This window comes from Colius striatus, chromosome 3 (genome assembly GCF_028858725.1).
Source record: "Colius striatus isolate bColStr4 chromosome 3, bColStr4.1.hap1, whole genome shotgun sequence".
Lineage (NCBI taxonomy): Eukaryota > Metazoa > Chordata > Aves > Coliiformes > Coliidae > Colius > Colius striatus.
Window position 1 is genome coordinate 1,863,366 of NC_084761.1, and position 282,373 is coordinate 2,145,738.

Sequence of the window (282,373 nt, forward strand, 5' to 3'; positions counted from 1 at the left end):
CTCTGCTGCCCAGCCCGAGCCCCTGCATGCAGCAAAGGGGAGCAGATGGCTGCTGAAGGGGCATTAAGTGACAGCAGCCTCCCCCTGCATGGGACCTCCAGCCTGGCACCTTGCTTGACAGGGCCTGTGGCAGCTGCTGTGAGCTCGTGCTGCCTTCCACTCTCTGCTCAGGGGCTGCTGCCTTCAGTGGAGGCTGCAGCACCAGATTAGAGTCACAGGATCACAGAATCAATCATGGAACCGATCACAGAATCATAGAATCAATCACAGAATCAATCACAGAACTGGTTGGAAAAGACCTTGATGCTCATGGAGTCCAACCCCTCACCTCACCCTGCCAAGCCCATCACTGAACTAAACCGTATCCCTCAGTACTTCATCTATGCACTTGCTGAGTATCTCCAGGGATGGGCACTCCCTCACCTCCCTGGGCAGCCCCTTCCAATGCTTAATAACCCTCTTGGTGATAAAGTTCTGCCTCTGCTCCAATCTCATCCTCCCCTGGGGCAACTTAAACCCATTTCCTCCTGTTCTGCCGTTCATTACTGGGGAGGAGAGACCAACCCCCACCTCACTCCAACTCCCCTTCAGGTAGATGTAGAGAGTGCTCATGTCTCCCCTCAGCCTCCTCTTCTCCAAATCAATGCATTTCACTGCAGATGCTCAGGCCTTACAACCACCAACCTCCCAACCCCAGCTGGAGGTGACAGCCTTTGCCTGCCAAAGCTCATCTCACTGCCTCACAGAGCAACAAAGCCCCAAGAAAACATGGGGTGTGGTTTTTTTCAACCTGGCCCTTGGCTCCCACACACCATTTGTGAGTTCACCTCAACCTCTGCAGGGTGGGAAGCATCCCATTACCTGGGGAGACAGGAGCTCAGCCCTTGCAACTGGGCTCAAAGGAGCCTGTGGTTGATGCTCACAGTGCTCTCCTGGCAATAGGCACAGCTGAGGTGCTGGGGGCCAGGGGTTAGTGCTGGGCTGGGCAGGGTGAGGAGAGGGCTGGGACTGCAGCAGCTTCAGGGGCTTTAACAACCCAAAGGATTCAGTGATTCTCTGAATGTGGGGGGCTGAAGGGACTCAACACACCACGAAGGAAGAGAGTGACCCAGGGCAGCAGCAGTCATCTTTACTATGGACCACAGGAGATCAGAAAAATAACCTTGTTAACAAGAGATCTAGTGGCTAACAAAAAAGGTTCATGCTATAGGACGTGTAAGAGAGGCCAAGCACAATCACCAGAACAAAAGGGCAGCTGGGGGGGGAGGAGAGGGGGATGTGCCAGGGTGGTGTGTGGGGTACCCACGCAGCGTGGGGTCCTGCTGCCTTCAGGCTCTTCATCTCTGACACGACTCCAGTGTCTCCAGCACAAACACGACCATTCTCTCTCGTCAGGAAGATAAAAACCCCCACAACCCATCCTTTTGTTCCCAGAGGGAAGTGCAAGAATTGCTTCTGCAGGTAGTGATGGGAGGGCAGAGAGGAAAACACCCTGCTCAGTGCTGTCCTTGTGACACCACAACCCCTCCCCAGCAAACCCTCTTCAGGGAATCCCAGGTGAGGCTTCTCAGAGAAACAACAAAACCCTGGTATTGCTGCTGCTTCTTGTAAGACTTTTTCCCTTTCTCTCTCCCTTGACTTTCCTCTTGATGTTTACTCTCCCAGATTCCATTGCAGAGATTCCTCCAAGCTCTGAGGTGTCTCTGCTCCACCCTCCTCTCTCTTCATTCACAAAAAGCCGAGTCTCCACGTCTCTTTGGTTCAAAAACACCCCCCCAACCAACTAAAAAGAACCCAAAAAGAACCCAAACAAATGACACACGGCCCAGTACGATCCCACCCCACCCCGTGGCTGCCTGATGAGAGGGTGCCTGTGGAAGAAGGAAGCATCAGAGACGAGCTGTCCGCTCGCTGGAAGCCGAGGTCCCCGCGCTCACCCGCCTTCCCCTCCCCTCGCCCTTCATACGGTGGTGGCCGGCCCGAAGTGCAGCACCAACGGCGACGTCTCCTTGATCCGCACGTAGAACCTGCCCTGGGGCTGGGAGGTTTGGAGGGCCAGAGGGAGGAAATCATCTGGAAGCCACTGCTCGCTGTCCTCGCAGGCAAACACCAGCCCAAAGTGCTGCAGGTGCTCGTGGCCGTAGCGGACGGCGGCCGAGGCGCCCAGCGCGCACCGCGACACCTCGTTCATCTCCAGCACCACCAGCTTCACCACCTCCCCCGCCGAGGTCTGGCTGCTGATGTGCAGCTGTGGAGAGACAAAGGTGGGAGAGAAGGATGGTGAGGGCGGGGTGGGAGGAAGGAGGGGCAATCCTGAGGTGCCCGGCAGCAGGGACTGAAGGGGGAGGAAGGACTGGCATGGCAGTGCCTGGGGAGGGAGCAGCGGCAGCGCCGTGCCTGGGGACACGCCGTGTGCCAGGACCTGAGCCCACACACTGCTTTCTTGCCTCTGCTGCAAGAGTCCTACAGCTCAGCTCTTGCACATATAGCCCGTTCCTTGCCTCTGCTGCAAGTCCCACAGCTGAGCTCTTGCACATACACCCCGTTCCTTGCCTCTGCTGCAAGAGTCTACAGCTCAGCTCTTGCACATACACCCCGTTCCTTGCCTCTGCTGCAAGAGTCCCACAGCTCAGCTCTTGCACACATACCCTGTTCCATGACTCTGCTACAAGAGTCCCACAGCTCAGCTCTTGCACATACACCCTATTCCTTGCCTCTGCTGCAAGAGTCTACAGCTCAGCTCTTGCACATACACCCTGTTCCTTGCCTCTACTGCAAGTCCTACAGCTCAGCTCTTGCACATACACCCCGTTCCTTGCCTCTGCTGCAAGAGTCCTACAGCTCAGCTCTTGCTTACATACACCCCGTTCCTTGCCTCTGCTGCAAGTCCTACAGCTCAGCTCTTGCATACATACCCTGTTCCATGCCTCTGCTGCAAGAGTCCTACAGCTCAGCTCTTGCATACATACCCTGTTCCATGCCTCTGATACAAGAGTCCTACAGCTCAGCTCTTGCACATACAGCCCGTTCCTTGCCTCTGCTGCAAGTCCTACAGCTCAGCTCTTGCATACATACCCTGTTCCATGCCTCTGCTACAAGAGTCCTACAGCTCAGCTCTTGCACATATACCCCATTCCTTGCCTCTACTGCAAGTCCCACAGCTGAGCTCTTGCACGTACACCTCGTTCCTTGCCTCTGCTGCAAGAGTCCTACAGCTCAGCTCTTGCACACATACCCTGTTTCTTGCCCCTGCTGCAAGTCCTACAGCTCAGCTCTTGCACATACACCCCGTTCCTTGCCTCTGCTGCAAGAGTCCTACAGCTGAGCTCTTGCACATACACCCCGTTCCTTGCCTCTGCTGCAAGAGTCCCACAGCTCAGCTCTTGCACGTATAGCCCGTTCCTTGCCCCTGCTGCAAGTCCTACAGCTCAGCTCTTGCATACATACCCCGTTCCATGCCTCTGCTACGAGTCCTACAGCTCAGCTCTTGCACATACACCTGACTCCTTGCCTCTGCTGCAAGAGTCTACAGCTCAGCTCTTGCACATATACCCCGTTCCTTGCCTGCCCCACTCTCCCATCACTCACAGCCACAGAGGGACGGTGCCAGCTCTGCCCCTGGCACCACAGAGGGACCCACACCAAGTCCCTCCCGTGAGCACCACTCAGAGCAGCTGGAGCACGGCAGCTCTGCCAAACTGGTGCTGCTGTGCTGGAGCCTCCTTGGGAAGCAACACTGTTTTGTGCCATTCACAAGCTCCCCCCATCCCAGCTCTCCCTCTCCACTCCCGTTGGCACTGCAAAATGAGCTCCTCTGGGCTCGGACTGCTAGCGACCAGCAGGAGCCTGCTACTTGATTCCACAGGCCCTGAAGCAGGACATCACCTCCAGGCAAGGTGACAGCTTCCCTGGGCATGTGGGGAAGGGCCTGGGGAGTGCCACAAGCCCTCAGCCCAGGGGAAGCCGCCAGCTGGGACCCAGCACCGCGGGGCTTGCTGGGTCTGTGCCAACCCCGGAGCCTTTCCTTGACTTCTCTTCAAGCAGAACGTCATGAAATGCTTCCAGGCAGTCACATCCAGAGCTTGGCAACTTCCAAAGCCACGTGGGCAGCCCATCAGGAACCCCAGGTTCTGCACAAACCTACGGCCATGGCTCAAATGGGACATAAACCCGCGCCAGGCACATCCCCTGCTGCAGCAAACAGCTGAGTGAAGCTGCAAAGCCACCAGCCCCTCGGCTCTGCCCTCCCTCTGCTGTTCTTCAGGCTCCATCAGCCTCAGCTCTGGGCACTGGGAATGGAGAAGGGGGAATGAGCTTCATGGCTGGGAGCAAAGGAGTGGGCAGAAGGGGAAGGGGGCATGTGCCCAGGGGGGTGTCACAGGGAGCAGGTCAGGGGGCTGGTGCTGGGGGGCAGCTCTCAGGGGGAAAGTCCTCACAGAGAGGAACCAGGTGACATGGTGACTCTGGCTGATGCCAACACCTGCCACAGGCTGGGGACCAGTGGCTCCTGCTCTCCTTTCCCCAAAGGGTTTGGGGCAGGGGGAGCACAGAGCCCAAGGAGGGGAGGCTGTGGGAGGGCTGGATTTCATCCAGAGGGCTGATGCCTTTGAGCACCAGGATGTGGGGAGGGAAACCCATCGATGTGACCTTCTGCCCGTGCTGGGTGGCACTAACAGCTTGAGCACTACCCCCAGCAACACCCCTGTGTGTGGCCACGGATCTCCCCTCCTGCAGAGCCAGCAGCCCTGGCACTGCTGCCACGTGGCTGAGGTGCTGAGGGCTGCGGGTCAGTGCTGGGCTGGGCAGGGTGAGGGGAGGGCTGGGACTGCAGCAGCTTCAGGGGCTTTGCCAACCCCACAGCTCCTGTGATTCTCTGTGCCGCTGCAGGGCTGAAGGGAAGCAGGGCAGGAAGGCTGCAGCTCCCAGGCTGGATGCTGGAGGACAGAGCGAGCGGTGCCAGGCCAGGGGCTGCCGCCACACCTCCCCACGCTGCCAGCCCGGGCACCGCACAGCCTCTCCGCCGCCCTTTCTCGCTCTTGCAGGTACCTTGACGCTGGTTTCTTTGGAGAGTCCGGTTTCATACTGAGGACAGACCCTCAGGGTGACAGAGCCCAGCTTCTTCCTCCCCGAGCCTCCCGGCTGCTCCTCCTGCTCCTCCGAGTCCCGAGTCCGCTCCGCCCGGCCGCTCTCGGGGCTGTGCTGCGAGCCAGTCCCCGGCCTGAGCTGCCCACAGCGGCCCGAGGTCCTGCTCTCCGGCGGGGAGCTGTGGACGGAGCCCGGGCAGGATTTCCTGGCGGGCTGGCAGGGGGGCTTGGGGAAGTCCAGGCTGCTGGTGCGCACGCAGTACGCCTGGCGCTTCTCCGTCACGCGCAGCAGCTCCAGCTGCCGGCTGGGCAGCACGAAGTCGCTGTCGTACAGCTCGGGAAGGGGAGCCCGGGGCTCGTCAGCTTGGGGCAGAGGAGGAGGTTTGAGCTCGTGGCTCTGCAGCACGTCCGGGGCGCTGTCCCGCAGGCGCCGGGGAACCCCGCGGCCGCAGCGCTCGGGAGCCGACGAGGACGGCAGCAGGTCGAGCTCCTTCGGGCTCTGAGCGCGGCTCGAGTCGTAGTCGCTGTCGGTGGCCAGGAACACCTCTGAGGAGCCTTCCTCGTCCGACAGCCCGTGGGAGTCTGGGGGAGCAAAGGGGAAAAGAAAGAAAGGGAAGCAAAGAGGGGCTCAGATTTGCTGGCAGCAAGCCCAGCTGAGGGTTTCACCCTGTGCTGAGCCCTGGGGAGGCTGCAGCTCCAGGGCTGTGCTCAGTGCTGGGCCCCTCACTCACTGTCACACTGAGGAGCTGGGGAAGGGGCTGGAGCACAAGGGGCTGGGGAGGGGCTGAGGGAATGGGGGTGCTGAGGCTGGAGAAGAGGAGGCTGAGGGCAGCCAGCAGCACTCTCTGACACTCCCTGCCAGGAGGCTGCAGGGAGCTGGGGGTCGGGCTCTGCTCCCCAGGCACCAGTGACAGGACAAGAGGCAATGGGCTGCAGCTGCCCCAGGGGAGGCTGAGGCTGGAGCTGAGGCACAACTGTTTCCCTGAGAGGGGTGTCAGCCCCTGTGCCAGGCTGCCCAGGGAGCTGGGGCAGTGCCCAGCCCTGGAGGGATCCCAAAGGCGTGGGGCTGAGGTGCTGAGGGCTGTGGGTCAGTGCTGGGCTGGGCAGGGTGAGGGGAGGGCTGGGACTGCAGCAGCTCCAAGGGCTTTCCCAACCCTAGTGATTCTCTGGTTCCATGAAGCCCCTGGGTGCTGCCTCATTGCTGGACACCCACACTGCACTCACCAAGGCACAGGCAGAGCAGGTCCTGCCCCCAGCTCTGCCAGCAGGGCCGTGCTGCAGACACCCAGAGCAGCCCTCCGCACCGAGCCCCTCTGGCAGCAGCTTTGCAGAGCTGAGCCCTTACCAGAGTTGAGCTTGCGGCTGGTCTCTGGCGAGGGTGCTGGTGAGGGCAGGTACTCCAGGTGGGATGAGGTGGGTCTGGATTTGTCCTTCATCACCCCAGCAGCCTCGCTGAGGAAGCCACTGAGGGACACCCCACAGGAGGGCTGCTTGTAGCGGGCGTGCTGCAGGGCATCCATAATCCAGCGCATCTCACGCCAGATCTCCTCCATTTGCTGCCAGGAGAGGAGACAGAAGAGTTCCCCAATTATTTGGGTTGCAAAAGACCTTTCAGGCTCTGCCCTCACACCTTTCCCAGGGGGTGAGAAGCTCAGGGGAATGAATCCCCAGGGAAGTGCTCTGGGGTGGGAAGATGCAGCAGATGCTGGTTCAGCCTGGCTGCAGGGAAGGGGGATGGTGTGGGGTGCTCTTGGGCACATCAACCCCAAAATGCACTTCCAGGCATGGTGGGGACTCACAGAGCAGGAGCCCCTGGCTATCTAAGCAGAGTTTTTAATGTGATCATTGCAGGAGGAAGATGCCAGACAAAGCTTTGGCTGCTGCCCTTGGCCATGGCAGAGGAACCTCACAGTGCCACAGCCACCACGAGCACTCAGCAGCCCCAGTCATGCTCCTGCAGCTCATGCAGGGCATGACTTGTCCTGGCCATGTCCTGTGGGCACCCTGGAGGCCACGTTCCCTCTTGCTCACTGTACCTGGATGTAGTCCTGGACCTGCTGGTGCCTCTGCTTGGCAGTGGAGAGCTCGGTGTCAGAGAAAGCCTCCCTGAGGCTCTGCTGAGAGAGAAGCGACTCCAGCTCCAGGAGGGCAGACACCTGGCAGTACTGGGTGATGAACTCCCGGTCATATGTGAAGAAGTGGACTGGGGAGAGGCAGAAAAAGAGGGGAGGGGATGAAAAACATCAGGCCCCTTGCTATGGATGCCCTCTCTGCTCACATAACACAGGGAGGAGGTGATGCTGCCCTTCATCCTTCCTGGAGACCCCTCAGCATCCCCCTCTACTTCTCTTGTCCTGGGGAGAGCCCACCACCATCATGTCCAGTCCACCCCACTGCCTGTCCCAGCTCTCAGGAGCTTCTCAGGGGACAAAGAGACCAACCAGGTTGGGGTTTGGCATTCCCTCTCCTCACCAAGCTCGAAGATCTGCAGCGGCAGCGTGAGGAAGCCGGAGCGAGGGGTGTAGGGGTTGTTCTGGCCTGGAGCAGTGCAGACATCATCTGATGGAGGCAGCAGCAGCAGGAAGGAGACCTGGTCCCCAAAATCCAACACCTCTTGGCTGTACAGACGGAAATCTTTGGCCTGCAAGAAGACACTGCAGGTAGCAGATGCAAATGTGGTGGGCTCTCCATCAAAGCCTCACAGGGGACGCTGCTGTTTCAGCTCACAGAGGCTTCTTGCTCCTGGCATCACCTGTACGCCTCCCTTTCTCTCTTAGTTGTCCTAAAAGTCTCTAAACTATTGGCCAAAGTCACTGTGATGGGGTCTCAGGGAAGCAGTGCAAGCAGCAATGGTCTCAGCCCTGCTGAGAGGTGCCCTCACACTTGTCCAGACAGATGCTGGTGGCACTGCTGGGCACCTTCCCAGTGAACACCCAGCCCAGTGGAGAAGGGATTTCACCCCCTGCAGCCTGGCTGCAGCTCCATCTCACCCAGGATGGTGGGATGGGTCCTTGTGAGGGACCATCCTGCTTTGGAGGGGCAGAGTTGGGCTGGTCTCATGTAGCAAGGGCTGAGCCTGGGACCAAACCACACCACAGGCAGTAATGCAAGCCCAGCTTCACCATCCTTGCTTTGGAGGTACAGCTGAGTGTAAGACAAACAGCTCCTGTTGGCACTGTCCCTGGGCAGATGGATGCTGCAGATGCTGGTTGTCCACCACTTGTCCTCTTGTTGTACAGGCTTAAAATCTCATCAATGCTTCACATCCCCAAAGAGAGCACAGGGGCTGGTGCAGGGACTAGCAGGGTGCTGCATGGCCCCTTCCCCTCCCTCCCTCCCTCTGTACCTCTTGCAGTGGGATGTTGACCAGGGCCATCAGCTCCTTGATGGCGACTTGGAGCTCCTGAAACAAGTGGTTCTGGGAGGCTTCAGCCTCTGGCTCTGCAGGAACAGGCTCCTCCTTGCTGACCATCTTCTGCAGCCATTCCCACTCCTCCCTGGAGAAGGACAGAGACACATGAAGGAGGGAGCAGCTCTGGGTGGCCCTGAGCACACAATCACTACAAGAACTGTGTTTGCTCAGCTGTTCTTCCTCCAGGAGGAAGCCCAAGGGATGCTGGAGCTGCTGAGGCAGGGGGTTTGCTCTAGCTCAGGGTGGCCCTGCATGGCAAGGCAGCAGAGGGGATAAGGCACTGCTGCCAGGAGTGGTGGAGAGTGGTTGGAGCTGAGGCACAACTGTTTCCCTGAGAGGGGTGTGAGCCCCTGTGCCAGGCTGCCCAGGGAGCTGGGGGAGTGCCCAGTCCTGGAGGGATCCCAAAGGCGTGGGGCTGAGGTGCTGAGGGCTGTGGGTCAGTGCTGGGCTGGGCAGGGTGAGGGCAGGGCTGGGACTGCAGCAGCTCCAAGGGCTTTGCCAACCCAAATGAATCTGTGATTCTATGAGTGGATGATGGGTGCTCTTGGGCTGGGTGGGACAGAGGAGCCCCTGGGGAGCTGCCCTGTGAGCCCCACCTGGAGATGTTGGGGTTGGAGCGGATCTTGACGTGACACAGGATGTTGGGCAGCTGCTCCGGCACCAGCACTCGGATCTGATCCACGGCGCTGCACAGCTTCAAGTAGCCCAGGTAGAGGCCTGGGGCGAGGGCATGGCTGCTCCTCTGGTGGTAAGCCAGCTTGTCCTGAGGAGAAAGGCACAGCTGGACTCACAGGGCTCTCTCCTGCCCTCGTGCCAGAAGCCAAGCGACAACAGCAAGTCCCATCCGCTACCAGCCCGACGCCTCCCCTCAGAGCAACAGGGTTTGTGCTGCCTGGCTGAGCTCTGCTCCCCCTCTACCTGCAAACTGGGGCTGAACCCTCAGTGCCCCTGCTCTGCCACGGCCATAGCAGCCCCCCTGGGACCCCTGGCCACGGCACCTGGATGGAGACGAGCAGCGTGTCCAGCGCCGTGGGCTCGTCGGGCGAGGACACGGACTTGCGGCCGCTCTGCAGCTTGCAGACGGGAACCCAGCGCACGCTCTCAAAGGTCTGGTTGGTCTTCACCTCCTTCAGGGTGACGATGAGGATGTTGCCCTGCTTGTCTTTGACAGGCTCAAAGAAGACTTGGCCCAGGTCCTGGATGCCCAGCAGCCCCTGTGTGATGGGATGGGATCGGGAGGGAGCAGTTGGGGCAGGGGACACCCGAGGCTCTGTGGGTCTGGGATGTGGCTGGGGAGGGAGGGTTCTCCCCTCTGGCAGCTGGAAACCAGTTTGCCCAGCGAAGCACCTCCTGAGAGCCCCCAGTTCCTCTGCACAAGATCACCACGAAGCCTGACAGCTCATCACCCCACAATCAGGGTAAAAGCAAGGCAGGGCCACCCAGTCACTGGCTGAGCCATGGGCAGGACTGGCAGAGCTTGAGGTCTTCCTGAGGGCAGGATACCCTCAAGGATGCTGCTCCCAGGGGAGCCCAGCACACAGTGCTCTCCCAAAACACTCACACCTCCCCAGGCCCAGCTCACCTGCATCTGTGAGATGGCCAGCAGCATCTTGAAGCGTGTCTGCAGGATGCAGGAGCAGGAGGACTGGGAGACGGTGACACACTGCCGCAGCCACAGGATCTCATCCCACATGCAGGACACCTGCAGCACACCCAAGGGCTGTCACCACACAAAGGTGTTTTGGGGAGGGCCCTTTCTGGTGGTTTGAACCAGGTTAGGGACACTTCCCTCAGCAGGAGTGGGGCTGCCTGTGCCACAGCCACCCAGGATGGCACCACGCTGTGCCCACCCACAGACCTGTCTTAGGACTGAGAGCTTGAGTGGAAGGTAGCCAAGAGAAGGAGAGAGAGAGAAGATAACCTTCTCCCTCAGCAGGTAAGGACCATTCAGCACAAGACTTTGGCCCTAAACTGCCCACTTGCCCTTTCACTAGGCTGACTCACTTCTGTTGGAGAACAATAGGCTGAGGGCAGCCAGCAGCACTCTCTGACACTCCCTGACAGGAGGCTGCAGGGAGCTGGGGGTCGGGCTCTGCTCCCCAATAATGAATGATAGGACAAAGAGGTTGCCCCAGGGGAGGCTGAGCCTGGAGCTGAGGCAGAACTGTTTCCCTGAGAGGGGTGTCAGCCCCTGTGCCAGGCTGCCCAGGGAGCTGGGGGAGTGCCCAGCCCTGGAGGGATCCCAAAGGCGTGGGGCTGAGGTGCTGAGGGCTGTGGGTCAGTGCTGGGCTGGGCAGGGTGAGGGGAGGGCTGGGACTGCAGCAGCATCAAGGGCTTTAACAACCCAAATGCTTCTGTGATTCTATGACTGTCAGCAGAGGACCAGGCAGCAGCACCCTGCATGTCCTGCTCTGTACAGGATGCTGTGGTGCAGCAGTCAAAGAGCTGAGACGTTGCTGGCACCCCTGTGGAGAGGCTGCACCCACCTACACAGCAGCACCAGCCCATCTGGCACCCATTGTGGCACCAGCCCATCACACCCCAGAGTGACACACAGCCTGCCTGCTGTGCCATCAGTCCACCACCACCCCTTCTGCCCACCCCTTGCCACTCAAGGCCACCCACCTTGGTGAACCAGAGAAAATCCTGCATGAGCAGGCAGGAGTAGGTGTCATCAATCTCCACCACGGGGATCTGGTCTTCGTGGGTCACCAGGATGTTGTCATCCTTGTAGAAGATGGCTGTCAGGTAGAGGCCCCTGCATGGGAGGAAAGGCAGAGTTCAGTGTCCCCCCCAGCCACCAGCTTCATTTCCCAAAGGAGAAATGCCCTGCCCCAGGTCTCAGAGGCAACAATGGTGCCACAGCTGATGCCATGGCTGGTGCCTCAGCCAGCACAAGCTGCAGGAGACACACTGAGGTGCCTGGAGGCCAAGGGTGAGGGTGAGCAGTGGGGTCTGGAGCAGGGTGAGCTGTTGGGTGATGCGTGGGGATGCAGCTTGGTCAGTCCAAAGGGAAACATCAAGGAGAAGCGTTTGATGGGACCCACCTCCACCAACACCAGCAGCTCCCTCCAAGCAAAGGCCCACCTCTGAGCACTCCCCAGCCCCTGCTCGTGCAGGCTGTGCCCAGGATGGGCCACCCCACACCCCCACTGGGAGAGGGAACCCTCCCCACACCCCACACATCCACCTCTCACCGCTTCAGCGTCTTGAGAAACTTGCTGCCGGGGTGGAAGAGGTGCTTGAGGCTCTTGGAGACAGAGTGCTTCCTGCTCTGGGGCTGGTTCTTGCAGGGCTCTGGGGAGCAGAGAGCAAAAGGTGCTGCAGCAGGAGATGAAGAGCTGCACTGGCAGCTGTGTGGGGATAAAGCTCAGCCAAGGTCTCCACCGCCTCAGCCATCTCTCTGCTACATCCATCCATGGGACAGACCTACTCCTATTACCAGCCAGTCCCCTGGACCACACCACAGCCTCCCTGCAGCCCTGTGCCCAGCTCTCACCGTGGCAAACACAGTGCTGGTGAACAGTCTTCACCTGCCCCAGCAGATGGTCCAGAGCTTCAGCTTGTCCCCTGCGCCGCGGGGCCCGGCCGTCGTACTCGCGCCAGTCTGGGGGACACAGACACCGTCACCCTCAGCACCCTCTGGCCTGGGGTGTGGGGGAAAAGGGGCTCCTGTCCCCTCCTCACCCAGGTGGCACAGCAGCAGTTGTGCATGGGCTGGGCTTTGGGAGATGCCCAGCTTTGTGCCACGCTGCCCAGCTCAGCACAGGGAAAGAACAAGGTGCCGCCTGTTGCTTCCACACTTCATCAGCCTTCTCATCACTGTCTTCCTCCAGACCTTCCCCAGTGCTGCAGCTTCCTCTGGGCAGGTTTTGTGAGCTGGGCTCACCCCAGCAAACCCAGCAATAAGCTCCTGTGTGAGCCCTCTCCAGGACCTGCCAGTGCCTCTGCGTTGGCCTCACATCAGTTGCTGCAAACACCCCCCTGCCCTGCCTGCTGCTGCTTTCCATGGAAAGTGCAGCTCTGTTCACTTTGGCTGGGGCTCACCACTATTTTTAGGAGCTTTAAAAACACCCAGGGAGGTGCCTGACTGTGTTCTGATGGGCCAGGGAGGGATCTCTACTGAAGGGAGAAATATTAATGGAGATCACAGAATCATTTGGGTTGGCAAAGCCCTTGGAGCTGCTGCAGTCCCAGCCCTGCCCTCACCCTGCCCAGCCCAGCACTGACCCACAGCCCTCAGCACCTCAGCCCCACGCCTTTGGGATCCCTCCAGGGCTGGGCACTGCCCCAGCTCCCTGGGCAGCCTGGCACAGGGGCTGACACCCCTCTCAGGGAAACAGTTGTGCCTCAGCTCCAGCCTCAGCCTCCCCTGGGGCAGCTGCAGCCCATTGCCTCTTGTCCTGTCGTTGCTGCCTGGGGAGCAGAGCCCGACCCCCAGCTCCCTGTAGCCTCCTGGCAGGGAGTGTCAGAGAGTGCTGCTGGCTGCCCTCAGCCTCCTCTTCTCCAGCCTCAACACCTCCTTTCCCTCAGCCCCTCCCCAGCACCCTTGTGCTCCAGCCCCTTCCCCAGCTCTGGCCACACTCCAGCCCCTCAGTATCCCTCTGTCCCCCCACACTGAACACAGCCCTGGAGCTGCAGCCTCCCCAGAGCCCAGCATGGGGACACAACCACAGATGAAATAAATAAGCCCCTCTCATGCCTGATTCACTGCAGCTGTGCACACCATGGGGTGCCTTTGTGTGGTGGTGAGTGGCCTTCCCCCTGCCTTGCCTTGGTGCCAGCGTGAGGAGGTGAGTGCTGGCAGCCCAGAGCTGGCCTCTGCTAAGGCTTGTGAACTCATCCCAGCTCGCTGCCAGCTCCTTGGGGCTGGGCTGGATGTGGGCAAGAGCCTGCAGTGGCACATGGAGGGCTGCAGGCCCACTGCCACCCAGGACCAGGATGGCTCTGTGCCCTGGAGGGGCAGCTGCAGGGGCTGAGCCAGAGCATCCCACCGTGTTTCCCCCTCAGCATGTGGTTTTGCACAGAGCTGGGCTGCTCTGGGGCAGGTGTCTTTGAGGTGGTAAGGACCAACCCCTCCCAAAAGCTGCCCTGTGCTAAACTACAAGCCACCTCTGCTAAAAACCCCAGGGGTGCTTTTTCTTTCTAGAGAGGAGATGGCTGCATCATTTTCTTGCTCACTGAGGAAGCAGAGCATCCTTTGTCCTAGCTCCCTCCTTAGGATGACCTGATCTAAGTGGCCTAAAACAGCTCAGGCTTTACTGGGCACCAGGAGAACTTCAGGTTGAATTAAACCAGCATTTGGCAAAGCTCCTGTGAGCTGGAATCAGCACCCCAGACCCCCAGAGACAGCCTCCCAGCCTGGCCCAAGACCCCAGACGCTGCCTTTGCTCCCAGGTCCACCCAGGACCCTATCCCAGCAGTGAAGAGAGGCCTTTGGATGGCACATATCCCCCCCATCCATCCCCCCCAGCTGCTGCCAGCTCTTTCCCAGTGGTACTTACTGGAAGGGATGGCAAAAGGAGGCACAGCAGCTTGTGGGGGGCCCCAGCCCTTCATGTTGTAGGCAGAGACCTGGACGTAGTACGCTGTGCCCTGGGAGGAGAGAAGCCACACTCAGCACACAGGCACCTCTCCCAGCTCTGTGTGCAAGGAGAGGAGGATCCCTCCAGCCCAGCACACCAGCACAGCACAAGGAGGGCTCAGTGGGGAGCTCACACCACAGCCAGTTAGTTGCCTCTGACCTCTCCCAGTGCTACAAAGCTCTTGTTATCAGACGCTGGAGAATCCCCATGGCCCTGTGTGGGTGGTTTTGAGGAGAAGCAGAGGAAGGATGGCACATGGGACATGGCCCTTGCCAAGAGATGCTCTGGCCCCGCAGCATGGCGGGTCAGGTGCTGCCTTCCCCCTGGGATGCATAAGGATCCCTCCCCTGGGGACAGGGAGCTGGCCCAATGCTGGCAACGGTGATGAAAGGCCTTTGATTAAAGCTCAGCCAAGCTGCCAGATGTTGCAAGGCCTCCAGGCACTCATGAAGGCACACAGGAGCCTGTAAAGCAGCTCTGAGATGATGATGGATGGGCTCCTCTCGAGCCCTGTGCTGCTGCACCCCAGGCAGCTCTCACACCCCAACAGCAGCTTCTGCACTCTGCTGCCCCAGCTGAGCCCCTCCAACCACACTGAGGCCTTTCCCTGCTCCTTGACACACTGCTTCCCTCCTACCTGCCCTGGAGCTTTGGTGCTGCACCTCCCTAGTAAGGGCAACCCCATCCAAACCAGCTTCTCCCATGTTCTGTCCCAGGCTCCATCCAGCCCTGGTCTCCATCCTGCCCCATTGTGGTCCTACAGGCTGGTGTGTGCAGGTGCATCAGCCCCAGGGAGGGCACAGCTGACAGACAGAGTTCTCCCTGCACTCCTCAGGGAGATAAACCAGTAGGGAGCCCCAGCTCAGGCAACCCGAGACCCTGCAGAGCTCCTGGGGAGGGAGACAGGGCTGGTCCCCCCTCTGCAGTGAGCTGCCAGGGGCCAAGCTGTGCAGGTGGCAGAGGAAGGAGCTGCTGGCTTACTGCCTGGGAGGAGAAGGGATGGAGACAGGACCAGGGTGAGGGACAGAGGATAAATGAGGTGCTTGGTGAATGGGCCCATTCTGCCCTTCACATACACCCTGTGCAGGGGATGTCCCCACTGCCACAGCAGCTGTGGCCATGCAGGGACAGACACACTTCTCCTGGCCCCACGCTCTCAGCTCTGCCCACAGACTGTGCTGAACATCCCCACAGCACAGTCCTGTTCCTCCAGCTTGAAATGATCATAGAATAGAACCACAGAATCCTTTGGGTCGTTAAAGCCCTTGAAGCTGCTGCAGTCCCAGCCCTGCCCTCACCCTGCCCAGCCCAGCACTGACCCACAGCCCTCAGCACCTCAGCCCCACGCCTTTGGAATCCCTCCAGGGCTGGGCACTCCCCCAGCTCCCTGGGCAGCCTGGCACAGGGGCTGACACCCCTCTCAGGGAAACAGTTGTGCCTCAGCTCCAGCCTCAGCCTCCCCTGGGGCAGCTCCAGCCCATTACCTCTTGTCCTGTCATTGCTGCCTGGGGAGCAGAGCCTGACCCCCAGCTCCCTGCAGCCTCCTGGCAGGGAGTGTCAGAGAGTGCTGCTGGCTGCCCTCAGCCTCCTCTTCTCCAGGCTCAGCACCCTCATGGCTCTGAGCCTCCAGCCCTCCCCACATCAGCTGCAGGGAACAACCCCATGGGCTGCACTGTGGCCAGTGGCTTTTCCTGGCTATGGGCTGTCCCCCTGCAGCCAGACCCCACGGGGCACCCCCAGAACTCACCGACACCAGCCCTTGAATGGTGAAGTGCAGGTTCTTCAGCTTGTCCACCACAGCCTCCCCCAGCAGTGGTGAGAAGGTGGGGGAGCAGCTCCACTCCACTGAAAGCAGAGAGAGGCCTCAAGGTGCTGCATGGCCCTGAGAAGGGACAGGCAGCCAGGGCTGGCTGCAGCGTGTGGGGACCAGTGGCCACAGGACTACAGGCATCACAGGAGCTGGAGGGAGGTGAGCAAAGGCAGGGGAGGTGGCACAAGAGCTGTGGTTCACCTCACCAAGCCTCATCAGATGGGGTCAGCATCCTCAAATGATGAGTCAGGAGGTGAGGATGGAGGAGATTCTCCCAGAAGCCAAGAATGCATGGTTTGAGTGGGTGAGGGGTGCAGCAGTGGCAGGGGGGCAAAGCCCAGCAGTGTGTGGGATGAGGCAGGGGGCAAAGAAGCAACACTCTGGGTTTTGCCACGTTGGGTTTGCTCTGGCTTGGCCCATTTGGGTGACAGCCAGGTGGCATCACTCTGTGTGGCTGTGGCTCTTCCACTCTTGAGCACAAAGGCAGCTCAACGGGGGCCTGGCAGCACTGCCCATGCCCGTGGCACAGGGTGAGTGCCCCACTGCTCCTGAGGTGTTTGCCATGGCTGTGTGTCTCCTGCACTGCTGTGGGGACCCTGCCCCTTACCTTTGTACTTGGTGACAACGGCTGAGTTGATGCTGAGGGGCTCCCAGAAGGTCACCAGCACCGAGGAGCTGCTGGCCACGGAGAGGTGCACGTTGGTGGGGGCATCAGGCACTCCTGGGGACAGAGAGCACAGGGACCACTACAGTGAGGATGGTCACCCTGAACCCCTCCAGTCCCTCCTCTCGTGCCCAGGGACACACATTCCTGCAGCACTCACCCCCCATGCACACACACAGCCTTGGCTACAGGTGTGGGGATCCTCAGATGAATCAGAATCATGTGGGTTGGCAAAGCTGCTGCAGTCCCAGCCCTGCCCTCCCCCTGCCCAGCCCAGCACTGACCCACAGCCCTCAGCACCTCAGCCCCACGCCTTTGGGATCCCTCCAGGGCTGGGCACTCCCCCAGCTCCCTGGGCAGCCTGGCACAGGGGCTCACACCCCTCTCAGGGAAACAGTTGTGCCTCAGCTCCAGCCTCAGCCTCCCCTGGGGCAGCTGCAGCCCATTGCCTCTTGTCCTGTCATTGCTGCCTGGGGAGCAGAGCCCGACCCCCAGCTCCCTGCAGCCTCCTGGCAGGGAGTGTCAGAGAGTGCTGCTGGCTGCCCTCAGCCTCCTCTTCTCCAGGCTCAGCACCCCCATTCCCTCAGCCCCTGCCCAGCCCCCCTTGTGCTCCAGCCCCTTCCCCATGCCCAGTCCCGCTGCACCTCCCAGCCCAGCCCTGCAGCAGCACTCACGGGCGTGCTCAAACCCTGCCTTCATGCGCTTGTACAGCCGGTAGCGCCACTCCCAGGCCTTGAGCTGCTTCTCTTTCTCAGAGCAGTCGGTGTTGGGAGCCTCATTCACCACCTGAGCCGTCAGCTCGTTGACCCGTTGCTCCGCTTCCCGCACCAGCGTGGAGACGTGCAGCGAGCGGCTCTCCAGGCTCACGACTGTGGGGCCCAGGGAGAGGCAGGAGGAGGGGAGAGAATCAGAGGATCAGCAAATGATGGGGATGGGAAGGGTCTTGCAGAGCTGCTGCAGCCCCAGCCCCTGCTCCAGCAGCTTCCCCTGGCTCAGGGGCACAGGAACGTGTCCAGCTGGGCTTGGAAACCTCCTGAGCAGGAGCCTCCACACCCTCCCTGGGCAGCCTGGGCCAGGGCTCCCTCACCTCAGCACCAAAGGAGCTTCTCCTCCTGTGCCAGGGGAACTGTTTGTGTCCCAGCTGATGTCCATCACCCCTTGTCCTATCATTGGACACCACAGAACAAAGTGTCCCCCTGACATCTAAGTACCTTGACTTACAGAAGGTGGTTAGGGCAAGCCCAGGCTCTACTGGCATCATCCCCACCCCATCATCCTCCCCTCTGTGTCCTGCTCCTGGTCTCCACTCTTGCTCCTCCTACAGCCTGTAGCAGTCTCCCCGAGCCCAGGCACTGCCTCCTCACCCCAACCCTGCTGCCTGGGATGCCCTCCTCCACCAGCCTGGAGGCCCAGGTGATGGCCCCCCTTCAACTCACAGTGTGGGCTCTCCTTTGCTCCTGCTTGGAGCAGGGCCCTGGCGATGGGAGCGTTGTTGGTCATGATGGCAATGTCCAGGGGCAGCAGCCCTTCACTGTTGGGGGTGTTGAGGTCCAGCTCCTCGGGGCTGTACTGCTTCAGCAGCTCCTGGACCCTGTCTAAGTCCTGCAGCTCCACGGCCTCGAAGAGAGCAGCATTGCTCTGGAACTGGGCAGAAGGAGAAACACAAGCTGTCTGAGCACGAGGCACCCTCCTCCATCCCCCCCAAACACCCAACCCCTCCCTGCCCACCCCTGGAGGGATCCCAGAGGTGCTGAGGGCTGTGGGTCAGTGCTGGGCTGGGCAGGGTGAGGGCTGGCACTGCAGCAGCTTCAAGGGCTTTCAACCAACATGATGCTGATTCATCTGAGGATCCCCACACAGGGATGCAGGGAGGGGTGTGAGTGCTTCAGGAACGTGTGTCCCTGTGCACAGGGACAGTACCCCACAAACCCAAACAGGGGAAGCCCGCCCTGGCCCAGGCTGCTCACGAGCATCACCTCATGGCAGACACAAGCGGGTGACGCCGAGAGCCACGCTCCACCCGCCTGGCTCCGCTTCAGCCTCTCCCGTGGGCTTCCACTCGGGTACCACCCCCCTCAGAGCTCCCTCCACCCTCCCTGCATGCTGCAGCTGCAGCAGCGTGGGCACTGACCGGGCAGGACTTGCGGAGCTTGTCGCGGTCGGCTCTGGCTGCCAGGCTGCCCTCGTCCAGGGACGTGTAGTTGACGCGGAACTTGCCCGAAAGGTTCCGGTACAGTCTCTTGGCAGCGTTGGGGGACGAAGGGCCTGGTGGCTTCCTGGCCTGTGCCAGCTGCAGGTCCCTCATCTGCTGCGTCATTTTAGGGGAGGATGACCTGGGAAAGGGTAAAGGAGGGGTTAGAGTGTGTGCCACAAAGGGAGAGAGGGCAGAGCAGTGCTGGGGTGTCACTGATGTGCTGCTGCCAGCTCAGGCCAGCTCATTCACACAATGCCAGCATGGTGGGGGCTGGCAGGGCCCTGCAGAGCTGCTGCAGCCCCAGCCCCTGCTCCAGCAGCTTCCCCTGGCTCAGGGGCACAGGAACGTGTCCAGCTGGGGTTGGAAACCTCCTGAGCAGGAGCCTCCACACCCTCCCTGGGCAGCCTGGGCCAGGGCTCCCTCACCTCAGCACCAAAGGAGCTTCTCCTCCTGTGCCAGGGGAACTGTTTGTGTCCCAGCTGATGTCCATCACCCCTTGTCCTGTCCCTGGGCACCACAGAACAAAGTGTCCCCCATGCTGCTGACACCCAGCCTTTAGGTACTTGTCAGTGCTGCTGAGGTGCCCCTGAGCTCAGGCTTCTCTTCTCCAGTTGAACAGGCCCAGGGCTGCAGCCTTTCCTCCTCACACACATGTTCCATCCCCTCAGCATCTTCCCCATCACTGCTTCTCCCCATGGCTGCTGCTGGCCCCACAGGGCTGACACATTTCCCTCCAGACCCACAGGCTGATCCAGCCTCACGCTGCCTTAGAGTTGAGATGCCCTGAGCAACCTCAGGCTGCTCAGCTCTGCAACCAGTCCCTGTCTTATCACACCAGGGAAACCTCTCCCTACTCTCAGTCTCCACCATGCTTACCCATCAGGGCTGCCCAGACCCCTCAGCAGTGACCAGCAGCCCCCCAGTCCCATGCCTGCTGAGTGCTGCCCACCACACTTCTGGCTTGGGCCAGCATCATGCACCACATCCATCCTTCCAGCAGGAACCTGTCTCCTGCACTGATGGCCAGCCCTCTGCCCTCTTTGCTATGTGACTTTCCTGGGGGGCTTTTTTCCAGCAAAGGGGAGTGAAGCAAGAGCAGGGAACAGACAAAAGGGAACAGCCACTGAGACAACGCCAGCTCCTGACCAGTGCCCCCCAGTCTCCTGCTCATCAGCACACCTGGGCTCCACAGCTGCTTCTCACCTTCTCCACCCACACTGATTAAGCTGCAAGATCTCTCCTCCACTCTGCATCTGATTTCTACTTTAAACAGCCTCGATAAACATGTGCTAGGAAAGCTGGCACCTCTCCTTGGCTTCACAGAGGAGCAGCTGCCCCTCTCCCTGCAGCATGACCCACCCAGACCTCACTCACTCCCGGCAAAGTCCCCAGAGTGGGTTCCTTGCTTCTGCCTGGGGCTTTCTGCCCATGAGCCAGCCCTTCCAGCAGCCAGGACTGGCATCAAACATCTGATCCCCCTCTCACCAGTAGCCCGTGGCACAGGTCCCAGACGAGGAGCATCAGGTCTAAAGAGCAACAGCTCCTGAGCACAACCACTCTCAGGGTCTCAGGATCACTTTGTTGGTTAGATACCAAGCAGGATGGGGAGGGAGGCACGAGAAGAAGCGTGACAGTTGGTTGGGAGGTCATGCCAAAATGCTACTGCCAAGCTGGGCCTGTGGTGACTGTGTTTATAAAGCCATCATCAGGAGGCAGGATATTAATAACTACGTGGCCCCACTTCTGAGGAGGCACAGTGGGCTGCAGAAGGCCCTTCACCTTCTACTGCTCTTGATATTTGGGAGTGGGGAAAGGTGGGGAGGTTGGCTCCTGCCCATTATGCATCTCCCTGGCTTCAGTCTATGGATTTAGAGCTCTTGAGCGTCAAGAGCAGCCACATCAGCTTCAGAGGCACACAGCAGGGTGCTGGTGCTGATGGGGAGGAAGGAGGGCATCACCACAGAGAGAGAAACCCACCCAGCATGGCAAAGGGCTGCAGAACCATCCCTGGGCTCACTGGCACCCACCCAGCTGGGCACAGCCTTCAGCTTGCCTAAGGCAGAGGGAGCACAAAGCGTTTCACCACGGACATGGAGCAGCCCCTGGCATGGATACTGCTGAGGGCTCCTCTACAGGTGGCAAACACAAGACCCCAGACAATGAAAGAGGGGGAAAAGCATCATGAGAGTAGCTTTGCTGTCACTGGTGGCTGGAAATGCAGAGGGAAAAGCCACCCGTGGGCCTGTGCAGGGAGAGGCAACCAGGAAGGTGAAGTCCTGGCCCCCTGACCAAGCCTGAGAAGCAAAGTGCTACCTGACACACTCAAGAGAAAGAAATAGGTGACTTGAGAGCCACTCCAGCAAACCCTTGCCATTGTGTTCAGAGCTCCCTGATGCCCAGGTCCTTCTCTCTCCACCTCCAGCTGCTGCCTGGAGGTGTCAACTGCTCTTTCATCAGCCTGGCTGACAAGATGCTCCATCCCCTTCATCCAAGGTGCTCCCCCACATCAGGAAAGGAAGATCTCAAAAGCACCTCTCTGGAAGCTGGAGTAGACCTTGTTGTAAGAGATTCCTGCTCCATCCATGCCTGCAGAATGGAAGAGGTGTGGTGCTTTGGAGCAAAAGCACTTTCTGCTGCCAATTCAAACAGGACCCAGACTGCAGGACTTGGAGGAAGAGGTGGTAGAAACAGAGACATTTCTCACTATTTTCCCTCCTCTGATTTGCTTTTAATGAGAAACAAAGAGACAGAAATCATGCAGAGCCCAGGGAGTGAGCATCTATCTACATCAAACCCTCTGCCCCCAGGGTAAAAGGGTTTCCTGCCCTGTGGTTGAGTCACAGGGGGCTCAGGGAAGCTGCCTTGATTTATCTCCAGCTGAACTTTGTGCTGGAGCAAGTGACAAGTGCTACCACCACCCACAGACATCAGCAGCTCACCCTGAGGGCACGCAGGAGGTCCCACCACCTCTGCCTTTAGTCTCAGGGCAGCCATATTGACTTTCTCTCCAACCACAATCAGTTCTTGTGGCTAATTATTCACCCACCTACTGCAAACACAGCACTGGGGGCTGGGGCTGCCCCAGCTCTTTGCTTTTAGGGCTGGGGGGGTGTGTTTGTGAGGCCATAAAGCCACACACACACACACACACCAGGCAACTCCAGCCTCCTCTGCATGGACCAGGCTGAGCTGCTGCAGAAGGATGGGTTAGGGCTAGCCAGAGCAAGCTCATGAAGCCAGGGCATGGAGGATGTGCTTTTATGAGCACCAAAGGATGGATGTGCACAACCTGACTGCATTTCTCCCTTCCTTTCTCCTTCCTGCAACTGAACCCAGCAGGCAGTGGCAGACCAAGCTGTGGCTTCTGCTCCTTCTGGGGGTTGATGTTTCCAATGCCACAGGCCTTGGCCTAGGGAACAGTGCTACAATGGGTGTCATTACATGGTTTAAAGTGCATTTTGTTCCAGGGCCTCTCCAAGCCTCCAGCTGGGAGCCAGTCCATGTCAGACAGGGCTGCTCTCCCTGCTGGGGTGGCCCAGGCTCCAGGCTGGCAGGAGCACAGCTCATCCCGAGCATCAGCCTCAGGCACCCACTGCACCGAATGTGTGAGCCCCAGAGGGACTGTGGGCTTTGTCCTCCTGGCTGCCAGGTGCCTGGACAGAGGTTGGTGGCACCTGGGCAGGTAGGAGAAGGCCATGCTGCCTGAGGGACCCCAGCCACGGCTGGTGGGGACCACACTGGCCATCCCACACACCTCCCAGTGGGAGCCTGGGCTGTGAAAGGCTCACGTGCAAGTGATGCTGTTGCTGATGCTAGTGGCTTTGCAGCCAAAAGCTGAGGCTGCCTGATGAGCTCAGGGGTCCTGCTCCCTACCACCCACTGCCTGATGCAGCAAAGAGAAGCCAAGGGGCTCAGTGTGCAAGGAAAGCCAGCGTGAAGGACAGAGCATGGAAGGTGTTGATGCTTTGCAAGGAGGAGAAGGCTTAGGGCATGGGGGAGGAGGAGGCCTGGGCTCTGGCAGAGCTCACAGTGCTGTGCATGTCAGTGGTACATTAGCACAAGCTGCCAGGGATGCTTCCCTGAACCCATTTGGGGTGTAGGGTTATCCACAAACATCAACTGGCAGAGGAAGGGACAAGTCTAAATACCAGTGATCAGCAAGAGCCAAACCAACACAGCCAACTGCTAACTGGGAGCTTGCAGCAAGACATCAACAGCAAGAGATGAGCAGTGAGATCACCAGACAGGCTGGTCCCAAAGACATGTGAGCACAAGGGCTTTTTGCTCAGCCACACTCACCCCTGGGGCACAGGGGAAATCACACTTATCGTCACAACCACCCATGCACCAGACACTCTGGGACACCAGACCCCACTCTGAGCTCCTAACACACAGAAGAGATCCTCTGGGATCATGGGGACCCAAACCCAAAGAGCAGTGTCCAAAGGAGATCACAGTATGGTAGGGGTTGGAAGGGACCTCCAGAGATCACCTAGTCCAACCTCCCTGCTACAGCAGGTCCCACCTAGATCAGGTCCCAGATGCTGATGCACTCCTTCTGCATGAGCATGAGGTCTGGGGAAATACAGGCTAGATCCAAAATGGAGCAGGAGCTGAGGAGCCCTTCCAAAAGAGGATTTCACAACCCCTCAAAAGGCACAGCCCCAGCTCAGACCAAGCCCTGTGCTGAGCATCCCTGTGAGGCCGGACTCGGGGACCGACCTGCACAGACCTCCCGAGCGCTGGACACGTTGTGCTGTGCAGAGATGGAGCAAACCCCTCCTTGCTCTGCACAATCATCTGCATGTCTGGAAAATGCACTTGCCTATTGAAACCTGGGTCCAGGGAAAGGCACCAAACCAAACCCCAGGGCTTTGTTTGTTTGTTTCCTACGGATTTTCCCTTCCTGGCCAGCCCTGCTGGGTTTTGTTTTGCATGAGGCTCAAAGGAACATGCCTCTTTTGTTTAGCAATAACAACTAACTTATATAGCCCCTGCTCCAGCCAGTACATTTTTGTTTGAGCTCCAGAAGCCCAATGCTATTAGCCCAATGCTCAGAGGAGCTCAGAATGGTGCAAGGCCAGGAGCTGCTGCACAGCCCTCAGGGTGGCACAAAGCCTGTCAGGCACTGGGCACTGCAGTGGTAGTGCTGGGGTGGGAATGGTGGGGTGGCTACACTCTGTCTCTTGCCATGTCCACACCAAGCTTGCTGTGGTGCATGTAGGTGCTTCTTGAGGAGCTCATGAACCACAGCAGCAGAGGGTGGATCCCCTTGGCCACTCAGCCCATCACATCATGGAACAGGAACACTGAAAGGCAGCTCCCAGCAGCTCAGAACCCAAAGAAGCTGGAGGAGAAGAGCACATCATAGAATCACAGATGCATTTGAGTTGGCAAAGCCCTTGAAGCTGCTGGAGTCCCAGCCCTGCCCTCACCCTGCCCAGCCCACCACTGAACACAGCACTGTGTGATGCAGCCTCATCCTGGGCAAGACCTGCAGCGTCCCACCAGCCTCCAGCACTGCTGCAGGGGAAGGAGCAGAGGAATCCTCTGTGGGAGCAAGATGGGGGTCAGTGTCATCATGCCTTTCCATCCAGGATGTTCCCAAGGTGGCTTCTGCATCCCATGGGGACTGTTTGGGCTGGGAGTGGTGTGGTCAGGTCCCCTGGGCTCAGCTCTCAGGGCTGCTGGAGGGGCTGTGGCAGTGGGAGGTATGTGGGGCCACACACACCATGTCCCACACAGCTCATCCCCACCACATCTCCATCCTAAATCCCAGGCTCTGAATATGGGAGAGACAGAGACTTCAGGACTCCAAGAGGCATTTGGAGCCAACCAAGTAGATCACTTGCTGACAGGCAGTGGAGGCTGCCCATGAAACACCCATTCCTGCAGTCCCAGCAGCCTGTGTGAGGGAGGAAGGGAGCTGAGCTGCTCCAGAAGACTCTGCTGCAACACAATAATGCTGCTGCTGACTTCTTTTTTTTCTCCCCTTTTTAATTAAGCATCCTGATCACTGCTTTTAAGTGAGCTCAGAAGGAGCCTGTAGCTCAACTCCCATTAAAATACGACCCCAGATAGACTTTCAGTTCCTCAGTACCCCATGGCAGATGGTCATTGTGGCTGGGACCTGCAGGCACCAGTGTCCCTCTGGGGCAGCTCCTGCCCTGCCTGCACCCAGCAGCATCACCAGGGCACTGGGGCACTTCTCCCTGGGGACCATGCTAAAGGATGCTGAGCAATGCTTGACTCTCTCACCAAAGCAGAGGATGCTGATGGTGCCACCAGCTCAGGTGCTCTGATGGGGGCATGGGCTGGCACAGCCTGGCCCTGGGCACTCCTCACCCTTGAGGGAGAGGAAACATAGAACCTCAGAGGCTTGGATCTGTGGAGATGGGTCAGGGAGGAGATGCTGGGTGGGAAAAGCAACGTCAGACCCTCAGCTCTGCATCCAGCCCAGCTCCACTTCAGTGTTTTCACAAGGCTTTGCCCCAGCAGAGCTCCTGGAGGCTCACACCTAGAAAACCCGCTTTTCTGCCGCTGTGCTCCCAGCTTTCCGTGGGGACAGAGCCGAGAGGGTACGTGAGCTCCAGGTGAACACTGTCCCTTCCTGGAGGGGCTGGGCAGCATCTCCCAACACCCACCCCAAAAACAACCCCCCTGGTTCCTCCTCAGCAGCCCAGGCCCTGGGGATGGCAGCTCTGCCCTCAGCTCAGCTCTCCCATCAGCCAGCCGGGGTGAACCCTCCCGGGCTGCTCTCCCCACAAAGCCAACCCTTAATTGCTGCCTGACACGAAGCACCCGAGCGAGCAAGCCCCGGGTAGGGACGTTCTTGCAGTGGGAACACGCAGTGCTGAGGCTCTTTAATGACATTGTTTTTGTTTGGCTTTTTCTTTACGAGGAGAGCTGCTGTGGCTTCCCCTCCCCGACGGGGCCGGCTCAGCACACGCTAAATATGGGCGCGTTTCAAGCCCCGACGTGAAACCCGACCCGCGGCACCAGACTGGCTGGATGGGGCACAAGCCAGCCTTACGTGGGACACACATTCCAGCTGCCTCAAGCCTCCTGTTGCCAACCCCCTCGACCTCCCCATCCTGCTCCAGCACCAGCTCCCCAGGTGCCCCCTGTAGCAGTCCCTCCTCTTCCTCACCCCGCAAAAGCCCGGCTGGGAAAGCAGCTCAACCCTTTCCTGAGTCACTCCCCCACGCTGCCCCATCTCCATCCCTTCCACCCTGCTGCTCCAGCTCCATCACACCCATCCCTTCCACCCTGCATCCCATCCCCAAGGCCACACACCTGCCCAGCCCACCTCTGGCCCACACAAGCCCCCTTTGCCACCGGCCACGCCGCTTTCATCTCCCTCTGCTTTCCCCCCCCCTCAACCCCTTGTTATTTTAAAGGCATTCCAGAGGATGCTGTCAGCCTTGGATGTGGTTTGCTTGGGTTGTTTGTTTTCGTACTGGAGGTTTTATGATCGCACTGGGAACGAGCCCTAATTGAGCTGCAATTGGAATTGCAGTCCGGGGGTATTTGTTTCACTTCTTTGGAAGGGCTCAAACGGCAGCACAGCTCGGGCTGGAGCAGGCATTTGGTTTTAACTGGAACCTGATGGAGACAGGACTCAGCAGGATGGGCTGCCCTGAGCTGGGGCAGAAGCTTACAAACCCCCTGTGCCCTGCAACACCCTGTGCCCTGCAACACCCTGTGCCCTGCAAACCCCTGCACCCTACAACCCCCTGTGCCCTACAAACCCCAGTGCCCTACAAACCCCAGTGCCCTGCAACCTCTTGTGTCCTGCAACCCCCTGTGCCCTGCAAACCCCTGTGCCCTGCAACCCCTGTGCCTTGCAGCTCCCTGTGCCCTGCAACCCCTGTGCCCTACAAACCCGTGCCCTGCAACCCCCTGTACCCTACAAACCCCTGTGCCCTACAAACCCCAGTGCCCTGCAACCCCTTGTGCCCTACAAACCCCTGTGCCCTACAAACCCTGCACCCTACAACCCCCCGAGCCCTACAAACCCCAGTGCCCTGCAACCCCATGTCCTGCAACCCCGTGCCCTGCAACACTCTGTGCCCTGCAAATCCCTGCACCATACAACCCCCCATACCCTGCAACTCCTTGTGCCCTGTAAACCTCTGCATCATACAATCCCCTGTGCCTTGCAACTCCCTGTGCCCTACAAACCCCTGTGCCCTGCAACACGCTGTGCACTACAAACCCCTGTGCCCTGCATCCTCCTGTGCACTACAAACCCCTGAGCCCTGCAAACCCCTGTGCCCTGCATCCCCCTGTGCACTACAACCCCCTGTGCCCTACAAACCCTTGTGCTCTGCAAACCCGTGTCCTGCATCCCCCTGTGCACTACAACCCCCTGTGCCCTGCAAACCCCTGTGCCCTGCATCCCCCTGTGCACTACAACCCCCTGTGCCCTACAAACCCCTGTGCCCTGCATCCCCCTGTGCATTACAACCCCCTGTGTACTACAACCCCCTGTGCCCTACAAACCCCTGTGCCCTGCATCCCCCTGTGCATTACAACCCCCTGTGCACTACAACCCCCTGTGCCCTACAAACCCCTGTGCCCTGCATCCCCCTGTGCATTACAACCCCCTGTGTACTACAACCCCCTGTGCCCTACAAACCCCTGTGCCCTGCATCCCCCTGTGCATTACAACCCCCTGTGTACTACAACCCCCTGTGCCCTACAAACCCCTGTGTCCTGCATCCCCCTGTGCACTACAACCCCCTGTGCCCTACACACCCCTGTGCCCTGCAAACCCCTGCATCCTGCCAAACCCTTGCCCCCTCTAAGCTGCCCCCTGCAAACCTCTGCACTGCAGGGTCTGTGAGCTTGTGCCTGCCCAGCAGCTCAGGGAGGGAGCCCAGCACCCAGGGGCTGGCCGGGCGCTCCTTGCTCGAGTCAGGAGCTGCCTGCAGAGCTGAGCTGCTCGCAGCAGAAAGGGCCAGGACCTAAAGGTCAGCACCCAAACTGCCCTTCACAGGACTGACATCGGTGTCAACTTCTGCTGACCATGCCCCTTGCTCACTGCCAGCACGAGCAGCTCAGCCCCAGCACCCAAACTGTGCCCGACGCCCCTGGCACCCGCAGCCAGCCGGCCCTTGGCAGGTAGGGACGGGAGGGAGGACAGGCACATGCCCCAAGCACACAGGGACCGGCCCAGCCCTTGCTGTGCTTTGCAGCGCCACTTCCTCCTGCCTTTGCAGGAGCCTGGATGCTGGGGGCAGGTCAGCAAGTGCTCTGGATGGCACCTCCGACCCGCTGGCACCAGCCTGGCTAAATCAGACTTCCGCACGTTAGAAGCGGATGAGATGAGCCGTGGGGACTCGCTGCCCCTCTGGCAGGAAGAAACCTTATCCCAGCCCAGCCTGCCAGCAAGCAGCCCTGCTCTGTGCCAAGGCTGCATGTGTGCAAACTCTTCTCGGGGGGTATCAAATGCGGGAGCTGAGTCATCCGACTCCTGGGCTCAAAGATCACGGAAGGCTGAAGGAGGGAGAGGAAAGAAAATATCTCTGGAGGGTCACAAAGGACTCAGGTTGGAACCCAACTGGAGCACAAAGGGGGATGCACAGAGTGGGGATGCTTGACTCTGTGGCCAGGGCCTGGCTGCTGTGCTGGGAGAAGGGATGGAAGACCATGCCCAGCCAAGCTTGGTCCCATCACCCTCACCTCGGGGCAGGCGGCTGGCAGAGCTGCTGTGGCAACACCAGCCTGCACGGGGCCAGTGGCTGCACCCAAAGGCCATCCCGATGGGAGAAGGGGCTACAGGGGCCAGGAGGGCATTGCCCCAGCTCCTCTGAAGGCTGTCACATACCTGCACCCCAGTGCATGAGACCCCCTGAGAGCCAGGAAGAAGCACTCACTGGTCTTCAGGATGACTCAAGCGGGTGTGGGAGGGATGATCTGTGCATCAGCATGGCCTTGCACCAGGGTAACATCCTGCACTGCCTCCTCCTTGCCCCTGCTGAGGCCCACCAGTGCTCTCCCCTCTCAGACAGGCTCCTCTGCACTGCTCCTGGGTGGCTGGACTCTGCAGCACTCACACCCCCAGGCTCCTTGCTATGGTTCCAACATTGGCTGAGCTCCCCACTCTGTTGGAAACTGGGGCAGCTGCATCCCCACTGCCTGGCCCTGGGGCTGCAGCTCGCTCTGCTACGTGGCCACAGCCACAGGCCATGAGGGCTGAGACCTGCAGCCTCATCACAGCAGTGAGAGGAGATGCCCTTGAACCCAGACCCGTGGGGAGGACGAGCAAATCCTTTGCCCTCCTGCGCCATCTGCTGCCCCCGGCAAGAACACGCTGGTGAGCCCCAGCCCTCGGTGGAAGCCACCTCTTCTCCAGACCCATGCAACTGTGGGGAAATTGGCCCAAGAAGGACTTCTGGAGGTCACCTGAGCCCATACCTGTGGCTAGTCCCCATCCTCAGCCACCTGCACCCCACCAGTGCCTGCACAGCCCCGCAGGGCGCCTCCCCAGCTCGGCTCTGGAAGCCCACCTCCCATCCATCATCCCACCCAAGCCAGCCAGATAGACAAGGCCTGAGCTGCTCGAGAGCAATGAAGCTGCAAGGATGCAAAGCAGTGCTGCTGGCTGAGGACTTCCAGAGCTGCACCCAAAGGGGTTATAAAAGGCAGACCACAGACATTGATCTCGGCGGGGAGGAGGAGACAACAAGACACAATGGAGGAGCAGACAAACGCACACACCCGGCTCCAGCGCTGCTCCCCAGCTGGGAAATGTTCCTGCAGCCAGAAAACCCCCTTTTCCCTCTGGAAGGCAAGGGGCAGGAGGCAGTGGCAGCACTGGGCACAGTGGCCATGCCCACGGGGTATCCCTGGCACCGCTGCCCAGAACAGCCGCTCCCTGGCTCGGGCTGCCGGGGCCACGGCTCAGCTGGCTGCTTGCTCGGTATAGCTGCACTCCAGGAGCTGCTCCCAGCACCCTCCACCACCAGCTCCCTGCCAGCACCCGCTGTGGGCTGCTCTGACCCTGCCCACCACTGTGCCAGGCTGGTGCCAACACCTCCCAGCTCCAACGCTGGTTTGTGCCACCCAACTACAACGGCGCTCGGGAGCCAACCTTCCCTCTGGGTGTCTGCACTGGAGTCAGGGGCTGTGCTCTGCAATCCAGGAGGAGAAAACAACCTTTCCTTGCCATTTCCCCAGCTGCAGAGAGACAGGGAACTGCTGCAGAGAAGCCAGTGCAGGGACACCAAGGTGCTGAGGGGATGGAACATGTGTGTGAGGAGGAAAGGCTGCAGCCCTGGGGCTGTTCAGCCTGGAGAAGAGAAGCCTGAGCTCAGGGGCACCTCAGCAGCACTGACAAGTGCCTAAAGGCTGGGTGTCAGCAGGATGGGGGACACTTTGTTCTGTGGTGCCCAATGAACACAAAGTTCCCCTGGCACAGGAGGAGAAGCTCCTTTGGTGCTGAGGTGAGGGAGCCCTGGCCCAGGCTGCCCAGAGAGGGTGTGGAGGCTCCTGCTCAGGAGGTTTCCAACCCCAGCTGGACACGTTCCTGTGCCCCTGAGCCAGGGGAAGCTGCTGGAGCAGGGGCTGGGGCTGCAGCAGCTCTGCAGGGCCCTTCCAGCCCCCACCATGCTGTCATTCTCTGATTTTGCTAGAAATCACCCCCCAGCTGCTCCAGCAGTCTGGTAAGGGCAGCAGCCCAGCACAGCTCACCCCCAGGCAGGCTCCCTTCCTAACCAGGTTTGCCTCCTGCCTCCATCAGAGGGGAGTTTTCCCACCTCATGTGTCACTTTCTTCTCCCTCTAGCTGCAGAAAGCTTTGAGGTACCATCAGGTGGACAAGCTCCAGCTGAGGACAACAGAGCCTGGGGAGGAATTGTCAGAGCCCCTAGAGCAGCAAGCACAAAAGATTTCCACCTTAATAGAAAAGAACAGTGTTGAAAGCCACAGCAATCACCTGGTCAAACCTCTGACCATCAGGACACATCCATGGATAACACCAGGGCTGCAAATGCCCTTTCCCAAGGTCTCACAGGACATGGAGGCACTGGCAAACACTCTTTCACTGAGGAGTCTAGAGACAAGATGCTGCCCAAGCTGACCTCAGCTCTATTCCTTCTGTACCATGGGTGAGATGCCCACAGGCAGTTTCCACACGTAGATGGAGATGAAGATCCTGTCATCCTTTGTAAAAGGCTTTGAGATTTGCAGATGAGCAGCCCCAGACAGCTCAAGCTCCCTGCAGGGACCAATCCTGACCTGAACTCAGGGCTGAGGGGTTGCCCAGTGGAAAGCAGAGCAGCAGAGCAGTGACCAGAGGCTTTTTGCAGCTGGGGACTTTAGCAGCTCCCCTCTGAAGAGCTCTTCCAAGCATCCACAGCCACATGCCTTCCAAAGGCTAACAGTTTGACCAAATCTGTGTTGATTTCCACCAGGAATGTGCCGTGCCTGCCAAATTTCAAGTCTCTTTTCCAAAGCGTGGAGGCACCACAAGTCCTCAAACAACGAGACAGGAGGGGATAAAAAGGAAAAGCCACCCAAGCAAAGGTTTGGCAAAGCTGCCATTTCCACCCCCCACCCCCAACCTTCTGCTACAACTTGGAAAGAAAAAGTTCAGCCTGAGGCAGAGAGAGCACGGAAACAAATCAGCCCAAACAGTTAAAGGCTGGCAAAGGTGGAAGCAAACAAACTGCTGGAAAGTGTTACCCAGCCCTAAGGACAAGAGTCTGCTGGGTCCAGCTACAACCAAGGAGTCAGGCAAGAGGTTCTCCCTCCATGGGAGCACAGGAGGGTGACCTCCCTGCAGCACACAAAGAGCCAGGGTGGCAAGTGGCCGTGGCTGCAGGTGGCCTTGGAAGATGGGAGGTGGCAGCATGGGGTGAGGGGAGATTGCTCTGAGCACAGCACCTCTGAGATGCCTCCAAGCTCGTGGGACATCCCTGCTCACATGCTTCCACCAAGCAGGAGCTTCAGGCCAGTTTGGGTCTCTCCATCACCAAGAGGCTGGGAAACATCCCACAGAGATGGTGGCCTCAACATATGGTGGGTGCTGCTGTCTCCTTCCTCCCTCTCACCATCTCCTGAACAGGGTTTGGGGACAGCCTCATGCTCTGGAGATACCCTGCTCATCCCACCCTGCTCATTCTCCCGCTTGCTTCTCCTGGCTGTGGACTGCAAGGCAGTTTCCTCAGGACTTGGATGCCCATGGACCTGGGAAGCCTCCCTGGGTGCCAACTGCAACCTGGCACGTGCTGGCCTGGGGTGCTGCACCCTGCCAGGCTGCAATCACACCTCCTGATGTACTGTGCCAACAAGCCCTCAGCTCAGAGGCTTTCTCCTCCTTCTTTGGTGACAGACCAAGCAACATGGTATGAACAGAGAGGTGGGAGCCAGGGAGTGTGACCTCTGGGTGAGAGCAGGACGAGGTAGGGGGATTTAACTCCAACCTCTGTCACAGGCCACCTTGAGCAGGTCACTAAAGCCCTGGTGCTGCAATGGGGTTCCAGCCATCCCCCACTAAGACCAGGGAAAGCAGCAGTTACAGCAGCACAGTCCCAGTGCAGCCCAGGGACAGCTCTACCTGTCTGCTGGAGTTTGGGGTGAAGAGAGCCTGGTGCCCCCTCCATGGCACAGCAGGAGGGTGAGGTGAGCACATCAGTGCAAGGGGAAGGCAGCCTTGGGTCCCTGTGCACTACAACAGCCTGCATCTGACCTGCCTGCAGCAGCAGGAGAGAAAATGGCCAAAGAAACTTCAGGAGTTCATGTGAAGTTCACCCAGGAGGAGCTCGGCTCCATAAGCAAAGCAGGAGCCTTCCAGAGCTCATCACCAGGGCAGAGCAGGGTCAGGAGAGTGTTGGGAGGATGAGACCTCCTGGCAGCACCAGCCTGCTGCTTGCACAGAGAGCAAGCAAGTGCTCCCCTGGGTTATCCACCTTCCCAAAGAGCTCACTTGGGTCCCTCAGACACCCCCCTGGACAGTCGTCCAGGCACTGGGTATAAATGGGGAAAGCCAGAGCCTGAGAGAAACGTCAGTCAGCTTATGTCCAGAGCAGCCTCCTTGCTCCCCAGGGTCTGGCCTCTGTTGGATTTCACAGAATCAAACCCACCTGGACACATTCCTGTGTCCCCTGAGTGATGGGAACCTGCTTTAGCAGGGGCTGGGGCTGGAGCAGCTCTGCAGGACCCTTCCAGCCCCATCCCCATTCTGGGACTCTGTAAAGTTGCAGCCACACAGGACACCACATGCCCCACACAAACCTTGACCTTGGTGCTCTTTGCCAAAGCCAACAGCTCCAGATTGTGATCCCAGCTTTACAAAGCCCAACAGCAAAGCTCAACCTGCCGGCTTGGAGGTTGGAGCCAGCCCACACCTTGTCCCTGGGGCTGGGGAAGCAGGAGAGCAGCAGAGACCTCAGTTACCAAACATCCCAATGCAGCAGCCAGCTCCTTCATCTCAGAGTGCCTGAGAAAGGAGGTCAGCAGCACTTTGCTCCTTTTAAGGAGCAAGAAAACGAGGCACAACAAGGGGCAGATCTTGCCCTCAAGTCACTCAGTGGGCCAGGAGAAGCCAAGTCCCCCATGCCCTGGGCCACTGCTTCTCCCCTGGCCCCCAGCCCAGCCCACTCTGTGAGGGGTGAAGCTCAGACACTTTGATGAGTCAGTTTGGGCCCTGACCAGTCATCATTTAAACATGGAGCCTGGGGGTGCAGAGGAGAAACAAGACTGTGGGAAGAGCTGAGTAGCCACGATCCAGCAGCACCAGCTTTTCACAGCACACCACCAGAAAGGAGCCTGCCCTGGCTTCAGGCAGGACACATTTGCCTCCCAGCTACTAACTGGTGAGCCTTTATGGACCCTGTTGAGACATCTTGGATGGAAACCAGACTCTGAACAGAGCTGGAGAGAGCTCAGGTGAACCTCCACACCAAAGACCATGTGCAGCCTCTCATGATAACACTGGCAGCTGCTGCCAAGTGTCTAATTGCACTTTGGACAAAGCAGACCATGGCTCTTGCCTTTCCAGGTCCTGAAATTAGAACTTTTCTCAGATCTGCCCCATTTTTCACTGCCCACATGCAAAAACCTCCTCCATGTTGTCCAACAGCTCCTTGGCTCAGATCTTCATCCCTATCTGACCCTCCTTGTTAAACAGTGCAAAGACAATGAGGGCAAAGTGGGATGAGGAGAAACATCCCTGGGGTGAGAGCAAGTGCAGGATGAGCTCAGGTAGATGGGTGAATATTTCCATGTTGGGGAGGATGGGAGGGAGTTTGGAAACAAGGAGCAGAGAGGAACACAACTGCTTCTCCTTAGCCTCATCCAAAAAGCAAGCAAGCTGGCAGGGGAAAGGTGGGTGAGAAAGATGGGTGAGAAGCAAAGCATTGGGGAAGAGAGAGTGTGCTGGCAGCAGGAAAGAAGCAAAGGTGGAGAGTGAGCCCAACACACACCCCAGGACCTGGTCCTGCGTGTCTCAAGTGTCTTGAGCTGACTCCTGCCTCCAGTTTGGCCTCCCCACACTGAGTGCTGCCCATGCTGCCAGAATCCAAGCCAGTAGGTCCAATATTGACCTGGCACTGAGAGACACTCTCCAGGAAGATAAACAGGAGGTTCCTGAAGCTCTGGCAGACAGAAGTGTCTCAGCCAGTAGGAAACTATCTAAGAGCAGAGAAAACCTGTGCAACAGGGACTACCATAGTGTGAGGGACAAGGGGTGGCTGGAAGCACTCACATACCTTGAAGGTACCAGATGTCAGCACCATCTGAAAATGATGCTTCTGTCTCCATACCCCAGTGTCCGCAGAGGCATCAGCAGCAAGGCCCAGTGATCACAGAAACACAGAATTACAGAGTGATGGGGGCTGGCAGGGCCCTGCAGAGCTGCTGCAGCCCCAGCCCCTGCTCCAGCAGCTTCCCCTGGCTCAGGGGGCACAGGAACGTGTCCAGCTGGGGTTGGAAACCTCCTGAGAAGGAGCCTCCACACCCTCCCTGGGCAGCCTGGGCCAGGGCTCCCTCACCTCAGCACCAAAGGAGCTTCTCCTCCTGTGTCCCAGCTGATGTCCATCACCCCTTGTCCTGTCCCTGGGCACCACAGAACAAAGTCCTGTGCCCCATCCTGCTGACACCCACCCTTCAGGCACTTGTCAGTGTTGCTGAGGTGCCCCTGAGCTCAGGCTTCTCTTCTCCAGGCTGAACAGCCCCAGGTCCCACAGTCTTTCCTCATCAGAAAGATTCCCTGATCATCTTGGTAGCCCATCAAGACTCAGACATCCATGAGGTTTCCCTTTCACACCAAGGACTGTGGCAGGCAGCTGGCACCTCCTGGGCACGGACACATCCATGGAGCAGAACCAGTGGAGATCCAAGAGTGGGAGGCGTCTCCCAGAGTTCTCAGCAGGGACCAAGGCATCCACTCTACTTTGCAAGTAGAGAAATGGTGGAAAGATGAAAACAGATCAGGCAAACAGGCTGCTTGAGAGAAATCCAAGTGTGCTGAGGACAATGGATGTGCTGCAGTGAGAGCTGATCCCTCGGACGGAGCCGCCGCCGGCAGAGGGAAGCAGCCAGAGCAGCACAACACTTCCCATCTGTCTGTTCAATAAATGACCTTTGCCTCCTGTGCTCTCAGAGAGGAAGGGATCTGGCTGAAGGCTCCTGTCCCAGACAGGGAGAACCTGGAAATCAGTCTTCTCTGGAGGTTTTCCCGCTGTCACTTTCCCTGAGGGCTCAGTTTTTCCCACTGAAGCCACGTGAGAAACAAACACGGTTGGGATGTGCTGGAGCCAGCGCCTGTGGCAGCAGAAGATCCAGCCCTTGGGCCTCTCCCAACCTCTCCAGCCTCACCATAATTCTAGTGGTTGATGGGGATGGGACAAAGGCTGGACTTGATGATCTTAAAGGTCTCTTCCAGCTGAAATGAGCCTATGATTCCATAATCCCAAACCCACGCTACCTCTCCACAGATGAGGAGGAAATCTGGGCTGATGGAGGCTTGTGGCAGCAGGAGGGGAGGCACGAGGCTGGCACAGACCCTACAGATTTGGATGGTCCCAAGTGCTCCCTGGCAGAAATGGAGCTGCATGGGCTGTGACTCCCTTCCCCTGACAAGGCCCTCTCTGGGGTAAGGGCCGCTGCAGCGGGCACATCGCCATCCCCGTGAGCAGCAGCTGCCCCTCAGCCTCTCTCTGTTTGCAGATGACTCACAGGCAGCCAGGATAGAAGAGGATTTTCCACAAATAAATCATTCAAGCCCTTTCCTAAAGGCAAACCCAACTTTTGGGGAGGCATTTGGAGGGCTTGCTCCTCCCCAACCCCATCAGTAGTCCCACACGGTCCCAGTCCCACCAGCTCTCACCAGCTTCCCCCGCACACCTCCAGGCACTGACTGTGGCCATCCCCAGGGTGCTGGGGACCAACCTCTTGAACCAGGCACCTCCCAAACACCCAAAGCTCTGTGTCACTCTGACTGGTGCCCACCTCACCCACGGGGAGCTGTGCTGGTGGGTGTTGGGTGGCAGCACCAGGAGCAGGAGCCAAACCCCCATCCTTGCCCCCATCCTCCTCCACTGGGGCTGCGGCTCCTCTTGGCCACATTTATCACCTATAAACCAACTTTCTAGCTGCCTGCTGATGGCAAAGTCCAGCTGGCAGGCTGGAGGGAAGCTCAGGTTGCCCAGGGCACCCTGGCAGGCCGTGGTTTGGTGTGCAAGCCCAGCTCCCAAAAGCTTAATTCAATAAGTCACAGATACCATGACTTCACAAGGCAGAGAGGCTCCACAGCTATTAGGGGAATTGGGAGCAGGGGGAGGAGGAGCTGAAATGGAGAAGGGATGGAGATGGGGAGGGTGGAGAGGGGGAAGCTAAGACAAGCAGCAGAACAAAACATCCCATAAATCATGAGGAGCTGCTGAAATACCAGAACAAATGACCCCATAGCTTGGCCATTGTTCCCCAGCGAGGGCTTAAAGAGCTCCCAGTCGAGACAAAGCGCCTGGCGTTTCATTTCAGCACCGGCCGGGCCCCGTGCTCAGCACAGCACAGCTCAGGGGGGCTGCCTGGCACCCCACATCCACGCCAGGACAATGCCATGGGGGAGCTAAAGCTCTTGGCTGCCCCACGCCACAGCCAGTGGAAATGTGGTGCCCACAGCTCAGCCTGCACAGAGCATCTCTTTGCTCTCACATCCCCACTCGTCTCCCAGGCTCTGGCACTCTTTCCCTGGAAGATTCAGGGCCTGGGTTTGCCTCTTGTTTTCCCTTTCTCAGGCTAAGAGCTTCCTTGGCTGGGAAGGGAATCATAGAAGCATAGAATTATAGAATGGTGGGGGCTGGAGGAGATTTGCAGAGCTGCTGCAGCCCCAGCCCCTGCTCCAGCAGCTTCCCCTGGCTCAGGGGCACAGGAACGTGTCCAGCTGGGGTTGGAAACCTCCTGAGCAGGAGCCTCCACACCCTCCCTGGGCAGCCTGGGCCAGGGCTCCCTCCCCTCAGCACCAAACCAGCTTCTCCTCCTGTGCCAGGGGAACTGTTTGTGCCCCAGCTGATGTCCATCACCCCTTGTCCTGTCCCTGGGCACCACAGAACAAATTGTCCCCCATCCTGCTGACACCCACCGTGTAAGTGTTGCTGAGGTCCCCCCTTAGGGACATGCAGTTTAAGTTAGGATCATAGAACGGTTTTGCTTAGGAGCACAACAGCTTGAGTAGGGCTGTGGAACCTGGACAATGTCTGTCTTTAAGGTGCTGCTCCTCTTCACCTCCCCAAAGAACCGCTGAGGGCTCTGTGCTGGCTGCCCTGGCAAAGGGACGACTGTCAGGGACAGAGTCCTGGGGAGAGTCCTGCACGACCATAGGCTACTGGGACGGGAACAGCCTGAGGCTCCTGTCCAGCTTTGCAGTAGCAGCCCTGCAGAGCCCTGGCTCAGGAACAGTCAGAAGGATCAGTCAGCAGCTCAGCACCTCCCACAGGCTCTGCAGCCCACGGGACTCGGGTGCCAGGAGGCCAGGAGCCTGGGGTCAGGCTGAGCAGAGCCAGGCACCTCTGTGGCACCGACTCCCTGCTCCAGCACAGAGGTTTAGGGTGGGTTTCCACACCACAGGAGGCTACTGAAACCCAAAGGGGAGACATTACTGCACCACACAACTGTAAAGGACTTTCATGAAGATGCTTGCATGAAAAACCTTTACAACCAACCCTGAAACACAGGGCAAGGGCACAGCAGCAGCCTCAGACAGGCCCAAGGTGCCAGTGTGGCTGCCCTGCCCTCCCCACCCCACAGACCCACGGCAGAGGGATGCCCAGCAGCCACGACACCCATGGCACATCACCCAAAAATGCCTTCCCATCTGGGTGGGCACGTCCTGCACTGGGAGCTGCTGGTCTCTGCATCCCCTTCTTTGGCAGAGGGGAAACGAGGAGCTGAGAGGCTCAGCAACTTGCCAGGCAGCACAACATGGACCAGGAAGGATTGAACCAGAACCAGAGCTGGCTGGCTGCCTCTAACCACCAGACAACACACTGCTGCCAGGCTCTGCTTCAACAGCTCATGGTGGGCAGCCAAGGAGCAGAACCGAGATAACGGGCCGGGGGAAGGGAGGAATGTGCTGCATTTTTCCTCAGCCGCCATGGGAATAGGCTCTTCTGACCATGGGAGGCTGCCTGACACGAAACACTCGAGGAGCCCACCCAGAAAAAGGCAGCAGGGAAAAGGAAAGAGAGGAAAATCAGGGTGAGCAAGAGGTGAGAACGGGAAAAGGAGCGTGGGGTGGGGAAGGCAAGCAAGGGAATGAATGGAAGAAGGAAAACCAGACTGAGAGGCAAGGAAGGGAAAGGAAGAGACAAACAGATGCCAGGAGGGCAAACCTGCAGGACTGAGGCTCCCAACGAGCAGCAGAGCTGGAAGGATGTGAGAGGGGGGCTGAAGCACTCAGGCTCCACACACACGGAGCAAAGCAGCAGATCACAGCCCTTTATTGCATGGAGACTCACTTGGGGCAAAGACAAACTGGGATCATTTCTCAGGGGACAAGTGCAAGAGGAGAGAAGGCTCTCTTTGCCTCCATTCACCCTACAGGGTGAGGAAAGGGATTGCTGGTGTTTGGGGGGTGCTGTAGGGACAGTGGGAGATGTCCATGGGAGCCTCCAGCCTTAGACTTCCTCACTCTACAGCAGAAGCTGCTGAGCTTCAGATGAAGAGGGCTTTTGTCTGACACACCTTGGTGCTGCTTCAGCTTTGCACTGAGATTGCTATCCCAGAGCAGCAGAAAGCAGGGCTTTGACAGCTTTGATAACTCAGACCCCAAACCCTCCCCTGCCTCAGCCACTAGGTTTTGCCTCATCTGGAGCTCGAGCCGCCTCGGTGCCTCACGAGCCACAGCACACAGTGTCCAGCAAGGAGCAGGAGAAAGGAAGCAGCAAACCTATATAACAGCAGACATGAGCAGCCCCCAGGTCTGTCCCCAAAGCTCAGGAAAGCCTCACACCACCCTGCTGCCTTCAACCTCAGCAGCAACGGGCTGAGGTGATACGGCACATTCCCGGGGCCTAACACTGGCGACTTTGTGGCACTGCCTCTGAGAAAAACATACCCTAAAAAAAAGCCTAATAATGAAGTATTTATTTCAGTAAACAACATATGAATGAAAGAAGTGTTTTCTCCATACTTCACTTTTTCCCTGCCTTCTCTCCCTTCCCCTCCCTCCCCCAAGCAAGTGGAACTCAGGAGGCTTCGCTCGCCGAGGGCTGAGCTCGGGAGCAGGGCTGTGCTCTGCTCACCCAGGGCACCACACAAACACGTGCTGTGTGAATAAAGGTTGCCTTGTGCCTGAGGAGAAACATGACCTGTGAGTAGGGAGATGTGCTCTGACAGACACACAGGGCTGTGGAGGGAGCCCCGTGCTGTGGGGTGGGCAGCAAAGGGACACTCGGCATCTTGTCCACTGTAGCAGCTCCTGGCACAGAGGGCTGCCATTGCCCAAGAAACCTGTCCTGCAGGGCTTTGAGGTGTCCCCAGGCACAAGGAGAGATCAAGGAGAGATCATTGAATCACAGGATCATCTGGGTTGTTAAAGCCCCTGGAGCTGCTGCAGTCCCAGCCCTGCCCTCACCCTGCCCAGCCCAGCACTGACCCACAGCCCTCAGCACCTCAGCCCCACGCCTTTGGGATCCCTCCAGGGCTGGGCACTGCCCCAGCTCCCTGGGCAGCCTGGCACAGGGGCTCACACCCCTCTCAGGGAAACAGTTGTGCCTCAGCTCCAGCCTCAGCCTCCCCTGGGGCAGCTGCAGCCCATTGCCTCTTGTCCTGTCATTGCTGCCTGGGGAGCAGAGCCTGACCCCCAGCTCCCTGCAGCCTCCTGGCAGGGAGTGTCAGAGAGTGCTGCTGGCTGCCCTCAGCCTCCTCTTCTCCAGCCTCAACACCCCCATTCCCTCAGCCCCTCCCCAGCACCCTTGTGCTCCAGCCCCTTCCCCAGCTCCAGCCCCTCAGTGTCCCTGTGGCAGTGAGTGAGGGGCCCAGCACTGAGCACAGCCCTGGAGCTGCAGCCACCCCAGAGCCCAGCACAGGGGCACAATTCCTCCCTTGATTCCCTGCTCCCTTCATTGTTTGAGCAGGATCAGCATCCTCAGGTAGCTGCATCATCTCCCAGCATCATCTCCCAGTGCCACAGAGCCTGTGCTGCACCAGGTGCTTTGCAGAACACCACCAGACAGATGGCTTCCCCCAGGGAAACGCTACAGAGCGAGGGAACACATCCCACAGAGACACCGTGCCAGGCAGGGCTAAGATGGGATCTGGGGGCTTCAAAGAGACATTTAAAGGCTGAAGAGATTTACCAACCTCTCTGTTACGAATAAAGGGAAACTCTGTTTGTTCTTTGCTTGTTTTCCTACTTGGTATGCTACAAATTGCCATATTTGTCTCTTTGGAAGATTGATAGCCAGTGCAGAACAGCTTTCCTGACATGCTTTCAGCAAAGGGAAGAAAGTTGTGCAGCTGGAGAAGAAAGCAATCTGTCACCAACCAGCTTCAAGCCTTTGTCTGGCCTCATTAATACCTAGTTAGCTTTGATGCCTAACTAACCTCACAGACAGAGGAAGCCTTTGAGGAAGGCTCCACAACCTCACACTGAAGTGTTAGAACATGCAAGAAATGCCAGAAGGAGCAAGGGAAATGAAACCCAAACTCAAAACCAAAGCAATTGATTTCTCCCTTTCTTTCTCTCTCCCTTTCTCTCCCTCTTTTCCTCTCTTTCTTTCTCTCTCTTCTCCCCTGTGCTTGGCATGAGGGGCCTTGCAGCATCAGTGCTGGGGAAGGAGGGAGAATTGCATCCATACAGGGTTGCCTTGGAGGAGAGGAGAGGAGAGGAGAGGAGAGGAGAGGAGAGGAGAGGAGAGGAGAGGAGAGGAGAGGAGAGGAGAGGGGCTGTTGGAGGTCATGCACTCAAGTGTCCTGGCCCAACAGACACTCATGTCCATGTCCCACATCAGCCCCAAAAGTCCCCCATGGCTCTCCCCAAGGAAGGAGCTGCCTGGGGCTCCCATGCTCCCTGCACTGAGGCGAGGGGAGATGTTTTGGCTTTGAGCCTCTGCAGCAGACGGATGGGTTTGAAGGGCCGTGGTGCCACGGGATGTTGCTTGGACAAGGACAGAGAGTGGTAGCAGTGGGGACAGGGGGAGGACTGGAGAGGCAGGAGCTCCATTCCTCCAGCCCTGTCCTGCAGCTCTTACCATTCAATGCTCAGAGACCTGGGCCGGAAGGCTGACAGCTCGGCTGAGGCATACTCAGCTTTCCTTCTCTTCTCCTGCTTCTGCTTAACCGACAAGCGGTGGGCAAACCTAGAGAGGCTGCTCTCCGACCTGGGGAAGGGGAGAGGAAAGGTGTTAAAATGTCCCTGAAGCACCCTGGCTCCCAGCAGCAGCTCCACAGCACACAGGCAGCTGTGTGGAAAGGAGAGGGCTCCCGGAGGGTCAGAGGCACCAGGACATCGTGGCACCAGGCTGGGGATGAGCAGCAGAGCTGTAGCAGGCTTAGCATCACCTGGCAGAGCCAGGACCAGCACTGGCAGCCAGGGAAGCATTACACAGAACCACTCAGTGGGAGGGGTTGGAAGGGACCTCTAGAGATCACCTAGTCCAACCCCCCAGGCAAAGCAGGTCCCACCTAGATCAGGTCAGAACTGGCACTGGCAGAGAGAATCAAAGCAACCCCCTGCCACGGCCACACATCACCTCAAGGAAAGCCCAGAGCCCCTGTGGCCTCCCAGCTGGGGCTCTCAAGCACTATGATGCCTTTGCTGACAAGGGCTGACATGGAACTCAGCCCATGTCTGAGATGTTTGGAGGAGGAAACTGAACTGGATTCAGCTGCAAGACCTGTCTGTGCCAACAAAGCCCCTCGGCAGGATGATCCAGCATCACTCCCAGTGCCTCCAGCATTGCTCCCAGTGCCACCTCGCCTGGGGTGGGGAGGGGAAGCAGAAAGGACAATCAAGGCTCATGGGTTAAGATAAGAACAAGTATAATAACTATATGAAATAAAATATAATAGCAGGAATGAAGAGAAACAAGCCCCAAGAGAAGCCAAGTGCTGCCCAGTGCAGCTGCTCCCCACCCCCTGACCCAGCAGCCACCCCCCTCCCAGCCAACCCCCCCAGTGCCTACACTGGGCAGGACAGCCCATGGCATGGCCCAGCCCTGGGGCTGGCTGGGCTCAGCTGTGCTGGTCATGGCCTTGTGCACACTCAGCCTCCTCCCAGCCCTGTGCACACTCAGCCTCCCCCCAGCCCTGTGCACACTCAGCCTCTCCCCAGCCCCAGCCCTGTGCACACTCAGCCTCCCCCCAGCCCTGTGCACACTCAGCCTCTCCCCAGCCCTGTGCACACTCAGCCTCTCCCCAGCATCAGCCCTGTACACACTCAGCCTCCCCCCAGCCCTGTGCACACTCAGCCTCTCCCCAGCCCCAGCCCTGTGCACACTCAGCCTCCCCCCAGCCCCAGCCCTGTGCACACTCAGCCTCCCCCCAGCCCCAGCCCTGTGCACACTCAGCCTCCCCCCAACCCCAGCCCTGTGCACACTCAGCCTCGCCCCAGCCCTGTGCACACTCAGCCTCTCCCCAGCCCCAGCCCTGTGCACACTCAGCCTCCCCCCAGCCCTGTGCACACTCAGCCTCCCCCCAGCCCCAGCCCACTCCCTGTGGGGACAGGCTGAGAGGCAGAAAGGGCCTCAGTGCTGTGCAGCCCTGCTCAGCAGCACCCAAATGTCCTGCTGGGACCAACGTTCTGCTCAGCCTCAACCCAACACAGAGCCCTGGCAGATGCCATTCACTCTGCCTCAGCCCAAAGCAGGACAGCACACGACCAGGCTGGTGGCATTGGTGCTGTGTGCCAGCCTGGCCATGCACATCAGCACAGCCACTGCCTCTTCCCCTCCTTCTGTCCTGCACCAGCCTGACCTGCTCCCACCGCTCTGCCTGAGCAAATTGCACGGGAGCAATTTGTCAGAGGTCCCAGGGCAGGAGGGTCAGGCTTGGGGGCAGCCTTTGAATGCACACACACTGCTAAAGCTGATCCTTGTCTCCTCTCAGGTCCTGACTGCCTTCAACCAAAGCATCTCCAAACCCAAGAAGGTATTTCTCAGAAACCAGAGCTCCCCTCCTTCCCTCACAACAACAATTAAAGCCAACCACGACCAGCTAACAGTTTCTTTTCCCCCCCTGATACATTTTAAACACAGACATCTTCAATTCATTAGGGCTGGTTACTGATGTGTTTTTCAGCTGATGAGCTGCTGTTGCTGGGGCTGGGGTGGAGACAGCTTTCTGGAGAAGGCTCTCGTCTGCCCCAGCGCCGCCGGCAAAGAGCCGCTCAGACCTTCCAGGGCCATTCTTTACATTCTTGAGAAGAAATGTGACTTTGATGGGAAGGATGAGGTTTTGCCTTAAAAGAAACCCAACGAGGAACCCCAAGGCCAGCTCTCCCCAGCTTGAGGCCGGGGGAAGAGGCGGCTGGCAGAGGAGGGATGCGGGCGCCTTGGGAGAGCCCACTGAGCAGAGCCCTGAGCTAACACCATCCCCACCACCTCACCTCTCCTCTTGGCTGCTGCCACAGCTTGGCTGCAACGAGGAAAAGCCCAGCTTAAGGTGCTGTGGGCACTGCCAGCTCATGCTCTGTGCCAGTTGCCAGAGTGGTGTGGATCCCAGTGGGAAAGGATGGGGCTGGCTGCTGGGAAGGGGTGCTGCTGCCTTCCTCTGAAGTGGCATCTGACTGTCCCACTGCTCCAATCTTCCCCACTGCCCACCTTCCCACAGCCCTGGGAGAGACTCCTGCCACCCCACAGGGCTCTGTCCCCAGCTGCCAGGGCTCTGTGGATGCTCATCTCCAAAGACCAGCCCAGACAACGCTGTCCTGTTTGCTATGCTCACCCCATCCCCACCACGTTCCCTGCACCATTACAGCCACCCCTACCAAACTGGTCCCCAGTAAGGATGGGAAATCCCAAAGCACACACAGGAAAGCAGCTGCCCTCACTCAGAGCAAATGCCTCTGCTGTGCTGGGACGTGCCTCTTGCCTTCAACCCCACTGGGACAGTTACACTTGGATGCACACACTTGCCCCAGGCAGGGAAGGAGCAGGCACTGGGGAGAGCTGGCAGGGGGAAAACCAGGTGAGGTGCTGACAAGTGCTTGGAAGGAAGGAGCTTCAGTCTCTGGGACAGGGTGGGCTGGTGGAGCTGCACGTGGGGCTTTGCCATGGCTGCCCCGTAGCACAGCCTGGCGGGGGAAGGCGCGGGGAGAGGCGACACTCTCTGCCCAGATCTGCCCTACTCAGCATGCACAAGCAAGGCTATGGACAAGCCAGAAGGTGAGCAAGAACCTTGGGATGCTGGGTGCTGCTTTCATCCCCCCCAGAGCAACCTTCCAGCCAGCCCAGCTGCTTCCCCCACCGCCTCCAACTGCGCACAGCCAGGTTAAAGCACATCTGCCAGGCCAGTCCCTCCCCCTTGAGAGCTGTGAGCAACTCACCCAGCTCTCAGCAATGAACCAGCCTCCTCTCCCCTCCACCAGACCCAAAAGCTCCAGCAGAAGCATCACTAATTAGAAAGGCAGGAGCACATTATGGTATCATCTGGCTATTTATACAGTGCTGCTTTACATAAACTGTGCTGCAGGAGAGGGAATGAATCATACCTGCTCTGCCATGGCCACACACAGGCAAACGCAGCCTGAGCTGCCCCACGCCCCTCACCCTGCTGAGCCCTGCTCTGGGGCAGCTTCCCTGAGCTCCTGGTGCTGGGGCTGAGCCTGGGGGTCCTCCAAGGTTGGGGAGCTCCCAGGGTTGGAGGGCTCCCAGGGCTGGGATGTTCCCCGGGTGGGATGCTCCCAGAGTGGGATGCTCTCAGGGTTGGGGTGCTCCGAGAATTGGGAAGTTCCCAGGGTGGGATGCTCCCAGGGTTGGGGGGCTCCTAGGATTGATATGCTCCCAGGGTTGGGGGGCTCCCAGGGTTGGGTGCTCCCACGGTTGGGGTCTCCCAGGGTTGGGATGTTCCCAGGGTGGGATGCTCCCAGGGCTGGGGGGCTCCCAGGATTGGTATGCTCCCAGGTTTGGGGGGCTCCCAGGGTTGGGGGGCTCCCAGGGTTGGGATGTTCCCAGGGTGGGATGCTCCCAGGGTTGGGATGCTCCTAAGATTGGATGCTCTCAGGGTTGGGGGCCTCCCAGGATTGGGATGCCCCCAGGATTGGATGCTCCCAGGGTTGGGGGGCTCCCAGGGTTGGGATATTCCCAGGATTGGGTGCTCCCAGGGTTGGGGGACTACCAGGATTGGGATGCTCCCAGGATTGGGATGCTCCCAAGATTGGATGCTCCCAGGGTTGGGGGGCTCTCAGGGTGGGATGCTCCCAGGATTGGAATGCTCCCAGGATTGGGATGTTCCCAGGATTTGATGATGCCAGGGTTGGGGGGCTCCCAGAGTTGGATGCTCCCAAGGTTAGGGGGTTCCCAGGGTTTGGGGGCTCCCATAGCCCCATGGGCATTGAGCCTCCAGCACAGCCACACTTTTACTCCCCAAGTGCTTTGCAATCACTAATAGACAACCCTGTGCCTTGAGAAAGAGCAACGTTAGGGCCCTGACAGTAGAGGCAGGTAAACTGAGGCACGGAGAGACCATGCAAGTGAGGCAGGTTCCCCACAGCCATTGGCACCCACCCATTGATGCACTTCACCGATGGGCAAGATCTTCATGCCTTTTCCCATCAGTACCAACACAGCACCACAAGTGCCAGCCTGGGGAAGAAGCAGCCCCAGAGAGTCACAGGCTGCCTTGAGCCAGCAGGGCCAAGGGCCAACTGCTCCCCCAGCCCTGCCCGCTGCACACGCTCCAGCCTGGGCAGCATTTGGGGTGACCTGCCCAGCTCAGCATCCGTGCAGCAGCTCGGTTTGGGTGCTGCCAGGGCTTGGCAGCTGCCAGGGCTCACTGGCAGTCCCCACACACTGCTGAAGAGCCGAGGGGACGCGCGGGAAAGCCGTCAATTGAAACATCAACCGCAGCGCCGGGAGGAATTGTCTCCTGACAACCAGAGAAGGTTGTTCAGCTACTGTGCTGTATCATAAATCACACCTCCATGGCTTGCCATCTGTCAGCCAGATTACACATGTTCAGAGTCCCGTGTCAGTGTTTCAGTCAGAACGCAGCATCTTCTCCCCAGAAATGATTTCTCAGCCCTGGAGACTCTCGCAGCAACACCCATCTCAGCCCTTCCCCTCCAGCCTCCTGGGGAGGCAGGAATGCTGCTGCTGGAGGGGTTCAGGGATGCAAAGCCTGTGTGTGGCATGTCCCCCCACCAGAAAACACCACTGCTTGGCGTGGGGGTGGCAGGATCTGGTGTGGCAGCATCTCCCCTGGCATCAGCCCCAGCACCCAGCCCCATGGAGCAGGTAGAGGCTGCCTGAGGCACACAGGGCTGCTCAGGGGAGCTGGGACTGTGCTGTGCCTGATGATGTTCAACCAGGATGAGAGGAGGGTGCCCACAACAGCATTTGGACTCTTCCTCAGCCCAGCTTTGGGGAAGACTCCATCTCAGTGTGGGGCACCAGTTGCATTGTTTGACACCAGCCCAATGCCCATCCCCTCATCAAGTGTATTTGCAGGGGGTCTGACCCCAGCACGGGTGGCTGCTGAAGGCCAGGGCTCGCTGAGCCCGTGGGGACCATGCAGAGCAGAGACACATTCAGCTGGCAGCCCAGCCCCAGCACAAAAACCTGCCCAGCTGCCCTTTCAGATGAGGACAAGGGTCTCAGGTGCTGCCCTCCACCCCTTGCTGGCCTGGCAGGTGGATGAGCAACGACATCTCCCAAAGGTGACTTGGTACAGAAACACCCAGGGACTGGATTCATCCCTTTAGCTTCACCCACCAAAGATGCTGAGGCACAAACCTCTTGCCCCGTGCCATAACCTCAAAGCCATGACAAGCAAAATCTGTGGCCCTCAGTGGGACACTGTGGGCTGTCTCTGCAGTGTCTGTGCCCACAGAACCCCGGCTGCTCCAGCGCTGCTCCTGTGGCCACCGGCACGGTGAGACCTGGCTGTGCCATGGCTGGAGCTGCAGGACAGACCCAGCTCTGTGCAGGCACAGATGAATCAGAGAGTCACAGAATCATTTCAGTTGGAAAAGACCTTTAAGATCATCAAATCCAACCGCTCACCTCACGCTGCCACCACTGACCCACAGCCCTCAGCACCTCAGCCCCACGCCTTTGGGATCCCTCCAGGGCTGGGCACTCCCCCAGCTCCCTGGGCAGCCTGGCACAGGGGCTCACACCCCTCTCAGGGAAACAGTTGTGCCTCAGCTCCAGCCTCAGCCTCCCCTGGGGCAGCTGCAGCCCATTGCCTCTTGTCCTGTCATTGCTGCCTGGGGAGCAGAGCCCGACCCCCAGCTCCCTGCAGCCTCCTGGCAGGGAGTGTCAGAGAGTGCTGCTGGCTGCCCTCAGCCTCCTCTTCTCCAGCCTCAGCACCCCCATTCCCTCAGCCCCTCCCCAGCACCCCTGTGCTCCAGCCCCTTCCTCAGATGATGGGAACAAGATCTCCTAAATACCCTGTGCCCTGTGTGCAGGATGACTGAGGTCCCCAGGCACTGCCAGCGTGGGCACGGGACCGGCGGCACCACCAACGCTTCCACTCCACCGACACCCCCAGCCAAAGCCCTCAGCACCATGTGGGCACGAGCCATCCATCCTGCACAGATGGAGATATCTTAGCCCAGACAGCAATAACTCTCACTTGTTGCACTCCCTGGCCTGAGACTCAGGAGCCAGCACGTGCTTCTGAACTAACTCAGCTCCTGGCAGGCAGCTGCAGCCTCCTCAATTACAGCCGGCAAGCAAAAGTCCCGGGACAAGCCCTGCGGTGGCTGTGGGCAGCCCAAGCACTTGGCAGCAGGCAAAGCAGCAGCGTTTGCAGCTGGTCCTGCCTTTGAGAACAGTCACTGTACAACCAGCTTTGGAGTTGGGCTCATCCCCGTGGGCATCCCGGCTGCAGCATCCCGGGGGGCTGAGCGGGGCTGGGAGCGCGCAGCTCTCTGTGCTCCCTGCAGCTGCCCTGTGTGGCTCCTGGCAGCCTTCTGTTCACACAGGTGCAGTCACAATAACATCCAGGGGAAGGAATCGAGGCTGGGAAGGTGCCTCCTGAGCAGGCAGCAGCCTCTGGGGAGACAGAGAGGCTTTGGGAAGGGAAGGCGCCTGGCTGCACGGCCGCACACAGGCAGCCAGCCTCCGGGCAAGCTGTACCGTACCCACTGCTCGGCAAGCCCAGCTCCCCCAGCCAGCTTCATGCCACCCACATGCCACCAGCCAGCAGCACACCCCCAAAGCAGCATCCCAAGGCTGGAGCCCGCTGAGCCCAGCACATCTGTGCCGTGCAGCGCAGTGCCGTGCTGCGCGGATGCCCGGGAGCCGCACGCCAGCCACGCTCACTCACCTGCCCAGCCTCTGCCGCCTTCCCTCCCGGCTCTGCTGCCCGTCCTCCGTGCCAGGAGCACCTCATCTGACGGTGGCTCCTTGGGAGAGGCCCTGGCCCCTCAGCCACAGGCTCACTCCCATCCCAACCAGGATGCCCAGCTCCCTCCCGCGCTGCACGACCTCCTCAGCCACCACCTCCGCTTCCCTCACCCATCACCTCAGCTTTCTCCCTCTCTCTGTGCTTGGCTCCTTTTTTTTCCCCCCCTTTTCTTTTCTTTCTTTCTTTTTTTTTCTTTCCCCTCACAATCTTGTTTCTATAGAAACGAGATTAGTAGAGGGGAAAATAAAACAGCCCCATGTGACTCAGATTCCGACACTGAAGAATCTCCTGGTCGTGCTCGCCGGGGTTTTACATAACCACGAGTCTGCACGGGCTGGGATGGGGCACTGGGCTCTCAGGAGTGGGACCAGCCTCAGGGGAGTGGGACCAGGCTCAGAGGAGTGGGACCAGGCTCAGGGGAGTGGGACCAGGCTCAGAAGAGTGGGTCCAGCCTCAGAGGAGTGGGATCAGCCTCAGAGGTGGGGGTCCAGCCTCAGAGGAGTGGGACCAGACTCAGAGGAGGGGGTGCAGCCTCAGAGGAGTGGGACCAGCCTCACAGGAGTGAGACCAGTCTCACAGGAGTGGGTCCAGCCTCAGAGGAGTGGGATCAGTCTCACGGGAGTGAGTCCAGCTTCACAGGAGTGGGATCACTCTCACAGGAGTGAGTCCAGCCTCAGAGGGGTGAGACCTGGCTCAGAGGAGTGGGACCAGTCTCACAGGAGTGGGTCCAGCCTCAGAGGGGTGAGACCTGGCTCAGAGGAGCGGGTCCAGCCTCAGAGGAGTGGGACCAGCCTCACAGGAGTAGGACCTGGCTCACAGGAGTGGGACCAGGCTCACAGTAGTGAGACCAGGCTCAGAGGAGTGGGTCCAGCCTCACAGGAGTGGGTCCAGCCTCAGAGGGGTGGGACCTGGCTCAGAGGAGTGGGACCAGCCTCAGAAGAGTGGGACCAGGCTCAGAGGCACCACCAAGCAGAAGGCAGCAATGCCTCAGGCTCCTCACCACTGGCTTTGGGCTTTCTATAGCACTCCTGATAAAACAACAGGCCACCAAACCCCACTGGCATCCCCAGGGCATGCTGTGAGCCCCTGCCAGCCTGCCCAGTCCTGCTTTGCTATCTGTTCCTGTTGAGAAGCAGAGAAAGCCGAGGTAGTGATGCCAAAACTTGCCCTGATTGCCACCCAAACTTCTGAGGAGGAAGCCCCACGAGCCTCCCCACGCTGCCAGGCTGTCCTGCCCACTGGAAACTGCTTTTGGCCACTGGTCTCTGATCTCTGTGTGCTCATGGGTGACAATGCAGGGAACCTGGTGAGCTGCAAACAGCCACATTCTCCACTCTCCTCACATCCCTTCTCATCAGTCTCCTAAACTTGTGAGCAATGTCCAGAGTTGGGCTGCATGAGCCACAGACTGAGCTCTCCCACCACTGTGTTAGGTCATCAGGTAGAGGACACTGCCCACAGACAACTCCCACATACAAATGGATGCTGCACATCTAAGCTCCAGGTGGGTGGGAAGTGCTGGGGACCCCCTGCCTGGAGTCTCCCTTGGCTCAAAGGCCACATGCTGCCTGCCACAATTACCCACCCAGAGCTTCTGCTGATGAACTCCCACACCTGTATGGGTCCCTGCCCTTCTGCCACAGTTCTGGGGGGGTCACCCCCCTGCTCCCCAGATAGTGCCCAGGGCTGGGAAGGGGAAGCTTGGGGCATCTTCTGGCAGAACACAACAGTTCGAGTGCTGCAGCATTTCGCCAAGGCAGAGGCACAGGGACTCAGGGTTGGGTCTGCACCTGAAGGATGGGGCATTGGCTGTGCCAGGGAGAGGAACTCATCCAACAGCTTCTCCAAAGGTTTCCTCTGGGACTTGAGCATCCCACTTCTCAGGCTGACTCACCTGGTGTTAGTTTGTGAGGCGTGATGCTGCTCCAGCCCCAGGCCATAGCCCGAGGAAACCCTCCCCCTGAGCATGGCAAACAGCTCATGGCTGGGACAGCCACTCATCTCCCTCCCTGAGGAGCCAGGACAGATCAAGCTGCATGACAGAGCAGCTGTGGGCAGCTGTGGTTTGAACAAGTGATGAATTTGGGTGCAGCCACCCAACGGAATCTTCCCTGTGTTACCTCACTGGCCTCGTGAGCTGTGACATGCCCCAGGTTGGGTGATGCTGCAGAGGAAAAGCCAAAGGCTTTGGCACTGCTGAGGGCATGGATGAGCTCTGCAAGTGAGCTGACTCACCTCCCTGCCAAGGATGAGTCTTCACAAGCTTTGTAGGGCTACCAAAATGCTGAGGGGACTGGAACATCTTTCTGATGAGGAAAGGCTGTAGCCCTGGGGCTGTTCAGCCTGGAGAAGAGAAGCCTGAGCTCAGGGGCACCTCAGCAGCACTGACAAGTACCTAAAGGCTGGGTGTCAGCAGGATGGGGGACACTTTGTTCTGTGGTGCCCAGGGACAGGACAAGGGGTGATGGACATCAGCTGGGACACAAACAGTTCCCCTGGCACAGGAGGAGAAGCTCCTTTGGTGCTGAGGTGAGGGAGCCCTGGCCCAGGCTGCCCAGGGAGGGTGTGGAGGCTCCTGCTCAGGAGGTTTCCAACCCCAGCTGGACACGTCCCTGTGCCCCTGAGCCAGGGGAAGCTGCTGGAGCAGGGGCTGGGGCTGCAGCAGCTCTGCAGGGCCCTTCCAACCACCACCATTCCATGATTCTATGATTCTAAACCAGCCAGTTTGGTGGGTCCAGGTAAAGATGGTGAAGTATGTTTTGACCCAGAGGGGTTGCTACAGGGGGAGGCCAGCTGGCCAGCACACTGAGGCTTCCTGAGGCCAGAGAGAGGGGCAAGGAGATGCTGCAGATGGGAAAAGAGTGGCAGGAGTTGCATGAGATGGTAAAGAAAGAAGCTAGAGGTCTCTACAAGAGGAAACAAGGATGGATGTCTGACAACCCTGGGTCACAATGCTGCAGCTCTAGCCAAGTTGATCCCGAGACCCTGAATGGGTCAGAGACATGAGCTCCCTCTTGGCTGATGAGTGGTCTAAAGCCATAAAGCAGACATGGGTCAGAATTGCATGAGAACCACAAGCATGGGCAGCCCCAGGACACTGGCACAGCATGCCCAGGCAGGTATGGGGACAGAGTGCTCAGGGAAAGGCCTTGGTGGCAGCAAAGCTCTTGACCAACATTTGCCACGAGCAGTGCTTAGAGATTGTCCACGAGTGCTTGGCTCTTCACAAACCTACCAGACACAGGCACCTAAGACTGGAGAAGGACCAAGCTGGCCTCTGCAGGACCTGGCCCTGCAGGAAGGATCCAGGCAGAGCAGATGGGATCCTCTATTTATAAAGTATGATAACGGGGTCACAACAAACTTCCGCCAGCAAAAGCGCTTCAAGACGTGCAGCTAATTATAGCTGGCATTATCAGGCTGCATCACAATTAGCAACTTGGTGCCTGGTCTCTATTTCTGCTCTGCAACACAAGGAGGGTAGGTATCCTCCAGGATGAAAGGAGAGGGGAAGCAGGGGCAGGAGGACGGAGATACCTCAGCAGTGCCGTTAAAGCAGCAGCGCAGCTGCTTCCGAGGGCTGTGGCGAAGCAGCTTTTATTTGGAGGGTGTTTCTAAAGGAGGCTCAAAGGAAGAAACACAACACATGGATCAGCACAGCTTCTTTGGGCAGCCTCCTGACCCCATGGGCAGCCTCCTGACCCTGCTGCCCACTCAGTCCCATGCTGATGGTGAGGTCTGCCAGCACCCTTCAGGTGTGTGCTGAGGTCCCACCAGCTCCCAGCTCCTGTGTCTCTGAGCAGTACCCCAGGGCTGGCCTTTCTGAGCTGACCTGGCAGTTCTGCCTGAGAACTAACTGACCATGAGCCAGCAGTGAGCTCCCATGGGCAAGAAGCCAATGGCATCTGGGGGGCATCAAGAAGGTTCTGCTGCCCCTCTGCTCTGCCCTGCTGAGGCCTCAGCTGGAGTCCTGTGGCCAGTTCTGGGCTCCCCAGCTCCAGAGAGACAGGGAACTGCTGCAGAGAGGCCAGTGCAGGGACACCAAGGTGCTGAGGGGATGGAACATGTGTGTGAGGAGGAAAGGCTGCAGCCCTGGGGCTGTTCAGCCTGGAGAAGAGAAGCCTGAGCTCAGGGGCACCTCAGCAGCACTGACAAGTACCTAAAGGCTGGGTGTCAGCAGCATGGGGGACACTTTGTTCTGTGGTGCCCAGGGACAGGACAAGGGGTGATGGACATCAGCTGGGACACAAACAATTCCCCTGGCACAGGAGGAGAAGCTGGTTTGGTGCTGAGGTGAGGGAGCCCTGGCCCAGGCTGCCCAGGGAGGGTGTGGAGGCTCCTTCTCAGGAGGTTTCCAACCCCAGCTGGACACGTTCCTGTGCCCCTGAGCCAGAGGAAGCTGCTGGAGCAGGGGCTGGGGCTGCAGCAGCTCTGCAGGGCCCTTCCCATCCCCATCATTCTGGGATTCTGTGATTTAGAGGCCAGATTAAAACAGCATCCAGGAAGAAACCCAACCTCATGTCCTACCTGGACTTCCCCAAGCCCATCCCTGTTGGCCTGGCTGATGTTCAGCACCAAGGCAGTGGCTCTAGGACAGCGGAGGCAGATGAAAGCAGCAACAGCCCCTGGGCAGAGATGGCATCTGCACAACTTTTTCTCTTGTTTTCTTTGAACACCAGAGTTTTGTCAAACTTAGAGCATTTGCTGCAAAGGATTTGGTGCCAATCCAAGCAGAAGGAACCATCTGATGAGCCCCAAATTAAAATGTTCCTTTGTTTTGGCTCTGGAGTGTTGTGTTTAATGCTGATGCGCACTGCAACGGAAGGTGGATTTGCATGTCCTTCCCCTAAAAACCCTCTGTCAAAACAATGATTGGGCTCATTTGCATTTGGACAATAACAACTGTCCCCTCTCTGACCAACAGCTGTCTGTGCAGGAACAGAGATGCTGGGCACGTGTGCACACAGCCTGGTGAGTCACGCTGAGCCCTGCAGCCCCCCAGCATGGATCCTCTCCCTCCCTGGGCACTGTCATTGCCCATGGGCATGCACAACCCTACAGAGAGCACATCCTCACGTGGGTACAAGCCAAGCAGCAGCCCATGGGCAAACACAGCAAGGAGGCAGCGAGACATGCTGCCAGGAGAGCCCACAAGCCATTGATTTGAACATGGGCTGCTAACGGGGCTGTGGGGCTTTGGAAGAGGTGGAGCCCTGAGGACAACCTAAGGTGATCTGGAAGTCTCATAGATTCATAGGATCCCAGCATGGTGAGGGTTGGAAGGGCCCTGCAGAGATGCTCCAGCCCCAGCCCCTGCTCCAGCAGCTTCCCCTGGCTCAGGGGGCACAGGAACGTGTCCAGCTGGGGTTGGAAACCTCCTGAGAAGGAGCCTCCACACACTTCCTTGTGTCAGGTTTTGGGGGTGTTCAGCCTGGGGAAGAGAAGGCTCCAAGGAGACCTTGTTGTGACATTTCAGTAGGGCTTAAAGGAGGCTTAAAAGAAAGATGGGGACAGACCTTTGAGCAGGGCCAGGGGAAATGGTTTTAAAATAGAAGAGGGGAGATTCAAACTAGACATTTTTGCCATGAGAGTAGTGAAAGACTGGACCAGATGGCCCAGAGAGAATCACAGGATTGTTTAGGTTGGGAAAGACCTTTAAGATCATTGAGTCCAAACATAAACCTCACACTGCCACATCTACATGGCTTTGGGATCCCTCCAGGGATGCAGGTTCCAGCACCTCCCTGGGCAGCCTGGCACAGGGGCTGACAACCTTTTTGGTGAAGAAGTTCTTCCCTACTGTCTCCAGCATCTCCCTGTCCTTCTGCAACTGAGAGGCCCAGAGCTGGACACAAGATCCCAGATGTGGTCTCAGCAGGACAGAGTAGAGGGGGAGCAGAACCTCTCTGACCTACCAACCTCAGTCCTTCCAACCCACCCCAGGATGCCACTGGCCTTCTTGGCCATGAGGGCACATTGCTGGCTCATCCTGCTGCCCACCAGCACCCCCAGCTCCCTTTCCCCTGTAACTACTCTCTAACAGTTCATTCCCCAGCCTGTATTGACACACGGGGTTGTTCTTTCAGCAAGGATGGGTGAGGAGCTGAGTCCCTCCACGGACCTTCATCTTCCTCTATGTGCTTTGGCTGCTGCTGAGGCTGAGCCCATGCACAGGGAGGCACTGCCATGGCATTCCAGCATCCATGCCATGCTGTGCCATCCCCTCCTACCCCAGCAGCCCTGCCCTGACTGCAGCCTGCTCCCCCTGCACAGGGGGGACACGCTGCCTCAGGGGATGAGCCGTTGTTTAGTCTGAGCTCTGCGCTGGAGACGGCTCTTGTTTGCAATGGCCCCACGTCTGATGCTGCACACAGCAATGGAAAAGCTTGTTATTCTGGGCTGCCAGGCTGCCAGGCTTTTCCAAGTGCAGAGAGGAGTGATGTGGTTAGCACGAGCTGGCCGCAGAGCCTCCATGGTTTTCCTTTCTGGGCTGGCACCCGCCTTCTCCAGCAGACCACACCGACACCGCTGGCTGCTGGGATGGGCAGGCAGGTGCCAGGCACCCTGTGTGCACATGGGGCTGCAGGGGAGGGCAGGACAGGGGCAGCATGCAATGAGCTCAGACCCCAGAGGCATCAGGTTACCCCTCCAGAAAGGGAGCCCCAGCAGCATCTCACTAGTGCCGTGGTTCAAGGAAGGGGCATGTCCCATGGGGATACACACAGCCTAACCCATGCCTCTGCTGCCTCCTGCATGAGCCAGGTTGATGGCAGCGGGGTGGCCCCAAAAGGGCAATCAGCACCCCAGTGCTTCACTCACAAAGCTTCCCAAACTGGTAAACAGTAAAACTCAACCCATGGAGCATCCTCAGCACATTTTGAAGCAACCAAAGGGCAAAAGGAGGAAGGGAAAGTTCTATGAGCATCACTATAAGTTCTAACACTGGTGTTCATAGAATCACACAACCCCAGTATGGTAAATAGGGGTGGGAAGGGTTCTGCAGAGCTGCTCCAGCCCCAGCCCCTGCTCCAGCAGCTTCCCCTGGCTCAGGGGCACAGGAACGTGTCCAGCTGGGGCTGGAAACCTCCTGAGAAGGAGCCTCCACACCCTCCCTGGGCAGCCTGGGCCAGGGCTCCCTCACCTCAGCACCAAAGGAGCTTCTCCTCCTGTGCCAGGGGAACTGTTTGTGCTCCAGCTGATGTTCATCACCCCTTGTCCTGTGTCTTGAGACAACAGCAACAAGTGCTGCCCCAGCATCTCAGGGGAAAAACTCACTGAAGCACTTCTATGGTCAGGACCACGGAGATACAGCCCTGTTGTGCCCTCTGCATCCCCCTGCACAGAAGGTAAGCAGTTCATCAGGGGCAGCTGGGTCCATGCCACAAACACCTCTCTGCTCCCAGCACCCTCCTCCCAGTCTCAGAATGAGCAGCACTAAGATGAGGAGCTGTGGTGGCAACTGCAGCTGCATCACCCCCGATGTTCCCTCTCTGGTTTTCCCTTAGGTCTTGTGGGTGCATCAGCATTTAAAACCCAGCCTGTTGGGCTCCCTTGCACTGATGCATGAATCTGCATCCTTTTCTCTTCCCTGCATCCCTGGTTCTTCCCAGCTCAGTGAAAACCCCTCGCTGCCATCGCCCAGCAACACTCAGAGATGCTGCTTAACAGCCCTCGAAGCGCCGCGGAGGATGGGAAACACGGGCAAACCAGAGCTCATCCCAACTCCCACCCAGTCCAAAAGCCTCCTTGAAAAGGCACGATGGGGACTTACAAAGGTCCCTCTTGCAAGAAGAGGAGGAAGGCAGGAGGGAAAAGCCCTTGGCGTGTCTCCCTCCCTCCCTCCCTCCCGGCCGCCTCCAGCCCCACGGCGGGGAAGCGCCTCGGAGCTTTCGGGGACTTGAAGGGCTTTGCAATGCAATAAAAAACATTCCTGCCTGCAAAGCATGAAACCCCAAAAGTTTATGGGAAACCACTGTCTTCAGCATGTCTGCATATCTTCAGGCATCCTGGGAGCTGTAGTTCAAAGAAACCGAGAGGGGGGAAAGAAAGAAGCAAGCGGCCGATAATGATGGTTTCTGGATGGAGGTTGTGTGACTGTTGGCTCCCACATGAAAGGCTGAGTTTCTGGGATGCTGAGCCTGTTTCTGCAGCCAAGTGAGAGGAGAGCTCCTCGGCGCCTGGGGCACCAAGGACTCCAGCAAGGAGGAGAGGGAGAGAGCGAGAGGCTGCCCTCGGCGGGGGGGGGAAAGCAAACGGGCCTGGGCTCCCGTGTGTGCAACCCCAAAGCCAAGCGTTGCTGGTGGAGGGGTGGGATGTGCTGCAGCAGGAGCCAAGTGGGACAGGTCAAAGGTATTTCCAGGGTCAGCAATCTCAGAGTCATCTGTGAGAGATGTGGTGCCTGTGAGGGTCGTGTCTCCAGACAGTGTTGGGTCAAGTCAGGGATGGCAGGGAGGGACTGGGCATGGGGATGGGCTCCTCTTGCAGGGCAGCTGTGAGAGGACCCAGAATGATGGCTTTCCCCTGCCACTAAGAACATCAAACAATGTCATCTATGAGCTGAAGTCTCTGTGCCTCAGTTTCCTCATGAACTCTTATTATCCACCTGTCCCTAAAGGCTGCCTTTGCTATTTGAACACCCCCAGGGAGCTGAGCTCCTCGGCTGTCTGCACCACACCATGCCCAGCATCATTAAGACCTCACAATGGATGGCTGTGCCAGCCAGGCCACTGAAAGATGTTTTATTCCAACACAGCAAGAGATTCCCCTCCCAGCAGGAGAAGCAGCAGCACTAGACATCCTCCAGACGAGGCACTGCCTATCAGCAGAGCTCCTGCACTGAGATGCCCACACTGAGGGCAGTGGTGGGGGACAGAGAGGAGAGAGCGTTGCATCCCATCCTGGACTGAGCCTGCAGTGATCCACAAGACACAATCCTTTCCAAAAAAGGGATGTTGCAACAAAGATCACAACCAATGGCAAAGCCAAAGCTTGAGACATGAGCTATGGCAGGCGACCTCACTGTCTGCTTTTCATCGTGGGCTTGGGCTTCACACACCAGACCACAAGATTGTTCTGTGGCTGTGCAAGGCCTTGTCCACCTTGGGCAACATCTGCCCACCAACACAAGCACGATGCAGAGACACAATGACAAGCTCAAGACTGAACCAGCTGACTTAAAAGCTCTGCCCCGTGCCAGAGGCCCCAAGTCTTCAGAAGTGGTTTCAGACACTTAGAAAGCAAACAGGCAGCAATGACAGGTAACCACAGGAAAGTCTGTCCTGGGAGAAAACCTGTAGCCCTGAAGAATCAAGAAGAGGTGGATTATTCCTGCTGGCAGTAGCAGCATGGATGCTTTCCAGGTGTCTCATCTCCTGTGGGGTGGGGACACCGTGGAAAGCAGGTCCCTCAGGACACAGCACCCTTCACGCCTCACTGCAACTCCATCCAGGCTGTCACAGACTGAGTGCTTTCCATCTTCTCAGAGCAAACCTCTGTCTGATGCAACCAGCCAGCAGGTCCACAAGGCCCTGCAGCTGAGAGTTGAGTTTCTGGAAGCTACACCTTCCCCAAAGCAGAACACTCTTGCAATGGTTGTCCCTGTTCACTTCAAACCTCAGCCTGGTGTCAGCCTGTCCCTCAGCGCTGATAAAACCCAGCTGAGGAAGATGCTGGAGGCTTCAGGAGCAGAAGAAGATGCTCAGAAACCATACCCACCTTCCATTCAACCCCAGCCAAAGCAAAGCTCACCAGCACACGCCTCCAGCACCCGTGCAACAGCTCAGCCTTTGCTGTACAATGTCTCACACCTTAGGTCTTCTCCTGCACCACCCAACCCTGCTCTAAGGGTTTTCACTGCACCATGAGCCTCAGCAATGGGTGTCTCCAAAGTGAAGGCTGGGGGAGGGAAGAGAGGAGCAGGAGGCTGCTGTTACAGCCTGTTTGTGAAAGGAAAAGCAGCCATCGTGGTCCAGAGCAGCTCTCAGCAGCTGGGAGGAGCACACACACGCTGCCACCTTCTCATCCAGGCTGGCTCAACGCTCCCCAGGCATGTAACCACAGCCCTTCTGCAGTCACTTCCCCGAGGCCTCTCTTTGAATTAACGCTGCTTTTGAGATCAGACTGGAAATGCTGACGTCTGCCCATTGTACCAGGAGCTGTTCCCAAAGCTACTGGCTCTTCTGGCTTTTCCAAACGAGCCAAAGCAACAAAGGGTTATGAACAGGAGAGAGAAAGAGGACAGGGAGAGAACATGCTGTTCCTTGATAGGAGCTGTGCTAATGAACGTTATCAAAATAAAGATCAAAAGAGCCTGATGACAACTTCAAGCCTGGAAAAGCTCCAGCCAAGACCCCAAAGCCAAACAGCCAAGGAGAGAGAGGAGCAAGCCCACTGTGGCCCCAGCACCTTGCAGCACCTGGGGCTGTGTCCAAAACCTCTCACCCCCAGCATCAGGTCGCTTGATTAAAGTGAAGTCTGACATTAGGCTCATTGCAGAGGTGCCCCAAGCCCCTCTGCTAACCCTGGGCATGACTTCAGCCAGCCATAACTCAGGGGTGGTAGAAGGCACCGTTTGGTGATGGCTTTGTGAAACACCAGCCATCAAGAGCACCACTGCAGGCACTGGTCCCCATCTTCTCCTTCAGCACACCCTACAACTCACTCCTTGGAGACCTGTGGCCACTCTGCCTTCTCCTCACTCCTTCTTGCAGACAGTCAATCCAAGGAGAGGAAGAGGAGCTGCCACACTGGGATGCTCAGGCCTTGATGCTGCAAAGGGGATCAAACACTCGTGGCCTTGCCAGTGGCTTTCAGGTTTGCTTGAATCGTTGGCTTTGGTTCCCTCAGCTGCTAAAGGGACTCTGCTTTTACAGGGCTGAGTCCAGCAAAACACTTCAGCATGTGCTCATCTCCCAGGGTAAGAGTGACCTGTGGAGATCAGGGCTTCAGAAAAAAAGACACACTTTTCCTGGATGAGGGCCACAGGGATGGAGCTGCCACCAGCAAAGCCACACCTGAACAGGACCTCCCAGAGCTGTCTCTCCCCAGGAAAAACACCAAACCTATACTGGGCATCAATCTATATTTTAGGTGTTTAAAAACAAGCAAAATTCCCCTCCCCTGCAAAGTAACAGGAACCCTGGGGATAAAAAAACCCAACAGAGCACAAACTGTACCCTCACACATCCCCCACTGAGCACCAGCCCGGGGAGAGGAGGAGGAGGAGGCGAAGTCCACAGAGAGCCACGTTTTGTAAGGAACACGTTAGCACAGCCCTGGAGCTGGTGGTGACAGGTAAAGCTGCTGCAGGGAGCCCCTGGGCTCGGTGGGAGCCTGGGGGGCTGGACCCTGGGTGGGATGGATGCTCTATATTAGGAATGAAAACATTCCCCCCTCCTGCTCTGCAGAAGGGGAGGCTCAAAGTGAGCCCTTTGTCTGGGGCCAAGCGAGGCGACGACGGCGACAGCTCCGACCCAGTCCAAAATATACTCACAACTTGTTTGGAGTTACTTATGTAGGGCTTCAAGGGAAAAAAGAAAAAGCCAAAACAGAAAGAAAAAGCTTAAAAATTTCCATCCAACCTGGCTGCAGAGCTGCAGGAGGACCCTGGGGTTTGTTTCCAAGCAGCTGCCAGGATGGTGATGCTGATCCAAATGGGTAGTGAAAAGAGTGAAATCTCAGTGAGGGCAGAGCAGAGGGGGAGAAGAGGGACAGCAGCCACCCAGCACGATCTGACAGGCCTTTGGAGTGATGGCCACAAGGCACAGAATCACACAATCCCAGCATGGTGGGGGGTTGGGAAGGGTCCTGCAGAGCTGCTCCAGCCCCAGCCCCTGCTCCAGCAGCTTCCCCTGGCTCAGGGGCACAGGAACGTGTCCAGCTGGGGTTGGAAACCTCCTGAGCAGGAGCCTCCACACCCTCCCTGGGCACCCTGGGCCAGGGCTCCCTCACCTCAGCACCAAAGGAGCTTCTCCTCCTGTGCCAGGGGAACTGTTTGTGTCCCAGCTGATGTCCATCAGCCCTTGTCCTGTCCCTGGGCACCACAGAACAAAGTGTCCCCCATCCTGCTGACACCCACCCTTTAGGTACTTGCCAGTGCTGCTGAGAGCCCCCTTCAGTCTTCACTCCCTCCCAGCACCCCAGTCACTGCAGGGGTGGCTGCCCCAGAGCACCCAGACCTCCTCCCAACCTTAGATAAACCCACAAAGGCCATTTGCTCCACAAGCCCCACAGCACAGCCCCTGCCAGGGCTGAAAGCCTCTGCTTGTGGCTCAAATCAACTCAGCTCCACGCCAAACCAACCTGTGGGAGGGAGAGGGAAAGAAAGACACAATCCCTCGAGGAATCTGCAAGGCATTGGAGGAGCTAAAAATAAACACTGACAACAAGTCAATCTAGAAACAGAAAGCTACAGAATCCCTAATAACAGAGGGTTGGCAGCAGGAGGAGGGAGATGGCAGCACCCCACACCCCGCCGAGGCTCCCGTGGGCAGTGGGGGCACGGGGCTGCCTCTGACACAGCCCAGCTCTGGGGCAGAGAAACTTGGGGCTGAAGTTCCTTGCTGCTTCTTATTGTAGTGTTTTCCAATCCCCACCCCCAGATGGGCCAGCAGACTCTGAGGAACCAAGATGCTTAGCACCAAAGTCCCCAGTCGCTCCTCTGCTCCCTTCCAAGCTGGAGAAACAAAGCCAAATGTGTCCGCTCCAGTGCTGGTCACCATCTTCCTCACATCCCTCAGACCTGACCTGGCTAAGGATTCATCCCTGTGGTTATCTGTGCTCAGCTCTGCTCTTCCAACCCCCTTCCAGGCCCCTCCAGGGATGTGTGCCCAGATCCAGGCTTTCCATCCCTCTGAACACGGGCCATCACGGACACAAACCTCAGAGCGTGGGCCACGGTGATCTCACGGCTATAAGGCAACAGAAACATTCTTGGAAAGTGTATAAAAGGTTCTGGATGGCAACTCACTCACAGCCTGAGATTCAAATGTGATTTTCCGGGCTTCACAGGACCAGAAAAAGTCTGGCCTGGATGTCACTGGGGCAGATGAGAAGGGTGGATGAGCCCTGGGTGTACCTACCAGGCTCATAAGAGAAACCCAAGCTGTTGGAAGGTCCCAGTGCAAGGGCAGAAACCTCTTCTTGTCCTCCACATCCCCAAGGCTGGGAGAGGAGAATGTGTCCCCAGGGGAGACCAGGACAGACCCTGAATCACAGAATCCTTTGGGTTGGCAAAGCCCTGGGAGCTGCTGCAGCCCCAGCCCTCCCCTCACCCTGCCCAGCCCAGCACTGACCCACAGCCCTCAGCACCTCAGCTCCACGCCTTTGGGATCCCTCCAGGACTGGACACTCCCCCAGCTCCCTGGGCAGCCTGGCACAGGGGCTGACACCCCTCTCAGGGAAACAGTTGTGCCTCAGCTCCAGCCTCAGCCTCCCCTGGGGCAGCTGCAGCCCATTGCCTCTTGTCCTGTCATTGCCGCCTGGGGAGCAGAGCCCGAGCCCCAGCTCCCTGCAGCCTCCTGGCAGGGAGTGTCAGACAGTGCTGCTGGCTGCCCTCAGCCTCCTCTTCTCCAGCCTCAACACCCCCATTCCCTCAGCCCCTCCCCAGCACCCCTGTGCTCCAGCCCCTTCCCCAGCTCTGACCACACTTGTGCCTCTCCAACCCATCACACTGCCAGCTACAACATGTGGGACCATCTCTGTGGCCAAGAGGAGATGTGCCACCCCTGGGGCCAACACCCTCCATCTGCCCCCACACCAGCCACAGCCCCCCTGGCACTGCCCACCTCTGGTGCCGAAGGGCAGAGCTGGAGGGACACGCAGCAAGGACAGGCCATGGGGGACCAGGCAGAGGGAGCAGGCAGGAGGAGGTAATTTGATGAGCTGCAATTGCCTCCCCCCTGCCCTGGTGTCAGGCTCGGGTGACTAATGCTGCAGGAAGGGGATGCTGCTCTCCTGACACCGTACCCGCTGCTAATCCCCAGCCTTTATCTGTCACTTCCTCGGGAGCCACCCTGACGGCTCCCTGAGCTCTGCTGCCCCACGGCCTCCAGCTCCCACCAGCTCTGCTCCCCCCAGCACAGCTCCTCCTTTCTCCCTCTTCTTCAATAAAAGCTCCAGGAGGAAAAAAGGGTGTTGATGGGGTGTTTGTTTGAATTAGATCAGCTGGAAAGGCTGCTGAGGTGAGGGAGCCCTGGCCCAGGCTGCCCAGGGAGGGTGTGGAGGCTCCTGCTCAGGAGGTTTCCAGCCCCAGCTGGACACGTTCCTGTGCCCCCTGAGCCAGGGGAAGCTGCTGGAGCAGGGGCTGGGGCTGGAGCAGCTCTGCAGGGCCCTTCCAGCCCCCATCATGCTGGGATTCTTACACCTCTCCTACCTCCAAGTTTACTGCCTGGAATGGGAGAGGAGAATCAGGCTGCAGTGGGGATGGGGACATGTGCCTGGGGTCATTGCATGGCACCCACCCCATGGAACCATGGAAGCTTGGGAGTCCCTGGCTCAGGCAAAACTCCCAGTGACCACCAGCCCTCCTGAGCACCTCCCTATCCTTCTGCTCCATCCAGGCACCCCCACATCCCCCATCTCCATTGGTGAGTAGGGACTAGCAGCTCACCCTGACCTGCCCAGGGCTGGCACATCCAGCACCTCACCCCATCTCTGAGCTAAGAGCCCGAAGGGATATGCCCAGGGACACAGACACCAGCCCCAGGGGTCCCACAGGCAGCATCCACCCAGGCCAGCACCAGCTCTTTGCCCAGCAGCCCCGTGGGCTGATAACCTGCTGCTGGTGACAGGCAATGCTGTGCAAGTGCTGGGGCCTGTGGCTCGGCAGTAACCCAGCTCTCCAGCTCAGGAATGTCCAAATAAATACAGAAATACATAAAAAAGGCCATAAATAAGGTTTCCTGAGATGGCTGTTTGTCTCCCTCCTGGCCAGGACCCCCTCTCCCCCGTTGCTGTTTGCCTTGGCAGATGACAGCTGGGTAATTTGTTTCCATTGCAATGAAGTCCTAATTAACTGGAATAAACTTTTTACACTAAGTGTGTTTGTTTAACAAACTGGCTCTTTCAGAGTCTCACCGAGACCTGATTGATGCATTGGAGGGGAGTGGAAACATGCTGGGTGCTTGGACATTAAAGCTGCAGTGTCTGAGCAGGCCAGGGCTGAAAGGGCTCTCTCTGTGTTTGGGAAATCAAAAATGACATCTCTGATGTCTGGACTGGGAAGGGAATTTCAGCGTGGCCTTTGTGTACAGCTGTGGCTGACACCCCCTCCAGAGTCCCTGGGGCTCAGGCAAGAAGGGCCTCGTGGTTAGGAGATCCCCCAGGACCCCTGGATCTGCACTGGTGGGAGGAGGTGGGATCATGGAATCACACAATCCCAGCATGGTGGGGTGGGAAGGGCCCTGCAGAGCTGCCCCAGCCCCAGCCCCTGCTCCAGCAGCTTCCCCTGGCTCAGGGGCACAGGAACGTGTCCAGCTGGGGTTGGAAACCTCCTGAGCAGGAGCCTCCATACCCTCCATGGGCAGCCTGGGCCAGGGTTCCCTCACCTCAGCACCAAACCAGTTTCTCTTTGCCAGCTGATGTCCATCACCCCTTGTCCTGTCCCTGGGCACCACAGAACAAAGTGTCCCCCATCCTGCCGACACCCACCCTTTAGGTACTTGTCAGTGTTGCTGAAGTGCCCCTGAGCTCAGGCTTCTCCTCTCCAGGCTGCACAGCCCCAGTTCCTACAGCCTTTCCTCATCACAAGACGTTCTCCTGGGGCCAGCATTAGTGTCTCCAGCCAACCAACAAGATCCCCAAGGTGGGACTGCCCAGGACACTGTCAGTGGGACTGATGCCCCCAGCAGCAGCCACGCTGCCTCCTCTCACCTCCAGAGACTGGCTTCATCGCTTGTGAGGCCAAGAATTTGCAACAGCAACAGCAAAATGTTTGGAAGTCAGTGTGAGGTGGTTGGAACCTGGTTAGAAGCCTGAGACTGGTTTCTGGTTCAAAGCAGAGGTGCCAGCATCACCTGGCAGCTGAGGGGAGGCGAGGCGGCACAGAAGCAGAGTCCTCCTCATCCTCAGAGCCATCCAGTGTGCTTGGGAATGGCAAAGCTGAGTGGCCAGGTTGCAGGGGAGGGATTCAGCACAGCCAGGTTTGGCATAAGGCAGGAGCTGAGGATGCTGTGGGGAGGGAAGCAGGGAGAGAGCAGCAGATCGCTGCTGAGAGCCGAGGGACCTTCAGGACAAAGCAATGCCAACCTGTCAGACAGCTGGCTAGGACTGTGGGACAAACCCTTGGGTAAAAAGAGGGAGCAAAGATGAAGACAGTGGGTGAAGGATGTGCAAAGCAGCAGCAGCAGTGAGTGGTGCCCGAGGGCAGCATCCCACGGGCTGCAAAGGCCCCACACGGCACAGCTCTGCGGTAGGGCCCTGCCGTGGCGAGCTGGAGCTGGAGCTGTGTTTCAGCTGTCTAATGAGATAGCTGTATGAATAATAAGCACTTCTGGAAAACAAAAGCATCTCTGACATCCGAGGGGGAGAATGAATGCAGCTGAACTTTCCCTCCCTGGGTGCTTTTTCCTTCCCACCTCACAGCGCAAAGAAAAACCCTCTCACGGGCCCTGCTTGAGCACTGTCAGCTCCAGGGGCTTCCCTGAGGCATTCAAGCTTTTTGGAAGGCTTGGCTTTGCTATTTTTAAGTGTTAAGGATTTTTGCAGGCCTTGGGGTTTCTTTTGTCTCCTTCCCCAGGCTTTTTCCTCAAAGCACTGCCTGGATTTGCATTCACTGTAGGGGCAAGAAGGTGTTTCCTTGGGACTGGGGGTTTACCAGATCCCCCCCAAACTCTCAGTAAAGCACCCCAGGGTCAGCCTGTCCATGGCTTTAATTAGGTATAGATACCAGCATTTCTTCAGTAATTATTCTAGGCCCACCCTGCCTTCAGCTGCATCTTCTGGCTGTGTTCAAAGGCATCAGTGGCAAGGCTGAGGATACAGATCGGAGCCGGCTGCCCAGGCTCCCCCTGTGCAGCCCAGGGGCAGATGAGGCACTTTGGGAGGAAGAATCCACTTCAGTGCTCTTTTACATGATGCCCCAGGTCTGAAGGGACAACTGAGCACCTACAGCCTCGTCCCTTCCCACTGCACATCTCCTGGAGGTCCCTGTGCCACTCTGAGTCCCAGCTCCAGCGACACCAGAAACCTGCAGGAAAGCTCAGAGCTTCAGCACTTTGTCAGGATGCAGTAAAGATGAAGCATTTTCCTCCCTTAATGTCCTCAGACACACTGTTCCCTGAGAAAATTAATGCCATCTACGTGTCTCCCCACAGTCTTGCTCAGTACTGCCCAAGTAAATCACAGAATACAATCACAGTCATTTGTGTTGGCAAAGTCCTTGAAGCTGCTGCAGTCCCAGCCCTGCCCTCACCCTGCCCAGCCCAGCACTGACCCACAGCCCTCAGCCCCACGCCTTTGGGATCCCTCCAGGGCTGGGCACTGCCCCAGCTCCCTGGGCAGCCTGGCACAGGGGCTGACACCCCTCTCAGGGAAACAGTTGTGCCTCAGCTCCAGCCTCAGCCTCCCCTGGGGCAGCTGCAGCCCATTGCCTCTTGTCCTGTCATTGCTGCCTGGGGAGCAGAGCCCGACCCCCAGCTCCCTGCAGCCTCCTGGCAGGGAGTGTCAGAGAGTGCTGCTGGCTGCCCTCAGCCTCCTCTTCTCCAGGCTCAACACCCCCATTCCCTCAGCTACTCCTCGTAAGATCTGCTCTCCAGACACTTCACCTGTTGAACACAATTGGTGTGTTCAGCCTGATTACCCCTCCCAAAGCAAAGAGCCAGAGTAGCAGCACCAGCACCTCGGCCCACAGAGACCCAGTTGGCTGTAACACTGTCATCTCCAGCACCAGCAGCGAGTTTTGCTTCTCAGGAGATAAGGACCATTTTTAAGCAGATGCTGTAGGGCTGCTCCCCATGCTGCAGGAAAGCAAGCATAGTCAATAGATGCTCACTCTGTGCTTGGGGAGAACAGGAGAGTTAAATGCTTCCTAGGAGAGATGAAGCTTTCCTCAAACAGCATCCTCACCTACACCTAATTGCCCTGGCAATTTGTACCCAACACTGGGGAGAGTTTTCTGGGTTCTGCTGCTTCTTTGATAGTTAAAAGATGTTGCAAAGCTGTGGAGCTGAGGTGCTGAGGGCTGTGGGTCAGTGCTGGGCTGGGCAGGGTGAGGGAAGGGCTGGGACTGCAGCAGCTCCAAGGCTTTTGCCAAGCCAGATGGTTCTGTGACTTGGAGCAAACTTTGTGCTGCCACATGGCGATGGCAAACGGCTCCTCCACTGCAGTATCCCCAGCCAGCACTGAAGGCAACCTGAGTGAACTACTACACAGTCAGCCTGATTTAAGAGCCAGAAGCCAGGGCTCATCTGGGATGAAATTAAGAAATTAAGGATGTAAGTTGTAATTAAAGTCAGCGGACGTGTCCGTGTGGAAAAGGGATCCTGTCAGATGAGCCCCACGGCGCTCCTGGGCACGCAGGGGCTGAGCTGAAGCAGGCAAGGCACAGGCAGAGGCCTTCCTGGCATCCTGAGTTTGGAAGATGGTGCTAGACAGTATCAATAAAGCACATGAAAGAGATGAAGAGCTGCCTGACAGGTCTCAAACAGAAGCTGTCGCTGGGGGATCGTTAGCGAGGCTCCACGGGGAACACGCCAGTCGATACTTTCCATCGATGATCCAGAAGGAAATACAAGATCCTCGCTCCAAAAAAATTAGCAAGCTGACAGGAAGATTGATGTAAGGGTAAATATTGATGAGGAGAGAGTGAAATGTGGGTTGCTTGGTAATGCTAAGCCCATTCAAACCCCGTCTGCGCTCGTGCAGCCCAGTGCAGAGCGACACGCCGGCAGGGAGAGGGTTTCAGGCCCTATTTATGAACAGGGACTGTATCCCAGACAAGAGAGAGCCTCCAGAAAGGCTGGAGGGTCACCACGGGTGACCAGCCCAACACAAGGCTCTAATGTGATGCTGTGATGAAAGGAGCTGATGCAGTTCTTGGGGGAAGAGGAGAGTTCCATGGATTGCACTGCCGAGACCGACACAGTCAGTCCTGCAATTAAGGTGCTCACGTTTAAAAGGGAACACACACACACAAAAAAGGGCTGAGGGGCTGGAGGGATGAGTCACAGAATTGATCCCAGGGCTGGGGAAAATATCCTGCTGCAAAAGGTTGGAGCTATATTGAGTTTATGGACAGGAATTATGCCATTCCCCCCACACACAGAGAGCCAGGGACTGGGAGGTGAAGCCCAACGAGTTCAAAGGAGTTTCAGGTCAAGATTAGATCTCTCTCAGAGATGCTCAGAGGATTAGAGACTCCTCAGAGGGCAACCACGACCTCTTCAGCTCACCCAGGAGTGTGTGGGCAGCATTTACAGCCAAACATCGTGATCCAGGCTGACCTGCTTCTGCAGAGGGGTTGGACTGGATGAGCTCTAAAGGTCCCTTCCAACCCCTACCATTCTATGATTCTGTGATCTAACAGACCCTAAAAGTCCCACCCAAGTGAAGCCCAGTTTAACTGCAGCTCCCTGGCAGGCACCAAGGTGCAGATGGGCAGCTCAGGAGACAGCAGCAGCCTTGGAGTGGTGAGGAGCTGGGGGAGGCAGCAGAGGTGGGTGACAGCTCCTGGAAGGTGAGGTTCAGAGCTACAAGACCCAGCCAAGTGTAAGGAGTCCCTGTCAAATGTCATGTCAGGGAAAGAATCTCTCACAGCTCTTGGAGTAACAGCAGCAGAGAGTGTTGGCTTGAGCAGCTTGGGAAACACCTCGACCCTCTTCTCCCTCTTGGTACCTGGCTGTGGGACTGATGGCTGCTGGGGGTGGGAGTGTTCCCTCCCAAAAGTGCTCCCTGTTGACTCACTGCAGCACATGCTTTGCTCTCTTGCTTAGGGGAGAAGGCAGCCTTGGTTATTTTGTTACTAAATGCCCATCTTCCCACGCTCCATTCCCTTGCCATGATTAATGCAGAGCACACTCCGTGTGGAAGGGCTGCAGCTGGTGCATAGGTGGCTTCTGTGCCGGGCTCGGCTCTGAGCTGGCAGCTTTGTCCTCCCATCCTACAAGAGAGGAAGCCAGCTCCAGGCTCAGAGCAGTGGGACAGGCAGATGCCATCTCAACATATCCCCCAAAGCACCAGGGACCTCCAGCCATGCCCACTCTGCTTCCCAGACCCAGAAGAAGCAGCAGAGGTACCCCTTTCAGAGAGGGGATCTGCTCCTACCCAGAGGTACCACAGAGGGACACGGGCTGAGGACCAGTCCCAAACCCAGTGAGGGCTCAGAGGAGACAGCAGCCCACCCAGCACTGCCAGGAAAGTGCCCAGCTGGCAGGAACATGCACCTTTCAGTCAGGACTAGAGGAAGCCCAACATAAAGACACCGAGTCCTCGTGTGGCAGTGCTGGAAGTGGGGCAATCAGGTTTTTAATTGGACTGGAACTGAAATTACAAGGGGTGAAAAACCCACCCCAACTCTGGTTTAAAGAAAGGCTTGGAGGGGGGGATAGGAGAAAAAAAGCCCTTCAAGTTTCTATGACAACTGGCACAGGAAGAATCTCCATCACAACCTCACTTAACACATTAAAAGCTGCACAGAAACAATGCAGAGCAGAAGCTTGTTCTCCCAGCAGGTCCAGGAGGGGCATTCCCAGGCAGACACTGAGCATGCTGCAAGGGGGTGGCCCCTGGTAGCCAGAGCAGGGCACTGTGGCTTCAACCAGCCCCCACAACCGCTGCTCCTGTCCCTGGGCTCGAGAGACCACTGAAATCAAGTGCTTCCTTGTCCTGACCCGCCTTGGGACATGAAGTGAAGATCCTGGTGCCATCCAGGGCATCTCTGTCTCTATAAATCTGGGTGCAGAGCATCCCACCACAGTGCTCCAGCCCCAGCAGGTGTAGGGGGGCCCAGGGTGAGCACTCCCACACAACAAGCAACACAAAAGAAGATGACTAAGAGCTGTGTTCATTCATGCTTTCCGTTCTGCCAGCACTGCTCCCTGTTCACAGCCACAGGGCTCAGAGGAGCTGGAGCTGGTTGCTCCCAGCAGCACACCAAATGCTCTTGGGAGGGGACAAAACCATTCCCAAGAGATGGGAGATGTAGATTGTCCTCCTGCCCCATCACATGGCCCCGAAGGTGGCAGCTCTGGGGCTGCACAGCCCAGCTGGCACAGCACAGTACTCCTCACCCTCTGAGCAGCACCAACCCCTCCAGGCCAGAACCCCCCTCCCCACAGCAGCCAGGCCTCCAGAAGCCTTTCTGGTGTTACTGGGAGAGACTGGGCCACCTTAGATTAAAAGACCAGCATGCCACAGGGCAGGGGACAACTTCTGAGGGCCAGGAGGGAAGCTGCGGAACTGTTCAGAGGCTGCAGTACCAGCCAGTCTCTTGCACCCCAGGCAATTCTCTGCTGGTTCTGAGCCACCTCCCACCACTCACACCCCTCTCTGCCAACCCTCTGCTCCCCATCTGCTCTGGGCCAGCTCTGCTCCCCATTCCCAGACTGGCATTTGTTGACCCACAACATTTCTCCAAGTACCTTTCCAGGATTCCTTTCCCAGCACTCAGGGAGACTTCAAGCTCCTGCCTGGAACTCTCTGATTCCACTGGCCAGACCCCAGCTTGCTGTAAAGTCTCAGTGGCTCAGACCTCACTGCCAGGACACCCTGCCCAGCACTGTGACCTTCTTTACTGTTGTGTGCAGAGGAGTAAACTCCTTGACTCTTCAGAAAACTGGCTGAGACAGGATTTGGGGGCCAGGCTCATGGTCCCTTCTGGAGGGCTCTGCTCCCCTTCAGCTACCAACATGCACCCAAGCCGAGGGGCACCCACCTCACAGAGCCCAACACCTCTCTTCCAGCCACCCTGCTCAGCCTCCTCACTGCCACCAGAGATGCTGCTGATGGTGCTTCATCCTCCAACCACTCCCCACCCCTACAAAAGGTGTTTTTTGGGGCAGTTGCTTGGAGTGCTCAGTATCCCACGCCTTCAGCACAGAAAAGTGGCCTCAGCGTTGCTTCTGCTGCCCTGCCACTCGCTCTGCATCACCTCTGGAGGTGAACCTGAGCTGCCTGCACAGCATCCCAGCTGAATGACTCCCAAAAGGAAGGCAAAAGCAGCATAGATGGTGTGTTACCATCACCAACACTAGAGCAACAACCTCTGAGTTAGGGAGGCAACGAAATGAACACCGAGCTTAGGAACACATCTCATTACGATGGCCCTTCCTGCTCCAGAGATGTAAATACCAGCTCCTTATAAACACCATGGTTTTACAAGATAATGATTCAGCAAAGAAACACTCACTTTCATCTCAGTGCTGGCACAGAAGGGTTTCAGTCAAAGAGATGTTCTGCTTTAAGAGCTGGGTGACAAGGAATTAGCTGCAGAGACGTCTTGGCGTAATGAAGACTGCAAGGCAAAACAAACACGAGCTGCTGCTTTCTCTAAGGTGCTTTCAAAGGTTCCTGGTGTGTTTGCTTCAGAAGCCTTTAATCCAGGATGGAGATGGAGCCACGAGGTGCCTGTATCAAAGGGCTGTGGCATTCTGCTGGAGCAAGATTGGGCTTGGAGACAGCAGGTCCCTACCAGCATGGCCACACGGTCTCTCAAGGGAGCAAGCGAGCAGATCAATGGAGAGCACTTTGTGTCACTACAGCAGAGTCTCTCTTGACACCTCAAAGTGTCTGGCACATATTAACTGCTCCCAAGTGATGAGTCTCTTGACAGATGAGCATTGCTCTTGGCAGAGGAGCCAGCACAAGCAGCTCCTGCAGCAAATCAGTGACACTTTAATTAAACACAGGTATTCCAGTCTCCTTTTGCTTGGGGCTTTAGGATTGTCACTACCAACATTTCTTTCTGTGCCAGGGGGAATCAGAAAACACATCAGCTTTGCTTGATTCCTGTCAAAACAATTCCAACCAGCCCTGCCAGGAGAGTTCTCAAGCAAAAGCACCTGTCCTGGGAGAGCCTTTTCCTGTCTCTGGACCTGGTGTCCCTGACTCTTCAGCCAGAGCATAGGGAACACCTCTGTGGAGCTGTTGCACAAGTGCTGAGCTCTCCCAAGCCCTCAGCAGCTCTACCAGATCTCTGGCAGCTGCTGGGAATCCTTCTCTGCTGAGGAAGACCAGCTCCAGTCCTGCCAGAGAGCAGAATGGTCATGCCAGTGAGAGCAGGCCTGCCTGCATCAGAAAGCAAATGGGATGGGGCAGTGGTACCAGGCAACATCACAGCCACAAACTATCAGTCACAGCCCCAGAACAGCCACTGAGGAACCTAAATAGGATGAGCAATACCAAAGCCATTATGATCAGCCAAGTCACACCTGATAGCACAACCTGCTTGGCCAAACCCTGGAGGTCCCATAGCCTGTGGCACAGAGGAGCAAGACAGGAGCAGTAAAACACACCCTATCTAGGAGATTGCACCAGCCCCACTCTGACCCAACAGCTCTGCAGCCTCAGTGAGATGGGCAGCCCATGCTCTCCCACCTGAAGCACAGAAACATCCCTGGTTCCTCTGATGAGATGAGCTGTGAAAGTAGCACTATAATTGTGCTGCAAAGAGTTAAAGGGCTACCAAGATGATCAGGGGAGTGAAACACCTCTGAGGAGGAAAGGCTGTGGGACCTGGGGCTGTTCAGCCTGGAGAAGAGAAGCCTGAGCTCAGGGGCACCTCAGCAGCACTGACAAGTACCTAAAGGCTGGGTGTCAGCAGCATGGGGGGACACTTTGTTCTGTGGTGCTCAGGGACAGGACAAGGGGTGATGGACATCAGCTGGGACACAAACAGTTCCCCTGGCACAGGAGGAGAAACTGGTTTAGTGCTGAGGTGAGGGAGCCCTGGCCCAGGCTGCCCAGGGAGGGTGTGGAGGCTCCTTCTCAGGAGGTTTCCAACCCCAGCTGGACACGTCCCTGTGCCCCTGAGCCAGGGGAAGCTGCTGGAGCAGGGGCTGGGGCTGGGGCAGCTCTGCAGGACCCTTCCAGTCCCCACCATACTGGGATCCTGTGAATTATTGCTACCTACTGCCAAAACCACTCCACAGGAAAACCAGAGAGTAAGAGCCCTTTGCATATTTCCTCCGAATCACCTCACACCAGCTTCAGCTGGAACAAGGACACGAGAGATGCTTCAATCCTTTTTAAGCCTGCTTGTCAAAACACACACTACACAAGCACACAGCAGAGAGGCAATAAGAAGCACCAGACAATTTTGCCAAAGGGGTGTTCGTTTGTTGTTGGTCTCATGCTGACTCCAAAACCTCCTGGGCTGCCCCTCTCACCTCCCTGCAAGCCACAAGAGATTAAACAAGCCAGGAAAAGGCTCTGGCTGTATCTGCAGATGTCTTTAGCTGCTGAGTGTCTTGCAAAGCCAGTGATCAGCACTGCCTTGGGGTGAGTGGACAGAGGAGCTCCCTGAAATCCCACTTTCCTGTGTGGACCTAGGAGACTAGCAATGAGTCTTCAAAGCTTTTGGTGGCACACTGGAAGAGGAATGAGCAGGTAACTGCAAAACACACACACACACACACACACACGACAGCTTGGGCAGCTCTGTGTCACAAACCCCCACCCCCAGGGCACCCTGGATGAGCCTCCCCTGATGCCAAGAGTAGCTGGCACAGAGGACATGGGCAACATGCTGAGCAGCACAACAGACTGGGGCCAGAGCTGAACCTCTCAGCCTGGCTTTGACAGAGCTTGTCATTATCCAAATAATGATGGTTTCAGCCCCATCCCTCTGGCCTCTGAGGTGCCATGCTGGAGTGAGGCTCTGGAAATGTAGGGTGCTACACCATAGCTGTCCTGAGAGTGCAAGTTCTGCCTGTGAGGGATCTTTCATAGGATCATAGAACTGTTTCACTTGGAAAAGCCCTTGGAGCTGCTGCAGTCCCAGCCCTGCCCTCACCCTGCCCAGCCCAGCACTGACCCACAGCCCTCAGCACCTCAGCCCCACGCCTTTGGGATCCCTCCAGGGCTGGGCACTCCCCCAGCTCCCTGGGCAGCCTGGCACAGGGGCTCACACCCCTCTCAGGGAAACAGTTGTGCCTCAGCTCCAGCCTCAGCCTCCCCTGGGGCAGCTGCAGCCCATTGCCTCTGGTCCTGTCATTGCTGCCTGGGGAGCAGAGGTCTGTAGCAGTGCTGGGGCTGGGGTTGGTGTGGGCCAGGTGCATGGGGGTCTCATTGCCTGACAGCCATGAGTTCTCTGCTCCCTCTCACTCACTACGGACTGTGGCAGCCTCAGAGCCATGGCCAAGGGCATACACCAAGTAACCAACTGCTGATGCCAGTGGGGTGGTTTGCAGATCCTATGTTCCTGTTCATGACCAGAGTGGCTCCAGAGAGCCTCTTCCTTTCCTCTCATCCCCTCTCACCGTGCTGTACAAACCACGTGGATGGGAGGCAACAGGCATCAATGTCAAAGCACAGGCTGCAGACAACTGAGCTTCCAGATCAGCCCGTTGTGACACGGAGCTAAACCCTCCCTTTTCTCCCCCAGCAGCTGAGCTGTGTAAGCCCAGAGCACAGGGAGCAGAGGTGGGAAAGGTCACCCTTGAATCCCCCGCTCCAGGCCACCAAGTCCCAGCTCTGTCCCTCAGGCTCAGGCGAGCTGTCAGGATTCCTTCTGACCCCATTGAATGATTTGCATATGCCCTGAAGCCAAAATGACTGACAGCCCTTCCACTGCCATCCTCACTTGTGTAATTGCAGCAGCTATTCTTGTACATTGAGATGTCTAATCTTAGCAAGCCACAGAGCTGCTCAGTAATATGGACCAACTGGGAATTTCCAGGCAATTACTCACCACAGCTACTGGCACTTACTTTGGCTGGTAAAAGTCCTTCTTGTCCGCTGACCCCAGGCTCTGCAAGACACAAAAGACAGATGGGTTTCTTTAACCCTTTGCCAAGCCAAGTATTGCTGATGAAGATGAGTGGTGAGAGGGAAGAGGTGTGTGCCCCTGCTTCTTGCTGCCCAGTGGGTAAGTGTGGGCTGGCTGGACAGGGCAGGCACAAGGACCTACAGAATCAAAGACCTCCAAGAATCAAAGCAGAGGTGTGGGGGTGCATGAGGTCTGAGGCTGATGTACTCAGGCACGTCTGCCTCACTGGTGGGACTTGTGGTCCTCTTGAGCCTGCCTGGCTGGAAAGAGGATGAAGCAAAGGGTGAGCAAAAGGACTGAGCCCCCATTGCCTGTAGAGACCCTCAGCAGGGCAGGGCATGGAGCCTGAGGCCCACAGCCCCTCCCTGAGGGTAGGACAACAAACTGCTGCCACGAAGCATAGCATCAGAACCCAAGCATGTGCAGGACTGAGAAGCAGAGACAGCCTGGTGCACACTCAGGTCCCCATGAGCCGCCCGGTGAAGGCCCACGAGCACCCCGAGCCAGGCTGCCATAGCTCCAAGGCCCTGGGACAGCCTGGCCAGGGGACAGTGGGTGCAAGGCGGCACAGCCCAGCCCTGACCAGGCCACACACCCCCCAGGACCACCCAGGGCCTCTCCTGGAGGCAGCCCCGGCAGGGCCTGGCCTCCCACCCTGCTCCGAGGCCCAGCTCCCGCCACGCAGCGACAGGCCCCGCCGCCATGGGGCTGAGCCCCACTCGGCCGGCGCCGGGGCACACAGACAGACAGACCCACCAGACCTGGGTGTCAGCAAAGCTGCTGCACTGCCACAGCCCCTTCCTCCTCCTCCTCCTCCTCCTCCTTGTCCTCGCGAGGATGGTGCCGGCCCTTGCCCCTGGCTGGGCTGGGGCGCCGGCCTGCCCCGCTGCAGGCGTGTGCCGGCCTGTGTGCACGCTCCCGGGGCGCCAGGGCTGCTGTTGGAGTTTTGCTCGGTGGTTGCCAGGCAATGGAGAGAGCAAACTCCTCAAAGCAGCGGGAGCAGCCAGCCGAATGCTAATCACAGGGGCACAGGAGCAGGCCCAGTGCCCCCCACCCGCACCCGCCACAGAATGCTAATCACAGGGGCACAGGAGCAGGCCCAGTGCCCCCCACCCGCACCCGCCACAGCCCACCGGCCCCAGCCTGGCACTGCAGAGCAAAGGGGGAGAGGGAGGAGATGGATTGTCAGCAGGTAGAGACCCCCTGTCACATAAACATCCCACAAAAGGGAGCTCTGGCCATGGCAGTGAGATGGAGCCGTGGCTGGATGCTGGCACAGGGAGGCTGCAATCAAACCTGCGGTGTCAGTACAGGAGTGGACGTGCACAACACTCTCATACATCTCACACATGGAGGGGGCTGGAAGGGCCCTGCAGAGCTGCCCCAGCCCCAGCCCCTGCTCCAGCAGCTTCCCCTGGCTCAGGGGGAACAGGAACGTGTCCAGCTGGGGTTGGAAACCTCCTGAGAAGGAGCCTCCACACCCTCCCTGGGCAGCCTGGGCCAGGGCTCCCTCACCTCAGCATTAAACCAGTTTCTCCTCCTGTGCCAGGGGAACTGTTTGTGTCCCAGCTGATGTCCATCACCCCTTGTCCCTGGGCACCACAGAACAGTGTCCCCCATCCTGCTGACACCCACCCTTTAGGCCCTTGTCAGTGCTGCTGAGGTGCCCCTGAGCTCAGGCTTCTCTTCCCCAGGCTGAAGAGCCCCAGGGCTGCAGCCTTTCCTCCTCACACACATGTTCCAGCCCCTCAGCATCTTTGGAGCCCTGCACTGGCCTCTCTGCAGCAGTTCCTCCTGAGATGATACATGGTCTGGAAGCTTTTACCTCTGCAGGAAAAAGACACCCAATGCCAGCCTGCATACATGCACTGCTCCTGGCTGATCTCCAGGTTCCAGGACAGTTGTGTGCTGCTGGCTCCTGTGCATCAAGGCATAGCAGGGGACTCCAGAGAGGCACGCCTGCAGCGTGATGGCTCAGCTCTCAAGCCCCACACGCTCCCAGAGACCTCCTGCTGCTGCTCAGAATGCTGGGGAGACCCTGGCTATCCTTGGAGGTTGGGAGGGAGTGAAGCATCCTCCAGTTCAGAGAGTCCCCTGCAAGCCCTGGGCCCCCCCGCAGCGTTGAGTCACCCTCCAGCGAGACCCGCTGCGCTGCTTCTCGCTTGCTCATTTCATTGATGACTCAGGGTTTAGGAAGCACATTTTAAATCCCTTAATGAAATAATGGAGAGAGTCATTTGTATAGCTGGGTATTTTTAAAACAAATGCTTCAAGTGAGGCTTGTGCCCATCTCCACCCTTTCCTCCTGAGACATGGAGGCGAGCGCCCACGGGGATGGACAGCACAGGGGCATCTGGAGGGGCAGGAGCTGCCCTGGCACGTAGCACTGGGCAAAGTGGCTTCCAAAATGCTGCCAGGCTACATCCTCCATCCCTCTGGTGTTCATGCTCCTGCTGCCAGCAGGGCCAGGAGAAGATGAGCAATGAAGCTGAGGAAGGGGCTGGAGCACAAGGGTGCTGGGGAGGGGGTGAGGGAATGGGGGTGCTGAGCCTGGAGGAGGCTGAGACATCTGATGACATGCCATCTGATCCTCTGCCCTCTTGGATGTGACCAGGCACTGTCTTTAATCTCTTTGCTTTGTAGAAGAAACAACCACTGAGTAGAGGCACCAGCAGAAGGGGACAGAGATGCCAAGCCTGGGTGCCAGGATGCAGCCAGGATGGATGAGTGGGAAGACTTCTCACCTTCCCAGTGGTGTGCCCAGTGCTGCTCTCCTCACCTGCCTTCACCGAGGCAGGGACACACACGCAGTGACCCATCTCCTTTGGCACCACACAACACACACCTCATACACCAGAGTCTGTACAAAACACCAAAGGCATTTGTGGGCTTGTCTCTTCATTTAAAGCACGACCTATCACAGAATCATTGAATCCCAGAGTGCTGGGGGTTGGAAGGGCCCTGCAGAGCTGCTCCAGCCCCAGCCCCTGCTCCAGCAGCTTCCCCTGGCTCAGGGGGCACAGGAACGTGTCCAGCTGGGGTTGGAAACCTCCTGAGCAGGAGCCTCCACACCCTCCCTGGGCAGCCTGGGCCAGGGCTCCCTCACCTCAGCACCAAACAAGAGCCTCTGTGATTTTCACAAAGCCTTTGCAAATCTGGGCCAACATCAGCACCTGAAATTATTCCCTTAATTCCCCATTTCAGGCCCCAAGTCTTTTGCAAGTTACTTAAACCCTCCATTTACCCACCCCAAGGTACACAACAATACAGAAGTCGCTCAGCAGGCTCCCCTAAGCCAGCTCATCTCCAGAGCCAGCCTTGCTTCTCCCTCATCCAAACCAGCACAACATGCTGCAGACAGAAAAGATGAGACCAGCTGAAAGGCTTGCTCAGAGCTCCCTGAGCTGGGCAGACAACAGCCACAGGGCTGCAAACGAGGCTGCTCACGGAGGGGCCGAGGCAGAGGTGTTGTCTTGTTTATTTATTCCCACCAGTAGACATCAATCCTGTTGTACTTTTTCCTCTCTTAAACGTTGCCAAGCATCATCTCAGCTCATTGGTTGGGCAGTGTCCCTGGGAGAACCAAGTTATGAGCAAAGCTGAAGGAGCCTCATGCAGTCATTTAAAAGGAACTACACCAAAATAATCCCCCGAGCCCAGTGGCTGCTTGCAGGTGGCAGCTTTCGAGGGCGTTCCAATGCAATCTGGCTCAGTAACTGCCAGCATAACCAGTGCCCACACAAACAAAATAGACAGAAAAGCCCAGGGATGAGTTATTTTTCCACGTTGGAAGAGGATTGTGCAAAGCAAAGCGCTGGGGCACTGCTGGTCACAGTCTGCACTGCAAAGCTGCCGTCGCCACCCGCTCACACGCTGGGATGGGGTGTCTGCAGCCCCCAGTTGCCTTCCCAGGCCTGGCTGGGCAGGTGCTGGGGGATACTGGGCATGGGAAGCAGGGTGTTGGCTGCCAGGGCAGCTTGGGGTGTGGGACTGAGGCTGCACAACCCGTCCTCCCCGTGCTGGCTTCTGAGCCCCGGCAGCTCGTGCTGTCAGCTGCAGCCGTTCGTCAGGCTCTGCGGATCTGCAACGTGCTGCATTTATGAGTAATCAGGAGGTGATGCCTGACTGTCAGAGGGGGAATAAAATTCAGAGCCTTGGGATGCAAGAGGGTTGTTTGGAAGGAGGAGGAAGGAGATGTTACCCCCTTCCCCCCATCCTCGATTCTCCAGCTAGCAGCATCCCTCCAAGCTGACGCAGAGCATCCCGGGGCTTGGCACACCAGGCATCCCCACCTACCCCAGCCCCCTGCCACAGGCATGGACCTGGCCAAGACCTCAGAGGGCTGTGGGAAGGGCTGAATCCTCCCCTGCAGACACCAGACACCAGCTCTCCTCTGCCTGCCATCACAGAATTACAGAATCACAAGGGCTGGAAGGGAGTTGCAAAGCTCAGCCAGTGCAGCCCCCCCTGCCAGAGCAGCAGCACCTAGAGCAGGGCACACAGGGACTCATCCAGGTGGGTTGGGATGTCTGCAGAGAAGGAGCCTCCACGGCCCATCTGGGCAGCCCCTGCCAGTGCTCCCTCACCTCAACAGGGAACAACTTTGTCCTTGTGTTGCTTTGGAACCTCTTCTGTTCCAACTTGTGCCCGTTGCCCCTTGTCTTATCATACACTGTACCCCTCAAGACAGCCCTGTCCTGGCACTGCCAAGGCCACAGGCTAATACAACCCCCAAGCCTCCCAAAAACATCAATTTGAGGTCAGATGAACCCTTAAATCCTAACATCTAAATTCAGGCTGATGAACCAAATTGCTCAGACAAAAATCATGGTGATACCACCTGACTTTGACATGGCAACACTGCAAAGCAGCTCAAGCCTGGGACGGAGCTCCAGGCCACCTCCAAAGGGCAGCCTGGCTGGAGAGCTGGTCCCCACCTGCCTGCTGGGGTACAGGGCTGATGGAGGAAGGGCAGGTCCAAGGGCAGAGCCAAATGTGGTGGCAGGGGAAGGGTCAGGCTGAGGCTGCAGCACTGCCTGCCCAGATGGAGCGATGGAATGGGCTGGCTCAAGGGAGGAGCAGAGGAAAACACACACTATTGGGAATCAGAAAAGGGCCCTGGTGTCTGGAGGATGGCATTTTGACAAAGCTGAAGCGCTGGTGGGCCGTGGCAGGGTGCTGAGCTGCCAGGGTTTCTGTCCGTGCCAGCCCCGGCTTCTCACTGTCCTGAGCCTGACTCCTCCTGCCTCAGCCACAAAGACACTGAGGGGCTGGAGCGTGGCCAGAGATGGGCAACGAAGCTGGGAAGGGTCTGAAGTGTGATGAGAAGCGTCTGAGAGAGCTGGGGTTAGGCCTGGGGAAGAGGAGGCTGAGGGCAGACAGGAGCACTCTGCAACTCCCTGACAAGAGGCTGCGGGGAGCTGAGGCACAACTGTTTCCCTGAGCGGGGTGTGAGCCCCTGTGCCAGGCTGCCCAGGGAGCTGGGGGAGTGCCCAGCCTTGGAGGGATCCCAAAGGTGTGGAGCTGAGGTGCTGAGGGCTGTGGGTCAGTGCTGGGCTGGGCAGGGTGAGGGCAGGGCTGGGACTGCAGCAGCTCCAAGGGCTTTAACAACCAGAATGATTCTGTGATTCTATTCTATGAAAGGCTCTGAGGAGGGGGTGGGTGATTCCCTGCAGACCCAACCCAGCCAGAGGAGGATGCCAATGGCTCCAACATGCTCATTCTTTAGCAGCTAGCTCATCCCAGCCCAGCTCTGGAGCCAGAGCCTGACCTGGCTGTCACCCTCACTGCAAACAGCCCTGACCCTGCGCACGCACAGGGGCCGCTGACACGCATCCAAGCTGGGCTCTCAGGCTGATGGAAGGTGAAAAACATGCTGCAAGCTAGACAAAAGTGCTTTTGGACCATTTCAGTGGGGAGGAGAAGGGAAACACGGCTATGCACGAGAGGTGCACTGGGGAAATCAGAGAACAGAAAGGAAGCCCTGCAGCTACCCCCCAGCAGAGCAGCCAAACCCACACCCAGGAGCTGGAGGAGCTCGTGCTGTCCTTCCCCATGGAGGCATCACACATCTACCCAAGCAGAGGTCCTGTGTTTCACTAGCTCACTGGCCAAGCACCCTAGCCTTGCTCAGACCCCAGCCTGACCCCACCAGCTCCCCAGGCCTCCTGTGAGGGTGGGCATCCATGCTGCCCACCTCACCTCACCACAGGCTGAAGGCTCTGCTCTGGTTGCTCATCCACTCTCATGCCTGGTACCCAAGATGGGAGATGTTGGTGTTTTCCTAGGGGCTGGAATGCAAATATAAGCCTGATCCTTTGGATCATCATCATACTTAAATCTTTTATCCAACTTACACCTGACCTGCAGGAAAGTGATGAGATGGGTTCTCCTGGAGAGCAGCCCTGTGACTGGCCCCTGGCTCCAGAGCATGTCCCTGCAGCTCACCCTGGCATTGCTGACAGGCCAAGCCAGTGCAGTGTCAAACTCCTCAACATCATTAAACCCTGCTTCCTTCTCCTCCTCCTGGGAGCACACCCTTGCACGTGCATTGCACAAGAGAAGCAGAGATCTGCATGTGGAGGGATGGAGCCAAGGCCATGTGCCACAGGTTGTGCCAACACACAGAATCACAGAATCCCAGCACAGTGGGGGCTGGAAGGGCCCTGCAGAGCTGCTGCACCTCCAGCCCCTGCTCCAGCAGCTTCCCCTGGCTCAGGGGCACAGGAACGTGTCCAGCTGGGGTTGGAAACCTCCTGAGAAGGAGCCTCCACACCCTCCCTGGGCAGCCTGGGCCAGGGCTCCCTCACCTCAGCACCAAACCAGCTTCTCCTCCTGTGCCAGGGGAACTGTTTGTGTCCCAGCTGATGTCCATCACCCCTTGTCCTGTCCCTGGGCACCACAGAACAAAGAGCTCAGACTTCTCTTCTCCAGGCTGAACAGCCCCAGGTCCCACAGCCTTTCCTCCTCACACACACGTTCCATCCCCAGCAGGCACCAGCCCCAGTGCCCAGCAGCTCCTGGTGACTCCCCTTCTCCCTCACTCTCCTTCCACTCAGCAATTAAACACACACAAGTGCCTTGGCTGCAGCACAAGCCCCTGGAACACACTTTGGGTTCCTCACCAGCACGAGTAACGAGGGCTGGCTCTGTCCCTGCCTTCCTACTACGAGGAAAGGCAAGTCTGCTATGAGCATCTGCCAACACCCCCAACAAACCAGTCCATTTGTACTCCTTTTTCCTTCCCCTGCCACTGTGCCTTCCCTCACCTCTCCCCATCCCTCTGAGCATCTCCCCCAGCCCTCTCCCTCCCCTGCTTTCCCCAGCCCAGCCCGTGCTCACCCTCCAAGGCCTCTCAGCTCCTGTCACGCTACGGCAGACCCGACCTTCAAAGCATTTCTCTACTGAGAGCTCATCCAGGAAACTTTTTTTTGCTTGACTTCTATTGTACTGCTACGTGCCTGTAAAAATGATTGTATGCACATCCACACACACATGCACAAAACTCCTGATTGAGGAGCTTCTCTGCCTGGAAGGACCTCCCCGAGCCGTGCTGAGGGGCTGGCACAGACCCAGCCGTGCCACTCGCTGCTCACTGGAGCTTCTCTGGGTGAAGGAACTTGTCAAACTGATAGCAAAACCATCAGAGCTTGGAAAGCCCACCAGCCCAACACCACCATGACATGCAGGCACCGGCATTGGCACCTTCCCTGTGTGTTCCTTCCCTTCATCAGGCAGGGAAGCAGCAGCAGGCTGCACACCCATCCATAGCCTGTACCAACAGCTGCACAGGGGCTGTTTCCTACCTGATTTCCCTCCCATCTTTCTTGATTACAGCCTGCAAACTATTACTGCAGCCTTAAGGCTGTGAGGAGAGTGCTGTGCTTGGGCTGAAGTGTTTGCAGGGTCAGGGCTGATCCTGCAGGATCAGTAGCTGAAGATGCTGCTGTTGAAGGCATGAAGCCCTGAGTGTGGCCATGCTCCTGTTGCTGCCAAAACCTGGGGTCTTGTTAATTATCCCTCCCTAGGGCACCGTGAAGATGAGCTGCCTGATCTTAACCCTGCACTCAGGCATCTCCTGGTATTTCCAAACTGGTTTGGTTTTGGGCTTTTAACCTTTGGGCCTGCTGGCTCATATGTGTGCACACGGGTCTGCAGGTGAAGTTCCAGATCTCATCACTGAGAGAAAGAAAGAAAGGCTGGAAGCCAAGCAGTCAGCTCACAGCTCCAAGGGCCTGCAGTTAATTACACCCTGTCCTGCAGTTGCCAGTCCTGCAGCCTGGCTGGGTGGCTGCAGCAACTCTGCTAATTAGCAGCTCTGCTAATTACAGCTCAAGGAACGAGGCGGCCACTCGCCCCGTCACACGCTCTGTCAGCCACAGCCCCTTGAGCTGTGGAGCACCCGGGGGCCTGATGGGCACCACAAGCATGGAGGTCTCAAGGAGAGAACTGTGGGTGGTGCCCAGCAGCCCTGGCACCCCAGAGCACCTGGCAGGGAGCAGCCTCACACTCACCACCCAACCGGATCAGCCTGACCATGGCTGATCCATCCAAAGCCCAGCTGCTGTCCATCAGCAGACCCAGCTCTCCTCAGGCTTCTGCATCTCAGAGAATCACGGAATCATTTGGGTTGTTGGGTTTTTCCAGCTGAATTTCAGCCCCTCCTGAGAAGGGAAACATGCTCTGGCCCCTGCACAACCTGAGTGATCCTGGGGCTGCAGGAGCTGCAAAGCTTTGCTTCCCTCACCCTCTTCTTGCCCTTTCCCTGGGCAGCACAGTGCCACTGCCTCTCTCACACCAGGGCCAAGAGCATCAGGAGCTCTGTGTTGTGAGATGAGAGGGAGGAACTGCTGCTCACACCTTGGAGCTGCTGCAGTCCCAGCCCTGCCCTCACCCTGCCCAGCCCAGCACTGACCCACAGCCCTCAGCACCTCAGCCCCACGCCTTTGAGATCCCTCCAGGGCTGGGCACTGCCCCAGCTCCCTGGGCAGCCTGGCACAGGGACTCACACCCTGCTCAGGGAAACAGTTGTGCCTCAGCTCCAAGCTCAGCCTCCCCTGGGGCAGCTGCAGCCCATTGCCTCTTGTCCTGTCATTGCTGCCTGGGGAGCAGAGCCCGACCCCCAGCTCCCTGCAGCCTCCTGGCAGGGAGTGTCAGAGAGTGCTGCTGGCTGCCCTCAGCCTCCTCTTCTCCAGTGGCCTGGAAAGCAGCTCCCTGAGGTTATACAACATCTGAGTCAAACTGTGTCAGTACAAATCCTCCCTCCTGGGAACCTGGCTGGGCCCTGGCTGGGAACCTGGCTGCCAGCAGCCAGCTCGGTGCCCATCAACCACAGCACAACACAAACGTGAGCACGAGACACTCTTAGCTGAGACCTCAGAGGAAGAGTTGAGCCTCCTGCAGAACAACACACCCACTGCAAAATAATGAAGCTCCTCGTGGGTGGCTGCTTCATCCTCTTCCTCCTCCTCCTCAGCAGCCAGCAGTGAGCCTGTCACACCGGCAAACCTCCTGCTGATGGCTCTCGGTTAGCTGAGGAGCACAGGACTTGATGATGTTGGACTTGATGACCTTAAAGGTCTTTTCCAACTGAAATGATTCTGTGACTCTGTGCTCATCAGTGTGGAGCAGATGTGACTCGGGGGGAGCGAGGAGGTGACGTTTACACAGAGCAAACCCGTTGCTGAAGGAGAGAGCAGGCACGACTTCAGCCTAACACTTAAGGGTAACACTTCAGGCTCTGTGCTGAGCAGCTTTCCCACCATCACTAACTCAAGATAACTCCTCTAGGCCTAAAGATTCATGTTTAGTCTCAAACAAAAAGCTCAAAGGCACACCATCCAACCATTTGGGAGCTGTAACACTCTCCACAAGCTACACACTGTGTTGCAGACACTAACATCCACACCCCCCAGCTCTTGGCAACACACAGCCCTTGTCCCTCTACAGGTCTCAGTGATTCAGGCTCCACTCTTCAGCCTCATCTTCCTCACCTGCACCCCTAGGGTGGCTGGCAGCTCTGCCAGCCAGCCCCTCTCACCTGGCACTGCCCCAGGCCATAAGAACAAGATCAGGAGTGCTGGGGGAAGGAAAGGGGAGCAGAAAGTGGCCTGAGAAAGCCCAAGAGGCCACAAGAGGAACCAAAGCCCATGCTGGAGCTGCTCAGCACCATCAGGGGTTTCAGGCTGAATCTGCATCCTGTGGGACCAGGGATGGAGAAGGAGCATCTTCAGCAGGAATGCCAATGGCCATGGAGGGCAGAAGGGGCAGGAAGCCTGGGGCTGCTTACTTGGTATATACCCAACAAACTGATTAAACAGAGAAAACCCCATACAAACCCATTGTCTGTGTAAGGGAAAGCTCAGGCTTTAAGTAGGAAAAGCCCCTTGAGCTCTGTGGGCTTCTCCAGTAAATATTCCTTCCTCACCACCCCCAGGCTGCAGGAAGGGAGGCACCAGCTCACCCCAGGCCACTGCTACCTCATCCAGACGGGACAGTAAGAAGGACGAGGATACCCCTCCATCCCCCCTGTAAATCCAACCCCAGCCAGCAGCAAGGTGCAGGTCAGCACACAGCAGGGACTTTGCCATGTCCTACATCCCATCTGCCTGGGAGGAAAGAGATCAGAACCCACCCTCACTGCCCCAGAGACTGCAGCAGCACGCTCGGGATTGACACGGGCTCCAGCCAGCCAACCACCACTAAACAGTCATCAGGCTCCATGAAGGAGGTGCAAGGCTCACTACAGAATAAAGTGAGTACATTAAAAAAAAAAAAACAGCCCAGAGGGGAAAAACAGATTCTTTTTGGAATGTGTTCTCAATCTCATTAATTGGGAAGACAGCCTTGGAGGGGGAAAGAAACGATTGTGTTCCTCCCCAAACCATTATCCACTCTTCAGAGTGGATCATCTGAAAACAGTTATGTAAAAGAATAAATTATATTTGGAATGGCAAGAACCCCAGAATAAAAGCTACAAACTCTGATGTTCCCATATAAAGATAGGAGACAGTTATCTGTTCCAAATTTTCCAGTTTTCTGCTGGGCCAATTCAAATTCACGACATACCAGCGTGGCCATAGCAAGGGGACTCCACCCCCGCCAGCCTGGAACCAGCAATCATCCCCCTCAGCTACCCACTGCATGTATGAGGGGAGATACAAAACGAGACAAGAATGCACTGACAGAAGGAGCAAAGCCTTACCAACATGGCAAAAGGCAGAGGGATATGGATTTGAAGGGATGTTTGCACTGGAGGAGCTGGTTGGAAAGGAAGGGTTCTGCACATAGACGTTGTGGGTTCTGCAGGTTAAAAGGTGCTTCCTGAGACCCACTGGCAATTGGATTTGTTGTTTTATTTCCATGCTATGTGTTCAGTGTCACGTTTCTTGGCTGACACAAGCTCTTTGTTTGGGGGGGTTACATGAACTTTGCTCCTGCCTGGCTTTGCAGCCCGTCTCGCTCGGGATCTCCCGGGCTCTACTGGAGCAGGGGGAGCTTGGGGCAGTGCTGCAGGGGTGAGAGGGCTGGAGCCAGGCAGGGTCCTCACTGCCTAAAGTATGTGGAGATGCCACAGCTGCAGCCCAGGGAGGATGCAGGTGCTGCTTTCCCCTGTGCTGGTGACTGAGCACCCCTTCAGGGTGTATTATATCACACATGGTGGGGGCTGGAAGGGTCCTGCAGAGCTGCTGCAGCCCCAGCCCCTGCTCCAGCAGCTTCCCCTGGAACGTGTCCAGCTGGGGTTGGAAACCTCCTGAGAAGGAGCCTCCACACCCTCCCTGGGCAGCCTGGGCCAGGGCTCCCTCACCTCAGCACCAAACATCAGAAGTGTGGCTGCTGTCAGCCTGTTCCATCCCACCTGCCCCCAGGGCGCACGGGATGATGCGGGACAGGCGGCACGTGGGGATGGAGGATGTGATCCTGTGACCTGACCAGCTGCTCCTGAGCCCCTGTGAGCACCATGTCACATCTGAAACCACACAAGGAGCTGGTTCCTCACCTAAACCAAACAATAGACACATTTGTGAGGGATCTTTCCAAGTCCCCTTTCAGGTTTGGAAGTCATGGGCAAGCAGAGCCCCAGCACCTGCATGTGCCTGCAGGCTCAATAGCAACAGCAGGAGGTGAGGACATGGGAACAAGGGCAGGAGCTCCTCTGTCTTATCATAAAATCAGAGACCCATTTGGGCTGTTAAAACCCTTGGAGCTGCTGCAGTCCCAGCCCTGCCCTCACCCTGCCCAGCCCAGCACTGACCCACAGCCCTCAGCACCTCAGCCCCACGCCTTTGGGATCCCTCCAGGGCTGGGCACTCCCCCAGCTCCCTGGGCAGCCTGGCACAGGGGCTGATACCCCTCTCAGGGAAACAGTTCTGCCTCAGCTCCAGCCTCAGCCTCCTCTGGAGCAGATCAACCTCCAGTTTATAAGACATCCAAGAGCTGAGGCACAGAGCCCCTTTGCCACTGGCATGAAGCAGAAGCCTAAAGAAGAAATTGCTTCCTCCAGCTCTCCCAGTCCAACACAAGTGATTTTACAAAGTAATAGATAATATCCTTCCAGAGAGCCCCTCGTGAGCCTGTGCCAGGCCCTGGCAGCACCGTGCCCATGCCTGTGCCCACACCAGCCCAGCAGCACCTCAGGCCAGCGCCCTGGAAGGCACCCAGCAGGCAGCAGAGAGCTGCCCAAACCATCAGGACAGACACACAGATAAACCAGGTCAGCTAAGTGTTTCCATCCAAGCCAGACACTGACTAAGAGACACATTAATTTGTTACTCAGCCGGAGTGAAAACGTTTCAGAGCCGGAAGAGCCAAGGGATTGTTCCAAGTGCAAAAAAGCCTGCAGGATGCATTCCTTCCCCCTGTCCTAGGAATACCCAGGGATTCATGAGTTCTGCATGGAGCTGACAGCTCTTTCATATATCACACTGAATAACAAACTAACCTTTCTGGTTTTCTTTTCACTGCCCAAACGCTGCTCAGTGGCGGTGGGAAGACGCACGTCACGCTCGCTCCGGGGAGCTGGAGGGCTCAACGAGCTCCACACACCCTCCCTGCACTGGAGGCAAGTGAAGGCAGAAAACAGGAGGCTGTTTCGTTGGCATTGCTGCTGTTGGCACGGGGAATAAAGGAGCTTGCACACAGGAGCATCTACCTTCCACCTCTTTTTGGGGTTCAACGTAAAGGCACACGTGAGCTTTGCGCAGGGATGTGAGACTGAGAAACACAAGTGGATGAACTCTTTGGTGCCTGGAATCTCTTCCTAAAGGGCTTGTTTTATAAACTGCTCAAAATGCTGTGACTTGCTCTGCCTGGTCTGGACAGTGTCCACATGCAGCAGGGACAGGGCAGCAGCCCCCACGCCTGACACCTTCCTGCAGAGCCCCGCGACCCCGACACAGAGGCTGAGTGATAGCAGCAGCAGCTATCACAGCAACAGCCACTTTGGATATGCTTTCTCCTTTTTGGGCCTCTAGCAAGTGACATTTTCAAGCACCAGACTCAGAGCCAGGTGGAACTCGTGTGCAGCAACACATGAGGTGCCACGAGACGGTGGCAGCCGGCCACAGGGAATGCAGGGGACAGCATCCCCAGCCCCCTCTGGTGCCACAGCCCCCCAGCCCTGGCCTGAGGCTGCAAAGCCTGGAGCACTGTGGGCTCTCCTGGGTACCCCCCACTGCTGCTGAGCATCTGCTGCCTCAGGCAGGGGAGATTTCACCCCATCAACCTGGACAAATGCTACGTAAACAAAGGCACTGCCACAGCATCCAGCTTCACCAGCCTCGGGAAACTAAGAGCAAAGTGTGTGCCCCTGACATGACACAGCCTCAGTAAGTCCTTGCAAAGAACACAACAATGCAATACCCACATCTGTTCTGATACAAACAGAAAGCTTTCTCACAGTAGCTCAAACCCAGAGCTGTACAGAGCTGCTCAGCTCCAGCAACTCCCTTTTGCAAGCCTTCAGAATAAGCCATGCCCAGGTGCAGAGCCAGAAATCAAACTCCTCTCTGCCAGCCAGCACAAGACCCAGAACATCCCACTGGTGCCTGGCTCCTTTGGAGCCCACCTGGTCCCCTCTCCTCCATCACTCAGGATCTGTGGATCAGCTTCAAACAAGCTTAAGAAATCCCTTTAGGGCAGGGGTGGGTGGGTGATGTGAGTGACCAGAGAGGCCCCAACCCTGGTAACGATCTCTGTGGCAGCATACTGTCACTCGAGGGACAGTGCACTAAGCGTCCTCACACCATTGAGACATAGAGAGCAGGGAGAAAGGTGATGTGCTGACTCCACCTGGCCCCCAGCACAACTCCTGCCAACCCCAAGGCTTGGCACAAGAGGACCAGCACGCGAAAAGCAACCCTTACGTTCAGGCAGGGCATCCTCCCGGGGCAGCTGAGGCATGGTGGGAGCACTGTGCTGAATCCCAGTGGCTGCTGGGCATGGCAGGTGGCAGAGGCTGCGTGCAGAACACACACACACACCTCTCCAAAAGCTGCCTGTGCTTTCTGGTCTGGGCAGGGCCCTGCTGCTCCTCCCGCCACCACCCACAGCCCTTCCTTGTGGCACCCACTCCCTGCTCCCCACCCCGTGTCCCCACGCTCACCCCAGCCCACCTCTGCAGCACTGGTTTGGGGAAGCCTTCCAAACTGGGGTAATGTACTGGGTCCAACCCACCTGGCAGTGGTTGGTCAGAGCGAGGAGCCACGATGGCTCAGGGCCAGTTGCCATGGTGCCAGCTGGAGTGGTCCCTCTGGTGCAGCCCCTCCTCTGGCACATCCTCCCACATACAGGGGTCTGGGCACTGGTCCTATCTACATCACACAGAGTAGAAGCCCCCACAGCTTGCTGAGCCCATCTACCCTTCCAGGCTTCATCACAGCCAGAAGAACAGCATCTCAAGGGCTGGAAGGGAGCTGCAAAGCTCACCCAGTGCAGCCCCCCTGCCAGAGCAGCAGCACCTAGAGCAGGGCACACAGGGACTCATCCAGCTGGGCTGGGGTGTCTGAGAGACTCCACAGCCCATCTGGGCAGCCCCTGCCAGTGCTACCTCACCTCACCTCAACAGGGAAGAGATTCTTCCTTATATTGCTTTGGAACCTCTTGTGTTCCAGTTTATAGCCATTGCCTCTTGTTCATTTTAGCTTTTCCTCAGCAAATCTCTTTGGTACCCCCTTAGTTCTGGTATTAAATCACTCACCATCTCAGTAACACTCAGAGCTGCACAGAGGTCCCTGCTTCTTCCTCCTCCTCTCCTTCCTTCTCCTCCTCGTCTCCTCCCTGCTGGGACAGCCAGGCTCTCCCTGCCAGGAGGGCAGCAACCTGTCCCCAGCTTCCCATCGAACCGCCCGCAGCCTCTCCCCACAATTACAGGACTCTGTGGCTGTCCCAAGGGAAGAAGCAATGACAGACCTCAAGGCAACTTCCATGGAAATGTTCTGAGGCAGGTTTATCTGCCCCTGCTCCCTCCTGCATGGAGAAGAGCATCCCACACGCACCAACAGCGTGGCAATCTGAAACAACCAGGTGGAGAGCAGCAAAGCTACCTCAGCCCAGCCCTGGAAACCGAGGGTACCTTGCAAAGATAAAGGTGATCTTGCCATGCTCCATCCAAACTGGTTACTGGTGGGGTTTTCTAACCTGCAGGACAGCATTTGGCAGGCACACTCGTGCTGTGTGGCTGTAGGAAGCTGCAGTGCCAGGCAGAGTGGGGCACAGCCTGGGATGGTGGGTGTGGGAGAAGCCTCGTGCACCCCACTGGCATCAGACCTCTCCCTGCTGCCATCACCTCCCCTGTGCTTCCCAAGCTCCCACAGTCAGTCCCCACAAAAGCCCTCACAAGCCAGACAGACTCCAGGCACCTAGAGGAGGATGTGGGAGCCTGTGGTCCAGCACAAGCTTGTGGCAAGTGAAAAGCACCCAAATATTGGTGATCACAGGTGTCTGACAAACACCATCCACTGATGGAGAGTCACTTCAAAATGAGTGTCACACAACCACACACTGCTTTGGGCTGCAAGGGACCTTAAGGAGCATCCTGTTCCATCTCCCCTGCCATGGGCAGGGACAACTTCCACCACACCAGGCTGCTCCCAGCCCCTGGCATTGGACACTGCCAGGGATGGGGCTGCCACAGCCTCTCTGGGCAGCCTGTGCCAGGGCCTCACTGGTGTCATGGTGAAGAACCTCCTGACATCTAACCTACATCTCCCCTCATTCAATCTGGAGCCATCTCACCTTGTCCTAGCACTCCATGCCCTGCACAAAGTCCCTCTCCAGCCTCCATTCAGTGACTGGAGGCTGCTCTAAGGTCCCTCCAGAGCATCCCCATCTCTCTCAGCCTGTCTGCACAGAAGAGGGGCTCCAGCCCTCTGACCATCCTCACAGCCCCACTCTTGACTCACATGCGTCTTTGTGCAGGGTGATGAGATGGAAGAGAGGAAAAACCAACTGAACTGAGATGGAACTGAGATGCAAGCAGACTCCATTTCACCCCAGCAATAACCAAAACCTTAACAGGAGTTTGTGTTCCAGCTGGGGCCTCACCACTGTGTGATCACACAACCCCCCTGGCACTTGTACCTCATGCCTCAGTTTACCCACTCGCTGCAGGTCGGTACAGCGATACCCAGCTCCTGCGAGGCACAGGGGGCAGACACACACATACACACCTTTATATGTATATCTGTGTTTAGTTCCTAGGGCTGCTGAACCTGCTTTAGCAGGAGGTTGGGCTGGATGATCTCTGGAGGTACCTCCCACCTTTCAGTGGCTCTGGGAGAGCTCCCACACGGAGCACAGCCCCTCGCTGCCTCAGCAGGGGTCGGGATGCACAGGCAGGGGAGGGAGGCCCTGGGGAGCTCTGCTCACAATCAGGCACCACTGAAGCTGTTGGGAGGCAAGAAATTAAAGAAATAAATTGTGCTTTGCTCACACTCTGTAAAGACTCACTAGAGAGTGATGATTCAGCTTTGCATATGCTCTTGCACAAGCCTGGGCAGGAGGCAGCAGTGCTGGGCATGACCGGCGGGTCCCAGGGTGGGATGGAAGCCCTGGGCTGGCAAAGGGATGTGGGGGCTCATGGGGGGAGTGGGATGGATGCTGCTGGGGCAGGAGGGGTGCAGACAGGGATGGTGGAACACAAGGAGGCTTGGGCTGGGGATGTGGGGAGCAAGGGCTTGACAGGGTACAGAAGGAGACTTCACAGGATCCCAGCATGGTGGGGGGTGGAAGGGCCCTGCAGAGCTGCTCCAGCCCCAGCCCCTGCTCCAGCAGCTTCCCCTGGCTCAGGGGCACAGGAACGTGTCCAGCTGGGGTTGGAAACCTCCTGAGAAGGAGCCTCCACACCCTCCCTGGGCAGCCTGGGCCAGGGCTCCCTCACCTCAGCACCAAAGGAGCTTCTCCTCCTGTGCCAGGGGAACTGTTTGTGTCCCAGCTGATGTCCATCACCCCTTGTCCTGTCCCTGGGCACCACAGAACAAAGTGTCCCCCATCCTGCTGACACCCACCCTTTAGGTACTTGTCAGTGCTGCTGAGGTGCCCCTGAGCTCAGGCTTCTCTTCTCCAGGCTGAACAGCCCCAGGTCCCACAGCCTTTCCTCATTAGATTTGCTGTGCAAGAAGAGCTGAGCTGGGATGAGACGGTGGGGGAGGAGAGTGAAGGTTTAGCCCAAGTCCTGCTGCAGAGTGGAGCCTTCCCAGCACTGCTGAAGCTGGGGGCACCCATGCCCTGCCAAGCCCCCAGCCTCAGGAGCCCCCCAGCCCCTTGGCACTCCTGGCAGCAGCAGTGTGGGCACGGGCACCTGCTGCAGAAACAGATTGGAAACACCAATTTGGGGGCAAAAAGGCCCTTTTTGGAGACGAGGGAAATTCAAGGGTAAAAAGAAGAAAGCAGAGTGGAAGAAAAAGCTGCTGTGTAAGGAAGGGGGGGAAAAAAAAAAGAGAGAAGAGGTTGCAAGTAAATCCCTGGGGAATTGTGGAGGAGAAGAAAGAGCCCAGCCACGCCAGGCAGCCGCAGCCAGAGCCAGCGAGCAGGAAGCGCCTAACGAGGATGGAGACAGAGATACTACAGAGGCACGGTGACGTCACGGGCGAGCTGCAGCCCTTTCCAAAACAACCCCACACTCCAGAGCCTGGAGGAGGCAGCCACAAGGGTGGAAGAAGTGGAAAAGAGGGAGCTGGAACAGAAGCTGGCCGAGGCTGTAGAGCTGAGGCTGCTCCCGGCTGCCTCTCGGTTTGCATTGGCGGGACGGGCGCTGGGGAGCCGGCAGCCACCGAGACGGGGTTGTTGTAGAGCCAGGCAGCAGCAGAAAGGAAATTCCTCAGGGTGTTTTCCTCTCATTGACAAGTATAATGAAGTTACAGTCCCCCAAAGACCCTTTCTGAGGGAAGGTAAATGCTGGATGCTCCCAAGGAGCAGAGGCAGAGAGTGAGAAACAACAGAGACCCCGGGGGAAATAAGTGTGCAATAAATGGGAACCACACACAGAGTTTGATGGCAGCAGGGCTGCTCTGCCCCAGCCTCCTTGGGGTACAGGGGTTTATGGCTGGGGGTGGAGGATATGGGGGCACTCTGCCAAGGTAGCTCAGAGCTGTTTGCAGAGGGTAGAGGACAAAACGAGAGGAAGATGGAGTGAGTCCCTGAGGGGTCAAGGCTGAGATGCCCCTCGGCCAGGGCTCATGATGTGAAGCTGCCTGGTGTGCCCTCAGCCCAGCCTGGCAGCCAGGGGTACAGCAGCCCCTGTGCCCACCCTCCAGGTAAGGGAAGGCAACCCAACAGCCAGGGTGACTCTGAACAAGGGAAGCTGTTGTGGCTGCATGGACAAGCTGGTGACCAGGCAGCTCCTTGCCTGGGGAAGGGAACTGACTCACCCTCGCCTGAGGCAGAGTCCAGCACAGACCTCTGCATCCTCCCTGTGCCTTCCCAGGAGCCCAACGTCAAGGACAACTTCTAGGAAATCTTTGTGGAAGAGGTTTCTCTACCAGAACAGTGCCAGCCAGATGGGAGAAACCCATCCTGATGCCTGGGCTTGCATCTCCCCTTGCAGTGCTGCCAAAACTCAGGAAGGTGCCAAAGCCCCAGGGTGTGGCATCACCAACGCTCCTCAGGAGCCACGGTTCAGAGGTCCCACAGACCCCTTTGGAGAGGCTGCCCCTGCCATGTGTGTTAAGTGCACTCTCACACCACCACAAACCAGCTGAGACAGAGAGAGGGTCGATCTCAGCCGTCCTGCCACAGCCATCCCTGCTGCACCCACAGCAGCCCCATCCTTGTGACAGCCTGATGCTCAGAGCAGCAGCTCCAGCCACAGTACATTGCATTACTTTCCACACAGATCCTCTGAGAGCAGAGCTAACCAGGACTTCACAAACTGCTCTCTCACCATACCTCTTACTGCTTTTATACCTGGAAGTTTAGGGAAGCTTTGACTTTTCCTGTCTCCTTGACCCCAGATGCATCTCTAGTTGCTCACTGGGCAATCTGCTGCAGGGCTGCCTGGTCAAAGCCAAGGCAACAGCAGCAGCCTGAATGCTCCTCTACCTTTGCTCTCCAGGCTTTATCTGCTGCAAAGCTGGAGCCCAGCTGCTGTTAATTGCCAAAGCTGTAATTGGGGTTGTCCCAGTGCTGGGGCTGATGCTGAGGTCAGGTATCCTGCAGCAATCCAGGCATAGATGCTGCTGGGTCACAGTCCTGTTCACTCTGAGCACTGCTGTACAAGGGATGAACCTGCTTCCCCTCTGCCCTGTCTGCCTGCTCCCACAGCTTCTGCCCAGCCATGAAGCACACAGGTAACACAGGAGGAGGATGGGTGTCAGGAGGTGCCTGCAGGCTGGGGGACAGCTCCAGTGTGGGTAAAGCTGGCTGAATCAGCTCTGTGCCTCCAAAGCTGTGACAGAGCAGGAGGAGACCACCCACTACACACACCCTGTTTGGCCATGAGCCCAGCTCCCAAAGTCCCCTCACAGCCAGGAGAGCCCTGGGGACCCCCCAAGCTAGCAAGAGGAGGGATGGCTCTGCAGGAGACAAGAGGTGCCAGCACAGGGATGTCCCCTCCACACACACCAGCTGCCTCGGGGCTGGCAGTGCCCAGGGAGCAGGGTGGCCACCAGCACCAGCCCCAAGTTGCCAGCTTCCCCCTGGCCCCTTGCTTCAAACTCACCACAGCTACTTTCCTGCCTGGGGGCGAGGAGAGTCTGACTCACTCACTAGAAGACATTAATAAGGGAGCAGAGAAGATGGGCTCATCCCATGCAGCAGGCAGCATGAATCACTGCTGCTCCTGCCCATCTCTCGTATTGTTCCAGCACTGAGTCAGTACTGCTGTGCAGGTTAACAAGGGGGAGAAATTAAAAGTTATGGCCTGTGAAAGGCAGCAGCACTGAGACATTAAAAGAAGAAGTGCTACTGTAAGAAAGCTAATAGGGCTACCCACAGAGTCCTAGAAAAGAAAGGCTGTGTGCTCCAGCTTTCCCCTCCATGGATGTGCCCCAGAGCAGCAATCGAACCCTCCATCCCAGACAGGCTCATGAGCAGCGTGCTCTGCAGCCCCAGCTGGCTTTCTGTTTGAAAGCTGCCACCTCTGCATCTATCACCTGAAATGTAAAGCCTTAACTGGGTGATGTGGTCTGGTTGTACTTCCCACCCTGACAGCCACGTCCGCACACATGAGCTCACGCCTTCCCCTCAGCTCCCAGCCCTGCCCTGTCCCTTCCTCCAGAGGTACAAATGGGGATTTTGAAGGCTGAGGAGGAAGAGGAGGAGAACAGCAACTCCCAGAGCAAGTGCTGTCTGAGGGCAGGGGACTGTCTCCCTTCTCAAGGACTAAACCCTCCAGCTGCCAAGATGACAAGAGGCAATGGGCTGCAGCTGCCCCAGGGGAGGCTGAGGCTGGAGCTGAGGCACAACTGTTTCCCTGAGAGGTGTGAGCCCCTGTGCCAGGCTGCCCAGGGAGCTGGGGCAGTGCCCAGCCCTGGAGGGATCCCAAAGGTGTGGAGCTGAGGTGCTGAGGGCTGTGGGTCAGTGCTGGGCTGGGCAGGGTGAGGGCAGGGCTGGGACTGCAGCAGCTTCAGGGGCTTTTCCAATGTTTTCCAAAATGATTCCATGAGGACAGTGATGAGGTTTGCAGTGCCCAGGCTGGAGGAGAGGGCTCTGCAGCCACTGGATGCAGCTGCCTGGCTGCCAGCACAGCCCTGGAGCCGGTGCCTCACAGCAGTTCTTGCTGATTGCAGGGCAGGCAGGTGGGGATGTGTTGCCAGGGCTGGAAGCTCTGATAAAGACAGCCTGCTTTCCAGCCCTGTGGATTAGGCTGGAGCTGAGGTGCTGAGGGCCAGGGGTCAGTGGTGGGCTGGGCAGGGTGAGGGCAGGGCTGGGACTGCAGCAGCTCCAAGGGCTTTTCCAAGTGAAACAATTCTATGATGCCAGGTTGTTCCATCTCTCCCTGCAAGGAGCAAGCTCAGCTGCTCTTAACAAGCCTCCCAGCCTGCCTTTTCCACCTCAAAACAGCTCCTGCCATGCAGTAACAGCTCACCAATGTGAACAGCAATGACATGCTGGCCCAATCCTGCTTCCCCTCAGAAGGAAACAAAAGACCAAGACACAAAGTGCTGCAACAGCCTGCTTTGGAAGGGTGGCATGGAGCATCTCAAGTCCTCCTAGGGCTCTTGTTCATCAACAATCTACACACTTTGGAAAGTACTCAGCTGGTACAGAAGACAAAGCTATAAAACCTTGGAGAAGCAGAGGAGCTGAACCTCCCCTCATGGAGCAGAGAGATGACAGCTTGGGGAAAGGGGGCAGCTGCTGTTCTGTGCAAACATGAGCCTGAGTTAGAAACACAAAACACATTGGAACACAAGAGGTTGCACTGGAACAGAAGAAACTGGTTTAGTGCTGAGGTGAGAAGGGTAGCCCAGGCTGCCCAGGGAGGGTGTGGAGGCTCCTGCTCAGGAGGTTTCCAACCCCAGCTGGACACGTTCCTGTGCCCCTGAGCCAGGGGAAGCTGCTGGAGCAGGGGCTGGGGCTGCAGCAGCTCTGCAGGGCCCTTCCATCCCACCACCTGGGACTTTATGAAACATCTGCTGTGCCCTGAGCGACTCTTTCTGATCATATCATCCCCAGATGAGTCTCATCCTCCTTTGACACCAGCTAATGAATTGGCTTTGAAGACAGTGCGTGGCAGCAAGTTCTGCAGGTTAATGCCTCCCGCACAAGAAACCACTTCCCTGCGGCATCGCTCCACCTCCTTCCTTACAGCCCTGCATCAGGTCCTGCTGCCTGCAAGAAAGCCCAACAAGTCCTCCAAGGCCTCTCCATGACTCACAGCATCACCCCACAGCCTCCACCCTCTCGCAGCCCTCATCCATCACCCCGTGCCCAGCTCTCTCTGACCGCCGTCGGGGTGTCTCTGGGCTGCTCCCCACATCACCAACGTGTGAAACCCACTTGTCCATCCCCCCAAGCCAGGGTCAGCCAGTCTCCAATAGCCTGAGCAAAAGCTAACCTCAAGGAAGCACCAACCTGAAACAAAAAGCTCTCAGAAAGGTGGTGAGCACCAGGTTGACCCCTTTTCTCCTACAAGGATCTGATTCAGCTCTAACAGGACAGTTATTACTGTGTATTGAATGAAAGGCAATTGATCATTAGGAGGGTATTCACTGAACCTGGCTAGATGGGTAATAAGATATCTGCCTGCTCCATAGCTGTGAAACCACACTGAATATGCTTCTAATGACCCACTGCTGTTGACTTAAACACTCCATACCCACCGCTAAGAAAGGTCTCTCTAGATTTAATAAGCCTCTGTTATTTTATGTTTAATTAAATCCCATCCACTATTAAAAACATATTTAACTGAGGTCAAAACCAGTCAAAAAAAAACCCCCCCATCCTGTATCTTATAACACAGCTGCTAAACCTCAAACATCTTCTTAATGATTAATTGGGATTTAGCACATGATCGCTGTCCTGCTGCGAGCGCGGGCAAAGCGGGAGCTCGGCGATCCGGGGACCAAAGTGCTTTGCTTCTGCAAACAATTCTGCTGCTGAAATGGTTTGGCTAATAAAAATACAACAGAGCAGTGGGAGCCTCAGCTCCTATGTAATCTGGCTTTGGAACGTTCAGAACGCAGCACAGGAGCTTGCACGGTGCTGGCTGGTGCCAGGGTCGCTGTCCTCCTGTGCTCAGGGGTCTGGGCACCACAGGTGCATTCCTGCAAGCCAGGCCAGCAGCAGGACCTTTCCTGGTCAGCTCTGCCCCAGCTTCCATGCACAAGCTCTGGAGCAGTGGGTTGGGGAACTGGTGATGGGATGATGGCAGTTGGGATTGAGAATGGCATCCTACCCGCTTGGGCTGCCCAGATGGGGAGGTTCAGTGGCTCCTCACACCTATCAGCTTCTCCAGAAGGAGGGTCAGTGGTTCCTCACACCTACCAGCTTCTCCAGAAGGAAGTTCAGTGGTTCCTCACACCCACCAGCTTCTCCAGAAGGAGGGTCAGTGGTTCCTCACACCTACCAGCTTCTCCAGAAGGAGGTTCAGTGGTTCCTCACACCTACCAGCTTCTCCAGAAGGAAGTTCAGTGGTTCCTCACACCCACCAGCTTCTCCAGAAGGAGGTTCAATGGTTCCTGACACCTATCAGCTTCTCCAGAAGTAGGTTCAGTGGTTCCTCACACCTATCAGCTTCTCCAGAAGGAGGTTCAGTGGTTCCTCACACCTATCAGCTTCTCCAGAAGGAGGTTCAGTGGTTCCTCACACCTATCAGCTTCTCCAGAAGGAGGTTCAATGGTTCCTGACACCCACCAGCTTCTCCAGAAGGAGGTTCAATGGTTCCTGACACCCACCAGCTTCTCCAGAAGGAGGTTCAATGGTTCCTGACACCTATCAGCTTCTCCAGAAGGAGGTTCAGTGGTTCCTCACACCTATCAGCTTCTCCAGAAGGAGGTTCAATGGTTCCTGACACCTACCATCATCTCCAGAAGAAACCAACAGTGTCTGGCAGAAGCTAGAGATGGATTTGCCATTAAGGTCCAAAACCTTGATGTTAAAAAGCAAGAGGCTAAGGGACTGATGAGCTCCTAAAATCAAGGAGCCTGCAAACACAAGGTCCTGCAAGAGCAGCAGAATAAGGATAGATGCTTTTGGCATTGCTCTACACCAGCACCCCCTGTGCCCTCCACAACAGGTGAAATGGAAGTCACTGGGTGACCCACAGCACCCAGAGCACCACACACCACGTGTCACCTTCATCACTGGGCACAGGGACAGTTGAAGAGGGGGAAAAAAGCCTCTTGGCTTGGGGGAAATAAGCTTGTACAGGGAGCAGGGAGAAGTCCAAAGCATGTCAGCACTTGGTAAAAAGCAGCTCCACCTCAGTGACCTCCTGCAAGAGGATTTCTTCTTGCTTTGAAAGTAAAATCTGATACTAGCAAAGTATTAAAGAGAGCAGCACATACCCACACAGACTGCACAAGAAAACCATTCAAAAACAGAAACAGGGAGGATGAATGTGAGTGTGGAGAAAAACATCAAGAGAGGACACCCTAGAGGGTCCTTTCCCTTCCATTGTTGCCCTCCTAACCTCAGGCATGCTGGGGAGATGGAGGTTAGATGGTGGGCTGCATGTTTGAGCCCTGGGAAATGAGTCAAGAGTCTGGAACGTGTGCTCAGCACCGGGCAAAGCCAGTGGCCACCGTGCTCTGAGCTCATCCATGGCACCCAGAGGAACTCAGCTGTGCCAGGCTCTGATGGGATGCACTGAGGAAGCATCACCCCAGCTAGGCAGCTGGATGGGGTTGGACATAACCAAAGCTCTACCCCAAAGTCATGGCCTAAGAGTGAATCATTGCCTTGCCATGAATGACATACCAAAGGGGTGAGCAAACATTCCCAGGCTCTGAGAAGGCACAGTGCTATGCATGAGGGAAGGGTCTGGGACCCACACTGAGCAGGCATCCAAGGAGGAAAACCCCAAAGTTATTCAGTGTTTCTGGCAACAAAAGAGGCTTTGGGAGCCCAAGCACCTTAAACAGGGGAAAGTGCTTCAAAGGAGCCCTGGGCAGTTGCTTCTGCCTTGTGGACAAGCTGGTTAGAGGCTGCCTCCTGATGCCCCAAGGAGAGGAATGAGTGAGAAGGATTGGGAGGCTGCAGTGGAATAACCATGTCACCACAGAACCTCCTAAACCCAAGACCCAGGAGGAAAGTCCAGTTGAGTTTCACTTCCTTCTCCAAGCACTGCTGTGTGCATATATGTGTGTACACAAACATGCAAACTACTTGCTGAACTCTTCACAGCATCCCTCCCATGAACCAGCCACACCACAGTGGTAAACAGGCCCCAGCAGATACCATCTTCAAAGCCATGCAGCCAATTAGGTAAATAGCAGAGGTGTCTGTCTGAGGAGTATGGTGATTAAGGACGTCTCCATCTCCAGATCAGCCTTGGAGAGCTTGCTGGAATATTGACTAAGGCTCCATAATGCCATGGAAGGAGCTCAAGACTTGCTGGACTCTTCCCCCTTGTTCAGGCAGAAACTGAACTCATCTTAAAGCAAGTTAATCTCACTTTTGATTGACTCTTCATAATGATACAAGAGCCCTACAGCCTAATGCTCTATTTGGACACCTACAAACGATTCCCACTGGCTATGGGAGGCCTCGAGAGCTCCAGCACAAGCACAAGGTTTTGCTTGCTTCAGATCTTTTCTTTGCATCCTTGCCACCCCTTGATTCCCATGAAAGGTGACTTAGGAGCATCTTTTCCACTAACAAAAACAAGGTCCCATGCACATCCTCACCTGATGCTCCAGGCCACGTTCCATTGATTTCAAGAGCTGCCAGGAGAACTCTGCACAGCTGAACAAGGGAAAGCAGCTCCAATGGGCATCATGGTGTGGGATAAAGACAAGGGGATGGGCTGAAGCAGCCTCATGGTGTGGGATAAAGACATGGGAATGGGCTGAAACACCCTCATGGTGTGGGATGAAGACATGGGGATGGGCTGAAGCAGCCTCATGGTGTGGGATGAAGACATGGGGATGGGCTGAAGCAGCCTCATGGTGTGGGATAAAGACATGGGGATGGGCTGAAGCAGCCTCATGGTGTGGGATAAAGACATGGGGGTGGGCTGAAGCAGTCTCATGGTGTGGGATAAAGACATGGGGATGGGCTGAAACACCCTCATGGTGTGGGATAAAGACATGGGGATGGGCTGAAGCAGCCTCCATGGAGATACGTTTGCAAGCTAACTTCCATAACAGCAAGAACGTTCCTTGACCCACAGCTGAGGTGAAGCAAGATAAACCCTCTGTGGAGGAAAACAACTAAAACACACACAGGGCCCATGACAGAGCCAAATTCCACTTCTATTTCTGCTGGAGATTTATGTCAGTTGAGAGATATCAGCAGGCACAAGCACAGAGTTGGCCTCTTCCCTCCCTTGTCTGCAACGGAGGCACCTGCTGCACTCAGTGGCAAGACAAGGATATCTCCAGAGGTACCATTCCTCCCCTCTGCTTTACACAGCCATTCACACCAGCCAGCCACACTCTGGTGATGCCCATTTCTCTCCATCAGCTAAGGAAGGGAGCCCAGACACTCAGTCTAGACACGTACAACTGCACCACCACGTCCCTGTTTGTACAGATAAATCCCACCCCTCACGTTTCCACGCCTCGCTTTCCTCTGCTGCCAAAGGGAAAAACCACTTGGGAATGCCACTCCAAGCTGACCACAGCAAGAGAGTGAGGCTTCCTTCATCACAGCCTGCAAACTGCCTCGTCCATCCCCTCCCTGTATGAGCCCAGGGCTGGTGTTTGTTTAACCCCGTGGTGCAGACGGAGGCAGGAACCCAAAGCCACAGCCCAGCGGCCAGCCCCGGCCCCACGACGGGGGAGCAGATGGAAAGGCTGCTGCCAAACAGCTTCCTTCTTTCTTTCTCTCTTTTTGCTGGAGTGACCTGGGGTTTAGGCTGGGCTTTTGGTTCTGTTTTGTGGGCAGCCTTCCTGGAGACACCCGCCTGGTGCTGGGGGAGTACGAGACGTCAGACACCACGGGCAGTTGGGTTGCTGTGGATTCCACTCTCCCCATCATTCAAAACCCTGGGAAAACCAATGTGTGCTGCTGGGGTGAAATTCTTGGTTTGGAAATCAATGTTTAGACTGGGGACAATTGGTTGTGAAGCCAATCAGCCAGCTCCCTCCTGCCCTGGGTTTGGCTCTCCTGGGCTTCCCCGTGGGTTAAGGCAAGAGGGAGTGTGAGAGGATGACAGAGCTGTGTGTGGCCTCTGACATATTTAGGGGCTGGCAGGATGCATGAAGCACACAGCAGCCTGTGCTGGGAGGGAAGCACACAGGAGGCTGCCCTGGGAGGGAAGCACACAGGAGCCTGCCCTGGGAGGGAAGCACACAGGCACACAGGAGCCTGTGCTGGGAGGGAAGCACACAGGAGGCTGCCCTGGGAGGGAAGCACACAGGAGCCTGTCCTGGGAGGGAAGCACACAGGAGCCTGTGCTGGGAGGGGAGCACACAGGAGCCTGTCCTGGGAGGGAAGCACACAGGAGCCTGTGCTGGGAGGGAGGCACACAGGAGCCTGTGCTGGGAGGGAGGCACACAGGAGCCTGTGCTGGGAGGGGAGCACACAGGAGCCTGTCCTGAGAGGGAAGCACACAGGAGGCTGTGCTGGGAGTGAAGCACACAGGCACACAGGAGCCTGTGCTGGGAGGGAAGCACACAGGAGGCTGCCCTGGGAGGGAAGCACACAGGAGGCTGCCCTGGGAGGGAAGCACACAGGAGGCTGTGCTGGGAGGGAAGCACACAGGAGGCTGCCCTGGGAGGGAAGCACACAGGAGGCTGCCCTGGGACTGAAGCACACAGGCACACAGGAGCCTGTGCTGGGAGGGAAGCACACAGGAGGCTGCCCTGGGAGGGAAGCACACAGGAGGCTGCCCTGGGAGGGAAGCACACAGGAGGCTGTGCTGGGAGGGAAGCACACAGGAGGCTGCCCTGGGAGGGAAGCACACAGGAGGCTGCCCTGGGACTGAAGCATACAGGCACACAGGAGCCTGTGCTGGGAGGGAAGCACACAGGAGGCTGTGCTGGGAGTGAAGCACACAGGCACACAGGAGCCTGTGCTGGGACTGAAGCACACAGGAGGCTGCCCTGGGACTGAAGCATACAGGCACACAGGAGCCTGTGCTGGGAGGGAAGAACACAGGAGGTTGCCCTGGGAGGGAAGCACACAGGAGGCTGCCCTGGGAGGGAAGCACACAGGAGGCTGCCCTGGGAGGGAAGCACACAGGAGGCTGCCCTGGGACTGAAGCATACAGGCACACAGGAGCCTGTGCTGGGAGGGAGGCACACAGGAGCCTGTGCTGGGAGGGGAGCACACAGGAGCCTGTCCTGAGAGGGAAGCACACAGGAGGCTGTGCTGGGAGTGAAGCACACAGGCACACAGGAGCCTGCCCTGGGACTGAAGCACACAGGAGGCTGTCCTGGGACTGAAGCACACAGGAGGCTGCCCTGGGACTGAAGCATACAGGCACACAGGAGCCTGTGCTGGGAGGGGAGCACACAGGAGGCTGCCCTGGGAGGGGAGCACACAGGAGCCTGTCCTCTGCCACAACCCGACACGGCTCCGGAATGTAGAAAATTGCAACTGATCCTTTAATTCCGCTGCGGCTCCCCAGCGGCTCCGGCCATGGGAAACGCTGCGAAAGGCGCATGCTGGGCAGTGCTCACACACAGCACACCCAGCCCCAGCCTAATCCACAGGGCTGGAAAGCAGGCTGTCTTTATCAGAGCTTCCAGCCCTGGCAACACATCCCCACCTGCCTGCCCTGCAATCAGCAAGAACTGCTGTGAGGCACCGGCTCCAGGGCTGTGCTGGCAGCCAGGCAGCTGCATCCAGTGGCTGCAGAGCCCTCTCCTCCAGCCTGGGCACTGCAAACCTCATCACTGTCCTCATGGAATCATTTTGGAAAACATTGGAAAAGCCCCTGAAGCTGCTGCAGTCCCAGCCCTGCCCTCACCCTGCCCAGCCCAGCACTGACCCACAGCCCTCAGCACCTCAGCCCCACGCCTTTGGGATCCCTCCAGGGCTGGGCACTGCCCCAGCTCCCTGGGCAGCCTGGCACTGGGGCTGACACCCCTCTCAGGGAAACAGTTGTGCCTCAGCTCCAGCCTCAGCCTCCCCTGGGGCAGCTGCAGCCCATTGCCTCTGGTCCTGTCATTGCTGCCTGGGGAGCAGAGCCCGACCCCCAGCTCCCTGCAGCCTCCTGGCAGGGAGTGTCAGAGAGTGCTGCTGCCTGTCCTCAGCCTCCTCTTCTCCAGCCTCAACACCCCCATTCCCTCAGCCCCTTCCCCAGCTCTGGCCACGCTGCAGCCCCTCAGTGTCCCTGTGGCAGTGAGTGAGGGGCCCAGCTCTGAACACAGCCCTGGAGCTGCAGCCTCCCCAGGACCCAGCACAGGGGCACAATCCCTGTACATCCCATGGTCCCCAGACATTCCACCCACCCCCAGCCCTGGGCAGAGGTCATGCCCTGGCCCCTGCAGCCTCGCTGGCTCCCCAGCCACACTCCAAAGCTGTGTCCCTTGTCCCATCATGGGTATGTTCACCTAAGGAGCCTACAAAACCTACAGGACCCTGGACCTCTGCTCCTCTCAGGAGCTCAGAGCTTCAGTGCTTTTAACCTGTTCTACACCTCAGGCCACCCCTGCAGGGGGACATGCCCATCACCAACAGATCCATGGGGGTCCCAGCACCGATGAAGAGTCAGAACAGACCCAAACCACCAAATGTGAACAGAAGTGGTAAACTCAGAAGATCCATGCCAGGAGCTCAGGAACTGCAGTGAGTGGATTTGTTACTAGGAGAGGGGACATGAACTTCAGAAGAGTTTGCAGTTGAGATTTAACACAGTGCTCAGCCAGAGGCATTGAGGGGAGAGAGGCTCAGCACATTGGGATGAAGGTTGCTCTCGCGTTTCAGGAACTTTCTGCTCCAGTTTCAGGTCTTCCTTCCTTCCTTCCTCTTAAGCCCTCTGAAGTTGGTAGTTTTGGAGACCAAAGAACAACACAATTTGCTCCTCTGTTGCTAAAAAAGGGCCTCTCAAGTCCCTGCTGTCATTCCCCAAGGGGCAGGGGATGATGGACATCCCTGGGTAGGTGCCACATCCCACAGACCTTCCTCAGACTCTGCCTTTGCTCCTGCTTCCCCCTTCCCTGCTCACCCACCATGGGGCTGCAGCAGATGAGGTCCTGCTCCCCTCTTTGAGCTCCTATTCCCCTCTAGTGATGTGTTGCAGCGTGGGAGAGCTGTCCCATGGTGTGTCCCTGCTGCCACCCAGCATGTCACTCCATGGCAAGGCACCTATGAGACAGCCTGTACCTGCAACGTGAGGTCCCTCTCCAGGTTGCAGCCAACCTGGAAGGACACCCACTGTACCTGGACATCAGGAGAAGGATTTAGAACCTTTACTGCCCCAGGGTTGTGCAATAGGTGACCTGCACTGAATCAAGGTCATCATGATGGAAAAGATCTGGAGCATTTAGTATCAAATCCTTCTCTGCCCTTCTGGCACTGAAACAGTCCCTCAGCTGGAGCCTCTGCTCTGGGAACATGGAAGACTCCAAACCAGGAACACTGCTGCTCCCCCTGCTCTGGCCCCCATCGACTTTGCATTCAGTAAACACTCTAGAAAGGAAGGTTTCTTCTTGTGCCCTTTGCCAAAACACTGGTTCTTCAACAGAAAAGCCTGAGTGGGATATTGGAGGCTCTGCATGAGCTTTCACTGATGCTACATGGAGCTGGCCTCTGAGCATTGCTAAGGTGCCCTGCATGATGGGGGATAACATAAAGAGGCAAAGTCCCCATCCCCTGTGATCCCACTTGTGCCATCTCCAGGGGTCCCAACTAGTATGAGCTCTGGCAACAGTCAGGGTGCCTGGCACAGGGTGCCCAAAAGCGCACCCATCGGACTCCAAGGAGGACTCCAGGAGGACTCCAGGGTCCTCCTTCAGGAGGTTCAGATCTCCCTCGTGTCCATCAGAGGAGAACATCTCTCCTCTGCCTGAGCATTGGCCCCCTCCATCGCTCTAGTTCCCTGGGGAGGTTTTGCCACAAGCAAATCCCTCAAAACCAAGAGCCAAAACGGAGCTTTGGCCATTTCAGGGAGCTGGTCACAGCAGCTAGCGGGGAGAGCACTGGTGTCCCTGTGCTGTCTATACTGCCCCCTGAGAGCCCTGTTTGCCACCTGGCACGAGCTGCCTCCACCCTGCCTGGGGGCTGCTGCCTCTTGGCAAGAACTCCTCCTTTCTGCAGAGCTGCTGTGGGCCAGGGCTGTGCAGAGGGATGAGCAGAGAGCGGCGCCGCCGGAGCGACACGCCGTGCGCCGGGTAACCCGAGCTGTGGTTTACCCGACGTTCCTTGTGGCTCCAGCTCCCCAGCCAAAACAAAACCAACAGTTTCCTTTTTTTTTTTCCCTTGGTTTTAATTCCCTCCTCTCCTTGAGGCCAAACAGGAGAAGGGGATCTCCCCCATAGTACTGAGCCAAACGAGGCTGTTCGCAGCCGTGTCCCCTGCAGCCTCGTCCCAGGCAGTGGAGCATGGGGGGTGATGCCATGGGCTGATGCCACAGAGCCCAGGCACATGTAGGAACAGCCTGTCTGCTCCTGGCTCATGTAAATCAGTGCTGGAGAAGCACCACTGATTTACTTTGGCGGGGAGCTGGGGCCCCTGAATTTATAGGGCTTCAGAAAGCTCCCTGAGAACAGCAAACGAGGGAGGAGTGATGCTGCTGCTCCAGCCACAACATCAGTCGTCTTCGTGTTCCCCAGCACACACATCAGTAGCTCTGGGGCTTTCCAAGGAACATGGAAAATGACCTGGAAGCCGTCCCCAGCATGGTGTGTGTGAGCACAACAAATGGGGCCCAGGAAGAGAGGAGGAGATTGCACGCTGAGGGTGCAGAGTGAGTCCTGCTCACATCACCCAGCTGAGTGCTGCTGCTGCCATCCCCACCTGCCACCTTTCAACATCATCACATACAAAGGCTCCTGCTCTTGACACAGTGGGGCAGAGAGCCACGGGACGAGGTGCTTGGAGGGGGCACAGCTTCCCTGCTCCTGCCACACACCCAAATCCCCCATGCTGTGCCATCCCACTGTGCCACGAGGCCCTTCCCACCCCCACCGTGGATGCTGGGATTCTCTGCCAGCCTCTGAATCAGAGGAGCACGGGTTTCACCATTATAATGGCCCTTTCCTTGACGTTAGTGGCTATTAGTTTACAACACAACTGCTGCTTGCTGGTATGAGCCATTCATCAGTGCTGCTGGAAAGCTGACTCCATGGTGGGGAGGTCTCCATAGAATCATAACATCATGGAATCATTGAATGATAGGGGGTGGAGGGACCTTTAGAGATCATCTAGTCCAACCCCCCTGCTCAAGCAGCTTCCCCTGGCTCAGGGGCACAGGAATATGTCCAGGTGGGGTTGGAAACCTACTGAGAAGGAGCCTCCACACCCTCCCTGGGCAGCCTGGGCCAGGCTCCCTCACCTTAGCTGTCAAGTAGTTTTTCCTTATGGTGAATGGAACTCTCTGTGATGGGGAACAAACAACTGTGAACACCAAGCAAGCACCGACAGGGAAGCACCGTGCTGGGGAGGGCACGAGCACACACTGGTCTCACATGAGAACTACTCCAAGCTGGGAAGGTACAACAACTTTACAACAACCCCCCAGGCCTGAGGTTTCACCATCCCCATCCCCAGCCACGGGACCACAGGTCTCCTCCAAAGGCTCAGGGCTGCAGCCTGGGGAAAGAGTTAACGCTTCCCCCAGCTTCTGCCACTGTTATTCAATCCATTATTGACGTTGAAAAGTCGTCACGTTACAAGCCAGCAGGCCACGAGTATTAGGAGGGAAAGAGAGGCATGCAGAGAGACATACACACACACACAGACACACACACACAGACACACACAGAGCCCAGAGCCATGGGCCCCTCCGAGCTACGGTTACGTTACCGCACACACGCTCCTTTCCCAGACTCACTTTCCTCCCCCCAGTGCTGCAAACCCGACTCCTCTCTGATTTGCATTTAATGCCACAGTGAATCTTTAAATCCAGCTCACAGAAAGGATTACTGAAGGGGGAGGGATGGCAGCACTGGGGTGGGGGTGGGGGGTTCTCAAGGCTTCCACATTTCTGATGCTCTGAGGTTGAAAAATGACTTCTGGGGTGGGAAGGGCCCTGCAGAGCTGCCCCAGCCCCAGCCCCTGGTTCCTCTCCATCCGTGGGCACAGGAACTTGTCCAGGTGGGTTTGATGCTCTGAAGGATTGGGACAGTGCTGCCAGGGGCTGCTACCCCTTCCTGGCTGTCCTGAGGATGCTTTGCCAGGCCCAAGGATGCCCCCAGCCCTGCTCCTGCACCCATGGTCACAACCCTCAGCCCTGGCTGCTGCAGATCTGGCAGCTGCCTGCCCCAGGTTGGACCTGCTCACTGCAGAGAGGTGCATGGCAGGAGGATGGGGGGACACTTTTCTCTGTTGTCTCAAGTGCCAGGACAAGGGGTGATGAACATCAGCTGGGACACAAACAGTTCCCCTGGCACAGAAGAAGCTCCTTTGGTGCTGAGGTGAGGGAGCCCTGGCCCAGGCTGCCCAGGGAGGGTGTGGAGGCTCCTGCTCAGGAGGTTTCCAACCCCAGCTGGACACGTTCCTGTGCCCCCTGAGCCAGGGGAAGCTGCTGGAGCAGGGGCTGGGGCTGCAGCAGCTCTGCAGGGCCCTTCCAGCCCTCACCATTTCATGAGAGGACAGGCAAGGCAAGGTTTGGGAAAGCAGGAGCCAACCAGCAGAGGGGTTTTGCTGCACTTTGCCATCACCCTGGGCACTCACTGGGGCAGCTCTGTAGGACCCTTCCAGCCCCCACCATGCTGGGATTCTGTAACAGATTTCTTCCCTGTTCCTTTTTCCAACCCACAGGGAGAGGTAAAAACAAAGGTGTAAAAGCAGGTGCTCATGAGGGGTCACATCCCTCCAAGCAGCAGCCAGCATGCGATGTCCCCACCTCACAGACCTCAATCTGCATTGAAGTGTTTGCCTCCCTGCCAAGACCCCATGGAGGGCTTCAGACTCCAGCCATGAGCATCTCCACTCAGTCCAACCCCAGAGAGCCACGCGTCTCCCTGGCCACCCGCTGCTGCTGGGCACAGGCCACGGGACGGTGACAAGGACAGCGGGAGAGACACAGGGACGAGGAAGGGGCTGGGAGAGAAGCTCCCCAGGAACACTCACTCCCCGCTCGTATTTTATTTCACCTCCTGATGGGCGAAATGTGTCCTTAATTTGTTCTAAAAGGAAACGAGAGTGAGCTGCATTCTCACACCCAGAACCAAGGCGACACGCAAAGCCCTTTAGAAGCAGGCGCCACACATACCACGCGCTGCCTTTCTCTAATTAGAGACGTCTGTCCTCCTTGGCAGGGGCTGGGCGAGCTCTGGGCAAACGCTGCCTGTGGGCACAGCCCCGTGGCCGCCCGCTCCTGCCCCACCGCTCAGCCCACGCCTCGGCCCCACCGTCGCGCTCTGAGCCCAAGCGGCCTGGCCGAGCCCTTCCCAGACTGTCTGTCCCCAGAGGGCCGTTCCTGGCTCAGCAGGCCTTTGAGAAGAAGAGGGGTGCATCTGGTTTTAATCTCCCCCCTGGCGGTAGCTGTCACCATGGGTTTGCTGTCGGGGTAAAAGATGCCTCCGCGCCACCCCGTGCCAAAGCCGGCTGCAGCCGAGCCCCAGCGCTCCGGGCTGCCCCAGCCCCAGCCCTCCACAGCTCAGCCCAGAGAGCAAGGGAAGGGGCCAGCTCAGAGATGTGGCCTTAGGGAGCGTGTGCCCTTCACTTCAACCAAGGTGAGAGGGGCTGCAGCCAGCTGAGCCCCCCCCGGGACCCCCGTGCACAGGCAGCCCAAACCCTCCCAGCGCCCATCGCCTGCCCCGGAGCGCGCTCAGGCCACGGCTCTGGGCTCCAGTCATCTCAGCCCTTCTCCCCAAAACACACAGGGAGCCACAAGAACCACAGCAAGGCGTCCTGCCCGCAGCACGGAGCCTCTGAAGGGCACGGCGGAGCGCCGGCTGCTCTGCTAAGCCGCGGCTCTGGCCGCCTAGGACGGCCGCCAGCTCCTGAAAGCAGCTGGCACATCAAAGCAAGCACCGAGAACCCTGACTTCCCAGCACTTGATCTGCAATGCTGCCTCGCTTGAGGCAGGGGGTGGGTTCATTTTGTTCATGCCTCCTTGGATGCTCCTCCTCCCTCTCCTCCTCCTCCTCTTCATGTGCAGCATCCTGACATCATGCTGCTCTGCCACGGGGACAGAAGTGAGGTCACAGGCTCACAGGGAGGCTGGCAAATCTGACCCCTTCCCCAAGCAGGGGAAGAGGCAGGAAAAAGGGCAGAGGATGGTGCAGAGATGTCACCAGGATGGGTGGTCCAAGCAGGGACTTCCCACAGCCCAACTCCAGCCCATGCAGTCACTCCCACAAAGGGTCTTTTGCAAGGAAGAGGGCTGGAAGCATCCAAACCAGGGATCCTTGGCTCCATCTGGGGATGCCAGCCATCTCCAGGGTAGGAGTATCCCATCTCCTTACTGTGTCTTAGGTTGTCTCATCAGGCACAGTGGGAGGACTCGTTCCTGTGCCCTCTGATTGAGGGGAATCTGCTTTAGCAGGGAGCTGGACTGGATGAGCTCCCTTCCAAGCCTCACCATGCTGGGATTCTATGAAAAGCCAATGGGCTGGGTCTAATGGAAGGCTCTCAGGGATGTGCATCTCAATAATCACAACACAAGGTCCAACTTGGCAGGACCAACAGCACTTCATGGGCTGGAGTGCCCTGCTCCCACTCCAGTGCCTGAGGAACAGACCCTTCGCCCAGACTGTCACCTCCACAGCGAGCACAGAGCCAGGAATGGGCTGCAAAGCTGCTCCCTGATGTGCCAAAAAGCCTCAGACACAGCTGAATCCTTTGCTGGGGCTGAGCTGCAGTTGCAGAGGGATGATGAAGCAGGTGAAACCAAGCATGGCCAGGGAGACAGACATCCCAAGACGGGTCCACTCGCCATTCATTCAGCTCATGATGTGTTTTATCACCACACAGGTTATCAATGCACAGAACACAGAGCAGAGAGCCTTCAGGCAGCCTGACCAGTGCATACAGTTGTGCTGTCAGCCTTATGCTGCTTTGGTGTTGCCCTTTAAGCACCTCTCCTAAGCCCCCACCACCTCACTTTATCCGGATCATTCACTTTCTAGCCCTTTGATTACAAACAGCACAAGAAGATAAAAAGAGCCACACACCACATGGATTTTCTTCCTTTTCATCGTCACATCAGAGGATGGAAAAGCAAAGGCAGGTGCCTGGCACACACAGGCTCTGTCACAAGTCATGGCCATGCAGGGGGAGGAGAGCTCACACCACCCAGACCCATGCAACCCAGGCCCCAGGGGTTTTGCCCCAGATTTCAGTGGGCACAGGATCAGTTTGAAGCTGAGAAGGGTGCTGGCAGAAAACCTAATGGAAAACCTGAGCCATGGCAGCCCCAGGAGTGCTGGGAGGGAAGCAGTGGGAAGGATGCTGGTGCCACCAGCACTGGGCTGCAGCCCTGTCCTCCTCTGACTGCCCAGAGACTCCCAACTCACTCTCAGCAGGGTTTGCTGCCTTGCCTGGCAGCCAGGAGACTGCTAGTGATGTCAAAAATGAGCTGCACAGCCTCAGAGCCTGGGAAGGAGCCTCTCTGTGCTGCTGTGTTGGCCAAGCCATCAGGCACAGAAGTGCCAAGTGCCCCCAGTCCTGCTTAATAAGGTGTTAACTCCCAGGTCTAATTGCCACCACTTAACATGTCAACACCCTTCACCTCTCTCCTGCTAAACATGAAGTTCTGAACCGGCACCGCTGGGCACACACTCCCCTGTTTGATCCCAGGCTGTGTTTGCTTTCCATCTTCCTCCCCTCCATGGCTCTGGGCTGTTGGAACTCAGCTTCCCCCCTCTGCTCCAGTCTCCCTCCATGACCAAAGAGCTTTGCAGAGCATCTCCTTTCCAACCACGCACGTTCCTCTCTCTTTCTCCACACACCCACAGAGACAAAGGACAGTTCCCTTGCAGCACCCTCATGTTGCACAGAAAAAAGCCAAACTGGATGGCAGGAAAGGAGCAAGGTTGATGTGCCAACATCAACTCAGCTGTGATGCACAGGTAGGATATCCACAGGAACATCTGGGCTGGGCAGTGTGAGCTCAGGGCTTGGACACCACCAGCTTTTCCAAGCCAAATGTGGTGAGTGGGGCAGTGTGGGCAGAAGGCAGCACACAGACACTCCCCATGATTGCAGGTGTGCTCAGCCAGTGCTCAGCACCAGACTTTTCTGCAGTGCCATTGCCATGATTCACACCCACTCACATTTGCTTTTAGAGGCAGAGAAGATGAAAAAGCAGGAAAAGCAATCTCAGTGAGTTCAGTCCCTCTGACATGGACAATTTCAGCATTCTCTTTGCCAAGGCTGCTGTTAGAAATGCTTCTTGTTCCATCCTAAATCTGCAGCACAGAAACACCCCCCCAAAAAGGGCAACTCATGCAGTATTTTGCTTAGAAAAGGCTACTCCTTAAAGCTCCCAAAGCTCAGAGCAACAACTCCTTCCCCCTGTCCTGGGATTTGGTTCTATCCTTGCAGGGGTGAGCAGGAGAGAGAGGACACACTCACTGCCAGCTCTCAGGGCTGGATGCATGACAGCACTTCCACGGCAGAGTACTTGCTCACTGGCCCCTTGAGGCTCACACAGCACCTTCAGTAGTCTGGAGAGCAGAAAATTCACATCAACTCCAGCCAGTCAAACCTGGCCATGGTTGCCTTTCCAACTACTTCCCTGCATGGCCCCAAGGCATGAGCTGATTCTTCCCTGCAGGTCTCAGAGACCCTTGAGTTCAAGGTGGGAACTCATTTGGGTGATGAGGCTTTGTCCTCGGTTGCTTCACACCTTGATTTGGAAAACTTGTCTCTGTTCATGGCAGGACCTCAGGGAAGGTGGAGAGCTGGGGACAACTGGGCTGTTATCTCTGTCTACTTAGTTTCCAATAGGCCAATGATGGGACCAACTCAGGAGAGACAGGGAACTGCTGCAGAGAGGCCAGTGCAGGGACACCAAGGTGCTGAGGGGATGGAACATGTGTGTGAGGAGGAAAGGCTGCAGCCCTGGGGCTGTTCAGCCTGGAGAAGAGAAGCCTGAGCTCAGGGGCACCTCAGCAACACTCACAAGTACCTAAAGGGTGGGTGTCAGCAGGATGGGGGGACACTTTGTTCTGTGGTGCCCAGGGACAGGACAAGGGCTGATGGACATCAGCTGGGACACAAACAGTTCCCCTGGCACAGGAGGAGAAGCTCCTTTGGTGCTGAGGTGAGGGAACCCTGGCCCAGGCTGCCCAGGGAGGGTGTGGAGGCTCCTGCTCAGGAGGTTTCCAACCCCAGCTGGACACGTTCCTGTGCCCCTGAGCCAGGGGAAGCTGCTGGAGCAGGGGCTGGGGCTGGAGCAGCTCTGCAGGACTCTCCCAGCCCTCACCATTCCATGAGAGGACAGGCAAGGCAAGGTTTGGGAAAGCAGGAGCCAGCCAGCAGAGGGGTTTTGCTGCACTTTGCCATCACCCTGAGCACTCACTGGGGTTGTGAGCAGCGAAACCCGATCGGCTGTTAAGGGAGGAATGCGTGGAAATGGCAACTGCACAGAGCTGCTGGGAGCCGCCAGCGGTGCCCCGGAACCGCGGCAATGAGCCGCGCGCCTCGCGCATGAGCTCATCCCGCCCTGAACGCTCCCACAGCAGCACAGCCAGCAGGAATTCGCTCAGAGGGCCAGGGGGAGCTGGGGGGGAACACTCTCCTCCTCCTGATCCTCTCCCCTTCCCCTCCTGCCACCCTCCCACATTTCCCACGGATGGAGCGTTGCACATGGGAGCACGCGCGGGTGCCACCGCGCCAGGCAGACAGGCTCAGCCTCCCTCTGCCATCAGGAGGAGAGGAGAGGAGAGGAGAGGAGAGGAGAGGAGAGGAGAGGAGAGGAGAGGAGAGGAGAGGAGAGGAGAGGAGAGGAGAGGAGAGTACTTGTACCTAAAGGCTGGATGTCAGCAGGATGCGAGGACACTTTGTTCTGTGGTGCCCAGTGCCAAGACAAGGGGTGATGGGCATCAGCTGGGACTTCCCTTGCTGGAGAATGTGTATTGAGAGACCAGTGCAGGGCTACAAAGATGATGAGAGGACAGGAGCATCTTTCTCAGGAGGAAAGGCTGCAGCTCTGGGGCTGCTCAGCCTGGAGAAGAGAAGCCTGAGCTCAGGGGCACCTCAGCAGCACTGACAAGTACCTAAAGGGTGGGTGTCAGCAGGATGGGGGACACTTTGTTCTGTGGTGCCCAGGGACAGGACAAGGGGTGATGGACATCAGCTGGGACACAAACAGTTCCCCTGGCACAGGAGGAGAAGCTCCTTTGGTGCTGAGGTGAGGGAGCCCTGGCCCAGGCTGCCCAGGGAGATGGGATTCTATGAAACCACCACAATCAGGAGAGAGCTCAGACCTGCAAGGGCAGAATTCAAGCTGCAGGTACCAGGGACATGGGGCTGCTGGTGCTGAGAGGGCCCAGCAAACCCTGTACCCACGGGGAAGAGGGGAGGTGGCAGAAGGCAGGCAGGTTGAAAGCACAAGATGTGCCTACTGGGCTTGCTGGAGCAAAGAGGAATGGCCAAGTGCCATGCCCAAGGTGCTTGGGTGACAGGACCAGACCTGCTGCTCTGTCCAGGACTGCTGCCAACTGGGTAGCCCAAGGGCCACCACGAGGTCAGGGGGACCAGAGTCATTGCCCCAAACAGCATCCAAGGCCCTGAATGCCAGGCTGGGTGCTGCTGGGGTGAGCGAGCTCCCAGAGCACACAGCTTGGCAGGGCTTGCCTTGCACAGGGGCAGAGCATTTCCAGCCAAGGTCAGATAACCTGAGTTGTGGAAGCAATTCTTGGCTTCTTTGAACTGCCTCCAGAGAAGAGGGGGCAGATCTTCTACCTTTGAAGTGACTGATCCAATCTTTCCGCAGCCACTCCACCACTGGCTCCATCTCTCCCAGCAGCTCAGCTCCTGAGCCTCTGATGTCACTCCCCCTGGAAATGCCAGGGCAGGAACAAAATGAGCTATGCTGAAAATAGCTCAGCTGTGACAAAGGTGCAGGCTGGCCACAGGAGACTGGGGCCATAACTCTGGCTGGACAGGCCCTGCAAGAGGACTGGAGACGCCACTTAATGCGTCAGCAGAAACACAGATCACTACAGAGGGACAACTCTGCTCCAAGAATTGGCTCGTTGGGCTGTGGGTCTCCTGGAGATCCCCCCATGCCACTCTCCCCAAGGAGAGCTCCCAGCTTCTCCTCCAGCCTGGGGAGCATCTCCTCCAGCATGACCCAGGGGCTGGCTCTGGACAGAGAGCTGGCAGTGGGAAGAGAAAGGACAGAGATTCAAGCTGTGAAAGGAACATGAAAAGTTGGGGCAAGCAAATGGTAAGCTGAGAGGTAAAGCAATGGCAGGACAACAAACCAAGCAGAGGGCACAGACAATCCATCCCAGGGAGAGGGTTAGGAGCATAATAGCAGTTGCTCCTAGTTTTGACCCCATCAGTGACCTCCATCCCACCCCAGAGCTGCATTTCAGTGCATGGGACATCAAGTAACAGGAGATGCTTTTTTGTGCCCTGGGGGTTCCCAGCCCCCTTCGCAAAGAATGTTACTCACAGTCCATCACCACCTGGACACTTGGGTTTTCTCCAGAGGTAGCCAAGAGCCCTGAGCAAACTGCTGGCATGAGAGACAGTGCACAGCCCTGGGAGGAGAGTCAGAGAATCACACAATGGGCACTACACAGAATCACACTGGGCACTACAGTGTCCCCCATCCTGCTGCCACCCAGCCTTTAGGTACTTGTGAGTGCTGCTGAGGTGCCCCTGAGCTCAGGCTTCTCTTCCCCAGGCTGAACAGGAAGATGCTTTGGAGCCCAGGGTAACTGGATACCCAGCTGCCTGATGAAGGCAAACTCATTCCATTTTATCCAGACTCGTGGGCTGGTGCCACGTTCTCATTTCAGGGAGCACCTGCTGTAAAGGAACAACCCAGTGTGCTGCAGAGGGAAATGGGAGGGATGGAAAGGTGCAGAGCACACTGGGTGCCACCACAGAGCTCCAAGGCTGCAGCTCCCACGCCTCAGCACTTGCACTCCTCCCCACCTTCCTGCAGTCCCTGCTTCAAGTGCTGCTCTGCCTGCGTGGGAAAGTCCCACAAGGAACTTCACAGGTATCAAACTATCAGGCAGCTCAACAAATTCTCTTGAAACCTCCAGGGCTGATTATTCTCCAGAGTGTTTTCTGTCTTACTTCTACTCCAGCCTGAAATATTCCTCGGCAGGTGCAAATTTCTTTACTGAATTCCAAGCAAAGATCTGTTCCTGACAAATTACAGTCATTTCTTTGAACCAGCTGAGAGGGGTTACAGTGCCATGGCCTCAACCTCTGGAAATCCTGTGAGACTCCCATTTGCCCCAGTCAGACCAGGACCTTTTTATTCAAGGTAACTGGGGGTTTGGAGCAGCCAGAGGCTGGAGGAGCAGAGCCTGGCTACTTCCACCCCTGCAGCAGGTGATGAGCCAACCACAGATGGGGATCTCACACTAGATCTGAGTTAGAAAACACCCATGGGTGCTGCCAGGGTGCAGCACCTTGCCCTGAAATCCCCTCTCCCAAATCCTCCATCCAGCCCTTCTGTGCCCCACGTTGGCACAGATCAGCTTTCAGAGGATGGAACTAAGATGCTCCAGAAGCTGCTGCCCACAACCAGAGGAACTGTTGTTTCAGCTGCTCCTGGTGTCTGACTTCACCCAGAGCTGGGCACACACCCCATGGATGATGCTCCCCACAGCTCACCATGGGCAGCTGAGTAGGGCTGAGTAGGGCTGGCACCATCACACACAGCCAAACCATGCCAGGGAGGGGAGCAAAAAGCTCTCTGGATGCTGCTGGGTGAAGGGGCAGTGAGGTGGGCACACAGGAGCACAGCACAGTGACTGCACCACAGGGCAACCTGGAGGCCCCCAGATTTGTCCTCAGAGACCATGGTGTTTTCCCCTGGGCAGAGCAGCAACAGCCTGAAAATCATCCTTTTAGTGCAGGGGAATCATAGAATCCCAGCATGGTGGGGGCTGGAAGGGCTCTGCAGAGCTGCCCCAGCCCCAGCCCCTGCTCCAGCAGCTTCCCCTGGCTCAGGGGCACAGGAACGTGTCCAGCTGGGGTTGGAAACCTCCTGAGCAGGAGCCTCCACACCCTCCCTGGGCAGCCTGGGCCAGGGCTCCCTCACCTCAGCACCAAAGGAGCTTCTCCTCCTGTTCCAGGGGAACTGTTTGTGTCCCAGCTGATGTCCATCTACCCTTGTCCTGTCCCTGGGCACCACAGAACAAAGTGTCCCCCATCCTGCTGACACCCAGCCTTTAGGTACTTGTGAGTGCTGCTGAGGTGCCCCTGAGCTCAGGCTTCTCTTCTCCAGGCTGAACAGCCCCAGGGCTGCAGCCTTTCCTCCTCAGAAAGATGCTCCAGTCCTCTCATCATCTTTGTAGCCCTGCACTGGCCTCTCAATACACATTCTCCAGCAAGGGAAGTATTTGCACACCACACCTCATGCAGGGGAGGGAGAGAGGCAGGTTTCTGGCCTCACTGGGAGCAGCATCACAGTTGCAGAGCTGGCCTCAGCTCCTGCAGCAATGAGGGCAGTGCTGAGCCTGACAATCACATTTGGGCACCTATAGAAGCAGCATCCAATAAAACCTCTCAAGAAACATCCCCCATGCTGAGCAGACACCCAGCTGCCAGGACCAAGGGCTCCCACATCCATATGTCTAAATCCACGTGCTGACAAGGGCAAGTCCCACATGCATTAGAGGGAGAGAAGCAAGAGTGAACCCAGGCTGCTCATGCCAGGGGCTGATTCCGTCACTGAAGCCCAGAGCTGTCCCTCAGTGCTGGCTCTCTGAGGGGAGGGGAAGGCCTCGGGTTTCATGGCAGGGGGAGCAGGGCAGCTCTGCCTTCCCTGCCAGCAGTGTCCCATTTCTAAACACCTCTCTTTGGTCTGCTGGGGGGGGGAAGGTTGCATCAGCTCCTGCCCTTGTATTTATAACTGCCTTTTAAAACCTGATATTCCATTTCCAGTAGCTCAGTGGGGGATGAGCTGAACCCACGGGGCCTCCAGCCAAGCAGCTGCTGCCAGCGTGATCCCTCTTCCCTTCACATCCTGCTCAGAAAAGCTCCCCACCGTCAACCTGGTGCCACAGCTTACTGCCATGGGCTCTTTAATTAGCTGCCTGAGGCACGAGGTGAGCCCTCATTAAAGGGGGAGCTGATGGAGGCTGAGGGAGGGGGTCACGGCCCTGCTTTGCACTGTGCTGGAGGATGGAATTGTGTGCACGCTCCAGCACGTCCCTCCCTCCTTCTCCCACTAACTCTTACCACTAGCATGAGGCTTCCCTGATTAAAAAGACCCCAAAAAGCTATTTTTGAACTGATGGATGGTGAAGACACTGGCCTGAGGGAGGGAAGGGAGTCCCTCCCTCCCTCAGGCTCCATCCCCAGCACTGTCTCCCCTAGCAAAGGCTCTCCTTGCAAGAGGAGCCGTGGGCTGAGAGGAGCTGGAGGTCCTTCTCCAGAGCTGCTCCTGCAGACACCACACAAGGCTGGCTGATCCCAACATTGGCATCACACACTCCTCTGCTTCATCCCCAAGGTGAAGCTGCCATGGCTCTTGGGAGCCATCCCCGATGGCAACTCGGAGGTGGCAGAAGGGCTTCCCCTGCCATCAGCTCGGTGGCTCCAGGGACCTCTGCTCCCTCCAGGAGGAAACTTCTAGCTGCTTTAGGTTATAAATAAAAAATGACCTGATGAAAACAGTCAGGATCAACCACACACCTATTAAGTGTACAAAGCAACCTCTCAAAATAACAGCAATTCATAAAGCCTGACACCAGGAGCACGTCTGAGGCTTGGCTGGGACCCATCACCCAGTGTGCTTTTATTTCCACTGAGATTTTCACTTCTCAGTTCTTCATGGAGAACCTCAGACTCAAATCCAGCAGGAACAGTATCAAAAAGGAGAACTCAGGACTGGGACTCTCAAATAAACGCTCTCCCAGCCTGGGCTGCAGTGTGTGTGCCTGCAGAGGTCAGGCAGCTTCCCTGTGTGCTCCAGTGGAAAGGGAGAATAGCATTTGCAAGCCTGAAAAGAGCAGTAAAAGGACAAAATGCCTCTTATTTGAAATGTGCTTTGGGAACCTCAGCTGAAAAGTAACTGGGAAATGCAAAAGAAGCCTGAAATTGCCCAGGCTCCTGTCTGGATGCTGCAGCACTGCTCCATCCCAGCCTCGAGCACTGAGGAGCAGCTCACCCTCAGATGGTTCCATGCCTGTGGTGCAGCTGGGCAAGGAGTATTTGGAGCAAAAGGGGCATGTGCCCAGGTGGGAGCAACTCATTTCCCTGCCTTTCCTTCCAAAGCAACTGGCCAGCCCTGCCCCACCACCCTTAGACACCCAACACCACTTCCACGGTGGCAGCAGCTTGGCCAGCCAGCCCTGAGCTCTGTGCTCCAGCCAGCCCCTTGCAGCTCAGCACTGTCAGCAAACACCCTCCACAGGCATGAGCCCAGTTTTGGTGCTGAGGGGACAGGCTGGTCCTCGTGACTGCTGCTGGGAGAGCCCCATGGGCCACCCACACCAGCAAAACCATCACCTCTCCATCCCCACCCAGTGCTAACAAATGGAAGTGACTGATTGCTGGCCACCCAGAGCAGGTTTCAAAGCAGCTATTTACAGGAGGAGAGCTCCATTTCTATACCCAGTCCTCCATCAGCCTGTCCCATTTCATCTTGGGGCTCCCAGCAGCTGCTGCCTGAGGTGGAATGGGCTGGAACCACCAGACTTTTCTGTGACATCTGAGCCAGGGATGTGATCCAGTTTTGGAGATGTGGCTGTTACTAAATAATTGTAGTCTAATAACCCTGGAGAAGAGTCTGAGCAGCCCCTTGGGGAAGATGAAAAACAAATGCAAAACCCAGTCCTGCTTCAGACTAGTGCATGAGGTCACTCTGAAAACCTAGGGAGGAGTTTGCAATGGGAAGCTGCTTTGCACAGAAAAACCTCTGCTGGCACCCACAGTGCAGAAGCAAATAGAGGGGTGTCTCCCAGCAGTCCCCACTAACTGCTCTGAGATGAAGATCTGTTTGACTGCAGCAGGGAGGCCACGCAGGGCTGCCTCTGATCCACCTCTACCCAAAGGCAGCTTCCCAGCACGGAGGCTGCATGCTTAAGGAGGCACCAAGGACTGACATCAAACCTTCCCACAGGCAGTGACAGCCACCAAGCCTCAGCCTGCTCAGAGAGGCAGCAGAACATCCTCAACAGCCTCCTTCTGATCATCTTCATCCCTGGGCAGTGAGGATAAGTCTGTATTCAGAGCACAGCACTCATCACTTCTGCTCCAATCTGGAACTATTATATCTACTCTATTTGCTGGCTCCACTCCCCCTCTGTTACAAGTGTTGAATAGTTAAGCCACATCCTTGAGAAGAGGAGAGAGATCCCATCCCCAGCCCTGCCTGCATTTGCTGAGCCCCCTCAGACCCACTCCCCAGTCTTGCTGCAGAGGTGCCTTTTCCCCCAAGGAGGGCAAAGACTGACTCCAGCTGACTGCTTGGAGCTCCTCAGATGAAATGCACTCATAGAAACTCTGAGTGCATTTGAAGTCAGAAGGGCTCCAGAAGCATTCACCTTCACAAGGGCTCAAACCTTGTGAGCTGACCTGAATAGACACCAGTGTCTAAGGCAGGGAGGTGCCCTCCAGATCATTAGCTAAGAGAGCAAGATGCTTGCACATTATACCACCACCACATTTAGCTGATTATCCTGCAGCTTACCCAGCAGCCCAGTTCTGTTTGTGTAAAAACTAATCACTAAGCAATTCCCTTTGCCCCTGGTATCACAGGCATCACCCCAGGAAGGCAAAGCAGGCTGCACAGCAAAGCCCACGGTGCTCTCACACACCAGGTTTTGATGGTCTGGGTTAATTTGGTTCTCTGTCTCCACAGCAAGATTTGTTTTCTTGGGTACCAAGCTCACACTGCAGTTAGTGCTGAGCAAGCCAGCAGCTGAGATGTGGATGGGAACATCAGGCTGAATTAAAGTCATCAATCACTCCAAGCCCAAGGCTCCAAGTGCTGCAGGACGTGGCAGCAGGATGGGTATCGTCTCCACTCTGGCATCTGCATGGCCTGCAGCTCCTTGTCACAATGACACCCTGGTTTCTTCTCACCTAGGGGGAAAGCATGCTCTGGCCAGTGCAGGATGTGGAGGCACCCAGGGAAGGTGTGTGCCTGGTTTGCAGCTGATGACCCTGATCCAGGAGAACCTGGAGGACAAGGGCCTCCCCTCCAGCAAAGGAAGACAGAAACAGAAGCTGACTTGCTGTCATTGCTACTTGTTGGAGATAAGAACAACAAAGCTTATGATACTCTTTGCTTTGATTACAGGTTTCCTCTGTAATTAAGAACAAGAACTACTGCAGGAGAAAAGATAAAGCAGTACAAGTCCTCTGCATGACTAAGGAGGGCACAGGCACAAGGAGTCATCACCACTGAGCAGGGAGGGGAGCACTGGCAGCTCTGCTTTGCTGCAGGCTTCAGCACAGGGAGGGTGTCCAGGCAATCTGGGTTTCACGAGGCTGAATGCTGCACAGAATTGTCACTCCCAGCTTGCCTGAGCTGCCTGAGCTCAGCCATAGGACTAGGAGACCTTTCTCAAGGCATCTCTGGGCTGGCCACCCATTCCTGCCCAAACACAAGTAACTGGTTAAGAGCCAGTGTGCCCTGAAGGCCCTGCCAGCTCCAAAACTGGCACTGGAAACCCTCAGGATGCAGAAAGGATGGTACAGGGCAGCTGCTTCCAGAGCAGAGCTCGTGGCCCACTGGGGAAGAGTCACCTCAGGCACAGAGCCTGCAGCACATGCTCACACTCCCAAACTGCAAGTGTTACACCAGAAAAGGTGAAGTTTTCCCACTGGCAGGGCTGCCTGGAGCACGTGGGGCAGCAGGGCACGGGGCAAAAGTGCCTCTGGCTTGTCATGCACATGAGCCAGCTGGGCAAAACAGACCCTGTTTGCAGAGACAGACACCTGAGAATGAAACAAGGGTATGAAAACCCACCAGGGTTGAGAGGGAGGCATCTGCTCTTAGGGAAAAGCTGTCTGGAGATGCCCAGCTGGCTCTTGGCTTGGAGGAAGGAGGCAGCAAACATCTGTGCTGTGGAAGGATAATAGGAGCTTCCTCCAACAGAGCAGCTAAAGGCCACCTATGCCAGGATGATAATGTCAGAATAACTACAGGGCTGAGTAGCTGAGACCCTTCTCCTCCTCTATCCAAGGGATACCTCTACCCATCACCCCCAGCAACCTTTGGAGGAGCAAAGAAGGCTTCACATGCCACCTCTTCTCAGCCAAGAGCCTCCCAAGCCCTCACAAACCCAAACCTCGACCCTGCATCAACGAGGGCAGCTGGAGGAGGAAACCTTTTCTTTCCTGTGGCTTCAGAAACCAAACCCCAGAGCTTTCCAGGTCTTTAGTGAACCAGGGAACACAAGTGAATGTGACAGGTTGCTGCCTGGCTAAAACCTGCTGAGCTTTTCCAGCGATGAGCTGTTTCTCTTGACCGTCACCACGTTCTCTCTTGGCTTAACCTCGGGCAGTGGAGCACACTTGAAGGGATAACACACAACTGTCTATGCTTTAGAAACCACAAAGATTCCTTAGAACCAACAGACACGACATCCCAAAGGGAATGAACCACTAAATAGGAGGGAAAGCCTGATCCTTTGGGTTGATTTCGCTTAAAGACCCAAAGAAGCCGATTAAAGGAAGAAAGAGACGTTCAAAAATGAAGAGCTCACGTTCTTCAAACCCAGAACTGAAACAACAACAGAATCCCCTGGCTCTTCCTCAGTTACTGAGGAGAAGCCTGCCAAGAAAAGGCAAGGGTTCATAGTTTGAGGGTAAAAAGCAAGTGCATTGTGGTACAGAGGCATCAACACACACACTCTTACTCTGCACCCAGTCACGCTGCACACATCCATTCACAGTCCCCTGCTACGCTGCATGTGGAGCTGGAGCAGCACAAGGGCACCTCTGGAGGTTTGGGGTTTGTGTTGTCATGTCAGAAGCAGAAATTCATTTCTCTCCTCCTACAGAGGCAGAATTGCAGCAACTCCTTCCTTCCCTCCTCCTCCTCCTCCTCCTCCTCCGTGCTCGGCGCTCGTACCGCCGGAAAGACTGGCTGAGGATGCCTGTGAGATCTCTCCTCCCAGGGGAACCAAACCTTCCCACTCCTTGCTGCCTCTTTCACATCAATGAGGGGGAGAGGAAAAAAAAGAGAGAGCTCCACTAATTTGGTAGGCATGTCAGTCATAAATTGATCTCCCAAGGAGAGGGGGGGAACAGAGCTGAACAAGGGTTATTTTTAAAGCAGACTGGCTACCAAGCTGCCCTGGCTCTGCACACTGAGTCTGACACAGAGGCACAGCAGCACAAGGGCTGGGAGGGAGCTGCAAAGCTCATCCAGTGCAACCCCCCTGCCAGAGCAGCAGCACCTAGAGCAGGGCACACAGGGACTCATCCAGCTGGGCTGGAATGTCTCCAGAGAAGGAGCCTCCACAGCCCATCTGGGCAGCCCCTGCCAGGGCTCCCTCACCTCAACAGGGAACAAGTTTGTCCTGGTGTTGCTTTGGAACCTCTTGTGTTGCAGCTTGTTGCCCCTTGTCCTGTCATTGTCCATCCCTGAGCACAGCCTGGCTCCAGCCTCCTCACACCCACCCTTGATGCATTTGTACCATGAATGAGCTCACCCCTCAGGCTCCTCTTTCCCCAGCTGAAGAATCCTTTCTGGCTCTGGAGGATGGACCAGCTCCCTCTGCCCTGGGAGCAGGTGGGAAGGGAGATGGATGGTTTGGTCCTTTGTGGCAGCAGGGAGCCAACTCTTCCTCTCTACAAATCCCAGATGCCCAAAGAGACATCTCTGTACTGTCACATCAGTGCTGGCACCTTCCCCAGGGTGACTACCTGGCTGAGGGGCTGCCATGCCTTGGGCACTGGGCAGCGTGGCACTGCCTTCCCCTCTGCTCCCTGGCAAGGACAAGCTCCTTTCCAAACAGGCACCATGTGCTCAGCAGTGTTTGCTTTCCTTTGCATCCCCAGCTCTTCACCTCTTGCTCCCAAGCTCTTGGCCATAGGGGAGCAGCTACAAGAGGTCAGCTGGGGTCTGCAGGTCCCAGCTCCTGCCAATAGCTTGGCTGCACTCAGATGGGATGTTCTGTCAGCTGCAAAACCCTGAGCAGCCACAAAACTCAAGGTCTGCATCCAGCAGCAGCCCTGCTCCAGCATGGACATTCCTCCCAAGGCAAGAGGCAAGAGCTGAGGCCAAGGGCAGCTCCTGCCTGAGGATGCACGTATCCTGGCCTTTAGATCCTCGTGTGTTTCTGGCTTCTCGAGCATCTCGTGGAGCTGGGACACTTGTGGCATGGAGAGCACCCTGCTCCAGCTGCCCCTGGATCTCACCCACCCCTGTGGTGAGAAGGACTTGGCCCAGTATCCAGCACAGCTCCAGGCAAACGTGTGGCACCATCCTCTGATGGGCAGAGCTCAGCACAACCCAGCGTGAGAACCTCCTCTGCCACGACACCGCAGGCGTCTGGAAGCGTTTTGAAGGTGATCCCCACAAAGCTCTGTGGTTTCACAGCTTTCCCACCACAGCAGATGCTGGGGAAGCTGCTGCCAACCCCATGCAGCCCTTGCAACTTCTTCCCAAGCCTCAGTGGGAATTGTTGGGGTACAGCAAGGGCCAGGAGCTGAGGGGAACTCAAAGCCAGTGGGGCAGGATCATCCCTTCCCAGCAAGGAGCAGGAGCAGGACATCACAGGCAAGTTCAAGCAAGAGTCCAGATCACCACCAAGTTGGTGATGAAGAGGCAGGTCTGAGGTCATGCTGGGACATCAGCTCACCATCAGGGTCGGGATCAGATGCAGGCAGGGTCATTCTGGGAATCAGCTCCTGATGTGGAACACGTGTGTGAGGAGGAAAGGCTGCAGCCCTGGGGCTGTTCAGCCTGGAGAAGAGAAGCCTGAGCTCAGGGGCACCTCAGCAGCACTGACAAGTACCTAAAGGGTCGGTGTCAGCAGGATGGGGGACACTTTGTTCTGTGGTGCCCAGGGACAGGACAAGGGGTGATGGACATCAGCTGGGACACAAACAGTTCCCCTGGCACAGGAGGAGAAGCTCCTTTGGTGCTGAGGTGAGGGAGCCCTGGCCCAGGCTGCCCAGGGAGGGTGTGGAGGCTCCTGCTCAGGAGGTTTCCAACCCCAGCTGGACACGTTCCTGTGCCCCTGAGCCAGGGGAAGCTGCTGGAGCAGGGGCTGGGGCTGCAGCAGCTCTGCAGGGCCCTTCCAGTCCCCACCATGCTGGGATCCTGTGATTCTGCTGGGGATGGAGCCAGAAGCTCCACAGCTGAGCAGAGCAGAGCCAAAGACTGGTTCTACAGTGATGCCAAACAGATCCATGCAGCAACATCCAGGTCCACAGCCAACGTGGCAGCAGCATGGATTGGCACCAGGGACATCTCAGAGTAACTCTGCACCATGGCAGGGGTTACTTTTGCTGCCAGATGCAGAGACCACCAGTCCTCTGGCAGGTGCTGCCATTCCTGCATGGCCATGTTTCTCCACAGCAAAGCTCCTGCATGGCTCAGGCCACGTGTGCAACCCAGTCTCCTGTCACCAAGCCTCAGCTCTGCCTGTCTAGAGGTGCTGAGGTGAAAAGACCCACTCAGTGGAACCTTTACTGAGCAGGAGCAGTTGCACAGGCAGATCCCAAGGCAGTTTGCTTCCAGACCTGAACAGCTTCGCTGATGGCAGGCTCTGAAGTGTGCTGATTTAATGATATTTGATTGCAAATGCTGAGGAACAGCCTTGCAGCAAATGTTACCATGCACACATTTCAGTGCTGCACATCACTTACAGTCCAAGGCAGACAAGTTCAGGCTCAGGAGCAAAGAGATCAGGTTTGCAGCACTGAGCAGCAATTACAGGTCTTATCTGAAATTCACTGATGCCAAAAGAAACCTTGCCATTGGCTTCCACAGGCTCCTGTGAAAAGGGCTCTGCCCACCTTGTTAAGGCCTTGAAGCAAAGATCCCTGTGAGCAGCAGGGCAAGGCCAGCCCTCAGCATGCTGAGCTCTCTAGAAGAGGAAACACTTGAAGATATCACCACTTCTGTGGCCAGCTGGCCCCAAAGGGAAACAAGGGCCAGCTGCCTTCAGAGGCAACACCACACACAGCCCTGGGGGCTCTGAAGACCACAGCTACCCTCTCCTCCTCTGGGCTCCTGGAGCAACCTCTGCCCTGACCTCAGAGCAAGATGCTTCCACAACCAAAGCCTCCTTGGCATGCATTTGCTCTCCACGTGCTGGTTGCTCCCCCTGAGGATGCCTGCCCAGGGGAAGAGCTGCTGTCTGGGTGGCACTTGGGCTGCCACCACTCTCCTCCAGTTCCCTTTCACTGCCCCAGGCACATCTGCCCTTCCCATCCCCACTCTCTGCTGTGACAGACAGACCTCCAGGAGGTTTAAAGCCAGGGGACCACAGCAGCACTGTGGGCAGGGAAGAGCATCCTCAAAAGTTCTGCAACATCTAAGCCTGGTCCCTGCACCAGCCTGGGCTTAAAATGCTGAGAACTGCTCCTGAGTTCTCTTCTGCCTGGTGTCCTGGTGTAAGGGATCGTGCCCCTGTGCTGGGCACCTGGGGAGGCTGCAGCTCCAGGGCTGAGGAGGAGGCTGAGGGCAGCCAGCAGCACTCTCTGACACTCCCTGCCAGGAGGCTGCAGGGAGCTGGGGCAGGTCAGTCTCTGCTCCCAAGCGACAGGACAAGAAGAAATGGCCTCAAGTTGTGCCACAAGAGGTTTACATAGGAGATTGGCAACAACTTCTTCAATGGAAGTGCTGTCAAGCCCTGGCACAGGATGCCCAGGGACATGCTGGAGTCCCCATCCCTGAAGGCATTCAATAGATGTGGCACTGAGGGACATGTTTAGTGCTGCACTTGGCAAGTGTTAGGTTAACAGTTGGATTCCATGCTCTTAAAAGCCCTTTCCAAGCCAAATGATTCTATGGGCAGCTGACAAGGGCCAGGCTTGAGGTGTTTAACCTAACAGGCAGGTACTGCCATGAGCTGCCATTGCAAACAGAGTGCAAGCAGCAGCCAAGGGCAGCCCAGGAGCAGCAGGGAAGAATGACCTTGGGGGCTCCCATGCTTTTATTTTCTCAGAAAGCTTTGGAGCTGAAAGGTGGCCATGTTTCAAATACCAGCTAGGAGGAGAAAGGAGGCTGCTCCTGAGTGTAAAGGAGAGCTTGTGTTTGGCCACAGCCTGGGAAAGGCAAGCCCCATGCAGGGGGCATCTCTGTGCCTCTCCCCCTTGCCAAAACCTTCTGGGTGGGCTCTGCTGATTTCAACTGAGCCCCTGTGTTCAAGGGAAAGTTCAAGCCCATGCTGGGCAAGGCCATGGGGATGCCCAGGATTTACTGAGGCGCTGACAGGCAGCTGGAGGGATGAGCCTGGGCTCTGCATCCCAGCAGGACCCAGCATCAGGGGCTGCAGGGAGCAGCAGCAGCACGGGGGAATGTGCTGGGAGGTGCAAGGCTGGTCCCCAACAAACACATGGCTTTCTTTTGGTGGCTCATGTACAGTGATGTCTAAATATATACTCGGCAGAAAGTGTGTGTTGATTTATTTCTGTTATTGTTGGTCCAAAGCTCTGCCTGCTGGGACAGGGCTGCTGACTTCCAGGGGCCTCAGCTGGGCACACACCAAGCTATCAGAGATAGGTCATAAAGCAAACAGCAGCAGGACCTGCAGGGGAGGTCACACAGGGCCAGAGCTGCCAAATGCAGGCACCACACAGCAGGAGCCTCCGTGGAGAGTGAGCTAATCCTGCCCTGCACAGGCAGCTCCTGCCCAGCCACCATCCATCAGGGTGGAGGGGAACCATGGCATCATCCCACCTTGGGAAGGTGCCAAGATGCAACAGGGAAGGGCTGTGTCAGCCACCACGAGTGAAGCTGGAGAAAAATTCCCCCCTCCCTGCTGAAGGGTTCTGGGCTTCTCCCTGCAGCCATCTCTGGTAGCAAGATGCAATCCCCTCGAGGGATCCCATATGGGACTCATTAGGCCTTTCATCAGCAAGTGTGCAGATGAATGGTATAAAAAATCACAGGGCCACCATGTACTCCAGACACTCAACCCACCCAAACTCAGCAGCACATTGCTCTGGGATGTCTTTCCAAAATGTATGTTGTGCCAGGGGGAGGGGGAGGGCACTGACACTGGAGGGAACCCCCTTCCTCCCCCTTTCTCATTACAGAATCATTACACTTGGGAAAGACCTCGAGTTCAAGCTCTGCCCTCACCCTGCCCAGCCCAGCACTGACCCACAGCCCTCAGCACCTCAGCCCCACGCCTCTGGGATCCCTCCAGGGCTGGGCACTGCCCCAGCTCCCTGGGCAGCCTGGCACAGGGGCTCACACCCCTCTCAGGGAAACAGTTCTGCCTCAGCTCCAGCCTCAGCCTCCCCTGGGGCAGCTGCAGCCCATTGCCTCTTGTCCTGTCATTGCTGCCTAGGGAGCAGAGCCCGACCCCCAGCTCCCTGCAGCCTCCTGGCAGGGAGTGTCAGAGAGTGCTGCTGGCTGCCCTCAGCCTCCTCTTCTCCAGCCTCAGCACCCCCATTCCCTCAGCTGTTTCTCATAAGATTTGTTCTCCAGACCTTTCACCAGCTTTGGTGCCCATCTCTACAGAAGGCAGAGCTGTCTGGGCTCTGGGCTTCCTCCCAGCACTAAGAGCAGCTCAAATCCTAATGCTCATGGATTTCCAACCACTTCTGGGCACAAAAGCCATTACTACTCCTTGGAAAAGCCTTCTGTGCACATTCTGCCTGGCTTAGCATCCCAAAGACCCATGAACACAGCAGTGTTCCCCCTCTCTCACTTGTAGAAACTCCACCTTCATGTGGCATCAAAAGCTGCTGACACAAGAGCCCTTGTTGTGGCAGCCTCCAGGCAAACTGTAGGGATGACTGTAGACATGGATTGATCTCACACTTTTCCACCTCTTCCCTCTATCTCAAGCAGCTCTCTCGCCCATCCTAGTGCCACATCCTTCCACATCAGTGACAGAGTGCTGTGAGAAGCTCTTGGCTTTGGCTAAGCAGGAGTTTGCACCCCTTTAACCACCACTGCACTTGCAGTGTCTCAATTCCTCTCCCAGGCAAGCCTGGGCAGCTCCTGCCTGTGTTGTACTTGAGAAGGTGGCTCCAATAAAGGCTTCTCAGGTTTGTTTTTACCTAGTAACACCCCAACCTGAAACCTTCCACTTGATATTGCCAGGATGGCAGCTCACCCACAGCCTCAAATGCCATCACCTGCCCTGATGCTCTGTTTGCTTTGCTGTAACCAAGCTCAGGAGGTGGATGCCTGCAGATCTTGACAAAAACACACAAACTGCTTACTCAGTGATGCTCACTGTGCTAATTTCCTCTCTGCTTGGGGCAGAGGGGTGCAGAGCTCAACCCTTCCCCCTCCCATGGCCCCATCTCATCCCCCTTCCCATCTGAAAGCCCACATTCTCCACAAGCTGCCCTGGTTTTGCCTCTCTCAGCATCTCCTCCCAACACACACACACTCACTCTCTGCAAGGAGAGCTCAAACAAGCTCAATGAAGACAGCAAACTCTCTCCTTACAGATCCTCTTTAAAGTTGGGTTGGTTTAAATTGCCCTTATTAGTCCCAGACAGAAATCTGAAACCCCCTTTAAAAAACCCAGCGATACAGAACGACTTTCAAAGCTGTGTCACATAATTAATGTCACATTCATCTCTTCAGCTGTAGAGATAAAAAGGAACCATCTACCCATGGCCTTGTTACATTTCATGCTCCCTTTAAAGCTAAATCCCTGGGATGGGGGTACCCCAAAGGAGGAGGAAAGCCTGACTTTCCCTTAAGCTCACACAACTATGGGGACAGAAGATTTGTCCCTGCCCTCTCCTCCATTCCCTTTGCTCCATGGCTGTGGACTGGAGGGTGGCATGGATTGAGTATCCCTTGGGCAAACCTCTGCATGGTGGAACTGCTCCTCTCCCTTTTCTGCCTCAACCCCTCTGAGTTCAATGGGACATTTCAGCAGCTGGGACTTCTTCTCCTGTCTCCTTCAGCTCAGCAAAGGGCCAGCCTTCCAAGACACACAGACCAAGTGCCCCAGTGGTGTCCTTCTTTACAAGCCTTGGACGTTTTGCAGCATCAGTAGAGTTTTGGCTCATCTCACATTGTGTTCAGCTTTGCTTTGGGGGATGCTGTGCACATGAAAATGACACTGAACACCCCTGAGGGCACCAGCAGCCCTCTGCCCCATGCCTGCTCACTCCCACCCCTCGCTCAGCTCTGAGCTACTTCCCTCTGGATCAGGCAAAGACTTGGTGCTCACAGCCTCCTACTAGTGTCCCAGGGAGTGAGAAGGGCTCTTTAAGCTCTCTGATGATCTGCTTTTGATCAGCTTCCAACAGCTCCAAATCTTGCAGTTACAGCTCTTCCAGCATGCTTTGTGTCCTGAACTTCCACCCAGAGGCATGGACTGCCATCTGCCCTTAGCAGAGCTCCCACCAAGGGCCTCTGGCATCTGATGATGCCCAAAAAGAGATGAGGAATGACAAGTATCAAACAGAGCACTTGGTGAATACTGTGGTAAGGGAAAGGAGGGGAATACTGGGTCAGAACTGGGGAAGCAGAGGAGACCCAAGACCTCTCACAAGGTTCCACAAGGTTCAAAAAGTTCCACTTAAACATAAGGGAGAGCTACAGAGCCCTGGCCCAGGCTGCCCAGGGAGGTGTGGAGGCTCCAAACCCGCCTGGACACCTTCCAGTGCCCCCTGGGCGAGGGCAACCTGCTTTAGCAGGGGCTGGGGGAGCTCTGCAGGGCCCTTCCCAACCCCATCACTCTGGGATTCTGTGAAGGAGACCTCTCCCAGCCCCTCTGGGAGCACCCAAGCAGTCTGTGCTGATACTGGGGAGGTTTCTGGTCTCGTTGGTCACAGCCAAACCCCTTCAGTCCTCGCTGCCAGGCGCAGGCTCAGCCACGCTGCTGCACCAGAGGCCACGTACCGTGCATTAGTTTAAGTGGAGTGCACACTCTCTGCTTGCTGACCTGCTTCAAAAGGCACCCAGAATAGCCACTGAGAGCTGAATGGCATTGGGAAAACCCCAGGAATAGGGAGCATGAGGTACCCAGCCTCCTGCTCTGAGGACAGCATCATCTGCTCGGCTCCTCCACATCGCTGGCAGCAGCAGCTGGGCTCAGGAGCTGGTTGTTCCTGCCACCAATGACCCTGGCAGAGGAAGAACCATCTTACCCCCTTCTCCCCACTGTTTGAAGAGCCTGTGAGCTTGCATCCCCTGCATGCTCTTAGGAACATGTAGCAAGAACTTGCTCTCCCAGAGCTCCAAGGAAACGGTTTTTTCGGTGGGTAGATAATCACAGCCTCAGCTGGCAGCTCCTGGATGCCAGGCTTGAGATCTCTGCTTTTACCCCAGCTCACCAACCAGCAGCTCAGAGCCCTTTTAATCTCATGCCTTTCATTTAGCCAGGGTAGAGCCAGCTGCCACACACCCACTCAGGCACAGCAGAGGTGGCAGTGCCCATGGTCACTGTCCCCAGCTTGAGGAGTTCCTCTGCCAAGCCTAAGCAAGGCAATTATCCAGAAACCATGGCTACTTTTAGTTCAGCATTTCTGCCTTCACTGCATCTCTTTCTTTTAAGGCAGAAAAGTACACCCAGGGAAGAAAAACAAACCTTGAGCATCCTCCTTGACTGGGAGCTGCCTTTTGGCAGCCAGGGCAGGGGTGGTCAGTGCCAGGCAAAACCTGCCTCATATCCAGACTCAGTGTGGGGTGAGGACTGTCTGCCACTTCTGAAATGAGACCCTGGGAGACAACTGGGGAAAGGCAGGCACTGGGGGAAGAGCCACAGCATTGCTCTGTCCAGGCACCCTGGTGTAGCCAGGCTCACAGGGAAGCTCTGCAGCACCAGCAAAGACAAGGAGTCCATGAGCACTTCCAAAGAGCTGCTTTTGCTCCACAAGCACTTAAGTCATCCCAACCTTCCTTCCTTCTTCTCTCTCTGAGAAAGGAGAAAGAGAACAGGCACATTTTTGCTGCTGAAAGCTTCACCTACAAAAAAGCAGGGAGTAAGAGATCTTCAAATGCCCTTCTCTGCCTTCAAACAAAACCACTCAGCCAGGGAAAAGCATTTGATGGAGCAACTGTGGCCCAGAGCCTCTGAGAAATCACAGTTACAGACTGAAACCAAAGCTTGTCCATGACATGGCTTGTGAGTGAACTGGGGAATGGCAGGAGGAAAGCTGCACCACTGCTGGCAATGTCTCCCCAGAAGCCCTGAGCTGCTGCAGGACACAGGCTCTGAGCATCTGCCAGGGGATGTGCACGGAGAGGCAAGAGTGCTCCCCAGTGTACAGACACACACGTTGCTAATGGGGTGTAAATGGCTCTGTACAGAGGAGGTTCAAGTTGTGAGAGGTCCCAGCTGTGTCCCTGCAAACCCCACAAGAGGGGTGAGGCTGCTGTGGCAGCTCCTCTGGCTGAGCAAGGACTGAAGGCTGGGAGGGAATGGGGCAATTTGGAGCTGCAAACTCCCAACATCAGAGACACAATGACAAGTGGCACCAGAGGAGTGATGGGAGCCCATCCAGGGGGTCCCAGGCATCAGGTGCTCCCCCTGCTCACCCCCAGCCCCTCTCTGCTTCCATCCTCCACCTGCCCTGAAGCCTTTGGTCTCACACATCCCTTCTTCCCTTTCCCTCTTCTCCCACCTTTCCTCATGCACATCCCCTCTCTGACTCCACCAGCACATTACAGCTTTCCTCTGCAAAGCCAAGAGCCATCCATGGCAGGTCCTGCCCTGTGCAGCCTCTCTTTTTGTCCAACAGCCTGGTTGGCTTCCTCTCAGCCATCTTCAGCCCTTTCAGGAGGAACCACTGGCACACCACAGCTCTGCAGGCTGGGAGGCAGCTGCCTTGCACCAGTGCCCTGGCTCTGCCTTCAGGCCATTGCTTCCAATTTCTGGCCATCTCCAGAAGCAACTAACTTCATTTCACCTTTCTGAAGCAACACCATACTGTTGTCTCTGGAAGTTCAGCTCTGCTTCTCCAAGCCAAAGCAGGTTTCCCTTTGGGCACTACGAGCTGGCTCTTCCCTGACCCACCAGCCATGGTCACAGATGGGTGCAGAGCCACAAGCCACAGTCCCTTAAGAGCCAGGCCACTGGGGGCAGGAGCAGCAAGCCCAACAAACAGCTCCTTATCTAGCAAAAGCAGAGCACCAGAAGTCCCTTGTCCCTTCTCCACACTGTCACACATGATGCCTGAGCCATCCCTGGAGCCTGAAGCCACTGTGATGAACCCTCCATGGGCCTGTTCCACCATCCCCAGACAGGACACTTAGCCCTGAATGAGGTGATTTGCCCAAGAGGGTTTGCAGGCATCCTGAGAGCTCCTTGGCAAGGACAACCCAAAGCAGCAATCCCCTTTAGCTCTTTATTTGTTTACAGAAAGAGATTTATCTAGGATAAGACACCCATGAGACACAGCTACCCCCCTCACACACTCACCTTGCTAACACAAGCAGCTACATGCACAGCTCCTACAGGAGGATGACTACAGGAGAACTAAAGCCACCATATATTGAGAGAGGGAACTATCCCCAGGCAGCAGAGTGGTGAGTCAAACCTGGACCTGGAGCACCTGGAGACTTTGAGTCTGATTTCCTTGTACATGTGTCTGCATGAGATGACAATGTCTGGGCAGCACAGCCTCTGCCTCCTCCTTGGCCCTGGGGAGGCTGCAGCTCCAGGGCTGTGTCAGTGCTGGGCCCCTCACTCACTGCCACAGGGACACTGAGGGGCTGCAGCTGGGGAAGGGGCTGGAGCATAAGGGGGCTGGGGAGGGGCTGAGGGAATGGGGGTGTTGAGGCTGGAGAAGAGGAGGCTGAGGGCAGCCAGCAGCACTCTGACACTCCCTGCCAGGAGGCTGCAGGGAGCTGGGGGTCGGGCTCTGCTCCCCAGGCAGCAATGACAGGACAAGAGGCAATGGGCTGCAGCTGCCCCAGGGGAGGCTGAGGCTGGAGCTGAGGCACAACTGTTTCCCTGAGAGGGGTGTCAGCCCCTGTGCCAGGCTCCTTTTGGGGGCAACACTTGTAAACAACGTGCCAGAGACCACTAAAGACCATCTCAGATTATGTGCAGTAGACCTTTAGAATGACACAGCTGTTCAGCCTGGAGAAGAGAAGCCTGAGCTCAGGGGCACCTCAGCAGCACTCACAAGTACCTAAAGGCTGGGTGGCAGCAGGATGGGGGACACTTTGCTCTGTGGTGCCCAGGGACAGGACAAAGGGTGATGGACATCAGCTGGGACACAAACAGTTCCCCTGGCACAGGAGGAGAAGCTCCTTTGGTGCTGAGGGGAGGGAGCCCTGGCCCAGGCTGCCCAGGGAGGGTGTGGAGGCTCCTTCTCAGGAGGTTTCCAACCCCAGCTGGACACGTTCCTGTGCCCCTGAGCCAGGGGAAGCTGCTGGAGCAGGGGCTGGGGCTGGAGCAGCTCTGCAGGGCCCTTCCAGCCCTCACCACGCTGGGATTGTGTGAGGTGTGGATGCTGCAGTGATGGCAGAGAGCCCACAGCACTGGAGTCAGAGACATCTGTGAGTGGTTCAGGGAGCGCTGCCGTTAGAGCTCGCCGTGTGGTCACCACCACGCTCCAGTGTTACCTGCAACAGTGGAATTTTCTGTTCCCCACCTCTTTTTTCATGTAGAAAGGGGGGGTTAGAGTTGGCATGCCTTTCAAACAGTCCAAAAACAGAGGGAGAAAACTCCCCCAGTCCCTGTTGACCAAGCAAGCGACCGTGACTCATCTTTTCGCATGCAAAAACACTCCCTGCACCGGGTTTTGCTCCCTGGGACCAGTCTGGTGGAACTGGTGAGACAGCTCACCCTGTTTTTCTTGGAGGGGAAGTAGTGGGCTATGTGGACATTGCTGAATACAAATCATTGCTCCACATGAACAATGAGCCAGTCATCCAACAGCAAAACATGCTTCGGGGGGGGAAAGAAATGAGAAGGTAACTCTTTGCACACGTCTTTGCTGGGTGGCTCTTTGAAGCCCGTGGAAATCAGCTCTGCCTCAGTCTCCCCTTCACATCAGGGCCAACACAGAATCCTTGTAGTGCACAGCTTGGCCTCACATGACAAAATCCTTCCAAGCACCAGAAGATATCATCAACACTGCAAAGGAACGGGCGCCTTCAGGATCCCACTGGAAAAGGCGAGCGCTTTCGCTGCCAAGCCCACCAAGAAGGGATGAAAAGGGAGCCCTGATGTCTGTAGTTTGGACCAAGCAATATAAATGGAGAGCTGGGTGTTACCAGACCTCATCTGAGATGCATCTGCATGGCTGGGGCTGACCTTGAAGCTGAAGCTGCCGATCACACGTGTAAGGAGGTGCCAACGGCACAGTCCCGCTGGTGGCAGTCAGACCCAAGCGGTGCCAAGCTCTGTGGTCCACAGCCACACACGGTCCACACAGCTCCAGTGGCCCTGCCCTTGTGTGCCAAGCTGAGGAGAAACACCCTGTCCACATCCCCCAGGATGCCAACCCAGGGAAAGCTACATAGAGCTCTGAACCATGTGAGGGAATGACACCAAGCAGCTCCTTACCCCAGGCTCTCAATCCCAGCAGCTCCCTACCCCAGGCACTCACTCACACACTCACATCCCAGCAGCTCCCTACCCCAGGCTCTCACACACTCACATCCCAGCAGCTCCCTACCCCAAGCTCTCACTCACACACTCACATCCCAGCAGCTCCCTACCCCAGGCTCTCACTCACACACTCACATCCCAGCAGCTCCCTACCCCAGGCTCTCACTCACACACATCCCAGCAGGTCCCTACCCCAGGCTCTCACTCACACACATCCCAGCAGCTCCCTACCCCAGGCTCTCACTCACATCCCAGCAGCTCCCTACCCAGGCTCTCACACACACACTCACATCCCAGCAGCTCCCTACCCAGGCTCTCACTCACACACTCACATCCCAGCAGCTCCCTACTCTACCCCAAGCACTCACAGACTCACATCCCAGCAGCTCCCTACCTCAGGCTCTCACTCACACACTCACATCCCAGCAGCTCCCTACTCTACCCCAAGCACTCACAGACTCACATCCCAGCAGCTCCCTACCTCAGGCTCTCACTCACACACCCACAATCACATCCCAGCAGCTCCCTACCCCAGGCTCTCACTCACACACTCACATCCCAGCAGCTCCCTACCCCAGCCTCTCACTCACACACTCACATCCCAGCAGCTCCCTACCCCAGGCTCTCACACACACACTCACATCCCAGCAGCTCCCTACCCCAGGCTCTCACTCACACACTCACATTCCAGCAGCTCCCTACCCAGGCTCTCACACACACACTCACATCCCAGCAGCTCCCTACCCCAGGCTCTCACTCACACACTCACATCCCAGCAGCTCCCTACCTCAGACACTCACATCCCAGCAGCTCCCTACCTCAGGCTCTCACTCACACACACACTCACATCCCAGCAGCTCCCTACCCCAGGCTCTCACTCACACACTCACATCCCAGCAGCTCCCTACCCCAGGCTCTCACTCACACACTCACATCCCAGCAGCTCCCTACCCCAGGCTCTCACTCACACACTCACATCCCAGCAGCTCCCTACCCCAGGCTCTCACACACTCACATCCCAGCAGCTCCCTACCCCAGGCTCTCACTCACTCACATCCCAGCAGCTCCCTACCCCAGGCTCTCACTCACTCACATCCAAACAGCTCCCTACCCCAGGCTCTCACACACACACTCACATCCCAGCAGCTCCCTACCTCAGACACTCACATCCCAGCAGCTCCCTACCTCAGGCTCTCACTCACACACACACTCACATCCCAGCAGCTCCCTACCCCAGGCTCTCACTCACACACTCACATCCCAGCAGCTCCCTACCCCAGGCTCTCACTCACACACTCACATCCCAGCAGCTCCCTACCCCAGGCTCTCACTCACACACTCACATCCCAGCAGCTCCCTACCCCAGGCTCTCACACACTCACATCCCAGCAGCTCCCTACCCCAGGCTCTCACTCACTCACATCCCAGCAGCTCCCTACCCCAGGCTCTCACTCACTCACATCCAAGCAGCTCCCTACCCCAGGCTCTCACACACACACTCACATCCCAGCAGCTCCCTACCTCAGACACTCACATCCCAGCAGCTCCCTGCCTCAGGCTCTCACATCCCAGCAGCTCCCTACCCCAGGCTCTCACTCACACACTCACATCACAGCAGCAAAGCCTTTAAGACAAAAAAGAAACCAAACCAAACCACAGAATGTTCTTCTAACCATCTGCAGGTTCACCCCTGCCCTGCTATTCCTGTGCCTGGGCTTTGCAACCCATCTCCAAGCTTGGTGCCCATGGTTTACCTCAGAAATGCAAAGTCTTCAACCAGGAATTCATAGCAGGAGAAAGCACAAAGACAAAAGGGAGGGGTGGAGAAAAACCCCACTTGCATTTTACCCAGCACCAAAGCCTTTTGCAGGTCTAATTCCCTTTGGCTCCCTCACTGTTCTGGGTCTACCAGCATACTTTAGGTAATCAAGTGCAGATTTGCTGGTCAGCTCTAACACATCCAGAGGGACTGGTTTTTGCCTGTGTTTGTTTTAAACCTCAGGGTGTTGTAAAGTTGTTCCAAACCACCCAGGGCTGGGCTGATAAGACATGGCAGGCAGTGCCTGGTTAGTGGGTGGCTCTGGTATTAATATTTAGCCCATAATTGAAGGAAGACTTGACAACATGAGAAAAGCAAACCACCACCACGTTTCCTTCTGAGGCACACACCAAACCCTCTGCAGAGACCACCAGAAATGGGGCCTTTCATACAAGTCTTGTTTATTGCAGAGAGAAAATCCTCTATACAGGCCAAGTTCATTAAAAAGGAGGGGGAAAAGCCCCCCTTGGCTGCTGCCTCTGACCTGCACCCTTGGCCATGCCCTGGAGCAGAGCATCCTGAGCTGCCCCTGCCTGCCATGGGGGATGTGGCTCCAGCACAGCACCCAGCACTGCCAAAGCTGCTTTGTACAGGTGCCACCTTCCATGTCCAGGCAGTTTTCAGACCACTGATGGATGGAGACCAGGCTCCCAGGGGGAAATTTCTCATGTAAATTGATTTTGTGCTTGCTTGGTAAAGAAGAAAAGTGAAGATGTGATTCTGTGATAACTTATTCACCCTGAAAAGCAAAAAAACCCTCCTGGAGTGGGTACTGATCTAAATCAGATCAGCAAGCAAACAGTAGCACAGTGTCAGAGCAGAGTTCAAGTGAGAGCCAGAGGGAAGGGGACATTCATAAGGCTGTGGCTGCCCAGCAGAGAGCTGTGCCCTGGGCAGGGAGTGGGTGCAAGAGGGACAGACCCAACCCTGCAAGTCCCTTCTTGCAGAAAGGACAGTGTGGGGTAAAATTACCCAATTTGGGGACTTCAGGGCCTGAAGCTCCACTTTTCCCTTATTTTGGGTTGCTTGAAAAGTCCACAAGAGAAAGAAAAAGGTTTCCTGAGGCACCAAGCAAAGTTATCTGCAAGGGTGGAGGCATGGAGAGCAAACACCTCCCTGGGAGGACTGCGAACACCACTGGAAATGAAGTCCATCTGCTTGCCCAACACCTGGAGAAATGGAGCAGCTCCCATGCTGCCCTCCTGCCTCTTCAGCTCTCTTCCACACAGCCAGACAGCAAGGGATGGAAAGGAACACAATGCCTTGTAACATTCTCCAGGTGTGAGGCAAGAACCCATGGGGTTCATCATGCTTAATGCTGCTTGGGGTATGAAACACAGATGAGGAAGGTGAGCAGTGGTCAGGCTGCTGCAGAGACCAGAGGTCCCACCTGGACTTTGCAGCCCTGGCAGGTAGCAAGGAGGGAGCTGGGACAACCTCAGGGCACAGCCCTATGCCAAAGCAACCTCTCTGTACCACCCAGGCACAGCAAACACTGCTCTCTGGTCCTACCAGGACACATCACATGGATTTTATGCACCAAAACCAGGATTAACTTGCATCTTGAAGCCTTTGGAAGAGGCTGCCTACAAACCCACTTGGGGAACTACAGATGCTGGTTATGAACATGACATGTGGTCACCTAAATGAACCATAAAGCAGCTTCTTCTACCCACAACCTGCCCAAAAGCCCAAAGCCACCTGCTTTTACCTCCAGGTTTCTGAGCCCATTGAGTAGATCAAGGCTGGATAGAAAGCCTAGGTGGGACTTTTCTAACAGCAGTAAGGGACTTGGGATTTTTCCCACAGCCATTCACATCAGTCACCTCAGATTTGGTAAGGCCAGTGATTTTCTGTCCTTCCCTCTCAGGTCTCCTAGAGATTGTGCTACACGGGTCCAGAACTCAATGGAGAACTCAAGCTTGTTGGTGACATCTGTGCTCCCTGGGCACAGAGATGCTCACCTCAGGGTGCTCACCTTCTCACTGACAACCTCCACATTTTGTACCCCTTTCCTTTTACCCTTTTCCCAGGGAGGGCAGGATTGCACTTGCTCAGTTGCTGGCAGGAGGACACGAGCTCACCTGGACAACCAGAAATCCTGGAGTCAGTGGCTTGGCCATATACATTCAGTTCATCCCAATTTTAAGCTCAGCAACACCAGAAGATGCCCCAGTCTTGTGCTGCATGAGATGCCCAAGTCTTGTGCTGCATGAGATGCCCCAGTCTTGTGCTGCCTGAGATGCCCCAGTCTTGTGCTGCCTGAGATGCCCCAGTCTTGTGCTGCCTGAGATGCCCCAGTCTTGTGCTGCATGAGATGCCCCAGTCTTGTGCTGCATGAGATGCCCCAGTCTTGTGCTGCATGAGATGCCCCAGTCTTGTGCTGCCTGAGATGCCCCAGTCTTGTGCTGCCTGAGATGCCCCAGTCTTGTGCTGCATGAGATGCCCCAGTCTTGTGCTGCCTGAGATGCCCCAGTCTTGTGCTGCATGAGATGCCCCAGTCTTGTGCTGCATGAGATGCCCCAGTCTTGTGCTGCATGAGATGCCCCAGTCTTGAACTGCTTCTGCAGGAGGATTTGCTTTGGGTTGGAAGGGACCTTTAAAGTTCATCTAGTCCAACCCCCTCCAATGCACAGAGACATCTTCAACTACATGAGGTTGCTCAGAGCCCTGTCCAACCTGACCTGGTTTCAGTTTCCAGGGATGGAGCATCTACAACCTGTTCCAGTGCTTCACCAGCCTCATGAAGTTTCCTCCTTACCTCCATTCTGAATCTACCCTCTTGTAGTTTAAAACCTTTACCCATTGTCCTATTGCTACAGCCCCTATTAAAAAACCATGTCACCATCTGTCTTTGAAGCCTCCTTTTTTGAAAGGCCACCATAAGGTCTCCCCAGAGCTTTCTCCAGGCTGTACAACCCCAGCTCTCTCAGTCTTTCATCACACAAGGGCTGTACCATCCACCTGATCATTTTTGTGGCTCTCCCCTGGACCTGCTCCAACAGGTCCACAGCTGCTTCTTCCTCAGCTGCCTCTCTCTTATTTGGCTAAAACTGAAGAGGCTGCTGCTTCTGCCAGGTGCTTTATGGAAAACTTCTGGGAGGAGGCATCAGCTGGCAAAGAGATGGATTCAATTGAAATACTGTAAGCCAACAGCACAAGTGCAACTGTTCCAACACCACCCAGGACCTGTCCATGGCAGACAACATCCTTGCCCAATAAACCCTCCTTTAAAGGTTCACTGCTCACAGCCAGATCTGTCATAAAGCTCCCCCAAATAGTTTATTAGCCCCATAAATCTCCATAAAGCTATTTTATCTCGTCTAGATTGGCAAGCAAACAACCTTCCCTTCATTTATGGCTTACTGAGCCAGCCTCTAATGACAACAAACATGCTGCTTAAAGAAAAGAGAACAAAGAGACTGAGCAGTGGGCAGCCCTGAGGCCTCAGCCCTCCCAACCACTGTGTACACAGCATCCCAGGCACAGCAACCAGCCACACAGCCTCTGTGTGCTTCCCCCAGCAGAAGCAGAGCTGCTATCAAACAGTGGCTCTTCCTCTCCTTCCAAATGTCTTCTTTAAAGGGGGAAAGAAAAGGAACTAGCTTGGAGGCTGCTTTTGACACAATGCATGCTCTGCATTTAATTCAGAGAGTGTTTGTGCTCCTGGGAGCTGAGCAGGAGCTCAGCAGCTACTTTGTCAACAGCTTTTTATTGGGAAATGGTGATGTTTTATGGCTCCATTTAGATCAGGTGGGTGAATGCAAAACCATCATCTATTTGGCTTTTCAATTGCAAGACACAGAAATAAAGCCATTTTCAGCCACCATGTCTCCTTTCCAGCCAGCCCTGGTGCCCAAGGACGTGGCTGCACCACGCATCTGTCCCCTGCCAGTGCCACAACAGTGTTCCTTAAGTGTCATTTAGAGACCTGGCCTCAGGGCTTGACCACCAACCTCCTGCAAGATGTGTCCCAGAGCCTCCTGCCACCACCATGCAGCCCAGGAAGGTGCCACATCATCCTGCAACACTCCCAGGACACCCTAAAGAGCAGCAGCCACAGAAATCCCCCCAGCACCCACTGAGCCTTCCTCTCACCACAGAGGTTCAAAGCTCCTTAGTGGAGCTTATGGAAAACATCCAGCAAGATCACAGCAACCAATCAACCTCCTGAGGCTGGCAGCCTGGCTGCCCTTACATGCATCATGAGGATTCATGTCTGCAGCTGGCAAAGTCAGCTTCTCCTCCTCCTCCTCTGCAGAGACAACCCTCCATCCTCCCTGAGGGCACACAGCTGCTGCTCACCACAGTCCTCCTCACAGCCTGATCAATCACACCATGCCTGTGTTCTGGACCAGAGGACAGCCAGCACTCCTGAAAAAGCCTCAGCTCAAGGAAATGCCTTGTTTAAATACTTATGGCTCTGCAGATTGCCTCTTTTATGCCTCTGTCCCATTCCTGTGCTTCCCAAGGCTGTCCTCCTCCCTCTTTAGCCAGGCAGGCCACACAGCCTTGGTGCTAAGGTTCCCACACAATTCTCTGTCCCTACTCCCTCTGATGCCCTTCACACTGTGCCAGGAGAGAGCCAAGCAGCCATGCCCATCACCATCCTCAGAAAGGGACCTAGGGCCAGTACAGCACCCAAGGGAGAGGTCCCAGGCATCTCTGGGGAGTTTGATGTGCAAACACCTCACACTGGTCTCTCAGACCCAAAGAGGGTGAGGAGCAAAGCTGCAGTCACCTCTGGAAGCTTTATCATGAGTTAAGGGATCCTTTACCAAAAGGCTCTCACACTCAGGCAATGGTAGTGTGGATGTAGGGTACAGCTCCCAGGAATACAAGCTGGCAGGAGCACTTGGTTGTGGAAGCCAAGCCCCAGCAGCCAGAGAGAGACCTTCTGGTGACTGACCAGCCCCATTCCCTTCAGCAGCACAGGTCACCACTTCTCAACCACTGATAAACTTTGGCTGTCAAAGCCCCAACTGTACCATCTCCCCAGGCAGCAATGACAGGACAAGAGGCAATGGGCTGCAGCTTGGAGCTGAGGCACAACTGTTTCCCTGAGAGGGGTGTGAGCCCCTGTGCCAGGCTGCCCAGGGAGCTGGGGGAGTGCCCAGCCCTGGAGGGACCCCAAAGGCGTGGGGCTGAGGTGCTGAGGGCTGTGGGTCAGTGCTGGGCTGGGCAGGGTGAGGGCAGGGCTGGGACTGCAGCAGCTTCCAGGGCTTCAACAACCCAAATGATCCTATGACACAGGGAGACTGCTGATGCCACCTGTGCCCAGACCCTACTCTGCAAGGGCACATGTTGACCTCCAGCCACCAACCCAGCAGGAAGGGTGCCCCATCCCCAGCCGGGCTCACAGCCCAGCTCCAGCTCCAGGCAGAGGTGAAGCATCCAATGGCAATTCCCATGGCAACACAGGGATGCCATCAGCAGAGGATTCAGCTCCAGCAGGAGGGGAAGCAGGACCAGGAGGGGAAGCAGGACCAGGAGGGGAAGCAGGACCAGGAGGGGAAGCAGGACCAGGAGGGGAAGCAGGACCAGGGGGAGGGCTGGTGATCAAGGAGCACTGCACCAGGGATGCTGCAGAGGGACAGAGGCCCATGGCATGGATTTGCACGCCCATCTTCCCCTTTCAATTCTTCTCCAGCATGAAAAGCCCCAATTTAAACAGCAGACTTTGAGACCGTTACAAACTATCAGAGCATTGAACACGCTGCCCCTTCCTCCCACGTCATCACAGCCACGTCTGCACAGACATAAAGAGGACTGCAAGATCCAGACACCTCCCCAAAGTCCTGGCATGAAAGTGCAGCAAATGTGTGTCACACAGAGAGCCTTTGAAAGAGGGTGAATGCTAAGTGCAGGGGGAAATGATTACTTTATTTGTAAAGACCATGTCTCTTGTCATTCTAATTCATTGCAAATCCTCCAGGCCCTGGACAGCTGCAGGTTCCATCATGAATATACAAATGAGCAACAAATGAACAACAAAGAGAGTCTCCAAATGCAACGTGGGGAGACACAGAAGTTGGGCTGGTTTAGCTGCCACTTGGTACTGAAAGGGAGGAAGGGATAGGTAAAGGCAGGATTTGCCACCTCCTCCTGCTACCACAAGTCCAAGTAGATCAGCACTGCCTCTCCCATTTAATCCCAGAGATGGGAACATCAGCCTGTGCCTCTCCTTCCCCCAGCAAAGCTGAGTGGGAAGCAGCAGCTGCATGGAGGAGAGGAGAGGAGAGGAGAGGAGAGGAGAGGAGAGGAGAGGAGAGGAGAGGAGAGGAGAGGAGAGGAGAGGAGAGGAGAGGAGAGGAGAGGAGAGGAGAGGAGAGGAGAGGAGAGGAGAGGAGAGGAGAGGAGAGGAGAGGAGAGGAGAGGAGAGGAGAGGAGAGGAGAGGAGAGGAGAGGAAGAACTGAGGGAGGGTGGGCAGAGGCAAGAGCCCATGGAAACGAGAGGCTGAGAGACTGAGAGCAGCTCAGCTGGAACAGCACAGACAATTCAAGTAGTAGCCAGGAAGCAAAACCACGGGGTTTAATCTCTGCAAACATGCCCCAAGCAATGGGAAATCTCTCCCTACTGTTTGAGCCTTGGCCATGGCAGAGCACAGGCAGCAGAGGCTCATAGAGAGGGATGCACATCAGACTGAAGGCATTTCACTCTGTGACACTTAACATCAAACACCAAACCTACTAAAGGCGGGTCCTGCAGAGGCTGCTGCTGCTGAGGAGGCTTTAGGATCCCTTCCCAAGCAGCCTCCCCCTGGCTCCTGCCATGCTTTGCATGTTTTCTGCACATCAAGCTGCTGCAAGGCTGGTGTGTGCAACTGAACATGGGACAAGCAGCAATCAACACAGAACGACACACAGTCCCAGCATGGTGGGGGTTGGAACGGTCCTGCAGAGCTGCTGCAGCCCCAGCCCCTGCTCCAGCAGCTTCCCCTGGCTCAGGGGCACAGGAACGTGTCCAGCTGGGGTTGGAAACCTCCTGAGCAGGAGCCTCCACACCCTCCCTGGGCAGCCTGGGACAGGGCTCCCTCATCTCAGCACCAAACCAGTTTCTCCTTGTGTTTCAGGGGAACTGTTTGTGTCCCAGCTGATGTCCATCACCCCTTGTCCTGGCCCTGGGCACCACAGAACAAAGTGTCCCCCATCCTGCTGACACACAGCCTTTAGGCACTTGTGAGTGCTGCTGAGGTGCCCCTGAGCTCAGGCTTCTCTTCTCAGCTCCTGGTCCAGGCTGCCCAGGGAGGGCAACGGTGACAAAGCCACTCCCCTGCCCTCCCCTGTGCACCACAACTCATCTCCTCTCCCCACAGCAAGACAGAAAGGGTATCCATCCCTCCCACCCCTCCAAACTGCCTTCCTTTGAAAAGAAAAAAAACATTCCTTGAACAAATGGCAGCAAATCCCAATGTGGAGCTGCACAATGGACACTTCAGTCTGCCCAGGGGAGGGAGAGACAGGACCTTCAATGCCTAAATAAATTCAATTTGCTCATTAAGAGGGGGCTGGGGGAGGTTAGGCTGAGGGGAGCAGTGCTTATTCACTTCCCCCAATTAACATTCCAGTGGCACTGCTCTGCTTTCTAGGAACAATGCAAGTGATGCTTATGGGGGGGTGTGATGGTCCTGGAGAAAGGAGACAGAGCCTGACCCTCTGGATGATGGGAACTGCTACACAAACCCCAGAATGGATCAAGAGCCAGCAGACACCAAAAGAACCTGCAAAACAAACCCCCTCCCGTGGCTGGACCAAGATTATCTGCCTTTGCTGCTGATCTCAATGTTTTCTGCACAGACCTTGGCAACAGCAGCAGTGGTGGCTGGTCACTGCCTTGTGTAGAAAAGGTCTCCAAATGCAGGGTAATTAAGACTCTTTAGCTGTGGCTTTGAGCCGTGCCCACAGCCCCACGCCAGCTCGTGGGGATAAGCACCTCCACTGCCCCTGCCTGAAAACAAACCCAACCCATGGCTCCCCATCACCACAGCAGGCTGGGCTTACAGGTGGGGTAGCTGGGAGGATGGGTTACTTCATCCCTGCACCAGCTGGGGACAAGGAGCCACTTCCTAGCTTATGTCTCCACAGGTCACATCTCCTGGGGGATGAACGGGGCTGGATCCCACCCTCTCTGCTCTCCCTCAGGTTTCCCTCTGCCCCAGGAGACTCCTGGGTCCCTTTCCTGAGGTCTGCCAACCACTCTGTGACAGTACCTTACTCATTTATTTCCTTCCCAGGATGAAAAACCTGCCTTTCCTTAGCACAGTCATTAACTTCTCCACCAAAGCATTTGCAGCACTCTCAGAGCTCCTCCAGTGCTCCTACAGGGGAGGCTGCTGTGCTCTAACCCTCCTCAGGCACACCAGCCCAGTGATGGTGCACACACACAAAACAAGCCTTAGGAGGCAAAATCAGTTCCTTTTACCCTATAAGTGTTACATCAGACATCCAAAGGTGCCCCAGTTACCGAGTTCACTCCTTGGCCATTTGCAAGTTGGAGATTTGCAGTTTCCCCACTTGGCTCCTCAGATGACAAAGCAGCTTGTTGATCTGCCAGACAATGCATCACCAGGTCAAAAGGCTCTTTGGTGTCAAGGCTATCTCTCAGGAAGAATCACACAATCCCAGCATGGTAAATGGGGGTGGGAAGGGCCCTGCAGAGCTGCTGCAGCCCCAGCCCCTGCTCCAGCAGCTTCCCCTGGCTCAGGGGCACAGGAACGTGTCCAGCTGGGGTTGGAAACCTCCTGAGAAGGAGCCTCCACACCCTCCCTGGGCAGCCTGGGCCAGGGCTCCCTCACCTCAGCACCAAAGGAGCTTCTCCTCATGTTCAAGTGAAACTTCTTGTGTCCCAGCTGATGTCCATCACCCCTTGTCCTGGCCCTGGGCACCACAGAACAAAGTGTCCCCCCATGCTGCTGCCACCCATCCTTCAGGTAAAAGAAGATGGAAGGATGGTGGAAAAGCCTGCACCAACCTGAGAAGGTGCCTCCTCACAGAAATGTTGGGACAGCTGTATCAATCAACCAGCATTGTGACCCTGAGGCACTTGGCAATGGCACAGCAGCACCAAACAGTCCTTCCAGCCAGCCAAAGGTCTGAGGGAAAGGCTGGATTCACCTGAAGCCCCACTAGAAGCCTCTGGTGTGTCTCCTGCTTCCTGCCCCAAATCCTCCCCATAGGGAAAAGCAAAGTCAGCAAGAGAAAGTCTCCCTGGGAAGCTGTGGGGTTTGTATATTCCTCCTGGGGAGTGGAGGAGAGGAGGCTGAGGGCAGCCAGCAGCACTCTCTGACACTCCCTGCCAGGAGGCTGCAGGGAGCTGGGGGTCGGGCTCTGCTCCCCAGGCAGCAATGACAGGACAAGAGGCAATGGGCTGCAGCTGCCCCAGGGGAGGCTGAGGCTGGAGCTGAGGCACAACTGTGTCCCTGAGAGGGGTGTGAGCCCCTGTGCCAGGCTGCCCAGGGAGCTGGGGGAGTGCCCAGCCCTGGAGGGACCCCAAAGGCGTGGGGCTGAGGTGCTGAGGTACCTTAAACAGTCAACCTGAACAAAACCTTGGATGGAACACCTGAGGCATGGGCTGGATTGGCTGTTGCCTTTCAAGTCTGAAAGAGGCACCCACCCCTAAAACCTCAGAGGCCAGCTATTCAAAGGGAGAGAACCCCACCAGAGGGGAAGCTGCATGAACCAAAAGCCAACTCAGCATGTGCTCCCCTCCAGCCCTGGTGCACCACAGACCACACATGTCTCCTCCTCACCACGCAATGCACTGATTGCCACAGTTGAATGCAGGACTTGAACAAGGACCCAGATCTCCAGCATGGCCCAATCAATGACCCCAGGAGCTTCCCTACATGAAGCTCCACACCTGGTCTCTTCCAGCCATCACTTTCCTCCCTCTCCTGCCCAGGAGATAATAAAGGCCTAGAGAAAAGAATCAAGAGCCCAGCACTCCACAGGGAAATGGGGTGCACACAGGGTCTTGCCAGGACAGCAGCTTTCATTCTGCTTTCCTCAAAGCATCCAGAAGCACTGAAACCTTTCACAAGGCAGGACATTTCTGCTGGGCACCTCAGAACAACTATTGTCTCTACCTTGCAATGCCAAGACACCAATAGGAAGCTCTCATCCTCTCAAAAGAGTCATTCTGGCCTTTCTGCTCTGCTGCCAGTTGGTCCTGAGTGGCAGTTCACCTTCCCCTGGGCTGCTGGGAAGCTTTGGCATGGAGTGATTGAGCAGGTTGACACTAAGTACAGCCCTTGCCATGGAATGAAGCCTCAAGAGGTTCACAGCCAATGCATCCATCCCACCTCTCTTCAGCCTCTCTTCCTTTGCCCTCCTCCTCCAGCAAGGCTGAAGGTCTCACAGCTATGGGCCATGCAGCCACCTCATCCCCACTCCTCTGCAGCTATTTTTAGTCCTCTGGTGTGAGCAGGTTCAGGCTGGAGATGCCACTGCAGCAGCAGGAGGGGGGAAAACCAGCCTCCTACATGTGACAGGCAAAGACCTGTAAACAGTCAGTGCAGAAAGAGATAAACCTTCTCTTTCCAGGAGATCAAGACCCAACTACACAAGTGGGGCAGCTTCCAAAGGCATTTAATTCTCCACTGAAGCCTGGGCTATTTCTGCCTCTGCAAACACTCCCTTGTAGAGATAAGGCTCCACTTTCTGAAGCTTGCAAACTAGTCATTAAAAAACAAACCCAAAACACAAAGGGGGAGAAGTGAGATGAGCAAAATGCTAATAGGAACCTCCAGGTCAAACCACCTCCCCTGTCACCAGCTCCTCTTGCCAGCACATTCCTGCCACTAATGAGGCCACACCGCTTCCTCTTCCCTCCTCAAGTTGCTCTGGTGATGCAAATCCATCGCCTTTGTTTCTATTCCTGGAGTAAAAACAGAACCAAAGTAAATAGCAAAACAGCCTCTTAGGTTTCAGGATCCTTTCTTTTTCCATCCTTCCCAACAGCAGTGAGGCTGTGGCTGCTCTCAGAGTGAGGTGACACCCGACCCCAGGCACCGTCCTCCTCTTGCCACCGGAAAGGCTCTGCTTAATCTTCAGCCTTTGAGGTCACTCCCAGCTCCTGCTCCTGGAGATCACTCCCAGCTCCTGCTACTCTGAGGTCACCCCCAGCTCCTGCTCTGAACCTCTGCTTCCTGGGAGGTTTCAGACATCACCTCTGGGGCAAGCAAGTGAGCCCCCACGAGAGCCTGCCAAGGGCTCTGGTGATGGCCCAGACCTTTCCTCATCCCCAGTCCTTCTGCAGAAGGCTGGAAACATGTGCCCACCAGAGCTTCTGCTTTCCACTGTCACCCTTACCCAGGGTGAATCAGGTCCAGGCTGTGCCCAGAGAAGCCTCAGGGTGCCCAGCGTGTTCCCGTGTGCTGCAGCAGGCGCCGATGCACGTGCACAGAGGAAGAAAGGAGGCAGGTGACAAGCCAAGTTAGACACATCACCTCTCCTCCATAGGTGTCCTGTGGAGCAGGGTGACAGCCAGCACTGCCAGGGCAGCTGCTCATGCAGGGAAAGGCTAGGGCTGAAGATCAGCTGTGCCACTGCTGAGCTCCCGTGGAAGCCACAGATGCAGGAGGGGCAGCTGGGGCAGGCACCGTGTGAGCAAAAGCCCTGTTCAGGCAGAGCTCCTGGGCTGTAACAATATCCCCCAAAGTCACTTCTTCCTTAGTTGAGGTCCAGCAAAGCCAAGCTGGCAGCAACCCTTACATTAGGTTCTGGGACACTGAGTGGCTGCAGCAGAATGGGCACATGCTGGGTGGCACCAGGGTCACATCCCAGCTCCCTGCCCACTGTCACAGCCAGTGACTCTCCAGTGCCTTGGGAAGGTCTGCTGGTTTTCTCCAGGCTCCCAAAGAGGAGTGAGGACACCATGGAGGCTGAGGAGAACTCAGACCTCTCACATGAGGGCAGGGATGGGTAAAACTAAAGCCTTCATCCATCAAAAAGCCAGAGCAGCCCGAGCTGCTGCTGCTGCTGTGCGGTGGGTACCAGAGCCCTGAAGCACGGTGCTGCAGAGACCTCTTGCAGCACACAACTGCTACTGCACCCACAGCCAGGCACCACGGAGCATCCCTTGGAGCTGCAGGGTTTTCCAGCACACTGGTGAGTTATCCTGAGCATCCCTGGGCAGGCTGCAGCTGGTGAGGCTTCGCTGCAGGCAGTCGATGGCATCCAGCACAAGCAAAGTGCCACCTACAGACAGCCACAGCACTAAATTGCTCCTGGTTCTGCAGCTGAATCCACTTTGCCAGATCCTTGAGTTTATATTAAGCCATGAGGATGTCCAAAAGGGCTTATTCAGACACAAGCACCTCCCTGCCTGAATCTGCTTGGAGAGAAAGTATTTTGAAGAGTTATAATGTCAGGCTGCCAAAGCACTTTCTTTGCTGGCAGCCTCCAATAGCTAATGAAAGGCATTTTGGGGGCTGCATTTGAAAAGAGCTGCACCATCTGCTCATGAACCTGGGGCACCTGCCTTCCTCTGCCTGAGGAGACCCAAAGACTTGCAGACTGTGAGTTGTGAGAGGGCAGACTACAGCAACAAGGTTTGCTGTCTGATAGCTGGGAAAGCAACTGCAAGAGGGCTGGAGAGGAGGAGCAGAGCTACCAAGGGAAACACAGAAAAGGTCTGTAGGTGGACCAAGAGGTCCTGCAGTCAGCAGAGGATGTGATTTAGTACAGCTGGTCAGAGCAGCAACCAGGCTGGGATGCAGGGAGCCACAGTCACAAAGCCATTCCTGCTGGCAAACTACACAGCCCCAAAGTGAGAAGAGAAACAAATCGGGACGACAAAACCCACCAGACTGTGTGCTCTGGGATTAACAGGAACAACCCCAGCAGCTGAGACCTTTCTGGCTGGATACAGAGGCCAGGGAAGGACCTGGGTAGCAGATGTGTGGTCACTGTCCCCATCACAGCCAGCTGTTGGGAGGGAACAAGCAGCTGAAGGAAAGCAGAGCAGCTGTGCTGGGGAGAGGCATCAGCAACCGCTCTGGGTCCTGCTGAGTGAAATGGAGTCATCCAGAAGCGTTTGCTTTTCCACACAGTTGGACCTCAGTGCACCTCGTGCTGCTGAGACCCCAGCCCAGGCTGCAGCACCAACCAGAACACTCCAGTTCCACACTGGGAGGCAGAGGAGGAACACTCCAGCTCTCCCAGTAACGTCTCGCCTATTTTAAAGCACCGTAGTTGTTTTCTCCCTTCACACAAACTCCAAATACCAAAGGACACAGAGCACATTTTTAGCAAGTCTGGCTTGGAGAAGCAGAGTAAAATTGGAAGCTGGCAAAGGACTCTGCTTTCCTCCTCCTCAGTCCCATTGCTTCCCGTGCTTTTGATGCTCCTTGCCCAGAAGTAAAATGCTAATGCACTGGAGGCTGGAAAGTCACAGCTCCTGGGATGCTCCCTCTGCCTCCTCCTCCCCAGCACAGGGCCAGCCCTGGCTGCTCCTTCCCAAGACCAACCCAGCAGAGGGAGCAAATGCAGCAGAACCCGGGTATGTTTTAACCTGTGGTTGTTACCATCTGAATGCACAAGTTATTTCCTAGTAGTTTGCATGAAGGAGTGAGCAGGGCTCAGGTGAGGAGCAGAGCCAGCCTGCAGCTGCTCTTACACAAGCCCTGGAAAATTATCCAGGCTTGGCACTAGCATCCAGCCTGCAAACTGTCAGCATGCAAATCAAAACCAAAGTCTGTCTCTCAGCAATAAACACCTTCCAGACTCAAGCACAGGGGACCACAGCCACTGTCTCTTTCCTTCCAAGCCCTGTACTCTCAAACCCCTGGAAGGCTGCCCATCAGCAGCTCTCTCCTTGCTGACAGCAAGCAGGACAGGCTTCCTACAGCCCATCTCCCAGGCTGCCCAGGGAGCTGGGGGAGTGCCCAGCCCTGGAGGGATCCCAAAGGCGTGGGGCTGAGGTGCTGAGGGCTGTGGGTCAGTGCTGGGCTGGGCAGGGGGAGGGCAGGGCTGGCACTGCAGCAGCTCCAGGGGCTTTGCCAACCCACATGATTCTATAAGTGAAGCATTCACTTGATCCCAAAGAGCAGCCAAGGGCACATCTGTCCCAGCTGCTTCTTACAGATACCCATGCCCAGTTTGGCTTTGGAAATGTGGGATGTCACTGTCCACATACACCAGCAGAAACCCCCTCTCCCCCAGCTCAGCTGTGAATAGTCCCCACAAACATTCCCTCTAATTCCTCCCACTGACAGACCCTTCCCTGTGCCTGGGGATGCCCAGAGCAGACCTGCAGCACGCTCTCCCCTTCCTAAACCATCACTACTGTTACTATAGACACCACAAAGCCTTTGCTGGGCTGCTACAGGCTGCTGCTGCAAATAAAACCAGGCTCAGCAGAGAAAGGAGACGGTACATTTCAGGCTGGAGCATTTCTGTGGCACTTCCCTCCTGCACCCATTTGCAAAGTGGAGTGATTCAGAGGCAGCCTCTCCCCCTCGGTGCCTGCTCCCAGGGGCAGCTCTCTCCCCACTGAAGAAGCTGCTGTGTGGCTCAAGTGTCACGTTATTCATCAGCTCCTTCATCAATGAGCAAGAGCCAGCAAGTGAGCAATTGCCTGGGCACAGGTAGATGATCCACAGTGCCTCCTGCCATCACCTCCTGCCATCACCTCTTTCTGACAGCCACTGCAAACTGAGGGCAGCACATGCCTAGATCCAGTATGACTCTCCTCACTTTACTCCACCTCTTCATGGAACCCACCTCAGCTGGCTCTTGTATGGCTCCAGCCTCTAATTTCTGGCTTTTCCTCTTTTTTCTGTTGTCACACTGAGCTGCAGAGCACAAACAAGCAACCAGCCAGTCCATACCGACATTCCCTGAAGCCAGGCACGACAGACTATGGTTTGTAGCAGTGTCAGGACACCAAATAAAATGAAGCAAGCAGGAGAGTGTTACCAGGGATGTGAGTCCACTGGCATTGGTGAGATCACAGTAGGGCTGAGCCTGACTTGGCTGTCAGCAGAAGCATCACACCAAAGACTACAGACTGCACCCACCAAGCTCTGTAAAGTCTCTGCACACTCAGGAAAAGCCAGACCCTGGGGATAATGCAGGGATGGGTCCCACTAAGCCCTTCTGCTCCAGGATATTCCCATCCCACATGGTGCTGCTCTGAGGTGAGGCAGCCTCTTGACAGCCCCATGTGCTCCAGCTCCCCACCATCACCACAGCTGGTGAACAGCCAGGAACAGGACGGGGTTTGGGGCTGGTCATTCCTGGATGGGTACATGTCAGCCAGTGCCTGCCTCCTTCTACAGCCCAGGCACCAGCAGGAGCTTCAGTGAGCTCCATACTTGGAGTTTCTGCCCTAAAGTAAGTCTGTCTTCTCAGTGCCTCCTTATTTCAGGCTCTAATCATTCCAGTTAGCCTTCCCTCCTTTGTTATGGGTTCTGTAACACAAGGATTACCTCTGCTCAACTCATCTGCATTGCTCCCCAGACAAACAAGGCTCTAAGGCTTTCCTGGGGGGCACAGACATTTCCTAACAGAATGACTGCCTGGAAAAAAAGCACCACACAGCAAATAGCAATTAAACAAGAAAATAAGTCAGTGCACAAGAAGACTGCCAAGAAACCACAACCTCCAGCCTCACCTGCTTGAAACACACCTGAACTCCAGCATGCAGCAGTGTCAGACCCACTGGGGCAGCACGAGGGTCTGTGCACCAAGCAGGGCAGTGCCAGCCACTGCTCTCCCCCAGCTCATCTGCCCCAACCAGCTAACTCTACCCTCATGCACCAAGAGCAGCATTTCATTAGGAGAGAGGCTTGCTGCAAATCAAGCTGATGAGCCTCCAAGCCAGCATGCCAGGATCCTGGGCACTGCCAGCTCTTCAGAGAGCAGCAGCATCTGTACCATCAGCTTCACAGGTTTTGCTTATAACAGTGGGCAACACCAGAAAGGTTCTGGCCTATATACAGAGTACTTCAAAATCCCCTCAGAGCCCTGCTGTAATCTGCACTGACTGTCCCAGCAGCCACCAGACAGTGACTCAGTCCTAGGTGACCTCCTTTCATGCTCAGAAGGCCAACCCTGAGTTTAGTAGGGTTAATTCTGCCTTTAATGATCAGGTCTCCTGTGGAAGCAAGAAGTTTCACCACAGCCTGTAACACACCCATCGTTGCTTTATCCCCTCCCAGGCAAAGGGCACTGCAGAAGGTCTCACTCTGCTCCTTGGTGCCCATTTCAGAGGCAGCACAGAGCCAGTTGGGCATGAAACACACCCCAGTCCTTTTGTCCATCACTGAGTGACCCAAAACAACACAGGCAAGGTCTCAGAGCATAGCCCCAGCCACAGCCCTCATCACAGCACAGACACATCAGACTCACTGGGGCAAGGCAGGGATCTGAGACACAGATGTCAAAAGCAATCAACTGCTCCTCTTCCTCAAGGCTGGAAATGCTGCCAACATTACGAGCCTTAGAAGAGTTAAAAGGAAAGGCTTATGAGAAAGGAAACTGGTTCTGACAATCACAAGAGTTGGAATTCATTTAAAATTCAAATTATGCAAATGCAAGTAATCTGTAAGTGCAGATCCATCCCAGATCCATCCCATGCCAGCAGTGGGCTGCAGACATGCCACCAGCCAGGCAGCTGCACGAAACCTGTCCTCCAGCAGAAGGCAGAGGGGGTAGGATCTGGGAGAAGGCAGGAGGACAGGATCTGGGAGCAAGCAAAGGGAGCAGGATCTGAGAAGGCAAGGAGCAGGATCTGGGAGCAAGATCTGGGAGTAAGCAGAGGGAGCAAGATCTGGGAGCAGGTAGAGCAAGCAGGATCTGCAAGCAGGTAGAGGGAGGAGGATCTGGAGAAGGCAAGGAGCAGGATCTGAGAGCAGGCAGGGGACAGGATCTGAGAGCAGGCAGAGGGAGTAGGATCTGGGAGAAGGCAGAGGGGGCAGGATCTGGGAGCAGGCAGAGGGAGCAGGATCTGGGAGAAGGCAGAGGGGGCAGGATCTGGGAGCAGGATCTGGGAAAAGGCAGAGGGGGCAGGATCTGGGAGCAGGCAGAGGGAGCAGGATCTGGGAGAAGGCAGAGGGGGCAGGATCTGGGAGCAGGCAGAGGGAGCAGGATCTGGGAGCAGGCAGAGGGAGCAGGATCTGGGAGAAGGCAGAGGGAGCAGGATCTGGGAGAAGGCAGAGGGAGCAGGATCTGGGAGAAGGCAGAGGGGGCAGGATCTGAGAGCAGGCAGAGGGAGCAGGATCTGGGAGAAGGCAGAGGGGGCAGGATCTGGGAGCAGGCAGAGGGAGCAGGATCTGGGAGCAGGCAGAGGGGGCAGGATCTGGGAGCAGGCAGAGGGAGCAGGATCTGGGAGCAGGCAGGGGACAGGATCTGGGAGCAGGCAGAGGGAGCAGGATCTGGGAGACGGCAGAGGGGGCAGGATCTGGGAGCAGGCAGAGGGAGCAGGATCTGGGAGCAGGCAGGGGACAGGATCTGCAGGTGCTCCCTCTGACCAGGAACAGGGAAAGCATCAGAGAAGCAGAAAGATGCCTCGGCAACAGCAGCAGCACTCCAGCACTGTCAGCCCCCAGGGCTGCAGCAAGGCAAGCCTCCAATGTTTTCACACAAGCTATAATAAATCCTCCCTCAGAGAAGCTTAGATGCCCATGACCATCACAAAGGCTTTGTTAGGCAGAGAGCTTAGTCAAAGGGATGTGAGACAGCTGCACAGCACAGGATGCACGTGGGCAATAGCTCTGCCCCATCTCCATCCACCTACCCAGGTTAGGGTCCCAACTGCATCCCCCCCCAAAAGCCCTGCATCAGAAGCCTCTCCCCTCACTCAGCATTTCCCAGAGTCATTCTGAAGCAGCTGCATCACAAGGCAAAGGCAGCTCAGGCTGTCAGCATGGAAAGAGCAAAGCCAGAAATCTAATGGGTAAGTGCAGCAGCCTGGAAAAATGTAATCAACCTTTAAATATGGACTTTCCTAAAAGGTCCCAGATGAGCCACTGCAGAGAAGGCAAATTGTCTCCTCTGCTGTAAATGCTCTGCTGTGCAAGGGGAGAGCAGCTCTCACCTGGCACCAGTGCCTCCTCCAGCCAGGGCACACCACCAGCCCACAGGGAAACTGCAATGCCTCCAGCACGGAGAGGGAAAGCAATGAGCAAAGCTTGGGAGGCCATGCAGCTTGGCACTAGCTACCTGTTCTTGGAATTAACTTCCCCAGGTTGGCAGGATCTTTACTTTCAACTTGGAAGCCAGGCTTTCTAGCTGTGTGGGGAATACCAGGGCTGGACTGACCCAAACCTCAGCTAACAAGCTGTCAGTTCAGGTTCCTGCACACTCACTGCCCTGAGCCTCTGCTGACACTCTTTCCAGGTAGGATGAGTCTCCTTCTCTCAGCAGGACTCACAAGGTCACAGCCCATGGCCAAGCCTCCAGCAACATCTTTTAGCTCTTAAAACAAACCAGAAACAACATAAGAGAACAAACCTCTGCTCTGTTCCTTGAGGGACAGTCAGCACTGCAGGTATGCCAAGGAAAGCCAAAGGTCCCCAAAACCTCAGGAAATCAAAAGCCAAAGCAAACCAACAGCAGGTAGAGAAGAGATGTGCCAGCAGGGCATCGGGGCAGTCAGTGGCCACACAGGGAAAGGGCAAAGCCCACCTCTCTGCAGGAGCCAGCATGCTGCTTGGGCTGACACACCAAGTCTTTCTATCTCTACTGTGTGCTGGCAGGTCCCACAGAGACACTGAGAGACCACCTCTGAAAGAGGAAGAGTCCACAACATCTCAGCAACCTCCTCTCCTTCCCCTGGGCACAGCTTGGGGCTGCAGACCCAGGCTGAAAGACAAATAGATCAGACACACGTGTCTTACCCCACAGCAGGACTGCCTCATCTTAAACACCTCCAACACCTTTCAGCAGCTCCTCAGACACCCCATCCTGCTTCTGCTCATCTCCATCCCTGAGGCTTTCAGCTGCTTCTCGAGCTCGAGGCAGCAGCTCCCACCGTTCATGGGCACCACTGGCAGCAGTGGGGTGGTGACCAGCTCCCCCAGACTCACTCCCTCTGGCATCCACTGTGCATGGAAAAGAGGTCAGAGCTGTCCTCCCAGGAAGAAGCACAAGCAGAGAGGGTGAGCCCCTCTAAACCCCCACACTGTACCCCTCCTCTGGGTTACAGGACAGTCAGTGCCGTGGGGGACAGAGTGATCCCCAAAGCTGCTCCTGTGGGAAGCCTGTGGCAGGGTGAGCACTGCTGCAGCTCTCAGCAGCACTTTGGGTTGTGTGGATGCCCCCACTCCCCTCTCTCCTCCCCTTGTACAGATGCTTTCACCCATTTCCAACCAACACCGAGCTCTTTTCAGCAGCAGGACACCTGAGCCCTCATTACAAGCCAGAGGCCAGTAACGAGGCAGGAGGAAAGCCACAAATATCCCTGTATCAAGTGTCTCTGGGAAAGAGGAGAGGCAAAGCCCATCAAACATTGATCAGTAGCTGTGGCACAGGCCTGGTGTGGCCCTGCCATCCTGCCACCAAGATGCCCTGAAGGGACAGAAAGGGCTGAGCTGCCCCAAGGTCTCCTTGCTCAGCCCAGTCCCTCACTGAGCCAATCTGCTCCAACCCTTGAAAAGACTCAGTTGCTCATATAGGGATGAGGACAGGAAAACTCAGCTCCTGTTTGGTTGCTACCTTAGACAGCAGTGCTCAGAGACAAAGCACTGACCCCGGGCATCACTCAGCTGGGCAAGAACCAGCTCAGTGCCAGCCCAGCCCGGTGGGATGTGAGCAGCCAGGCACTGCAGGGCTCTGCCACACCACCACCAAACTCAACCTGCTGCCTCCAGCTCCTGCACCAGGCTGGAGAAGACTTTTTCTGCTGGTTTGGTTATGTTGCACACCAAAGGAGCTGTGCCTGTGGCTGGGGTTAGGAAGCTGTGTGTGTGTGTGTCTGTGTGTGTGTCTCTGTGTCTCTGTCTGTGTGTGTGTCTGTGTCTCCGTGTGTCTCTGTCTGTCTGTCTGTGTGTCTGTGTCTCTGTGTCTCCGTGTGTCTCTGTGTCTGTCTGTGTGTGTGTCTGTGTGTCTCCGTGTGTGTCTCTGTGTCTCCGTGTGTCTCTGTGTCTCCGTGTGTCTCTGTGTCTGTCTGTGTGTGTGTCTCTGTGTCTCCGTGTGTCTCTGTGTCTGTCTGTGTGTGTGTCTGTGTGTCTCCGTGTGTGTCTCTGTGTCTCCGTGTGTCTCTGTGTCTCCGTGTGTCTCTGTGTCTGTCTGTGTGTGTGTGTGTGTGTCTCCGTGTGTGTCTCTGTGTCTCCGTGTGTCTCTGTGTGTCTCTGTGTCTGTCTGTGTGTGTGTCTGTGTGTCTCCGTGTGTGTCTCTGTGTCTGTGTCTCTGCATCTCCGTGTGTCTCTGTCTGTGTCTGTGCGTGTCTGTCTATGTGTCTGTGCCTGTGCGTGTGTGTGTCTGTGTGTCTGTGTGTGTCTGTGTCTCTGTGTGTGCCTGTGTGTCTGTCTGTGTGTCTCTGTGTGTGTCTGTGTGTGTGTGTCTGTGTGTCTGTGTGTCTCTGTGTGTCTGTGTCTCTGCATCTCCGTGTGTCTCTGTCTGTGTCTGTGTCTGTCTGTGTGTCTCTGTGTCTGTGTCTGTCTGTGTGTGTCTGTGTGTCTCTGTCTGTCTGTGTGTCTCTGTGTCTGTGTCTGTCTGTGTGTGTCTGTGTGTCTCTGTGTGTCTCTGTGTCTGTGTGTGTCTGTCTGTGTCTGTGTGTGTGTCTGTGTGTCTCTGTGTCTCTGTGTCTCTGTGTGTCTCTGTGTGTTTCTGTGTCTGTCTGTGTGTGTGTCTGTGTGTCTCCGTGTGTCTGTGTCTCTGCATCTCCGTGTGTCTCTGTCTGTGTCTGTGCGTGTGTGTGTCTGTCTGTGTGTCTGTGTGTGTCTGTGTCTCTGTGTGTGCCTGTGTGTCTGTCTGTGTGTCTGTGTGTCTCTGTGTCTCTGCATCTCCGTGTGTCTCTGTCTGTGTCTGTGTCTGTGTGTGTCTCTGTGTCTGTGTCTGTCTGTGTCTGTCTGTGTGTGTCTGTGTGTCTCTGTCTGTCTGTGTGTCTCTGTGTCTGTGTCTGTCTGTGTGTGTCTGTGTGTCTCTGTGTGTCTGTGTCTGTGTGTCTCTGTGTGTGTCTGTGTCTGTGTGTGTCTGTGTGTCTCTGTGTGTCTCTGTGTCTGTGTCTGTCTGTGTGTGTCTGTGTGTCTCTGTCTCTGTGTCTGTCTGTGTGTCTGTGTGTGTCTGTCTGTGTCTGTCTGTGTCTCTGCATCTCCGTGTGTCTCTGTCTGTGTCTGTCTGTGTGTGTCTATGTGTGTCTGTCTGTGTGTCTCTGTGTCTGTGTCTGTCTGTCTGTGTGTCTGTCTGTGTGTTTCTCTGTGTGTCTGTGTCTCTGCATCTCCGTGTGTGTCTGTCTGTGTGTCTCTGTGTGTCTGTGTGCCTCCATGTGTCTCTGTCTGTCTATGTCTGTGTCTGTCTGTGTGTGTGTCTGTGTGTGTGTATGTCTGTGTGTGTGTCTGTGTGTGTGTGTGTCTGTGTGTGTGTGTGTCTGTGTGTGTGTCTGTGTGTGTGTGTGTCTGTGTGTGTGTGTGTCTGTCTGTGTGTGTCTGTCTGTGTGTGTCTGTCTGTGTGTGTCTGTCTGTGTGTGTCTCTGTGTGTGTCTCTGTGTGTGTCTCTGTGTGTGTCTCTGTGTGTGTCTCTGTGTGTCTGTCTGTGTGTGCCTGTCTGTGTGTGTCTGTGTGCGCACACACGCGCGCAGCCCAATACTCACAAACTGCCGCCGCAGCTTGGTCTTGACGCGCTCAGCCTTTGTGTCAGCGGGGTGCAGGGCGTAGCTGAGGGCACCCAGGTGGTTGTCCACAGACAGGCTCTTCCTCATGTAGAAGGAGCGGGTGCGGAAGTGGCTGAAGGGAGCGTCCTGCACGGCCGTGCCGAGCTGCGGGCCGCGCGGCGGCTCTGTGCCGTCATCCTCCAGGCGCCAGGCGTCTCCTGCGGAGCACAGGACAGACCATCCCGTCAGAGCCACGGCTGGGAGACACCCTACTGCTCCAGCTGTTGGTGGGGGGACCCAGGGGACGGCTCAGCCCCTCTCTGCCCGCCCCACACCCAGCAGCAGAGGCACAGGATGGTTTCAGCTGGCAGAGCCCTCTCAGCCCATGGGGTGCAGCCTCTGTCCCAGCTCCATCACCCACCAGCCCATTGCCCTCAGTGCAACACCACCCAGCTCTGAAACCCCTCCAGCCCCTCCCTGGGCAGCTGTTCCAATGCCCAACAGCCCTGGCACCAAACAAACTCCTCCTCACATCCAGCCTGAACCTCCCCTGCTGCAACTTGAGGCTGTTTCTTCTTGTCCTGTTGCTTGTCACTAGAGAACAGACCCACCCCCACCTCACTGCAGTTTCCTTTCAGGTAGCTGTAGAGAGCGAGGTGTCCCCTGAGCCTTCTTTTGTCCCCAAATCCCTCTGTGGGTACCCTACAGCCCCCACAGCTGCAGTGCACATCCCTGCCATTCCTTACCCCCACCTGCCCCAGACAGCAGCCCCTGCTCCCACCCTGAGCAGCCTCATGTACCCACAGCTCCCAACATCTTCCTGGCAGGAATCAGTTAAATACAGCCAAGCACAACAAAGACTTGGCCAGAGTCAGGGCCTCCAGGTGCTGCTGCAGGATCCAATATTATTACTCAGAACAATCAGCAGACCAAAATCCCAATACTTAAAAAAACCCCTTCCTGCTATTTAACTCTAATAGGTTTATCCCATTTTAAAGGGTCATTTGTAAAGAAATTACACATCTCACTCATTCTTCATCCCCCCCAAGTCCAATAAAACATTCCACACAGAAAGAAAATGGGGTTGCTTTGGTGTTTTTGTAAAGGAATCAAAATCCTACAATCAGAACCACATCGAGTTCTTGCTGCTGGCATCAATGCACCTGTATCAAACCTTCCTCCTGCAGGTATTCACATGCTCTGTGCTTGGGGACAACAACAGATCTTGCTTTATGGATGGGAAAACATGAGGCATCTCAAATGCTGCAAATTGCAAGAGCATGTCCTGTCCCCTCCTCCTTCAGAAAACTCTTTATGGCACAGGCAAGAACAAGCAAGGACAGAAAGCAGCTCTCCAGTCTCCTCAAGCTCTGTGCAGCCCCATCTGATGCAGCACTGCAGGGCTGGAGCATCCAGAGACAAAACCTCAAAGGGCCACAGAGGTGATGGAGTGGAGCATCTGCCTTGTGATGAAAGGCTGAGGGAGCTGGGGCTCTGCAGCTTGGAGGAGCCTGAGGGGTGAGCTCAGTCATGTTACAGATCCATCAAGGGTGGGTGTGAGGAGGCTGGAGCCAGGCTGTGCTCAGGGATGGACAATGACAGGACAAGGGGCAACAAGCTGCAACAGAAGAGGTTCCAAAGCAACACCAGGACAAAGTTGTTCCCCGTTGAGGTGAGGGAGCCCTGGCAGGGGCTGCCCAGATGGGCTGTGGAGGCTCCTTCTCTGGAGACATCCCAACCCAGCTGGATGAGTCCCTGTGTGCCCTGCTCTAGGTGCTGCTGCTCTGGCAGGGGGTTGCACTGGCTGGGCTTTGCAGCTCCCTCCCAGCCCTTGAGACTCTGTGATGAGAAAGCAACTGGCTGAATTTCATTGCAACAAAAGAGAAACACAATAAAACACAAGAGGAAAGGGCTCTGTGGTATCAGCTCTCTGCTCTTTGCAGCCTGGATGGCACATGCATTTTATTGCCAGTGGCATCTTTACATCTGGAGTTTGCCCTGACTCCAGCCCCCAGTCAAAAATCACTTCTCAATAGCCATCACAAAGAAACAACAACACTCTCTTGCTCAATTTGTGGTAAAAATGGTCAGTTCTTGGCCATTGAAGCCCAAAAGGGCATCTCATGTGACTGCCTTCTGCAGCCTCTTCCCAAGGCAAGATTTGTCTCTTGCTTCTGAAATAGCCCCTTTGGGCACAAACGCCCCTGACTCTGCCACGCCAGGGCTGAGGCACAAAAGGCTTTTTAAAGTTTAAAGCAAATAAAGGCCTTAAGATAAAAAACCAGTCCCAAAGTGAGTGATGTCTAGTTTATCCAGCCAGGCTGAGGGTTTTACATTGAATATCATGAGAGACAGGCTGGACTCTGCAGCCTCAAAGCAGAGACCAGCCACTCCACCCTCTGCGTCTCACCAACAGCCTCTCATCCCCAAGCTCCTCCAGCTTTTTCAGCTGCAAAGACAGTTTGCTGCATGCCAAGTCCTATGAGTGGCTCTGAAGGCACTGAACTGGAACCAGCAGAACCAAGAGGACAGGAGGGAAGAAGAGAAAAGCAGAGCTTTAAAATGCAAACAAAGAGGCAACCTGAAGCGCAGCATCACCCAGCATCACGTCTTTTTCTTCCCCTCCTCTACTTTCCATTTAATAAGCTGCTGCTGCTGCTTGTCTCCAAATGTCAACTCACACAACACAGGAACTGCTGTTTGAAAGCTGTGATTATTCAAGGCACAAACACGTCAGTTGGAGCCCAGATCCTGACTGGCAGCACGAGGCAGCATCGCTCCGGGGATGCGGCATGAAACGGGCACTGACCCGGGCAGGAGATGCAGCCAACACGCACCAAATGCCACCCATGCAAGTGGAACCAGCCCCACTGCCCCTGTGTCCATCCACAATGGCTCAGCCACCACCCACATCACTCTGTCCCTGCCAGCACTGCTCTGTCACCCTGCCTGAGGGAGGGTCAGGGCTGCCAGGGCATGAGGGTAAGGACAGTCACCCACTGCACCCACTCTGCTGCTCCTTCTCCCAAGGACAGGAGTTGGGTTTCAAGCCCCACAAATCAACTGGGTCACATCTGATCTCAGTTTCCCATGGATTTTGCTGCTCTTGGTCTCTTCCCTCTCTGAGGGACTACAGGTAGCTGCATCCTCCAGCACAGTCCTGGATCTGGACCAGAGACAGAGCTGATCCTCTCCAAACCTCTCCTGTGGCTGGGCAGAAGGGCTACAGTCCCTCCTCCCTGGCCATGAAGAGCCACCACAGAGGGACTCAGGACCTTGTCTACTCCAAAAAGTTTTAATAGGTATTAAAAGAGCTTGTTCCTGATTTCTACCAGACAAGTAAATCAATGATCAAACCCAGAATGGTCAAAAGGGAAAGATCAAGAAGTCCCTGGAGAGGAAATGCTGAGGAGAGGAGCAAGACCACAAGCTGAAGGCTAACCATCCTTATGCTCTTCTACCTTAGAGCTGCTCACCTCTGCCACCCAGAGCTATGCCTGGCAATTCTGGCACCTCTAAAAGATGAATCATCTTCTTGGGCTGGAGAATAACTGCTGCAAAATCTTCCTTCCTTCTGAATCTGAAAGCACAGACAGACTGATCCCTCAGGTGCTGCCAGCAACACAGGACTGCACGGGCTGGTATGAAAGGGTCCTGCTGTTCCTCATGCACTGGGGTTGGCACACTGCCCAGGTACCAGGCTGCAGGCTCAGACACAGGAGTCTTCCTCTTGTTAAACAGCACAGCACCATAACCAGCACCACTGCCACAGCATGGGCAGCTCTGCAACCAAAGCTCTTCCAGGGGGAGGCAATATGCCCAGGCTAAGCTCAACAGAGATGCAAGACTGACACTGATGCAGAGGGTGTGGGATGTCTCTGTGAGCATTAGGAAAATGAATTCCAGGCTCCTGGTCTAAGCTCTAATGCAGCCACTTCCTTTCAGCTTCTTTCTTTTCCTCCCATGGGCATAATTGCCAATAAGCTCACACCAACCATGCTACCAAGTGGCTTCTTCCCAGCTTCACAGTGGGGCATGGAACCACCTTCTGAAGGGCTCAGCATGTTGCACAACAGACAGGGGAGAGAGGAGGCAGTGAAGAGCTCCAGAGTGGTCTGCTCCTCCCAGCTGCAGGGCAGAGGGAGCTGCAAGAGGCTGGGCATGCAGAACACATGCAACAACCTCCCTGGGCAGGCTGGCAGATAAGAGCTGCAGGCAACCACCAGCTGAGAAGAAGCCTCAGAAGCTGCAGAAGGAAGAGGAAAGAGAGAGCAAAGAAAAGCATTTCTCAGTCCCACCCCTAAACCCCCACAGGAGCACAGAAGAAGGATGAACAAGTGCAAGGAAACTCATTTCTCCATGCTACCAGCATGGAGGAAATCTCTTGGCACACTGCAAAACGTGACACCAAATAGATAATGGTCTGGAAAAAGCAGCACAGCCCTTACCCCAAGTTCCACTTGCTCTCATCTCGCTACGTCCCAGCCCCAGGGCCATCAGCAGTCTGGGGTTAATCCCTGAGTGCTGCTCTGGGCAAAGGGTGAAGGATGGAGACAGGGAGCTTGGAGCCTGTCCCAGCTGATCACACCATCGTCTTTTGTGGGTTACCTCAAGGGGAACAACAAAACCAGAGCAACAGGAACCCCAGAGCTGTTCACCAGCCCAGCCAGTTACCTGCCTGGCTAAATGAGAAGGGAGGTTTGTTTCTAAGAGGAGGAGAGAGCTTGGCAGCCCCAGCAGCCACAGGCTGCTCTTCTTTCCATCTGCTGGACCCCAGCTCCCTGCCAGACACCTTGGACAAGGACCTGCACAGGAATATCTCCTGTGACTTCCCAGGGGAGTACAAGGTGCTGCCCTCCTCCAAAAGCCAAAGGCTGGGGAACACGTCTCGGTGCCCAGCTGAGGATGTCACATCTCACCCACGCTGCACACAACAGCTTCTCCCACCTTGCTTGGTGACTCCTCTGCTCTCAGCCCCCAGCACAGCAAGTAGCTTCTTACCTAGAGAGAACTCTCTGAAGATGAGCTCACAGCCTGTGGCACGAAGGGCTCTGCTCCTGCCAAAGCCTCGTGTCCCTGGGGTCAGCCTATTCCTGAGCCCATGTGTCCCCTCCCCGGTTTTGGACAGGAGGTAGCACCCACTCAAAGCAAATTCACAAGCAATTTCTTTAAGGAAAGGATCTTCCCACCCTCCTGGCAGCCTGCAGTCCAGCTCTCCTCCATAAAGGGCTGTGGGAATGCCACTTGCCTCACCAGCACTCAGGGCTCAGCAGCCACGTGCTGCCTTCCTCTCATCCAGATGTCACACCCTGCTACCAGCCTGAACCCTTGCTTCTTTTTTCACTCCATGATAGCATGCTGATAGCCCTAATGAGTAACTAATTAGCAATTCCTAACTGAGTATCAAGGAGCCAGGAAGAGAACCTGGGAGGATCTGGACAGGAAGCAACTCATTCATTCATTTATTCATTCATTCATGGCTCTGGCTGGGGAGGGAGCCTTCCAGCCTACAAGGGTTCTCATATCCTCCTCCACTCAACATCCTAGGCACCTTCAGCCATGAGTAAAGCAACATCCTAAACACTTGCTAGGTGCAATCAGGGCTTTTCCTTGCACCCCTGTGCAGGGTTTGCTCTGGGGTGACTGTTGCATGGCCTATGAGTACATCTGCACTCACATCACAGGAGGCATTCGCAGCAGAAGGTGATGAGGTTTGCAGTGGGTCTGACTCACGCTGGGATTTCATCCCCCAGTCTTTCAACCAGCTTCCCTCTCCTTCCACCTCCAGCACAGCCCCCTGGAAGCACCAGCACAGCAACCAGGGACCTGCTGGGTGCAGAAGATGCTCTGGATGTCAGGTGTTTCACAGTGAGTGCTCTCTCAGGCACAAGTCCTGCAAAGTACTTTGCTTAGCCCTCTACCAGACTGTAACCATTTATTCAGGTCTGTCCCTCCAAATCATGCTGCAGGAAATCCTGAGGGACCACAGAACCTCAGAAGCCATCTTCAATTCCAAACAGTGGAGTTTTCTGGGGTGTGTGAAGGAGAGTGTGGGCAGCAGGTGGAGGGAGGTTCTCATCCCCCTCTGCTCTGCCCTGCTGATGCCTCATCTGGAGTCCTGTGGCCAGTTCTGGGCTCCCCAGATCAAGAGAGACAGGGAACTGCTGCAGAGAGGCCAGTGTTGGGCTAACAAGATGCTGAGGGAACTGCAACATCTTTCTGATGAGGAAAGGCTGGGGTGACTAGTGTCCAGTGACCAGGACAAGGGGTGATGGACATCAGCTGGGACACAAACAGTTCCCCTGGCACAGGAGGAGAAGCTGGTTTGGTGCTGAGGTGAGGGAGCCCTGGCCCAGGCTGCCCAGGGAGGGTGTGGAGGCTCCTGCTCAGGAGGTTTCCAACCCCAGCTGGACACGTTCCTGTGCCCCCTGAGCCAGGGGAAGCTGCTGGAGCAGGGGCTGGAGCAGCTCTGCAGGGCCCTTCCAACCCCACCATGCTGGGATTCTGTGAGTTCCCTGCAACTACCTACTACTTGCAATGTCCCAACTGCCTACATCCCTAGGAGTCAACCACACAAGCTTTCCCACAGGTCTTCCTGCCATACCATGACCCACTCTAACCATTTGATGGACTGAAAGGAACACCACACACAGCAGAGAGCAATTCCCTGGGTACTGCAGCACACCCAGGAGCATCAGTGAGATGGGTGCAGCAGGACAGACCCAGCAGCATGCCAAGATCCCCTCTGTGCATGACTTTTAGGAGAATGAATAGCACCAAGAAATGAAATGCAGCCTGTAGACCATTAAAATTAATCCAGGTTTTGGCCAGCTGCTCTGCTGGGGAGCTCACAGGGATCTGGCTGTGAGCAGGTTAGACTTTAAAAAGCCCTACAAATCAAGTCCAATGCTGTTGTTTGAAGGGACATGCTTTATAAGGGTTTTATTCAGCACTGGGTTGCCAGTCCTTATCTTTGTTTCAGTTCTAATAATCCCTTTCCCCATCATTTTTATGGCACCAGCATGATTCCACTGGCAGCAAAAGGACTGAAACACAACAGTTTTGGCATCAATAGTTTTGCCAATAAACTCACTCAGAGCAGCTGGCCCAACCACATCAGTATTTCATTAGGATCAGCACAGGAGTGGAAGAACATGATAAAAACCCTCAGCTGACCTGAAGGCCAACGTGCACCAGAGCATTTGCTCCAGCAAATCCCCACCCCAGGCCAGGAGCATGGGAAGAGCACAGCTCTGCTCTTGATGCAGAGCAGCAACAAGTGCCCTGAAGCTCATTCACACCATAGAAAAGTGGAACTTTGCCCTGTTGCTGAGGCCAGAGAGTCACTGAGGCAACAGCTCACCCTGGCAAGTGCAGAGATTGAGGTTGTGGAGTCTCCATCTCTGGAGGTGTTCAAGAGCTGCCTGGATACGTTTCTGTATGACCTCATCTAGGGGAAAGTTCTTTAGCAAGGGGGTTGGACTGGATGATCTCTAAAGGTCCCTTCCAACCCCCACCATTCTGTGAGATGCAGCTCAAGCAGAGGCAGAGTTCTCTGAGCATCACCTCCCTGCACTCAGTGGCTTTCATGAGCTGACTCTGCTTCTGCACGAGCGTGAGATGAAAGATGGGGAGGTTTAAGCAACAGGCTCAAAGAATTGCTCAGAGAGAAAGGAAAAAAAACCCCAAGCCTCATCAAAAAGTGCTGGATTTAGAGCAAGAAAAAAACACCCCAAACAGACTGGACTTGGATTGATTTTGTTATTTGTGCCCTTGGAGAAGCAGGAAAGATGTGGTAGGGTTTGGCAAGGCAGGGAGGGGTGGAAGCTCACTGCAGCACTCACCACTGGAAGGGACTGTGCAGCCTTTCTGGCACTCAGAGGCCGAGTGCTTCTGGTAGGGCTTCTGCTCTGGCATCTCCTCCCTGTAAGCAGCTGAGTCAAGGAGGGGCAGCCTGCTGAGCACCGGGGACTGCGGGATGCTGGGCAGCGTTTGGGACTTGCCCAGGAGCGGTCGCTGCAGCTTTCTGTCCAGAGACCTTCAGAGAAGAAAACACAAAGCATATCCCTGTCAGTAGGTGAGATGGTTCCTCAAGCCAGGAGCCTTCTGGAACACACAAGACTCAGAGCACACAGTCCTTCCCACCACCAAAATGCACCCTCTGTTTACAAAGCTGCTGCTGTTTCAGTGCAGCCTCCTTCCTTTGCCACTGGCTTTTAATTAGGATTTGCATCTGGAGCTGCAAGCCACGAGCAGCATAAACAGCACAGGGAGCATTCTAGTACCCATTCCACCTCAAAACTCACCCATAAGCAGCACTGAGTAAATAAACAAACCAGAGGGTTCAAGACTGAAGGGATACAAGTTGCCTTTAAGGGAGTGAAAGGCAAACCCCACTGAGCATCTTCCAAGAGACCAGAATGCTCTTTGCAATGGAAACCAGGTCACTCAGGAGACACAGGGACATGCACTATAGGGAAAATCCAGACTAGAGCATGACAGGCTCACACACAGCTGGCACTGTAGAGGTCACAAAGGTGTTACAAAACAAGTAGAAACACAAGTTAGAGGTGTCTGTGGGGTCAAAACTCAACCAAGTCTGATGATGGGGCTCAAAAGCTGCAGGGGGTGACCCAAGACACACATCAAGGTGTGACCACGAGCCACCACCTCCTCCAAAACCCCCAGAGCATGCAGAGCCTAGCAGTGGGGCTTGGGAGCAGGTCTCCTCCTCTCCTGCTTCACCCTGCAGCTTCCCTGAAGGGATGGTCCCCAGGTGCATCAGCATCAGGCTGTCCCCTGTCCCTCACCATCACACAGCCCACACCTGAGCCTGACCCAGCTCCCCAGCACACACAGGGAGGCTTGGCAAAGGGCCTCACCTCACAAATCTCATACTGAATGCTACAAAACCTTCAAATTTCCATCCAAAATTCAATTCTTAGCTGGTTTATGCTCATTTGTTCTTGTGCCAATATTAACCTTTAGCTTAAATAATTATCCCCCCTCTCGTGTGTTTGCTCCCATGATTAATTTCCTCCTCCTGCAGGCACAGCCCCTTCCAGGCTGCACTTTTATAGGCAGATTAAAGCAAGCTCTCTTCAAATGAGCTCCCATGGTTGTTTCCACACCCCTCCACCCTGCACTCAGCATCCTGCAGCTATCCTGAAGCATGGTGCAGATCTGAGCTCCTGGTGCAAATGCAAGGCAAAGGCTCTGCCTCCCTGCACCCTACAGCACGAAACTGTCCTGTTTCTACTGAGCTAGTCCTCCTGCTCACTCCAGGAGAGTGTCATGCAAAAGCTCCTGACCCTCAGCAGCTGCCTGTCACTGCTCTGTTCATCATGATCTGTTGGTGGCTGATGTAATTCAGGGGCCAGCAGTGACAGGGCTCAGAGCTCTGCTGCAGTGCAGCCCCCTCCTGTGGGAAAGGACAGCAGTGCCTCGGGCAGAGGACAGGAGCCACAGCCATGGGAGTGTCTCCACATTGAGGGTTCAGAAATGTAGTCGTTTCTGCATTAATTGCATGTGTGCACACACAGGACTCCAGCTGAGGCCTCAGCAGGGCAGAGCAGAGGGGCAGCACAACCTCCCTCCCCCTGCTGCCCACACTCTTCTTCACACACCCAGATGCCATTGGCTTCTTGCCCACAAGGGCACGCTGCTGCTCATGGTTGGTTTGTTCTGCCCCAGCACTCCCAGGTCCCTCTCCTGGAGCTGCTCTCCAGCAGGTCACCCCCAGCCTGTGCTGGTGCAGGGGGTTGTTCCTCCCCAGCTGCAGGACTCTGCCCTTGGTGAACCTCATGAGGTTCCTCTGCCCAGCTCTCAGCCTGCCCAGCTCTCCCTGACTGGCAGCACAGCCTCTGGGGAATCAGCCAGTGCTCCCAGTTGGTGCCAGCAGGGAACTTGCTGAAGGTCCCTCTGTCCCCTCATCCAGGTGGTTGATGAAGATGTTGAACCAGACTGGCCCCAGAATTGATCCCTGTGAGACCCCACTGGCCACAGGCCTCCAACTCGACTCAGCACCATTGAGCACAGCGCTGTCCTGCCTGCTCCCAGCCCCACACTCCTCTTGCATCAACACAAAAACAAGCTCTGCCAGGAGACACAAAGGCAGAATTAGCATCCTGAGTCGTTTCTATTTCAGTAAAACCTGTGTACCTCTCATTGTAACACATTGCACTGGCACAAGACAAGGGGGATGTAACAGAACACGTGGCTGTGCTGCATAAATGAGTCCTGGGCTCTGCCAGAGTTCAAAACACTCCTTTTTCTCTTGCATGTAAATCTCAGGGCTTTTAAAGGCACCTGCATGTAGCTCCATCACCTGCAGAACTGCATTAGCATTTTAAGTGCTGACATCCCTTTGTGCCTACAGTGCCACTCACACAAATCCCATGGGGGTAAAAAGGGAAGAATCACATCCTTAGAGGAGCAATTTTTAAGCTGCATAGCTGCAGACAATGATTTCTATCTCAGAAAGAGCAAAACAACTAGAAACCTGTTTAGATCCAAGATCTAAACTGGAATCCCAAGCACACTCCAGCTCTGGGGATGTATCAGCCTGCACACATCTGCAGAGGCCTCAGCAGTGACTGTCAGATGGGACCTGGCTCCACTGGGAAGTCACACTGCAGTTCCATCCACTTCCCAAGCAGGGAAGGCATTATCCAGGATGCCACATCCCATTAGCAAAGATCCCTGCTGGATTGTAAAGCTCAATTAGAAAAGCCATCATTGATGCTGGTAGTGCCTGTGTTTAGCTGCTGTGTGGTGTGTTGGTAGAAAGGAGAGCACAAAAAGCCTTGGCAAGGCTGGAAAAATCCTTCTGGCTGCATGCAAGAGCTCAGGCAGGAGCTCAGTGACAGCTCCATCACTCCCAGTCTGTGCCCAGATGGGGAAACGTGGGAAGAGTCACCAGGATGAGTTCTCCTGCCACCAGCCCTGGGGACAGCCACGGGGCACAAGCTGGTTGTGTCAGGCAGGGTGCAAGCTCAGCTGTCTGCTCCAGCATCCCCAGCCCATGACACCCAGGGGACACTGAATCCCCAGGCTGTTATGGAAAGCAAACAGGCCAAGAGAAAAAAAGGCACTGTGACAAAAAACCAAAAGGAGGGAAGGGTTAAAAGACATCCCCAAAGAAATGCCTGGTCCAGCATCTTCCCCATGGTGATGTTCTCACTACATGGCTTCTCCATCACCCCAAGGAAAGAGAGGGGAAGGGCTGAGCAGAGATAAAGGGAAGGGAGAGATAGAGAAGGCTACTGCAAATGAAACCAGAGAAAGCCAGCTCATGCATCCCTCCTGTAAGCAAGTGCACACAGCCTCAGCCAGTTCTCCCCACTTCAGTGCAGGAGAAGCTGCACGTGTCCCAAAGAGCTCACAGCCCCACAAGGCAAACAAGGATTCAAAGGAGAAAGATGATGGAGGAGCCAAAGGGCTGCTCCTCCTCCTGCAGGACCACATGGCATTTCACAGGTACTTGTGGGTGCCTCCTCTACACCCTGAATTACCTCACTAAAGCTGAAGAGCAAAGTGGGTAAAGCTAAAGGGTGAGGCCAGCCCAGGAGTGACAGAGGATGGCAGGGAAAGGAGCCAGGAGAGCCTCCTTATTGCAAAGGGACACCACTCCCAGATCTTCCCTGCTCTTGCTGGTAACAGGCTGCTCAGCCTGCTCCTCCAAGCAGGTGTAACTTAGCAACCTGACCTTAAAAACTCAACGAAGGTTTCAGTTGGAACAGGGAAAATGAGAGACACTACGAGCCAGGAGGAGCCCTCACCCACCACAACCCTCTCTTGGACTAGGGCAAACGTGCCTCTCCCTGGGGAGGAGGGCAAAGGCAGCCTGTGCCTGCTGTGCAGCCTGGACTGCATGGCCTCTTGCCACCAGCAGTGGCCACAGCCACATCTCTATTCCCTGGAACAGCTTGCAGAGACCCATCTGGGTGCAAGGCGACAGGCACAGGGTATCATGTATCCCAGAAAGCTCACAGCCTCACAAGGTTGAGAAACCAGGGCAGGAGGAGGTTTCTCAGCAGTGCTCAGCTCTAGGACCCAGGATTCATCTTTTACTGCCACCCCCATGGTGCTTCACCCCACTTTCTGTCCATGCCCAAGGCAGAGGCAGAGCCTGCTCCTGTGGGAAGCTGCCAGGAGCAGATCTGGGTCACAGACACCCCAGCAGCCCTGCTGCCAGAGCATCCCTGGAGTGCACAACACTCACTGAGTGTGAGCTCTGCTGCCTGTCATGACAGCAATTTGTGTGATGCTCTCCTTTGTCTCCATCCAGACCACAGCAGGAGGCAAGACAACACCTATCTGCAGCTGGCTTCTGCAGAGGGGCTTGGCAGGCAAGGAGGGAGCAGAAGAGGTGAAGCAGAGGAGGCTCAAGTGCCTTAGAAGCCTTTTCTGGACAAAAGCCCAAGGCAATGGTGGCAGCAGCCTCCAGGATGCAAGTTGTAATGGTTTAAAGGCCAAAGCAGCAGCAAGGTCCCACAGAAGGCAAGGAGAGAAGTCTCAGTAGATCACACACCAGTGGGGAAGCCTGGAGAAGGAGCCTGAGAGGAAGCAACGCAGCTGGGTAAGAGCCAGGGTAGCCTCAAAAAGGCAAAGCCTGAGGATTTATGAAGAGCACAACCTCTGCAGGGCATCTGCACATGTCCAGATCACCTTAGTTTGCACTGGAAACCTGACCAACTCCCAGCAAGCCTGTGAGTCACTGGTACTTTTCCAGTGACCCTGTGGATTGCAAAGCCAGAGTGAAAATCACTGAGAAATCTTCCTTCTGCATTCAAAAAGCATCCAAAGAGAAAACCTTCCCTCACTGCCCAGCACACACAGCAGCAGCCAGGGTGGAAGATGCTCACCAGCACCAGCTCTCACCTCATGGGCACTGAGCAGCCACAACCTGCTGCTTCCTTGCAGCAGCCTCTCCCCATGGCACAGACCTGCTTTTTGGCACTGGGGGAGGAGAAGCCTGAGCATCGCTGTGCTGGACAGCTGAGCCCTGCACACCAGCCTCTCCCCACTCACTCCAGCGCCTCTCCATCGCCTGCTGTGACCTCCCCAGTGCCCAAGAACATCTCTGCATCCATCTGGCCAGTCCCAGTTCTGCCCTGGGGACCACAGAACCCTGCTCAGTTACTTTTTAAGTGGCTGGGAGCAGAGAGGAGGCAGAGGCTGCTCCTTCAGCTGCCTGCACAGGACCCAGCTGGCAGCCCCCATGCAGGGGCAGTTCAGCCCTGCCACACCTCCCACACTTCCCAATTCAAGCCAAGCCTCCACAAAACTGTCTTCATGCTGTTAAAAGGTTGAAAGGGTCTGAAGAGCAGAGGATGAGAGCTGAAAACAGAGCATCTTTTATCTGGCTGTGAAACGGTTTCAAAACAAAACAAAAGCCAAAACAGCATTCAGCTTGTGAGTTGAGGGAAAAAAAACCCCACCACAAACCATGTGAAGCTATAAAAATACCTTCCCAAACTCAGCTGAGAGCTGCTAAATACCACCATTTGCACCAGCTGGTTTGCAAAAGCTTCCTCTCCTGCCAGCTCTCTGGCTTGAAGTGCATCTCTCCAGCAGGGTCCATCACCCAAGCGCTGAGCAACACAGCACCCAGCATCAGGGGGATAATTGCAAAGCTGCACATCAATTAGGATGAGCCAGACAGGCCTCAGGGGTGGCTGGGAGCTGCAGGAGAGGAGGCTGCAATCACATGTGCCACCAAACAAGGGGAGAGGGTCTCAGCAAAGCAGCTCAGAAGAGCTACTCTGAGGAGAAGCATCAGCACCCATTGCCCCCTACTGTGACCCCTAGGGGTCAGATACCAAACTACCCAGAAAAAGGCTCAAAATCCCTTTTGGTGGCAGAAGCTGCCTGCTGAGCCTTGAGCACTCTGGTGTGTGCACAGCCAGGGTTGTACCCAGCCTCTGCCAACAGCCTCTGGCTCACCAGACACTTACCAGTGCTGCAGACACAAATCCTGGCAGTCCTGGGTGGTCAGCAGGCAAAGCCCCCCAGTGCCAGCCAGCCTCAGGCACTGCTGCAGAGAAACAAGGGAAAGCAGCCCATTTCCCATCAGCACTTGTGCACCCAAAGCACTGTGGCTGTGTGTTACAGCAGGGCACCCAAAGCACTGTGGCTGTGTGTTACAGCAGGGCACCCAAAGCACTGTGGCTGTGTGTTACAGCGGGGCACCCAAAGCACTGTGGCTGTGTGTTACAGCAGGGCACCCAAAGCACTGTGGCTGTGTTTTACAGCAGGGCACCCAAAGCACTGTGGCTGTGTTTTACAGCAGGGCACCCAAAGCACTGTGGCTGTGTTTTACAGCAAGGCTTCCATTTCAACCTTTACCTAAATGTAAGTGCTAAAAGGGGGAAAGGAATCACTTTGGGGGCAGATAGTGCTGTTCATTTATTCAAAGTGCATTGGTTTCTTCATTAAAAGAAGGGATTTTTCTGGCTCTGTTGTAGGCAGTGAATGAAATCCCCAGCTCAGGCACAGCCCATGGGGGCCCTCATCAGTGGTCAGCCCAACCTGAGCCAAGCACACAGTCACACTCTGACCCTACAATGCCACAAGATCACCCCTCAGCAGAGAAGAGCCCTGGGCAGCTTCTTGCCAACCTGCTACACTGACCCACACCCCATTACCAGGGGTGAAGCAGGCACCCTGGCAGAGGTGCTCAGCCCTAGGCTGCTGGAGTTGCATCCCCTCAACAGCAGAAAGTCCTCAGAGTCTGGGAAAGCAGCAGAAACATTTCTGGAGTGTCAACATTTACCCTGCTCACAGAGTTCTCTCTGATAAATGGGGAGAGAGGGTAGATGAAGGTGACTGCATGAATCCTGGCATGACGTGGAGCAGCCGAGCATCCTCCCTCGTGGCAGCTCCAGAGCGTGACCTGCATCCTCAGGGATGCAGGGCCTTGCAAAGGGCCCTGGCTGCCCCACACACACCTGAAAGCATCTGGGATGCTCAAGGGAACACAAAAGGCTCGTGGATTGCTCTCCAGAGGAAAAAGGGCTGAGGCTGTGCCCTCTGCTTTATCAAGAAGGGTATTTTAGATGCAATAGGAAGCTCATCTCGCAGGCTGGAAGTCAGATGACAAGCAGGATGCAACCCCCAGGGACACAGCAATGCCAGCCCCAAGGCAAGGGGCAGGGAGGTCTGTGTGGGACACAGCCACTGCACAACAGGCACAGTTAGGGGAGAGAAACTGCCCCAGGAAAGAGCAAGGCAGACTGGAATGCAGTCCCTTGCTTTCAGTGACAAAGCTCTCAGCAGCATGCCATTATTAACCATACCCTGATGTTTAAAGGTGGAGAAAGGCAGAAGGAGTTATATGACCTGCCCAAGCCTGGGCCAGACCAAAAACCTCCTACTTCCCAGGTTCACCAGACCCTGAACCACAGATGGTTGTGCTCTGGCTTCCTGGCTTTTAGTGTTGCATCTTCTTTCCATCACCCCTTGTCCTGTCACTGGATACAACAGCAAAAAGTGCTGCCCCAAACCTCCTGACACCCACCATTTAGAGACCTGCAAATATGAATGAGATCCCCCTGCAGCCTCCTCTTATCTAGACTGAAGTGCTCTGAAGCTTTTCAGTTCCTCACACACATGGATTTGGAGTCAGAAAAGAGGCAACAGCAGTGGTCACCTGAATTCTGTGCACAAGATGGGCACCAGTGGCTTGGCACCAACACCAGCCCCAGTGGCTTGGGAGTACTGAACACCCAGGTGAAGGGGCTGCCTCAGGTTGGGGCTCTGCTCCCCTCACACCAAAGTGGCTGCTATAGCCAGATAACCAGGAGCTGCTTATTCCCACCTGGATTCTTTCCCAGCAAAAAAAAAAAATGCAAACTAGAAGTATTTGGCATAAATTTGTATAATTTGCCTGTTCCTGTGGGAGAAAACCCAGAATATAGGGGGGAAAAAAACCACTCTTTAATTATTCAAGTATTTTTGTCTTCCCACTTGGCAACATTCTAACCACAAGTCTCCCTTTTTTCTTTCCTCTTTGAAATGTTCCTTCCTGGGTCCAGAAAAAGTCTCTTTTGTCAACTCAGCCCCCCTTCTGTGCTTCCTCTCCAGCCCTCAGGAGCCCCATCTGACCTGCTGGATGCTTCCTCAGGAGCAGCCCCCTCCTCCTGGGAAGGCTGCTTCCCCAGCAAGGGGTTTCAAGGAGGTAACCCACTCAAACTTCCCTGCAGGAGGGTGCTGGGCTGGGGAAGCAGAGGCAGTAGCAATGAGGGCAAGGTCAGTGCTGCTCACTTTTAGGAGGTCTTTCAGCATCCAAGGTAGCTGTTGGCTGGTCAGGTCCTCCCCTGCTCATCCTGCTGCACCAGGGTGCTGAGCATACCAGTGAGGCGATGGATTGAGTGGTGCTAAGACCTTTCCACATGACAATGGCATCTTCTCCCTGCACCCCAGGGCTCTGCCCACTGCCCCTACAAGCACACACTGGCTCTGACCCCCCATTCTGCATGGGCTCACCCTGTGCCATTCAGCTCAGCAACTCCTTGAGGCACCCAAAGGCACAAAGCCCCTTTCCTCACCTCCCAAGGCAAGTGATGCTGGTGCAGCTAGACACTGTGATGGCTGTTAGCAGGGCAGCCAACACTCCCTTAGCAGCCCTGTGCCTGGCAGGGCCCCCCTTCAACACCCCCCTCTCAGCTCCAAGGCAACATTTGCTGCAGGAGCAGAGCAGGGGAAGCCCCTGGTGTCACACAGGGCAGAAGCTGGGCTGCCCTGGGAGCTGCCCTGAGCAAGCAGGAACAGGCTGAGAAGGGCAAACAGGGACAAGCTCCATTCAGAAATCTCCCCCTTGCCAGTCACCACTTTTATTAGAAGCTGTTAACATTCACATCCACCGTCTGAAATCCCTTCCTTCCCCTCCACCCTGCGCAAATCCTGCTGTGTGTTGCTGCTGCTTCTGTTTCCTACCTGCACACCCACCCAGCTGTGACTCAGTGCCAAAACACTGGGTGAGTTAGGAATCAAACAGTCTTTCTAGCAACCATGACTCACAGACCAAGGCTTTCTGCCTTCTCCCAGGAGAAGTGAAGTCATAGCACCTATGCAATTCCCCTTAACACCAGTGCAACTTCCCCTTCCTCCTGCTGCCCCATCCAATCACCATTCCAAAATAAAGGATGGCTATTTCTGCCTCATCCAGACAAAGGTTAGAGAATAGTCAGCTCTCCAAACTCAGCTCCCATCCCAGAGATGAGCTTTAAAAGGAGGACAGAGGTCAGCCATAAAGGAACAACACCAGATGGAAACCACATCACTTGTCTTTAGATACACCATGGGCCCAAAAGATGACACCAAGAGCTCTGATTGTACAATCCCAGAGTGGTAGGGGGTGGGAAGGGACCTGCAGAGCTCCCTCAGCCCCAGCCCCTGCTCCAGCAGCTTCCCCTGGCTCAGGGGCACAGGAACGTGTCCAGCTGGGGTTGGAAACCTCCTGAGCAGGAGCCTCCACACCCTCCCTGGGCAGCCTGGGCCAGGGATGTGCTTTTCCATCCTGTCAGATCCACAAAGTTAGATTTTCCCAAACAGTTCCCAAGCCCACATGTGCATGCACTTTCATGGGAGAGATATCACACCTATCTCTACCTCCAGTCACGAGAGGAGTCATTTTGAGGAGCCTGAAGAGGCAAAGATGTCCAGAGCAGCAAGGCTGTCCTGGCTCTGTCCACAGCACTTGCCCCTGCACCACAACAGCATGAGAGAGAGAGGATGGAGCCAGCAGCCTGGCCTCAGACCAGGAGTGCAGCAGGGCTGTGGCAGGTTACTGAGTGCTGGAGCTGGAGACCCACTCAGGCATCTCCCAGTGCACAGCAACCTCTGGGGAGAACCAGGATGTGGCAGGTTCTGGTGGAAAGGCCCCTTGCAAGGATAAGTTTGAGGGGGAGAGAAATTTCTTCTCTACACTGCTCCCCAAGCCCCTTCCTGATAGATCACAGTCACAGTGATGCAAGCAATGGGGGAGAGCAAAGCTAAAAAGCCTCTTTAGGTTCAATATGCAAAGCCCAGGCTGCTCAATCAAGCAACAAAAGCTAAATGTCATTTCCTCCCGTGGCACTGCCACTCTGCTCACAAAACACAACTGCTCATGGCTGACAGCTTGTCATCTTTCTGAGACACTGGGGATGCAGTGTCACACAGCCTGGGGAATAGCTGACACACAGGAGAGGGAAGGAAGACTCAGCCCTTCATCTCACCACACAGCACCAGCACGAAGGGTGAAGGAGGCAGTTGTGGAACGCAAGGGCTGAAAGGCAGCGGTCACCCCAACAGCCACAGTCCCACTCAGCATCTCTCCATCTGAAAGAGCCTGAAGTTTGCAGCTCAAGCTCCTAAAGCTCTCTCTTGCACAGCCACACAAATGATAGCAGCTTGGTTGTAAAGATGGGGAGTGTCTGCTGCCTGCTATGGTTAACAGGATTAACTTGGCACTTCTTGAAGCAGGCAGCGGTCTGAGATGCTGAGGCTGGATTTAGGAGTCTCCCTGCAGCTCAGCCTGGCTAAGCACCAGCACAAAGCACTTCCACACACTAACAATGACCTGCCATTTGTTTACATTTTCTTTTTGTAAACAGGTTACAATGATTTGCTGCAGGAAAAAGGTGAATCCATGCACCCAGACACATCCTCCTGCCAGCATCTCAGCAGGCAAGGAGGGTGGCAGTGCTGGGAAGGTTTAAATCCAAGAGCCACAAACACCTTCCCAGAATCACAGAATCTTAAGGGACCTCAAGAGATCAGCCAGTGCACCCCCCAGCCAGAGCAGCAGCACCTAGAGCAGGGCACACAGGGACTCATCCAGCTGGGTTGGGATGGCTCCAGAGAAGGAGCCTCCACAGCCCATCTGGGCAGCCCCTGCCAGTGCTCCCTCACCTCAGCAGGGAACAAATTCCTCCTTGTGTTGCTTTGGAACCTCTTCAGTTCCAGCTTGTTGCCCCTTGTCCTGTCATTGTCCATCCAGAACTAAAAGATACAATTTGACTAGTTCCTGCAGGAAACTTCTCACTTCAGCCCAAAACCACTTTCAAGCTCCTTACTCGATTTACCTCATTAAAATCCTAAAGCAAACGCCTTGCTTGGCCACCCTCCACTTCAGCACAAGCCAACCACCTCCCTGTTTCTCCAGGGCTGATGTCCCACTGCCTCCCCTTAAGCCAGGAAAAAGCTCCTGGAGCTCACTGAGGATGGAGGCTCTTCACCCCCCATTTCTGCTGCATTGAAGGTCTCCACAAGGACACAAGATAAAAGACCAGGCAATAAATCTCCTTCCTCTTCCCCACCCTGAAGATCTCTTTTTCCATCCAGGTGGGCACATCAAAGCCCCTCTGCAGGGACTGTCTGGGGCTCTGGGGATCACAGAGGAGGCAAAGGTGGCAGCTATCAAAGAGAGAATATGCATCAATCTCCCAATGCTCAGTGAGCAAATCTATCCCAAAACAATACTGGGCCAAGGGAGATAGCTCCTAAATCAAACAGCCTCCAAGTCCCTGCCTAGAGGGTAAAGTACTTCCCAAAAGCCACCCCTGACAGTATTTGGGGTATGTTATGAAGTGCCATTTGTCACTGCTGGAGGTGATGGCTCCCACAAAAGGACTGATGTTCCCAGGGGTTCTCTGCTCACCAGCACTGCATTCAGGCTGACACCAACTCCAAGAGCCTCCTTGAGAAACTCTCCAAAACCATTCACTGTGTCAGAAGACACCAGATCCCTGCCCTCCCAGAACCACTGCACACACCCAGGAGCTCAGGCTGGCTCGCTGCTGAGCAGCCTTGGCCAAAACCAGCAGCCTGGAAAGGTGCCAGCCCAAACCTTCACCTCGCCATGGAGTCTCCTCAGCATGCTTCAAGCAGAACAAGGCTGTCTCTTCTCAGCCCAGTTACAAGACAAAGCCTTCCTCTATTTTCTGACCACTTACAAAAGCTGCAGGAGCCCAAAGTCAGTCGTCCAGGCTTTTCAGTTTAAAAATAGCTCACTAAACAGATGAGCTCTTTTGTATAACTTGCTTTTTTCCTTCTATTATTCCTCCATGCCAGAAGCAGATCCTCTCTACCCTTCCTGCCAAAAACAAGGAAGGGCACAAGCAGCTTGAGGCTGGCACCATAAGAGGCTGAGGTCTAGGTACTGGGATACTGAGGTAACAGTTGGACTTGACTTTAAAGATCTCTTCCAACCTAAACAATTGTGTGACTCTGTGAGATGGGCTCTGCCCAGGATGTTTATGCTCCATCACTACAGCAGTACAAGCTGCATGCTGGGGATGCTCTGATCCCCAGCTTATCACACCTGGAGCCTCTCAGTCCCTGGAGATCTGTCCAGTGGATTTAATAACACAAGGCAACTGTGCCACAGCAGAGCATCCGTCCTCCTGCCAAGCACAGCTGTCGAGTCTCAGGTTGGAAAGGCCTCCTGCCAAAGGTGTAAATCACAACAGGGCTCTGTGCTACAGGTCACAGCAGAGCAGGAGGCCACAGGGTGCATTGGAGGCTGAAGGGTCTCAGCAAGCAGCACCTTTGCCTAATAGCACCTGAGCATGGGAAGAGAGAATGCCATTGCTGGGCTCCTCTGCCACGTTCAAGTTTGAGCCCACAGATTCTCAGATCCAGTAGACTGACTCCATTCAGCTCATACACAAGGCTTTAGCTGGAGGTGTCGTTTAAAAACGAAGGCATATAACTTCAGACCATAACTACACCCTGCCAGGTCCTATGAGACTGTGTGGGATCCTTATACTTAGGACTTAACTCCAGTCAGTGCATCCTCTTTACTGAGCACCTCCCTAAGCTTGCTTGCTGTGGTCCCAAGGGGACTACACAGCTTTGGCAAGAGCAAGGAGGAGCCTGGCAGCCCTGAGCCCCAGGAAGGTCTGTCAGACACCACGCTGCTGAGCCTGGGATGCAGGATCTCCAGTTCCTCCATGCACATGGAAACGTGGTGTCTGAGCATCTTATTTCCTCAATTTGCCCACATTAGCATGAAGACATGAAATAAAAGCAAAAAAAGTTGCTCAACAGAGCTAGGAAAAGCACCATCCCAAGTAAGGGCAGAGGCAGGGGTGGCAGCAGCTGCCTGCTGCTCGCTCTCGGATGCCAGCCTTGAAGCATCCAGCCCTCTGGATGCCCACAGCCAGTCCAGCTTGGGTCAGGGGTCTCAACTGGGGGTTCTTAATAGATAGACAAGAAAACAGGTAAAATCACAAGCAGCTTGGGTAAAAAGTGACACTGATTTCAGAAACATTCCATCCTTCAATCAACACTCATTTTGGCTGCTCTAATCAACCGCCTGCAATCAAGGGAACAGCCGCAGTGGCTGCAGGTGCGCTCCAGCCCTGTCTCTGGGGGAGTCAGGGGCACCAAGAACCTTGTCTGCATGAGCAGAGTCAGCCCAGAGGAGCTGCACTGGAGCAGCTGCAGGCCACAGGACCACAGTACCTAAAGGAGCAGGGAGAACACAGCTCCCTGCACCTTGAGCTTGGCCACACTGGACCAGCCAAACACAGGGAGAAACCTCAAGAAACTTTCACTACAAGGACATTTTGGTGCTGAAGCAGAGCCAGGCAGCAAAGCTGGGGAAGGGGTTGGAGAACAAGGGGGCTGAGGAGGGGCTGAGGGAATGGGGGTGTTGAGGCTGGAGAAGAGGAGGCTGAGGGCAGCCAGCAGCACTCTCTGACACTCCCTGCCAGGAGGCTGCAGGGAGCTGGGGGTCGGGCTCTGCTCCCCAGGCAGCAATGACAGGACCAGAGGCAATGGGCTGCAGCTGCCCCAGGGGAGGCTGAGGCTGGAGCTGAGGCAGAACTGTTTCCCTGAGAGGGGTGTGAGCCCCTGTGCCAGGCTGCCCAGGGAGCTGGGGCAGTGCCCAGCCCTGGAGGGACCCCAAAGGCGTGGGGCTGAGGTGCTGAGGGCTGTGGGTCAGTGCTGGGCTGGGCAGGGTGAGGGCAGGGCTGGGACTGCAGCAGCTCCCAGGGCTTTAACAACTGAAGTGATTCTGTGACTCTCCTTGGGAGAAGCACATCCACCAGCCCCATCCAGAGCTGAGCTCTGACAGGCAGCAGCCCCAATGGCTCACCATGCATCATCAGTCATGGCAAGCCACACTCCTGCACAAGACAGCACTCAGAAACATCCATGCCCATCATCCCCCCAGAAAAATTGTTACATGAGCTACACACCAGCAACGTCACTTGTGGGATAATGCCCCAGAGCTGGGAAGCCACTGTAACCTTTCCAATTACATGGGAGACATCCAGCTCACCCCAAAGCACAAGGTCCAGGACTGCAGCACCTTACACACAGGGGATTGACAAGGTGTGGAGCCCTGGGAGCATCCATCTCCTCCTCTCCCTTGCACCCAAGACATGGCCCACTCTCACTCTCCACGTGGCACTCGGCTGCACCACCAGCAAACCCCAGGGACACGCCACCCTAAGAACCAACCTTCCTCACACCCAGCCCTGCAGGAGCACAGCAACAAAAGCTGAGGGCTGAGGGCTGGCTCAGCCCTGGATGTTTCTGTGTTTCCGGAGAAACCGAGCTGGGAAGAGGCGACTGTCTCCTGGAGCCACCGAGTGAAGAGGGGAGACAGCAACAGCACGTCACGTCCCACTGCCTCAGCAACGCAGGGAGCAGCAGCAGGAGCCCCAGCAACAGACCTCCAACTTCTTTGTCATCTGTTGATACTTGAATAACCTTTACAGAGTTCTGAGCTGCTCAATAAGCAGGGGAGGTATGTCCGTGCTGGTTTTTTCCCCTCTTGTGTACTCACATAGAGCTGCATCCCCCCCCAAGGAGATGTAGGGGTGCAAGGCGGTGGGAGGATCTGGGACACTGCTCAGGCTCTGTCCCCTGCCCCACCATGAGCCCAACACTCAGAGCAGCAGTAAGTGCTAGCCATGTCCTAGGAGCTGCTCGTAATATCCAAGGAGTGGTAAGCCAGCTAGGCACAGACCAATTTTCTTAATGACAATAAGTGTGTTGACATGCAAAGCAAGGACACATGCACCCTGCAGCTGGGGCTGGCCCTGCTGCCTCCTCCCAGGACCCTGAGCACGCTGATGGCAGCACGCTCCCAGGGGATTGCCAGTCAGCCCAGTGTCCCCAGTGCATCCCCCTCATCCATCCACACCCCAATGAGCTGATTATGAGCTGTGTGTCTGCTCAGAGAGGAACACATCACCATTGTACCCTGTCCCCCAGCACAACAGAGACCCCTCCACTCCTTAGAAGCTGCTGCATGCCAGGACATCCAACCAACACACACACATCCAGCTCCACCTGTGAAGCCACTTCTCACTGCCTGTGCAGTCCAAGACTTTGCTCTGGCATGAGGGCCAGAGGGAAGGAAAGGCAACTGCAACACAATACCCTCACTCACTTGAACAAGGAGACAGTGCAGCAGCACAACACTTAAAGCAAAAGATGAGAGATGAGGTGGTCACCCAGCAGACATCCAAGATGTAACAGCAACACCTGGGCAGAGAGATGGAGTGCAGGACACAGAGCCTGTCAGAGATGTCCCACAGCATTGAGCCACTCAGGAGCCCCAGGCAGGGCTAAAGTGATGCTTCCCGAGCTCTTGGCTTGCACCCAGCCTCTTCCCCAACCCCCAGGAGAGGTAAAGGGCAAAGAAAACACCAAGGACTGCATCTCCCACCCCGCAGCCCCCTGGCACCGGGACAGGCTGCCGCCACCCCGTACCTGCACTCGGTGACACTACAGCAACAGCTCCCGCTGCGCCGGCCCCGCCGCCCGGAGCTCAGCTCCATCCTCGACTTCCTGAGGCTGAAGTACTCGGTCAGCTTCCCGAACGAAGCCATGGCCCCCGCGGGCAGCCACACGCTGGGGCATGCTCCAGCCCGGCTCCAGCCCGGCTGCGCTCCCTCAGCACACGGCACCGGGAAGGGAGCGCTGTGACTCAGAGAGAGAGAGAGCGGGGAGAGACAGAGACAGCAGGAGACGGGAGGAGTTGAGCCAGGAATTACTTGTTGGACAGTCCATGGCGCTCCACGGAGAGCCCTCCCATTTCAAGGGTAGGAAGAGCTGCCTGCCAGAGCCAGAGGCAGGTGCTGAGCGGGAGCAGCTGGGCTCTGCATGCTCGTGGAGTGTGATGCTGCAGGGCTGAAGAGGAAAGAGTAGGGGGTGCCCACTGGAAAGGACCTCTCAGCAGTGATGGCACAAGTCTTTGAGCCCCCAAGGGAGCTGTGGTGGCCCTTGGCTGGGTGAGGGGATGCTGCCTGGATCAGCAGGTGATGAGAAACCCCAAGAAATCGGCTGTTCAGATGAATTTCCAAAGGGTCTGTTCTTATGCCATATGGAGACCAGCACAATAGGTGGAGAGGATCCCCTCTTGCTCTTCTTGTAGCTATCAGAGTTCACCAGTTTTCCTCTCTCCCCATTTTCCAAGGCAGAAGGCAGCCCTTGACCTCCGGCAGCACCTGCCCAACGCGATTTTCCAGCCTGTCACCAAACACCTCAGCGCAAGGAGAGGGACAGGCACTTAAAGCAAGCAAGTCTGATCCAGTCAGAGGTCACCTGTGGACTCTGCTCCCCAAGCTCCAGCACAAAGCCTTTCTACAGCAAGCAGCAGATGACAGGGTGCAGCGAACCCGAAGGGAAATCCTACTGCCAAGCCTCCCCTAGTCAGAAGCACTTGTCTCTGCATCCTCAGTGCCTGATGCCAGCTGGGTGGAGAAAAGGGCTCCCAAAAAAAGCCAATCTCTCTACAGCCCCACGGAGCAAAGCCAGATTAAGCCAGTGAAGTGTGTCCAAGGGGAAGAGGTGTCTGACGGCGACTCACGGCCATGCCAAGAGACCCTTGAGGAAACAGCAAAGAAAACCAACGTTAACTCAACTAGCAGACCAGCCAGCTACCTTCACGTCCTCTTGATCCCTCTGGTGTGGATGCCATGTTTAAAACAAATCAAAATCAACCAAAAAAAACCCTGTTCATTGTTATTTTCCTGCTCAGAGCCACCCACTGCAAGCAGCCTGCTCGGGAGGAGGGGGATCATCCGCTGCTGCCAGCCTGCTGTGCGCCTTGCCGAGCCTCCCCTTCCCTCCTCCCTCATTTTCTTCTTTTTCCCTCTAGGCTCCAGCTCAGCTTCCCGCTGGGAATCAGCGCCCGAAGCAGCCGGAGCACAAGCCCATCAGCCCCCGGCCACCCGCCCGCCCCCGCCAGCTGCTCGGGACCCTCCGAGCGATCTTTGCGGGGGGAGAGGGGGCGGTTTGCGTTTGTTTGAAGCATCTCCGCTCCCTGTCTCCCCGCTCCGGGCACTGCCGCTGCTCCCAGGCAACACGGCACGGAGCTGCGCTCGAAGCAGGGCGCTGGGGGGATGCTGCCAGCCCGTCCGCGGGGCTGCACCCGCGCTGCCCCTGCGCCTTCTCCATCCCGTTGGCACAGCTGGATGGGGGAGCTCGGGCTGCTTCCCTCTCGCAACACACAGCTGCCTACCCTGCGCTCCGCACAGCCGGCCCCCTCCTCTCCCACCTTGTCCTTCCGATGGCGGGGAGGGCTCCGGGGCATCGCTAAAATCGCCTCGCTTGCGGAGAGGCGGCGGCGGAGCGTCTGCGTGAGCCGGTAACACTGTCCCCCCTCTTATCTCGCATCAGCTCCCCGTTACCAGTCGCAGTGAAACGGAACACGTCAAAGGAGGTCAGAGGAGCCGGAGGAGAGCGGAGGGGGGCTGGTGGAGGCAGCACGAAAGCAGCCGAGGGGGACACCAGGCAAACGGGAGATAGAAGGGGACAACACTTGTTTCCCTGCCACAGAGGAAAGGCACGATGCTGGCTCTTTCAGAAGCAGCTGGGTTAAGGCACACACATGCCTTCAGAGGAGGATAGAGGTGTTACCTGGCACCGATGATGTTATCTGCTCCTGAGCTATGCAAAGGCAACAGGAGAGGGGCTGGACAGGGCAGCAGCAGGAGTGGAGAGGATGAGTGGGGTTCATTTGAATCCCTCTTTTCCTCCCATGCCCCAGGGATCCTCCCGCTGCATTTGCAAGATAGAAATGTTTGGGGATAAAAGGGCAGTTTGGAAGACTGTAGAAAAAGCAGCAGGAGGGCTGCACAGCCTGCCACTCCTGGCCTGGCATGCTGGCTGCATGGGGGACACCCCTACTGCCAGGGACACCCCACATTCCTGCCATCGCCCTCTGGGTGGGTAGCTACAAGTCACAGCTCTTCACGGGAGAGTCAGGCCCCCTGCAAGGCTCAGCAGTTTACTTTCTAAGCCCAACAGTGCCAGCACTTGGAAGACAAACCATGGGACACCTTGCCTTCCTTGAGCCCCGTGTCTGGGTAGCTGAGGGTGGTGGGATTCAAGGTACCAATGCCCGAAAGCTCAGACTGCTCCATAAACACCTCCATCTGTGACTCAAAAGCGATACTCCTGAGGGATTGCTGCCTCACAGACCCCCTCAGGGCATCCCAGTCCCCTGCACCAGGCTCACTGGGCACCTCTCTGGCTGGATGCCCAGCCAGTGCTGGGGCAGAAGCAGCACAAGCTCCCATCTCTCTCCTCTGCATTTTAGTCTTTGGTTTTCCTTGCATGGAGCACAGGAACATCTGCCTCCTTTCCTCCAAGGCACAGAAGCAGACATCAGGCCCTTGCCACGTGTGGGCAGCACTTCAAGATAGGGCTCTCACACCAGTGAGTCTCCCAGAGGAGCAGTGTGCCTTTTATTAAGCAGCAGAGGCAATCTGCTGAGGTATTGCTGAAATATCTCTAATTTCACATTAACAATCTGCTGTGCTGGGGCTGGCAGCCATGGGCTCAGTGATGGGAAAGTCAGCTTCCCACTTTCACTTATTGTAGAATGAAACACTTTGTGAGAGAAACAGAAGTCTCATTTGCAGGAGACAAAATGATTTTTGAGAGGAGCTGCAGAGGAGACCAAAAGCAGAAGATCAGAGAATCATTTGGGTTGTTAAAGCCCCTGGAGCTGCTGCAGTCCCAGCCCTGCCCTCACCCTGCCCAGCCCAGCACTGACCCACAGCCCTCAGCACCTCAGCCCCACGCCTTTGGGATCCCTCCAGGGCTGGGCACTCCCCCAGCTCCCTGGGCAGCCTGGCACAGGGGCTCACACCCCTCTCAGGGAAACAGTTGTGCCTCAGCTCCAGCCTCAGCCTCCCCTGGGGCAGCTGCAGCCCATTGCCTCTTGTCCTGTCATTGCTGCCTGGGGAGCAGAGCCCGACCCCCAGCTCCCTGCAGCCTCCTGGCAGGGAGTGTCAGAGAGTGCTGCTGGCTGCCCTCAGCCTCCTCTCCTCCAGCCTCAGCATCCCCATTCCCTCAGCCCCTCCCCCAGCACCCTTGTGCTCCAGCCCCTTCCCCAGCTGCAGCCCCTCAGTGTCCCTGTGGCAGTGAGTGAGGGGCCCAGCACTGAGCACAGCCCTGGAGCTGCAGCCTCCCCAGAGCCCAGCACAGGGGTACAATCCCTGCCCTGCTCCTGCTGCCACTCCAGTGCTGATCCAAGCCAGGATGCCCTTGGCCTTCTTGCCCCCCTGGGCACGCTGCTGGCTCAAAAAGGTTCGACACAGCACTGGGATTTTCTGTGCTGGGGTAACACCATGCACTGCTTGCTGCACACGTCCTCACCCCTGCACAACCATCACCAAGATGGTTACACAAGCATCTCACATCTTTGTCTATAGATGTTTTGGAGGAAAAAACTCCAAACTTAAGTCATAACCACAACCATGTGGCTGGCTGGATCCATGTGCCTGTCCATATGCTCACTTGAGCCAGGGAGACTGGATTCAACAGCAAAGCCATTGCAGCCACAGGGACCAGCACCAGTCCCAGCTCACAACCAACGACACCTTCTCAGTCACAAGTTGTAGCAGCTGCTGAACAGCAGCTTCAAAGACCACAAATCCTAGGGCTGCCCAGGAGCAGGAGACTGGAAAGCTTCTCTGCCAGGTCCTCTACTCAGCCAGCATCATTGACTCAGTGATCTTAAAGGTCTTTCCCAACTGAAACGATTCTATGATCCTGCAGGCCAGCTCCTTGACACAGTGCAGCCCTGGCCCTAAGGCACACAGCAAAGCTGGGAAGCCCTACACAAGTGCTAGATTTTAATACAGCTGCAAAAAAAGAGCAGAGGATATGAGAGGCTCCATATAATTTCAGTCTAACTAGGCACTTTGCTTTAATTGTCAGTGCATTACATATGAATTTCAGTGTGGCACCCAGCATAAACCAGCCACATTAAATCACTAATTTGCCCGGTGTATCATTGCATTAGAACTCATTTAGCACAATTACTCCAGCTCCAGCAGCACATCCAGATGTGCTGCCCAACTTACAGCTAAAATATCTTCATTCTTGGCAACAGCCCTGAATTACAAGTATCTAAATAGTGACTGTCAGGAGGCTGGGGCAGCACTTTTTTCCTGTTGCATCTAGTGCCAGGACAAGGGGTGATGGACATCAGCTGGGACACAAACAGTTCCCCTGGCACAGGAGGAGAAGCTCCTTTGGTGCTGAGGTGAGGGAGCCCTGGCCCAGGCTGCCCAGGGAGGGTGTGGAGGCTCCTGCTCAGGAGGTTTCCAACCCCAGCTGGACACGTTCCTGTGCCCCTGAGCCAGGGGAAGCTGCTGGAGCAGGGGCTTGGACTAGATGATCTCTAAAGGTCCCTTCCAACCCCTACCAGTCTATGATTCTGTAGTGATGCATTGACAGAGAGTTCAAAGGCAGGTGGCTTTGTAACTTGGGCCAGTCCCCTGCAGACAAACACAGAGAAGTGTGGGCATTAGTCACATTAAAGGGTTAAGATGCAGCCTTAGATGCTGGGAGCCCAGTCAGTGGCACCCTCCTTCCAGTCTCCCAAAAGCCCTCCCTTTTGCCTTGCAACAACAGGGACCTCAGCACCCAACCCTTTACCCCACAGTCTGAGGCACGTGGGAGACAAAGCACTATGGTGCAAGTAAGTGTTTATGTGAGTTTAGCTCAAACTTTGCCTTCAGAGAAGCACACAGGAGGCAGAGATGTAACCACCACCAAAAGCCAGTCGCTTTGGCAGCACAGAGGCAGCCACAGCCCCCCAGAAGCCACCTTCCTGCAGAGGCTCATCAGCATCTGTCCCTTCTCAGAGCAGCAATGGGATGTGCATGCTCATGAAATCCAATTCTCTTTTTAACCCCCCAGATCGATGGAAATTGCCACGTTATTTCATCCCACTTTAAAAGGTTGTCCCAGCACGTAACGCTCTGCAGCTAAATCACAGAGCACACGAGGCCAATTACCTCCCAAAGCAGGGTCATCCCTGGTGCCTGCTCCTTGATGGCAGCACAAAAACCTGGCTCAGGCTTGCAGGGGAAAGATAAGGGCAGGAAAAAGCCAGCTGAAGGAATCATAGAGGCTTTGATATACTCACTAAGAGGGGGGGAAAAAGGAGGATGGGGGGTGGCAGGGGGGGTGGGAAGGGAAAATTGATTAGTTCCTCCATAAAAATAGGGGTTTGGAAGGACTGAAGGAAGTATAAGACATCAACAGTGACTTGATGGGAGGAAACACAACACAGGCAGGGTAATTTGAGGCCATTTGGAGCTGGCAGGGCTATCTTCTGGGCCCTGGGTGCTGCCTCTGCCACACCTATTAGTGGTCACCTTGGCCATCCACCCAAAACTCCATTCTTTCCCACAAAACCTCTGTATTCCATCCAAGTGGGATACATAAGGCACGTGCCATCCTTATCCCCACACCACCAGCCAGTCTGAGAACAGATCCAGCTCAGCACCCCTCAGCTGTTCTTTTCTTCCCCTTACAAACCAGTCCTGGCCAAACCACAAGCAAAAACTCAACAAGGACTTTCAGAAAACAGAAAGGAGAATAATTCTTGCAATTACAGCCCAAGAAACTTCATCAGTCTTTAGGGAAAAAAATGATAATCAATATGGAGCAAGCAGGCTCCAGGTTGGGAGAGTCACAGGACTCCAATCGATGCAGCTGCCTGTGTTCAGCACCAGCTCAACAGAGATGTCTGTCTGCATCTCTGCAGAGGAGCAGCCCCCTCCTCCACCCAGCTCCCCACTGGCACACTGGTCAGTCCGTGGTGCAAAGACATCCTGGCTGTGCAATTTACCTTCCTGACATACTCTCCCCACTCCTCCTGACTCTGCTACACCACAGTGGCTGTTCACTGTCCCTCTGCTGCTTCCTTACAATCACACAATGGTTTCAGCTGGAAGAGACCTCTCAGCCCATGGAGCGCAGCCTCTGTCCCAGCCCCATCACCCACCAGCCCATTGCCCTCAGTGCAACACCCACCCAGCTCTGAAATCCCTCCAGGGATGGTGACTCCAGCCCCTCCCTGGGCAGCTGTTCCAATGCCTGACAGCCCTGGCACCTAACAAACTCCTCCTCACATCCAGCCTGAACCTCCCCTGCTGCAACTTGAGGCTGTTTCCTCTTGTTCTGTTGCTTGTCACTAAGGAGAACAGACCGACCTCACCTCGCTACAGCCTCCTTTCAGGTAGATGTAGAGAGCAAAAGTGTCCCCTGAGCCTTCTTTTCTCAAGGCTCTCTCTCTTGGAAATGTCTGTGAGTGATGGATATCACTCCATGTCAAATCTGGGCGTGGGGTGACCCCTCCATGGGCTCACTGGGGCAGGGAGGTAGCAGACAGCAGCTGTGGGCTGGAGAGGGAGCTGCTGAAAATGCAATTAACTGCCAGGCAAGGAAGGTCACCTCTGTGCACACCAGAATGAGCAAGATGAACCTCCAACCTGCTCCCTTCAAGCACACTGAGTGGCCTGCTTTGAAGTGAATTACGAGTAAATGCAACAACTCCTCTGGGAAATTACTCATCTGTGACCTCAAGCTTCCCTCTGCTCCTTCCACTGATCCCAGAGGCACAGCCACGTAATGCAGAGCAGCCCCCCTTCCCAGGGCTTCAGGACCCAAACTGGCCCAGACCTTTGTGAACAGGGACACTCAGGGATGTGCAGGGAGGGGAGGCTCTGCCCAGGAGGCAACAGAGCTCAGACAGAATCACAATGGTTGGAAGGGACCTGGAGAGATCACCCAGTGCAACCCCCCTGCCAGAGCAGCAGCACCCAGAGCAGGGCACACAGGGACTCATCCAGCTGGGGTGGGATGGCTCCAGAGAAGGAGCCTCCACAGCCCCTGCCAGTGCTCCCTCACCTCAACAGGGAACAACTTTGTCCTGGTGTTGCTTTGGAACCTCTTCTGTTGCAGCTTGTTGCCCCTTGTCCTGTCATTGTCCATCCCTGAGCACAGCCTGGCTCCAGTCTCCTCACACCCACCCTTGATGGATCTGGAACATGACTGAGCTCACCCCTCAGGCTCCTCTTCTCCAGAGCCCCAGCTCCCTCAGCCTTTCATCACAAGGGAGATGCTCCACTCCAGCATCTCTGTGGCCCCAGGGGCAGGCAGACATCCCCGAGGGACACAGCCATCCGCAGCAGCTGCAGCCCAAAGGTCCAATGACAGACACCCACTCCCACCAGGGAAGGACAGTTCTACTTCCAACCAATTCCTTCTCTCCTCTCATCCAGTAATTATCCCATTTCTGCATCAAAACAGAGTTTACCAAAAGCTCAGCTTCTTTCCCAAACAATAGATTAACTAATTACAGGCCACTCAATCTATTCATGGGCACAAGTTGGGACATGGGAAGTTCCACATGGCCCAGGCTGCCCAGGGAGGGTGTGGAGGCTCCTGCTCAGGAGGTTTCCAACCCCAGCTGGACACGTTCCTGTGCCCCTGAGCCAGGGGAAGCTGCTGGAGCAGGGGCTGGAGCTGCAGCAGCTCTGCAGGGCCCTTCCAGCCCCCACCATGCTGGGATTCTGTAATCCTCTTATGCCACAGAGCTGGTCGTGCCTGTTGCAGCCAGTGATTGCAAACTTCCAAGCCTGGAGTCAAATTTTAGCTTTTCATGTCAAAACCCTGACCAGCACAATCACCAGATAGATGGGGATGGTGGATTTACTCAGCAGAAGGCTTTTCATTTAAATTAAGCCAAGAGATTTCCCCCAGGTTATGGCAATTTAATTAAAACAAAGCAAAACCAAACCCTGAACACTTCCAAAATGCTGCTTGTAAAACTAAATCCTCCAGGACTGCCAAACTGAGTACAGAACCCAAATAACACCCAAGGGAAAACAAATACTTCCACTTATTTCAGTCAAATAAAGCCTGACAAACCAGATCACGTCATACCCTTCACAATACAAGCACAAACATTCCAAGCCCTCCCTGGGCAGAAGACAAACTATTCCACAAATGGTCAGTGCCACTAAATGAGAAGCTGCATATCAAGAGTCCTCACCTGAGATGGTCTCTGCTGCCAAGCAGCTCCAAGACATTGCTCCCCAACTCAGATCCTCACCATACAGTTTGTATGTCCCCTCAGGGGACAGACAGCAGCTCTTCAAGCCCTGGGACCTGTGATAGCTGCAGTCCCTGGCAGTTGGGGACATGAGCTGTGGCCTCTTGGGGCAGCTCCTAAGAAGTCCCACGTTGTCCCACACAAACTGCTGTGTTTCAGGTCTGCATGAGCCTGAGGAACCTCAGTGCTTCCAGACTGCTCTTCCACACACTCATGTTATGCTCATACTGGCTCATCCAAGGCCAACACTCCAACCCTGTATGCAGTGATCAAGGTTTCTGCTGCTGGGGAGAAGTGATGGAGAGGGAGGAAGACCCCACAGCATCCCACACCCCCTGCCCACAGCAGCTCTTCCCAGATGATGCTCTACTCTTACCTTTACCTTTTTTCTGCCCTCAAAAGATGCTGCCATGATGCTGGCAGAGGGAAAAGAAAGCCTGGGGAGGTGTCTGAGGAGGCTGATGGGGACTGGCTGTGAGACAGTATCACACTGAGGGGCTTGCTGTCCCAGCCACTCACCTAGGAACACAAGTAGTAACCTTTGGAACCGAAAACTCCAAACACCATCAACAGAAACGTGGCACGTGGCCCCAGATGAGTCAGTTGAGCTGGTCTGGGATGAACCAAAACAACAACTCAGTCCACCCACACTCCCTCAGAACTCAGTAAGAGACTGGGCTGACTCATGCACCCGCTGGACCCGAGGCGAGGGCGGTGGAAGGAGGTGGCTTGGGATGGGGGCACAGGGGTCCAGACCTTTCCCCAGCAACCAGCAGACAAAGCTGAGCCCTGATGCAAAGGGAACAACACACCAGCCCTTACAAAAGCATCCTGGGATCCTGCCAGAGCCTGGACCACAAAGGCAAGGCAGCACAAGTACTGCACATCTGGGATGACTGGATAATGAAGCACATCTAAAACCACTCAAACATTTAAGTGCTAATTAACCACAGGGTGTTTCTACCAGTCAGGGCCAAGGATCCACTGCATTTTCAACACCCTCCTCCAAAGAGACTGTAAGGCAACACCTTTTACAAACAACCTCACTGGGGGTCTGTCAAGCTGTGCTCAGACACAGAGGTAGCACAGGGGGAAGGCAGCAAGCACAGCACGTTGCTGCTGTGTGGAGGAAGGAGGTCCAGTGCCACAGCCACACCTCACAGCAGCAAAGCCCCTCAAAGCTCCAACCCCACAGCATCAAAGGGGTAAGAAAAATAACCCACAGCACGTGCTCTGCACAGCCACTGCTGGAAACAGCACCTCAAAGATAGGGCAGGCTAGAGACTGCAACTCCTTCACCAGTTACCAGCCACCATGGGAGAGGAGACAGCACAGCATGAGGCACTGAGGCAATGGTTCTTCATGTCTGGTACCTAAAAACCAGCATCCTAAGGGTGTCCAACACAACAGGCTGCTTGGCACATCTCCTGTGTGCCCTACTGCTGCTCATCAACACACACACACAGAGGTTGCCTTCAGCTAAATTGCTGAGCAGCCCTCCAAGCAGCACATCCCTCAGCACCTCAAAGAGGGCACAAAAAGCCTGCAGTATACCAGAGAGGTCTGTTCATCACCTTTCTGTGACCCTTATCTCAGGCACAACATGCACCTCTGCACAAGCAGAGGCACCACCAGCACCAGCACACCGCAGCCACGTCCCTCAGCACGCAGGGCAGGACACAGCACCACGTTACCTGTGGGGCTGAGCAGCTTCACTGTCCTGTGCAGCAAGTGGTGCTGACCACAATGCCTCTGCTGGCACCTCTGGGAGCTGTCTCACAGCCTCCCAAACACTGACAAGCCTCAACGAGGTGTCTGCTTCACCCTAGGCAGGACTGCAGCATCTCTCACTGCCTGATGCTTGCAAAAGCAACGGGTGGGAGTCACAAGAAGCATCACAACAACAAACCTGAGATCCCTGCTTCCTTCCCAGGTCCAAGTCCCACAGCTTCAGACGTCCAGAACTGCAGATGAACTAAGTGGGGCAAAGACCAGCCTCTTCATCCACGGGGAACCGCCTCAGACGTCATCGCTGCCAGGCTGCTGGAGGCAGGCAGAGCTCAGTGGTGCAGCTCAGCATTGTGCAATGCCCAAACGATCAAAATCAGGGTATGCTCCTTCCCATAGGCCTTGGGGCAGAACTCAAGGTGCTGCTTTCCCTCTCAGGAGGGGCTCAAGAAGGTCTCTTGTGTCCTTCTCTGTTGCATGATTATCCCAAGCCTCAGCTGCTCCCCATTTACGTGACCAGCTGCTCCCCATCTGCATGATGAGCTGCCCCTGCTTTGGGGTCACAGGAGAGGTTTCCCCAGCTGTGACACCTCATTAGGGAAAGAGAAGTAGAAGAAGCAGTAAAAAAGGAAGACTGCATCTTAGTCCATGCTGCTCCTGTGCTGGATGCCTCTGTTTTGGTTCCCAACTCACTGGTGGTAGCTCTCTACACTCCGAACTAACCCTGGTCACTGGACTCACACCATGGTCACATCCACTGTCAGACCTTCAAATCCACCTCAGCCTCCACTTCCAGTAGAAGGAGCAAGTGCCTTTGTGGGTCTCCAACCTGCTCTCCATCCCTGTGCCAGCTGGTGCCTGGGGCACTAAGGGAAAACCCTGCACTCCCAAAACCCCACAAAGAAACTCTGGAAAAAGAAGTCACAGCCCTACCAAAACCCAGGAGCCTTCACCATATTCTTTCTGCACCATGGCAGGCCTTTGCCAACACCCAGGAGGCAAAAACTGAACGTGAGTACACACAGTTTAAAAGCAGAAGGTTCCCTGAGCACAGCATGGCCTCCCATGGCTCATCTCCAGCCCAGTCCCCAGCTCAGGTCCAGGCAGTGTCCCCACAGGACACCTGGTGCAGCAGTTTCAGGACACTCAGCAAGCTAACACAGGCTCTGCTGGGATGTTTCCAACTCAGCTGTATCTTCTCAGCCATGCACTTTCCAAACAAAGCCTCATTTTCCTTCCATCCACATTCTCCTGCTGCAGTGCAAGCAGCTTGGGATGCCTCCTGCTCCCCCCCAAGGGATGCAGAGCAGGCACTCCATGTATGGTTTTGGGAAGAGAAAAAAACCCCAAGTGATTTTGAAAGGTCACTCTGCATCTAGCACAAGGAGCAGGTAAAATGTAAACCAAGCAGTGGCAGGGGAAAGTGCCAGAGGACATCAAATAGGCCATGTTTTCACTGCACACAGCCTCTGGCAGACAAATGCTGGCCAAAATACATGGAGCTGTGAGCTGCCTCTGCTCAGAGCAGCCAGACCTGTGAAAGCCTCATGGATGAATGCACTTGTAACAACACAAGAAGCCCCACAGGGCTCAGGAATAAGATTAACTGATAATAGGGCAGCTCTGGTGATTTGAACAGCTTTCTTACTGCAGCCACTTCATCAGCCCAGGAGTGGAGTGTTGGTGTCTGTACCAAGCATCACTGGGGGGGCTGACCTGCTCCATCTCCTGCCACTGCTTGGGAGATCTGGTCATGGCCCAAACCTCTTCAAAATCACCTCAAGAAGCAAGCAGTGAGTTCAGCCCTGCACCAGGATAAGGAATGGGGCTTTTCTGGCCCTGGACTAGGTCACAGAATCAGATAATCTCAAGGGCTGGAAGGGAGCTGCAAAGCTCACCCAGTGCAACCCCCCTGCCAGAGCAGCAGCACCTAGAGCAGGGCACACAGGGACTCACCCAGCTGGGCTGGAATGTCTCCAGAGATGGAGCCTCCACAGCCCATCTGGGCAGCCCCTGCCAGTGCTCCCTCACCTCAGCAGGGAACAACTTTGTCCTGGTGTTGCTTTGGAACCTCTTGTGTTGCAGCTTGTTGCCCCTTGTCCTGTCATTGTCCATCCCTGAGCACAGCCTGGCTCCATCCTCCTCACACCCACCCTTGATGGATCTGGAACATGACTGAGCTCACCCCTCAGGCTCCTCCAAGCTGCAGAGCCCCAGCTCCCTCAGCCTTTCAGCACAAGGCAGATGCTCCACTCCAGCATCTCTGTGGCCCTGCCCTGAACTCTCTCCAGCAGCTCCCTGTCCCTCTGCAACTGAGGGGCCAGTCACACGAGCACACTGAGAACTCAGACTTTCTTCATGGCACCAAGATACAACTAAAAGGTAGATAACACAAGGAGTTTTAAAAACCAATAAACAGTGATGCAAACCACCTTCTTTCATCAACAGTCAGGCCTCACACAGAACCACAGCTACAGGAGCTAAGCTTGACAAGCCCAGCTCAATATCCCTTCTTCAGCCTCTCAGATCTAGAGATGTCCCAGTCACCCTCAAGCTCCTCATCTCAGGTAAGCTGCACCCTCTGTCTGACTTGCAGACGTGTCTTTGTCTGCCTACTATCTGCAGAGGAACAGAAGGAGACATTATACATATGAAGGTACACCTCAGGCACTAGCTTCAAGTCTTTGATTTACTCTTTCACAGGTCACTGTCTCTGTGAATGTGTATCAAAGGCAATTGCCAGCACAGACAACAGCTGCACTGATGCCTGAGCATGAAAAATGAACGAGCCTTTCCTCCCAGGTTACTCCTGCCTCTCAGAGAAGGCTGTGAGGACAGCAAGCAGGCAAGAGAAAGGAAGAGAAGGTCAGAGCAAGCAAGAGCACAGAGCAAAACAAAAGTAAATCCAGCAAAAGTGAGGTGGGTCAGTGTGAGCAGAGCCCTCCCCCTCCCCTGCCCCAGCAGGAGTGGTGCAGGCAGCACTGGGCTCAGCAATGCTGATTTGCAAAAGTCTTTTCTAAAAACAGCCACCCAAAATGACAGTCAGCAGCCCTGAAACTCTTAAAAAACCAGGGCAAGCAGGGATTTTTGAGGAATGGAAGAAAACTAAACCAAAGGCTGAAGTCACCTGCTGCAACACACCACCACAGCTCAGTCCCTGCACACAGCACGGGCCCCAGCTGGTGGAACCCAAGTGCACACAGCACACAGAGGAACCTGCCTGCCCTGGCACACAGAGGATGGGGCATTACAGCAAAGGACAGGGAGAAAGCAAAGGAGCCATGCAGCCCTTTGCCAGCCCAGCTCCCCTCCAACAGCTTCTGACTGCGCCAGCTCTAGCTCCTCCGATGGGCAAAGCCCCAGGGGTAGCATTAGGGCTATAGAAGAGATCAATAGCAAATGCTGGGAGCGTGAGCAGGCTCCCTTAGCAGCTTGCTGGATTAAAGATTTAATGCAATGTGTCCCTCTGGAAGAAATTACACAGGCTATTAAGAAAGATGCGCCTCTCATCTGATGAAATCCAGCAATCATTGCAGCAATACGTGCAAACTAAATAGGCTCTGTAGAGCAAAGGGAAAGCTGGGGCTGCTCTCCTGAGCCCTTTCTGGGTGGGGGAACCAATGGGTAAAGGAGCAGCTCTATTAGCAGTAAAGCAAATGTGCAGACACAGCCATGCTGTGCCTGTGGAGAACCAGACTGCCCCTGCTTCCCTGAAACAGCGCTGGGCAGCGATGGCTCGCTGCTTCCCACAGCCATCCAGGGGCTTGTGAAGCTGCATCTGAAACCCCAAGGGTCTTGCTGAGCAACAAAGAATGAGGGACAGGACAGTCACCCCACCCCGAGGTGGCAGCACCTTGGCACTTTGAGAATCCAAAGGAGGAGCTAGTGCTTGTCTGGATACATAAGCAGGAATTAACCTTGGCTCCCTCACGCAGGGCACACGGGACCAGAGGAGCACAGGCTGTCACAGCAACAGGAAAATCATGTGCTAAAGCAGCTTATTACTTCTGGGGAATGACCACAGTTTAACACAGAATCATTACAGAAGCACAGACTGCCAAGCATTGCAAGGGAGCTGGAAAGCTCATCCAGTGCAACCCCCCTGCCAGAGCAGGACCACCTAGAGTAGGGCACACAGGAACTCAGCCTGGCTCCAGCCTCCTGACACCCACCCTTGATGGATCTGTAACCATGACTGAGCTCACCCCTCAGTCTCCTCTTCCCCAAGCTGCAGAGCCCCAGCTCCCTCAGCCTTCCATCACAAGGCAGATGATCCACTCCAGCATCTTTGTAGCCCTGCACTGAGCTCTCTCCAGCAGCTGCCTGTCCTTCTGCAACTGATTCAGGGTGTAGCAAGTGCCTCTTTCTAAGCAGCAGTGTTGTGTTGCAGACAGCAGCTCTGACTACATGAAATTCAGCTCTGACATCCCCTCAGAGTGCTCAGCAGCTTCCCCACAGTAGAGTCTGATCAGTAGAACGCCAGGCTGGACCAAAGGAAACAGCTGCAGGGAAGAGCCTGCACAGCAGAGTTTGCACTAGTATCTGCAGAGCCTTCTTTTGAATTAAAACCATCCCTATGGTAAGATGCACCTGCAGAGAATTCTCCCAGAGAACCTGAGCTGAGATCCCTGAACTCCCTGAGCACAGACCACAGATGCACAGAGAGTTCCTGGGTCCTGAGCACGACCCACACCCGCACGCCTGGCACCACTGTGCTGTTCTCTGGGCTCACAGCTGGCAATTCCCACTCCTTTCCAAAGGAACAGAGTGGTTCAGATGCTGTGCCAGGCCCCAGACTGCAGAGATCTAGGGTAGGCAGCTGGCACATCTCTGCAGAGCTCCCTCATCCTTCCCCCAGCAAGCATGGGCACACAGGGGGTAACCTCCCACTGCAGGGAACCTCTTTGGTGGGGTTTGCTCCCCCAATGCACCTTGGAGGAAGCTGCTTGAAGCATCTTCCTTCAACACCTTCACTGCCACAGTGCTCTTTGCTCCTTGGAAAGATCATTCAACAGCCTCAGCCTGGCTCTGGGAATATCCTGTGCAGCCCAGCATCACTCTGTGGTGTCAGTCCTGTGCTCTGCCATGGGGTTAGGCTCAATTCCATAGCCACAGCAGCCTGCCATGTGTGTAGTAAGCCACACACAACTGTGCCTGAAATCAGAACAGTTTCTACAACAGTCATGCAATACCAATGTCACAGGCCAGCATGCAGCAGCAGGGCCCTGCTTTATTCAGGAGAGGAGTAGTTGAGGTGCTGAGGGCCATGGGTTAGTGCTGGGCTTGGCAGAGTGAGGGGAGGGCTGAGACTCCAGCAGCTTCAAGAGCTTTAACAACCCAAATGATTCTATGATTCATGGCCCATCCTTCACCCATCTTTCCCCTACTCCAGATCTTCCAGCATCCCATTGCAGGGTGAAGCTGAGCCATGCTCTCCCAACCCTTCCTCACATCCTTTAAACCGCTCTCTGCTCAGGAGCCAGTGTAGAAGCTCCTGCAGGGCCCAGCTGAAGGTGGACTTAGAGGAGGAAAGAAAAGCTGAACCTCTGAGCTGCTCTGCTCAAGGCAAGGATGCCCACAGACTTCCAAAGTCTAATGGTGACAGAAGTTGGGGAAACTGCAATACCTGTCCACTGCCTGAGAAGATGACACAGGCAGACTCCATGGCATTGCACTTGAGCTGGACCTTTGGGGAGCAGGGCGATGGCAGCAGCTTTACCAGCATCCTCCAGTTTCCTCACCCAGCACCTGCAAAGCTCCTAAAGGGCTGCTCCAGGCAGAGCACACTTTAACCTCCCACTTCTGCCTGCTACAAGCCTCAGCAGTAGTTTGGGCAAAGAAATAGCTCCTCCAAAGCCATGGTGCCAGCCCATCGTGCTGTGCTCTGCCTGCACACCCTGTGCCAACAGCGATGTTGGGGCTGAGCTCCAACTGCCAGCTCAGGGCAGCACCAACCCCACCCCTGCCCACTCTGCCCATGGTGCTTGTGAGATAAACAGGTCAGCTTTGAACACCTATGGCTTTTGGCACCTCCTTTCAATCTAGGAGTGAGTGCACCAACAGATCCCAGGGCTCAGCTGGCGAGCAGCTACTTGCAGGTTACTAATAAAATCATCTACTGTTTAGTGCAATGATCCTGCCAAAACACAGGCAAAAAAACACCCCCCAAGCATTACAGTCACTATCAGCAAGCCTGCCAGCTCACAAGGGGTCAGGGCAACAAAAGGTTCAGGTATTGCCTTTTAAAGAGTGGGTTTTCAGGATCTTGTCAGTGGCCCAAGCTGCCCCTGGCACAGCTGTGCCTGGCAGATACAAAAGTGTCCAGGATAAATGCAGCCTTCTGCAGACAACACACAGCAGTCAAATCATACAACCCTTATGGTTGGAAAACATCTTGGTGATCACCAACTCCTCACCTCACCCAGCCCAGCCCATCACTAAACTAAACCATATCCCTCACTACTTCATCTATGCATCTTCTGGATATCTCCAGGGATAGAGACTCCCCCAGCTCCCTGGGCAGCCTGGCACAGGGGCTCACACCCCTCTCATGGAAACAGTTGTGCCTCAGCTCCAAGCTCAGCCTCCCCTGGGGCAGCTGCAGCCCATTGCCTCTTGTCCTGTCATTGCTGCCTGGGGAGCAGAGCCCGACCCCCAGCTCCCTGCAGCCTCCTGGCAGGGAGTGTCAGAGAGTGCTGCTGGCTGCCCTCAGCCTCCTCTTCTCCAGGCTCAACACCCCCAGCTCCTCATCATAAAACCTGTTCTCTAGACCCTTCAAATCCCCCTGTGCCACCACTCTCCCAGGCCAGCAAGGCTGGGAGTTGCATCCCCACCTTCCCATGGCATGTGAGGAAACCCACAGCGATGCAGCTTGGAAAAGCACCAACTGCACTGCCACAGCCCTGCTGCTGCTGACAGCTTCTAGACAGTGCTTCCTCCATAGGGAAACACCATAGGGAAAGCAGAGCAGCATGGAAAGGAAAGAAACTGCCAACCTGCCCTTACTTTGCTGTTGAACAGGGAATTGGCTTTCAGCAGTACATCAAGAGCCTATGAAGATCACAGAAATCTCTTCCTTCATACACTCTCTAGGGCAGAGAGCTATTTGCAACCTGAAAAATAGTTGCTGTCACTGCACATCTGAAGAATTACCACAAGCACAACAGCATGGCTTTAAAGGAACAATCACAGAATCACAGAATCCCAAGGGCTGGAAGGGAGCTGCAAAGCTCAGCCAGTGCAACCCCCCTGCCAGAGCAGCAGCACCCAGAGCAGGGCACACAGGGACTAATCCAGATGGGTTGGGATGTCTCCAGAGAAGGAGCCTCCACAGCCCATCTGGGCAGCCCCTGCCAGTGCTCCCTCACCTCAACAGGGAACAAGTTTTATCTTGTGTTTCCTTGGAACCTCTTCTGTTCCAGCTGCAGAGCCCCAGCTCCCTCAGCCTTTCATCACAAGGCAGATGCTCCACTCCAGCATCTCAGTGGCCCTGCCCTGAACTCTCTCCAGCAGCTCCCTGTCCTTCTGCAACTGAGGGGCCCAGAACTGGACACAATATTCCAGATGTGGCCTCACCAGGGCAGAGTAGAGGGGGAACAGAACCTCTCTGACCTACTGCCCACAGCCCTTCTAATCCATCCCATGACACCCTTGGCCACAAGGGCTCATTGCTGGCTCATGCCCATCCTGCTGTCCACCAGCACCCCCAGGTCCCTCTCCCCTGTAACTACTCTCTAACAGCTCATTCCCCACCCTGTACTGGTCCATGGGGTTGTTCTTTCCCAGATGCAAGACTCTACACTTGCCCTTGTTGAATTTGCTCAGCAATCCAGCCTGTCCAGGTCTGGTTGAATGGCAGCACAGCCTTCTGATGTCAGCCATTCCCCCTAGTTGAGCATCATCAGCAAACTTAGTGACAGTGCCCTGTGTTCCCTCAGCAAGCACTACCCAAACTGCAGACTGCTGCATGGTCTCTCCAGAGGGGCCCTGGGCAGCCCAGTGAGTGGGATGCAGGCACAGCTGCAGGAGGGCCAGCAGCATCCCACCCACATCCCCCCCAGTCTCAGTACTATCACCACATCATGGCAGAGCTACTGCTGACAGCCCTTCTCTGGGCACTCTGTACAAGCCCTGGCTGAGGCAAGGGATGCCCACCCTGAGTGGGAGGCTGAGCAATGGTGCAGCCAACAACAGGGTCTCAGGGACATCAGTCACAGAGACTTCCAGAGTAGAGGAACAGCAGCACAAGCTGGAAACGTGTCACTGGAGACCATGAGGCCAGAATTTGATTTCCTGCTTAAATACAGTGAAAATGAGCAAAGGAGCAGAGCAGCACACAGAGATGCTTTGTGATGTGCCTGTCTATACACACCTGTGAGATGTGCCCAGTGCAGGGTGAGGGCTGTGGCAGGGCACCCTGGGCAAAGGCCAGTCCCCAGCCAGGCATCCCAGGCCAGCAGGTCCCAGCTTGCCTGCACAGTTGGGAGCAGACACCACCCTCACTGAACAATCAATCCTCCAGAAATTAGCTGTCTTTATGCCAGCTCAGCAAGTGGAGGGAGGAATTTCTAGGTCAGAACTACAAGGAAGGCTGGGGAGAAAAAAAGAAGATGAAAGAAAAATGAGCCTTAGGGCTCTTTCTCCTGTTCCTTTCCAGGGGATGAGCACCCTGCTCTGCCTCATCCAGCACCTCCAAAGCAAGAGCGGTGCCGCACTGCCCTCTCGTGTCCCTCGTCCTGGCAGGCTCTCACACACCCATCCCACACCCTGCAGGGCCCATGGTGCACCAGCCCCCTCCTCTCCTCCCACCCCCATCTGGGGGCTGCATGAGGGAGCAGAGATGGGGTCAGCACTTGCAGGTTTGCACGTCTCAGTGACAAGGTTCAGCCAGAAATTCCAAGGGAGAGGGGGCAGAGGACTCGAGTGACAGCTGCCAGACCCCTCTCAGCCATCCTCATGCAGCTGGGATGTGTTTCCTTCCTGCACAGAGGCACTAGATTCCAGGGAAGAGCTTGGGGTGGAGGGACTCCATAGAATCTGGTTTTGCTCACACATTAGGAGAACCCTGAACACTGTAACTACCACTCTGGGCAACAGGTCCAGCCCAATGAGGCATTGACAAGCAGACCCAAAGAGGAAGGGTGGCAGGAACCAGGCAAGGGACACAGCCCATGCTGCACCCACCTCCTACTCCACTGCTTTCTGCAACCTCTTCTTGCACCAGTAATAAACACCATGGCCTCTGCAGAGAGCCTGCTCAGCAACTCCCTGTAACATCACCCCAGCTCAGCTCTTCCTTCAGCTCAGCCTGCTGGGTGCCTTGCAGTCTGTCCCTGAACTCAGACAACAGACTGTAGTTACCACATCCACCACCAAGCTGCTGCCCCAGCTCCAGCACCACTAGTTTGTCCCTTTGATACCCACTGGACAAAGAGCCCAGAGAGGGGCAGGGAGTTAAGGAGGAGAGGCACAGAGGGTCAAGTCCCTCTGCCTGATGGGCTACACATTCCCCCAAGGGGTTCCATCCCATCATCCAATGGCAAGAGCACCAAAGCCTTGGTGGAGAGTGGATATCCTCACACCCACAGGGCAGAAGTGCACACAGCAAAGCCTGAGGTTAGTGCATCTCCATCCAAGCAGCAGGACATGGCCTTTGGATGAATCCTCCTCTCCTCTCTGTGAAGGTGGACAGCCAGGACACAGTTCCCTGTGGGAGCAAGGGGGCTGCAGGGATTGACAGGCAGAGGCACTGGGCTCAGCACAGCAGCTCTGTGTGAAGGCACTGCCTGGCTTGTGGGGGTGCTGGGGATCCAGAGCAGCCCCTGGCAGTGGCAAGGTGAAGGGGGAGGGGGCATGGCAAGCACTCAGCCCTCAAGAGAGGTGGGGGTGGCCACAAACAATCCCAGCATTGAGAGGCTGCTCATCCCAGCCCATCTGCGGCTCCCTGAGCCTGTGGCAGACAAAGACAACGTTAGCCCATGGCAGGCCCTGCCAAGGAGGGGGAGACAAACAGCCTTTGTATCTGCAAAGTTAGCTTTGGGGAAAAAGACAAGATAGCTCAACAACTGGAGTCTCTGCTTGGGCTGCTTTTCACTTGGAGGCTTCTAATCCCCACACAGATGACAGCAGAAGTCTCCAAAGCTCCCTTGCTCCTGTTGGGGATGAGCTGGGGATCCCACCACAGGTCCTCCTCATGCAAGGACCTTCAGGACACACTGCTCCATGAATGCATACTCATAGCAACAGGAAGGCTGAGCCTTCCCAGCCTAAATCTGATAAATCTCAGACCAGCAGATAGCTGGAGGCTCAAAAGTGTTCCTCCCCAGGGGTAAACCAAGCAGGGTCTGGCTCATCCTGTCCCTTCCCAGCACTAGATCCTCACCAGCAATGATTGCCACGTGGAGAAAAACAAACCCCTAACAACAACAGTTTTTCTCCCATCTCCTCCCTTCCCCAGCATGGGGCAGAGAGCAGCCCTCCTGCCTTCAGCCAGCCAGCAGCCTCACTCATGCCTGCAGCACAGCCCAACACACACACTCATGTGATTGCTCTCAAGTGATCTCAGCACATATCTCACAAGTGGGACACACTTGGTGGCTACTGACAGCTTCTGGCAGCCAGGACAGCCCAGCCCATGCTTCCTAAGGGAACCTCCCTAAATCCTCACAGCAGCTTCATGGGAAAAGCAAGACTGAATAGAAAAGGGATCAGAAAGATTTCTTTGCCTTACAGAGCACTCCCCCTGGAAAGCTGACATCATGGGCTGAGGTTAAACAGACACATTGAACTACTGCTGCAGTGTAACTGTCTGGTTTCCCAGGAGTACCAGGTTTTCACTACTGGTATGAACTGTCATTGGCACTTTCCTCAGTCACAGCTAATTCATGTCACATCACTCCAATTAAGAAGTGAAACACTTGCCCAGCACTCCCCACAGCTCCCACCAGCACACCCCAATGCTGTACCCACTTGTCAGGCTGTATGAAAACAGTGAAACACGGGGTGAAGCTGCAAATCCTTGGTGCTGAGGCTGCAAATCCTCGGTGCTGGCATGGACTGCTCATGGGTGCAGCAAGGCATGGCCTCCTGCAGGCAGAGGGTTGCTTTGCAAGGTGAAAATGGAACAAAGCTATGATGAGTACTTATACTGGAGGGTTAGGCATCAGCTCAGCTTCCCCAGACACCTGCACATTTCATCCCTTAACAGCCATGAGTGAGTGAAAGAGAGGGAGCATGGCACAGCCCCAACTCACCCTTTGACAAGGTCCATCCCGCCCCTCGCCTCAGGATCCACAGCAGCTCCTGCCAGGCTCCCAACAACCAAGAGATGCTGTGCCGTGATGCAGACCTCCACGCTCCACCATTGCTAGTCACCCTGTGCCACTGGAAGGGAGAAAGACATGGAGACCCTGCCCATTAGTGAGATGGATGGAGCCCAGCACATCATCAGCACGTAACCGAGAGGTGGGCTCTGCCCTGAGCCCTGCAGGGGAACGTGACCATGTGCACAGTTGTGCTTCCCCACCCAAATGGGGCCAAGATCTGCAGAGACATCAGGTCCAGCACAGTCCCACCCTCTGGCTTTAACTCATCCCATCCCTCAGGCCTATGCAATGACCTTGGTTTAAGGGATCTCAGCAGCAATGAGCCTGGGCACAGTGATGGAGAAGGTGGCTCAGGGGAGACCTTCTCACTCTCTACAGCTACCTGAAAGGAAGCTGCAGCGAGGTGGGGATGGGTCTGTTCTCTAGTAACAAGCAATAGAACAAGAGGAAATGGCCTCAAGTTGCAGCAGGGGAGGTTCAGGCTGGGTCTGAGGAGGAGTTTCTTTGGTGCCAGGGCTGTCAGGCATTGGAACAGCTGCCCAGGGAGGGGATGGAGGCACCATCCATGGAGGGGTTTCAGAGCTGGGTGGGTGTTGCACTGAGGGCAATGGGCTGGTGGGTGGTGGGGCTGGGACAGAGGCTGCACCCCATGGGCTTAAAGGGCTCTTCCAGCTGAAACCATTGTGTGATTCTATAAGAGCAAACTTCCTTTGTTTGATACCTCTGACATTAAACCAGGATGTGCTGTCCTCTTTCTAGGTGATTATCAGTCACTGGATTACACTAGCTAATGAATTACATTCATTTCTTACCCAGCAGTAAAAATTAGATATGTGAGCAAGAACTAAGGGCTTTTACTCTCATATATCCTTCCTCCCCTCTATTTGGCACTGGCAGCCAAAAGATACCAGTGCTTCCTCCTGACATCAGCAAAGATGCATGGCTTGGCAAGAACACCCAGTGCATTTGCTCACTGCCATGCTGATGCTCATTTGTCACCTCTGGATGTATCCTCACTAGCCTGCAACCTGGTGTGGTAAGAGACATGAGGTGCACCATTCAGAAGCCAAGGCAGAAGCGTGAACTACTGGAGAAGAAGAAACTGTGCAGCAGGAGCAGGGAACTGGTGGGGCTCAGACATCACATACACAGGCTCGTCTGGCTCTGGGCTTGCCTGCCACTATTGACAACGAGGGAAGGAAAGGGAGAAGGAGTAAAGGGGATAAGACCACCAGCAGTTACTGTTGTTGGGTGAAGCCTCTGCTGTCTCAGAGGAACAGCTGAGGCATCAGGACCCACACATTAGCCTTAGGGGACAAAAAGCCTGCTCCTGCAGCACAGCCCTCAGCCTCTCTCTTGGCATGACACAGGCTACAAGCCCAGTGCCCACCAGGCCTATGAGGATGCTCATGGCTCACAGCCATATCATAGAATGGTAGGGATTGAGAGGGACCTTTAGAGATCACCCAGTCCAATCCCCCTGCCCAAGCAGGTCCCACTTAGATCAGGTCACACAGGAACGTGCCCAGGCGGGTTTGGAAACCTCTGGAGAAGGAGCCTCCACACCCTCCCTGGGCAGCCTGGGCCAGGGCTCCCTCACTCAAACAGTTCCTCCTTGTGTTTAAATGGAACATTTTGTGTTGCAGCTTCTTTCCATCACCCTTTGTCCTGTCACTGGATACAACAGAAAAAAGTGCTGCCCCAACCTCCTGACACCCACCATTTAGATATCTGTAAACATAAATGAGACCCCCCTGCAGTCTCCTCCTGTCCTGACTAAAAACCAGGGAGGACAGGGAAATGCAAAAAGCTATACAAGAGAGAAAGCTTCAGCATAAACCTTCCCTCCATTAGGGATAGAAGAAACAGCTCGAAATGAGTGCTCTTCTGCCATATCACCACATTTCTCCATTTTCATCTCAGAGCACCTTTGCTTTTAGCCTCCAAACCCCGATGTGAATATCACTAAGCTGCCTGCTGCTGATAGACAGAGAAAACTGTCTCACTGTCTTCAGCATCACTGAAATTCAGACAAATATCTGCCTGGATCCAGCCTCCACCGTGTAACTCTGCTTCAGCATTTATATTCAAGGCGAATTTGTTGGAGGAAAGCACACAGCAAAGAACATTACTTGCAGAGCATTATTTTGCTTCGCTAGAGCTGGACACTGATAGAGAAGAAATGTTTGAACTGCATCCTTGGTCACACCTGCTCATCAGGAAACCTCCCTGGACTGCACCTCTGAATTGGTGTTAATGTGCATGACCAAGTGAGCTGCTGCTTTCCCTTAACTCATCCCAGCTGCAGCTGCTAAAGCAGCAGAAAGCATCTGGCCACAAATTCTTTCCTCTCAGAAAAGGTTGCAAAAAATCAAGGAGGATTGTCAGGTGGAAGCCTGGAAACACCAGCTCCAGCTAGAAATACTTTTCTCCTTGTAAACTGGAGAATGCAACCTCAGCCAAGGCATTAAAAGCTTTAATCACTGTGTCTGACAGGGAGAAAGATGCCAGGGAAAAATTATGACACAGCTAACAGGGTTTGCCCTTAAGCACAGGACAAAGCTTCCAGTTCATTACTCAATGTTAAGAATCACTTGGACAAATTAGGTATTGGAGAGTCAAGGGGGCAGAGCAGCTCTTTGATTTGCCTTAGAATGACCTACAAAAGACAATGTCACACATGCCCCTCCTGGTCATCCTCACACACAGCAGTGCTGTCATTAAGATCCAGATTGTAGGACAGGGTTAGGCATTTGGTTACACAACTGTTTCCCCACACACACACCTTTCTAAATGAACACCTCTCAGCTTCAGGGATGTTCTTCCCTGGCTTGCTTGGGAAGCTAAGGCAAGCTGGGGCATCTTTGGGCTTGTGAGCTACAATTTTTGACAAGGGAGAAAGTCTAGAAGAAGACTCCTGCATACTGGAGTCAGGCAGGTTGCAATGAGAATCTAAAAGGGAAAATGTAGGCAGAAAGAGTGCAGCCAGTGGGATGAGACTGCTCCTGCACCTCCCAATGCCATTAGGCTATCCTTATCAGAACCAAAGAGAAGGCTGTTCATCACCTCCCTCTCAGCCAGAGGGAAGTTTGCTGTAGGCAGTGGACAACACTAAAGGGAACTAAGAACCCCACAATAATTCCTTGCCTTGCCAGGCTCCTCCAGACAGCACTTCATCCAGCCACCAGCTCACCAGAGGGTTTCCCATCACATCACCACCTCTACCCCACGCACCCGTTACAGCAGACGCCCAGGACCTGAGCTGTTACAGCCCCATTTCATCTCCTCACCTCAGCCAACAAATGAGGAACACAAGGCAAAGAAGAGTAGATGCAGCTGAAGATGTTGCTTCAACAACGGCACACAAAAAAACCCAACTTAACCTGGTGTTTCAGGAGTGAAGATCACAGTGTGGCTGAGAGTGGCAAGGAGCTCTGCAGCCCACTCAGTGCAGTGCTCTGCTCGAGGCAGGACAGCTACTGCAGGCTGCCCAGGATGACATCTACCTGAGTCTTGATTATCTCCAAGGCTGGAGACTCCACCACCCCTTTGGGCAGCCTAGTCCAGTGTTCAAACAGCCTCACAGGAAAGGTACATTTTTGGTGTTTAATTGCAATTCCTTGTGCTTCAGTTTGTGCCTGTGACCTCTGTCCTGTCACAGGTACCCCAAGAATGGCTCAGCTGAGAGCAAAACCCTCCTTTTACTGCCACAGACAGGCTACCACATCTCAGTGCAAGGAGCTGGCACCACATCAGGCTTCTGTAGGTGCTCAATGCTTCAAAACCCACATGTGGCTGTGGTCAGGGAACTGCAGTGCCCATTGCCTGGGAAGAGCATCCTGGCCCTCCTCCCCAGTCCATGCAACACCAAGTCTTACCACAGTAATGCATCTCCTCCACTGCCACAGCCATGACATTGAAATACTCACTCAACTGAAAGAAAATGCTCTTTTGTCCTTCTCAGCTAGACTCAAAAGGAGCTCATGGTGGGATGCTGCTTCTCGCTGTGCTAAGTGTTTTTCAGCACCTCCAGCTGTGGGTTTGCTCTCAGGAATTCATTCAGCCCAGTGGGCAGCTGCCAAGAGATAACCCTCCTCTTCCTCCCCAGGGCTGCATCCATGGAGCTATGAGCCCTCACACTGACTGCCCAAGACTTAACAGGCTTTACAGAGAGGGTGCTTGAGCACAAACCTTGGGAAAGGCTCCCTTTCACTGGGAGTACATTGCCACTGCAGGAGGAAGCAAACAGCAGTGAAACTCCAGTTCAACAAAACCTGGGTTACCCTTTCCACTTTCCCAATGCTGCTATATGACCTGGGGAATCATTTGATCAGATGAGGTAAAACACTTGGGACATGCACAGAACCAAAAGGATGCTCATTGCAGGTTTGGTCCTGTGCTCTTCCAGCAGCTGCCTCCCACATTTAGTCCATACACCAGGCCATTAGCACTGATGGGCAGAGATGCAAACCCACCCCAAAGCCCACATGGGATCCCTTACAGAAACATTCACTTAGTTCTCAAAAGAGAGTTCAGCTCATCCAGTGTTGTTATATTTTCAGCCAAATCTTGTGCAATAATTGCAGAGTGAGGATCATTGGGCTGGCAACTGGTGATTTTTACATTAATGATTTGGACTTGTTCACATGAAATGGTCCCAGCCAAGAAGAGTACAGAAATAAACAGCTCCAGGAGTATTCTTCAAAGGAAGGGAAAGAAAACCCTTTTATACAGACCATTGAGGAATCCTTGGCAGCTTGGGGTGGTTTTGTTTGTCTGCTCTTGCTTTTGATTCACAGTGAAAGAGTTTTATGCCCTTAACTATTGAATTTGCCATGAAATCAGCACCTTAATGAGGAGGAAGCAAGAGTCAGGCATTCACTGCTCAGGCATTTGCACACTGACTTGCAAACTGGAGGAGGAAGAAACATCCATGCCAGCCTCTGCAGCCAGTCTGCCCCAGAGCAGCTGGCAGGCGTTGGCACAGGGCAGGACTTCCCATGCCCAACAGCATGCTGGCCAAGCTCTCCCCACTGCCCTCCAGCTGCCCCTTTGCTGATGCAAGCACGTGGATGCCATGTAAGAAGGCAAAGCCTTTGTGTGCTGTTTTGTGCACAAACACGAGTTCCCTCTGTCCACTTCCTAGCCATGGCTGGCAACAACCCAGGTCCCCAGCCCCACAGCAGGACACGACCCTTTCACTCACCTGGCTGCAAGGGACAACTACCCCTTGTTACAGCATCTGGCACTGCAGACCTGCCAGCAGCCTGGGAGCTACTGCAGATCAGGTTCCTCTGACACAGAAACAGAAGAGACATCACAAACATGGAGAAAAACTACAGCCCTCGAGGAAAAGAAGCACCATAACTCAAGAGGCCTGAACAAGGCACCTGAGAAGCCAAGTGTGCCAGGGCAGAGCATGGCTCACCGATGAAGCGTGTGGTCTGATGGGCTCTCTGCCCAGCAAGCCCAAAGCTGGGTTCAACCACATCCTCATGCAGCAGGAGAAGAATCACAGCACCTTAAGGGTTGGAAGGGACCCCAAGAGACCATCCAGTGCAACCCCCCTGCCAGAGCAGGACCACCTAGAGTAGGTCACACAGGACCTCATCCAGGTGAGGTTTGACTGTCTTGGTGTTCAGTTTGGTCTCTTCTTGGTGCAAAGGGGCATCTCAGTGGCAGACAGGGATTTCTCACCAGAGTAGGCACGAGTGAGCCATGCAGAAATGCCCATTGCCCCAGCACGCTGTGGCAGAGCCCTGCTGCTCACCAGGGACACCCCAACACCCCCCAGGGCACGCAGCAAAGGAGCAAAACAAACAGGGCTACGGACGCATTGTGCGCTGCGGACCGTGAGCCACCGAGCCAGGCTGCAGGAGGCACACACTCCATCCAAGGAAGGACAACCCGCTGAAGAGACCCACGAGCCACCTCAGCCCCTCTTTGTCATCACCACAGCAGTGATGATTTCCCCCTCCATCCAAGAGAACAGAAAACCAGGGCTGTGTCCCTCCCATCCAAGGCAAACAGCCGCTAAGAGAAGCAGCTTGGTGCAGCTGTGCTCCCTCAGCACACAGAGCCCGGCTCCCTGCAAGACTCCAGCATGTCAGCAAGCAAATCCTCTTTGCCTATGGGCAAGGGAACTGTAGAGGAAGGGATGGGGGTGGGGGAGAAGGGAAAAAAAGCATCAAGAAAGTCTTTGTCTACAAACATCCCAGGCGGGTGCACGTGCAGCGGGCGCTTCCTGAGCAGGGCGGAGGGGGAGCCTGAACTTCAGAGACACCATTTCCTCCTGCAGCTCGATCCGCTCCCTTATTGTCTTCTAAAAATAAGAGCAACACGCTGAAGAAGAGCCCTTTGTTTGCATTTCTGCTGTGTCAGAGAGATTTCTCTGATAGGGATAAGTTGTGGGACGTCTTCCCGAACTTCTGGGAGTTTCTCCGGAGAGCAGAGCAAGTCGTGGAGCAGCGAGTGGTGGCCCAGGGACCTGCAGACAAGGAGGGCTGCTTGCTCTTCCCTCCATCCCACAGCCACTGATGCTGCCAGGGCTGAGGAGCACCTGTCCTGGCTCCCATGTCCTCCCCCCTCTGCTGCAGTGTCACAGAGATGGTGCCCAAAGCACCATCTAAGCCACATTGCTCCCCTCAACAAAGCACAAGGAAACCTGGGACAGTGGCCTTTTTGACACAGAATATTCTTTTTATATGCATATGTGTGTATCTCTCACTGTTTTTTCCTTCTAAATCATGTTTCCTCACCAGCCCAGTGCTGGGCAGCATTAGCTGGCTGATGAAGCCAGGCTGGAGCCCCAAACGGCCCCACACAGCCAACATCACTGATTAAAAGCAAGCACAAACTTCCTCACCAGGCAGCTCCCACAATCTGCACATCTTACTGCTTCACCAGTTGTTTGTTCAGGCTCTTCCTTTACCATAGAGCTGCTGTACAAAACCACGGGGTGATGAGACACAGACACAATTATCAGGGTGTTTCTGACCTGCACTAGGTGTAAATTCAACATTAGAGCCCAAAGCTTCAGGTATCCTCCCTGATTGTCTAAGCAAAACCCTTTCAGGGACCAGCCTTGCTATGGAGAGTGAGGATCTTCCCCTACACTCTTATTCACATGGTTTTCCTACTCTGACAGTTCAAAAAAAGCAGATTGTAAGATTAAAATAACCAGAGACATTTGTTTTCCCAGTTTGAGCTCTAACCTGCTTCCTGAGGAAAGCACCAAGGCACATCTCAGCAGGCTGCTAAGGACACCTCACCCCCGAGGAAAGGGCACCACAAGGAGCAGCAGCTGGGGAGCCAGGAGTTATCCATCCCAAAGGCTGCCAATGTCCCTCATGGCCAAGAAGGCCAGTGGCATCCTGGGGTGGGTTAGAAGGGTTGTGGGCAGTAGTCAGAGAGGTTCTGCTCCCCCTCTGCTCTGCCCTGCTGAGCCCACATCTGGGATCTTGTGTCCAGCTCTGGGCCCCTCAGTTGCAGAAGGACAGGGAGCTGCTGGAGAGAGCTCAGTGCAGGGCCACAGAGATGCTGGAGTGGAGCATCTGCCTTGTGATGAAAGGCTGAGGGAGCTGGGGCTCTGCAGCTTGGAGGAGCCTGAGGGGTGAGCTCAGTCCTGTTACAGATCCATCAAGGTGGGTGTGAGGAGGCTGGAGCCAGGCTGTGCTCAGGAATGGACAATGACAGGACAAGGGGCAACAAGCTGCAACAGAAGAGGTTCCAAAGCAACACAAGGACAAAGTTGTTCCCTGTTGAGGTGAGGGAGCACTGGCAGGGGCTGCCCAGATGGGCTGTGGAGGCTCCTTCTCTGCAGACATTCCAACCCAGCTGGGTGAGTCCCTGTGTGCCCTGCTCTGGGTGCTCTGGCAGGGGGGGTTGCACTGGATGATGTTTTGAAGTCTCTTCCAGCCCTTGAGATCCTGTGAGTCAGGAGTTATCCATCCCAAAAGCAAAGGGCAGCTCAGAGGGTCAGGAGGGAACACGGTGGAGACACAGCTGCCAGCCTGCTGCAGTAACCAAGAGCTCCCCCAGCTACAGGCTCCACTGCACATAGGACAGACCCCTGCTCCTCACCTTGTGTAGGGAAGAAGTCACTAGCAGACAATGAGTTTGTCAAAGCCTCAGATCCAATGGGGGTGTGGAAAGAAAAGGACTTGTCATTGCAAACATCCTCCCCAGGGCCTGATTATCCCCAGAGTAACGAAGCGCAGTAACCAGCACTGGACAAGTAACTCAACACAGCCCTGTGCAATAAACCAGCCTATGAACTCACACAGACTCTGCTGATAACATGTCATTAACTCCCAAACTGTTCACTTCCTGGCTACCACATTACACACAATGTGTTTCCTTGGAGTTTTTTTACCCCCAGAGCAACAGCAGTGACCTGAGGCTGGATGTAGTCCTCAGAGCAAATGGTCTATTGCACCATGCTCCTGCAGCTAGCACAGCTGGGGAAACAGGAGGCTCCCCTCTTGAAACACAGCTCATCCTCCCCAAAAGTCCAGCAGGACTCTACAACTGCAGATCACAGAATCTCAAGGGCTGGAAGGGAGCTGCAAAGCTCAGCCAGTGCAACCCCCCTGCCAGAGCAGCAGCACCTAGAGCAGGGCACACAGGGACTCATCCAGCTGGGTTGGGATGTCTCCAGAGAAGGAGCCTCCACAGCCCCTCTGGGCAGCCCCTGCCAGTGCTCCCTCACCTCAGCAGGGAACAACTTTGTCCTGTTTACAAGTACTGGAACATGAAAGATTTGTCATTAAACCCATGCACATGTGTCAGGCAGTGACTTTGGGGGCTCCACAGGGAGTGAGGCACTGCCACCCCCAGCCAAGGCTATCACCATCCTCCACAGCTCTCCCTGCCCCAGGCTCTCTATTACCATCTTCATCACCCAGGCAGGACTCAGCAGCATGCAATGCCCCCTCAGTCCCTTTCAGCATTTTCCTACCCTAACAGCTGGGTCTAACACAAGATGGCTCATTTTCCTCTGCCATCCAACCACTCTCTCTTTCAGCAGCTCTCAGAGGCTGCACATCAGTTCTGGTGACCTGTCATCATTTCACACTGCATAAAGAAAACCACAATCAAATCCATGAAGAAGCAATTCTATTCATACCAAAAATAAGAGAGAAAGTAGCTTTGCTGTTCGTTTGTTCTACAAGCCAAAAACCCAAGCCATATCAATACAATTTGTGGGCAAGAGAGACAGTACATTGTTTGACTAAGGAGCATCCAGCATCCTCCCCAGGAGCAGAGACAGCTCCAAGATCCACCCAGGGCTCTGTATAGAGGGTTAAATGGAAATATAGAGGTTAAATGGAAAGCTGTCCAGCATAAAAAGACCTGGGAGTGTTGGTCAACTGCTGGATGAACAGGAGCCAGCAGCATGTCCAGGTGGGCAAGAAGGCCAAAGGCATCCTGGCTTGGATCAGCACTGGAGTGGCAGCACCGTGCTGAGTCCTGGGGAGGCTGCAGCTCCAGGGCTGTGTCAGTGCTGGGCCCCTCACCCACTGCCACAGGGACACTGAGGGGTTGCAATGTGGCCAGAGCCGGGCACTGAGCTGGGAAAGGGGCTGGAGCACAAGGGTGCTGGGGAGGGGCTGAGGGAATGGGGGTGTTGAGGCTGGAGAAGAGGAGGCTGAGGGCAGCCAGCAGCACTCTCTGACACTCCCTGCCAGGAGGCTGCAGGGAGCTGGGGGTCGGGCTCTGCTCCCCAGGCAGCAATGACAGGACCAGAGGCAATGGGCTGCAGCTGCCCCAGGGGAGGCTGAGCTTGGAGCTGAGGCACAACTGTTTCCCTGAGAGGGGTGTGAGCCCCTGTGCCAGGCTGCCCAGGGAGCTGGGGCAGTGCCCAGCCCTGGAGGGCTCCCAAAGGCGTGGGGCTGAGGTGCTGAGGGCTGTGGGTCAGTGCTGGGCTGGGCAGGGTGAGGGCAGGGCTGGGACTGCAGCAGCTCCAGGGGCTTTGCCAACTGTTATGTTTCTATGACGAGCTTTAAAGCAGACTGAAACATCTGCTAAAGGAAATCCATGACTTTTAATATCCCAGTTAACCACTGACCAGCACCACTGTGAGAGAACACCCCTGGCCTTACAGAAGGACCAGTTTATTACAGCTGTAAATTTTTACAGTACTCTTTATCTTGCAATTGTACCTGGATAAGCTGCAATGTGCTGCTAAGTTGTACAATTACAATTTAACAGGTGTATGGATTGATTTACTCAAGGCATACCTCCTGGGAACCAGGGTATGTTGTCAGTGCCCTCTCACTCCAACATGCAGCCTGGAGGCACAGAGGGACACTTCATCCCTGAAGCACTCCAGTGGGAACGACTCTGGCAGTGGCCATGGAAAGGCTCTGGCTTTCCTCCAGTCATCGTCTTTATTTATTTCAGTGTGCTTCCTGCTGTTGGCATTAGAGGCAAAATCAACAGTGTCAACTTGCCAAAGCTATCAGCACCAGCGAGGCTCCCAGCAGCTGCCAGAAGCCATGGGAAGGTGGGGGGAGCACTCAGGGGCAGTGCTGGGTGCTGGCAGCGCTGCTGAGGCAGGTCACATCCCACCAGCCCAACATCCTCCAGTGCTGCAGCCTGTGCCTTCTCCCTGAAAAGATCCAACCTCCCAAAGCCCCCAGGTCTGTACTGCTCCACTTTGGGGAGCACACACATGTTTGGAGCAGCAAAGTTTCACAACTAAACCATGCAATGAGGCTGTGCCCCCTCTTATCTGCCCTCCAGTCCTCACCCAGCTTCCCAGGATGAGCCAAGAGAGCAAGAACAGTTGGTGCTGCTGCAGGACCTCTGTCACCTGCAGCATGGGCTGCTTTTGGTGCACAGGGAAAGGAGAAGGATCTCCCAAACCACCATACCCAAAGGCAGTGCACACTGTCAGGGAAAACTCAGCATTCCCTGAGAGACACATGGTAAGGCAAAACCAGACCTCAGCCCTCCTGCCCCACACATTAAGCTATGTGCAGGCAGTGCAATAGCACCCAAGAGGCAGAATGACTAGGATACCTGTCCCAGTTAATTATTACCTGGCTAGCTACAGATCTGTATGGGGACAACCTTATCATGGAATGGTAGGGGTTGGAAGGGACCTTCAGAGACCATCCAGCCCAACTCTCCTGCCAAAGCAGGTCCCACCTAGATCAGGTCACACAGGAATGTGTCCAGGTGGGTTTTGAAGGTGTCCTGAGGAGCCTCCACACCCTCCCTGGGCAGCCTGGGCCAGGGCTCCCTCACTGAAACAGGGACATAGTTCTTCCTTATGTTTAAATAGTATTCTTCTTTCCATCACCCCTTGTCCTGTCACTGGACAGTCTCCTCCTCTCCAGACTAAACAGCCCCAGGTCCTGCAGCCTTTCCTCAGCAGGAAGATGCTCCAGTCCCCTCAGCACCTTGGTGTCCCTGCACTGGCCTCTCTGCAGCAGTTCCCTGTCTCTCTGGAGCTGGGGAGCCCAGAACTGGCCACAGGACTCCAGCTGAGGCCTCAGCAGGGCAGAGCAGAGCAGAGGGGTTTCTTCAAATTCAGGGAAAAGTGGTACAAGCACTTTTACACTTGCTACCTCACAAGTAGCCTGCCCAGCAGACCCAGCTCATCCCTGGTGTCTCTGTGGGCACACCAAGTGCAGGGGAGGTTTCCCTGTCCTTGGGGGAAGCAGGGCACAAGACAAGTGACAGGATCTGCCCACCCAGGCAGGGTCACGCTGCTTTTCCCACGTGCCCTGTCCATGATGGCTCATGAGCTCCAGCCAGACCATGAAGGGGCTGAACAACTGACAGTTTTGAGCCTCAATACTTCCAGCCATTCTTTGTCTGCCACCAACAGTTCCTTTGTACCACACAGGATCATTTCTGAAGCACACTCAGCTGCTCCTCTTCTAAGCTGCACAAATGCTTGTGCTTGGCATCACGGCTGGTCCCCAGCTCAGCAGTGAGGAGACACTGCAGGGCAGAAAGCTCCAGGAGCACAGACATCACTTGCACCCAGGGAGAGTGGAGAAAAAGCCCTGCAAGACAGGCATGGAGAGGGCAGGGCTGGCTTTAACCTCCCCAATTCTGCCAAACCTAACAGCACACCCCTGCTAGAAGAGTGGCTTTCAACTCACAGACTTTCAAAGCCCCTTGAAGCCTGAAAGCTATTTCTAAGGGATGTACAAAGGGCAACCCCACAGCTCCAGATGTGTTACAAACATCCCACACATCTACAAAGGTCCTACCAAATTTTGCACCTTCACTCAAGCCTACTTAGGAAGTCAACAGTCAGGAGAAGCTTAAAATCATCTTTGCATCATTAAAGAGAGGAAAAGGAGATAAAGAAGTGAAGATATGATGAAGTGCATGTTCTGTGAGCCTCAAGCCAGCCTCAAAATTAAGTCCTGAGGTAAGAAGAGCACCTTAATTATTTTACCTCATTGAAAAGCTTTTCCTTCATTTATAATGAGAGCATTTGTGTTCAGGACTGAGGGCATTCCCAGGAAATCCTCTTTAATGTGGTTAGTGTTGGACCAAGGTGAGGTAGAGGAATGCTCACTGCAAACCTTTCCTCCACAGTGTCATGTTTCTGCATGGCTGCTCATGGTTTAAGATGGAGCGTTTCTCCAGGGCAGAGAGTGCTTTTCTTGAGAGTTAGTCCCTGAGACCCCACTGAACACAGGCTCCCCAGCAGCCCAGAGGCCCTGGGCAAGGGTGTAAGAGTCACTACTTAGTGAAGAAGCTTTGAAGCAAGTTGTATCATAAATGCAGCCAGGAATCTCTCTGCCTGGAGGGTAAATACAGTCCAGTGACCTTACTGAGTCACTGCTTGCTGACTCATTCACTGCCAACTTGGGCAGCACTGATTGAGTTGTAGGCAAGGAGATGTCATGGTGACTCTTCCCTAACACAGGAGCCTTGCAGGATCTCCAGGACAGCAGAGGCTATTTGTTTGTAACAGCCACCACCTGCTCTGCTCCTCTGCACCCCCTCCCACCTCCTCACCCCACACACATGCTCACATGGGAAGATGACTACATCTGCTCTTGGGTCAACACAGCTCTCAGCAGAAGCAGGTTAAGTGGGGTCACTATTCAACTTACCAAGGAATCAAGTGGAGGGGAGCAAGAGGCTACAATGCCATCCAAAGCAGCAAACCCAGAGCCAAAACTGCAGCCAGCCCCTCTAACATCTGCAGCACGGTGGCCCAGGCTCCAGCTGCCACTCAGACTGCATCTACAACCTCTTGTACCCACACAGGACTCTCCCTGGCAGAGTCAGCCTTCTGCAATCACTGCCTCATCCCTGGGGAGAGAAGGGAAGCAATGCTCTGCCAGCACTGCTGTCCCACCCCCACACAACCCCCCTCACAAACACAAAGGTCTCTTCACAGCAACCACGTGAAAGGGTTGGTGTCAGCGCTCGCTTTGGGAGCGACACACAGAGGGTCAATGCTCTAATATCAGAGCAAAGATGATGACAGGGAAGAAGGGAAGGAACCAGAAGAGAACCATATAAATAGCAGCATTGTCTTTACTCAGTTTCACAGGGCATCAGATGTCAAATATGATCTTCTGCTCAAGAGTCGAGGCTCTAATTGATTCCCATCTGACAGTTTCTTATCCAGCAGTTGTTATCCATCCAAACAAGCTGAGTAAATATGCTTTGCTCTACCATTAAAGCTGGCAAAAAATCATTGGCTTGCAAGAAAACCAGTGTAAACAGCAGCATTCCTCCTGGACCAGAAGATCTCCTGTTCCCCTAACCTCCTCCCTCTGTTGTCCTTCAGTGCTCTGCCAACCCTGGTCTTGGCATGGAGTAAAGACCTACGTGGTGAGGACCCATACACACATGGCCTTGGCTTTGAGAAAAGAAGTTGCAGCCTCTGGAGGGTTTGGGCTTCCAAAGCACCTTTGCACTCCTCAACTAAACCTGCTGCAGCCTGGTGCATTCATTTAATAACCAGAGACATCCAGTCTACAACCAGGAGTCCTTACAGGAGGCAAAACTGAGTCTGAGCAGAGAAAGTTTAGCCTGGCAGTGCCTACAGACACATCCTATGGTTGGGCAGAGTTCAAGAAAGATGGGATGAAGTATGTCAGTGAGTATATCTGAGATGAGTCCTTTCTGGATCCGTCTAGAGAGTTGCTGGTCAAGAATCTGCCCAGTGACTTTCAGCTGAGCCAGCCTGTCTCCACAACCTACTGTGGCCCTAATCTCCAGGCATTTGTTCCTTGCTTGGTGAAGTGGTACCTTCTGTCATCTGCTTTCACTTAATGACCCACTGGTTTAACTGCCACCTTCTAGTTCTACTATTGAAAGATGAGGTGAGCAATCATCTTCACCCAACTCACCACCTTCAAGATTTTCTAAGCCTAGATCAGGTCACTGTTCATTCCTGTTTTCAGATTGCAGGTGGAGCCCCACAGACCAGTCCTTAGGTGGCCTTACCACTGACTTCTCCATCCTTACCAATCCACAGCCTGTCCTTTGCCTTCTATCCTGCAAACCCCTCTCCAGCACCTAAAGACACTTCTTCCAATGCCTGAGCACCATCAGTAAGGAACAGCAGAGCTGAACCCCACAGGGCACCAAGCACATGAGAGGAGGAGTGCTGCTCTCCAAAGAGAGCAGATGTGAGCATCCTACCACCAGCATGTCCAGGTGCATCACACCACCCAGACCCATCAGCACACACCAGGCTCCAGGGGCTGGTGGAGAAACATGTGTGTACCTCTCACACATCCAGCTGCTGCTCAGATCAGGCTCAGAGACTCTCAGTTCTTCTGTGTAAAGAGGACAGTGTCCTTCAGTACAAAGCTCCCAGCTCATGCTCCTGCTGCTGTGACCAAGAGTACAAGCAGCTGGTAAACAGCCATTACCCATCCCAATGTGAGATCAGTGCAGCAAAGGAAAACACTTCTGCTGCAGATTGTGCTGGAGCAGCATCACTACAGCAGCAGCTTCACCAGAAGGCTTTGCTTAAACACTCTGTGATCCCAATGTAAGCTATGTCTTTGCTTCTCAACTTCTGTAAAAGCCCAAAGCACCCAGCCTGGGAGAAATCCAAAGGGAACAGAACAATATGATGCTTTTCAAAGGTTATTACTGAGAGCTCCTGAGACTTTGTAGCTTTACAATGGCCTCACTCAAAGCACATATTGCTTTTTAAACCCAGACAAGGACAGTTGCTGAAATGGCAGTCCTGTTGCAATCTCAGCACAACCATCAGCACCCTCCAGCGAGGAGGAGAGAGAAATGGATGAGGGTGAGGATAGAAATACACTGTAGATATAGAAGGACCAGAGGTTCTAGCTTAACATGTGCCTGTTGAGGGAGAAGCCTGAAAACACACTGAGGAAGCACAAGTATAAACTTCTACCTGAACACTATTCCAGGAGGTTTTCTCAGTGATGACATAACTGCTGACGTTTGAAAGCTTCCTAAATAGAGCTGAAAACCCACGTTCATCACACAACCTCAGAGGCTGCAGAAGCACCACAGAGGAGACCCAGCACGAGCCTGATGGTTAGGGATGGTTCTAATCAAGCAGGGTGAATGGCATCCTTGGAGATGCACACAGACAATCTGTTCTCTCCCCAAACACACTGGCAGATGCTGACATAATCCTACCTATAACCTAAGCAAAGCCTCACAAGGCAGGGCCACAGCCACCACTCTGAAGGTGGTCACCAGAGCCACCCTGCAGGGATGACACCCAGTCCCCAGCTTTGCAGGACCACAGTGCTTGCTTACTTGTAGTTATCATTTAAAGGGGAATAGAGGATTAATGAAGTAACACCTTTCCAATATCTCTGTTTACAACTGAATTTCCAAGCCCTCCCAGAAGACATTTATTGTGAACGTTTCTGTAAGCATTGCTCAGCTGGAAGACCTTGTTACACTTGGGTTCCTACTCAGAGTTTACAGCAAATCCACCTCACATCACTTACAGTGAACTGGGAACAAGTAACAGCTCAGGATTTAGCTGAGAGGTCAAACAGGCAGCTCAAATAGGAGAAGGGAAAGTGGGAACATGCTCAGATATGCTCAGCTGATGATGCTACTGGCTTAGCACATCCTGAGCTCATCTGCATATACACAACACAGATTCCCACTCTGCACTCAAAACACACTTGAGTCTATGGCAAAACACATACACACCTCCCCAACTGTTCTGTCCCTGCATTTGGCCACATGTAAACCCCTCTGGTTATGTCAAGCCAAGTTACTCACACTTAAGCCCTTTCTTTCTAGGATCAGACCTGTTGCAGTTGTCACTTCTGTAGGATCTCTGGTTGTGCTTGAATTTTAAAGTCCCAATAAAAAGGGCAGTTTATGATCTTTTAGAGCTGTAATCTTCCCTGCACTGGGTATGAAGGATACACTTCATGTTTGCAATATGGGTGGAGGTAAGTTTTACAATGTCCTTAAACTGTACCCTTCCCTGCTTTGAAGTGTCCAGCCTTTGTAACTGATGCAGCACTGCACCCCACACTGTCAGCCCTCAGCAACCCTCCCAGCTTGTCTCAGCTGTTGGAAACTTGCCATCTCACCTCATCTGCTTGGTGTAGGTGCACAGAGAAAGTTCTTCCCAGTTTCAAAGGAAAGGAATTGAAAGACTGGTGAATTCACAGCAGCAGACATGTCAGTCAGTGAGTAGTGGCTGAAAACCAACATCCTTGGTAGTGGTCTAAGGAGGGGTAGAAGTAGCACTGGTACTGTGTACCAGTAACCTCCTCTCCAGTCAGACTGTTGTCATACATAGGGCTTTCTCCAACTTCCTCCATGACCAAGAAGAAGACATTGCTTCCAAATACCTTACCACCATCCTCACCCTTGAGAAAGGCATATTCCTCCATCTCATCGTGCCACCTCTTTACACTGAGAGCATGCTTAACTCCTCAGTATTCTATATACCATTCCTACACACCCTCCTATGGGGTGTCTTGTCCCAAGGGATGGTCCATCCCAGCACCAGGTCCCACAGCACTTGGCCAGGCTGATGGGATTTTACTGGACTCCACATATGGCTGCAGTATCAGTCCTTGGACAAGGGGCTTGGAGCCTATCACCTGCATCACAGGCTGATACTGGCATCATGCAGCCTGCACGGGACACAGGACTGGCAGAGGTGACAAAGCCCTTCAATTCCCCAACTGTGAAAGGCCAACCTTGTCTCTCTGCCAAGCACTTCAAGATCTGAACCTGAAAAGCAGAGAAAGAAAGGACCACACATAATGCAAAACCTCAAGTTTCACAGAGCTCTTTTCTCAGGGAACTGCAAATATTTGTGGTGATTTATCCACCATGTCACTGTGTTCACCCAGTGCCCAGAGACAGAGGAACAGCTCATGATGCACACTTAAGATTTCAGCTAAAACTCCAGTGAGGCACTATCACCACACTGGAACAAAACAGCATCAACAGGCACCACAACCTGGACTGCTGGCACCACAGCAGGCTCTCTTGGCCATTTGGTTACCATCCCCAAGGATTGATGAACAAACTGGTGTGTGTGATCTGAACATGTCAGTGAGCACTGCCCCATAGCCCTGCAGAAGCTACTCCAGAGGACTGAGCCTGCACAGGCAAGGCAACTGCCAGAGGTGAGTGCTAGTACTTTTGGAAGGTAGGTTTTGCAGCGAGCCCCTGCAGAGCCTCCTCCAAAGACTTGCTCAAAGGCCAGACCACAGGGTGTTCCCAAGCTCTTCACACTGAATAGCAACACAATGGGTTGTGACCCTCATGTTAAGTTTGGATGGCAGCACCCCAGAGGCAGGTCTGTATCTCCACACAGGCAGGCAATCCATCACCAACAAAGTCTATGCTCTCTACATGTTCTTTTCTCTGCTCTGCTTCTCAAAGAAATGCTCCTGATGCTAGCAGCTCAATTACAGAGCTCTGCCTCCCTCTCCCCTACAGCCTGGTTTCAATCGTGCTTTTAAAGGGCAAACAACACAGGAACAAATGTGCACTAAAGGTCAGGTAGCCTGTTCTGAAAGACTGAGGGAAAGCCCCTCTGACTCAATGCAAAGTGCTTAGCACAGCAGAATCCCTTCTCCAGCCCCAGTCACCTTGTTGTCCTGCCCCAGTTCCAGAACAAGCAAAGCAGGTCAGTGCTGGCTGAGCCACGTCCACATGCTGCCATCCCATGGGCTGGCCCACTCCAGGGCATGGCTATTGCTCCAAAGCATCACTATCACAGTGTGTCAAACTGCCTCTCTCTGTTCCCCTGGACACACTGAGACATCAAAACAGCCCAACAGCATCACACTAGCACCCCAACTGGATAACATCCCAAATCCCCCTAGAGCACTCTCCTGGAGAAGAGACATGCCCTCCAGCATCTCTCCCCACGTTCTGCAAGTTCCCCCCCCCCCCAGCACACAGGCATCAGCCACAGCTGCCAATTCAAAGACATTAACTGACCACAAAAATGAAGAGCAAGACCAGTTCTCAGATCTGCTGCTCACACTCCTCCCAATACCACTTGCTTGGTTTGAAAGAGTGGCAAGAGCTTGCTGCAAGTGGAAACACATGTTTTCCTGCAAAGGTCACACTGGGTTTTCCCCAAGGAGTTTCTGGCTTGGAAAACCAAACAGGAGCATGATCTGCTTGTTTTCACCTGGGTATTGCATCAGGGAAAGCTACAAAGCAAAAAGAAAACTGTCTAAAAAAGAAAAGATAAAGCTACATTCAAAACATACAACTGCAAACCCAAATTAGCACCTGCAAAAGCCAGCAAAAAGCCACACGGTGAGTTTTAACCCCAGAACTTACACCAAGATGACATCATGTAATGTCTATCCCTAAAGTCTTGGATTCTGCTGCAGCCCTCCCCTTGGAGGAGACAACAGAGATCACAGAATCACAGATTCTCAAGGGTTGGAAGGGAGCTGCAAAGCTCACCCAGTGCAGCCCCCCTGCCAGAGCAGCAGCACCTAGAGCAGGGCACACAGGGACTCATCCAGCTGGGGTGGGATGTCTCCAGAGAAGGAGCCTCCACAGCCCATCTGGGCAGCAGGAGAAGCTTTACCACACTTGTGGTTCAAGGGATATCTGGCAAGTTTTTCTCTTATTGTGTCCTTTTTGTCCAATTCACTTCAGTACAAAGAGAGAAGGCTCGGAAAGATACACTTAAGCTGCAGAAGTAGGAGTGGTTAAAACGAAAAGAGAAGATCAAAGGTCCACCATTTACAATGAATTCATTCAAACCTGAACTATTAACATAAATTAAAAATTCTAACCACATGCAGGGCTACATTTCTTTCCAAATCATTTTCAAGGGCCTCAACTGCTGCAAGAGAAGTTAATCACACATCCCATTCCCTTGCAGCGAGCACGCTGGAGGTTAACCTCCCCTTAATTAGAACTAATTTGGATTTTGGAGGAACAGGGCAAGCACACTCTATAAGGAATCTTCTTGACATTATACCCCACAGGGAGGGAACAGTAGCTCTTTATGCTGCCTCTTTCCTTCTCTCTACACACACATCACCTCCCTGCAGCCCCTGTGGCAGTCTCAGCTGGAAGAGCAGAGGCGTTTCACCAGGGACCTTGGTTGCTGAGGGAGTGGTGGCAGTGGAAAGAAAAAAGTGTATAGTTTCATCTCCATGGCATTCCTGCTAAGGGAGACAGGCACACAGACTCCAAACAAACACCAGAGCCACCAGAGAAAGGGTGGTGGAGAGGATGGAGCAGGCACAGGTTGCACTCAGCTTGCCTGAAGTAATGCAGCACTGAAGCTCAGCTGGAGATGCACCACGGGTGTGAGATGTGACAGGCAGCAAAGTGGAGAGGCTCAGCCTTGGGACAGCCCTTCCCATGCAGCCTGTGGAGCAGGGTGAGCTCTCCCTGCTTTCCTCCCTCCTACCAGATGAGGCTTCGAGCCAAAGCTGCATCCGCTGGAGCTGCCGCGGCTCTGAGGGTGGCCAGGGCCAGTCACAGCGTGACTTCTCAGCTATTCACACACACACACATCCTTCCACACCAGCCATTCACCCTTTCAGCAGCTCAGTGCTACCAGAGCACAAGGCTGCCTGATTCCTGTTAAGTCCCCATCACACGAGCTTGGCTGCCAAGTCCTCACCCACCAAAGCAGCCCTGGCCAGGAGCCACGGAGCCAAGTCAGAGGCTGGGAAGGCTCCTGGCACTGCCAGCTTTGCCACCGGGCACGCTCAAGCCTTCGCCCACATCCTGCTGTAAGCTCTGCCTCTTCCCCAGCCTGGCTCAGCTTCCAAAACAGCTTCATGCACACTTTTTACTTTAATCTATGCAAAAAAAAACCCCAAAACCAACCCCCAACACAAACCACACCACAGGGAGGCCTCCAGCTCAATTAACCCAAATTGATGCAAACCATAAACCAAACCAAGCTGAAAGACATCTACCCTGACATCTTTACAATCTGCTTAAACCAGTTGAAAGAATGCCCACCCCCCACCCTGTCCAGGGCTCCTCTGCAAGTGGAAGGCTTTGCCTTAGAATCACAGGGCACTTCCACCAGGCTGTGCCAGTGCCATCCCCAGGACCACCCCAGTTCAGCAAAGCACACGGGCCCAGGAGACACGAAGCACTCGTGGCTGCCTTCACAAGGGACTAATGCCAGCCCCTCTGTGCCCATCTGACATCACACCCAAACTACCAGCTCAGCCTGAGCTCCCAGAGCACAGCCAAGGTTTTGTGCACACCCAGCAGAGGGTAAGGATCAGCTCTTAGAGACACAGAGATCCCTCTGTGTTGTCTGCTATGTAACACTGACAGCACCATGCACAGAACAGCTCAGTTACCAAGCAGCAGGTTGCCAGCCCAGGGACAGTGCCTTGCACACACAAGACAGAGGTGCCCAGTTGCCCTCTTACTACCTTCAATCCATCTCATCCCATCCCCACCACTAACATCCCCTGTCACCACCAAGCCAAGTAAACTAGTGACTTCATCATGGCTTCCTTAACCTAAATTGTCTCGGGAGACCCCACTGCTGCTTTCCAAGAGGCACAGCATCCTCCGAGCACAGCTGCACAGCCCCCGCTTCCTTCCCTTCTGCAGACCTCTAGTGTGCATCCACTGCTCCAAGGCCAGTGCAGTTTTAACCTCAGCCTCCCCTCCACCAATACTAGCTCCATAGTGATGCCTGTGTCATTCAGGACAAGCAAAGACTGTTAGCAATCAGTATCTCTCCCTGAGGTCCTCCTCTCCAGTGCTTCCACACACAGTAAGAAGCTTCCAAGGGCTCTTCAGGGTCAGTGGGACTGATCAAGGTCAAAGCTGAGCAGTCCTGGCAAGAACAGGCAGAGCAGGAACCCCCACCAGTCCAGGCTTGGGCAACATCATCATTGCCACTCTCTGCTGCAGGACCAGAAACTTCCCAGAGCAACAGGCAGAGGCACCATCACCTTTACCCACAGGGCCCAACAAACATGGGATGGCATCAGCACACTGGGGTGGCAGACAGCCAGGGAAGAAAACACACCTGCAACAACTACAAAAACCCTGCAATAGTTTGGAAAGAGACACTCTGAATCCTTCCATTAGCTTTTTAATATGAGACAAAACAAAAAGGTACTTGGAATAGTTTTATTTCAAGCCTTGTGAAGGATGGGATGCCCAGTCTGCTTCAGGAGAAGGTTCTAGGCAGAGACACACTCCCCAGCACCATCCCCAGCAAGCAGCCTGGTAGGACATGCTTGAGGCTTCCTCTGACCCTGGCCAGGGCTCAGCAAGGATGTTTAAAGCAAATATGTTTTGAACAAAATGAGCCCTTCACTTTCAGGCTCATCTGGTGGCCTTTAATGTGCCTGATCTCCCAGCTCAGAGCTAAACCATCCATGAAAGCAACACCTTTGCTTTTATCCTCAAAACACTCACCCAGGTTGTTCTTAGAGACTGCACATTTCACTCTCAAGAGCAGAACCTCTCTGACCTATTGCCCACAGCCCTTCTAACCCACCCCAGGATGCCACTGGCCTTCTTGGCCATGAGGGCACATTGCTGGCTCATGCTCATCCTGCTGCCCATCAGGACCCCCCTGGTCCCTTTCCTCTGTGCTACTCCTAACAGTTCATTCCCCACCCTGTACTGGTACATGGGGTTATTCTTTCCCAGATGTAAGACTCAACACTTGCCCTTGCTTTGCTGTTGTTGGTTTGGGAGCCACAGGCACGGGGCAGCCACATCAAGCAGGGCTGAGCACACCGAGCGTGGATGCTCAGCAGCTCCCAGGTCGACAGGAGCTTGGGATGCTGCTTCAGAGTGGAAGAGGGACAGCCTCCATTAACCAAAGACAAGATGACCCACAGACCACAGCATCAGGCACAGTGTTTACTGCATTTTTTTTCCCAAGATCTTGAGGTTTTAAGGTTTAACTGGTCCATTTTCCCCTTAATTGGTGCAATTGTTTTTAGCCCCGCTCCTGGAGCCACGTTGCTATGGAAACCCTGCACAAGCCTCAGCCAGAGAGGTGTATTTTTAGAATTGCCAAAATACACTTCTCTAACAGAGCTTTTCTGTACAGAGCTCTCCTTGTTCCCTGACACAGGAATTAAAGGCACTCAATGGAATTAAAACGTGGGAAATTCAAAACAGATTAAAGGAGCAGCTGATGGTGCAGATGGGAGCACGGTGCAAAGCCCCGGGGTGCTGCAGGGATGGGGCTGCCCTCCACTGCCTGGAGGTAGGTCCAAGGCACAGCTGAGTCTAAGGACTCCCCAGGACACAGTGGAACAGCTGATGGGACAGGGAACTTCTAGAGAGAGGCCAGTGCAGGGCTAACAAGATGCTGAGGGGCTGGAACATGTGTGTGAGGAGGAAAGGCTGCAGCCCTGGGGCTGTTCAGCCTGGAGAAGAGAAGCCTGAGCTCAGGGGCACCTCAGCAGCACTGACAAGTACCTAAAGGGTGGGTGTCAGCAGGATGGGGGAACAAGAGACAGGACAAGGGAAGGTGGAATACAGTCAGAGAAGTCTGCCAGCAGCTAAATTCATGCTGCCCCATCCCTTTCATAAGCACACGAGTGATTATTGAGAACTCTAGTTACTAAAAGTGATCAGAGCTAAACAAACTAATTTTCTTACAAGGCAATGATCTGACCTCGTTGACAGGGTGAATAACTTGCTAACAATATTTTTCTCTTACACAGTCATGTCTTTCATTAGATCTCAAGCTGTTTTATAAAGCAGCTCAGTACGTTCCTATCAACTCATTTTTGCATAGGAGGAAACCCAAGACAGTGTCCCTGTATCCTGAGCACTGTTCCCTGGAAAGGAATCTGCATCTGATGCTGTAAGCAAGCATGGAGAAACCTGGCACAGCCAGAAACAATAGCCTGAGGTGCCAATGTGTGGAGCAGCCTTCCTCCTACCTCTTCAAAGCAGGCACCAGGACAAGTTGTACGCCCCAGACAAGGCAGGTCCCTGCCAGACCTGCACAGCAGGTTTCCTCCTCCTTAAGCACAAACCCACCTCTCATCTCTTCTTTTTAAATGAAGAGAACTTTGGTCATCCAAACCTCCCTGTAAAGCCTCACAGTCCCTAGAGATTTTGGTGTCCTGTGACATTTCACATCATGGTTATTAATACCAAGAAACACCCCGTAGAGTTGACCTAAAGCTCCTTAAAGCTCCGTCACACCTTCCCTCTTAACAGACATCAGCCACTAAAACAGAGCTGCCAGCTGCCCTTGAGTCAGTCCCCACCTCCTCCATGAGGAACCAACACACTGGCAAGGATCCTTCCCAACTAATTCCAGGAAGAGCCACCTCCCCAGATGATGTTTTCCCCTTTGCCCTTAGGGGGGATTACAGTACTTAACATGGTAATCTCATCTCTTCTACATCTTAATGCACAGACACAGCCCAAACAGGGCTACACCCATGTTCACTCTGTGCCTTCCAGCTTCATTGCTATCCCAGCAACCTCTCCTCTCATGCCTGGGGAGGAGGAGATACAGTCTGCTAGGTTCCAAGGGAAGACCTCCCTGAATGACACCCTAAAGGCTGGGACATGGGTCCTGCTGCTCAACAGTGAGAGGAGCTGGGAACCCATGAGGCACAGCAGGCAGATTAGGAAGCAAGGCCACAGCACAGGGAGGTTTCAGCACCACCTGCAGCCACTGCCTGATTTACCTGAGCTGTCTGTTCAGAGATGCATGCCACCAACTATGCACAGTCACAACACAGCTCCTGCTTCAAAGCTAAGAGGAGGTTTTCCCACTGTGCTTGCAACAGTAGGGACAAAGAGACCTGAAGATACTGCTCCCACATAACCCAACCCCAAGCCTTTCCCTCTACCCTATGGCCAAAAGCCTCTCCAGTCCTTGCTGAGCACTATTTATAACAAGGTCTTAGAGCTCTGCTCCTGAGGACCTGTGGAAAACAGCTCTCCTCATGTCACAGAGGAAGAAAAACCTGCACAGATTGCTCTGTGGTCCTCACAGGCTGCAGGCATTTCTGAAGCTCAGTCATGCCAGGCAGATCCCTGGCCCCCTGCAGACACACACAGCACTGCAGGATTGTGTCTAGCAGCTCAGACTGAATGTCTGCATCTGCTGTCAGCTGATGGGGATTTTCTGCACACATGCACCTTATGGTCCCCAAGTCTGACACACAGGTTAATAAGCAATACACAGCTTATGACCTCAAAAATGTAAGGAAGACACTTGTCCAGTTTCCCCTCTGCACTGTTTAAAGGGAATGGTTTTGAAACAAAATAGCAGAGGCCCCATCTAAGAAGCCCAAGCACAGCCAGAGGGAAGTGCACTCTTCCCAATAGAATGACACGCCAATATATGGCAAAGACGGGGACTTGCAAGTGAAAGAAGCAGAACAAATACCTCAGAGGGACTTCTGGGGTTCTCTTGTCAACATGTGCACAGTCTTAGCACTCTACAAAATGCTAAATAGAAGACAGGCAGCAGCCCTGTCTGGCCCTTACCACTTGCAGGCTGACTGCTCTCCTGGTGTCACTTTGGATGCTCAGAGAGGCAGAGTCATCCTGGGCTGCACTACACGAGCACTGAGCACCTTGAGGTGATGTCGTTCTCAGATGTGTCCTGGAAATAAAACCAGAGCAAGAACAGGGTTTTGTACTGCATACAAGACATCACACATCCCACAGACCAGGCTGGGTACTGGCACCACACGACCTGCAGGCAGGCACAAGGTGTTTATCTGGGTGCTCTAACCCATAGCAGCTGTGGGGGAAATGGATAAGTCCTTCAGAGGACAGGCAGGTTGCTGTCTCTCATTTAGGGGAGGATTTATGAACACTAACCCCAAAGTACCCAGAAGAAGGACTGCACAGACACTACACCTCCAAGACACTAAAAGAATGGTAAGGGAAGAGATGGCAGCTCAGTGGCAGCTACATTGATGCACACAGAGCAACGCTGCATCTGTGGCTCATCACCACTGCTAGTGGGAACTGCATCAGAGGAGCCCCATGGATCAAGGAGCTCGAGGCCAAGCAGTCCTCAGCCTTCATCATTTTATATTTCCCTTCAAGCTACTTTTAAGTCACCAAAATCCTTCTGTAAGCTCTGGTGCCTTGGTGTCTCTGTTCACAGCTATCAAAAGAAAATGTTTCTATTAAGTTCTCCCAGTCCCCCTTTTCAACTCCACTGTGGGCACAGACTCTCTGAAGCAGAGGATCTCAGCCCAGGACCCAAGCTTTATTTCACACTGAATAAGCTCTGCCAGACATCCAAAAATAAAGATCACATTGGTCATTCTGCTGCAGAGCTGGAACTCACCGCTTCCCAGCGTGAAATGTTTCATCTCCTACGTGTAGCTAACACATGGAAAGCTTTCAAAGGTCAAAACAAAATGAAGCCATCAATTTAGCACAAAATGTAACTTCCTATTAAATCTTCTGAAAGTCTGGGCTCTCTAATGCAAAGGCTCCACCTAGAACAAGCTGTGCCAGACCTGTTCACACCAGTGGGAGCCTCTTCTCATCAATGCTGCAGCCCAAAGGGGATGCACACACATCTGGGACCACTGATGTCTGACAGCACTCCAAAGGGGACCCAAGTGAGACAATTCTCCCCTCCCCATACAGGAGGAACTGGGCAGAGCAGACCCTCACTGCCCAGAGAAAGGGATCTCATGTTCCTGTATTGCCTTTTCTATAGGCACCATCCTGAGGCAGGTCACCCATGGGCTGATCCCAGCCAGCCACATCCTGTTCCCTGCCCTCAGTGACAACACATGGCTGAGCAAAACATGCCCTCAACAGCATCAGAGCACCCAGACACACTGCCAACTGTTCTTTCAGGGAGAGATAGAAATAGCAAAGGAGGAAGATGGCCCCAGCTGCAGTAGTCCCATTTCCACCTTGCCCAGAAGGGGAGCAGAGACCACAGTAGCTCATTCCACCCAAGCAACAGCATCCAACCCTGCCTGTAGCTGCTGGAACAATTCAGTGCTGCTGAAATGGCACTGCTGTCCCTCAGCTCTGCACCTCTTACCCAGTTCAATGGTCTTTCTTTTTGCATCCCCCAAAAAACGAGCACTGCTCTGGCTCTCAGAGGGGAGCGTGATTTGGTCCACATACTCTCATTGTGATCCAATACAGTACAGAGAAGTGGATGGTTTTGCAACAATCACATAAAATAGTAGGAGGCTCCAGTGGCATCTGCTGAGCAGACAGGTACTGGGATGCAAGAAGGCAGCAGCAGGGTGATGGGGTTGGTGAAGCAGCAACACACGTTTCTCCACAGCACCCAGGGAGCAGCCAGGCACCACCAGCATGCTCCAAAGGCAGGAGAAAGGGCAGACAGGGCTCTGGGTTACACTTTGGCTCAGCTCCCTGCCACAAGCCACATTCCCTGCAGCAAGACAGCCAAGCACTGCTCAGGGTTTCCCCAGCCACGCTGCTGCTGGCTCCAGACACAGGCTTCCCTGCCCCAGCCCTGCTCCCCTGCAATTCCCAACACTAATGATACTGTGAAGTTGAGGGCAGTGAAGGAGAGTTACTGTGGCTGAGCTCTGTGCAAACTACAATCATTTGCCCGCTTTAAAAACAGATTCAATCCTTAAAGCTAACAAGAGGAGTGTTTGCTCTTAAGCTCTAACTCACTGCAGGTGAAGGGCCGATAATTAAAAGACCCATAGTGACAAGGACTGCCACACTGAGGGTGACCTCTCACCCCTTTTGGAGCTCTGATTTAATTATCCTGTAGGAACACACACATAGAATGGTGGGGGTTGGAAGGGACCTCCAGAGATCATCCAGTCCAACCCCCTGCAGAAGCAGGTTCACCTACATCAGGTTGCATAGGAACGTGTCCAGGCAGGTCTTGAAGACTTCCAAGGAAGGAGCCTCCACAACCCCTCTGGGCAGCCTGGGCCAGGGCTCCCTCACTCAAACACTGAAAGAGTTTGTTCTTATGTTTAAGTGGGACTTTTTGTGTTCCAGCTTCATCCTATCACCCTTGTCCTGTTACTATCTACTACAGAAAAGAGGGATGTCCCAACCTCCTGACACCCACCCTTTAGATATTTATAAATGTTAATGAGATCTCCCCTCAGTCTCCTCTTCTCCAGACTAAACAGCCCCAGCTCCTGCAGCCTTTCCTTGTACGAAAGATGTTCCAGTCCCCTCAGCACCTTGGTGTCCCTGCACTGGCCTCTCTGCAGCACTTCCCTGTCCCTCTGGAGCTGAGGAGCCCAGAGCTGGACACAGGATTCCAGATGAGGCCTCATCAGGGCAGAGTAGAGGGGGAGCAGAACCTCCCTCGACCTGCTGCCCACACTCTTCTTGATGCCCCCAGGATGCCATTGGCCTCTTGGCCACGAGGGCACGTTGCTGGCTCATGTTTAGTTTATTATCCATCAGCACTCCCAGGTCTCTCTCTGCAGAGCTGCTGTCCAGCAGGTCACCCCCAGCCTGTCCTGGTGCATTGGGTTGTTCCTTCCCAGATGCAGGACTCTGCCCTTGTCCTTGCTGAACCTCAGGAGGCTCCTCTCTGCCCAACTCTCCAGTCAGTCAAGATCCCACTGAATGGCAGCACAGCTTCTGGGGAATCAGCCAGTGCTCCCAGTCTGGTGCCATCAGGGCACTTGCTGAGGGTCCCTCTGTCCCCTCATCCAGGTGGTTGATGAAGATGTTGAACAAGACTGGCCCCAGAACCCATCCCTGTGGAACTCCACTGGCCACAGGCCTCCAACTCGACTCTGTGCCATTGATCCCCACCCTCTTGGCTCTGTCATTCAGAGCCAACTCCTTGTTGGTTCCTTGATATCTGTGACAGGAATTTGTCATCAACAATCTATAGGAACCTCCTGGACTCTGTGCTTGGCTGTGTGGCTCTCCCAGCAAACATCAGGGTGGTTGAAGTCCCCCATGAGGACCAGGGACTGTGACCATGAGGCAGCTCCCAGCTGTTTGTAGAAAGCCTCATCCACATCCTCCTCCTGATCTGGTGGCCTGTAGCAAACTCCTACAACAACATCACCTGCCTTGCCCTGGCCATTCATTTTTACCCATAAGCACTCTACTCTCTCCTCATCCCCACCCAGGCACAGTTCAGTGCACATTAATTGCTCTCTCACATAGAGAGCAACTCCACCTCCATGCCTTGTCAGTCTGTCTTTCCTGAACAATCCATGACCCTCCATGGTTGTGCTCCAGCCATGGCAGCTGTCCCACCACATCTCTGTGACCACAATGAGGTCGTAGCCTTGCATCCACATCTCCAGCTCCTCCTGCTCATTCCCCAGGCTGCTGCATTGGTGTAGAGGCAGCTCAGGGGCTTACTCAAACACACACGTTTCCCTGGGTGAGTGCAGGAGGTTCCTCCCTGGTTTGGCTCTTTCTCAGGGTGGTCAGCCTTCTGTATCTCAGCCCAGTGTGCAGATGAGGGACACTTCTCATTGCGTTCCCTGTCCTGCCCTGTTTCCCAGCTAGAGGGGACAGCTTGTTCTGGTTTGCTTCTCCCCCCACCCCCCAAGTCCCTTAAAGACCTCTTTATTAAATTTGTTAGTCTACTCCCAAATAACCCAGTGCCTTTAGGGGAGAGATGAATCCCATCCCATCCTATCAAGCTGCAGTCCCCAAGGAAGGATCCATTGTCAAAGTACCCAAAGCCTTCCCACTGGCACCAGCCTCTCACCCAGGAGTTCACTTGGCTGATTTTTCCACTACAAACTCCTCCTTTATCACCAGTGAACAGGATGAAGGAGGAAATAACCTGAGCCCCTCTACCTTTTACCTGCTCCCCCAGGGATTTAAAATCCATCTGAATCCTGGAGATGTCATGCCTCATGACATCCTTCATACCTACATGGAGCACAAGTAGGGGGTAGTAGCCTGCATCCCTGATGAGCCATGGCACTCTCTCAGCCACATCCCTGATCTTGGCCCCAGGCAGGCAGCACATCTCTCTTGACTCTCTACCTGCTCCACAGATGGGTCTCTCAGTGGCCCTTAGCAGCGAGTCACCCACAACAAGCACCTTCACAAGCACTTTCATCCTGCGATGTCTGTTACCTACTGCAGGTGGAGCAGCTGATGGGTTGTTTAGTGGGTTTTCCCCTTTTGGAGCTTGCTCATAGAAGTCCCTTATCACCAGTGCCTCATGCTTGTTTGTAGTGGGCACTCTGGAAGGAGGGCTTTGAACATGAGCCTTACACATTAACACCAAGACAGTTACAACAGCTCTTTGCACTGCGCTGCCCAGGGGATGCCTTATCTCAAAAGAAGGTGTTCCAAATTTGGCAAGAGACACCAAGATTCCATCACCTCCCTTGCAGAGCTTCTGGCCCTTCAGCAGTGTGGGATAACCTGTCCAACAGCATTTTCCCCTCCCTACACCTCCAGCCCCCTCTCCCCACAGCGGAGAAGGCCAGCAGACACTGACTTGGCTCCAGTCTGCAAACACAAATGGACTCGGGATGCCCCGTGTCTGAGAAGCATCTAAACGACCCCTGCTAGCCTCAAGACAGAGGTGGGTTGTTGCTTAGGAGAGGAGAAGGAAGAATATGAGCTAATTCATGCAACTACCATGAAAAATATCAAGCTTTCATAACATTAGACCAGATGAGTAACTTTAAAAAGAAATTATCTACCAAGCCCACTTTTGGTGGAAGCTGCGAAGGTCAACTTTCAGCTCTCCAGGGACAGCCTGGGATAGGAAGTTTCCCACCTTTTAGGAAAGAAAAGCAGCTACTCAGCAAGTTCTAACTCCTCAAAATGCAGGGCAACTTCCAGGGACCACATGAATGTTGCATTCAAATTAATTCAGGCAAGTAAAGCAAAGGAGCCCCAGCCCAAAGAGCGACAGCATCAGGGGAAGCCCAGGGTTCAGGGCTACAAAGCAACTTCCTTTGCTGTTAATTAATGTTTAGGGTTAGTTTGACAGGTAAAATATTTACAATAAAGAAGGCAGGCAAACAGCTTTCATCCTTTTACTGCTGTAATTGTCAGCTGAGGGCAAGAAGATGTATCTGGAGGGGAAGGAGAGGGAGGATAAGTGAGCTGCATCCCCTTCTGAAGGGGAACGCGTAGGACAGCCAAGCACAAGACAGACACCCGCTGCTCCTTCACTGGCACACTCTGCAGGGCAAACACACAACCAGCCAAGCCAAGGACCAGCCCCAGGTTGCTCATCCCCACATTTAAGCACCCTGCTGGCTTCCTGGCCTGAAGGAATCATTGTCCAGCACCCACCACCTCAGTTCTTCCTTCTTTAAAAAGACACCTAACTTCTTGCTTGTATCCACTACGAGTTTCTCCAGGAGCACACATAGGAATACTGTCTTCTTAGGAGAGTCCTTTATGCTGGTTGAATTTCAATGCCACCTATATGAGAGCTTTCCCTGTGTCTCCATTCTCAGCCAAACATCAGGAAATCCAGCTTTAACACAAGAGGAAAACAATCCCTGGGAGGACAAGACAGAGATCATGCTGTAAAGACCTGTGGCTGCAGGAGCCAGGACTCCCTCCCTACCCCAGACATCAGGCTGGGAAGAAAAACAGCGGGCTGCTAGCAAACCAAGCACAGCATCCTCACCTCCCTACAGCTCACATCTTCTATCCTTGAAACGAAAGAGAAGCCCTAAGTGATTAACCTGCCAGATGAAGAAGCCTCAGGGCACACAACGATACACCGCGATTACTGCAGGACCCGCTGAACGCGCTGTTCAAAAGAGCAAATCTCCTGTAAAACCAACGCAGCCACAGAGACAACTCCTGAAAAGCAAAGGCCGGCTGAGTAAAAACGGCGCTGAGGGCAGAGCAGCAGCCCCCGCGCCCGCCCCGCACCGCGCTCCCGGGGCAGCACTGCCGGGCAGGCTCTTTTCACGCTAAAGGACTGAAATCGAACAGCAAAACAGCATTGCAAGAGCATGAAGTAATCCCACCCCTGCAGTTAGTGTTTTCCTCTCCAATTAGCTACTCCAAGTGTAAGGGGGGAAAAAGGGAAGGGAGGGGGGAAAAAAAAGCAGCGCTCTGCAAAGCCAGGGATGTTTTGCAACTCCCGGGTTCCTGAAGCACATCCCTGAGCTGCCAACAGGCCCGGGAGAGGTGGGTAGCATCTCCGTGGGAAGGGGGGAGAAGGGGGGAGAAGGGGGGAGAAGGGGGGAGAAGGGGGGAGAAGGGGGGAGAAGGGGGGAGAAGGGGGGAGAAGGGGGGAGAAGGGGGGAGAAGGGGGGAGAAGGGGGGAGAAGGGGGGAGAAGGGGGGAGAAGGGGGGAGAAGGGGGGAGAAGGGGGGAGAAGGGGGGAGAAGGGGGGAGAAGGGGGGAGAAGGGGGGAGAAGGAAGGGCTCACTTGCTCCGCCGTCCCTCGGCCCTTCCTGCGGCGCAGCCAGCCCGTACGCCAGGGATGCCGCCAGGCAGTCCCGGCTCGGCCCCGCTACGGCCGGCGAGGGCGGGCAGCGGGCTCGGGCTCCCGCCCCGGCCCGGGGGACGCGGCGGCAGTGGAGGAAGCGGGCGGCGGGGGCGGAGAGGCGGCACCGGGAGCCACCCCCGTCCGCCGGCCAGCGCAGCCCGCCCCGCCCCGGGATGCTCGGCCCGCCGGAGACGGGACAGGACGAACCGGCCCGACCCGTGAGCACGGCAGGCTCCAGGCTCCCGGCCCCGTCACCGCCGGGGGAAGAGCTGCAGGGAGCCGGGGCGAGCTCCCGGCGGGTCCCCTTCAGCCCGGCCGGGGGCAGGGGCAGTGCTGCGGTGCTTACCGTGGCTCAGCCCCGCCGGGAACCCGCTGCTCTGCCGCAGTTCGTTTTCTCAGCTGAACAAAACCAGTTTGAAACCTCCCCATGAAGCGCTGCGGAGCGAGCCCAGCTTGCTGGAAAGCCCTAAGGAAAGGGCTGAAAGCACCAGCGGCTCCCACCACCGGCACCTGCCCTTGGCACTGCCGGGGCGGGGATGGAGGGATGGGGGGATGGAGGCAGGGTGGGTAGCGCTGCAGCCTCCGCACACACACGGGGCAGGCTGCCTGCTGAAAGTCTGCCTGGTGCATTTTTTAGTTCTTAAACGGTTCCGCTTCCAACCTCAAAGTCGGGAGCCATCTGCTAGAGTAGGACGGCTGGAAAAAGTGAAACACTGGCCTGAACTGTCTTGTTGCTTTTAAATCTCGCAAAACCACTGCGCTGGTAAACAAACAGGCACGAGATGCTGCGGCCACAGGCAGGACCCGTGCTGCTGCACAAGCTCAGCCGGCTGCAGCCAAGCACCACGCCAGCCCCACAGTTTTAGTGGCTTGGGGAACCCAGCTAACCTAAGAGAAGCCAGAGAATCAAAGCTCCACGGTACCTTTCCATCAGTACAAACTCCTCTTTGAGGGCTGGGGCTCTCTCACGTGTTCTCTCAGCCTCTGCTAATCATTTCTCCTCCCTGCTTGCCCTGCTTTCCACTGGGGATGCAGCTGGAGCTGATAATGCTTCCAGCTGTAGCCTGTAACTACCAGCCTCTCCACACTCCTGTGCCAGCTGTCTGCAATCACCCACAGACACAGCTTCCCTGCCACACTGCAGGTAAGCACTTGCATGCACAGGGGAAGACAAGGGGCAGATGGGTCCAGGCTGGGTGCTTTTGTGCAGCTCTGTGTGCCAAGGGGCTGCACATCCCTTGTGTGCCAGTGCCATGGGGAGCTGCTCTGCCACTGACCTCAGTGATAGACCCATCACCACCACCTTCCTGCAGCTCAGTGAGGCATTGATTGCAAGCCACAGCTTGCTCTCCACTGCTGCTGTGCTACCCCAGACCAACTTACAGTGATGCAAATGGCAGCAGGGTCAGGCTCTCTTCATGCAGTTTCATGGGCCAAGTCCAAAAATTGGCTCTGCCCACTTGTTGCCCTCAGCCACATCCACAGCTGCTGATCCTGTGTGAGAGTCTATCTCAGTGCAGTGGGCATCTCAGCAGCACAGGCACTGCAGCAGGGGGTGGGAACCATGGGAGGGTATCAACACTGTGCCTTCCTTTACAAAACCAATGGCTGTTAAATCTGGAATGTATCTATGCCTCTGCTAAAGTAATCTGCTGTGTTCTTCCCATTGGTATTTTGTGTACATCCACCTATCAAGCAGCAGGACTACAGGACATTTAATTCAAGTTTAACAATTCTAAGACCACTCAATCAGTGATGATTTGTCTAAGCAGCCTCTGCTGCCAGCTGTGCCCACTTTTCATTAGCAATGCCCCTAACATCAGGCTCTGTCTGGTGATTTGGAGGTTAGGGTTTCTGGGATTTACTAGCAGAGCTGCTCAGAAGCACTCCAGAGATAAACATGCTGATGTGCAGCCCAAGGACCATCCTATGAAACCCTGCCTTACCATTCACTTGTGGGATGGGCATAGCAAGGCCTCATCCTCACACCTGACACTTGGCAAAACACAGGCATAGAAAGTAAACCATATAATTCAGTGAGGGGGAAAATACACTTGAGGACTAAGGAGGAGACACTGCACTGAAAATGTCTGCTGAGAAAGGCAAATACATTTTTTTTTGTATGATTAAACAGAAAAGATCTCACGATAGGCCCACATCTGGCAGAGGAGCTGTGGTATACACTGGGCTGCCAAGACAAAATGCTTGAGGCGTGGTCTGAATAAGAAGGCAAAATGCTTTCCCTTCTCAGTCAAGAAAGCCCTTGGTGCAAAGCATCAGAGCCAAGAGAGGGCTTGGGCTAAGCAGCTGCTCCATGAGAAGCTGAGCCTGAGCCTGCAATCACAGTACAAAGTGCAGGTCCTGGCCCAGCTGGGGCTTGCACAGGCAATAGTCAGAATGTGTGAGGAGAAGGGGGGCTGAAATCATTTGCAGTGGCTGCATTTCACAGCACTTTCTGGGGCACCCTGCTGCTTACTTCTGGGGAGTAAACTGCAGGTGTCATTCCTCTCTGCAGTGCCTCTGTGACTGCTTTGCCCAGGCTTCCCCACAGCTGGAAGGTGGCTGAGATGAGAAGCCCATGAGGGGAGCAGTTACAGGGCATGCCCAGCCTGGAGGTCCAAAACTGGGGTGTCCTGAAAGCCAAGAGATACAGAGGTCTCAGGACAAGTAGAAGGAAACTAGAGAATGCTGATGGGCTTTTTGGTTTAATTTCTAGCACTAATGATTTTGTTGCATCAAATGTTGCCAGTGGCCACTCTGCCTTAGTGAGCAAAGGCATGTCCCAGTGCTGTGAGCATCCTGCTCCCCCACTCCTGTTATAGATCACTTCTCCACGCAGTCGGACAAAAGGGCTCTTAGTGTCCCTTCAGGCAGCTCTAAGTCAGCTGTGGAACAGTGGGCTACCAGAAAAATGAGCTATAATTAATGCTGAATGTCTCTCCCTTTCCACTTTTCTACATGCTCATGAAGAGCAACCATTCTGTGGTGACAGGGCAGCCTCATGGACAACAGTCTTCCGGAGTTGCTTTTTCAGGGTCAAGACACCAGCTATGCTTTAAATCACCCCAGTGTGTGAGCAAGGCTAACAACACTGACTTCAACACTGATGCTTGGCAGCCACAAGGCCAAGTGCTGCCCTGGCAGTACAGCTCCAAGACACTCAGTGCACGTGGTTATCGTGCCTCAAACACAGGTACCATCCATCCCTGCCTGGGCTTGCAGAGACAATGCCCCCCCAAAAAATCATCCCTTTTGATGATTTTTGAGGTATAGTTCCCTCTTGCCTTTGGCTTCTGCTAATGTTGACTTCACATGACATAGACAAAAGGATTTCCAGCTTCTAATGTGTTTCATCAAGGCTTCCACACTCTGTCCCAACTTGCCTGGGAGCCCAGTCTTCTCCCAGGTGATTTGTCAGGGAAACACCTTCCCAAACAAAACACATCACCACAGTTAGAGTTAGTCCCTTATTAGAGGCTTTTGAATTTGAATGGAGGCCATGGTCACTCAAGGACTCCCTCTTGTGAGGCCAGAACTACTTTGTCAGCTCAACCTAGAGATAAAAACTGAAAACAGAGGTGGTGAAGTACAAGCTGATCTAACAGGGGCTTGGAGACCTTCTCAGGCACTCCATTAGCAGCTCTGTCCTGATACCTACTCTCCCCTCACCTGCACTGGATCAAACCCCTCCTCATTCAGGTCAAGGCTGTGCTCAGCTCTAGTAAGGATAAACACCAAATTCAGAGGAATTCACCTTGTGTTTGCAGAGCCAGATGTGACACAGATGCAGTGGTGCCTACTGGAATGATGTGTCTGATTTAATATTATCAAAACAAAAACTGTTTAAAGTTGCTCTGGCCTTCCAGAGTGTTGAGCATGATCAAATTGCCTGGGGAAATCAGAAGGCTATGGAAGAGGCTCTCTATGGCTGGCCTGTCTTAAAAATACTTCCTTGTAACTGCTGATTGCGAGGCAGCACCTCTGAGGGCTCTTAATCAGCACTTGTTTCAACCTACAAAGGAGAACTGAAGCAACTTCTTCATCAGCAGACTGATAGGACTCCCTGCTAAGAACTAGTAATCACCTCTACTGATGACTGGAGTTTCTGTCTCTTGGTGCACTCAGTGAAGATACTAAAGGAGTGAGAAGCTGCTCAAGAGGTGGAGTATTACTGCTATGGGTAGATGACATGGTACAGAAACAATGACAAGGCATCCCAGGTGCCCACCACTGATATTTTTTGCCAGAGATGAGGCATCCAAATGGTGTTACAAGAAAGGGATTTAAATTCCTTTGACATCAAAACCTGCAGATGAGAACTGTGAATAAATGTGAGAGCCAGAGCTGTCTGATAATGCTGATCTCGCCAACAAGGCTGAGCAGTGGAAGGTTATCCTAGCACAGATAGGATATGTGAATGCAAAGTGTGCTCCTAGCAGATGTGTGAACAAGGAACTGAGTGTGAGAAGCGAGTAGAAATCAGAGTCCTTCCAGGGATTATATGCATCTGTCTGCACAACTGGAGCATTTCAAAATCACTTGATATGAAAGATTCTTACTCAGTTTCAGCTGAATGCATTCAGAGAGATTGAAAACAGGGAGCTGAATTTGGAAGTCTTTCTTGCTGAAAGCGCCCTGAAAAACTCTGCCTTATGTCTTAAACCAGGTTCAGAAGTAATGAAAAGGAGATTTCCAGCACATGGAGACTTGCAGTAATCTTTGAATTCTAGAACAGGAAGATGAAAGTGAATAAAGGAAAACAACAAGCTTGATTCTGAGCATGATTGCTGCCTGCAGGGAATAGGATGGAGCTCATCAGAGCCTCTTACCTATGCAACAGATGATGTGTTGGCCGGGAGCTGAAAGGTCTTCTCTGAGACTGGCAGCAAAGATAAAAATGTTAATGTGCTGTTAGTGTGAATTGATTAATCAGATCTTAATTTGGCAGTGATGCTTGTAGAATCCTAGATACCTTCCTCCACCTGTTGCAGTCTTTGCCATCATTAGCTTCTACAAAACGCCTGTCTTCATCAGTTCTGTGCACAAGACTTTGAGACACAGTGTCAAATACTCTATTAAAGTCTAAATATATCCCTGTCACCTCTTCTAGCATCAGTCACTGTACCACAAACTCACAACTGGCATTTCCTTTCTCCTCTAACTCCTAATTATTAACTAAATACAGACAATATTAAAAGAGCAATTAGGAAAAGCCACTCATAAAGCCCTGGTTTGCTGTCCTTCCTTTGCTACCAGAAGAGCCCAGTGGCCTCTGACTGTGTGAACTTCTGCTCATGGGTGGAGGAGTGTCTGGAGGGTTTTCTTTCTATTTTCCATTTCAGTAAGCACCAAAGCAGATTTATTTGCACAGTTGCTGCCAGGTTTCTTTTCTTTTGTGCTTGCCATCACATCATTTTCCAAATCTTGGGATCTTCACCAGTTTGAATCCTCTGCACTTAGAGGAGCATAGCCCACCCAATCCAGGAGCACACATGGTTACACCAGGCCCTGCTCACCACACAGCAGGCATTGCCTCCTTCAGCAGTCAGCCTGGCTCTGGGGCAAGAACCACAAAGAGCTGCTGCAGCAGCACCCAGTTTGACCAGTTGCTGACTGTGGGCAGAGAGGGGACATTGGGCCATGGTAGGCTCTTTCCTTACATGCTCTACAGAGCTGGAATAGGCAGCAGGGCAGTGAGGTGGCCAGGCTGAGCCCACCTGTACTCTCCTTCATCCCACTGCACAGACACTTCCCAAACCCTCACTATCCTGGCCAAAAATCTCTTGAGATGGGTAAAGATAAGCCTGGTCAAAGTTAAAGGTTTGGTGTTCCTTTCTTCAACTGGAAGGAAGATATTTGGTAAGAGATGTAAATGTGTTTGACAGGGAAGCCTTGTCTGAGATGTGTGTGCCCTGTGTCTGAGTTTCCTCTAAAGAGTCAGAAGCATGAGGATTACAATTGCAGAGGAGAAAATAAACTTGTTGTACACTTTACATGCAACTCTGAGAGAAAGATTTGTCTTTGGCCTTTGCTCCTGTCCATCCTCCCTGGAGTTCAGACTCCAAGTCAGCATCAGCCAGCTCCTGAACTTGCTGGTGCAATCACTAGTGTGGCCAAGGCACCCACCACCCCACACCTCTGTGTTCCCATTCAAGCCTCATGAATGCATGAATACCACCACAGGCCAGGGGCTGCTTGCTGTGGACTCCAGGATGGATAATAAGTTCAACATCACAGACCACCTGGAGACACAGAGCCCAGTACCCTGTTCCATCCTGCAGCAAACAGCAGAAGCACGGGACACACAGTGTAACCAGACAACCAGCCCTGTTATTTTTCTGACAAACTGTGGATGAGAGACCTTCTTCCCCATAGCTCAGATCTTTGCACTTAATTCCTATTTGTGGTTTTTTTTCCCATGAGTTTTGCTAATGGTTTCTCTTTTTTTTCCCTGTTAACCTATGCAACCTTTGGCATGCACAGCCTCCAGTGGCAATGGGCCCAGAGCTCAGCCCCTGTCCCCAGGAGCTGCACTTCCCAGGAACTAACTGCTAGTGTGTAAACACTTAGAGCATCAAGTGATCATGCAAATCTCAACAACAACACTCTCTAGAAGGATTGTTTAAGGCTTTCCAGCCCAGCAACACACTGGATGAAGAAGTGGTTAGTTTAGAAGGAATTTGTTCTGCTGAGGCTCTCCCAGGCCACAGCTGTGGTGAGTCTCCTTGGCAAGCAGCTGTGCTCATGCAAGGGGAAGTCTGTCCTGCCATCAGAAGTGAAGCAGCCCAGAGGCAATGATGTTTGAGGGTGTGTGGATGAGCCCATGCTCATTTGTGAGGACTCTGATGAGTTACTGCAGGTGACTCAGAAGTCTGACCAACACTGTCCTGAGCCTCAATGCATGAGCCCTCAGCAGAAGTCCTGGCTCATGTGTGGGTGCTCTTTGTCCCTAAGGAACTTCACCTCCATTTGACATGCTGTTAAAAGGTTGGAGGGGAAATAAAAGAAGGATCCCTAAGGTTTCCATTTGGCTACGTTTTCCCAGACTGTAAATCAGCTAGTGAGAAGCCTTGAGGGCAAAACAGCCCCATAAATACCTGAGCAATATGGGAACTCTACAAACAACTGGGCAAGACTCTTTCCTTGTCTGACAGCTCTAGGGACATTGCTTTCATTTGGTGTTAACCAAGACCTCATATTGGATTTTGAAGATGTGTTAACATGATGATCTTTAACACATTCACTCCCCAGGTGGGGTATTAATCCATTGCTTCCCAGATGCCATACAAACTACTGGCCTGGTTTTATGGGGACCTGCATGTGTTAAATGCATCATTTTCTACCAGGACATGTGAGGAAAGACTCTGTTGTTACTGCAGAACGTCAAAAAAAGCACTGGCAGAGTAACACAGCAGGCAGAGACACAATGCTCCTGCATGTGGTGTTCATGGGGGCTGTGTGATGAATTGCTGATGTTTTCCAAACACCCTGGCCAAATCTCCAGCTTCATAGCTTTCCCTGAGTCTCACTCCACAGCACAGCTCTCCTTGCCAAAACACTGTTTCCCCCCACCCAAACCACAGTACCTCACTTCTCCAGAGAGCCGTGTGTGATTCGCACAGCCTGGGCAGAGATCACCCACTCTGTGGGTCACAGCTGCAGCCTCTGCCACTGGAGTGAAGTCTTGTGGGACAGCAGATCCTCCCCTCCCTGTTCTGTGCTCCAGCACTCGCTTCACCAGCCAGAGGTAATGCAAAGCAGAGAAATACAGCTGTGACAGCATTCCACATGCTGGGTTTTCCCATTACCCAACCTCCAAGCTGGTGTATGGACACACTCATGCTTTAGGAGACCATGTTTGGAAAGACATTCCCTTCTCCGGATCTTCCTACCTTAGCTGTACCCTTTCTCAACTTGGACACACACTGTAGCCCCATCTATTTCATGGTTTAACACACAGTGAGGCTTTCATCCTCCCTGTTCTGTTTTAATGAGGACTGATAAAATGTAACCTTCAGTTCAGGAAGAAGGTGAGGATACAGAGTATTTCCCTATAAAAGCATGTCCTCTGTCAGCCTTTTTCATTGCACCAGTCTTGGAAAGTTGATACTTGTTCTGATTTTATAAACCCACGTAGCCTGAGGCCTGCAGCTTGGCAATCTGCCCACTGGCTGGCTGGGCACAGCACTCACTGGGTGCTCCAGCAAGATCAATGTGCCCACCAGACACTGACATTCTTTGCTTCTAGTTGCAGCGTGCCACAAGGCATCCTCTCCCCAGGACATGTCACATCCTCTTCCCACCCCATCTTGCTGATAACCATGTGAATTCTGCAGGGGTTTTGGCTGCAGCAAGATACAGGGTCTGGGAATCTATTTATAACCTGTATTTCCCACAGATTCATCTCCTTCTTTGTGCCAAAAAGAAATGACAAGAGCTGAAGAAGGATCTTTGGATATTTATGCATTTTCCCAGCAGCATAGCAACATCCTCCAGCTTACATGGGAAATATTTGGAGGTTTTCTTCTTCCTTGGCTCAGACTAGAATGGTTTGGGACCCACAGGAGAGTGTGAATCAGTTTGTAGGTCTTTAAAGTGTCTGCCCAGAACCTGAAGAGTTTGTATAGGACATTACTCTGGTAAATACTGGGAGGATTTTCCTATGTCAGCTCAGCAGACAGCCCTGATCCCCATGGGCAGTACACAGGAGAAGCACAGCTTATGACAAATAATAAACTTCAGTGCAGATAGGTTTGTTAGTGATGAAGTTTATCTCCTGCTTCTTTATCTCCTTCTCGGTGTCCTTTGAAGTGTAATGCCTACTTGAATTTCACCCTAGGGAGTCCTACCACAATGGACTCTGGGCAGGGTTTGCAGAGAGCTTTAGGCACCCAGCAGGAGATCCAAGTGCCTGGACAGCTATTTTTATTAACTTCCAGGTATTTGACAGTTGAGCTCTCAGGAAAAAAAAAAAGACATGTGGATTGCAGAATATCACCTGGCACCTGTCAACCTGAGCAATGAGTGCTGACACTCTCACTTCCTCCACATCTCATCTATGCAAAATGCTTTGGCACTGCAAATAACTGATGGCAGAGCTGTGATGACCAGCAGCTGCCACTTGTACATGACACAGGTATTTTAAGCTACATATCTGTTGTAAATAAACCTTGAAGCAGTAATTTGCACCAGTTTAACCTTTACTTAGCACATGTGTCATGTTGTGGTACCCAGTAATTTCCCAGCAAGCAATGCCATGAAGTTGAACCACAGTTCAGACTCTGATAGCTTAATATCCAGTCACTGGCATCAATGTCTCCTGTGTGAGCTGTGCTAGATCAGGTCTGTTCTGAGTCAGGGCTCATTGCTACATGCACAGAATATGGCTCTTTGCTGCATTTATCCCTTCTAGCACAAGCTGCTGGTAGTGAAATAAGTCAGACAGAAACACCTTGGATTTTTTCTTCATCTGGGTTTGCCAGATGATTCACCAGAAAGCCAACAACCCACAAGAGAAGGTATGAACTGGTTTACCCCACAGCTGCCCTGCTGCAAGACTCACCAGAAGGTGAGGCAGCAGGAACCCATTGTGGAGTGGGAGTGGGGTGTCCACTGCAGGCAGGGAGCTCTTACAGCAAATAGGTTGTTACTTGAATTGTAGGCATGCTGCATGTCCCACACAGCAGCAGTGGGGTGGTTTTACTCTGTCAGTAAGTTTCTGGTATCCACCTGCTAATTAACACCTCACTCCAACTCTTGCACCACGATTTTGCTCCACAATTTCACCCGTGGAGCACACACTGCAGCTGGAAAGGGTAGTTACAGCCCTGCCCTCTCCACCTCTTGGCATACTCTCCCTCCCAATTTTGTGGTGGCAGAAGCACTTGCCTAACTTTGTCCTCGATTCAGAGGCAACATGCAACTGGCATCTGTCCTCCTTCTCAGTAAGGTGCACATTATTGACAAAGGGCAGCCATTAAAGCTTTCTTGGCCATTCATAGGAGCCTTGCTGCCTGCACAAAGCCAGAGGTTTGGGTCAGGTCATGTGCCTGGTTCCTCTCAAATATGAAGAGTTTCTTGGGTTTTAGGGGGTTTAGCACTTGTAAACCACATAGATTTGATGGAAAAGCTAGTGGTGCCAGTAGTGTGGCTCCAGCAAGCTTCAGGCCTTAGGTGGTTTTCCTGGACTAGAGCCGTCTGGTCCTCTTTTTAGTGGTTTTTAATTGATTAAATGCCAACAGCATTCAGGTGCCTAAGGAGATCGAGAACCATCTCATAGCCCAGGCTGCTCTCCCAGAGCCCCGGGAGGTGCTGGCAGCTACAGCAGCACTCAGCCCTCTGCTGAGTGAAAGGAAAACTGCAGCTCCGAAGCCATTCCCACCCGGCAGCAAACCTCCCCGTGCAGGCATCCTGCGGCAGCAGCAGGCTGCACCTCTCTCGGACACTGAGCTGAGACCGACTTGTAAATCTTATCAGGAGAAAACCACGGCAATAATTCTGCCAAAAGGGGGGGAAACACAAGAAGCTTCATGCAGTTGGAGTCGAAATGAAGCAATCTATTGAGCCAAAACCATTTTAGGGAACACTTGTTTAGTCCAAAGTGTAAATTACAGCCAACTCGGATATTATGAGTCAAGCCTCTATTTGTCCAACGAGCAAATCCACTGGGAACGTTGCAGAAGGAAAAGGCAGTTGACTTGGAGAAGCAGTTGTCTGAAAAATGAGCTCTCCTTGTCCCACTGCTGCACTCCCCAGGGGGCTCACACCATCACAGCTGTTGACTTTGCTGATTAAAGTATTTGCTGAGTGTTTGATATTCCTCTTAGCCCTGCTGAGCCCACTGAGGCACGGGAGAGTAGGCCAGACTCTGTCTTGGCTTGTCCCTCAAAAGCCCAATTGTTAATGATGTTTTGATAGTGAACACACACTTCCTTGCAAGATGCACAGCAGGAAGGGACCAGGCTCATTTTCAGGCTCAATCTGTAAAGAGAACATGCCAAATGTGCAAACTGTTGTGATGGAAACTCACAATGCGCTGTGGGATAGATTCCATGATGTTATTTATACATTTGTAACATTTTAGAAGGGGGTTTAAAAATCCTGTCTCCATGAATCACCAGGAACTATCACCTTTTTCTCTTTAGAAGCCTGTGGTCACTTGGCACAGAGAAATTCCAAACATCTCAACCTCCAGATTCGGCCTTCAATGGCAAAGAAACGTTTCTTTCCTACTTTATTTGTTGTTATTCTTTATTCTGCTGTGCAAGGGCGACTCCTGCTCCTCACCTGCCTGGAAAAGGCACCGCCGAGTGCCAGCTGCTGGCACTTCTGGAGAACTGCACCCCACCGTGTGCTGCTCCGCATTCCTGACAGGACCCCCGCAGCATTCAGCAAGCGACAGTTGTCAACCGGGCAGCTTCCACATCGGCTCAACAAGGAAGATCTCTCTTTCCATCTAAAATAAAACCGATCCCCCCCCCCCCCACCAATTTGCCTCTATGCTGACACAAACCAAAGGCCGCAGAAGCAGTTTGCAGCGGTGTTGCCTTTGCTGCGCTGTCAGTCCTTCCGCTTTCCCTGTGCTGGGGAGTCTCAAACCGAGAAGGATGAAGCAGACATAAGGAGTAGGCTGGAGCACAAGCCTCTGATGGTCGAACTTTCATCTCCAGCTCCGTGTACAGCAGGTCCTGGAGGGCTCCAGCTCCCACAAGCGATGAGCAGGGCCCAGCGGTGTGTGTTCTCAGGTGGCTCCACCTCAGCGGCCAGAGAGGAGTCAAATATCATAAAGTAAAGAAAAATAAAGTAAAATAAACTAAATATAAGCCTTTTAAAAAGATAAACGAAGCTTTTCAAGCGCTGACAAAGCCCCTCAGCAGAGGGCGCGCACCAGCAGCTCTCCAGGCCCCGCCCCGAGCGCGGTGCCTCGCCCACAGAAACACCGGTGGGGGGGGGAATCGCTGAACCCCTCCGAGGAAATAAACGGCTTTCCCGGGTCAAGCGTAGCCCGGGGATCTCTGGTGCTCGGCTGCCGGTCCCTGTGCGGGCACACAGCCGCCGGAGCCCGGCGGGATGTGGGGAGCGAGGGCAGCCACGGGCAGCCGGGGCCGCGCTCCCGCCTTTCCCCTCAGAGCCCTCAGGGACACGCCCCGCCGCGCAGGTCCTGGCAGGGCAATAAGGAGCGCGGGCGCCAGCGCGGGGTTTAACGGGTCTCGTCGCGGCGAGCGCGCAGAGCCGCTTTTTGTAGCGGGCAGGACCGGAGCGGAGCGGTTCATGCTGCCTGAGGGATGCGGCCGGCGGTGAGGCAGAGCGGGCGGGCGGGCGGGCGGCTGAGGCGGTGAGGCCGCTCCGCTGACGGCGCTGGGCCTTTGCAGGGCGGCGGCGGCGCTGGCGGCGGCGCTGGGCGAAGGAGCGGAGCGGCGGCGGGAGCTGGAGCGGCGGACGGCGCGGAGCCGGGCCCTCCTGCGGCACTGGTGAGGGACTGAGTGCGGCCCCGCGCCGGGCCCGGCCGGGCCCTCAGCGAGGGTATCGTCAGCAGGTTCGCTGGGGGCAGCACGCCGGCTGCAGTAGCTGATTCGCTGCCCTTCAGGGAGAGCTGGGCAGGCTGAGAGTGGGGCAGGGGAAGATCCTGAGGGTCAGCAAGGGCAGAGTCCTGCAGCTGGGGAGGAACAACCCCATGCCCCAGGACAGGCTGGGGGTGAGCTGCTGGAGAGCAGCTCCAGGAGAGGGACCTGGCAGTGCTGGGGGAGAACAAACCAACCATGAGCCAGCACCGTGCCCTCGTGGGCAAGAAGCCAATGGCATCTGGGGTGCCAGGCCATGGGACCTGGGTTGTTCAGTTGGGAGAAGGCTGAGGGAGGGAACCTCAGCAATACTCACAAGTCTCTAAATGGCAGGTGTCAGCAGGATGGGGGACTCTTTGTTCTGTAGTGCCCAGTGCCAGGACAAGGGGTAATGTGCACAGGCTGGATCACAAACAGTTCCCCTGGCACAGGAGGAGCAAGTCCTTTGGTGCTGAGGTGAGGGAGCCCTGGCCCAGGCTGCCCAGGGAGGGTGTGGAGGCTCCTTCTCAGGAGGTTTCCAACCCCAGCTGGACACGTTCCTGTGCCCCCTGAGCCAGGGGAAGCTGCTGGAGCAGGGGCTGGGGCTGCAGCAGCTCTGCAGGGCCCTTCCAATCCCCTCTGTTCTGGGATTCTATGACCCCCCACCCCATGGGCTCCTCTGGGTGGCCTTGCCCTGACCTTGGGCCGGCAGGGAGGCTGTAGAGGCTGGTGGGCTTTGGCCAGCAGTTCTCTGGTGCCAGCAGGGTGGGTGCTTATGTCCCTACAGCTGTGTCAGAGCCATGAGGGAAGCTAAACCTGTCAGTGCTCAGCAACACTGGCCTTTGGTGTTGTTTTTCTTCCCTCCCTCAGGGACAGTGAGGAAGAGGAGCAGCCGCAGCCTCAAACTGGTTCCAGCAATGGACACGGTGAGCACTTCCCTCAGCCCAGCATCTCCTCGTGTCAGACAGGCCCTGAACCTGATTGGAGTTGTAGTCTTAGAAGTCCTTCTACAGCTCTGCAGTGACTTAAGGCACCCCTCTACCTTTTTCCTCCCATTTTTCTCCTTGGTGGTAACTTGGCATCATGCTGTCCTAAGCAAGGCTGGCAATAAAGAGTTGGTGGGCCTGACTGAGAGGTGATTGTTGTCACCTGTCAAGGAAGAGGAGATTGACTTGGGAAAACAGTCTGCTCTGGTGACTCTCATCCATCCTGGGTCTTAAGGCTCCTGGCAAGACTGCCTGCATCCTCTATGTGGTTGCTGTGGGAGCATGGCTGAAATACCTGCTGCACCATTCAGTGGGTTCAGTTTCTTTCCATGTCACCTGGAAGAGCAAGTTAGTGTAGGGACAAATGTGGAAGATCCAGATTTGGACTTTCTGATGTGTCTTCGCCTCTTGCAGAGAACAGGCCTTCACCCAAGGAGCTGGAGGAGCTGGAACTGTTGAACAAGGCCTTAGAGAAGGCATTGAAAGTCAGGAAAAGCATCTTGAAAACATCATTAGAGGTTCAGGGAGCTACAGAAGAGAAATCTGCAAGTGAGAGACCAGCTCCCAAGAATACTGAAGAACAGGGAGTGCCTGTTCCTGTTAAGGATGTTCCTGAGAGCACAAAGGTGAGAGCTGTAAGCAAAAAGCCTGCCTCTTTGAAGAAGACTTCTTACCAGCTAAGAGCCCCTTATAGGACTGACCCAGACGTGAAAAAGTTGCAAAGGAAAGCCCCAGCCAGATGTGTTTCTCAAGGTCCCAGGACAACTGGGAAGAGCTCCTCAAAAGAGGTGGCTGGCAAACAAGGAAGGAGTCATAGGACAACAGTCAGTGACAGAGAGGTCTGTGATACAGCTGAACCCCAAAAGACACCTGACTTGTCCAAATCTGCCTTGAATCAGCAGCAAAGCTTTTGCACAGGGAGTTCAAATGGGGGGAAAAACTCTGCAGCTGCTGGCAAGGAGTTATTTGATGCAGGGAAGAGAAGTGGTGGTTTCCTGGAAGAGTCAAGCAAAAAAGAAGCCCCTACAGCTGAAGGTGCATTGGGAAGGAGCATCTCACTTCAGACAGTCACCCAGCAGGAAAAGAGGTAACTGCCTGGAGATGGGCATCTTTGTCTACTTCTGCTTGGTAACAACTAGCACATCTTCAAAGCCTGGGCTGCTGCTATTCTGTGGAACTCAGCTTGTTTCACTCTTCCTCAGATCCTTCTCAAGGGGAAGGATCCTCTAGAGTTTAGAAGCCTTTCTTGTGATTGAGTAAGCATTTCCATTTTTAAGGGTTTGCTCTTGAATGGATGAGACTTTGAAAGTCTTTTCATTAAGACTTTTGATATATTATAGCTCTCTGTGACTGTTTTGGAAAGCTGTCTCTGTAGAGCCTTCTTGAGCCTTAGTTTTCCTCAGAGTGCACTTTCTATTATAGCTTATTGATTTTAAACATTGATAGTATGAGAATACATAATGCATGAATATTCTCTCTGTCTCTTTCTCTCTCACAAAAGCAAATGCCCAGTGCTGTTTGAAGAAATGGTATCTGGCTTTAATCCTTTTAACCTGTAAGATACTGCCTGTGTAACTGCACAAAACAGTGTTGACTAGACTGCAGTTGTTTCAAGTGTTTAGTGTAGGAAGAGTTATGAAGTGGTTGTTACTGAGATTCTCTGTGGTAAAGTGGCAAAATGCTACTTAAAAGATTGTCTTTGAGTCTGTCTTGTTTAAACAACTGCTATAATGGAATTCAACAAGGACAAGTGTAGAGTCTTGCAGAGGTTGGGGAATGAACTGTTAGAGAGTAGTACAGAGGAAAGGGGTGCTGGTGGGCAACAGGATGAGCATGAGCCAGCAATGTGCCCTCATGGCCAAGAAGGCCAATGGCATCCTGGGGTGGGTTAGAAGGGCTGTGGGCAGTAGTCAGAGAGCTTCTCCTCCCCCTCTACTCTGCCCTGGTGAGACCACATCTGGGATCTTGTGTCCAGTTCTGGGCCCCTCAGCTGCAGAAGGACAGGGAGCTGCTGGAGAGAGTTCAGTGCAGGGCCACAGAGCTGATGGAGTGGAGCCATCTGCCTTGTGATGAAAGGCTGAGGGAGCTGGGGCTCTGCAGCTTGGAGAAGAGGAGCCTGAGGGGTCAGCTCATTCATGGTTCTAGATCCATCAAGGGTGAGTGGATGAGTCCCTGTGTGCCCTGCTCTAGGTGCTGCTGCTCTGGCAGGGGGGTTGCACTGGGTGAGCTCTGCAGCTCCCTTCCAACCCTTAAGATCCTGTGATACTTTCTCCCTACCCTTTGCTTGAAAGAAACAATGATGTTCAGATTTGATATGTGCCTGTCCTGGGGAAAAAAAATGAGAAATTGGTCTCAGGTGCCACAACCCAACTCCTGTGTTTGTGCAGGGAGGAAATGAACAACGTTCACGTGGTGCTGGAATGGACACAGGACTCTGAGTGACAGTTGCTGGGGGAACAGGAATCTGGAGTCAAATGTTTATTCACTTAAAATCCCAGGTGTGGTCTTGTGTTCAGAGTCTGCATGTGACTCCAGCTGTAACTGTTAACCCACAGGTTTTTGCAATAACAAGTTAGGGATTGTTCTACTTCAGGGTTCAGGTGTGTATTTCCAGTGGAAGCTTTGCAATGCCCCTTTCTCATTTGAGTCTAACGTGGTGCTCAGCAAAGCTGCCTTGTCATGTTCAGGTATGGCAACAGAGTCAGGGAGATCTGCTCATGCTCCCATCTGTATTGATCAGCTTCCCTGAACATGTTGTTACCTGTACCCTGCTTTGTCAGGGCTTTGCGCTCAGCTTCTCACCTTGGATGAACCTCTGATGCCTGGTGGTGGGATGCAGGAGCTCTCCCACGTCAGCTTAGTGGTGCTTATGGAAATGGATGAGCAGATGATCCTCCTTGCTCGAGGGCAAGCTGAAGGCAGGGGTGGGAATTCAATCTCCGGGGTAGGATTCAATGAGAGCTAAATTAATTTTACATTAAGACAAAAATGTCACTTTATGTGTTTGAAGGCAAGGCTCCAGCTGCTCTCCAGCAGTCAGGGTTGATGCTTCTCTCATTTTGCAGGTGCCAGCTGGAGCTACCTCTTCCCTACAGGAAAGCCTATTCCAGGAACTCCAGGTAAGCTCAGCCTGACCAGTGCAGTCCAGAGCTGCCCCTTGCTTACAGGCTCTGAGGAGGGGTCAGATGGGGGAGACCTGGCATGTTTGGGTAGCCCTGGCCCCCACAGTGAGCAGAAGAGTGGTCTCATAGAGCTGTCTCTGCAAAGCTCTTTCTGAGGATACATGTTATTCTAGCCACTGATGTTACTTTTGCTTTCAGAGTGCTAATGCCAGTTAATCCCCAAGTTGTAGAGGTACTGGCAGGCTGTAACTGTGGATTTAACAGTGCTGCAGGAGTCTTTGCTGACACTGGATACTAGTTGAAGGCAGGAAACCCTGTAGGGTGAACACCTGTATACCCTGTGCAATCAAAGAGTTTCCCAGTCAGCTGCTGACCTGACCTGACCTGAACTGCTCTGCTGGGACACCTCTCTGGCCTTGGAAGCACTGTGACTGTGTGCATTTCATACTGACTCCTGCTGATGAACACTTAAATAGAGCCAGTTGCAATGTTGCTGCACCAATGGTGCAGGTGGTTGGGCTGCTGGTGAACTTAGTGCTCTAGTCCATCCTCCAGCCCTCTGGAAGGGTTTCCCACCATTTCCTTTGAGAAATCTTGCTGTAATTCAGCAGATTTCTTATGTGGCTTATCCAGATATTAAGCTCAAAACCTATTTTAGATCTAGCTATAGCTCCCTGTGCTACCCTGAAGAATTTCCCCCTCCTCTTGGGAACTGTCACTTACCAGACACCACTTTTAGTTGCCCTTCAGCAAGTTGTAAAGACTTCATTCTCTTAATTTAATGGGTTTCTTTAAATTGCATTTTCTATCATGATTTACAAGATCCACTTGGATGGAGAGGAGACAATCCACAGTCAGTTTATGTACTGCATAACTATTTAAAGCTTCCTTCTCGCTTCTTGCAGCAGGTTTGGGGAGCCTGGCTGAGATGCAGGGACTCTTTAGAGCAGCCTTTTAGGTAAAGGATATGGTGGGGATGGCGCATCAGTGGGCATGTTGACTTCCAAGTGAAATGCACCTCTGTGGTAGCACTGTTGTGTAACACTTTGTTCTAAAAACTGGGCTCTGATACAAGGTCCTGGCCAGCTTAAAAGCTAATGTTGTCCTTAAACCTCTGCTTTCTGTCCCTGATATTGATGCAGTGCTGTCATGCTTCTTGCCAAACATAATCCTTTGTCCAAAAAGGAAAGGATTAAAGGAGAGTGTGGAGGAAGTTTGCCATATGAAGGAATCCATGTGTTAAAAGCTAGGCTGAGAATGGATTCTGTCTGCTCTTCCTTTTGTACACATTTGCTATAGAAATGCAAATGAAAGGAAGGGAAGGTTGGTTGTTTCCTGTGGAATAACAGTGTAGGTAGTGATACAACAGAATTAGTGATGTGAGGCAAGTTCACCTTCTGCTTACAGAGATTCTAAAGGTGTGTTATCTGTCTTGAGATGGCTTTAAATCCTTCCCTTCAGAACAAATGGAGAGAAAGTGGGTAGTTTGCAGTGTCTGATGCTTTTTGAAGCATGTCCTTGTTGGTCTGATACCAGCTGTCAAAAACTGAGGGGGGGAATGGCTGGGAAATAACCTGTAAAAGGGAGAGGTGAGGAAGATGCTTTTGTCTGTGGTACCTGACAGGTCATAGTGGTGTGTCACAGCTCAGTGTGAACACTGCCTGGTGCAGTGGAGCACAGCTCCTCCACCTCCTGCCCCTTTTGTGTTCTCAGGGCCTGGGAGAGATGTCGTCTCTGCCAAACAAGTGCAGATGCAGCAGCTGCAAGGAATCGTTTTATGGAGAGGATCCAGACAACTGTATCCTTTCTGAGCTCAAAGGCCCTTTCCCTGAGCACGTGGTGCAGTCACTCCCCATCTGGAGAGATTTATGCCTCCAATAACAGTTCAAGTTGGGCCTCTAGGAAGTGTTTTGGGGCTGTTTTTGGTTTTTTCCATAGTGCAGCTCTTGAGCAGTCATAAAACTTTTGATCCAGACAAACAAGGCCACAAGGCAAACATACCATAAACAGCTGTGCTGTCCTCACCTACCCTCTGCAGTGCTGCTTCACAGGCTGCTTGCCCTCTGACTTCAACCAGCCTGGCTCAGGGTGATGCCCAGGGTGATGCCCAGGGCTCAGGGTGGTGCACAGAGCTGGTGGTGTGGAACTTTCCTTAAGCTGCTGCTGTCTGAGTTCTGTTCACCGATGCCAGCCTTCAGTCCTGCAGAGATAGAGGAGGAATTAAAGGGCCTCCAGGATGCCTCTTCCCTTCTGAGCCAGTATGTGGAAGCTGAGCCTGCAGGTAAGGAGAAATAGAGGTTGGAGGAGGCAGAAGGTGATATAAGGATGACTTCAGTGGGCTCTAGTTCCATATGTCTTGTGGGACATGAGGGACAGGAGCATCTCACCTAAAATGAGAGCTGTGAACTCAAAGCCACTCTAGAAACTGGTGACTGGGGGAAGGTTTTAGTGTGCTCATGCTTGCTGGCTCTTCTTCTCTTCTAGACCATCCTACTCTGCAAGGAGAATATGAAAGCCTTCTAACCTTGGAGGGGTTGCAAACCACAGTTTCCCAGTGCCTTCAGAAGCTGCAGCTCCTGCGAGCAGGTGAGCAAGCCCCTGGTTTTGTACTCTGGGATGAAAGTGACCATTTGGGATTGAGCAGTAGTTTGCAATCTGTGTGCAGAATGCTGTGGACCAACACAACTGTTCTCCTGGTTGTCCTTAAAGTTAATGTAGCATGTAACATTCTCTGGTGACAAACAAAGCTGTGGTATCTGTTTGTTCCCCATCTGTATTCAGGAGAGGCTTGGGATTTTTAACTGCTGCAATTCAGGAGGGCTGGTGAGGGAGCTGTTGGGAGATGGGGAGGAGACTGCATATCATAGCTTAAGATGTCCTGATTGTGCCATGACTAACACAATGTCATTAGTTATTCATTTCTAGGAACAGTAAGTAGATCACAGTCTGCAAGTACAAATTTAACATACATCTTTCTGTCTCCTGCCAATTCTCCCCTCCCTGGCAGCTGTGGAGTCCCAGATGAAGCAGCACCCAGACTGTGCTGGGGATGTAAGAAGCTGCTTTCCAGCCTGTGTTCCTCCCAGGGGACAGATATGTGACAGTGCAGACATGCTGGCTGTGCCTCTCCTTTGTTACTCCAGTCTCCAGGAGCTGAGAGACCTGTTTGCCTTAAAGCTGCAAGTGTTAATGCTGCACCAAGAAATTGCCTTACAAAAGGTGAGTCTTTAAAAGTGTTAGTGCTCCTGGAGCAGGCAAAGAAAAGGGTAAGTGTGGGGCAACAACTGGTCTATGGGATCTTTATGGGGAAGCAGCAGCAGCATAGAAAGCTATCCCAGTGACCTTGCTATGTTTGTGCCTCATGTCCAAGTCCCACCATTGTAGATGAATGGACTTTTTTGTTACAGGCAGATCAGAGGCCTTTAAACCACACCCTCTCCTGATAAAACTGGGGGGGCTTTTTAGCTATTATTTCAGAGTTTGGCAGTGGAAGATGTTGATAATGCCTGAAGACCCCTTCTGGTAGCTCTTTACAGTCTCATTAGAGCACCCACTCTGTCATTTTGTCCTGTGTGCCCTCCAGCTAGTGAACTGCTCTACTATCCATTCCTTTCTTTGTAAGTCTCCAACCACCATGCTGCTAGTCTTATTTTTTTACCATTCTGAGACTGCCTGTAAGAGCATGGTTAGGAGGGAGTGTCTCCACCAGCCTGAGCAGAGTGCTTGCTGCACAGACATCGCTTTTTCTTCTCAACTAACAGCAGCAAACAGCAGAGAAGGTCTGTGGAATCACATCTCCTCTGCCATTGACCAAAACATCTGGTAAAGGCTTTGGAAAAGCCATTGTTTTTTTGTAAGTCAGGGATAAGTTGTTCACAACTTACCACACTCTGGCTGAAGGTAGATTGCTGCCTGTCTTCAAATGACACTTCAGCACTATAACCTTAAACTAGGGGTTATGACTTTTATCTGGCCAAAATGAGGTAGTGACCCAAGTCTGCTGTCTGATGCTTTGCCAACTGACTCAGTTGCCTCTGCACATGCATCTTAAATAGGTGCTTTGTGCTGGCTGAGCTCTGAGCATCTAAAGCAGCTCTGTGCAGAGTGTGCAAGATGGATGGAAGTCTTGGGGCATGTGAAGTGAATGGAGTGACTTTTTACAAGATAAATAGCCTGGGAAAGGATGTGCATATCTCTGGGCCAAGCCTGTCCCCTGTTTTTTCCATGGAGAAATGCCAAGAACTGTAGAAAGTCTTGGTAGCTCTTAGCTTGTTGTTGATAGTGAAGGCTTCTTTCCCCTGTTTTTTTGTGTCAGGAGCAGACCAAGTGGTTGGAAAAGAGTTGAGTCTCTCTTTTAGGAAGGAGCAGCATAGTGCTCTTTCACATGCCAACTTTCCCCTTGGGTAGCTTTCATGTCTGCAGCTCTTTTCCCAGAGATTAGCAATTGTGTCCTGTTTCCATGTCCCTCTGCAGAGATTGCTGGAGAACAGGAAGGGGAACCCTCTGCAGATGCCTTGTGCTCTGTTCTGTTTGGGTTTTCCTTTGTTTCCACCACTGAAGAATGATTTGACTGGCACATGCATTTCATTGTCCAATGTCCTCCTGGGAAGGCAGTGTGTGCAGCTGGCTGTGTGGATTTCTCATGTGCAGATTGATCACACTTCACTACCTGATGCCAGCTGAAAACCACAAAATGCCAGGCAAATTGTCTTCCTGACAGTTAATTCAAGAGTGGGGCTAACTTATATCCTTTAATTGGAAGTTGCCCTGTGCTTGTTGTCAGTCAGTCATGAACACAGAGCTCTGAGCTGTTACTGGTGCTGCAACAGGCCTGTAGGTTGTTTGACAGCATGGGCTGAGACCACAAGCAAGCCTTAATAAATGAAGTGCTAGGTTGGGAAACGTTGGACAGCTTCAGTATCCCTTGTAGCCTGTGCTGCTGGGGACACATGCAGATTTGTCCAGTTTGGGCTGGAGTTGGCCACTTGCCTGTCTTGGATTAATGTGGCCCAACAGGGAGGTGACAGGAACAGCCCTGAGTGAAGGGCTGACTTTGCTGTTGGTGTGGCTGCAGAGCTCCTGCGTCAACACCAGCTTCAGCTTCTCACAGGATGCTGATCCCATCCCTGTACTGGGCCATCTCTGCAGCAGAGGAGCACCACCACCAATTACCTCTCTGCTTTGGGAACACTGAGTGGCTGTTGATGTGCTCCATGAGCAGAGGATGAGCAACTCTGCCTTTGTTAAACACATCCAAAGAAACGATCTGGCTGTCAATGAGTGTTACTGCTCACAGTGCTCTGGTTAGATGTCACTTGTCATGCAGCCACTTCACTTGATGGAGTCCTAGAAGTGCACACTGGCTCTGGTGACATGTCTCCTTTTCCTCCTGCACAGGTGATGATGGCAGAAGTCCTGCCTGTGCTGGGGGCCAGGCTGTGCCCAGAGGCCCCTGCAGCTCTGTATCGGGCCCTTTACACGCAGCTCTGTGAAGGAGGCAAACGATTCCCTGTGCTGGTGAGAGATGAGCTGCCAGACTGACCTGCTGGCAGCCTCCTGTTAGCCATTCACATACCTGAGGCAGGTTTAAGCAATAAATCTTTCCTATTCATTTTTTCTTACTCTACCTGTTTGTCCAACTAAACTCCAGGGGTTTGATTTTACCTTCTTTTTCCCTTTACATCCCACATATGACCTGTTAACTCTGAGGTGTTGTGAATCCCCTTCAGAGCTTCACAGATGTTGGTTTTGGCTTTTCTTCCAAGCTCTGTGTCTCTGACTAGCTCTAGATCCTCAGCTGCCTCAGTCAGGACACCAAGCTCCTATATGCAGGCAGTGTAGCAGGTAATAAAAACTGACTTATACTGATAGTCACAGTATGGTAGGGCACAGCCTTCCAGCATGAGGACATCCAGAGAACCTGCACTGCTGCTTCCCTGTTACTCTGTTCACCCATTGGCATATAACCAGCATTACAGTGATCACTGTCTCACATTCACTAATGGTGGTCTTGATGTCTTCACTTGCAGTGGCTCAGATGGCAGTGGTGCCTCTTGGGGAGCTACTCTGGTTAGTGGGTGCCTGCTCTGAGCTGGGCTGGTGCCTGAGTCTCAATGCAGCAGGAGCAGCCTCCGCTTCTCAGCCTGTCAGTCACATCACTGCTCAGTTCAGGGCCTCTTCAGGCAGCCTTGCAACTTGCCAGGCTCTTCTGTGATGGAGGGATGTGATATGATGTGATGTGGGGGATGCAGCAGGAGGCAGCAGAGCAGCCCGGCAGGTGGCACTCGACCCTCAGCGGTGCTGCTCATGGCCCAGGAGCTGCTCTGGAGCTGCCTTCCCGGGGCTGATGCACTGCATCCTGGCTTCTGGCAGCACTGGGGTGGCAGCAGGGCAGGGATTGTCCCCTTAGACTCGGTGCTGGTGAAGCCACATCTCAATACTGTGTTCAGTTTTAGGCCCCTGATTTCCAGGAAGACACTGAGGGGCTGCAGCAGGGCCAGAGCCAGGCACTGAGCTGGGGAAGGGGCTGGAGCACAAGGGTGCTGGGGAGGGGCTGAGGGAATGGGAGTGTTGAGCCTGGAGAAGAGGAGGCTGAGGGCAGGCAGCAGCACTCTCTGACACTCCCTGCCAGGAGGCTGCAGGGAGCTGGGTGTCGGGCTCTGCTCCCCAGGCAGCAATGACAGGACAAGAGGCAATGGGCTGCAGCTGCCCCAGGGGAGGCTGAGGCTGGAGCTGAGGCTGAACTGTTTCCCTGAGAGGGGTGTCAGCCCCTGTGCCAGGCTGTCCAGGGAGCTGGGGCAGTGCCCAGCCCTGGAGGGATCCCAAAGCCCTGCAGCAGAGGTGCTGAGGGGTCAGTGCTGGGCTGGGCAGGGTGAGGGGAGGGCTGGGACTGCAGCAGCTCTTTGGCTTTGCCAACCACAGTGATTCTGTGACTATCCTGGCTGGCCATGGGAAACAGGTTGTGTGGCAATCCTGAACTTCTAACTACAGGAGAATTCCAGCTTCATTTCCTCCTGCACCTTAGGCTTTTGCTTGTAATCCCCAGATCCTGTGACAATTCTGCCTGACAATGAAAGCAAAGCTTGAGAGCCACGTGCAGTACCACCTCTGCCTGTGAGCACTTTGAAGTCTACTTAGAGAAGAGCCTCAGTGTACTACTTACAGTTCAACTCACACCCTATCCCTTAAATTGGACTAGGGGTGTTTGCTTGAAGGGATTTAGCTCTTAGCAGTCCTGGCAGTGGTCATCATTTTTGACTTCTGTGCTTGTCTTCCTCAAGGCCAGAGTTAGCTGTGTGTCTCTTCTGAACGCCTGGGCCTCCCTGGCTCTAGGGATGCACTAAAAATCATTCCTGTGATAAATGAAAAGCAGCATCCCTTCTTTTCACTTGATGTTTTAAATTCCAGTTGCATTCAGTCCTTTTGTACATGACACTTGATTTCCCCATGGAGTCTGCAACCAGAGCAGGGCTCTGTTCCCTTCTCACCCACTGCAGCGTGCAGAGGAGGCTCACACCAGTTCCCTTTGCACGGCCTACAGAGGAAACCACACTGTGGTCAACAGCAACTGGAGGGTTGCAAGGTGGTGGGTTAAAGGCTGCCACTGCCTTCTGAAGTAACCTGGGTCCACGGGCATCAACACCTGCATGTTTGGATTTTAGAGGTGACATTTGGTGGTGTTAATGATGGTGCCACTATCCATAACTGCGGTGGAAGCACCGCGTTGAGTCACAGAGCAGCCCAGTGTAAATTGGCAGCCACTTCACTGCCACAGCAAGGACTGCATAAGTGTGAAAGGTCTGTGGAAAAGAGACTTAGCTCACAAAAAAATCAAAACCCCATGGCTTTGTGGGGGTTGTTGAGAGCTGACGCTGTGGGAGAGGCACAGGAGGGGAGCACAGCTCCCAGCGTGATGACTGGGTTGTTTTGTGCCTCTGGGTGCAGGGTGGTTTTAATCCTCTTCCTACACCATGGGAGAGGGATTTGATAATTTTCATAAATTAAGTGTGTAAGGCTTTAAATCATTGGAATGAGTCACTTTGCTCAAAGGAGTCTTGTGCTAGAGCAGAGAGAAAGATTTGGCAGCGACGTAACACACCGATGGGGGGGGAGGGAGGGTCTTCTTTTTATTACAAAAGGTGCCATTGTTATAGAAACAAACGGTGCTGGTACATCCAATTGAGGAGAGAAAGCAAGGCAAAAGGTAGCAGTGGTGATGCCAGAGGATAGTGTTACAAAGATACAGGGAGATGAGCAGTATTTTTGGAAAGTGATAGATGATATCAATGTTTTGTGTAGCCCTGAGCTGAGAGACAGAGCACAGCGAGGGTCAGGGGGGAAGACTAGCAGCTCTTATTCCTTCTTTGTAGTCAAGTCTTAAAAGGGTTTTTGTTCTTTATTCACTCCTGAAGGATGTGAAGATTGATCCCAGAGAGGAGACAGGTTTTATTCTTTCCAGAATCTGTGACTTTAAGCATTTCCAACTGGTAGGGTTTGTCTTTTCCACCTGCTTCTTCCTTTCCTTCCCAACAACTTCTCCCCTTACTGGTTTTATCTTTGCAAATACATTTAACCAGTGGAAAGAGACAGAGGCAGTGGTGCTGTTAGTGCACACTAGACCCTCTTCTAGTCATCTTTGGGTAGTTCTGGATGCTCATAGTATTGTAACCTTCAAAGGGGTTACAGATTTGCCACCAGGTGATCGCTACCTTTCACTCCTTGGGACATACAGGATGTAGAGACTATCAACAGCCTGGCTTTAGGGATATTCTCTATCAAGAAGAGAAACAGTCACTGTCTTAGTAAGGAGGAAGGTAAATCCCACCAAGATTGGTGCAGGAGGGAATGTGCTGCCTCACCCAACCTTTATGGGGGGTCTAACAGCATGTGAGCAGTGCTGGAGCACAACAGAATCACAGATTTTTAAGGGCTGGAAGGGACCTTGGAAGCTCAGCCAGTGCAACCCCCCTGCCAGAGCAGCAGCACCTAGAGCAGGGCACACAGGGACTCATCCAGCTGGGTTGGAATGTCTCCAGAGAAGGAGCCTCCACAGTCCATCTGGGCAGCCCCTGCCAGTGCTCCCTCACCCTCAGAAACCTGTGGCCTGCTGAAATGATTGCAGATAAAGCAGGGGCCATGGGGTTCCATCCCTGGGGCAAGGGCAGGAGGGAACTGCCTGAGCCAGGAGCACAGGTTAGGGTTTGGAGAGGCAAAACTAGATGAGCTGTATGAGGTATAAGGGAATTTTCTCAACAAGCAGTTTAAGGTGGGAAGTGTTGAGCTGGGGGAGGGGAAACCCAGCCCTTTCTGCAGGGGACAGATTTGCTCTTGGTGTTATTCTCCAAATGAACTTTCTGTAGAGCTCCAGAGGGCAGCTTACTTAATTAAAGCACTACATGTAGTCAAGTCTGAAGCATTAACACCTGAATCAGCAGCACACACTTGTGCCAGTGGAGAGCTTCTAGCAAGAGCAATGCTGCTGTAAGACTGGGACAGAAAGCTTATGTTTGTGGTGGAAGGGGTGGAGCTATATGAATTCCACACACATCCTTGCCAATCAGTCTCTCCCTGAGTTACAGAACTCAGTGGGAGCTCAGGGTTCCCAGCTGAAGCACTGCTGTGACATCTTGCCTGCTTCTGACAAACCTGCCAGCAACGTTGTTGGGCTACAGGTGGGTGCTGAATGTGGGTGGCACAGGGTGCATAGCGCTCCTCCAGCCCATCCCAGGGTGTCTAAGCCTCAGTGTGCTCTAAGGAATGTGTTGGAAATGCTTTAATAGCCTTCTGAAAGCCAGGAGAAGGAGCCAACGTGGCTATTTTTTGCAGGCAGGCAGCCAGGTCAGGGCTGTGCATTTCCAGTCCTTTCACCAGGTGGGGTCACTGAGAGGTTGTAGCAGCTGATGGATCTGACAGCAGGGGAATCTTCACTTGGTACCTGTCAAATGGAGACACATATTACTCCACTTGCTCACAAGCTTGGTTTTGCCACACCTATGCCCTCTGGAGCAAGGACTCGTCTTTGTTTTGGCTGAGTTGTTTTGAAACAGAATCACAGAATCTCAAGGACTGGAAGAGACCTTGGAAGATCATCTAGAAAAAGAGCCGGAGCACCTAGAGTAGGTCACACAGGAGCTCATCCAGCTGGGGTTTGAATGGTGCACTGGCTTCATCAGAAGCCTCCTAGTCCTTCACTTCCACAACCAACCACCTCAGGAAACAAGAACTCTCATCATGATTCAGTCCACCATGAAAACAAGTCATTAAACAGACATTCCAGTCTCTATTTTCCACCATGCACAGTCAACACTCTGTTTTGTTAACATCAAAACCAACCCCCCCAGAAGAAAAGATCTATCATCTTGTGGAGAGCTTGTGAAGGGAGGAGGGAGTTAGCATTGTAATGAGAAAAATCTATTGCTTGTCAGTTGATCTTAGCCTAGTTAGAAAGAGGAGGGTGGGAAGCTGTGTGGAGGCTGTGGGGGCAAAAGGAACTGAAGGCAAGTTTTGGACTGTAATTTCAGAAGGTGGTGAATTACAGCAGTGTGCTCTTTAGGCACACAGGGATGTTTTTTGGACAGAGCAAGAAGGATAATCAGTGGATCTGGAGTTTGGGGGAAAAGAGTGGGGGGGGAAAGCAAGTAGAAGCAAGCTCTGAGTAAGTGAAGGAGACTGGCCATGTGGAAAAGCCTGTCTGAAACATTCCCTCCTGGTTTCTGAGAACACCAACTCCCCTCTTTGCCAGCCCCTGGCCCATTAGGCTTTGTTTCCTTGCAAATGATAGTGGGAAACAATTTCCTAGTCTCATTTTATCTCCAATTTAAGAAGAAGAAAACAAGGGAGACTCAATACACACATTTGAGTCAGTGAGACTTCAAAGCAAGTTTGCTTTATCCTTCCCCCCCTCAATGAAGCTGTGCTGTAAATTAGGTTGTGCTGCACCTCTGTGGCACCTCCTCATCCCTTTCCCACTAAGAAAGCTGTTGCACTGTGACTGATGCAGCTGGCACATCTGAGCATCTGTCCTGGTTTGGGTTCTACATGTGAGAGAATATACACCACTTCTTTCTTTTGAGATGAAGACTCTGAGGCCATAGTAGCAGTAAATCTTGCTTCTCAAAGTGTTGGGGCAGCTCAGGTCCATCATGGCAGGCCAGGGGCATCTGCAGCTCTCCCTGCCTTCAGCAGCAGTGGGCTATTTGGTACCAAGCAGACACATGAAGACAGAGAAGGAGAGAGGGAGCACAGGAGTGATAATGAAAAAGAAACCCCACACTCCAAACACAAAAGCTACCTTCAAAAAAATGAATGGATCCATAAATAGTCTGCAGTGTGTGTGCTGGGTGTGCAGTGGGACAGAATCCTAATGACTGCCTCCGGGCATGAATCAGGTGTAGCACATTCTAAGCCTGGACAAGCTTGAGCATATGAATCTAAATAGAATGGTGGGGGTTGGAAGGGACCTTTAGAGATGCTCCAGTCCAACCCCCCTGCCAAAGGAGGTTCACTTAGATCAGGTCACACGGCAACACATCCAGGTGGATTTTGAAGCCCTCCAGAGAAGGAGCCTCTACACCCTCCCTCCTGGAAGGCTGAGTGTTACTGTCCTTAATCTCACCTACCTGCTTTTGAAGTGGTGTTTGTCAGGAGCCAGCACTGTGCTGCTTTGGAATCTTCCCCTTGAGGATGACAAAGCTCTGAGCACTGTGTGTTACCCTTGTGAAAGCAAATCCTTTGGGTTTAATGGAGCTGTCTGCAGGCACAGACCATTCATGATGTGAATGATCTGTGCTGCAGCTCCCTCCCTGCTCTGAGTGCCACTGTCTCCACGTAGACAGGAACTCAGAGGTTTGCCTCTGACAGTGCAAGTGGGCATCAGTCTCAAATGTGCATTGGTTGTGGTTTTGGGGTGGTCTTTTAAAAGCACTGATTCCAGTGAAATAGTTGATTCTGATGTCCTGTGTGCACTGCTGAGCTGTGAGGTGTGAAACTCGTGTCCTCCTGAGCTCTGCTGGTGCCTGGCTCTGCACCTGCCAAGGCTGCCCATGTGTGAGTGTCCACAGCATCTTCCTCAGGGGCAGACAGCATCAACAAAGGGGCTGGGCATCAGCTTTTCTCCAAGTTAGCAGGGCTTTTATGCCCATTTCTCCATCATGCCTGGCTCTCAGCCCTGTTTGTGTTCAGTATCTGCTGTGCTCTCAACGTGATTTAATCAGCTGACGGGTGACAAGGAGAGGAGCAGCAGAAGGTGCAAAGTTGCACAGCACCAGGCAAGAACCTACCTACCACCAGGAGGATGAGAGAAGAACTCTTCTCCATCTGCTCCTGTCTATATTTGAATCCACAGGATAAAACCCCCACGTCCTCCTTGTCAGACACACGAGTCTCTCGTTCCAGCAGGTGCTGCCGTTTCGGAAGCAGCTCTGGCAGCCGGGAGCTGGTGCTGAGCACTTGGCACAGGGTGATGCTCTGCTGGGGCTCACCACACGCTGCAGCCACCCAAAATAGCAGGGCAGTGTCACCTAGCAACTTGTCACTGTTGCAGAAGCCTTTGTTGGGGAGGATCAAGGTGACACTTGGCTGCTATTTTCAGACCCACACTTCCTGAGGGCTGTTGCCACTTTATTCCTCTGCTCTCTGCTTTGGGCTTGTTTCTTCTTTTCTTTTGCTGAATCATAGACCTGGAAAATACTTTTTAGGTCACTAGAATCCCAAGATCATGCCTCCTGATTTATTTTGCTGCCTGTTTTTCCAGGGCTGCGTGGCACACAGCAACTTCAAATGGACTGTGAGAGGCTTCATGAGGAGCACTGAATCATTTGGGTTGTTAAAGCATTTGGAGCTGCTGAAGTCCCAGCTCTCCCCTCACCCTGCCCAGCCCAGCACTGACCCACAGCCCTCAGCACCTCAGCTCCACACCTTTGGGATCCCTCCAGGGCTGGGCACTCCCCCAGCTCCCTGGGCAGCCTGGCACAGGGGCTGACACCCCTCTCAGGGAAACAGTTCTGCCTCAGCTCCAGCCTCAGCCTCCCCTGGGGCAGCTGCAGCCCATTGCCTCTTGTCCTGTCATTGCTGCCTGGGGAGCAGAGCCCAACCCCCAGCTCCCTGCAGCCTCCTGTCAGGGAGTGTCAGAGAGTGCTGCTGGCTGCCCTCAGCCTCCTCCAGCCTCAACACCCCCATTCCCTCAGCCCCTCCCCAGCACCCTTGTGCTCCAGCCCCTTCCCCAGTTTTGTACCCTTTCCTCTCCCATGTACTTCCTCTCTCTCTCTCTTTTGGCCCTTCAGAGCTGCCCCTCTATATTTAGGCAGCTTCTGTCAGTCACACATGCAATGACCATATTTAATGGCTCTGTTAAAAGTCTCAGGGCTGCAGCTGAGAGCTTGGGAAAAGCCTCAGTCCTGGGCTGCAGCTGGGGCCACCTGTGGCAATGGGCTGTGTGATGGTTGGTGCTGTATTCATTGCTCTCCTTTCACTGCAGCTCTTCACAGCAAAGTCTGTTTGTGAGGAGGGGACAGTAGTGCAATAGAGTTACTCAGTATTTCTTGCCCTTTTCCTAATCTAATTGTGTGGCTCTTCCACCAACAGTACCATAAGCAGTCAAATAAAGGCAGAATTATTCAGAGCCATTGGGGGGGAGGGGGGAACAAAACCAAACCAGCTTTGTGGGGATGTCTTAGTTCTTACAGACTGCTGGAGGACGCTTTGGTGGGGTCTTTATGGTTCCTTTGGTGGGTAAGTCAGTGCCTGTGGTGTGTTGGTACTTTGCTTTTAAATGGGTGAGGGTCAGTTGTTCAGAGCAAGCTTCTTGTGAGCCTCAGGGCTGCTGGGTCACTACAGCTCAGACCCTGGGGCTGCCAACCATGAGGAATGAGGCAGGCACATGTGAGGATCATGCCTTTGACCTCTGCAGGGGTGTATGTGAATGGTCCAACAGACCTTATCTTTGCCAAAGGTGCAATTTGCCCTAGAGACACGATGTTTTCTGTTCTTGTTTCTAGGCCCATTACCTTCCAGTGTCTGAAAAACACTCCACAGCATAATTCCTTCATCTGCAAACCCTTCCCTCTGTGCAGTGGTATTGACCTGCCCTGAGCAGCTGGCCTGTGTGGAGGTGATAGGCTATGCCTGGGGAAGCTTGAAGCAGAGCAAGCAGGGTGTGGGTGCCTCTGTATCCTGGCCTTGTGTCCTTTGTTTTAGCATTTTGGTGCTCTGACAGTGAAAGGTCAATGTGTCTCTGGTCACACGTGTAATTACAGACTCCCACCATGGAACTCTTTCATCCTGCCCCAGCACTGGGCACTGAGTGCTCCTCCTGGGCTTCTCTGGTGGTGATCAGCATCATATTTCAGTCTGGGCTTTCTTACTTCAAAAGTAGAGTGAATTAATCTGCTTCAGAGGGATCCTGGCTTCCTCATCCTTTCCCACTTCAACTCTTCTTTTCCCTCCTAAGAATCCAGATTTCTTGCTCAAAACACAAGCTTTCTGTTGCCCACCAAAGCCATTAACCCTCTGTGCTCTGTTTCCTCTTGAACAGATATTTACACAAGGAAAAACTTCTTTACACACAAGGAGAAGCTGGTTTGGTGCTGAGGTGAGGGAGCCCTGGCCCAGGCTGCCCAGGGAGGGTGTGGAGGCTCCTTCTCAGGAGGTTTCCAACCCCAGCTGGACACGTTCCTGTGCCCCCTGAGCCAGGGGAAGCTGCTCTAGCAGGGCCTGGGGCTGGAGCAGTTCTGGAGGACCCTTCCAGCCCCACCATGTTGGGGTTCTACGATTGTGTTTCCAGCCCTGAGACCAGGCTCCAGCCTCTCTCCCCTCACCCCAACGGCACAGCAGCCGTGCTCTGGGCAGCATCCCCTCTGCAGGGACAGCTCCCACTGCCCCATCCCTCACCCACCTGGGTCAGCACCAGCCCAGTGGGGTGTGGGGGTGTGTGTGGAAGGGGGTGACATCCATCTCAGCTCCTGCAACGTGACTCATCCAGTCCCAGCTGTGCTTTTCTCTCCTCTGCTGGGAAGAGGGAGGAGGACGCACGCGAGTCTCTATTTCTGCTGCGAAAATTACACCCTTAACGTTGGTTGCAGCAGAAGGAGCGTGAAGGGAAGGAGCAGAGGAGCCCTTGAGCCCCACACAAGGAAGACCCAGTGGGCTCATAGCATGCAGCCCAACCTGAAGCCTCACCCTCTCTTATGAATTGGGCCTCTTTGAATGGAGAAGGGGAGGTTCACCCTGCTGCTTTCCACATGGCAACCTCAGAAGTTTCCTGGAGGTGACCTCAGCCCAGCCTGAGCCCTGTGCCAGGCTCTCCTGATGCTTCTAAGGCTTTTTGCTTTTCCTTTCAAGCCAGGGGCAAACAAACACTCCCCAGTGAGCTACATCTCAGTGTATACATGGAGGAGTTTGACATATGCATGTGTGTTCTGATGGGCAGCAAACTAACCATGTGCAGCACAGGGGCAGAGAAGGCTGATGGCATCAGGGATGTGTGAAGAAGAATGTGGGCAGCAGGAGGAGGGAGGTTCTGCTGCCTCTGCTCTGCCCTGCTGAGGCCTCAGCTGGAGTCCTGTGGCCAGTTCTGGGCTCCCCAGCTCAGGAGAGACAGGGAACTGCTGCAGAGAGGCCAGTGCAGGGACACCAAGGTGCTGAGGGGATGGAACATGTGTGTGAGGAGGAAAGGCTGCAGCCCTGGGGCTGTTCAGCCTGGAGAAGAGAAGCCTGAGCTCAGGGGCACCTCAGCAGCACTGACAAGTACCTAAAGGGTGGGTGTCAGCAGGATGGGAGACACTTTGTTCTGTGGTGCCCAGGGACAGGACAAGGGCTGATGGACATCAGCTGGGACACAAACAGTTCCCCTGGCACAGGAGGAGAAGCTCCTTTGGTGCTGAGGTGAGGGAGCCCTGGCTCAGGCTGCCCAGGGAGGGTGTGGAGGCTCCTTCTCAGGAGGTTTCCAACCCCAGCTGGACACGTTCCTGTGCCCCTGAGCCAGGGGAAGCTGCTGGAGCAGGGGCTGGGGCTGGGGCAGCTCTGCAGGGCCCTTCCAACCCCTCCATGCTGGGATGCTACATACATGCATGTGGATGTGTACATGTGTGTGTTTTACTCCTGTAGCATTTTAGGCAGCTCTTTAGCAGGGTAGTATGTGCAGTGCTCTGTTCCAGTGCAGTTGCCACAGTGGGATCACATCAGTGTTGCCAAGCCAAACACTCACACTCACCACAGAGCAGAACTTGAGACATCACAGAAGTCTTGGGTTTTCTAACCAGTTGGAGCTTGGTTTTGTCACCTCCTGCTTTTTCAAGGCCAGTCTTCAGCACTTAAAAGAACTTGCCTGGCTGCCAGTGCACTAATGTTGACATGATTTGATGACCAAGTGTCCTTCCAACAGGGTGAGGCTGGAGGGGTGGGAATGCTGTCACAGGTAAAGGCCAGCTAGGGCAGGCTGAGTGGGCAGCAGCATCCTCTCAGGAAGCTGGAGCTGCCCTTCAGGGTGTCATCACATCGCTGGTTCCTTGAGCAGCACTTTGGAAAGCGGCCCAGCACCAGGCTTGTCACCAGAGTATTTTCTTGCAGACCTTGCTCTCAGCAGCAGCTGAACGATTTCAGCTGAAATTGTCTTCAAGGGTTCAGCTTGGAGTAAACACTCAGCACAGGAGATTTAAGCCTGAACAGTTTCAAGTTGAACAAAGCTTCAGGAAACTGAGGATGGAGCTTTTAAGGGGAATTAGCAGCCTTAAGAAGGGAGGGTTTGGCTCTTGCTGTTCAAGGGGAGTTGTGCTGCTCTTCCCAAGCAGGAGAACAAACAGCAAAGCTTTCCAGGTTGCAGGGCACAGTGTGCTGCACATCTCATTTCTCTCTAGTTATTTTCCCAGTGCTGTTTATTTGTGTAGCCACAGCCTCTGGGCTCAGGCCCCTGCTGTCCTGCAGCTGGCCTCAGGCAATACTGCAAGAGCACAAAGCCTCCCTGAAACCTGGGAGTTCATCTGATACCCTATCAGCCTCCACTCTCACTCTCACTGTGTGTTATTTAAGAAACCAGAGTCAGGCAGAGATCCCAAGGCTCTTGCACACACAGCTACCTCCCTTTTCACATGGTCAGGTCTCAAGCAGCTTTCCAGACCAAGCCTGGAGAGGGACAAAGGCTGACTCAAACCAGCTTTATTCTTCCATGCCTGGGGTGGAATGGTCTCCTGGGGATGGTGTAGGCAAAAGTATAATGTGTTGTGTGTCCCAGCTAATGCCCAAACCCCCCCTTTTCCCAAACCAATCCTGTCAGTTCCTCTGCTCTTCTGTTTTCTCACCTTCCCTCAGAGCTTGCTGCTCCCTGTGCAGCTCCTTTCTCTCTCCAGTGTGGATATTCTCCTGTATTTTTGGCTTCCTCTTAGTTGATGCAGAAATGCAGCTGGGCCTCATCAGCTTGGGGGGAAGCTCTGACCTGGGAAAGGCTCCAGGTCTCTTACATTTGCTGCAATAGCTCATTCCTTCCCTCTCTCCTTCAGGAAAACTAATTAAGAGGGGAAAAAAATGCAGAGAGAAGAGCAGAGATGGGAAGTGCTGAGGCCAGCTCTGTCCTCTGAGCGTCTCTGATCCCCTCGTGGGTGAGGTGGCACAAAAAGCTTGTGCCCACAAAAAAGAAGTCCCTGCTGATCTGAGACTCCTTACCTCCTGGGTAAGAGGCTTCTGTGCTCTCTGCTAATCTGAGACTCCTTACCTCCTGGGTAAGAGGCTTCTGTGCTCCACCCTCGCTAGGATGTGTCTCCATCCCTTCTTCTCCCTGCCTAGGCATTGGTATCAGTGGGCCCTGCTGCAGCTGCCAGTGTGATTCTGCACCAGAGTGGGCTGCAGAGCCCCCCCATCCCCTACTTGTCCTTTATGTTGCTGTTTAGAAGCAACAAATCTTGACTGTGAAGCTTTGGGTGCTGCAGGGAGAGGAAGCAGCAGGCTGTGTTGTAGCCCTGCCATACTCAGTGCTGGTTGCCCCAGCCTGGCAGTGCCCAGGGCCAGCTGCCCGTGGCTGCTCTCAGCCTGCTGCCCACCCTGACAGCCATCGCCTGGGGTCCCAAATCCTCCTTCACCTCAGCTCTAGCCCCTTTCCTTCCTTTCCCCTGCCTGGTCACCCCCCAGGGTGTCGAGCCTCAGCCTCGACCCATCTATCTCAACCCACACCCCCGGGCCGTGGGCTCCCAGGAGGGTCCCCCGAGCCCTGTGCCCGGGGACAGAGCTGGCGGGAGGGGACACGGCGAGAAAGAGCAACTGAGAGGGAGGGACAGAGGGAGGGAGAGAGGGAGGGGACGGGGTCCCCGCGGGCTTTGGCTGCCCCACGGGCATTCGCGTGGCCCCGGGGGGAGGCTGAGGGGCTGCGGGACCCCTTCCCTTGCCCTGCGCTGCCCGAGCCGGGGGCCGGGATGGCCGAAGCAGTTGCCAACTGCAAAACCACGTCCCGAGGGCGATCGCGGCGGAGCCGGCGGTAGCGGCCTCGGAGCCCGAAACGGTTAAGGGGGGAGCGCAGCCGCCGCTCCGACCCTCCCATCGGCGTGAGCTCAGCGCTGCCGCCGCCAATCCTCGCTCCCGTCTCTGCCAGCAAAAGCGCCGGGAGCCGGAGCCGGGAGCGAGAGCAGCCGGAGCCGGGAGCGAGAGCAGCGGGAGCCGGGAGCGAGAGCAGCGGGAGCCGGGAGCGAGAGCAGCCGGAGCGGCGGGAGCGGCGGGAGCGGTTCCCGGCTGCTGCAGCCCGAGCGCCGGCCGCAGCGACCATGTAGGACCCGACCTCCCCGGGACGGGGCTTCACCCCTCCGAGGCCTTTCCTCGCCAACATGATGGGCTGCAAGTCCAACTCACTCACTTGCCTGCAGGGAGGAAAACCGGGGCTGCCGCTGGCCACCGCCGCCGACTCCACGGCGACGCTCAACAAGCTGGCCCTGGCCACGGGCGGGACCGAGAAATCCTGGTACCGCTGCATCTTCCCCTTCGGCATCGTGTCCGTGGTCATCGGCGTGGCGGCGACGTGCATCACCTTCACCATCAATGGCCCGCAGATGGACATCGCTAAGGTGGTCTCGGTGGCCACCCTGATCTTCGGGCTGGGGCTGCTGGTGGCCGCCTACGTGTGCTGGCGAGCCAAGCGCGAGAGGCAGCGCAAGCGGCAGCGCCAGGAGCCCGTCCCCCTGGAGCAGGGAGCCCTATGACCCGGGCTGGGGAGGGGCAGAGGCTCCGCACCGCCCGGAGCCCCCTCCTGACACCCTCCCCGCTCCGAGGGCAGCCCCGCCGCCAGCCGCGCTCCCTTCGGCGGGGCAGCCGCGCTCCCCGGGACGCTCCGTCGCACCCGCCTGCCCGGCAGCGGCCTCGGAGGAGCTCGGAGAGCGGAGCTCGGAGCGTGTTCCCGCTGCCCTGCCCCGCCGAGCCCGCGGCCGCACGGGGGATGCCGGGCAGCCCGCCGGCCCCTGCGCGCCGTGCGAAGATGCCGCTGTCACCTCTGCCCTCCGGTGAGGGTTTTCTGCCGTTGCGAGGATGTTTGTGGCTCAGAACAGACAAAAAGAGTTTCGAAGGAAAGTCGCTGCGTGCTCGGAGGCGCCGGAGATGGGGCAGAGCCGGGGGCTGTGCGAGCAGGGGGCTGGCGGCACGCGTGGCTGACACGGGGAGGTCGGGGCGCAGCGCAGGGAGGGTGGCGGAGCTCGGAGCAGAGGGGCCGGGGCTGGGTGGCCCCCGTGGGCAGCGGCTGGTGGCTGTGCCCGGTGCGGCGTGGCAAGTGGAAGGGGAAAGCCGGCTCTTTCCGTCACGGCGCCGGGGAGTTGTCCCGATGGCATCCCGGCGAGCAGATGCCTTCTGCGGGCGGGTTCCGTCTGCTTGGATGCGCAGGGAGAAGGGGCTCATTTGAGCTCTCAGCGGTGTCTCCCAGCCAGGGCAGCCCGAAAGCAATTGTGTTGCTGGAGGAGGAGCAGCAGTTGCATTAAAAAAAAGGAGCAAATACATTTTTACCACCTTTTTTTTTGAAACGAAGTGCCTACTTCCATTCTTTGACTTGAGCTTCGAGCCATTAACCCTGACAAACACGAGTGGCATGTGGGCACACGGGTCCCTCTCCGGAGGCTGCAGCAGAACCGGGCTGCCCCCCACCCCGCACCCAGAGGAGCCCCCCGAGCCCAGCCCTCCCCTGGCTCCTGCACCAGAGAGCAGCCACGCTCCGGCCGCTCGGCAGCTGGAGCCTTTGCACGGAGTGAGGGAGGCCAAAAGTGCGTGGGAGCAGAGCTGGGGCTGGCACCGTCCTGAGGGTGCCGTGCCACTTGCCACCTTCCCTCAGCAGCTCAGTCCACAGCGGTTCAGCCCCGGTAATTAAATCGTGCTCTGCAACGAGCAGAAAGCCCCGGGAGCTGCTGTTTGCTGCAGCGTGCGTGGCACAGAGCTGGGATAGCCGGAGTCCCAGTCCTGCAAAGGCACATTCGAGTGCCCACAGAGTCTGGGAGGTCTGGAGACACTTTCAGCCCCAGCCCTGACTGAAGCTTTAGTTCTGTGAGCAATGAGCTGGGTCGGTGTTGCAGTGGCTGAGTTCAGCCTGGGTTGTTCTTCAAGAGCCCAATCGTTGAGTCCCTGTGTGCCCTGCTCTAGGTGCTACTCTGGCAGGGGGGTTGCACTGGATGAGCTTTGCAGCTCCCTTCCAGCCCTTGAGATTCTGTGATTCCCAGAAGCTGCAGCTGGCTGGGACATCCCTGCAGCACAGAAACAGGGCGAGTGTGCAACAATCTTTATGTGAGTGTCCCATTTGGCTTCTGCCCTCGTCTGGAAAACAAAAACCCTTCCCTGGAAGAGTGAAAGACTCTGGCATTGTGCACTTGGTGTTTCCTAAACCTAAGGTTTAGAGCATCCCCTTAGGGGAGGCTTAGAGGGGCTAAAGTCTGCTCCCAGCATTGATTCAGCCCCTTGCCTTTGCTCTGAGGAGACAAAGCTTTCCCTGCACAGCTAGGGAAAAAAAGCTGTTAGCATTGCCATTCCTCTCCCTGCAAACAAAGCCCCCAAACTCCCTTAAAGAGGAGTAAATAAATTAGTTGATTAGCCATGAATGCAGCCCAGCTGTCTAGGAGTTACTCATTATTTTGCTGGCAGCTTTGGGCTGGAGCCAAGGAGCTGTGTTTGGCCCTTCCCACACTTCCCTGTGCATGGGGACTTGTGGAAGTGCAGGGAATGATACTGGGAGATGGTTTTGGTAGAGATGAATGTCTGAGGCTTCTCTGCTCTTTGCTGGCGTAACAAGACCTTTGTTAACACCTCAGGACAAGCTGTGAGCTGTGTAGGACCACGGCTCACCTGGATTTCAGCTCCAGGCTTGGGGAGCAGCTTTTCCAAGCCCAGCTGACACCTGGAGAAGCAGCAAAACCCAAATGTTGTTTCAAATCTGCCCAGGCTTGTTTAGGAAGCTGGGATGTGTCTTTGTTTAGGGTGACCTGGTGCAGCACAGCCAGGCACGAGCAGGGGTCGCCTCTTCCTCTGGCTGCAGCTGCTCCCCGGCACCTCTGGCAGTGGGGCACCCAGCACACCCCTGGCCAACAGCATGGCTCTGGGCTTCTGGTGTCCAAAATCCTGTCTCCCTGTCTGGGAGCCAGCTGGTCAGGTCCTTGCCACACCAGCCATGGTGGTGGGAGAGCAGAGCAGGTAGAGCTCCAGGTCCCACTCCCCATGGAGAAGGGAAATGGGTGTTATTGCTGCACTCACCCCAGCACCCAAATGCCCTGTGAAGGCTGGGGATGTCCCTCTGTCACAGGGAAACCTGCAGGCTCCCAGCCCTCAAGTGAGACTCAGCTGCTGTGGCTTCATTCCTCCATCAGACATGCTGGGAAGCATGGTCCCTCTGTCACTACACTTCTGAAGGGCTCAGAGCTTCAGTCTCCACAAAAAGGAGTGGGAAATGGGAGTCCCCACTGCACCAGAGCACTGAAGCCTGGGGACCCTGGGGAGATGAGCTCAGTGAACTCTGGGAGCTCCACCTGAGCAAGCTGGAGAGGCTCCAGAGGGCATCCCTCCTGAGCATCCCCCATGGGCACCTCATCTGAGCATCCCTCCTGGGCATCCCCCCTGAGCATCCCCCCTGAGCATCCCTCCTGAGCATCCCTCCTGAGCATCCCCCCTGAGCATTCCTCTTGAGCATCTCCCCTGGGCATCCCCCATGAGCATCCACCTTGAGCATCCCCCCTGAGCTCCCCCCCTGAGCATCCCACCTGAGCATCCCCCCATAGCATCCCTCCTGAGCATCCCCCCTGAGCATGCTCCCCTGAGCATCCCCCCTGGGCACCCCTCCTGAGCATCTCCCCTGAGCATCGCCCCCTGAGCATCCCCCCTGGGCACCCCTCCTGAGCATCCCACTGCACACCATGGCACTGTTTTGTGGGGTGCAGTGCCCAGTAGTTGCCCTCCACAGCTAAAGCCAGGCAGCAGGAGGGAATCCACATGCCAGCTGAGATAAGAAACTAATGTCAGATTTATTGGAAGGATGCATGCCTTTATTTTGAAGTTTACCTTTTGTAACTGTTCCCAATCTGGTAGCAGAGATTTTTAACCCTTTGCTTTGATGCAATAAAATCTGTGCTTTTCCATTTAAGCCTGTTTAGAGTTGAAAGAGCCTCTCCAGCTTGCACAGGGGAAGGAGGAGCTGTGGCCAGGAAGCTCCCACACATCTACAGTGCCACTAATGGGACCTGAAGGTGAGGCTGGTGGTGTCTGCCAGCACATGGAGAGCCATCAGCTCCATCCTGCACACTGCCCAAGGAAGGGCAACACGGGGTGGTGACAGTAAGGATCCTCAAGGGCCCTGTGCTTGGGGACTGACCATGTGCAGGGCTCACAGAATCCCAGCATGGTGGGGGCTGGAAGGGTCCTGCAGAGCTGCTCCAGCCTCAGCCCCTGCTCCAGCAGCTTCCCCTGGCTCAGAGGCACAGGAACGTGTCCAGCTGGGGTTGGAAACCTCCTGAGAAGGAGCCTCCACACCCTCCCTGGGCAGCCTGGGCCAGGGCTCCCTCACCTCAGCACCAAACCAGCTTCTCCTCCTGTGCCAGGGGAACTGTTTGTGTCCCAGCTGATGTCCATCACTCCTGACATCCAGGCAGGGCTCTTGGGAAGGCAGGAGGGCTCAGAGCCCTGGGGCTCTCTGCAGGGCTGGATGACCTCCTGAGGTGCCAGGTCTCACCTTCAGCCCAGACTGCTTTTCTGAGTGTTAGGCCAGAGCTGGAGTGGTGACAGCCCCATGATCTCAGACTGGCTGCCAGCCCCAGCACTACACTGGGATTTGTTGTGTGTCTCTTCCTTACAGTAGAGAAACCACTGTGCTTTGACTGGAAAAAATGCTTTCTGTCTCTTTTTCCCTCTTGGGATCATTTGATGGGACTCTGAGAAGTTTCCCCTTCCCATGCATGGAGTGAAGCTGCTGCTGTGGAAGGCTGCAGCCAGCTGTGGGTCCCACCACTGCACCATTTCCTACACATGCTCTGGGTATTGCCTTGCCCAAGCAGATGTCCCTGCATTGCCTCACTCTTCTTGTTCAGTTTCAAGCTGCTGTGCCTCAAAACTGTGCCCAGGCTCCCAGATATTACCACTGAAGTTTCTCTGCTGATGCTAATGGCTCCATGGAGCAGTGATGGGGAAGAGGCAGCTCTCTCCTGCCATCACCACGTGTGAACTGAGTTCAGAGGCTGCTCCAGAGACCCAGAAAAGGTGATCTGTGCAGCCAGCACGAAGGTATCTCCTGTGTCAGCCCAGAGTTTATGAACCTTGCTTGTCACCATGACATCAGAGCACACCTTGAATGTTTGGCTGCTTCTTGCAAAGCATCGTGACAGTGTGTGGTGTGTCCTGCCAGCTCCCAGGAGCAAACCTGTGCTGACACAGGATGGCAGGTGCCCCACATGGGAGGTAAAAACACTGCAGGTTTTACCATTAGGATGGGAAAAAATCCATTATAAATGTCTTTGGTGACAGCAGAGTTACTGGAGAGTTACAGAGCCTGGAGGCTCACCCACAGTCAGGCACCCTGATTGCAAGCTCTGCCTGAAGATGGAAACAGAGGGTGTTTTCTTTCCCTGGCACAAGGGAACTGAGACACAGAAACCCAGTGATTTGATCACATTCTCCACACAGTATTTGCAGCCATTTGGGCAGCAGGTGACTGTACAGAGATCATCTGGACACCATGCACTTGCCCACACTGGGGGTGAGGGTGAAAGTTTTAGACCAAGAGCCCAGCACTGACACAGCCCTGGAGCTGCAGCCTCCCCAGGACCCAGCACAGGGGACAATCCCTGCCCTGCTCCTGCTGCCACCCCCCTGCTGATCCCAGCCAGGATGCCCTTGGCATTCTTGCCCCCCTGGGCACGCTGCTGGCTCCTGTTCAGCTGCTGCCAATTAACACTCCCAGGCCCTTTCCCCTTGAGCATCTTTCCAGCCCCTCTGCCCCAAGCCTGTAGCCCAAGTGCAGAATCCACTTACACAGCTTCTGGAGGTGGAAGAAAATCATTGATTCTCCTGAAAACCAGACCCAAACCAGCATGATGTCAGGCAAAGTATCAAAAAGTCTATAAATACCATGACATTATCAAGGTGAAGCAGCAGAGCCCATTACATGGTTCTGGCCTTCTGCTGGACTAAAAGCAGTTTCCATTAGAGGAGCAGACTCCTCTGTCTCACACAGAGCTGGGGCTACCCCTGAGCTGCAAGTGCTGAGTCAAATCTCACCTTCACATTGGAAAGAAATGGAATGTTGGGTCAAGAGTTTGGCTGTGTTGGTAGCACAGGCTGAAGCAGGGACTGAAGCAGCTGAGGGGGGGGAAACACAGCTTGCCAGGGGAGGTTGTAACTGGGCAGTTGGGGGGAAGCAGAACTGGAGCAGAGAGCAGCAGTGAGGCTTTGGCTAAACTGAAGTGGCTTCTGCTGATGCTGCCAGGGCTGTAGAGCTGCATCTCTCACTGAGCAAACTTCCTTGCAGTAAGATCATCGAGTTTCCTGATGGCACCAAGCTCTTGTTGATCTCCAGCTCCATCTTTTCGTGGCTCTGGTTCTCCATCTCAGCCTCCTTGCAGCTCTTGCTCACCCTGAGAACATCATCTCTTCTTTACCCAGAGACCTCCATCTCCTGCTCACACAAAGACCTTCACTTCCATGTTCACACCAAGAGTGCTGTGGGTTGGATGCATGGTCCCAGGTGTGACAATCCCCTCCCCACCACTGTTCCCATGGGGTCTCATCCCCCCACTTTGCCCTCCTGGAGTGTGATTGTTTGCCTTGCCATTTGGCTTCTTCCCTTTGCTACCCTTTGGAATGGGGTTATTTCTTCCTTTTGACTCCTGCACTCTCCTGGAAGGATGTGAATAATGTGGGAGAAGGACAGAAGAAGAGGTTGAGATACCAACCAGGCTTGCACCTCTGACCAGGAGAGTTACAGTCTCATGGCCAGAGGTGACAACTCTCCTGAGGACCAAGAGAGTGTTTCCAATATGCTCTTGAATGCCAAGAGTGTGGCCAGTCCAGGCTTTTGACCTTGGGTTGGTGTCAACTTCTTGGGAATATGAGGCCACTTTGGACCTTCTCAGGTCAAGAGAAAGAGGAGAAGGATCCAGATAGGGTCAGACATAGGGGAGCTGGGCTGGGAGATGCTGACAAAGAGGAGGGTAAGGGGAGGATATAACCCCAATTACAGTGACATGGAGAGTGTTGCCAAAGAGGTTGTGGCCAAACCTGCCTGAAAATCATCATTTCCCTTTAAGAAGTGCCCCAGAAAGGCTGGAGTTGAGGTGCAGGTTGTAGGCAGTGGCTCATGGTAGTGTCCCAGCTTGGTAAAGCACTTCTGTGGGATTTAAGTGTGTGTTCAAGACCATCTGCTGAAATGTTTTGCCAGAGCTAAGAAAGGATCTGAAGCTGGGGAGAGCTGCACACATCCTGAAGCCATTCCCTGAATCAAGCCCAAAGTGGGTTAGTTCCCAGCACCTGGGAGCAGATCCTGCCTTGGTAATGGGGACAAGCAAGCTTGCAGGGTCTGCTCTTCTTCACTCAAAGTGGTGACTTTTCAGCATTAAAAGAAATGCTGAAGATTAACAAATCTTTCTGTGGAGATGTTCAGGTTTGGCTGAAAATATGGGGAGTGGAGTAAGGGAACAAACACCAGTAGCTGGGAGTTCAGCACATCATGTGGTCCCATGGGGTGTAGTGACCATAGAGGAGACCAGAGGGGTGAAGCACCCATGGCATAAACCTAAGACTGGCATTTCTAAATCAACAGGACTGCATTGTTATGTCTGTGGGATATTTGTGTCATGAGGAGGCCACAAGAGGAGCAGAGATCAGGGGGAAACCAACCACTGCAGAGGCTGCAGGGAGCTGGGGGTCGGGCTCTGCTCCCCAGGCAGCAATGACAGGACAAGAGGCAATGGGCTGCAGCTGCCCCAGGGGAGGCTGAGGCTGGAGCTGAGGCACAACTGTTTCCCTGAGAGGGGTGTGAGCCCCTGTGCCAGGCTGCCCAGGGAGCTGGGGCAGTGCCCAGCCCTGGAGGGATCCCAAAGGCGTGGAGCTGAGGTACTGAGGGCTGTGGGTCAGTGCTGGGCTGGGCAGGGTGAGGGCAGAGCTGGGACTGCAGCAGCTTCAGGGGCTTTAACAACCCAAAGGATTGATTCTAAAAGGAGCTGTGAGCCTCACCATCACCATCAGTTCCCACTGTACTTGCAGTACAGGCAGAGCAGAGCAGCTGCAGGGCCCTGAACTGGGCTGGCTTATGCTGTCCTCCCACCACGTCCTGGAAGCCTGGAGGGGATGTGCAGGAGTGGGTGGGCTATGGCCTGGCTGCTTGGTGCTGAGGGATTTCTGATACTTGGAGATGCATTTCCAAGTTTCAGCCTCTGAGTCAAGCTCAGATCTGGAGACACACTTGGGACATGCTCCCCTGCACTCCCCCCTCTTTGTGACAACCTGAGGGGCTTCTGAGGCATTTTGCACTCAGGAAGAAACGAGAAGGTTGTTAAAACTTGGTGGGGGAGTCCATGTAAAGCTCAGTGTTACCTTCTGGGGGGGTTGTGCTGAATATTCCCCCTGCAGTGAGACGTGGCAGGGCACAGAGTGAGCGTGGCTGGATGGTGTGGCACCCTTCCCATCAGCTTTACATTTCAGGCTCACTCATCTCCCTTCCCACTGATGAGGAGACAACAGAGCACAGCAATCTTCTTTGCAACATTCCCCTTGAGCATGGCTTCTGTTGGCTCTCAGTTTTGAAGCCAGCCAGAACATCCCTTCAGTGGCAGAATATATAGAAGCCACAAAGCCTTTTGCTAAAGGCTTTGTAGAGTGACCAGTGCAAACCTCTGCCCTGGGTCATTGCACAGGCTTAAATCCACTTAGTTTAGCCCAGGCATCACAGGGTCACTACAGGGGAAGGAAATGCTCACACGTGCTGCCAGAAGAATAGGGGGGAAATCTCTCAATCTCATGCACAGAAAGGATTTCATGGGGTCCCTAAGGCTGAACCCATGTGCAAGCAGCAGCTTGTGTTTGCCATCTGAAGCACTTGGCATCCACAGCAGGAGACAACAGCAATGAGCCTGGGGAGAGGGAAGGGTAGGAGAAGAATCCACACCAATGAGATGTCCATGTGTTTTGTCCAGAGCAGACTCTCCTAGTTGAAGGCCAGCCTGGCATGATTACTCTTCTCCCAGATTTGATGTCAGGTAACAACAGATCCATTTTCTGTGAGATCAAAGCTGCTGCCCCTGGAAAATGTACCAATTCCTCCCTGTCCAAGGGGCAGTTGTGCAGGCAGAGCTGCTCAGGCACCTGCTCTGGTTCCAGCTGGGGATCTGTGGAATTGTGTACATTGAGGCACTTGTCTGGAGTTTCTGGACATCCAGAGTTGGAAGAGGAGCTCCAGTGAGGCTGGTGGATAGCTGGGAAACTCATGGTAGATACCTGGAGAACATGAGCATGTGCAGAGCAGGACCAAGGGAAATACCCACCAAAGGAAGCTTTGCAGCCTGAACTAAAGCAGCACCTTGTGAAGAGTCTGCTGATGAGGAGAGGCACTCAGCTCACCCAAGTTACAGAATGGTGATTGCAAGCAATCAGGTTAACCTGCATTAAGAAGCTGGCACATCTGAAGGAAGGCTCAGAAGTCCACCATGGGGGTCAACTGAGAGAGATTAACATCAGGCAGCTTGGCAGGGAACAAATCAACAGCAGGGTTAAAGCCAAGCCATTGCTCTCTATGCCCCTTCCCCAGCTCCAGTGCTCAGTGCCCTTGGAGTGAGGTTGGGGTCTGAGGCACGTAGGCAGGGTGAGCAGCCCCTTCTGCCAGAGCAATGACCTGCTCAGCATCTCCTGGGTGAGGGGGCAGAGGCTGTGAGCTGCAGTGAGCTGCAAGGATGGGTGCCAGAGCCTGGCAGCCTGGCAGCTGCAGTGAGCTGCAAGGATGGGTGCCAGAGCCTGGCAGCCTGGCAGCTGCAGTGAGTTGCAAGGATGGGTGGCAGAGCCTGGCAGCTGCAGTGGGCTGCAAGGATGGATGTCAGAGTGTAGCAGCTGCATTGAGCTGCAAGGATGGGTGGCAGAGCCTGGCAGCTGCATTGAACTGCAAGGATGGGTGGCAGAGCCTGGCAGCCTGGCAGCTGCAGTGAGCTGCAAGGATGGGTGGCAGAGCCTGGCAGCTGCAGTGGGCTGCAAGGATGGGTGACAGAGCCTGGCAGCTGCATTGAGCTGCAAGGATGGGTGGCAGAGCCTGGCAGCTGCAGTGAGCTGCAAGGATGGATGCCAGAGTGTGGCAGCTGCATTGAGCTGCAAAGATGGGTGGCAGAGCCTGGCAGGCTGGCAGCTGGAGCTGCAGGGGCATCTGCAGAAGGCAGCCAGGCAGCTTTGCTCTGCAGGGCTGTGCTGGCCGGGCCACTGGGCCGTGGCTATTGATGAGCTGGGTTATGCTGGTGACTCACAGTCACTGTCTGTACCTGGCAGTGACTCAGCTCTCACTTCTCTGATGTGACATGAGCTGTAATAAAATCCCAGCTTGTTTGTGGAGTGGGTGTTTTACCCTGCTGCCCACCCCCCCCTGCAGGGTGAAGGCCATCATCTACCAGCACAGCAGCAGCACAACACGGCTACACGCACACTGAGAAGCTTCTGGGGAGCTGCTTGTCTGCTGGCCAAGGACCTGGAGGCTAAAAGGCCAAAGACTAAAGTGAGGCATGGTTAAAATGCCATTAAACAGAAGAAGTCCAGACCCTGCTGAGCCTGGGAATGTGTCTCTGTGTGTGTAGTGGGGAGGGA

At 54.9% G+C, this 282,373-nt stretch overlaps 3 protein-coding genes across 6 annotated transcripts; 2 read left to right on the top strand and 1 right to left on the bottom strand.

Annotated features, from left to right (window-relative positions):
• Nucleotides 1-1,116: 1,116 nt before the first annotated feature.
• On the bottom strand, nt 1,117-236,496 carry LOC104562020 (ankyrin repeat and fibronectin type-III domain-containing protein 1). Of its 4 annotated transcripts, XM_061993028.1 has the most exons (25): nt 236,411-236,496; nt 229,576-229,693; nt 204,589-204,718; nt 167,085-167,278; nt 159,241-159,458; nt 74,632-74,672; nt 41,449-41,577; nt 18,687-18,888; nt 17,992-18,199; nt 17,230-17,424; nt 16,499-16,612; nt 15,829-15,926; nt 14,001-14,091; nt 11,996-12,103; nt 11,694-11,793; nt 11,122-11,254; nt 10,079-10,198; nt 9,495-9,710; nt 9,093-9,259; nt 8,431-8,581; nt 7,557-7,725; nt 7,121-7,287; nt 6,430-6,640; nt 5,047-5,666; nt 1,117-2,248 (listed from the first exon to the last, which is right to left on the bottom strand). In XM_061993028.1, the coding sequence occupies exons 3-25, from the start codon at nt 204,603-204,605 to the stop codon at nt 1,961-1,963; spliced, it is 3,957 nt and encodes a 1,318-aa protein (XP_061849012.1). In that variant the 5' UTR covers nt 204,606-204,718; nt 229,576-229,693; nt 236,411-236,496; the 3' UTR covers nt 1,117-1,960. The 4 variants fall into 4 exon arrangements, with proteins under 4 accessions (XP_061849012.1, XP_061849013.1, XP_061849014.1 ...); XM_061993029.1 differs by lacking the exon at nt 41,449-41,577; XM_061993030.1 differs by lacking the exon at nt 167,085-167,278 and having other exon boundaries at nt 236,411-236,490.
• Nucleotides 236,497-248,539: 12,043 nt separating this feature from the next.
• Nucleotides 248,540-258,743, top strand: TEDC2 (tubulin epsilon and delta complex 2). The gene is made up of 10 exons (XM_061991933.1): nt 248,540-248,766; nt 248,842-248,940; nt 249,880-249,935; nt 250,410-251,082; nt 253,061-253,114; nt 254,831-254,915; nt 255,290-255,398; nt 255,602-255,703; nt 256,125-256,336; nt 258,515-258,743. The coding sequence occupies exons 1-10, from the start codon at nt 248,540-248,542 to the stop codon at nt 258,656-258,658; spliced, it is 1,761 nt and encodes a 586-aa protein (XP_061847917.1). The 3' UTR covers nt 258,659-258,743.
• A 12,769-nt stretch (nt 258,744-271,512) lies between these two features.
• On the top strand, nt 271,513-272,724 carry LOC133625090 (uncharacterized). The gene is made up of 3 exons (XM_061991934.1): nt 271,513-271,574; nt 271,652-271,859; nt 271,957-272,724. The coding sequence occupies exons 1-3, from the start codon at nt 271,513-271,515 to the stop codon at nt 272,287-272,289; spliced, it is 603 nt and encodes a 200-aa protein (XP_061847918.1). The 3' UTR covers nt 272,290-272,724.
• Nucleotides 272,725-282,373: the final 9,649 nt, after the last annotated feature.

Coding starts and splice junctions, on each gene's coding strand:
- TEDC2 (XM_061991933.1), top strand. CDS start 248,540: ATGTGGGGAGCGAGGGCAGCCACGGGCAGCCGGGGCCGCGCTCCCGCC. Junction 255,399..255,601: donor TGTGGAAGCTGAGCCTGCAG/GTAAGGAGAAAT, acceptor CTTCTCTTCTAG/ACCATCCTACTCTGCAAGGA. Junction 256,337..258,514: donor AAGAAATTGCCTTACAAAAG/GTGAGTCTTTAA, acceptor CCTCCTGCACAG/GTGATGATGGCAGAAGTCCT.
- LOC104562020 (XM_061993028.1), bottom strand. Junction 15,927..16,498: donor CGTTGTCACCAAGTACAAAG/GTAAGGGGCAGG, acceptor CTCTGCTTTCAG/TGGAGTGGAGCTGCTCCCCC. Junction 2,249..5,046: donor CCAAAGAAACCAGCGTCAAG/GTACCTGCAAGA, acceptor GTCTCTCCACAG/CTGCACATCAGCAGCCAGAC.
- LOC133625090 (XM_061991934.1), top strand. CDS start 271,513: ATGGCCGAAGCAGTTGCCAACTGCAAAACCACGTCCCGAGGGCGATCG. Junction 271,575..271,651: donor CGATCGCGGCGGAGCCGGCG/GTAGCGGCCTCG, acceptor GCGTGAGCTCAG/CGCTGCCGCCGCCAATCCTC. Junction 271,860..271,956: donor GCGCCGGCCGCAGCGACCAT/GTAGGACCCGAC, acceptor ACTTGCCTGCAG/GGAGGAAAACCGGGGCTGCC.